Source organism: Plectropomus leopardus, chromosome 3, assembly GCF_008729295.1.
Source record: "Plectropomus leopardus isolate mb chromosome 3, YSFRI_Pleo_2.0, whole genome shotgun sequence".
Taxonomy (NCBI): Eukaryota; Metazoa; Chordata; class Actinopteri; order Perciformes; family Serranidae; genus Plectropomus; species Plectropomus leopardus.
In genome coordinates this window covers 28,511,754-28,766,304 of record NC_056465.1, presented here as the reverse complement: position 1 = coordinate 28,766,304, position 254,551 = coordinate 28,511,754, and the positions used below count along the sequence as shown (strand labels likewise).

Here is a 254,551-nt window from a genome sequence, read left to right as displayed (position 1 = left end):
CGCTTTCTCAAGACACCGCAGTCGGAGTGCCCCCCCCCACACACACACACACACACACACACACACACACACAGAGCGTAGTCTGTGTACAGTGAAAGACATTGCCATCAGGTCGTTTTCTGTGTCCTGTGAGGCGAGGCGGAGGTCATTGGAAAGGTGGAAAACCTCTTTAATGGTGGGAATGATACCATAACACCTATAGATAGAGTTACGGATCATGTCACATACAGTCTGTATACAGTGTACGAGTGTGACAGCGAGGCCTGCTCACTCCTGATGGTAAATGTGAACACCAGCGTGAAACATTTTAGCTCGTGTTGAAAGATAGAATTACTTGTTTCTTTCTTTTTTACCACTTCAAGGTTTTTTTAAATGTTTATTATGTCTGTATGGTCACTACAAAATATACTGTAGTCCATTATTTTAAACTGTTTTTGCTATTCCACATATACTTACCTGTGCCTCTTAGGAAACGGGAGAAAAAGTAAATAAAACACATTAATATTTAAGATTTTGTCAATTTAACTTCAAGCTCACAAACATACAGGTGAATTATGATGATCATAGGTTTAGATTTGGGGTGGGATGAGGGCCACAAATTACCTTCATTATTTAAAATGTGCATTTGTTCTCCCAATTAAAACATGGAAGTAACACAGGACTTTTATTTTCACAAAATAAAAGACATTTACACCATAAACTAATGCAGAAAAGGCACATTTTCTGCATTAAAAAAAATCTTTCCCTTGCACGTACAGATAAATGACTATGATAATAGATGTAGATTTCAGGTTGGTATTCTCAATATTTAGAACATATGCATTGTCCCCAAAACACTGCATAGCCAAAGACTTTTATTTTCACAAAATTAAAGAGATTTTCACCTTAAATTGATGCATAAAGGGACAAATTGTTGCATAAAAAATTATTTCTCCCACAAAAGTACAGATAAATGATTATTAGTTTGAGCACAAGTCCCCCTCGATATTTAGAACATTTGTCACCCAAAACATAAATGTAGCGGAAGACTTTTATTTTGACAGAATTTACACCATAAATTAATACAGAAAAGGCACAAATTGTTGCATAAAAAATCAGCAGAATGCAGGAAATTGTGTCTGATTGTGTTCGTTTCATGCGTACTCCCGAATGCAGATGCAAACCTGCGCCCTTTATTATGAACACAGCCCCTCTGAGTTTATTAAACCTCTCTTTAACCTGTCCACCACACTGCTTCCTAACAGCTCCCTGAGTTGTAAAAGCAGCCCATTGTCGGCCTTAACTAACACTCAGGGGTCAGCTAATTGTCTTTTAATTGCTCTGCTGTTTGTTTGTGGATGAAAAGTCTCTAACATCCTCATCCGTTAACAACACAAAGGCCTTTAACAGCAGGACAGAGCTGCACAAAGATCACCAAAACAAATAAGACGATTTGTAGGGAGGAGTGTGAATCCCTTTTTTAAATGCATGTAAACTACAATTAAAGAGTTATTGTGTCACAGGAGAGCAGTAAAGATAATGTAATTTCATTTATTCTTTAATCGTTTTGATCAGCCATGATAAGCTAAACGAGTCGGAATAAAAAAGGCTGGAATAAATGAACAGCATCATTAAAAATTAACACATTTTACACGAGCAAATCGTTTGTATTATGTTATTTCTGTGGAAGAATAAAACATTTCCAAATAGTTTAGTGTATTTAATGTCGGCCTGTTTTTTCCTTTTTTTTTTTGCATCCATTGGTTAAATCACATCACAGGGGGCGGGGGAGGTTTAATTAATTAGAAAAAGAAGAAGAAGCAAATCGGCCGTGCACAATGAATCTTTTTTTTTTACCATAATAAACAAATGCGGTTGTTGGCCCTGATGAATAAAAGCTGTTGTATTCAAGTTGCTCTTTAGTCACAAAAACGAGTACTACATTGTTTGAATTATGCAATCATATTTCTAATTGTGAAGATACTTTACAGCACTTCAAAATACAGAATATTTCAACAGTGCAAATTAGATTGATTAAATGGTAACTGTCCTTCATAACACAGACAGAGTGTGGAGTGTATTTCTGGCCCTCAGGATTCATACGAGTGCCATAATGAGCTCGTGTACAAACACTGCACATATATACTACGATATCCAATTGTTATTAATATTAAACCCATCATGGTGTAAAGCATCCATCTACATAACACAGCCCAGTGTTAATTGTGTCTATTTATTTTACATTTATATAAGCGTGCCTCACAACAAGCTTTAAATGGCTGATTACATACAGGCGATAGTAACGAGCAAAACGACTGCAGCCAGAGTCCTTTAAAAAAACATGGCACAATGTGCCTCCAGTGTATGTTAACAGGTGTATTATGTAAATAGAAGATGAAAAAAAATCTGTTTTATATTACTAAGAGGCGCATTTGATCTTTTTTTATTTTTATTTTTTATTTTAATGCTTTAGTATCCGAGGAATTTGAGTTCATAGAGTTCAGCTGTGACCCACTGGTGTGCCATCCCAGCATGCACACATACAAAATTAAATTCTTATGTAAGCGTTCTAATTTCAGACCCAGATGAGCGTTCTCACATTCACGTGTAATGAAAGGCTGACTCCAGAATCGTGTTGATGTGGCGTGAGAGCGCAGAGATGCAAAAATTCAAGGAAAAAAAATGACTGTGGATGAAACCTGAAGGTTACCGATTGTGTGTAGTTTTGATGTTGTTTTTAAGTTTGGATTTTGGTGAATTTAAAATGTAAAAATAATCTTTTTTGTGCTCAATAGTTCTGTGTATCTCTGTGTGTGTGTGTGTGTGTGTGTGTGCAGGGCTTGTCTCTCTGGCTCCCCTGAACTTGGTAACCCCCCCAGACACCTCATAAAATCCGTAGGCTCGGCCCACGGGGCACACAGAGGAGCAAGTTGAGGCTATAGCCAAAAGGGGGTTATGGTGGAGTCAGAACGTGGATGGATGGGGTCGACGGAATGAGACGGAGGAGGGAGGGGTAGGGGGGAGCAGGCCGCTTTAAAAAAAAGTCCGAGAACTTGGAGTTTGTCATGCTAACTGCAGCGATGCCATTGAATGTGGACACAGGGAGCAGAAGGTTCACAGGACCCCGGCCATTCTCATGCAAAGTCTGTCAGAGGCTTCTCCTTCGTACGTCCACCCACCGGCCCACCATCCCACCCCCAGCTTTTTACTCCTGCAGGAAAAATACATACATGTTTATAAATGGGCACACACTCACTGAGGCTCGGTATCCCTTTTCTTTATATGTGCTCAGTCTGCAAATGTGTGAAGTAATGAAACGATTTGCAAATTATAAATGACAGTCGCTCATAAAATAGGATTGCTGACACGTGCAAGAGGTTACATTTTAGACGAAACATGTTATATTTTAAATGGGAAGTAACATAATTAGTTGTTGGCCTTGGAATTGGACTAGAGCAGTGAAACTCACAGCCAAATATGGCCCCCGCGGTGCTGGGTGCTAGAAATGTCCTCAAATCCTAAAAATGTTATAAGATTCAAAAAATGTCCTAAAATCCATGAAATGTACTAAGATCTGAGAAATGTCCTCAATCGTAGAAACTTTCTAAAATTCTGGAAATGTCCTAAAATCCACAATACATCCTAAAATCCTAGAAAATATTGTAAAATCCTAGAAATTTCCAAAAGTCATGTTAACTTCCTAGAATCCTAGAAATGTACTAAAATCCCAGAAACGTCATAAGAACCTAGAAACATGTAATAGGCTGCTGCGACTGGCCCCTGGCTTCCAGTCATTTTGCAAAAGTGGCCCCCAAGCAAAGCAGGTTGGGTATCCCTTGACGAGAGCGTTTTGAATCAGGAGCACGCAAACAACAGACAGACTGCAAAAATGAAGGAGAAGAAGTCAGACGATCTTCTTACTACGCCATCATAATTAGTTATGAGAGAGGAATGCACCACGGCTCGCATTAACACCCACTTTAACTTCCTGTGACCTTGACTCTACCTTGACAGACACTGGCATAAAATTGACCTCATTTCCAGACTGATTGTGAAGAATAATTTACCGCATGTTCCAACAAACACAACTTCTATTTAAATTTTCTATTTTGGCATCCATATTAAATCCCGGCCTGATTCTTATTCCTGCTCGCTGCTAGCCTGCACCGCTCACCTCTCATCTGTTTCACCTGATCCACAGATCGGCGGGGGGTTGGGGGGGGGGGGGGTACATTTCATTTAGTGTTGAATCTGTTCAAATGCCAAATGGTGAAAATGTCAGCTGCAGCACAAGCGCACACACCTATACATTTACTCTCTTTAAATGCAAACACTCCATGCAAATGAATGTGTTGCCCCCTCCGGGCTGGAAACAGTGAGGACAAGCACGTACTCTGCGTGTGTGTGTGTGTGTGTGGATTTATGTGCTCAGATTTATGCATGCTATAGTTTCACAACCCGGGATTGAAGGAGTCTCCATTTGTATGTGTGTATATGTGTGAAAGTGTGCGTTTGTGCCCCCTCATCTGCACTTGGAGCAGCCGTTTGGAGCCTGTATTTGATTGAGTGAAGGCCAACGCAGCCTGAACACTCCCTCTAATGGAAGAGCGGAGCCCAGCAGCTCAGTAATGCACTGACCCCAGAGCTTTTACAACGCTGCCAGCCGATAAGTGGCAATATGCTGGATCTTATAAAATTAACAAGACTGAGCTATGGCGGAGAGGGAGCTCCGAGGTGGGAGAGGATGACGTTCCTATAGCACTTGTAAATATCAGCATGCATGCATAGAGGGGAATTATAGCTGTTCTTGACTGAGTTTTATAGTCACGTTGGCGTGATTTGCTACTTTTTCTCTCGTTTCTTGGCTTTTCTAAGGCAAGTTTACGGGGGAACGTTTACAGGGACGTTTATGTTTGATAAAATGCCTCTCAAGGCTTTTTAATGCTGCTGAATTTATGAAAGGGGCCAGGTGTTCCAGAAGCTAAGGTGGCCTTTAAGAGTGAAGGATTCGAGCCAGCGTGGCTTTTGCAGGGCGCCGTAGGGGTGTGAACATGTGTGCGTATGTTTGCTTTCATTCTCAGCCTCCTGTGGTGTGACATCCACAGCGTAAGCTCAAAGTCAAACCTGCTTATGCATGTGTTGTGTCTCATCTAAACAGAACATTTTTAAGAGAATGCAAAGTGATTTTACAGCCGCAGCAACTGTCTCGCCGCATCCGTTTTAGTTGTGAGAACGGCTTTATTCCTGTGTGCCTCCCCAGCGTAACCTCCTCACCTTTCTCACACAGGATCAGCCCGGGTTGGTGTGTGTGGCTGCATTTGTGTGCATTTTTGCCTGTATACTGTGCATTTGTGTGTGTGAACGGCTATTGTCTGCCAGCGCTCCAGCAGGGGCTTCAAAGTGAATTATTCATGCGAGATTTGAATACATGCAAATGGTTCACTCCCCTCTCCTGGCACAGATCCAGGTTACCTATGGCAACGGCGCCTTCAAGAAGCATCCTTCCACCGCCACCCCCCTCCTCCTCCTCCTCCTCCTCCTCCTCCTCCTCCTGCTTCTCTCAGGCACCCGCCCTCCGACCATGTTATCCACCCTGTGGTATTGTTTCAATTGTTGCAATACCAGGCTGGGTGGCTGCACACTGTGGGGTGGCAGGATATCCCATAATTCACAGTCAAGGTCATATAGGCAGGAAAGGATGTGAGACGGAGAGATGAGAGGATGGACAGATGGAAAAGGAGGGCAGGAGTCCCTCCGTCCAGCTGCTCGGACATGAAGTTCAGGAGACGACACTCAGCAGCTGGCGGAGAAAGGGAAGCGGTTTCAGGTGGTGGATGATGCTGCCGCCGATGCGACGGAGCGGGCACACACATTCACAACCTATTCAGATTTAGTCACAGCTCATGCGCACTAACCAGTGCAGCAAAACAGGAGGAGCGGGGAAAAATGATTACCTTTGAATGCAGCATGCCATTACTCAAATATCTTATTTATTTTTTACATGATTGAAACTGTAATAAGGATGTCGCCAAATCAATTACAAAATAGTTCAAACGTTTGAAATTGTACAGTGTAGGGTAAAATAAATTTAAATATTTTTGATGTTTGGATGTGGGTTGATGTGTGAGGCCACCTCAGTGTTGTTAAATCTGCTTAGATTGGAAATGTAAAACATGTACATACTGAATGTAAAATATGTGATTAAAATTTTTAATAAATGTTTTGCCTAGGGTTTTTTCCATGTTCATTTACAGTTGCTACATATTTCTGGGTATTTTTGTTGCCAGTCTGACTGTGTTTTTTTTTTTTTTTTTATATTATTATCACAATTTTTTTCATAGAGTCAATGTAGATAATACAAATAAAATATTAAATATTGGGAATGAGTTCCACTTTCTTAAAGATTTCAATCATTATAATGTCATGTAAATTTTACTGTTACCTTCATATTTGCAGTAAAAAATTGTGTATAAAACATAAATGTAAAAAACACAATACATAAATGATTATGTATATTATTATGCAATGTTAAGGTGTATAATTTGTCTAATCTGTGTTTAGTAGTATAAATTCTTTTTTTTTTACAAAATTTTGCTTTTGTATATTGACACATAAATCCACAAATCAAGAGAAAATTTGCACATAATGTTTGAATTAATTACGATAGATAAGAGAAAAATAACCATACTTCTCTCAGAGAGCAGAGGGCAGGTCAAGTTCAGGCCACGAGGTGATCAGAGCCTAACTAACCTCCATGATGGTCCAGGATGCACCGAGAGGAAGAGGAGCCACTCAATGCTGCCATCTACTGACACAGAAGAGATGGAGGAGGTCTCACACACGTGGATCAGCTGGAAATAATCAAACTAACACAGTATATATGTTGTTGTTTTACATTTTTTGTGAGGTATTGGATAATGTCATTTAATCATGATCAGGAAATACGCCCATTTTTCAAAGGTCATATTATTCCTACAATCCAGAAAATACATGTAATCATGAACAAGTCTCTCCAAAACCCAAATGCTAGGGTGCTAAAACTCAAATTTTATCATGTCACTGGATAGTGATACTTGACTTGGACAAATTTGGCCTCCTTCAGGGTGGACTCCCGACCATTTTCTAATCCACAATATAAATTAAGTGATTCACACTGGGAATTGTTTTGTACTTAAGTATACAAAAGGTGCCAAAGTGCATAAAACAGCATCAAAATAGAGCTTGTTGATCAAAAAAGTATGAGTGGGGGACCCCTGCACCCCTCAACAGAGGTCCTAGATAAGCCCCTAATGTCCTAAAATCCTAGACATTTTCTAAAATCCTTGAAATATATATATAATATTATATTATTATATATATTATATAATAAAATGTATAAAATCCAAAAAATGTTCTAAAATGAGAAACATCCTAAAATGCTAAAAACGCCCTAAAAATCTAGAAACGCCTAAAATCCGACAAATGCCCTGAAATCATAGAAATGCCCTAAAATGCCATAAATGTCAGAAAACCTATAAACATCCTAAAATCCTAGAAACATCCTGAAATCATGGAACTGTCTTAAAATAGGCTACTAGAAATGTCCTAAAAACCTATAAACATCCTAATGTCCCAGAAACGTCCTAACATGCTAGAAACATCTAAAATCCTAGAAACGTACCAAAATTCTAGAAACGCCCTAAAAAATGTCCCAAAAATCCCACAAATGTCCTAAAAACCGAGAAACGTTGTACAATCCTAGAAACAACCTAAAATCCAGCAACTATCCTAAAAACCGACAAAATCCGAGAATTGTCCAAAATTCCTAGAAACGTCCTAAAATGCTAGAAACATCCTAAAATCTGAGACATGTCCTAAAATCTAAAAGTCCTAGAAATTAATAAAATCCTAGGAACAGGTATGGGGATGCTGTGACTGGTCCCTGGCTTCCTGTAATTCTTCAAAAGTGTCCCCCAGGCAATTTGAAATAGTTTGAAATAGAGTGTACCTGTTACTGGATATAAATTTAGGAAGTGCCCCATAATCAATAAGAGATGTTGAAGATGACACTGAGAGCACCCACACAGTGGCGAAGCATGGGGGAGAAAAGTTAGGACGCTACTAAGGACATTAACAATTTCAATGGAAAACCAGTACGCTATCACCATTATCAAGAGGTTTGATTTAGGATGTGCGTTTTCTTTTTCGTTTCTTCTTTGTGGCAAAACAGTAAACATCCAGAGAGCCTCTATTTTGATCCCCCCCCTGTGTTTTCATGAAATGGTTCGGTCCTGCCCCGACACCTGGAGCTAACGGTAAGCTACCTGCTAGCAAAGCGGAGTGAAGAAAGTTGATGTATTTGAAAGTGGAAACTTATCAAAGAAAAGTCTGGCTACCAAAAATGAAAGGAAACGAGAGAGAAAAGAGAGGAATTCTTCACACGGAAAGGTGGGTCACTGTGAGCGGTGGAAATTAACCTGTTCGGTTCACAGTGAAACAGGCTAACGCTAACATTAGCTAATTTCTTTATAGGAAATTTTGTTTACATGTTGCTCCTTCATCATTTAATCAATACACGCAAACTTTGAGAAACTTATTCATACTAAATCAGTTTTCCCTGTCTGGTATCAGGCCAGTACAGACGCATCCTCACCCTGAGCAGCCCTGTCTCCCCACCGGTGACCCAGCCCGACTCCCAACTGAAGAAGGAGGTGAGCAAACATGTCAGCTAGTATTAACTGATATTTGGTTTTGATGTTATTAATCAGATTTTTAAGTAAAAGTAGTAATGCTGCAGTCTAAAATTACTACATTACAAGAAAAAAAATTGGATTTAAATTGTCACTGAACTAAACGGTCAGATGTATTATCAGTAAACTGTAGCCCCATTAAAATATCAAAATTAAAAAGGTACTTGCTGTACAGGATGGCTACTTTTAAAGTACTGTAACCATGATACAAATATTTTTTTCTATGATTATACCATGAGCTCCCTAATTTATCATAGATTATTTTAAGATTCTGTTTGCGGGTAAGAGTATTTTAATGTTGTAATTTTTCATTTTTTTTTAGTAGTATTTTAATACTAGATTGTCTCTCTCACACACACATGCATATATATATATAAATATATATATATATGGTCATGAAAAAAATCATGGAATTAACAAAAATTACCAAAAGATTTGGAAAAGTCTTGAGAATTTTGTTTGTTTTGTTTGTGTAATGTAGTGTAAAATAACAGCAAATTTATTTTCTGAACCTGTTGACATAACATAAGTCTTATATGCATTGATGTGTGTTTATCTACCATCATGTAAGTTTTTTTCATTTCATCATGTCTCCCTTCATATCCGCCAGCTAGCTTAAATCACAATTATGGGCAAGTAGGGCAAAAATAAAATATGTATCATTGAAAAGTCATGGAAAAGTTTAGAAATGTTGTCCATGACAATATGTAGGAACCCTGTATGCGTGTGTGTGTGTGTGGTGTGTGTGTGTTTTTTAGTGTGTGTCATTTGCATTTTAGTAAAATAAAAGTGGAGTTAAAAGTACATCATTGCAAAAGCAGTTATTTAAAGCTTTAAATGATCATGGTATAGGGTCGCTATAAAGACCCTTCTTTATGCATCTTTTGCATTTTTACACAGAACCAATCGACGGCAGCATCATCCCGCTCCTTTGTTCTATTTTTAAGATAGCAGACCGGCATCGTGGAACCAAAAGAGGCGCGACATTTACCACAACAGTGTTGACTTCTCATGTGACAGAAAACATGCGGTTTATAAACAAAACAATCTACCATCTCTGTTATGTGGCAGCTGATCTCGTCTTCTGCTTAAAAGGTCAGGAGCTCCTGGACTTCATAGTTTTCTGAGTTTGCAGACATTTACGGCTGCTGTTCTTCTTAGAGCTAGACACTAACTGCTGCTGGCTGATTTTTAAATCTCCTGTGGTGGGTGGCATGCCTGACACTTGTGAGAATGTTATACCTGTCCTGCCTATGGTCCCTGCCGTCTGTCCTTTTCATACAGACACCATTTCGGTGCTGTTACTATGGTAGCATAATGGCGTGATATTCCCGCTGTGAACAGGCAGTGTGAAAGGATCTGTTTTCTCCACAGCAGCTCCAGACTTGGTACCCCATGACAGGGATACTGAACTTGCTTTGCTTTGGGGGCCATGTTTGCGAATTGACAGGGGGCCAGGGGCCACTGGCGGCGGCCTCAGATGTGTTTCAAGGATTTTAAGCTGTTTCCAGGATTTTAGGCTGTTTTTAGGATTTGAGGCCATTTCTAGGACTTAAGGACATTTCCTGGATTTTAGGATGTTCTAGGACTTTTGTATGTTTCTAAGACTGGAGGACATGTCTTGGATTTTAGGACATCTTGAGGATTTTTGGACGTTTCTTGGATTTTGGGACCTCTGTAGGATTCCAGGACCATTTGAGGATTTCAGGATGTTTCAAGGTTTTTAGGATATTAGGGGCTCAGCTAGGACCTCTGTTGGGATGCAGGGAATCCACTGCTGGAACTTATTTTTAATTAGCTTTATTTTCATGCAGTTTTATGCATTCCGGCACTTTTGCATACTAAAAGTGCAAAAACAATGCCCTGTGTGAATAACTTTATTTTTGTGGGTAAATTAGAAAATGTTTAGGGGGGCGATTTTACTTACATCTGCAGTTTCTGGCTTTGAGTGAGATAAGCTCATACTCACAAACAGTAATCAAACTTTTATTTGGCCATGGAAATAACATTAATTTCTGAATAGGTTGTGTTGCCCTTTATCTAAAATTTCCAGTCTGTAAGGGAAATGGGTGAAAAAACCACACATAAACATGTCATTGATTTAGGATCTTTATTATGACCAGATTTTTATATGAACATTTTTCAAAAAGTCAATGGTTGCTCCACTAAAAATTACAGATCTTTGCACAGCCAGTAAAAACCTTGTGTATCCAACTATTCCTATTAAAATTCCCAGTTTAAGACCAGTCTGTACTGTCACTGATGATGTGATTAGCTTATCAAATGGCCCCCTCCAGTGGACAAAAGGACTCACTGCTCACAGTTGTGGATGGACACTTTATTGAAGGTTCAGGTTAACATGAAACTGTAAACGTACATCTTTGGAAACACTGAATCTTTGAAATGTACATAATCATTATAGTTAAAACTTATTTACATGAAACTTATGACCGAGTTGAATGCTTTGGCATGTTTTTAATTTTTGATGCCTTACACTCAAGTCAAAGCAAGGATGGAGTTTACACAGCAATGTGGGCACAGTACAAAAATCACATCTTATTAATATGCACATATATCAAAATCTGTTAGATGTATATATTTATTTCTAATATATTTGATTAGCCTCCACTCATTAGGGTATTTAATACTATATTACATCTGGTTAGTGCTGGATGGACAGTGAAACTGTGCAGTCCTGCTGACATGATCACCCCTCTACAATCATCTGCTCTGTCAATTTCAGTTCAACCTACAGCGACACCATTGCAAAATTGAAATTTAAAACAAAAACTTACAAATCATAATCCTGCGCGATCAGGCCGTTTGAAATGATCAAAAAGAAAGCAACATGATTAAAAAAAATGAAAAAAAAAAAATTTCCCTCCAATTTAAAAGCAATAAAGCTCATTAAAAACAAGTTCTCCCTGTTGATTAACTTGAAAAAACATTGCAGGTCTACTAAAGTGCAAGCATTATCTACACAACACAAACTGCTCCACATCACCCATCACAAACAAATCAGTCTTTATCATCTGTTAATCACTCAAGTTACCCTGATGGCAACACAAACAAAGCTGTGATTGCATGAGAAAAATGTAAAGACACTTTTATTGCCTCCTCTCTCTCTCTCTGTCAGTGAATCCTGACGGTGCATTTATCAAAGTGTGAGATGCTGTGTTTCTTTGTGCGCAACAGATCTGTCCACTTATCCCCTCCTCTGACCTCCTGTGTGAAGGAGTGTGCGGCAAGACGGCCTTGACAGTGCAGACAGTTTATTGCCACAGAGTTGACAATCTCCCTCTGTGCTTTTCGTTGTCCCTCTGTCGCTCCCAAATGACTCAGTGGGCGAAGTAGCCCATCTGTTGCAGCTTGATCAGAAGGTCTTGCATGGTGTCAAAAGTGTACAGGCTGATCCCCACACAAATGGGCCCTTTGAACCAGTTCATGCTCAGGCCTTTGTACAGTCCACGTATGACTCCCTCCTGTGTCACGATCTCACGCATGGTCCCCAGGGTCGTGCTGCATGATGAGCCCATGACGCCAGCTGTCTGCATGCGCCGGCGCACCACGTCCAGAGGGTATGAGGCAGATTGTCCCATCAGGCCAGCGAAGGCACCGAAAGCTAAGAGCTCACAGTGGTATGGCTTGGATCGTGTGTGGTTTTTTCTAAAGAGAGAGAAAACACAGAAAGAAATTAAACACCTGACACTTTTTTTTTTTTATTCAGCGAGATATCTACAGTTTCACTTTACTTTACTAAATGGAGACAAGAGACCCGATAAACAAAAAAAAGAAAAGAAAAATGACCTCAAGGAGTGCTGAAAAAAAAAAAAAAAAAAAAAAAATATATATATATATATATATATATATATATATATATATATTAAAACATGTTGAAAATTTTAATGGTTAAAAAAAATATTTTTTTTATTGTAATATCAATGGTTGAAATAATTACAAATACAGATTTCTATGATTGATGGTGATTGATGCAGCACAAAACTGATGTCAATCCAGGTGTTAGAGGGTTAATCTTCAGGTTTCACACTTTCAGATTATGCATATCATTTCTATGTGATCTGTACCTGTGTGCAGCTTCTTGAGGGTCTCATATGTGAAGAATGTGATGCCTGCATACGGGATGACACCCATGATGGTGGGTGCGAAACCTCTGTAAAGGGTCTTCACACCCTCCTCTCGAAAGATCCGCACAAAGACGTGCATGATGTTGCTGTACCTGTCCCAAGAAAAAGCACCAGGCAAGACATTACTTTCATTTAAAACTGTGTTTTTTAAATTAATTAATTTATTTTATTGTTACAGACTCACATTCAGGGTGAGTCTGTACGGAGAGACAGAGCACTCTGTAAACAGTAGGTGGTGTTATGGGAGTGTAACAAACAGGGGATGTGTGCTTACATTTCTCTGGCTGTGACGGCCATCCTGGCTCGCACCATGTCCAGAGGGTAGGTCAGCATAGCAGCGGTGGTGCCGGCTAGAGAACCAGCCAGGAAGCGAGGCAAAAGAGGCAGAGTTCTGAAAAAAACAATACAGGGGTGTAAACATAGACGCTGCAGGTAGTGTGGTTGCACTGGGGCCCTCCAACAATATGTAGGGAAGAAACAGGCTCTTGTGAGTAAATCCAGATGGCCACCTTAGAAATATGCGTTTGTACGAAGAAGAGCTCACAGTAATAATAACAATTGCTATATTTGCCACTGAAGATGCAAATTCATCCCCATCATGTTTTTTTTTAATAGTCAGCAGCAATCTGTGACAAAATGTTATAAAATATGTCCTTATTCTACACAAACTATGACTCAACACTAAAGAATTTTTCAGTTGAATTAATAATTTCCTTATTTTCTTTGGAAATGTTCTCATTAACATCTATGCAGTGATGATTTCTTGTTAACATGTATGTTGGTGTCACCCAATAACACAATAAGATTATATAACAGCTAGTTTAAGCACATTACTAGTAACTAGTGTGCACAAGGGCCCGTCATAATAGTGTGACGCTAAAAAAAAACAACACAATAATAACCTGTAGTAAACATTAAAAGCAATAATAATAAAAATGCAAAAAAATCTTTATTTTTGCTGATTTAAAAACGAGTCAACAGCCATGCTGAAGTCTCTGTGAGGCTGAACTTTGGCACAGTTGTGCTTTAAGCCACATCAGCATAACACAAGGAGGAGTGGCTCTGTGAGGGTGTAATGCCCGAATTGAGACCTGATTACTTGTCCTTGGTCTATAACAGTTTTGTTCTTGTGCACCTCAGATAAATAATTATCTTAAAATCAAAGGAGTCAGATGCTACCCACTTAAGGCCTAAAATGTAAAGTCAACAGAGGATTGACAAATAACATGTCAAATGACAACGTTAAAATCTTATTTCAGTCTGGAACAACAACTGTATGTGATGTGAGAGCTCACAAAAGTGATGCCAAAACATCTTGATCGCCCCCTGGTTGCTGACTGCGGTACATCATAAACGCCAGCCTCTCCATGTTAAGAGATGGGACGTGCCAGAGTAAAAGTACTCATCAAATCAATGTAGGTTTCATATCACCCTGATGTTTGTTAACGTTTTCATTTTTAAGACAAGCTGGGTTATAACTCGTGATTTGAAGCTATAAAAAGGGGGTTTGACATTATGCTGTGTGTGCCATTCGGTGTGCTTTGGTGCCGCTCATCATTAGTTGGACGAGTGTATGAGCAGGAACGGGATATGGCGGATTTTGTTATTGTGCAGACTCTGGCTCCAAATGACATCACCAGCGCAAAATGGCGTTGGGCGCTAGCAGGATGCAAATTTGTGAATTCTTGGATAGCGAGGAATTACCCGCCCCACTCTCCCTCTGATTGGCTGGTATTCATTGCCTGCGTTGGTTGGGTTGGGTTGCTTAGGTAAGAGGAGTGGGATTGGTTCGGGTTATGGTAAGAATGTGGGGTTAAGCCTGGTATACGCTGTGTGATTTTGGGCTGTCTCAGACGAAAGGTAACCATCGTGACGGAAACGTGGCGATATCTTCGGTCGTGTCTCTAAAACGGCGGTCCTATGTCGCACAGTGAGAGAGGTGCTACGGTGGCCATTACTCACTCCAAACTCTTATTGCAAAACTGGCGTGCCAACTGGCCTCTTTTCCCCCGCCACGACCGCATCCACATTCTCCTCCTTATTGTCTTTCTTCAGACTTTTTCCGACACGCATAAATGCCACGATAGTGAGGGCTCGATCTGTTTTTGTTTACATTTTGCTCTCACCATCAGCGTAGAGGGATGACGCACACAGACGACATTTTGTTCCTGCGTTTTGATGTTGATGAACGTACGTCGTAGCTTGCCCGTGTCGCACATTATAGCTGCACTAAACTTTAAGATTGTAAAAATCTCAAAGTCTGCAGGAGGCTTAAGGTAACCAGAGGCAGCGTAGGGCGGGCCATTCCTTCGCCATCCAAGGATTCGCAAATCTACTTCCAGGATATCTGAAGTCATTTTTGCGCTGTAGGAGGGTGAAGTGGGTAGTCTATGGTTTTGACCAAGGTTGTTGAGCGACCAACCGAACAACTAACTTTGTCATCCCCAGAGCAATCTGCTAGCATGGCTAAAAACAAATCTGTGATGTTTTTATCTTAAAATACATAGATAAATAAACTAAAATGAAATCAAAATGCTCTACTCACTTTCCCTGGTAGCCGTAGTAGCTCCCCAGTTTACTTTTGTACTGCTGATGTGAGTAGAACTGGATGGCTGCGTAGGGCATGACCCTTATCATGGTGGCAGAGTTCCCCCTCCACAGACTGAGCAGCCCGTCCCTCTTGTAGCTGCAGCAGATGAACCTGAAGGCTTCCTGCAGGTGTGGATGTATGTTGAGTTAAGAGCAGACACAGATGACCTTTATGCTTTACACATGTGTAATCTAACATGATAATCTTAACATGTTCAAGGTGCACAATCACGTGTAGTTTTTTTAGGACTGCAGTGTGACATATTCAAGTTTTGCATTTAAAAGTTCAACATTATTATTGACAGTGAACCTGAAAAAAAACCTGAACTCACCTTAACTGAGAATCTGTTTGACGACACTGCAGAGCAACAAGAAACAGTGAACGTCACGGTTAAACAACACTCTACTGTTGAGGTTAAACATCCACTAAGAGGATTAACAATGAGTTAAGAACAGTTACAGTGAAAAATTTGCACAAACAGAAAAACAAGTTGTGGCATTATATGTGTGTTTATGTAAGACTTCTGAACTGGATTCTATATTTAGAGAAGGAAATCTTTGTGTTCAGTGTCGTTCTTGCCTTGGAAAATGATCTTGGTCCGATCCAGAGGTGCAATGACTGTTTTGGCTACAGCTCCAGCAAAGGCCCCACATAGCAATGAGTCCATGGCCGTCAATGTGGGCTCCACGTCCTGTTTGGAAACATTCACGTTGACATTGCATTGCTTCAGATGAGCCTGTGTCTCATTATACAAACTGATAGTGAAACACTGATTCTCAGGATAACTGATGATATCTTCACTACCACCTTACACTGGGTACTTTTTAAAGCGTGGACAACGAAGTTTAATCATTAATTTCTCATGATACGGCTGTTCACTTCACAAATATGTAACATAAGTGTCATTTGCTTATCAGCAAAAACAGTCCCGTGCCTATCTCTTAGCAAAGTTACTGCCACAGAACAGCCAAAATCTGCACGTGGATTAGAGTCAGAATGACTCAACTGTTGTGACAGAATCACAGGAGATAACACCAACAGGCGCTCCGCTGAAGCAGAACTGTGTGTGTGTGTGTGTGTGTGTGTGTGTGTGTGTGTGTGTGTGTGTGTGTGTGTGTGTGGGAGCATTCACTCGGCTGGAAGGGACAGTTGAACCCAATAAACAAGCCGACAAACTGATAAGAAGAGCATTTGGCACAAACAACAAACACATTTCACAACCTGAACTAGAAAGGGAAAGAAGACCTAGTTCTTGATTTTCATTATTTACATGTATAATTAGGTTTTAATGATTTTATCTACCAAGGGACAGTCTGGGGTCAACTGATGCCAGCTTTGTTGGAAGCTCTCAAATGAAGAATGTGCTAATGTCTGGCACACTGATTATACCTAAAATTATATTATCTTTCTTTTTTTTAAAGGAAAAATTCTATAAATGCAGATTTTTGTGCTGTTTAATAGTCAGTATTCCAATTTGTTCTTACAAACACCACTCTTGAATGTGTATTTAACATTTGGAACTTAAACTGTAAATATTTCTTTTTTCGTATTAATGTATATATTGTGTTGTACATTGTAGCATACACATATTTTTAAAATATTTGTATACGCTTAACATACTAATGTTAAACATTGTAGCATAATTCACACATTTTTTTATTTTTACAAGCTTTAAATGTTTTATATACTAGTGTTGAACACTGCATGAGACACATATTTTTTATTTTTTACAACCTGTACGTACTTAGCATATTATACGCATTTTATATTTTTAAATATGTCACATACTAATGTTAAAAATTGTAGTGAAATACACAAATTTTGTATCTTTACATACTTAGAATATTAAACATATTTAATATTTTTGAATATTTTAAAATGCATTAGTGTTAAACACTAACGTAATGCACATTTAAAAAAATATTTTTACACATGTCACAAACTAGTTTTATACATTCTAATGTAGCAGAATATATGTGTGTATATACACAGTATATGAACACACTTCAAATACTTAGAATGTTAGTTTTTTTGTATATTTTAATATTTTACATACTTGTGTTTAACGTAGTAATGCACATATTTTTTATATTTTACACACTTTAAATACTTAGGATATTTCACATATTTTATATTTTTTAATATTTTACAAATTAATACTACAATCATATACACAGTATTACAAACTAATGCTAAAAACTAGCATAATTCACACATTTTTACTTTTGTGTACATTTTTTTAATATCTTACTTTCATACTTCTTATTTCTACTTTCTTAAAATGACTTGCTTCATATTGTCTGTAATGTCTCACAGTTTCCCCCCAGGGATCAATAAAAGTATTTCTGATTCCCTTCATTCAGTACAACACAAAGTGCTGCCGTGTAAATTTAGGCCAGCTTAGTTTAACTGGAACCTCTCTGCTATTTTGAGCAATGCACTGGTAGAAACATGTCCTTTGAAAGTATGTGTAGTTCCAGGAAGGGCCACAGCAACAGCTCCATTACACCAAGCGGAGCACGAGAGTCACAACATGAGGTTTGATTTAGTGTTGATCATAAGAAAAACAAAAAAAAAACAATAGGATAATGGAACAGTTTCACCAAAAAAGTACATCAAAAAAGGATTTTTTTTTTTTTTAAATGCTAAGTTAAAATGCCGATTACCAAAAAAAAAAAAAAAAAAGTCAAACAGTTGGCAAGCAAATTGTTATTGCTCAATGTTTCATGACCTGATTTTGATTTCCAACTGTAGCTTTTGTAATCAAGGTCACAAAAAAGTAGTCCATATATCCATATCCATGCTGCTCTAATGTGTCATATGTGTAATATTTAATCATTTATATCAATGCAAAACATTTGATCATTTCATGCAGAACACGTGAATGACTCTTGAGGTAACATTGCTCACCTTAGTCAGCACGGGGGCCTCGGCCACTGGCAGAGGGCTCTGGTGGCTGCTCCCAGAGTGGGCCATTTGTGCCCTTCACGAATTACCAAGGCTGTCAGACACTCAGTCACTCAATCAGGACAACACACTGAAAAGAAAAACATATATGACGAAAAATATTTACGTGAGTGCAATTAAACAGACTTTATTTGACAAAACAACCGCCCGCGTGTCGCACTGCCTCAGTGTCAATATCTGCGCGAGGACGTGATTACACGCAGTAACACAAACAGCCTGGCTTGTAAACAGTGGTATTGCATTACAAAAGCTCTTCTGTTGTTTTAATCCACATTCACTTTCCAGCGCATTTAAACGCAAAATTTAAATGTATCAATCATTAATCGTGCGTATTTCCTGAAATCTAATGGGTGCAGATTATAACGCAACGTTAGTGGCCACACCTCAAGAAAACTGCAAATCACAATTACACAAATAATAAACAAAAAGGCCGATGCATCGTTGTTGGAGATAAATCTAGATGATCGTGGATGAGTAAATGCATTTTTGTTACCTTGTGTTTAAAAGGACCCCGTGTTTACAAGTCTGCGATATCAGTCACCAGTCTGCCCTCCTGCAGATTCTTGCACACATTTCTTGTTTTCTCGCTGGAGGCTGGTCACTCGCTTTTATAACTTCGGATCGAGGTGTCTGCACGTTTTTTCTCGCGTTGTTGACGTTTCTTGAAGGGGACTGCAAAAGACAGGTGTCGAGCTGCAGCAGAGGAGCGTGCTGTCTATTTATATACGATGTCCTCGACGAAATTCTGTCGCTGCCTGCCTCTGCGCACAAGATTATTTGGGCTTTTCAAGGTCTTAAAAAAACTGGGGCAGCGAATGGCAGTATTTTGGACTACAATACCCATGAGCGATTCCCATTATTCAGACGAAATCTCGCGAGGCTATGTACAACATTGGGTTGCCAGTTTTGCTCATATAGCACAAACTATGTCTATGCTGTTGTAATGATTAAATACTTATTTATGCAACAGTTTGAGTTTCAGTGCAGTTTCAACACAAACAATCACAATTGAATTAAAAGTTGTAATAATAATAGTAATGATAATAATTAAACCCAACAGATTAAGTGTTATAGTCAACAAATCAGCTGCCCTATCATAAAATGATTAATTTTAAGAATAATTTCAGAGGGTTAAATAGTTGAAAAAATGGTTTAATAACTCAATATGGTACACTACAATTCATCATATGTTGGGTTGATTGTAAAGGTGGGGAAAATTTGATACTGTATATTATAGCCATATTTTGTGTGGCTATATTGTATCAATACACAAAAGCTAAGAATAATAACAAATCAAACTTTTGGTAATTGCCTAGATTAATAAAGTTAATTTCTATAAAGGCACATCATTGGTATTGGCAGATGTTGGCTTTAAAATGAAATATTGGAATAGGCCACCATGCTGATTTTTGACAGTATCATAAACCATTATATTTTTAGCGTTATTTTTATTGTCAAAGTGAACATTTACAAAACATAAATCTTAAGTCAAAGTATTTTTCTTATTTTGCACAATATATTAATATTATATGCACTCAAAGCATTTATTTTAATCTAATTTTAAATATTCTACCTTTTTATGCACTAAAATCACTGACTCTTGAGCTGCTATAACCTGTGAATTTCCCCAGTGTGGGAATAACAAGGTCTTATTGCAATAATATTGTATCGTGACCAAAGAAAAGTGATATTATTGTATTGTGGGGCCTACCTTATTGTGTATTTTAGACCTTATTCTGACTGATTTATAGGAAAGTGAAAAAACTATTTCTTAAAGAAAAATAATGAATTAAATGTATAATTTTCTACAAAACAGAAATTATTCAAAGTACCAATGTATTAAAGTACAGCAGCTACAGCCTTTAATGTTGTACTTTAAAAAAAAAATTATGTTAATTATTAAAAATAGTTCAAAGTCTTTTATTAAACTCTATAACAATTGTTTGTCATACACGATTAAACGTTTTCTTTAAAAAGAAAAATAAAGGGGTCGATTTTGGGGATTAGACCCTTCGATCGTGGGTTCTCCATGACCGGACCTGGCAACCCGGGAGTCTGGCCATAGCGCTGAAAAACTTGTTGTTGTCGGGGAAAATGGCGTCAAACGTAGAGGCCCCGGAGCGCTGGTACCTCGCCCTTCTCGGCTTTGCGGAACATTTCCGAACCTCCAGTCCGCCCAAAATCCGGCTCTGTGTGCACTGTCTCCAGGCAGTGTTTCAGTTTAAGCCCCCGCAGAGGATCGAGGCTCGGACGCATCTTCAGCTGGGCTCGGTTCTCTACCACCACACCAAGAACAGCGAGCTGGCCCGCAGCCACCTGGAGAAAGCGGTGAGGGACGCTCGATTCAGGAAAGAGCGGGGATGCGGCGGAGAAGGGGAGGGGGGTAGGCCGCAGGCGGCGAAAACAGCGAACGGCGGAAATTTTTAAATAGCTGTTCATTCCGGAAGGTTAAATTGATGTAAAAGTTAAAATACAAGATTTATTAGCGTTTCATTAACGTCAAATACTCGCTCCGAGTCGGCTACTTTCGTCCTTTCTCCGGTGTTAGCTAAATAAGCTGCTGTACGGGATTATAACTGGATCATAAAGATAGCAAACGCCGACAACATGACGCCGCTAACATTTTGTTTCTCTTGTTTTGCAGTGGTTTATATCTCAACAAGTCCCTCAGTTTGAAGATGTTAAATTTGAAGCTGCCAGCATTTTGTCAGAGCTCTTCTGCCAACAGGTAAGCTCATTTTGGTTACACTTGAAGTAACGTTGATTTTTGTGAGAAATAACATTAGCATGGCTGCAAAACATTCATCCCTTGCCACCTCAAAGTGCAATTACCAAGGAAGTTTTTAGATTAATGTAAATGGTGGTACATGCAGAGTAAACTATGCATTGTCATCGATTATTGAGTATTGATCATTTCAATCAATTTTCAGAATTTGGTGGACTCTGCAAAACCCCTTCTGCGCAAGGCCATCCAGATTTCCCAACAAACACCATACTGGCACTGCAGATTGTTGTTCCAGTTGGCGGTACGTATTAAGGCAATAGTATGAATAGAGGTGACATTGTTGCACTCATAAAGTCATTTTCATTTGCAGCTCCAACAGTGTTGGAGTTGAAACGAGAACACATTTACAGTCTGATAAAATTCTTGTCAATGTGACTTTGAAGAGTCCAGACTTTGTGTCAGAATATCAAAACAGTGTCCAGCAATAACAGGAATGTTTTTATTGTCTCTTTCAGCAACTTCATACACTGGAGAAAGACTTAGTGTCAGCATGTGATCTGCTTGGGGTAGGAGCCGAGTATGCCCGAGTGGTTGGGTCAGAATATACCAGGTAAGTCACACTAAATACTCCATTGAGTGTGTATGTATTGCTTTAAGTGGTGATCATTTGACATCTCCAATGCTAAGACTACTATTCATCTGCGTTCAAACACCAAGTAGTCATAAAGCCAGGACAAGTGTGGCTAATTTGTAAATCTCAATCTGGCTACTATATTTGCATAGAGTCCCTCAGTTTGCATGTTTATAGGGAAGGTTAATGATCACTTGCATATAAATCACTTCAACTGTGTTGTGTGGAATTTGTGAAGAAAATGTTATTTTTCTTGCATGCCTCAAGAGTGAATGAATAATTACAAAACAATGAACAAAGTAAAAAAGGGCTCCGTTTAACAACAGCAGAACTATATCAACACGTCCATTTTCATACTCATTTATCCAGTTATATGCTCAGTACCTCTGAAATACATGAATTTTTGATAAACCTTATTACTTAAAACAAATATGCAAAAACAGTCTCACATATGGCACCTGGGCAAGTGAGTCTGTTTTAACTCTACTCAGTGTAACGCACAAGCAGAGTTCAAACGAATGTGCCTGCCCAGGCCCACAACCAGTCTGTGTGGAAGTGTGATGTGATCATTTTGTGACAAAAATCTTCCCTTTTAAGGACTATACCAAACCAAGATGGGAAGTGGGCAATAAAGCTCTTGATAGCTATTCTGTTTTGTTGCTCATATCCGGTATCCCTCTACATAAGCGTGTGAAAACATAATTGAAGTTTATCAAATTAATACATCCTAAATCTAAGTTCTGGTTAGCTTCTTTGCAAATGTTATTTCTGACATGTCATATCACTGAATATGTAGTGAGACAAACCATCACACAGTTTCCACGACATAGAAAAGAAATAATATTAAGTTAATCATTTTCATTGTGCTCATGTGAAAACTTGTAAGGAAATACACCCCTTCTTTTGCGTTAGACACATTTAATCATTTAGGAGTACTTGCATTTTAATATGGTATTGGCTCTGACACTGGTGCACCTTGGCCACCATTACAACATGGTACAGTGTTTATTAATACTGATTAATTGTGAGAACTTTATGGTTAAAGAAAGAAAGAAAAGAAACTTACTCTGTGTTTTTGCTTTTTAGGGCACTGTTTCTCCTCAGTAAAGGAATGGTGAGTCACCTCTGTTTTACTTTGTAATGCTGTCTGTGCTGTTAAACCATAGCAGTATAAACAAGGATTTTTTTCAAACACCACAAGCTTTACTTGCATCTTAATATATATTTTCCGTATAAAATCAATCGCTTAATAACTTAACTTACATTAGTAATAGTTACTGTTTTAACACACGAGTTAAAAACAACAAAAGCAAGCAACAATCAAATTCTATCAAGTTTTGATTATGGCTTTTTATTATTATTTATGTTTTTTGTTTTGTAGTTGCTGCTTATGGAGAGGAAGCTCGGTGAAGTGCATCCTCTGCTCACACTGTGCGGAACTATTGTAGAAAACTGGCAGGGAAACCCGATCCAGAAGGAGTCCCTAAGGGTCTTCTTCCTGGTCCTACAGGTCACACACTACCTGGATGCTGGACAGGTAGGATAACCACTCTGAAAATTTTAGAAATAGTGGGACAAAGTTGTTATAGGGCTTTAAATGGCTGTTTTTTAACCAACAGGAGAATTGTTGATTACCAAGAGATGATAAGCCTATTTTGATTTCTCGCTGTGTCAAACTACTTGAAGCTGAGATGGAGGATATTCTATTGTGTCCCCAGGTGAAGAGTGTGAAGCCGTGTCTGAAGCAGCTGCAGCAGTGCATCCAGACCATTTCGACACTCCACGATGATGAGATTCTGCCCAGCAACCCAGCTGATCTCTTCCACTGGCTGCCCAAGGAGCACATGTGTGTCCTCGTCTATTTGGTAATACCACTTCTCTTTCTTTGCCACATAAAAGTTAGAATCTCTCAAAACAACAACAGGGCTGTCATTGCTTACATTTTTGTGGTCGTACTGAATTCTAATGCCGTGTTCACACTGAATGCATTAGAAAAATTCTGTCGTGTACTTGCATGTATACAGCCACTGGAGTATCTTTGGAGCATTTTGCAACTCGGGAAAATTCGCCCTTAACAGTTGTAGTTGTGCTTACGTTTGCTAGGAGAGGCAGCTAACGGTTAATGTGGTTTGCAGTGAAATGCAACAAAAAGCTGGATGTAAACACGCAGCCTCTGTGCTCTGAAGCAGAGTGAACCAAGATGCTAACAACTTTTTATCAGACTGTCATGGCAGCACATTGCACGCCCTCTGTTGTTTACTTTCCACAATAAAAGACCAACTTTTTACTCAGAGCATTTTGCTAAAAAGCGACTCAACAAATTAGCTCACCCAAGACAAAGGTGTATTTGAAGAGCTTACCATGTTGCTTTATAGCTTTGCTCACTGATCTGAGCCCTTCAGGTCCATGTTTGTTCTGTCTCTGTACAGTACTGATGCTGAATGTCACTGTGTTTCCACAGACAGCAGCATTGTTTATCCTTCATTTCTGGATCTCATTAATAACAAGAGAACCTCAACTAGATCTTAATGCTGATAGGCTAGCACAACACAGCGTCATGCGAAATGGATGCAAAGATGCAAAATTTGTGTCTAACATGTCCATTGTGCCACCCGGCGTGAGTCTGTTCGTGTCTTTGCATTGATTTTGCATTGACACAACACAAGATTTTAAATTAATACCAGTCTCCTGTATTATCCATTTTGGTGTAGTCCATAAATGGTTTAGGTCATGAAGTCAAGTACCAACCATACAACAAGAAGAAACACTTCCTGTGCCTGTAACCCTGTGTAGGAAGCATTAGTTTTATCAGAAATGTTTAATAGTTACTTTGATGACAGTCTGTTGTGCTTTTGTCCTCTTAAAGGATGCACAGTGTTCTGATGTTAAGACTGTAACAGCTGGGAAACGTTCCATGCCTTTCAAGGCTGTTGGCTTTGGAAATAATAGTTGCAAAACTCTGCTTCCCACACATGAGACAAATGCATTTTGACATCAGAGAAAATGCTTTCTTGCTGACGTGTTTTAATTAGTCAGTTAATTTGTACGTAAGATTCATCTAATAACTTTGTAATAACAAGAAAACCAATAGCCTGACACATCTGCAGTGTTGCAGAGATTTGAGGAACATGCACTCTATTAGGCATTGGTTCCCAGTGCTCAACATGAACTGCTTTTTGTCATTTTACAGGTGACAGTCATGCACTCCATGCAAGCCGGCTATCTGGAGAAAGCTCAGAAGTACACAGACAAGGCTCTTATGCAACTAGAGAAACTAAAAAGTGAGTTACCCAACAAGCTCCTGTGTTTCTCTAATTTTTTTTTTTGAGAACATGAATAACAACCTAAAGAGGAACTGTGATTTTCAAACAGTAAAAAACATTTTGCACCATTTGTTTGTGCATGCTTTTTCATTTTTATTTTCATGTTTCAGTGTTGGACTGCAGCCCGATCCTCTCTACCTTTCAAGTCATTCTACTGGAGCACATCATCATGTGTAGACTCGTCACGGGCCACAAGGCCACTGCGTTACAAGAGGTACGGTGTTTCTGTATCTGTGGTTCTGTTGTGTTTAATATGTAGCAGTGTGAAAAAGATACAGTCTAGCAGATTTATTTTGTAGCTTTTTACCAAAAAGAATTTGCATGCTTGAATGAGGTCATGAAAGTGAACGTTGACCCTCTCTGTTCTGTCCTCCCAGATCTCACAGGTGTGTCAGCTGTGCCAACAGTCTCCCAGGTTATTCACCAACCACGCTGCTCAGCTTCACACACTTTTAGTGAGTATTTTTTAGCTTAAACCCTTTTAAACTTTAATGTGTGCCTCAGAGTTACTATTGCAAGCCAAGACAAAAACATAGAAAGTTTCAGATTATGGTCACAAATTAAAGTAAAATAAGTTACACTAAACTAAAATAAGTGTTTCCCTGTAACATCCACTTGAAAACAACTTCTTGGTGCAATTTATTTTCTTTCTTTAAATTTTTTCACTTCATGATAAGTTATTGAAAAAAAAAACACGTCTTTTTCCACGTCATATTCAATAACATTTTTTGGAATCAATTTTTGTGTCTTTAACGTTTATATTTAAGGATTTATTGGAACAAAATACTCCTTGTCCTTAACTTTTTTAGCAATATTAACGTTTTTATTACATTTTAAAATGGAATAACCAAAAAATATTTAATATTTTAGGGATTTTTTTTTTTGTTAAAATGAATTCACAAAAATGTTTCACATTTTAGAAATTTATAGAACAATCTGTAAACCCTAACTGAAAACAAAACTGTAGTAGAAATTTAAAAATAATAAAATGATGAAAGTTTTGTCGAAAACAAAATATTTTTGAGGAGCACTAAGTAGCAGCATATACATACTGAAAGCTTTCATTGTGAAGAAAGCATTCTTATTGTAATACTGTAACTATTTCCCGGTTTTGTCGATTATGTGACGTCTGTAACGGTCGATTTGTTCCTCTCGCTCTCAGGGTCTGTACTGTATCTCAGTGAACTGTATGGATAATGCAGAGGCACAGTTTACCACAGCCTTGCGGGTGAGTTCATGGTTATTTTGCTGCCTCTCTGCAATAATGTCACCAGTACCTTTTTTTCTGTACTCTCTTGTCCTCCCTCTCCTCTTTGCTCCTCTTCTTCTCTCCGCTGCAGCTGCTCTCCCCTCTTATCTCAAAGATGTCCTTATTGTTGTGTTTCAGCTCACCACGCACCAGGAACTGTGGACATACATTGTAACCAACTTGGCAAGTGTCTACATAAGGGAAGGAAACAGACACCAGGAGGTCAGTGAAGTAATAACGGCTCACAACAATGAAATGCAATCAGTCACTTACAAAAGAAGTGGTTAGTATACATTAAATCATGTTTGTGGTTTACTTCTTTTTTAAAGCCTCATCGATACATCAGCATGTCTTGTGGCTTATCACAGATATATAGGTTGTGGCCACAGAGTAAGTTTGTAATGTAGAAACAGTGTTGCTATTACAGAGTTTGTCCACTAGAGAACACTAAAAAGTTAATTTATAACTGCAAAATGTCCGACTCAGCACAGTGCTTTGATAACCAAATATAAGTGATCTTTGTCCTCTGATAAGAACTCAGTAGTGCATCATAGAAACCATATAAAAGCAAAATAAAGGAAACGTGAGTAGAGAGAACCCTTCTAATAATAACTAACCGGTGCATTTTTAAACTCATGTCTTTTTTCTTATGTCTTCTGCAGCTGTACAGCCTCTTAGAGAGAATAAACCCAGACCATAATTTCCCAGTAAGGTAAGAGGCACCTGGTGTTTTAAAGTTTGTGCATATTTAACATTGAACAATACATTTGGTAAAAATGGTCAGATTATTAAATATATAACTTTTGTCTTTGTTTTTTGCTTTTTTTTCAGCTCCCATTGCCTCCGTGCTGCAGCCTTCTACATCAGGGGACTCCTGTCCTTCTTTCAAGGACGCTACAACGAGGCCAAGTAAGTAAAATCTCAAATTGTGTATGTAAACACTCCTACACATCCACCCTGTACATGTTTATATATGTACATATTGTTGCATTGCAGACGCTTCCTCAGAGAAACGCTGAAGATGTCGAACGCTGAGGATCTGAACAGACTGACTGCGTGCTCCCTGGTTCTGCTGGGCCACATCTTCTATGTACTGGGCAACCACAGAGTAAGACTGCACACATGACAGATTTGCCTCATGTTTGCACTAAAACCTATTTTTGTTTTGCACTGTTTGGGCAATGGGGTGGGTCGAACACCAAAAGCTTTTGTCTCATCTTTTTTAATTAAATCAAAATGAGAAAAAAATGTCCTAATGTCCTAATAACCCCGGTGTTGTGCCACAAGCCGCTCGGGCTTCATTTGTAAAAATCTTTAATATTTAATACTTCTTGCAAATCCTTAAAAATCTTAAAAGGCACTTCAATTATTAATCTAAAATTAAAGCTATAACTGGTATTAAAATGTCATAAATCTACCTTTCAAAAGTCTTCAAAATGCTGAGACACAGGAAGTAACATTTTATGAATCGTTTAAGTTGTTTCTCTGCTGTATGCTCGTTAGTCATCACAGTACCACAGACAACACGGGGAAGTGCGAATTCAATAAAAAAATTGCCATTTCACCAACATTTCACAGCATGGCTGAAACCAATACGAGGCTCGGTGTATTTTACGCATTAAGATTTTCCCAGGCAGTAAAATCCCACATGCAGAGGTAGAAACACAAAATCATCCAGAAAGCCCACCGACAAATGCCAGGTGTTTCCCCAAAAAGCCATGTTTTATGTTACAATAAACATTAGGGGAAAAACTTGTCCCTAATCCTAAGTAATTTATTTTGGTGGTTATTGTCAAATTGATAGTAAATTTAATTCTGAGCGGCATAAAAAACTCTTAAAGTCTTAACTCTAACTTGCCCTAAAATGTAGGAGCCCTGTTACTACTCTGCAGGTGAACTCAGATGTGCTCATGCTGTACGTTAGCGTGTCATTGAGGTTGAGGCCAGGTGAGCTTTAAAGACTTTATTGTTGTGGCATGACCAAAATGAAACTAAAACAGGGGCAGCAGGGAAGGGGGCAGCTCAGGATAGCTGACTCATCTAAAAATTAAGAAGCGCATGTTGTTGTGCATCAGCAAAATCATCAGCACCATTGGTTTCGGGTCGGAGCACATCCTCCCTTGAGACTCCCTCGTTAATGTTTAACAGAGGGAGGTGCATTGCAGGTAATTGGGCCCTTCCGGTCGTCTGCTTATGTAAGATGACACGGCAAAAAAAACATGAAGCCACGAGATATACAGCATATTGACAGGGAAACCCTGAGATACTACAGGGATATTTTAATATTTTGAATGAATGATTTCATCAGTGTTTTAACAATAAAATAGCACCTACATAGTAAGAGTTCTCCTCCCTAACTGATGAGTCGCCACTGCAACTTTCAGCTTCGATTCTTTTTTTCTACAGAAGCTAATCTGAAGCCACAATTTAATACTTTCTTCTCATAGATGAAGTGATTTCAGAATGACTAATGTCTGATGGTGATTTATTTATCTGCACAAATTATTAACTGCAAAGGACAAAGTAATGTTTTCTGCTCATGAATGATCCAAAAATCACCCCTGCTCTGCAGTATGCAGTATCAGGCACGTAATTCAACTGTGTTGTTAATGTGTACAGTATTGAGTTAAGGGTAGAGCAGCAGTCTGTGTGTGTTTTGGTGATAAGAAAAGGCAAAATAATAGTATTGCTAGTTTTGATACTGCTGACAATGCTTTCTAAAGTTCCCTACTTCTCTTTAGGAAAGCAACAACATGGTCGTACCTGCCATGCAGCTGGCCAGCAAGATCCCAGACATGTCTGTGCAGCTCTGGTCCTCAGCTCTGTTGAAAGGTACACAACAACCTTTTTTCCTTATCAAGTACATCATTTATGTTCTCAGATTTGATTCTTGTTAAACCGGCTTTACAGGATGTTTACTGTGCAAATACACTGCTGCTCCACTGAAGGAAGATATTGACGCTGTGTTGTGCTTGCAGATTTGAACAAGGCCCTGGGGAACACCATGGATGCCCATGAAGCGGCCCAGATGCACCAGAACTTCTCCCAGCAGCTGCTGCAGGACCACATCGCTGCCTGCAGCCTCCCTGAGCATAACCTCATCAGTGTATGTGACACAGATTAACCCAGTTTCTCAAGTTTACACACCACAGAGACAAACCCATGAGTCCTGAAACCAGGAAATTAGCATTTTTGCACCTCTCTATTCCTCATCTTGTAGTCAGTTGTTAGGTTTTTTTTTTTAATGGATTTTTGATTAGAAACCTTAAATAAGGTCTGTGTTTCCATCCCGATGGACTGTATGGAGTGTTACGTGAGAGCGAGCCTGGTGTGCCTCCCACTGCTTAACAGCGGTTGTGACACTTTGGTTTAAGTTATTAAAAAAAATCAAGACAGTTACGTAGTACAACAACCAGTCCAGTGTTATAAATTAGTCTGTTAAATTTCGTCGTGCGTCTGAAATGATAGGTGCCCTCATTATGGGAGATGTTAAAATTCCCCTGCTCTTTGCTGCAGGAAAGGGCTCCACGCAGGGTCAGCTGCAGGGGGGGGCTCGCGTGTTGGCGCTCTGGTGCTGCTCACACCGACACCGAAATGGCTCGGCTGAGTTGATAAACGCGTTAATAACCGTTGGGTAAAATGATCATTCCTGTCATGGTGCGTGACAGGCGCAGCACCTGAAGTGGCATTTGTCCACTGTGAAAAAACAAAATAAAACAAAAAAAACACAGGAGGTCTGTGTCGCCTCAATCTGTAGTTACATCAGCGCAGGCTATGGTTTTGGGAACGCGTCTCTGCAGAGCCAGCGCTGTAGGTGAGGTGTTGAGTCAAAACAGAAGTATAAATCTGCTTCACTTTCCATTATCACCTCTTACTCTAGTGCCATATTACATTTACATACTTCAACTTGTTCACCGGCATTTTCTTTTCTGCATCTGTTATGTCGTCCTGAGATTACAGTCTTTTTTTTGTGTTTTTCAGTGGACTGATGGCCCCCCTCCTGTGCAGATCCAAGCCCAGAACGGCCCGACCACCAGCCTCGCAAGCCTGCTATGAGAAACCTTCTGTCCCACATATGACGGTAGCTGGTTCATCATCACAAGCAACAGATTGATGCCTAACAACCTGCTGTCAGACCACTGTAGCTGAGAGGATTTTAACAGGTGGCAAAGTTCAGGCCTTCACTTTATTAGCTTCTCAAGATTGCTTCCTGATTGTCTGCTATCACTACTTTGATTGTTGTAAAGCAATTACAACTACTGTTGTACATGTATTTCACGCTTTCTGATGGACGCAGGGCAGAGTCGGGCTCTGGATTAGAGTAGTGAAGGACACGCAAAGACGTATAAGAGGGCTTCTTTGCCTCAGATATGGAGAACCCTTCTCTACGTTTGCCAGGTTTTTTTCCATTTGTTGGAAAAAAGGAGGGGTTAGATAGCAGGGCAGATAAGAAATGTAGAAGAAATTAATTTATTCATGTTGATATTTTTGTATCTGTTGGTAAATATTTTACATCTTGCCTTTTTTTGTATTTTTTTCATGCATGGAAGTTACTGACGTGGACTCCCTGTACAGTAGTTTCTGACCTGGGTTTCTAACAATAAATGCTTCTTTTTCTCTCCACAAAATCCACATTAGAAAGACATAGAAACATATTGTAAAATATTTTCACACAATAATAACAGGTTTCATGATACACATTGGCAGTGTACATTGTATTGGGGCTGCAAAATTCACTGCGCAGCTCCTCCGTGGACCAGAATATGCCTCTTTTGGGTATGTCAATACTGTGAGGGTTCCCAAATACCCTTTAAAGCAACACATTTACCTGATGTTTGTTTTTGTTTTTTTTCCATAATGTATGAATTCCCTGTCTTTGTGTTAATATCTACAAATCAGGTTTAGACTTTTGGAGCTCACGGTAATCCTCAGATATTCAAAAAAGCAAATTTATTTTATTTTGTTATATTTTAATTTGTCTTGATAGTTCTACTAAATGGTTTCTTTACAGTATGTTTGTATAGATTTGCCACTCGTTGAACCTTTATTGTACAGTGACATTTTATAAAGTCAATTTAGTAAAAGTGTGATATGTATTTTTAGCTATCCTATGTAGAAATCTCAATGCTTGGTATTTAAGGCACTCTGTAAGGACACAGTTTAAGCTTGAGTACTAGCCATATTCTATCCAATGCCTATGTTTTTAATGCTTACATTGTTTTCAATAATTTTCCAATAAAAATATGATTGAAAATTTGTAATTCACTGAGTTATCTATCAGTTTGTTGACATAATAACATTGGGTTGAGAGTTGTTTTCAAAGCCCTTCAGTGTGTGGGTGCTGATTGCTTAATAATCACATTTAATGGAGTCAAACTGGGCCACTCAAACCACTGATGGGAAGCTAGAGTGGGCAAAACAATAGGAAGGAAACTGAGTGAATACTGGTAGCTGTGACACAACAGTCAGTTGTCAGTTACTGCGGAAGTTTAGTTATTTGTGCACATGTTTGTTAGGTAACCTGTAGGTGGTGCTAGAGTTCTCAAATGGGTTTACATTCATGTAATTGTTCAATGAAGTCTTTTCCTAGAGATAAAATATGCACAAATGTTATTTTTAGAGCTAAGTTTTGTAATATATGTCACATTATGAACTTTTACACCATTCATTATATATTTAAAAGCCACAACTATGTAAACATCTATGTACCACCCAATAATATGTATACTGTGCAATTTTAAGGGTTTTATTAAATCTGAGCAAATTGGGTTAATTTCTTTCAAATACATGGAGAAAAGGTAATGAGTAATTAGTTTAAAAATAAAAACAAGAAAATGACCTTAAAATGTGTTGAAAATAAAAGTACATTATGTTTTTATTTTATTTTATTTTATTTTATTTTATTTTAATTTTATTTATTTTATTGAATATGAAAGACATTTTCTCCCCTTTTTTTTTGATAATTTTCTAATGATCCTCCCTCGTTTTAAGTAATTTTCTTGTCACATTTTACACATTTCTTGCCAAGTTGGTAAATTGTAGGAACCCTGGATTTGAAATGTCGCCTGTAACTGGCTCAGTTTTTCTACTACTCGTTTCTAAAAGGCTGCTGGCTCCGCTGCATTATGTTATATTCATATATTGGATTTGACATCAGTTTTCATCTTCATCCATTCATCTACATACACACATCTATATATATATAGTATATATATTTATATTTTTTTTTAATTAATTTTTTAAATTATTTATTTTTTTGTCTTGTCATAAAGGTCCAAGCTCATGAGGAGGGTTGCTCTCCATTCTCACTATGCAAACATCCATTTGCGGCACTCAGAAGTGGATTTAACAAGCTATCTGAGGCCTGTTTGGACCAGTAAAGTAAGTCGACACTCAGCCTTTTATGCATCCTGTGGGGTTAACGCTGCACAGATACAAAGCAGGACCTGGACTTTGTGCTTACTATGAAGCAGTGTTGAGCTGTCCCAGTGGACGAGGACTTTTTGTCCACCTTCATTCCTGCACCTGTGCAATGAATAAGTGTAGAGAGGTGAGAAAAGAGAAGAAAGATGCTGCTCTCGAGCTTCCTTCAGCCCATGTAGCCCCACATAGCAGCTAGAAGAGAAACAAACCAAAGAGTTATAGGAACTCCCTGATCTTCTGCTCCATTATTTATCAGGCTTTAACCCCTGCAGGACCCCCCCCCCCCCCCCAAAAAAAAAACAAAAAAACAAACAAAAAAAAAACCTGGGGAGAAGGCAATGAGGAACATAAGAAGAAGTGGTCCAAAAGTTAGCAAAAAAAAAAAAAAAGTAAAAAAGTTGCAAGGGATTCAATGTTGTAAATCCCCCCGTTACTTAATTTTAGATATATAATTATATAAATTATGATGAGTATGAATATAGCTTTCTAGACATTTTCCTATTTTTTTGGTTTTTTGTTTCACCCCCCTTTGAAAAAAAAATATCAGGACGTTTTCTTGTCACCTAACCGATCCAATTGGATTGATTCCTTGTATAAAAATGAGGCACTAAGCAATTTAACAAGACATGGACCAAAAATGAGCAAGAAAAAAAAAACACCAACCAATAAATGACCCAAAAAGGTGCTAAAAAATTTAAATAAAAATATTTGTATTTTTGTAACATAAATTTAAATAGATATTTATGATAATTATGAATATAGCTCTCTGGACATTTTCCTATTTTTTTAGTTTTAGCCTTCAAAAAAAAATTCAGGTATTTATCACATTTTACTTTCTTACAATTTGTGGGACTTTTTTTTTTTTTTCCAAATTGCTCAATGCCTTTCCCCCCATTGTTTCAAAAAAAAAATCAAACCATTTTGTTTGGGATTCAAACAGCTTGTAAGAGGTGTCTGAACCCAACATAATAATGTCAAGGCAGTTTTTTAAGGGTTAACTGAGATTCAGAGGTGGTTATTATCAGGGCAGTCTGAACATCTCTGTAATTAACCAGGAAGCATAGTGGGGATCCAAGTTTAGTGAGGAAAACCACAGCAATTCCCACAGCAGCATCAGATCTCAAGCTGTGGCCGCAGAAGTGTCCCGGCACGGTTACCTGCTCTTATGTAGTCCAGCCGTGACACATGATGCTCGGGGTGTACTTCAGGAGCTCGCTGCGCAGGTACGCCCCGAGGACACCAGTGTACCTCAGAAATGGATGAAGGCTCTCAGGAAGGTGGCAGGGGGCAGGTTTTGCACTCCTGGCTGTGTTGATGGAGCGGCTGCTGTCCTCTGTGGTCACAGGAAGATCCTGAGGAGAGGCAGTGAACCAGATCCACTGAAAATGTTGACTTTGTCTTGACTGCCATTCAGTGCAATGCCAAATTATTTTACAAATTGTAAGAAATTTAATATTAATATATATATTTAAAGGATAGGGAGGAATGTCTACAGAAAAAAAAAGTGAGGGACAAACTACATTTATAATTATTATAATTACATATTTTAAAATATATCACAAAATTATTATAATTTTTTAAGCACATTTTGAGTCTTGTTCGCCTTGACTGATTTTTCTTCTTTATTTCTCCTTTTGTTTTGTTTTGTTATGTTTTGTTTTTTTGTTTTTTAGCAGTGATTTTGTTTGTTATTAAGTGATGCTCAAATTATAGTACAATTACATTTCCAAAAATATATCAGATTTCTATTTGTGCATTTGAAAAAATAATTACTTCAAAAACGAAAAAAAAAAAAATCATGATAATATACAAAGACACTTATCGAAAGCAAAAAAATGACAAAAGAAAAGAAGCAAAAACAAAGCTTCTTTTCTGTTTTTTCCTTTCTTTTTCATTTTTTTAAAACTAACTTTAAGGTAATTTCTTGCTAATTTTTCAGTCATTTCTTCTTTCCTTGCTAATTACCCTTTCCCCTTTTGTTATTTTACAAAATTATTATAGTTTATAATTAAAATGATTATTTTCTTGTACTTTTTTTTTTTTTTTTTTACTAATCTCTTGCTAAATTTGGGGTAATTTCTTTGTTGTTGTCCATTAGCTTTTTCCCATGATTTTTGGAGAGAAATAGAGCCATTTTGCTCAGGTTTTAAAGGGTGTTAATGGACTTGATTGAGTGCTCTTAAATAATATTGGTAATATTTTTTACTAGGTATGATTCATTGAACAAAACCCCTGTTGTGTTTTGACTGAAACCCCTGTACACTTATATATTCAACATAATTGTACTGTAGGTTCATGTTATAAAATAATTAGTTTTATTAATTTATAATGTTAGAGTACTTAAGTATTTTTGGGAATATCTGTATTTACTTGAGTATTTTATATTTCTGTCAACTTTCACTTTTACTCCACTACATTTCCTAAATAAAATGTATACCTTTACCCTCGTTACCTAGTTACTTCTTAGTTACTACAAAATAAGGAAGGAAAGGAGGAAGTGACGGATGAATGAAAGAATGGGATGGATGGAAAAACTGGATCTTGTTCTTTAAATCCTTTAAGTTAGCATAACAACATGACATAATTTGACATAACTTTAAATATATAATTATGATAAGTATGACTGTAGTTTTCTGGACATTTTCCAAGTTTTTTTTTTGTTTTTTTGGATTTCTTACAAAAACATGGGGAGATCCCCATAACATAATTTTTAATATTAATAAGTGTATTTATAGTTTTCTGAACATTTTCTGAAGTTTTTTTTAGCTTTCCACCTTTCAAAAAATAATATTTATAAAGTCTTTTTCTCGTCAACAAAAACTGCTTTGATTTCTTGCAAAAACATAAGACGGCATAGTAGCTTAACAAGACAGGGCTCAAAAATTAGTAAAAAAAAAAAAAAAAAAGCAAGATAATGATTTTGATTTAAAAACAAAATTAGGTTAATTTTTGAAAAAAGACTTAGACTTAGACACGTTTATTTATCCCACTTGTGGGAAATTAACTTGTCACAGCAGCCGTGTGTACAGAAAAAATATATAAAATATCAATATATACAAAATATAAAATATACAAAAGTGCAAAATAGGCATGTATCAAAGAAGAAGAAAAAAAATGTACAGGTTTTAAATACAAAAATCAAAGATATACCAGAAAAAAATCAAAGATATACAGATTAAACAAGATGCAGGTAAGAATGTGGGAGAATGAGGGAGCACTGTTGTTGTATTGTAATAAATAGTAATAAGGATAATTAGGCGGGGGCAGTTTAAAATTTGAATGCACTCAACTGAGTCAATTTCCTAAACTCATGTCTGACTTTGAGGTACTTTATCCACCACAATTTCAATAACATTTAAGCGGGAGTTTGTCTCTCTACATCCATTGTACTTCCGTCTACTGGCTTCAAACGCATCATTTTGTGTCTTATCTCATCAGTTGAAAACTTAACATTTCCGGAAGGTGTGTATGAACGCAGCATGACGCCGCCTGTGGTGGCTCATTACATTATCTGGCAGCCGGAGTGGCAGCGGACAGAAGAGAGGGGATCCCCGGGATTTTTACACCGAAGCCAGCGAGACACTGACATCAAACATCTGAACATCGCGGGGGGAACTCGGTCAAGCTCCTCCTAGACTCCGTAAGTTCACGCATCTCAAAGTCACACCAACTAAATCTGATATTTTAAATTCTTTTCAATCAGATAATGACGATGAGGGGAAGTTTCTCTGTCGGCGTTAGCACGGCTAAGTTAAGCTAGCTTAGCATAGCTTGATCTTAGCTAAGGTAACAGTTTGTGTGTAGCTCGGCAAGCACACATACACCTACCGAGCCAAGAACAAACCGCCGCAAAAAGTCGAGGAATATTTAAACAAACTTCCCCGGCAAACTTCTTTCGGGATGCTGCAATAGTGAGATAAAATGCAAGTTATAATTTGTATATGCTCGTAATGAAGTTACAACACTCTTGGATGTAACAATCATTCTCCGTGTGTAATTAACGCTTGATTATTTGTGAATAAATTTAGTCTGTCTGGGCAAGCAAGTGTCCAGGGAGTTAGCGTTAGCAGGCTAACTTAGCTCGCTAGCTAACACTAGCACAGATGGGGTCGGTTTCATTGTCTGTCGTGTATCGCTATTTGGTCGGCATCGGAGCTAAATATCACAACACCTAGAGTTACGTTTAAAGTTGTATTAGCTCAAGTGTTGAGTGACTTTTTTTTTAGAAAAAATAATCTCCATAACCGCTTATGTTCACAATAGGGCTGCTAGCTCGCGTTAGTTAGCCACTGGTTTGTAGCCGGACAGATGGACAGGTTGTTGTTGGCAAGCCAAGTTAGCATCTGATAGCTTGTTGTTGTTGATGGGTTAGTTGAAAATAGGTAGCTATTCTTTTGGGGAAAGTTGGAAAGTTTATGAACATCGTAAGCGAGTATTGTCGCCGGTTGGTGCTTAGCCGACCGCTGTTAGCCGTGGATGGGCATGATTATGGCTTCATGAGCCATTGATCTCAGAACTTTGTCAGATTAGCTCAACCGTGAAAAGCCTTTTTATGGAGGCGTAATGGTGGACGGTGGTGCCTCCGTCAGGGTGTGTGTCTGTCTGTCTGTCCACGACGGGGTACTAGCTATCTATCACCCACGCCAGACCATAGACAACCAAACGCCTGCTCTGTGTTTGCACCAGAATATCAATGTTTTTATAACTGAGATCCAATCCTCCACTTTATGCTTGTAATGCGCTCAAGTGCAAGGGCATGCTCTATAATTAACCACACCGTTCATTTCCTGTTGAAGTCAAGCCTTTGAAAGCATTCCTGTTATATTAATCATGTGGTGTTAATTGTTAGAGCTATTTGAATTATTCAGTTTTGTAATGACTAGGGTTGTCATGATTCCCCACAGAAATACTTGATCCTTAATGACAAAAAAATGAAGAGGCATCAACAATATGTTTAATGAAGATAACAACTATACAAACAATAACATAAATGACAACAGTATTTCTAAGTTGCCTCAGGTAGTGCTAAAAAAAAAAAACGAGCTTACTGTAAGATATTAATAACACCCCCCCCCCCAAAAAAAACAATAACAACAAAAACCCCAGCAAACTTATTGTAAGGTATCAACAACAGCAACAGTATTTTAAAAATATGTATTTTTTTAAATTACATAAACAGCAACAATGACAAACATATGTACTCTGCTGCAGCCTGATTATTTCCTGCACTTTTAGCGTACGCTTGGGTGATATGGCCATCAAATAATATCACAGTAGTTTATTTGTTTTTAAAAACAATATTCTTGATGATATGATGAAAATACTGAGAATATTGTATTATTAATTTTAAGTATATGCAATCGCAGCAAAACAAGTGTTGCAGTTGTAAATGTAAACATAAATGTAGTTTGCCTTCAGATATTCAGTGAAAACTGCATAACAATTATCTCTCAGTTCTTTAGTTTGTAAACAACTCTAACTTATTAGAGTTAGACCTGAGGCAACTTAAAAATAACAACAATATTTTTAAGTTGCCTCAGGTAGGGCAAAAAAAACAAACAAAAAAACCCAGCTAGCTTACTGTAAGATATAAATGACAACATTTTAGGTTGTCCGTGTTAGTGCAAAAAAAAAAGGCAACAATGACATGCATATGAGAGTCGGTAGGCTGTGAGTGTTTCTGTCTAGTTGCAGGTTGACTTCTCAGTTTCAATCTGGGACTTGAAGAGAAACAGCACTTTTCAGGCACAAATAACTGTAATAACTTGAACTCCTCCAATTAACGTTACAGACAAGCAGGACCGATAACGTTGGCTGCTGAGCTCGCACTTTAAAGTTAGTTGTTTTATTATTAGGCATTCGCTAACAATAGCATAGCAGACAGCTAATGTGGCTAATGGCTCATAATAAAACGGCCAATGTTAATGTGTGCAGCCAGCCAGGTAAACCTTTATGATAAATGTTTATTATTTCAATAATGTTGAAATGGGAACTTTACTAACCTATCAAAATTCCTAAAAGACCTGGCGTCAGCTGGCGACACAGCTGAGCTGATGGTGTTGTGTGCAACAGCTTACGTATTCAGCTGCTAGTGAGAGGAGGGGCTGTGTGTGTGTGTATTTGTGTGTCTATGAGGAGGTGAAGAACACACTGTTGGTACTGATATTGTTTATCCCATACTAATTTTAAGTTATTGATTAGTATCTGAATATCAATTTTTTTGACAACCCTAGTAATGACTGTCGGGGGTTAGTGCTTGATGATTTTTTTTGTTTAGGCAGACAGCATCTACAGCTAGTGGTTATGAACTGGTGTCGACCGATATTTCTTTCTCAGGGCCGATACAGATACTAATTATTTGTAGTTAATGAGACTAATAACCAATATTTGTAACCGATAACCAATTACAAACAAAATCAAAATCTTTTTGTCAATATTTAGAAATTGAAATATAAAAAACTTAAACACAAAACTTGTTTAAATGCCTTTGGGAAATGTTTAATTGAAACTGAAACTTTTAACATCAAATACAGCAAGTTCCCAGCAACTTTTTAATGAAGTCAAGTGAAAATTTAAATAAAAAACAAATAAATAAAAAATAGTTCCCTGAGGTTTTACACAGTAAAAGTTCCTCCAATGCTGACACTTTCAATGCACTTTTTAATTAATTAATTTTATTGGGGATCATTAAAATAAAATGCTGATACAGATAATCAACAAAATGCCTAATATCTGTTCCAATAAGGGCCAGGCTGATAGTCTGTCGACCACTGCTATGAACCATGGGTCATGTTGATTGAGTGGTCGTTTTAGTCAGTTACCTGTCTTTGAGGTGTGTTAAAGATGAACAGCAGTGTGTATATCCCTGCCTCTGTTCAGCAAGTGCCCTCCTTTTAGAGCAAGCAGACAGTTGGCACCCTTGGCTAGTGATGGGGGACACATGTCGCTTTGCATTTTATGATAGGCCTTGGATTAGCCTGAGGAGGGGTGCCTCTTATGAAAAACCCTCCTGAGAGTGATGTGACCAGACAGGCATGACTCGAGATCCACTCTTATTCTGCTGCATCAGGACTGAAACGTTTTGAGAATACATCTGTATTTTCCACCTCCCACTATTTTTTATTTTATTTTTTTCATGTGTCAACAGGCTCAAAGGTAGCTTTTCTCATTGTTGCCTTTGTTATGTCTATTATGGTTTTATTATATATTATGGTATTTGCAGGTCTTGGGATGAAAGTGTTTTTTTCAGTTTTGCTGAGTTGCAACTTGTGTGGTTTAATTCTAATATTGAATGTGAAAAATGTAAAAAAAATAAATACATTTCCACCTAATTCATAGTTATGTTACTTTCAATTGAGTACCTTGGGATTGAGTCCTAAAACCCGGAAATTAGTTTGCCTTTTAGCTCTCCTGTTTGCCTCGTCTCAGACTCACTGTTTTTTTTTTGAATGGGTTCTTGAGATTATTAAATAAGGTCTGTGGTTTACACAAGCTTAAGAGACTTTTGCGTTTTTTAAAAATACGTCAGTAAATACCCTTCTTGAAAAATCTGAGGCTTCTATGTGTCTTTAAAAATGCAGTTGTTAGGAAGTGGCCAAATGAGACTGCAGGACGTCATCACGCAGTGCAGAACATGCTTTGCAGCCTTATTGTGGTTGTGGAGATCAGTCATGCAACTGTAGTGTCGTTCTTTTATAGCCCAAAGTTAGCTTTTTACTTAAGGGGATTGCATGTGAGCTTCAAAAATTGGAAAAGTGGTGTTCAATTTTGAAAATTATCTTGCTAAAAAATGCAATTATCATGAACATTTGTTTGCCACAGAGAATATTTTCTGTAATAATTCAAAATCTAATATAAAATCCCATAGGCTTTTTGATGAGGGAACCTGGGCAACGCTAACTTCTGTATTGGCCTTTAGAAAAATATAATCCCTAGAGCACTCTATATAAATAAACTTAAAAACAAGATTTACTTGCACCATTGGGTTTTGTACTCACTTTTTAAACACAATAAATTAATGTGAGAGATAAAGTGGACATAACATCTGTTTCACACAGCAGTGATCCAACAGTGTATCTTCTCCCCCAAGAAATGTAACATCCCCCACACTATTATTTGTTGTCTATTCTAATGATGAACCACAATATTTAGACCCAGCACTGGTGATAACTCTCTGCAGGGTAGTATGGCATAGCTCTTATTGTTTCCATCTATCTCGGTCTCGCTGTGGTGTTATCATAATAGTATCTGTGGCTCACTGTAGGACACAGTTTTAACACAGCAGCTACAGTCTGGTCGGGTGTGAGCCCAGTCTTTGTGAGAATGTTAACAGGAAATGCTGTGTAAACCATGAAGTCTCTCCAGAATCGGCCAGCTAGTCTGTATCAATGTGGATGAGGGATGTGTTGTTGTACTTTAGTTTTTAAGATTGGGATTCAGCCGTAGGGATGCCATCAGGTAAATACTGACAGTGGAGTTGCTGGGTTCGTTCTGATGGTGGTAGTCAGTTGTTATAAATCAAATAAGATGCAAAACTGCAAGACGCTGCCGCAAGTGAAAACTGACCCCTTATACGGGATAGCAAACTTTGTAGCTTTGCTTTCACTTTCACCACACACTGCTTTTCAAAATGAGTTAAGTACTTGATGCCGTTTTGAATTACTGACTTTGATTGGAAGCTTTGACTGACTTTGGTCAGATCATATATTACAGTCAAGTCTTTCAGGAAGGTCAAGACATGCAAAGCTCAAGCACATCATTCACATAACTAGGAGAAAGGAAATAAGCACATAGAGGGATAGAGAGGCAAGAGGAGAGGCTGAATCCCCTGGAGGATGAAGATCCAGATCCAAAACATCTGGAAAGGGGCGACGACAGCCAGACCAATGGCGGCCAGTAGTCCAGCACTGAGAAGCCTGAGCAAAAAGAGATCACAAAGGGCAAGAAAAGGGAGAGAGTGATATAGGCTTGTGCCATATCACATCGTTAACGATGATACCGATATTATTTTTGATAAGAAAAATCCACATTGTGATGATAGCAATACTGTGACTTGTTGACATAATGATGTCATACTGTTTCACACAGCAACAACAACCACTGAAAGCGAAATCGCTACTGGTTTCTTATTTGGGAACTGGTTAGAAGTGTAATTTGTGGTTGATTTTATTTACTGTTTATATTTTATACTGCTGTTCTTTACAATCCAGAGAAATTATATTCAGTTTTTGTTTCATTTGTATTGAATATTTCAAGGCAAACTGTTGTGTTTGCTTTGTTGCAATTTTATATTCTTGAAATTAATGATTTAATGTCTTGTCCTATTTTGTCACATCATCAAGAATTTTATTTCAAAAATACCCTGAAATATTGTGATATTATTTTGGGGCCATATCACCCCCTAGAGAGATATAAGCTTAATGCTTGGACACTCTTAACTTGTGGGACAACAACAAACAGGATTAGAAAGATGCAGTGGCTTTCAGAAAGTTATTGTCGTTATTATCATCGGTAGGATAAAGACAAAATATAAATGCTAGGCTTAATAGAGTAATTGAGACTGAGATGGACCTGTTGGATTGGAAGTATAAAAAAACTGAAAGTTTAGGCGAAAATGAGTTTTTGGTTTGCATTTAAAGGCCTCAACAAAGAAAGACTTTCTGATGTTAACAGGGAGTTTATTCCGGAGGAAGGGAGCATGAGCCCGCTGACTTACTCTGATTTGGGGACAGACGGCAGCCCTGTATTATGAGAGTGGAGCACACAGTATGGAATGAAAGGTTTTAAGGAGATCAGATAGATATGAAGAGGCGTGCCCGGTTACAGTTTTGTAAGTCACCAAACGCACCAAAAATCTTATCTAACATTGTAGTGTTTCCACTTAGCAGATCTACTCAGTATTTTTGAAGATCTGAATGTGTCCTTGTTCTTTGAGAACCATCTGTTTTTTCATTTTCCGTGTTTGTTGCATCAAATGCCAGAAATCATGAGTAGTCGCATCAGCCACGGGGTCCCACCCAAAGGCCTTGGGCAATTCATGGAGCTGGAGGAGAGCGATCCTTCACTGTTTGACTGACTGAACTGTTTCTTGTTTATCCTGTTGGACTTCATATTGACTCAAGCGTGTGTGTTTACAGTGTGACCAACCTGTCTTAGACAGTTAGAAGTCTGCATATGAAGTGATGAGTTGAGCATTGTGTTTTATGACATTGGTTCCCTCATACACGTTTTGAGTTGGGAAAGGGCAATATATTTATATTATAAAATGCTGTGATATGAAACAAGGTATCGTAATATATTTTAGATATTGTCTTCTTGTCTTCTGATTTGAAAGGCTGCTACAGTAAAGTTATGTTTAATTTTCTGAACTTACCAGACTGTTCAAACTGCAACATCCTTGCAATATTAATATTGACGTCTTTGGTAAAACAGTGTAATATTTGATTTACATATGATCACCCAGCTCTACTTTGAGTTTGGCCTTTATCATAGCCTCCACTATACTTCCCATACTTGATAATTTTAACCACTTAACTGCTATTTGTGTGCTCTCTGGTTCAGACTGGACATGCATCATAGTAGAAGATTTCAGGTATTCCTTTAGTAAACAGCTACCTTATAACCAGGTGAGCCATATTTCTTCCAATGATTTGGCCCTTCAGAAAGAAGTAAGTGGTGCTTGTTCTTGAGGAGGTAGGAAAATTATGTGAAAATATTTACTTTTGTTAGTTAAACATGTAGTGTATGAGATGACAACATAAAATGAGTAGATGAAAAATCGAAGGATGAGAGAGAGAGAGAGTGTGTGCAAGACAAACTTGGCTAATTTCTCAGTTGTCATTTCATGGTGGTTATTGAAATAGAAAATTCACCGAAATAAAACAAAAATCAGCACAAATAACACCAGGTGGCCAGCTGCTGCAGGTATGTTGGCAAATATAATGGGCTCCCTCCCCCTGGCGCAAGTGGCCAAGTGGCTCTTTAAAAATGTATTCTCATCCCTACTTGACATTTTTAAACCACACTTAAATAGGGCTGCATGATTTGTGGAAAAAAAGAAAAAAATTATCCAATTGCGATTATTTTTGACAGATAGTATTGATCAGTATATATTTTTCCAATTTAATTTCACAGAAAAAATATAAATAAAAGTGATTATAATGATGTGAGTTTAGCTTTTTTGTATGTGTTTGTCTAATTTTTGCTATCATTACATCCAGAAAATGATTTCTAGGTCAGGCATCTCGGTAGCAACACAATGTTTATTTAATGTTATATTGTGATAAATTTTAAATTGATCTAAAAATTGCAGCTCCTGCAGTTTGGATTTTGCATTGGACCATATCTTGATTTTAATAATATTTTGATTAATTGTGCAGCCCTACACTTGCATGCATCAGCTATGTAATATTGAAGAAATGCGGCCTCTTCTGCTTTGTATTCTGTTGAGTGTGTATCTATGTGGCACAGCTACATTCCCATAAAAAAATAAATAGTTTTCACTCAACATGACAATAATATGAATTCAGAGACGCTTTTTTGTGTTCTGGATGCTGGCTTCAAAGCCGTCTTCTTGCCTCTGTTTGATCGGTCATTTTCACAACTGTATCTCTTTAAATTTTGGTTCCACTAGCATTTTTGCTTTCAAGTGACAACTCACATGACCAGCGTTGCCTGAAATGACATCTGATCTGTTGAAAACCAGACTAATTGGAAATTAACTGGTTATGGAATACACATCTCTAAAGTTTTTTTTTTCGGTCTGCCTGTAACAATTGCTTCCACTGTGTGGCCAGTGCTGACATGGCAACTCTCGAACTCTCAGTGCAGCAAACAGGCAGACCGGCCACTTGGATACATGCAGCATCAAGGCATGTGTCCAAGAGGGGACAAGCGGCCCTGCCTGACTCCCTGCCACATGGCTGGTTTGTGTAGATTGTATGTACATGTATCAGTGTTTAGTCATGTTATCAAAACAAGTATTAACTATACTGATTTAGGAAGTTTGGCTCTGTCACTGACCGGATTTATGATTTGCAAAGTTTTCCATTCCTTGTGTAGAAAGTGTTCAGTAGTAGAATGAACAGGGACAAGCTAACACATTTAGGTGTCATGCCTGATGAACAATGGTAAAAATAGCCCAGAAATGGTAGTCCACACACTGCATTGATTGTCTTCCACCACTCCACATTGGGAAAAAAATGACCTGATTATCATTCCTGAAGCTCGCTGTCATTCCCACTGCCCTAAATCTGTTGGATGACTCCATTATCAGGCTAATATCATGTAGACTTCGGAGGAAAATGACTTAGGTTACAAATCACATTTTTAATTTTATCACCATAATGACTCCAGAATTGAATTTTGGTCTTCATATTTTAGACCAGCTGGAGTCTCCTCAGGATTCTTATGTGTGATGGCTGAGTATCATGGTTTCATGCTTATAAGGAACACCCTAAATATTCAATTATTTTTTTTAAGACTTTTATAAAAGGTCACTATAAAAGTTTGTAGTTTCTTCCTTGATGGTGAAAAAGTAGCATAAACTTTGTCAGTTACATTGGATTCCAATGGTGATGATGGCAGAAATGTTTTCAAATACACAAATCCTTTATCTACTTCACAGCTTTGAAGAGGACAAGAATTGCACAATATTAGCACGTAGTAGCAGTATGTTTGGCCATACAAGTTGTTCATTTATACAGTCAAAAGCGATAGGCTGCATTTCATCTTGAGAGCTTCAGAGACTCCAAAATCACCCAGCAGAACTACAGGGGATAGTTCACAAAGCCCAACTTAGAGCAAACGGATGCAATGCAAATGATGAACAGGCGAGAGATAATCATGCCGGTGTTACCCTTAAAAAACAGAAGTGCAGAGTTAATTGCTACGTGAGATTGCTCCCAGCACAGATACTTGACCACAATGTGAATTATTGTTTAAGCACAATTGTTTTATTAAAACAGTTTTGATAATGTCTACCATGTTTAAAATTAGCTATTCTGTACCTGGCTGCTACGTCAGAACATAACTGTCCAGTCGGAGCAGAATATGGATATGACTCAGCGCCTACAGCTTTTGCGGCGTTTGTTTGGTGCAGCCATTAATCTTTGGAGCATACTAAGCAAATTGAAGGCTGGTGTAGTGGTTTAGGGCTGAATTGGTTTGAAAACTTTTTCTGGATGTTGGACTTTCTTAACCTTTGAAAACTGGTCTCCATGAGGGGTGTTTTGGTACACAGGCATTACGGTTTGATTTAGGGATCAAAAGCTGGTGTGAGTTGAATGCAGCCTGAAAAAGCAGAAATGCCAAAGGATAAGTTTCTTTTACTTTATTTTGAAGAGACGGTTGTACAAATGTCAAAAACATACAAAATCATCTTGCTGCTACTGAAGCAGCATTTTGTTAACTGGCAGTTTTGCTAATCTTTTGTAGTTTTTAAGTTTTTCACTGTGTTGAGCAAATCATGTATGCAGCCCTAACTTTGGGGGGTGTGTGCTTAACCCAGCCACGAGCGCATCTCAAACCGCAAAGTGTTACACTGTACGAACCGTGAACACTTTCCTAAAAGGTAGCAGGTCACAACAGGCTATAGAGCTGAAAAGCTGTTCTTAATGCTGTCATACTGAAAATACAAAATAAATATATAATAATAAAAAATTGCATAAGGAGGAGTGTTTCATTTAGTTCCGTCTTTGCTCTACGTCACTGTAGATGCCATTTGCTTCGGTGATTGTTTGATCCCGTTTTATTCTGCAAGTATCGGACTGCGAACCCTGTACCGTTACAGTTTGGCACAGGTGCACAAACCATTATACCACTAAGACTGAGTGAAATCATGTGGCTTACTGCTGTTCTTCAGTAGAAAATGACACATCCACCTCTCAGAAGGTAGATGTTCAACACTTGAAAGGTCAGACATTGGGTGGAGCATCTTTTAAAATAACGACACATTTTGTTTATGAGCACAAACGTGAGATGGAGAATGCAAAACAAATATGGAGGATGGTGATACACAGTTTGAAATGCAGCATTTACCCAGGTTACATCCATGTTCGGACACTAATTTGAGTTAAAAAGTTATACTTTGTGTTTGAATCTGTGCAATGCAAACTGGATACAAATACTGTCACAACCAACATAATGAGAGTGTCTCCAGCACATCATCCTCCAAAGGCCTTTTGTGCTTTATTTAATAGTCTTCCCACATGTAAACATTTCCAAGACCTTTCAAAGCATAATAAAAAAAGACAAAGCCAAATATTTGGATGCAATTTTAAGGACTTGACAACTTTTTGATTGTGGAGGCTTAAGACACAATCAAACCAGCAATTAAAAAGAGTCAAAGTTCAATACCCAGTCATGACCTCACTGTTGCGTGTGTTAACAAGTGCAACAGCTACAACAACGCTTAACGGCCACACCCAATGATGATGTTGGTTTTGGTCGTTAAAAAAGGTTAAACCTGCTGCCAAAGATTCTATTTTAATCCTTGTTTTATAGCATTATCGTTCTTTTATGAATACTACATTCTCCAGTTGGTGTAAGCTATTGTTCGTTCTTGACAAATGTGCAACCTAATGCTTGAATGTTCATGCTGCTCTTTATGCTGAAAAGGAACATATGCTAATTTAAAAAATAATAACCAGACAGTGGCCATTGATAATCATGAAATGAATACTACTTCACTATTTGTCTTTGTGTGTTTTGCATATCAAGTTTATAATTACAACTTGCAACTATTTTCATCTTTTAATTGCTGGCTAAGCTGGTGATATGTTCAGTTAAATATACTGCTTGCTGTACTTTTTGGCCTATAGACCGAATCATTATGTTTATTCACAATAACCTCAGGTTAGAAAACTGCTGTGTCATGTATAATATATATATGTATATATATAATCAAATAGTGCTAAGCTAACTCTGCCTTAATTTATTAGTTTTAAGCCACCTAAAAAAGTCAATATTAGTTTAAGTATATGCTTTAGTTAGAATATTTTCACCACTTTACCTTGATGTAAGACAGCCCTTATCGGCACAGATTTGAAACTCTTACCTCAAAGCCGCCAGACTTGAGAAAAACAGTCATTTTATTCAACTGAACGGCAGAGTTGCTGGTCTACCGCTGCCTCATTCAGGTGCTGTGTGAGGTTAAGCTCAGCTAATATAAAAATAATGCTCACCTAAACTGAAATTGATTTTTTTGTTTTGTTTTGTTTTGGACAGGGCCGCAGCCTGTCCAAGTAGTGCATTGCGTCGCTTCCATGCTGGTAGATTTGTTTTATCAAAGCAAAGCAAAGAAACAGCGTTCATAAAATAAGCACAACAGAAAAGTCAAATAGTTTGGATTACGGTTTTTATCTCTATATCTTTATATGTAACAGTCACAACTGAAAATGACAACAGAAATAAACAAATTTGCCGAATGTACATATCTCCACAATTCAAAACAGTAGCCAGTTATCTACCCCGAATTTACTTTTGTTGTTAGCATGATGTCACAGTGATTTAGATGGAGAACATTAGAAAGGTAAACACAATCATCATAGTCTGTTATCAAAGATGGTTAACACTACAGAAACCTTGTAGCCAGTTTTGCTTACAGTTCTTCAAACTGATTGCCTAAACAGGCCTAGCAAGTTACGGCACGTCACACAGCGAAACATTCATTGGATCTTAAACAATTTCTCATTTTCATTCTTCTCGAAAAAGAGTTATTGACAGTGCTGCTCGACAAGTTCTTCTGCGTGCTTAATTGAATGAGGGGGTTATTGTTTTGAGGATTTTGTTGTTTGCACATGACATGTTATTTCATATTTTCATTATTATTACATCATTCGTATCACTTAATTTGCAACTAGTTTATGTGTAATTACTACCTGTATGTACATGTGAAATTTAGGTTTTTAGATTTCATGTCTGATGTCTTTTGGGTGTCTCTTAAACACAGAATGTTTTATCATCTCCAGCCCAACCTAGATTAACCCCTACGGATGAGAATCTGCTGAAAGTTGGGATTGCCAACTTAACTCAAAAATATGTGGCAACTGACCTACTTTACGCTGTTGTGGTCTTACGTGGTTGCACTGCACACATGATGTCCTCAGCTTCTTGTTGTCTTGTCTGGCACACTTTATTTCTTTGCACCCTTTAAGCTCTTTTTTCCCTCCTACTCTGGTCACTTCCTGCTACCATCCATTTCTGAGAAATGTAATCTGATAGCAGTCTGCGTGTGTCCTGGCCCTCCAGTCTGTATGTGGGTATGAGCTTCTGGTTTTACAGGATTATGGAGTAACCATTTGGAAGCAATTTGGCTGAAATTGGAGATTATCCCTGTCTAGGGTTTTTGAAAACATTTAGCTATTCCTTTTTATTATAGCTAGTAAACATTTGTGGTTGAGAATGTAGCCAGTGATTTGAGGCTGGAGAAAACGACCTGAGACGCTCGACTTGACATGTTAAGGTGCTTTAAAGCTCAAAATCTAGACATTCCTTATGTCATTTTATGGTCCGTAAATTACGATCTGTTAATGGTGTGAATCAATTACTCAAAATGCGACTGAATGCTTTTATGCATTGCATATGCGTGCTCGCCAAAGATGTGGGAACAATGTGTGCTTTTTATTAGTGTGCTAGCTCTCTGTGTTATAAAGGTACGTTCAGAAGTGCATCAGTGTGTCTCTGTGTTATGAAAACAACCGTAAGCATACATGTTTTAATGTGACTACATGGTCATACATTCTTGCGTGCTCACGCACAAAAGTGTGGTTTGCACTTCCTGGACTTAACTGCTGTTGTCGTTGTCAAGTTGCTGAGAGAGAATCCAGGTGGAGACATGCGCACACATACATACACTCTGTGTGGCTCTCACTCGCTCTCTCTCTCTCTCTCTCTCACACACACACACAAACACACACACACACACACACACACACACACACACACAGACAGCCTGGCAGATTCAGGGTTAAAGGCTTCCATTTTGTTAGGTAACACCCTAATGGTCTGATCTGTCAGTGGCGTTAAAATGGCAGGGGCTTAACCCTTGGCGTTCGGGACACAACCAGTAGGGGCACACACACATATACACGCACACACACTCTGGGCTGGCCGAGCCTACAACAGAACAACTGAGGAGGAGGAGGGGAGTGTGTGAGGCAGGGAGGGGTAGAGGGAAGGACGAAGAGTGAGCAAGTGAGAGAGAGAGAGAGAGAGAAGACAAGGAAGAGTATTTTTCACTTGGGTACAGTTAGATTATGGCTCAGCTAACCACATGCGCTCTGCACCCTTCTCCCTCCCCCAACCATGGCACCACCTCAGCTGGGTCCCTGCCCCCACTCTTAGTTTGGTGAGCACAGATTAGCATAGGTAGTGTGATATTTTTATCGATTCAGATGATAATTCTAAGGACAAGAGCTCTACTCTTTGATAGCCTGAAAGGATTCTGGAATTGAAAAAGCACATTTTATAAGCAGCATAAGACACAAATATCATACAGCAGTATGAGAAACCTTTAATGATGGTGAGAATAGGGATGGGGATTGTTAATTTTTATTAATATTGATTGATATGATTATGGAGACTCCTTAATGAGCCGAGTCTTTCGCTACCACTTTTGATACTTTTCTATTATTTGGTAGAAAGACGAGGCAACATTTTTTTAAAAATGTAATATTTTGATTTAAATATTTACTTTGAAAAATCTTGGCATCTGTAGTTTTAATTAAGATGATTAGAGCTCGTGATATGAAGTTAAACAGGTTGTAATTCTATTTCTACTATCCATTTTATAATGCTCGGAAAACAAATCCTCACCCAAACAACTGTAGAATTCAAGTTTCTCGACTTTTTCTTGATGTTACATTTGAACACATAATGATGACATTTTAGTTACCTTTGCCTAATATTCATTTTACTAAGCCAACCTTCACAAACATCACAATTAATCCTTATGCAACCTTGTCTATTAAGCTGAATAGCTCTTAACCTGCCCATTTCAACTCAGATTTCAACATTGGATTGCTATTTCTAACTGATGGGACTTGCTACAAAGTTTGGGTGTGCTTACACACAATGTTGATGTGCTTGGCTATGGAAGTTGTGTCCACCCTTTGACCTCCAGATTCACTTGGTTTAATACTTGTTGGCTGTCAATTCAGTTGTATCAAAAAAACTTCATTGGACAATCGATGATTGTGGATCAGTGAAGTGAAGTTGTATTTAAGTGAGGTGACTCGAGATATAGTGTTACATTATAGAACCCAGGGGACTTGATAGCAATATCTATAAGCTCAAATGTTATCGATTTTCGGGTTTTTAAAAATGCGGAACCAGGTCTTCAATAGAGCTGGGTTTCGATCCCCATCCCTAGGTGACAATTTGAGGTTAACGATCCATCGATCTGGATGGATTTATCGCTCTAGTGAGCAACGATCCGGCATCATCGATGCAAAGTGAAAACATCGCTCTATATCATCCTCTTTTGGATGCGCCTTTTATTTTGAAAGTCTTTATTACAGTCAAACCATGGCAGGCAGATAATGACAGCAACCAAGAGATAGATGATGAGGATAACGTTATTTACTCGGGAGTAAATCAGCAGTGTAAAAGTATTTTGTATTTTGAGTACATGCCATATGTAAACAAAAGCCATACTCAGGAAACATGACGCACCATCTGCTAGCTTCATAGCAACGCAGCAACATGAGCTGATCTGTTTCAATAAAAAAATGTGAATGCAGACTGAAATTCAACTGTGCTGTTCTGTTGGGAAATGCAGTTACGTAAACCAGCAGTGAGTAAATTAAGTATAAATAATACATAAATTGTTAAGCTATGACTAGAGGAAAAGTCAGCTAGCTGCTAGACTGATATATGCAATGTAAAATGCAATAGGCGTGTGCTAAAAACATTAGCATGTTGTATATGTGGGGGAAACGTGACTTGACTAGTTGTTTTGGCTATGTACCCTGACAGTGTTGTTGAGCTGAGTTCTATATTTTTATTAAGAGATCTTGTTGTTCATCCATGTTTTATGGCTGTTGGGAGAAGTTTGCCTTAAGAGATTTATGAAAATAGCCCTGAAGTTTTAGGGAAAAGATCATGCTCTTGGTTAAAAAGAAAAAATTTCGTCCAGAAACGGTTTTCCTTTGGTGCAGTTTTTGTCTCATGTCGATTGCAGCCCCCTGAATCGAATCAAATCGAAAACTATCGTGGCAGACTTTGTGATATTGTCAAATTTCACATTGTTGTCCAAAGAATTGATATAATATTGCATCATGATGAAACTAGTGATTTACATACGTAGTGAAAACTATGTAATCACCTTGAATTTAAGTTAATAATCACCATATTATGTCAGCGGTAAGAAAATTGCCAGTTTAGGCAGTTAATTTAATATAACAACGGCCAGGGCCCTTTAGCCACACAAGAAAAAGAGTTGTCCCTCTGCTGTCTTTTATTGGGTTATAATAACCCATACGTGTATTGCTTTTATTGGACAGCATAATTGTTGTTTCTCCTCTCGTTGAACCCTAAAGGCACAGTTGAAAAGCCTCAGTCTTTTTAAAATGGCTGTTAATGTGTTGGCTGGCTGGGTCCGGTCCCAGTGGGGAGATCATTACAGTGCTGGAGATGAGAGGCCAGCACGCTACCTGAGGGGATGAGCTTTTGCCATTGATCTGCTCTCTATGAACTACTGGACACAATAGGAGAGCGACTGAGTATAAAACCTGTCGTGTCAGTCTAGGTCACAAGATTTCCATTTGCTTTCAGGGAAGTGCATCTTATCTTGCCGCACTACACATGGGGATTGGAGGTTTTCTGCACACACCTTATTTTATAGACAAGCTGAGTATTGTTTGCATATACAGCCCTCACAGAGAAATGCACATTTATTAAATGTATTGATTTGAGCAAGCCTACTTTGATGCAGTTACTGTGCAAAAATTAAACAGCTTGGTACAAACCTTTTTATTCATTTTTTGAATAAATTTGAATGGTCAGAAAAAAATGTCTTCCCTCGCATGCAGCCCCTTACTCCCTCATCCTTTGTTCTGATCTTAGATCTGCTCTGCCCCGAGGCCTTATTATTTTGACGGAAATGAGAGGGACATACTGTACATCCACTTCTCTATAGTCTCCAGAGAGGAGTAGGCACAGATCTCTAATCACTCGTTGCCTTTTCCTAATCTCTTTGTCATCCTATCGCCATTTTCCTTGCTGTTGTAGATAATGTATTTGCATGTCAAAGTAATGTATCTTTAAGAGGTTTGATCTTTTAAACTGGGACTAGTAAACTCTATAATACAGAGTGTTCTCTCAATGTGTCACCAGTATTATTCAGATGTATATTATGAATGGGCATGAGTACGTTAATTGTGGATTTGATCAGTATTTCTTAAACCAAGGTTTGCCACACAGTCATTTATGTGCGGCGCACTGCTACAACATCAGCATCACCCGCCACATAGAGCTGTTTGAGTTTTGGAGCTGCACCACTCCTGCAGTACAGTCTGGACGCGCATGAAAGTGAAACTTGACTGTTCATTAATTAATTAATTACACTTTTAGTTTAGTCTGTTGGTTTTCCAACATTGGGCTGCATTCCCATGAAAACTGTGCACACTGCAGTCCAGCTCTGGCTCTTACCTGTGCAACCACATTAGAAGAAAGTTTGCGCTCACTCGCTTCTGCTGCAGCTGCTCCTCTAATCCATAGATCTAAACTGACCAGGTCTGATCGATCCAACAACAAACTGATTGAAAGAACATCTTAAACTCGATAATCAGTTTGTTACTAAATTATCTGCAACTTAAACTTGACAAAGTGCTGAGGAAAAAAAAAATCATGTAGAAACAAAAACCTTTTACTTTAGAGAGGAGACACAGAACGAGCACAAAGGGACACACAAATGCACACAAGTTTTCTGACACCTTCCTTTTCCCATCCATTCTGGTGTCTGTGTGAGTGCGTTGGGACCGTTAAATGGCTCTTTGTTGGGTGTTGGCAGCTGTTGCTGTATTAGAGAGTGCTAACTGGTCATATCAGGAGCTGACTGCTCCGGACTCTGAAGACAGTATTTCAGGGCTGCATCTAACCGATGTAATGACAGCAACAGAAAGTTTGCTGGTTTTTCTTATGGAAATGTGGAATTTATGGTTTAATTGCCTAATTGAAGCCTTGTTGTTGAATAAATGAATTTCAGACTGCTATTGTTATCGATTGTTGACTAATTTACATTCCCACTCTTGCATTACATTTATTTTTTCTTGAAGGTACTCAAGCACTCTAATAATTTAATGCGAGTATTCAAATATGGACGTTTCTTAAAATTCCCATTCTTGATGTATATGGTGATGTAGTAGTGGCGTTTGCTCAGTTTGACTTCTTTGAACTTAAGGTGCTTGAACTTCCTTCCAGAAACAGAAAGCTAACCACGCAGATAAAATGTGACGCACCTACAAAAGCTAAATCTACAGAAAATCTATCTCATTTATGAACCTGATTTTAACATCAGTCAGCAGTTTTAAATTCCTGTAATCTGAGCCCGGCCTTGAGTGCATTGGCTATGTGTGTAATGTAAATCAAGGAGCCGTACTTTCACAAGGCTGGCAGGCATTATGGTATGACTGAATACTGCAGTGGTGTTCTAACACTGGACAGTAACAGGCTGAACTGGTACTCTGGGTTGCTGATTCTCAGGCAGCAAGGTTTGGGGTACCAGTTTCCTCCAAGCATCTCCCGATGGACCTGCTGATGGACAAGCCAGGCTTGTTTGTGAGATTGTAGTGTCAGTTTCATTTGGTTTTACACACTGGATGGATGGAGCTGTGGGAGCATTGAAACTGGCAGGAATGCTACTTGCTCTGATTGAGTCAGGATCTTTTCTCAGTTGATTGTCTGGACATAGAATAGAAATTTTGTCCAATTTTAGACTAAATTGGTTGACGTTTAAGTAGAGGATGCTGTAAAAAATATATACACTCTCTGAGATATTCATTCTATCACTGATTTATTTATTTATCTTGAACGCGTAAGAGAAAATAAAGAAATTATTATTCCAACAAGCAGACAAAAAAGTAATATTAACAGGCAATAAAAACATAAAGCAAAAAAAGGTCAATCATATGATGACTAGGTTTACACATTCAAAAAGGAGTGAGAAAAATTACAAACCTATTTAATCCCACCCTTCTCCATAAGTCATTGAATTTTAATTAACTGCTTCCTTATTAATTTAAACCAATACTCTAATTAACTAAACATTTATGCATACACCCACGTACCCAAAATCAAATATCAACAATTTTACATTATTATTTACAGGAAAAAAAGAAGAAGGTACTGTTTATACTCATACTGGTGTTCACAGCCAGGCATCCATCATAACTTTACAGTGTTTCCCACAAAAAGAGTGTATGTGTGGAGGTAGCTGACGACGGGGGTAGGAGTCAATGACGACAGCAACTTTCAGTCCACACGTGCATTTATTCAACAAATAAATGCACGTGTGCGAAACACTGCTAACAAATTAGACTGGCTTAACTTGGCCAGAGAAAGAGCGGCTTTATCTCCATCAAAATGAGTTCTAATTTTGGCTCATGGCACCTGTGTTACATCTGTTTGTCCCGACGTCGTCTCCTTTCATCACAAATACCCCGAGCAGTGTCTCAGTGCAACACTATCTCAGCTTCTGGTGGCTTTAAGCACTGATGCCATGTTTTTTCTGCCCTCCAGTCCTCTCAGGTGTCTCTGTGAATGTCATAGATAGGCTCTTGTGTTTGATGGCGAGGCTTTCGCTGGATGATTTCCTCCAGTTTCTTTGTCTTCCTCACTTGTTCAATAGCTCTCAGTGTGAGTCTCCTTTAACCTGGAGGTATGAATGACCTATTGAACGAAAGGCCTTTAGGGCACATATAGAAACCAAGGTGCTGAATAGAAAGTGGGCTCCAGTGATTAGTTGTCCTTAGTTAAATTCATAATGAAATGGAGTATGATGCAGCACTAAAAACTAGTACACACATCTCTCCAGTCTGGAGTGCATACATAACACTCATAATCACAACATATGCACGGACAACAACTTCATTTGGTTGTTGCTTAGCAGCAGTGCATCCAGCACATGAATCATTGGATCCATGATGCTATCCATCTCTTCTGGGACAAAGGTAGCCACATGTCTCTAGACTTAAAACTAGCAACCACATTCGTTCTGGTAACATGCAGATCTGATTGTCCTGGAGGGTTGCAGTCATTTTGTACCTGATACAGTTTACCGCCACACTGTTACAGCCACTGTTTCTGCAATCTTACACAGTAAAGTGTGGTTTCTGAAACATTGTGTGGGGTATATGCACACATACCCACCCACACACAAGCTGTCATCTCTGGCAGATAGATAGCCTTTGTGTCCAGGGATGGTACAGCAGGGCACATCTGTCCTTGCTGTGTACCAGAGCAGGGTCCATTTTAGGCACTGTGCACTCATATCTAAACAAAGACCTGAATGTTTTTTATTTTAGATGTATTGGTTGGTTTAGTTTCTGCTACCATTTCTTAGCTCAACATCTTGCAAAGTGTCAAGGATGCCAGTGTCTTATCTCTAGTAAAAATAAAACTTGGCTGAATTCACAGATGTGACGTGTTGGAACAAACTGCAGCCTTACTGCAGACAGCGATTTGTTGAAGTTGCAGTTTCATTTCCTCACCTTACTTTGCAGTTCTCTCAAAGCTTTGCTTTATAGACGGCACACAGTGGGAGGTTTTGTATATCTGATCCATATGGTGAATTATATGACCTTCACTTGCCTTTTTAATCTTTCAAGCCTGAAAGATGCCAGAGAAAACATTTTAAGATGTTTATAAGAGTATCAAATATCATGAAAGGTGGGTCTTGGATGACAACATTTTCATGCCCGTCAGCAGCTGTTGACTTCCAAAGAAATTAGTCATGTCAATGAGGCGTCCTTCCCCTGTTGTCTGGTAGACACGTTTTGGAATGTCCAAAGAGCACGTCATTTTCTCCTCCTCCTTCCCTCCCTGTGTGGGACGTGCCTGTGGCCTCCCCATCTCCCTCCCTCCCTCCCTGCTGCCACTCTGTCTCTCCAGGGGTTAAACCTGCGCCTTCTCTCAATTGCCGACCAGTTAAAACCGGTTTTGAGGGAAGCGCTTTTTGTCTCTCATGGAATCTTGGGATAGGGTCATGTGGAGCTGTGATGATGTCACGTTGGACGAGGGAGACCTTGAGTCAGCTCTGAATCAAATGTACAACATGGGTCATGTGTGCACTCGGTTTCAGCCCAAATGATCAATTGGACTATCATGTTGGATTTTTTTTTATTTTGATAGACATTTTCTCATCTCTGTGCAAAATGTAAATAAGCATCATGTTTTTATATAAATTATAGTAAAATGCTGATTCATCAATTAGGCTATCATATTGGATTTTTTTTTATATAGACATTTGCTCATCTCTGTGCAAAATTTAAATAAGCATCATGTTTTTATATAAATTATAATAAAATGGTGATTTAAGATGGGTCTGGGATCTGTGGGTGACTGTTCCATAGTGAGTGCATGTCCTACATTGGTTTTTTCTGCTATTTTTCTGCTGTGTAATAGGTTTTTCCCAGAAATCTAAGTGGATCTCTCTCTATCCTCTGCTGTAACTGTACTGAGTGAGATTTGGGTCAGCATCTGGGGCATTGGCAGAGGTACAGGAGATGCCTGTTCACCTCATGATTGTCCCTTTTAAATGGCAAAATTATAAATGTTCATGTGCATGACTCAACAACAAAGTGTATTGTCAGTATGTTTTTAAGGTTGATTATTTCCCACAACAACCAGGGGTTACATGCTGGACATGCACTCAGTAGCATGGACGTCTTTATTCTTATTGTGCACTGGTGGCACTGCTGTGACTTTATATTTCATATAATTGCACCGCTGCAGGTTTGGCTGCACAATTTTAGTCCATTGGTTTAATGTAATAGCAGTGGGTGGGATAAAATGTCATTGTAAGTACTTGAAATGAAAAAAGATGCTGATATTTACATGCAATAGATGGGATCGATTAAGAGTTTTTTCTTTCAAATGTCTGCTATTTGAAACCATTAAATGGCAGACTTGTAAACAAAGTAAAAAAAAAAAGAAAAAGGAAAAAAAGGACTGAAGAATCAGTTGTATCAGTTCACCAGGGATTACCGTTCTGCTGGGCGATATGACCTGCCGTACGACATTTCATAGGATTTTGTCAGTATCACAGTGCATCAAGGCACCTCTTTAAATGACTGGTTTGAATGTTTTACATAGGTCTGTAGCAGCCCGTTGCATTATCACCACCACCACCAGCACACACATTAAGAAAACATGCCAAAATCATCTTGTGTATAATAATGGCCTTGAAACAGCGAGAGAGTGCACTGCAAACAATCTTTACTATGCAAATTGCAGTATAGCAAACACATAACTTAAAAATGTGACAGTATAAGGGCCGGCTTGCCTGGAGGCCGGCCTGGAGCTGGTATGTCAACGGTTTTAAATTTAATTAAGACAGTTATCTTTGCTACGGTGCTCCACCTTGTTTACTACAGACAGAATTGGGAGTGATGTGACACTTGAAATTTGTAGGGACACAGTAGCATAATGTCAGTTACGCACTACTTACCTGAGAAGAGCGTGTACCTCGCTGAACCTCTTGCTTTTCATTTCAGGGCTTATGTTAACAGGTTAGAGTAGCCGCAACAGCTCGCATGAGCACGGGAGCTCGACTATGGCTCATCCGGTGTCTCAGTTTGTGACCTCTTTTTTTTGCATGTGCGGAGTTTACAGCAAACAGACTGAAAATTGATTGTTGATAGTCATGTTGACATCATACCGGCAACATTACACCCCTCACCGCAGTTTCAGTTTCTATATCTGTAAATATGCTGCAGACATAAAAATACAAACATCTGTTTTTCTTAACACTTCCTGTTTCTGTTTCAAAGTAAATCCCATTTCTGTGGAAAGAATTCCTTCATTTCTTGACACAAGGCTTATATTTTGAAATATTTGCAAGACCGTGTTGTGGAAAATGCAGTGTCTTGCACAGCTCTGTAAATTAGTAGGGAAGCACGATATTGTTTTTTTTTTTGCCTATATCCGCTTTGCTAATATTTAACAACTCATTTGGCTGATAACCGATATCGATATATCCAGTTTTTTTCATCATTTAGTGATCATCAAGTCTCTGTAGTGGATTTAACATTATATCATACATTCTCTTATCGTGATGGGCCGCAAAATACAATGATTTTCATCGTCTGTAACATTTTTTCATTTTGCAAAGAAGAAGAAAAACCTTCAAATTAGAGTTGATGTTTTGTACATTGTTGATTTTGTACATTCTGCCAAGAAATAAAAAATAAAATTAAAATATTGGTTCGTCATATCGGCAGAAAATAGTATGTTGGACGATTCAGATATTTCATTTTAAAGCCGATTCCAATGATGTGCCAATATTATCGTTCATCCCTATAAATTACTGGCAAACCGGCTTTTAATTGATGAAACAACATAAAACATTCTTTTATTGAGAGCCATTATCAAATGCAAACTGAATTAAGAAAGATCGGGCTGGCAGGCAGCAGCGTCTCAGCAGCGTACGACGGCGCACCTTAGTGTGTGTATCTGTCTGCTGTCCAAACCTGTACCCTGCTGTCTCATTTGAATCCATGCACAGCCACAAGTGTAACCATTTAGCTTTTTGTCAGTGTTTGTTGTCTGTTTTGTGAATGTGTTTACAGCTTGTAACCGTTTTTGTCTTTTGTCTCTCCAGGGTGAGAGCAGCCATGTCAGAGGAGGCAGTGCGTCAAACGCGCAGCCAGAAACGGGCTCTGGAGAGGGACCATGCACCTCTCACTGAGCCCCTGGAGGACTTGGACAGTAAACGGGTTAAGCTGGAGAAGAGTGATGCAACTGGAGCTCCCCTGGCCTTGGTGGGATCTGGAGCTGAGGGTGTGAAGCTGAAGAGTGAGCAGGCTGCAAAGGTAGCAGCCAGCATCCTAAAATCTGGGGAAGTAAAGGCCACGATCAAGGTGGAGGTGCAGACGGGAGACGAGCCGGTTGACATGAGCACATCAAAAAGGTGAGACAAGGAAAAGCTCACAGGATCAAGGGGTGTTTTTGCATACAGAGGTAATATTAGTTGTGCTTCACACTGTTCGTGCATAAGTGCGAGAGCATGGCTGTCATAAGAAACTAAATTGTTGAGTTTACATCATACTGTCAAAGTCATTAGACTGTGAACCACACGGAAAGGAATGCTGTAAACACTTCACCTTAAACAGTTTGATCTATTTCTGTACACTGGGCCTCAGAACTGCACAGTCAGCCAACTTTGTCCACAATAAACCCTTTGTAAGTATTTCCAGCTGGACAAAATGCACCATAATCTCCTTACTAGCTAGTTTACATGTGTGAGGGTGTAAGATGCAAAGAAGCTGCTGTATTTGTGTTTGGTTAACTGATGGTGGATCATCATATGGGTTAAAGGATGAGTTTGGCGAGCAGGACTCACACAAGCTGCATTTTTGAGTGTGTTTGAAAACTTTAAGATTATTTATTTTCTGTAGGCCCTTGGATGTCACGCTCTCACGTACAGTGCATGGTTGTGCTTTGAGAGGTGTCTGCTGGAGTTTCGGGTTTCTCTCTAACTTTGCACTTGCGAGTGGTCTGACAGGAGTCATACAGGAAGTCGTCGTGTGGTTGTCTGCAGCCTGCCCCCATTTTGAAAAGTTTGAGGCTCCTGAGGCCCGGGCTCCATTTTCTCCCACAGCAGCACCTGAACTCTGCCTCACACTTCACACAAAATGAAGGCTACGTGTCACAAACTGGTTCCAACTGGCCGTTGCCATGGTTTCCACATTGGAAGGAGCAGTTAGGGAAAGGAGGGGCCATGAGGGGTTGGTGGGTGTGTCACATGACCACACAGAGAAATGCCTGATGTCATGTGACATGTTTGGTAGAGCGATAGATACACAGAGTGATGTGATGGCAGTTTAAGCTGAATCACCTCTCTGTTCCACTCTTAAGTGTGTCAGCCCTGTTTGTAATGTCACCTTTGGCCCCTGTTTAACCCTCAGCATGTGTTTGCCTGCTTACTCACTGCAGGGTGATTACCTTTTCATTGCTCGCAGGAGACTTAGCCTGTGTGGGGCAATTTAATAAAACTATCAATGAAATGGCATGCAAGCTGAATTGCAAATAGGTTCATGCATCAAAAGAGTGTCACTAGGAAAAAGATTTACTCCCTTCCTCACTCGAGCAGCAGTAGTAGTAGTTTTGTATGTAGTTTACTTGCTTTGTATTCGGGATGGGTGATATGTAAAATATTATCACAATATTTCAGGCTATTTTCGTGATAATGCTATTCTTGACGTATGACAAGAATATTTGAGAATATTTTATAATAAATTATAAGAAGGTACAAGGAAGATTTATAAATTATAATTTAAACATTATTTAAAAAAAAATGAAATTAAAATTTTCCTACCCTGCTACATCTGAGTTTGAAGGAGGTGTTTAGGTGTAGCAGCAGGATTGAGGACAGATTTTAATTGCATTTTTTTAAACTAGGCTTATAAATTGACTAATGAATCTACCTTCTTGAAATTATTTCTAAAATATTCTTAAATATTCTTTTCATATTGTCGAGAACGTCCTTATCGCAAAAATAGCCTGAAATATTGTGATACATTTTTTAGCCATATCAACAAAATAAGTTTTGTATTTGTCAACATAAATGTAGATCACATGCAAATATTCAGTAAAAACTGAGCAAAAATAATCTTAGTTCTTAGAATTGTAAACAACAACAGTAAGTCAGAGTGAGATTCAGATTCTGTATAATATATAAATAACAGCAGCAAAATGAAAGCGATCAAAAATTACACTTTCAAACGACAGCCAAATACAAAAAACATTGTCTTCAGTCTGTTAATATTACATATTTATAAATGACTTAAGTTGTTTTCTCCACCTGGACCTATATTCGCTGCTGTTTCTCCTCCATTCTTCCTGTTGGGGTGTGTGTAACGCAGCGCTGACGCTCAGCCATCCCTGCACACACACACACCTGGATTTGTTTTGATAGGCTGTTATGCTATGTTGACTAGTGCACATTCATATATATATATATATATATATATATATATATATATATATATATATATATATGGACAGGCTCATGACAAAATTACCTGTTGACACTGACTCCTGTGTGTGTACGACGAGAGAAAAAAGGGGGAGAGAGACGCTGTTCTGCTCACGGCCACTGACTGATAACTCTGAGCGGTAAGTCGCAAAAAGAGTCTGAAAAGTCCGGGGCTGTCCATAAAACATTCAGGATGCCCCGGCCACTGATTCAGCTCTACTGAGGATGCTCCTGACCGGTCGCAATTTTGCTCTCAGCTGTGCTTGTTGTTGCTGTATGTAACGGTCTGCCATCATTTTGTCAACAAATGGAAATATTGCCATTAGGATTATATGAATTTTCTTATCATATTAAAAATGATACCGGCATGGCATCGTATTGTATCGTATCGGTAGATCGTGGAGGATATGATATGGCACAACCCTACTTTGACTATATTGTAACAAGTTATTTGAACACATCTTTTCCAGGCCTGTTTATACCCCAGCTATTTCATGTATGTAAGAGACTTAAGTAGCTTAAAATGGCACATGGAGTGTTGCAATTCATTTTAAACAGAGAATCCCGCTGCACCCTAATAATGACTGATTCAGCAGTCCTATAGTGGGGGTCATTGGGAAGCCATGATCGGGGAAGCCGAGGCATGCAGAAATACTGGACCTTACATAACCAAGCTGCTGCTGTGTGTTGTGATGCTTGTGTAAGCTGTTCTCAATAGAGCAGCAGCAACCATCACAAGCTAGTCCGTGTCATTTTAGAGGGAGGCCAAGTCGGTCAAGGCACCGGGTCGCCATTTGTGAAAGATGATGAAGCTTGATTCCTCTGTGATGCTAATGTCTGACAGTTTATCATATTGTACGTGAGGAATGTAAACAGAGCTGGGGAGGAAAACCGCTGCCTGTTGAGTCTTCAGCTGTGCTTTGGGAGAGTAATCTTTCTCAGGATAGCGTTAAGGGGAAGTGCCAGGGTGTGGGACATCTTTCTAAATTTGAATGAAAGGTACCAAGGAAGCGTTATCAGGATGTAGCAGTGGGTATTAACAAGGTTTGATTGTGTTCTTAGCTGCTGGGCAAAGTAACATGACAGTAAGTGTTTGTTTAGGTTTGCCTATTCTGCTAAAATTCTCATCTCATAGCACAAGTATGAACAACATGCTTATTGTCAAAGTGTTGACCTGGTTGAACTGAGCATGCAGCGTGTGTGGAGGGGAGCTGTTAGACAGCTGTTGTGAGGGGTAGCAGAGAAACGTGTCTGAAGACCGGAGCGTGTGCAAGGAAGAAAAAGTGTGAAGAACTGAGTCAGTGAGTTGGAGTATAAAAGATGAACAAGTAAGTGAGGGTGGGGGAGGGGTGTGTGAAGTAGTGACTGAGTGAGTGACTGAGTGAGAGAGTGTACACAATAGGTTGGCTCCTGGCCATGTATTCCCCTCCCCCTCACTGTCACCCTCTCCAGTGTCTCCAGCGGACCTCCGCTCTGCTCAGCTTGTGACTCTAGTGTCGGCAGCTGGGAGGGAGGGGAGAGCTGAGGCCCAGGCTGTGCTGATCGGGCTAGGCCATAGGCCTCACCACGGAGGTAGGGGAGGGGTGAGGCCCTGTCTGGGTGGTAAACTGGGCCTAAGCTTGAAGCCCTGAAGCCTCGCTCGACAGCGTTTGAATAATTATACAACTTCACTGCATGTTCGTGTGCATAACTTCACATAATACCCCAAACCTCTACCTCTCACAGGCTGTCATATATAACACTTCGTACCTTACCTCATTCTCCACCAGTTCTCCCAACCACCCCGACTTCTATTTTCTTATGCACCAACCCACAGGACCTGACAGGATCCCCACTGTGATGGAGGCAGATTTATTCCTCTGCCATGGTCCACGTGCTGTAAAATTACAACCACCCTGTACTTCTAATCTCCACCCCTCTCAAGATTGATGCATATGCAGCTCACCACGAGTCGCCTTTGTTCTCCTCAGCCCTCAGGAAAAGCCACTTAACATTTTATCAAAGGCTTTAATCCTTTTCCTCCTATAAAAACCAAAAATGCAGTTAATTTGCCCTTTGGTTTGCATGTTGTTTGTGACTGACTTTGCCGTGTCTGTTGCTTGTAAGAGAGCAGACAGTCTGTTTGCTGACGTTACCTTTCGCTTGAGATAATGGGTTGTTGCGATCTTCCCCTGCCGCCATTACTCCATTATTGATCTCTTGGTTCTTGTCTTCTTGTGTGTCCCAGTACACATTTGCACTACAACAGGGATGATGAAATCATTATCATGTACTGCCATCTGCTGGGTGTAAGACAAAACTACAAATCAGTTGCAGTTCATGGTAACATCAGTGTTCTGCACTGAAAGAGAATTCAGTGCTGAATATTGATCAAACGCTGAAAAGCATTCTCATTGTAACCGTTTTCTGTCTTTTTCATGGTTCTCCTCTCAGTGACATTAAGAATGAGCGGCAGCCACCATCGCCAGATGATGTGATTGTGCTGTCAGATAACGAGCCATCCAGCCCTCTGATGAATGGTCACTGCTTCACAAAGACTGACACAGATAAACTTATGGTAAGAAAACAACATTTAAACTTTGCATACAACACAGTCTTAAGCCTCTTCACAGCTGCACTGCAAGCCAGATCATACGTATACAGGCTTTACTCAGCTCCCTAGTGCAAAGTCCGTATAATGTTTGATTGAACCCATGTGTGAAAGACCACGTAAATGACCAGAGACTTAAATCGAGCAAGTGGGCATGTGGATGATGTAACTATCATTCAGCTTGAGCAAAACCGGAAGAGATCAGACATTTGAGGGTAAAGAAGAAGGGACATTAACATGAAGAGAGCAACAGGAACGTACAACTGGTGAGACAATGAGATTCTGGAACATCTGTCTGTGCAGAAGCTGAAGTTGTCAAACAAATTAAAGCGATGGCATAGATACTCTGACACTTATAACCAAATCATAAAAACATTTCTGTTGTGCTGATTTCATTTTAAATGATAGGTTTTATAAGAAAATAGTTGATTAGTGCGCATGCACAACATGTACGCAGCCTGTTGCAGTCGTTTGCTCATTTTCTTAGTAGGCTATATTTAACAACAATACATAGTGTATATATTCTTATTGTTATTCTTACTTATGTATATCTCGGTTGTTCATTTTAGCATTTCTCACACATTTACATTTTTATATTTTGTAATTGCATATTGGTTATATACATTGGTTTGCAGCATAAGGCACAGTTTTATATTTTACACAATTTACACAATCAGCACATTCTTCACATTATAATTTACATATTCACATATTAGTGCTGATTGTCTATGAATGTATTTCTTTACATTCATATTTTTACACAGCTACATACTCAGCACATTATACATACTTGATTTATTTTTTAGATATTTAAATATTTACATATGTTTACTTTTACTGTTTTACATTTACATTTTTATATACTTGTGTTTGTACTAATTTCTGCTTGCTACAATTGTCTATGCTGGCATTAGAGTGACTGTAATGAACCACATTTTCACCCCCGGGGCTCAATAAAGTATTTCTGATTCTGATTAGTGGGTCCACGTGCTCATACGTCTTCATTTTCACCTTGTGCTAGCTGTTAAGAACACCTAACATTTTTAGATAAGTCATTACTGACACACAGTAACTTAACATTGCACATGCTGGTCTGCTAAGTCTTCATTTTTTTGGTGTCTACAGAAGAGTTCTCCTGAGGAGAGGGAGCGCATCATCAAACAGCTGAAAGAGGAACTGAGACTCCAAGAAGCCAAGCTGGTGCTGCTGAAGAAACTACGACAGAGCCAGATTCAGAAGGAGAGCACGGTGCAGAAGGTAGAAACCCCACAAAATGGAAAAAGTTGATTGCTATTTGGTTTGTTAGTATTGTTGTGTGATTTTCACATTCTATGAACACACAAGTGCTATTTATCAAAACCTGAGTTTCTTCTGGTTTATCTGGTTCATTACTGAAGACTTTTACACATTTCACTCATGGTATTCATTTCCTCAAGCACATACAACTTGATGTACTTATACTTTACCCTGTTTATTTATAGGCAACCGGCTCTGTAGCAACTCCTCCTCCTCTGGTGAGAGGTAGCATCTCATCAAGCAAAGGACCCCTCCAGGTAGGTACTGCATTTTGTGAGAGCCACCTGCTAAATTTTGTACTGTAGAGCCTGGATTGATACATGATGTACTTCATGTAAAGTGGAATACTGAGCAATACGAGCGCAGGGCAGCGGAGTTGTACTTTCAGAGGTTTTCACATCAAAACCATAAATCACACAAAACCAAATGCAATGTTTTTATTGCGTGATAAAATGTGTATTTGCCATTTATTGTATATTTGCATTGTTGTGTTTACAGGTGACAGGTCGAAGCTCAGGCACGGTGATCCCTCCTCCTTTGGTGCGGGGTGGGCAGCACGTCCCGTCCAAACACAACTCTCAGATTGTTATGCCACCCCTGGTCAGAGGGGCCCAGGTTAGTGTGAAACCGATCCGATGATGACAGTGGTCACACTGGCCCTCATGTTAGGTGTATCTAAGATAGGGGTGGGTGATTTATTAAAAAAACTCAAAGTATTGTGTCTTGTTCCATGTGCGATATGTAAAGTGACTATTGCAAACAGTGAGTATAAACTGTCATATTGTTTTTATAAGCCACCGGCGTCTCGGTTCCCTCGCTCTTTCCTACAGCTTCCTGTTTCTCATAGACACACAAACAAAGCAGGTCTTTTGTAGGGCTCCAGATTGTGACTACTTAGTCACATTCTGTGACCATGGAGCACTACTGCGATTTGCAGATACCGTTAATATATGAACTGGAGAGCTGGTAGTTTATTGCCCGCTCACAGCTGATGAACCCTCACAGTTAAAAGCTGCACAGTGTCTGTTCAAATTTCTGCTAACCACCAACTGTTGACCGGAAGCTTCAAGTCTACAGCAAAACCATCTACTCTTTCCGTCCCCAGACGGAAAAGAAAAGCGCTGTGCTTCCTTCTTGGATTTATTAAATTCTAACAATACTTTATTACTTCCTTCTTTATTTAACTTTCTTCAACTTTATTATATGACATTACCTACTTTATTTAACTTCACTGTAACTGCAGTTCATTCAGCAATTTTGTAATTTAGGAGATAACATTCGTTCAAAGGACATTTAAATATGCAGAAATATATATCGTCTATAGCCTTAAAATATTGTGATATTATTTTAAAGCCATACCACCCATCCCTAATCTGAAGAAGTTAAGATTTTAAAGAACTTTGTCAGTTTCTTACTTTTTCTTCTCATGCATGCTCTCTTCATGCATCCGTGATGGCTGTTTCTGTGTCTGCTGCCATTAGCCTATTGCAGTGACTCCCCAGCAGATAGCCAGTCTACGCCATCAACAGCAACAGCACAGCGGTTCAGGCCCCCCTCCGCTCCTGCTGGCTCCCAGGGCTTCTGTGCCCAATGTCCAGGTCCAGGGCCAGAGGATCATTCAGCAGGGACTCATTCGGGTGGCTAATGTGGCCAACAGTAATGTCATGGTCAACATCCCTCAGGTGAGGAGTAAACATTGTACAAGCAAACATTTCACACTCATCTGGGGATATTTTTGTTTTTTGTTTGAAACGTGTCATAGTTTCTCTTCTCCAGTGCTAGGCTGCATAGCTCTCATGTATATTGTCAGCCATAACAGTGATGTTCTTATTTGCCTCATGTGTAGCTCTCTGTTGTGTTTGTGTCCAGGCCTCTCCAACCAGCCTAAAAGGCTCTTCAGCGTCGCCCAACTCTAGCATCAATGATTCCCCAGCCAGCAGGCAGGCGGCCGCTAAGCTCGCACTGCGTAAGCAGTTGGAGAAGACACTGCTGGAGATCCCTCCACCTAAACCTCCTGCCCCCGAGTTCAACTTCCTGCCCTCAGCAGCCAATAATGAGTTCATCTACTTATTGGGTCTGGAGGAGGTGGTGCAGAAACTTCTGGAGATGCACGGCAGGGGTGAGTAGATCTTTTCCTTTCCTATAACTTTGTTAGCTACCTTGAGGATGTTGTATTGCAATTGTCAATTCCTACAGTCACGAAAAACCTGGAAAAGTCATAGAATATCATGATCTTGTTTTCCAGGCCCCGGAAGGTCATGGAATTAGTAAAATCCTTGAAATTTATTGAAAAAAAGTTTTTGAAATTTTATTGTGTGTTATGAAATTGTTACAGTAATCTTGTGGAAAACCTTCCATGTAATGTGACATAAAGGCAGATTTATATTCTTTAGCTGTCAACAAAACGTAGCTCTTAGATGCACCAGTGCATGTTGTTTTGATTATTATCATGTGTGTTTTTCATTGTCCTCCCATGTTCCATCTCTCCCTTCATGCACGCCAGCTACGGCACAATACTACTTTAAAACTGTACTGCACTACTGAGATAGAGCAATGTTCATGTTTTACAGTATAAATGGAAATGGCATTTTTATTATGTGTCCTTGGAAGGTAGTGGAAAAGTTTTGATGTTTTGTCCATGAAACGGTGTGGTAGCCATGATAGTAGAATAGAAATGTTTTATATCTAGTCTAAAGAAGCTCTCTGTTTTTCACAAAGGTAATCTGGGCCCAGCTGCTGCCCTTGCCAGCTCCATTCCCAAAGAGCCATACACCTGCGCCCAGTGTAAGACGGACTTTACTTCCCGCTGGAGGAAGGAGAAAGCTGGGACCATCCTCTGTGACCAATGCATGTCGTCCAATCAGAAGAAGGCCCTGAAGGCTGAGCACACCAACCGGCTGAAGGCGGCTTTTGTTAAGGCACTCCAACAGGAGCAGGAGATTGAGCAGCGTATCCTCCAGCAGGCAGCCTCCTCTTCATCTTCCTCGAAAACCACCTCCTCTCCCTCACTGTCCAAGAGTGAGGCGCTGGTGTCCCAGCAGTACAAGCATGTCAGGGCTGCTATGCAGCACAGACCTATGGCTGCGCACCACTCCTCCATTAAACAGGTTAGCATGGCCTTTGATTGCGCTGGTGATTGGACAGTGCCGTGGTTAAAAAGAGTTCAGGAGCATTTTTTCCTTAAATGGCCCCTATTATGCTCATTTTTCAGGATCATTTTGATTTTTTGGGGGGGTCTGCTGGAATAAGTTTACATGCTTTAATGTTCAAAAAACATCTGTCTCATACTGCCCTCTGTTGTAGCACCTCTGTCTGAAACAGTCTATTTGAGCTTGTGTCCCGCCTCCCAAAAAGTCCAGTCTGCTCTGATTGGCCAGCTGGCTCTCTCTATGCACATTCAAAGCACATCCTGTTATATTTATTACTTTAATTAGCAACCAAAACATCTGCATTTTGTATATAACTTCTGATAGAGGAAAGGGGGTCAGAGTGGTCTGGCCTCAGAGTCGGGACAGGAGTCAGTAATAGCACTGTGACGACGTCTGTGTAAAGCGTAAAACCAGAAGGACGATGGGCGGTCCTGTGATTTTCTGATAACATGTTAATGTGTGACCCACTGCGGGAAAATTAAGACGAAGCTGCTGCAATTAGAAGCTAATTAAAAAAAAAAAAAAACAACAGTAGCCGTAAATGTTCGCAAATGGTGAAAACAATAAGAGCTTCTTACCGTTTCGAGCAGAAGACGAGATCAGAAGCCATATTGGAGAGAAGGTAAATGATTTTGATTGACATGTTATGCCTTTGTTATTGTTTAGAAAGCACTACCAATGCCTATATTACGTATATACCACACTAGCAGCCGAGGCTGTTGTGTTGCATGTCACGCCTGCCATACCTCTTTTGATGGCGGGATGCTGCGATGCGCTGTTTAATCACACACTGGAGCCGAATGATGCTGCCGATTTTTGGTTCTGTGCAAAAATGCAGGAGCGAAGGGAAGAGGGGACTTTGTTGAGGCGCTGTAGTGTGATCTCTGTGTAAACGAAACATTTGTCTCTCTGTACAGGGTCATCTGTCACACAACATCCAGTCAGTGGGCTCTCGTGGTATGGCTCATTCATTCACCTCCTCTTCTCAGCTGCAGAGTGCGATGGCGGCAGCGGCGCTGGGCAGCAGGGCAGGTAAGCATGCTGCAGCACGCCCGCTGCAGCAGGGGGCAAAGGTCAGCGCCAGCAGCAGTAACCAGGGCAACGTGGCTGCCTGGAAGAAGCAGAGCGGTGGCAATACAGGTAGATAAACGAGAGACGAGGTTAGACCGAGAACGCGCCTCACCCATTCTCGCTTTCTGCTCCTCTTTGGGGTAATCCTTCTCTTTTAAAGTGGATTCCTCTCTTTCTTACCCACCATCTTCTCAGGCTAGTTCTTTTCATTTTAGAGCTACTGCATAGCTGTGTTTTAGGAATCCTCAGATACACCTTGAGCATGTGATTTACTCGTGCAAAATATTAAGAAATTTTCACTCTTGTTCAGTGCCATCTTCTTCCTTTATTTTCGCCTTCTTCCTACATGAGCTATAATACTGTGTGTAGTATATAATCGTAGAGTAGACCGAATCACTGTGACGTTGTGCTAACAACAAAAGTCACTTCTGGGTAGAAAACTGGCTTCTGTTTTCAGATGTAGAGATATGTAAATTGGGGAAACTTCTTAATTTCTGTTGTCATTTTCAGTCATAACTATAGCATATAAAGATATAGAGTTAAGCACAGTGGTCTGACTATCTGACATTTCTGTTTTTTATGTATTTTATTTTATGTGTTGCTTTACTAATGTCTGATAAACCAACACCTGCTGGTGTTGTGTTAATGCAAGCACGTCCCTTAGTGGTTGGGGTTAGGGACAGTTTAGATTAGATTAGATCTTTATTTGTCCAAAATGTGGAAAATTGTCTTTGGCTTCACAAAAACACAATGACATGGATGACAAACAAAACAACATTTTTGTTATTTATGAAGGGGAAGGGGTGGTTCAAAACAGGAAAGGCACTTAAAAAATAGTAATAATAATCACTGGTGTTATTTAGGTGGACAGAGGTTGATTGATTGGGAGGGTAAAATGAAAAAAAAAATTGCACCCCAATCATCCCCCCCTCTCATAAATAAAGTACAGTCCCTAAGGGGGTTTGCATTAGGTTAACTGGGCAAAACCCATATGGATGGGAAACGGTCTTCAACACAACTCATTCACAGAAACCAAACAATATCCCACTGTGGATGGGGCCGAAGCAAAACAAATTTTAGCCACCTAAAAAAAAAAAAAAAAAAGTCAATATCAGTTTATGATACACTATATTTGAATATTTTCTTTGCTTTACCTTACACAATAGTTGATACCGTATATAATATGTAGGTGAAGCTGCAGTTTTCTACCCAAAACCTATTGTAACTGAACATTGTGATTCGGTCTATAAATGTAAAACAGCTCTGTCTCCAGCACATTGACCATTGACGTGTTTGTTTCCTGACAGGTGTGACTATGGCCTACGTGAACCCCAGCTTGTCCGCTCATAAGACCACCTCCGCTGTCGAGCGTCAGCGAGAGTACCTGCTGGACATGATTCCCTCCCGTTCTATCTCCCAAGCAGCCAACACATGGAAATAATGCAATCTTGCTCCCTACTGACATCATAACTATTACCCCTCTAAATATCAATAACAGCCATTCTCATGATCATTCTAATCCTTTGTATGGACTCTGCCTCTGGCCGAAATGGTGCAGAGGGAGAATCAACCTAGTCTTTTGTTGGATAGAGGTGTTCCTTCAGCTCTTCCTCAGATATTTCTGCTACCATCTTCCTTACCCTTCATCCCAAAGTGGAGTCGTGCTGCGACAGCTCGGGCTTCTGAGATAATTTGGGTACCTTTTTTGAGGGTTGGGGTTTACAGGGGCGTGTACAATTTTACAAACTTCTCCAGCGATGTCACCTCTCCCTCCATGTATATTGGTTGAACCTCTGTGTCGCACCAAGAGGAATAATCTCCGAGCTCCCCTGCCTCTGGATTAGGCTGGGAAAAAAATAATAATCACTATTACACACCATTAAAATCTTCGCCTTACGTCCTACCCCTCTCTAAGTCTGAGCCACTCAGACTCAGGCCCATGTGGCGGCCGAACCAAACTTAACTCGCCACAGGGGGATTGTGGTCGAGCTTCGAGGACCATCCACAAAAAATAACTGCTTCAGCTTTGCAAAAATGAATAAAATGAAAAAAAGGACAGTAAAAATGATCTCTATCTGCACACAGACTCTCTCTTCTCTCAAACACACGGCGCGTGTAGTAGAGAAGCTGATGTGTGTTGGATTATTTTGTATGGCTGAATGTTAGGATTTTGTCTTTTTCTTCTGTAAGTCATATACTGTGTTTGGAATATTGTGCTCCCTGATACTTTGGAAGTGGCCTCTTGTTGAGGTCTGAATTTACAGGCTAATGTTACTGTTGAGGTGGTTTTACATCTGCTGGGTTCCATGTTGTGGCCTACTTTTAAATACTTTGTTTTTCTAAGACGAAGAGGAAGAATAAAGATTAAGGTTTCACTAACTCATGTAAAGACACTGAGCATATGTTTGGAGGACTATTCGTATTGAATATTGTAAAAAAAGAAAAGAAAAAGAAAAACCTTCCAAAGAACTAGTGGAGCCCAAATGGAATCCCTTCTGCTAGAAGGTGTCTAGTTTATTTGAACCCTCTCTGGATATAAACATGAATTCATGCTAGACTGAGGGGGTGTAAGGAATGTCAAATTTTTGACATTGTTTTTGCTTTTAGTCATAGGTTGTGGTGCATTATTTTTTTCTTCTATAGACAAACTGTCTCTGGGTTTATTTATAGGGTCATGTTAGTAAAGATATATGCTTATGCCCTGAGTTTGTATGGATCTCCACTTAAAAATGATTTGTTTTCTCTCGTGTGTCCAGTGGCTCCCACTCACCTCGCGATTGGTCTTAGAGAAGCTGGACAGCTTTCAGAATGTAGTTATGCAAAAACCCCTATAGCAACAAATGACATGAACTTCTTAGTCTTTAACATTAAGGTGTGTATGATTTATGTCAGGTCCTTGAATTGAGCGAACTATGCCTTTCACATGAGCTATAGTGCATTTTTATCAGGTTGCAGCAGCACAGGATAAGCTAGTGAAGTACAATATGTCCTGCGTTCAACCCATGGAGTTATTTTATTAACCATATGCTGTCTTTAATTTCAGTCACTGGGATGGTCCAGTTTCTTTGACCCTGCAACCAAGGCTGGGTATTGGTACTTGATACCTTTTAAGCTATTGACAAAAATAATCCAGTACCAAGAAGTATCAAAATGTCCCCAGTAGGATTATGCTTGCATGTGATCTTTTTTGTGCTGGGGATCTAATTCCGGACCATCCAGACTCCCAGCAAGATCAACAAACTTTTTGTTGCTGTCAACTTTGGAACCGCTCTCTTTTGCAAAAGTCAATTCAACATCTAACCCGTTAGCATGAGCTAACATAGACAGAAGCGACTAACATCAAACACCGAGCCGTGTGGTGGTCCCAACAAACTTTCTGATGCTGCAGTCTCTGGAGCCGCTTTCCTCAGCCTCAACAGTTCAACTTTTGCCCTCTTAGTTTGAGCTAACGCAGCAGTGGCTAACATCCAACATCAAGCCATTAAAGCTGTCCCAAGGAACTTTTTGTTGCTGTTGTATTTGGTGTCGCTCTTCTTGAAGGTACAGCTCAACTTCTGCCCTTTTAGCCCAATCTCAGGCAGCAGCGGCTAACATCGAGCCGTTATGTGGTCCCAACAGCAGTGTTGCTGCCGTCTTTGGACTCGCTTTCGTAGCATCCGTACAGTTCAACTTCTGTTCTGTTAGCCCAATCTAAGGCAGCAGCGGCTAACATCCAACATTAAGCCATTTAACAGTCCCAAGAAAGTTTCTGTTGCTGCTGTCTCAGAAGCCACAGTCCCTGGTGAACGGGGCAAGCATCTTCTGTCTTAGCGCAAGCTAACATCGCAGCAGCTAACATCCAATACTGAGCTGCCAAGTGATCCCGAGAAACTTTGGGTTGCTTACTTCTCAGGAGCCACTCTCCTCTCCTTGTCTGCCCAGTTAGCATGAGCTAATGCAGATGCAGCTATCATCCAACACTGAGCCATAAAGCAGTCTCAAAAAACTTTCTGTTGCTGCCATCGCCGGAGCCACTCTCCTCGGCAAACATAGACTTTAACTTCTGCCCTGTTAGCCTGAGCTAACGCAGCATTGGCTAACATCCAACAGCAAGCCTTTTAACGCTCCCAACAATCTCATGGCGACACCAAAAATGGCATGACTCTGTTGTTGAAGCGATAATAACCGTGGTCCATGTGATGCTAACACGTAACTCCAGCCAGGTGGACTTGCACAACTGTCCCCAGGCAGAACCCACTTCCCCGCAGCAGCCGATACAACCCATACAGTCTGTGGTGTGGTGAAGCTGAGTACGGTGTATTTGACGGCAGTTCATCATGCCGAAATGCCACCAAAATGTTCGCTACTTCATTCACATCGTGGATGTCGAAAAAAGTCTATTGGTACCATTTTAAGTGTACTGATATTGGTACTGGTATTGTAATTTTTTAAATGATACTCAGCCCTACTGATAACTCAGCAATGGTTTTACTCAGACATTTCTGTGGCCTGTTTTGAAAGTGTCACTAAATTAAAGATGAAAAATATTAAAATATTGATGTGTTGAATTTATGCAGTAAAATAGGCTAAAATGCTTGTCCATATGTCAAATTCTGGATGTCTCTGAAGCAATATAAAAACGCAAACCCAACTGACTAAATAGGGTTGACCATCCCAGCAGTTACTCACTCAATATCCTGTATCTGTCCATTTTAATTGTTTTCACATTGAAACAATAGTGAGGATGATCTCATCACTATGTAATTGCAAACCTGGAGTCTTGCTGCCCTGTTGCCTCACTTTTGATTTCATTATTCATCCATGAGGTGAAGATCTAATGCGATGTTGTAAGGATTTGTGTCCTGTTTGTACTGAGTGCACTCTTAAGCTTACTGATTATAATCAGGATCCATACTGAAAGATGGTGCACTGCATTAGGTAACTGGGCATCAGTTGACGTTTATCCCTCTGTACTGGGGTATCATCACTGTACGTTCGGGTTTCATTTAGGACGGTGCAACAATAACAGTGTGTATGTTGCTGATAGAAATACAAGCATACGAAAAGTTTTATTTAAAATCGAGATTTTTGTATTTCTGTCTCTAAGTAGCATCGGAAATCTTCCAGGTTGTCTGTACATTCCTGACAGGCAGAAGGTAGCAGCCCGCGTCTTGTGGATGCAAAAATAAGCAATCTGGAACGAGCCCATCATTTTGTGCCCTGCTAAGTGTAACCCTGTGCTGTCCTGACTACTGCCTGCTGCTGTTTGACAACAATATCACCATTCCGTTTGTTTGGGGTTGAAGCTCTGCGAAAAAGCAGCGTGGCCCAAATGGAAAAGAAAACAATGTATGAGAAGTATTTGTTTGTTTTTTTGGGATTTTTTCTGCTCTATCAAATAATAATAAAACTAATTTTAACCCCTCTCTCTTGGTTGTTTTGCCTATTCATTCATGATCCATCAGCACAGTAGAGGTGTAACTGTTAGAACTGTTTCTTCCAGTTTTCTGAAGCAAAATAGCCAAACATTTCTGCTTGAAAAATGGAGAAGGGAAATGCAAATGACCTCCCTTTGTTACCGTCTTTTGCTTTTAAGACACATGGGTGGACATGGCTAAGGTGGTACAGCTGTTGTCCACTAATCAAACTGGTGGTTCAATCTCCATCACCAGTTTGCATGTTCAGGTATCTTTGGGCAATGAACCCCAAATTGCTCCCAATGACTCTTCCCATCAATGTGTGAGTTGCCATGTCGATACCTTTGTCTTGTTGTTTTCTTCCCTTCTTCTTTAGTTTTTCCCAGCTTTCTTGTACGAATTTATGCAGTTCGACTTCCAGGTCAAAGCCTAGCGCGGGCCTTTTGAGCTTGTACAGAATGCTAGACCATTTCAGGTCCGACTGCGGCGTGAAAGAGTAAATCGACCCCCATCGCATCATCTAGGTGTGTTAGTCCGACTTTGAGAAATGCGATTTAGTGTAATTTCAATTTCAGTTGGACCTACATGTTTATATGTCCTTTAAAAGTCCAGTTTTAGTCAGACTTACACAGTAATTCAACTTTTTCTAACATCATGTTAACAGACTGAGCGTATTTAAGCTGAGCAACAGGTGGTACCTTGTAAGGTTCAGTGTGTGAATGTGTGTGAATGGGTGAATGTGACATTTAGTTTTTAAGCGTTGTTTGATACAGCAGGACCTTGTTTGTAAGGTGTTTAGTGTAAAGCTGAGACTGGCCTTTGTTCTGGATTTCATTACACACAGCTGTTGCTTCTTTTGCTTTTGTTGTGTCTGCACGCTGCACACAAGCATCTGCATATCATCAGTCGCTGCATTAAATAGAAAACAGGATCCTTTCAGTTACAGTTACATCACCACCGGTCTGTGGAGCCAAAAAATAAAATAAAAAAAAAAGCAATTATGAAGGAAAATCACAAAGAAGCCACAGTTTTCACCACCTACTGGGGTTTCGATCAAGGAGCTCAAACTTTCATCCAAGCCCCTGCAGGTTCAGGATTCAGACTACTAAGCCACTTTTACCTGTCAGCCTTTTGACTGTGCAAAACATTTCGGTTAAGGGATGGGCTCACAGTTTGTGTGTCTCAAAATACTGTAGTATGCATATTGAAGGTTAGGTATGTAAAGATCATAAAACATTGGGGAAATTAGCATCATTACAGCAGCAAAAGGATATCAAAGCAAGGTATTTACAAGATGAAACGAGCAAAAAGAACAATGTAAATAGTAAGTAAAAAAGTAAACAAACTGGCAATTTTAAAATTTTTAATTAACTCATGAAAAGCTTGTCTGAAATATGGGGTTTCTCACTTTAAATGCTAAATATGCAAAAAGAAAAAAAAACGCTTTTAAGATTTTTTTTGTGGCTGCATCAGATTTTTTTTTGTGGCTGCATCAGTTTTTAATGAAAGGTTAAATTTTGAATTAGATTTTGAAGTCATTCAAAAGTATTCAGATTTTTTTCTGTAATCCAGGGGATCATATTTCTGTAAAAAAAAGAGCCATTTTATTTGTATTGAGGAACTGACTATATTTCAAAGTAATTTGACCCAACTCAACAATATGCACATTATACCAAAAATAATCCTCTGACCTTTAGATTTACTTTAATTGTTATTCTGAGACATCTCTTCACAGGAAGTATGGACAGCAGCACAGGAGGAACACAGCAACCAGTAATGCTCCCACTGTATGAATTGGCACGTGAGTATTTATTTTAAATTGTCTTTGAAATGCTTTGGATGGCGACGGACATGTTGTAGAAGTGGATGTGTATTTGTCAAGCCTGGATTTTAAAGTAAACAGTTGCCCCTAGCAACACGATTCTCTAAATAGCATTTCTCTGTCATAATGATTAGTCTTCAGCCCCCAGTTTGTCTCTTTCTTTTAAGACCTCTGCTAGTGGAAATCAAGTTTTCAACTTTGTTAACATGTCTGTGCAATGTTTTTTATATAAAATCAGACACATGAGCGAAAAAACCCCAGATAATGCCGTGGCTGAGTATTTCCCTCTTAGAACTGGGTTTGGTACTTCAAAAACCTAAGCAACCAATCTTGTTGGTCCTGGCTTTTCATGATGTCACTGTGAAAGTAGGACAAGTCAGATGTAGCTACTTATCCAATTGTGTAAATTTAAGTTTCAGTCACTTGAAATTGTTGAAGTTCAAAACTGGTAATCAGGAACAAGGTTAATATGACATTAGCAAGACATTATGAGCAGTTTGCATGTCCCTGTGATCCTGGGAGCTGTGTTGTCAGGAGCACTAGCTCCTGGTAGGGTCCCCCAAGGTGGTCCCAGGGGAGGGGCCAGACTAAGAGCGATCCACAAAGACCCTGATGACATGGCCGACTCGAGCGTCTGGCGGCCGGGCCTTTGGCCATGGGGCCCAGTTGGGCTCAGCCCAAAGAAATAACATGCTGCCACCACCCTGTGGGCCCACCACCAGCAGGACTGGAAATCATGGCCGGGTGCATTGTGTGCCGGGCAGCAGACGGGGGCGGGGCCCTGGGCGTGCTGATCCCTGGCTTCTTAGACTAGCTCTGGGGACGTGGAACGTCACCGCTCTGGTGGGGAAGGAGCTGCAGCTTGTGCGGGAGGTGGAACGGTACCAGCTAGTGGACCATTGAGGTGAAGAAGCAGCTGAGCCGGAAGGCAAAGCTCTTGATTTACCAGTCCATCTATGTCCCAACCCTCACTTATGGTCATGAGCTCTGGGTAGTGACCAAAAGAATGAGATTGTAGATAGAAGCAGCCAAAATGAGTTTCCTTTGCTGGGTGGCTGGGCTCAGAGTGAGGAGCTTGGACATCCAGGAGGAGCTTGGAGTAGAGCTGCTGCTCCTTTGCGTTTAAAGGGGTCAGTTGAGGTGGTTTGGGCTCTCCATCTGAGCCTGGCGCATCTGGAGGCGAAAAACACCCATGTGCGAATGCTGTTTGTAGATTTCAGTTCAGTATTTAACACAATCATATCTGAACATTTGGTGAGCAAACTGGGTCCCCTCAGCCTGAGCACTGTAACTGGCTACTTGACTTTCTCACTGACAGACCCCAGTCCGTGCGGGTTGGATAACACCTCCTATGTCATCTCTCTGAGCACCAGTTCACCTCAGGACTGTGTCCTGAGTCCACTGCTGTTCACCCTGATGACCCAGGACTGCTGTGCCAGTTTCGGTACGAATCATATCATCAAGTACGCGGATGACACGACAGTAGCAGGTCTCATCTGAGATGACAATGAACTGGCCTATCAAGAGGAGTTGAAACAACTGTTGGAGAGGTGCGACAATAACAACCTCGTCCTGAATGTTGAAAAAACGAAGGAGATCAAAGTTGACGTCAAGAAAAACCGACACAGTCACACACCACTCCTCATCAGCCACATCGCAGTGGAGTTAGCCGTAGCACCAAATTCCTGGGGTTGCACATCACAGACAGTCTGACCTGGTCCCTGAACACCACATCTCTGGTGAAGAGAGCACAGCAGCGTCTGCACTTTCTACGTCGGATGAAAAGAGCGCGTCTCCCCCCTCCCATCCTCACTACTTTCTACAGAGGCACCATAGAGAGCATACTGACCAGCTGCGTCTCTGTCCGGAAGCTGTAGAGCCTCAGACTGGAAGTCAGTGCAGAGAGTGGTAAGGACAGCGAAAAAGACCATCGGGTCTTCTCTACCTTCCATCCAGAACATTGCACAAAAGCGCTGTCTGACCAGGGCTCACAACATCATGAAAGACCGCCCACCCCCGTTCTCTCTTTTGGCCTCTCGCAAAAGGTTTTGCAGCATTCAAAGTAGAACAGTCAGGTTCTACATAGCACTACATTGAACTGTTCCTGCTGCTTATTTTTTTAATTCACTACTCATAATTGTGAAATCACCATTGTGATTCTTCTTTGTTGTGTATATCTGAAACAATAAAGGTTGATCTATCTATCTATCCTCGGTGCCTCCCATTGGAGGTGTATTGGGCATGTCCTATTGGTAGTAGCCCCGGGCCAGACCCAGAACATGCTGGAGGGATTACATATCTCGTCTGGCTTGGGAACTCCTCGGGGTCCCTTAGGACGAGCTGGAAACTGTTGCTGGGGCGCAGGACGTCTGGAATGCTCTGCTCCGACTGTTGCCGCGACCCGGCCCCGGATAAGCGGAAGAATGGATGCATGGATGGATGGATGGGTGGGTAAAACTGCTTGAATTTTTTAAAAAGGCAGTTACTGATCCAAATCACTGGGTCTGTTTGTTTTAAAGAGGAAGAAACCTGACAACCTCCCCAACGTCTGGATCTTAAGTTATCAGAGAAAAAAGGTGAGCACACATCAATATGCCTAGCAGTCCTTTTCATCTAAGCTGAACTGCTTTGGGAAAACACTGATTTGTAACATGAAGCTGCTTTATTTGCAGATTTAAATCACCAGATGCATTTTGTTTTGGAGAGGAAGAGACCTGCGGATAATTGAGCTCTTGCTAAAGCCCCTCTGAACGTCTGGATCAGAAATAAGGTGAGCGCACAAAATTGTCAGAGAAAAAAAGCTGAGCACATGTTGATCGTGAAACTGATTTATTCAGTGCTTTTATCAGTTTAAATCACTTTGTTTTAGGAGGACGAGACCTCTGCAGATAATCTCCCAGTAAAAAACCTCCTGAACACTGAAGGAATTCTAACCAGTGGTTGTTTCAGCTGGTTGAAGATGCCACCAAATCCCCCTAAATGTTACACACTGCTTCTTTAAGGCATGAAGGAATGGGTTTTTTTTAACGGAAAACCTGTTTATTATTTTGATGAGGGGAGATGAGTTTTTAAGGGTTTAATCAATGCCTTTAGTGAAACTTTAAACTGCAATAGCAATTTCTAACCCCTAGGTGGCCAAGTACACCAACTTTTTATTGGGACTGTGCTCATTTTCAACAGTTCTTTGAGGAATTAAATCTTCTAATAGTTACATTTGTGTAACATGGTAGAAAAAAAAGACTAAACGCCTAAATGTGCAATATATAAGTCCACAGTTGATCTGTAGGGAGAGGTCATTTTTGTCTGGAAGGAGGGAGAGAGCGAGACCTTTCTAGAAGAAAGTGAGTTATTGTTTGTCACCACGACCCACTCATGAGCTTCATTCCTTGGCAGCTGCGGGTTCTCCCCGTGATACCACTGTATACAGTATATCCCTCTGTGTGTGTGTTTGTTATACTGTATATTTACAGTTATCACTGCTCATTTTTTTCTCTGCTGCCCTAAATCCATATCATCAGCCCTCATGCATCAAAGTCTTTTTTGGGGTCAGATTGGTTTTGCTCATATTGTCCATCATTTGTGCTGGAGCTACAAAAAGCTGCTGTGTTCCCACTCATTTTTTTATAGTATTATTATCTCAGTTTGGGAACTGGGCTTCATTTACCTCCCAGCACCATATGAAAGGTGTTTTCTCACTCTGATGCGTGCTCTAGATTCTACATCAAGGGATCATTTTGCCACAGAGGAGTGTGTATGTGTGTGTGAATCTGAGGGACGGGAGGGGGTGGAGGTTGCACCCTGGATGAGTGAACAGCTCTGATTGAGGCAGCTTGAGCCAATCAGCCGGCGAGCACCATGCCTCCTGATTCTTAATTGGCTGGCTTTCCCGGGGAGCGCAGCTGATACACAGAGCCAGCTGGTTTTATTAGAGAATGAGCCGGGGCCACAGTGGGAAACAGACAGAGAGGAGAGACAGAGATATAGAGGCAATATTAAGTGTGTGTATGTGTGTGTTTGTGTGTAACAGCCAGTAATTACATCCCAGCTTCGGAGCCAATCAAGACAGAGAGAGATACAGAGGGAGGAAGCCCATTTAGATTCCCAGTCTATTCCCAGGCAAAGAGGTAGACAGTGTGCTTATTGAATCAGAGTCAGAGAGAAGGAGCGGAAGTGTTTTCTTTGGAGGGGCACAGCTCATTCTTTCTCATATTTGCAGAGACGTGCTGGGTGAGAGCAGATGGACAAGATGAACCACAGCTCAGCAGAGGCAGAGGCTGAAACCATAGAACCACTGCGCTACCTCAGGTAGGCACCTGTTCATTTCTGTTGCATGTCAGTGATGGATTTTTGCTCCTCTGCTCCTTCTTCTTCTTCTTTTCAGCTGTTTCTTTTGCATTTTGTCTGCGTTACACTCACATCACTTCACAGTGATCTTAAATCAATGCACAGTGAGAGAAAGAGTCAGATAGCTGCAGGCAGATTTAGAGAGGAATATCCAGATCTTCTTGTAAAACCCAGGAAAGAAGTCTTCACGAGACTTACATTCATCCGGCAGTGTGCGCAATAAGAGATATCAATTATTTAAGTTCAATTGCTTGCCAAATGCCACATGAATACCAAAACTGATGATGATGATAATAATGCCTGCAGAAATATCTTGTTCCACCCCAAGGAACTCCTTTCTTTGCTTTGCCTGTCTCTAATTTCCTTGTTGCCCTCTTGCACTCCACTGAAGCCTCAAATTGAATTACAAATATGTGCTCTTATTGAATTAGCTGGGCACCATGTTTAATTTGGCATTATCAGGATGCATCTTACCGACCAAGCCAATCATTTTATCTTCAGTATCTTTGTAGATGAGACGTGTAATCAGTTTGTTATGCAGTTGGAGGTTAGTGTGGTGAACCCCTGACTCCCTCTGTGGCACCACTCTTGGAGTGACCATATGACGGAGAATTTCAGAAACAGAGAGGTTCCTGTAATGTGCTTGGAATCTATGTGATGGTGTTTCCTGACATTTGTATAGAAAAAGAAAGATAAGCAGTTTCCCCTACTGATAACGCACACACACACACACACACACACACACGAATTTAAACTGCCCATGCACATATTAATTACCTTGTTTGGATCTACTTAAGATATAAAATAGCAGGCTGTGGCCCTTCAGTGATGCACATTAAGTAAACATCCTTTAGTCATCATGATCAAAATTGGGACACACAAAAATGCAGCTGAAATAAGAACATGGAGACGCACAAAAATTTAAATAAGATGCTCAGTAAAATAAAATAAAATAAAATAAAAGCACAGACAGAAACAAAAAACAATCCAATGACAGAGAAAAAAATCCACAGCCTATGTAGTCATTTGTTTCAGCTAAATTTAATTTTGGCCACCACTGTTAAAGGTTCAGTGTGTGAGATTTAGGGAAATTTAGTGGCATGACACAAAAATACTTATTTGCATGTGATTATTCACAAAGAAAAAATATTACGTGCCATTTCTGCCAACATATCCCCCTAAATTCTACACACTGGCCCTTTAGCTGGGAACTCCACCTATTTTACACATGCAAGCCTTCTTACAGTTAGGTAGGGGATTAGTTAGGGAGTTCTGCATATGTCAGGGAAAAAGTTGTATAAATCCTCTTTTGACACAAGTGGGAACTGCGTAAAGTGATAAACTGGCTCAAATTATGTTACTTCAGTCAGTTCGGACTGAGGAAAACAAGTCTGAAAATGACAACAAGAAAACCTCTGCTCCTCTTCTCTGCTTGAGGTTTCATAAAACACCTGAATCTACGATCCAACTGTCAGTGGACAAGTTACATCATAATGCTGATGCCATGTTTTACAAGAGAAAAAATGATGCTTGGAATAAATCTCTAGTTCTGCTACATCAATTTGGATACTTTCTTTAAACTGACAATAAATATTAAAGGAGTGCAATACTAAATCAGTGGAAAACTCGTTTAACTGCCACAACCTTGTATGCCTCTCCAACATGGGCTTTAATTTCTGTGCAGCACTCGACCAAATGTCTGGACAACACTAATGGCGTGAGGCCATGCACAGACACACCGAAAACACACACAAGTGCACACTCACACATGCACACACAGGCTTCAGAACATACTGTAACAAACCCCTTTAAAGGCAAAGAAGATGGCTGAAGTCTTTTGTGTTATGATTAGAGAGGGAATGCCTGGATTATTTGTGTCCTTGCTGTTTTTGTCTCTGCTTAATCTACTCTAAATTGGGCTTTTTGTCATTCAGGAGAAAGCATCTCTGTTGCTTTTCTCCCTTCAGTGCACTTCAAATAGGATGACGTGCTTAATATAGCACAGACAGACGGTTTATACCCTTTCACGGTGTATCTATATAAATCACCCTGTGATTGATTTTACAATATGGGTGTACATGTGGTGCCGAAAGACATTTTCACTCAGTATCCTGTTTATCTCCTCCATGACTTGCGTATCTTTATTAACACTTAATTCATTTTCATTGATTAACCTGCTCTAAATGCCAAACAACCATCTAGTTCCCTGTCTCCATGCTATTGTCGTGTCAGTCAGTGCACTCACCTATACATTAAATCTATTCTTGGAGCTTTTCTTTACTCTTCTCGATAAAGTATGTAATTAAGCTCTTTGGGCTTGCTGAATTCAGTGTGTGTCGACATCTGAGGGGCTGAGGCTGGCAGATTAACTACCACCCAAGAGGCTCAGTCCCAGTCCTCAGACCTCTCAGATCTCAGCAGCTTGATTGGTGCTGGCTGACAGTCAATTAAGGCAGTCAATTAAAGCATCTATATAAGACTGCAGGAGTGACCATCAGCACCCACGTACCTACATGTGTGCAGGCATGTAAGCACGAGAACCTGTTATTTCCCTCATGCTTTCAATTTATTCACATTTTTGATTGATTTGATGTGGTTCATAATTTACTCTAAAGTGATGTTCAGATGTATATACATGGTTGCGCCAATCAATAGTTGACACACAGAAACCTGGTTAAGCAAAAGCTTGGTGTGGATTTTGTGTGCAAAGTAAAATTAGATGAAGATAATTACTGTCTAGAAATGTAAGCTCCATGATTTATGTAAAAACACAGGCATCCGCAGGAGATAAAATTAGCCCGGAGACACCCTTGTGATAAAGCTGCTCAATGATCTGATATAATTATATAGTAATTGTAGGTAATGTTTTTGCCAGTGGGAAGCACAAACTTATTAAGTTAATGCATGAGATTCAGAGTACGTGACAGTCCTGCTGTTTCAGTGAGCTAATGTTTGCGACTGCACAGAAATTCAAGCACGACTCATGTCACACACCGCTGTTACAATCGAATATACAAACTACACAAAGGCATAATGCAATACAGGGCATATGTCACCAATTCTTAAAAATGGAAAGGAGCTGTGTGTAGGATTTAGTGGCATTTAGGAATGAGGATTGCAGATTGCAACCAGCTAAAGTTTCTTCCATGTGCCAAGCATAAACTCCACTGGTTAGGATTCCTTCAGTGTTGATTGTTCAGGAGGTTTGTACCGGGAGCTGAACCCAGCGATTTAGACCACTAAAAACACTAAATAAAGCACTTTCGTGTTACAAATCACTGTTTTTACGATGTTGTTTGACTTGTCGCAGATGGGTGGCTAGCCCAGCACCTGCTAATGTGAGCTAAATCCTACACACTGGACCTTTAATCCACACCTGGAATAAAAACTGAATTTCAGTACAACCATAGCTACACTTTGGCAGTAAGTAAAAGCCCTAGAATAAAACACAGGTATTGCTGAGGCTTGTCATGTGATGAAACGCCTGAGGCGGTGGGTAACCTGTAAATGTTGGCAGTGGTTCTTAGCCGGTGATAACTTGACCTTGGATCTGGCACCGTCTCCAGTTTCTTCCTCAAGCCTCTCAAAGTTCAGATGTGTAAAATGCACAGGGCAAATGTTAAGCTTGGTGCAGGATTTATTTGGGCAACAAAAAAGCTTCTACCTCTGTTTCTTAAAGGTCAGTGTTCCTTCTTGTCTACATCACTAGTTGTTCCTCAGTTTACTGTCAGACAGTAAATATTGTCTTCCAACCAACAGGAAGAACTCAAAATATCTTTGTACAAAGCTTGATTTTCCTTTATTTATTTTTTTCTCCAGAGTGAGTCTAAATTTTCAAATAATTTTCTCTCTGGAGTGACTCAATAACGTGTGTGTAACATCTGTTTGCACAGCATGGCATTTTTTTTTAAATCAAAGTGTTGTAACCCTTTGAAATCTGAGCAAATTGGCTTGATTTCTGTCAAAAACATGGCAAGACATCAATGAAAGAAGAAACAACCTAAAAATGAGCAAGAAATGAGCAAAAAGTACAAGAATATTACCTTAAATTTGTTAAATTAATGAATACATTAAAAAGAATTCAAGTGAAAATAAAAGGATCTGGAAAAACTGCTTAAAATTATAATTATTCAGTAACAATTTCAAATAAGTAATTATGATCATTATACATATTGATTTTCCTTCTTCTTTTCCTTTTTCCCCTTTTTCCTTCTAAATCTACTAATTTCTTACAATTTGTGAAACATTTATTGCCAGTGTACTCATTGTCTTTTTCACATGTTTTTAAAGAAATTAAACAAATTTGCGTAAGGTTTTAAGGTTTAAATACTCGTTAAAGGCATCTGAAAGTAGCACAATGAAAGTGACGTTGCTCCCGGTTGAAATGGGTTAAACCTGATTATTTCTACAATGCTGTGTTGAATCTAATAAGACACTTTTCTCCTCCTGGATCTTTCTAATGCTGCTTTTCTGCTCCCCCTGTCTCTGTCACTGACGAATGTTCTGGCTCTTTGACCCCCCTTTTCCCCTTTTGCCCATCACACCTGAGGCCCTGAGCCAGTTAGACACAGAGATGTTAGACCGGTCTGAGACATTTTTGCTGGTCCATCTATCTGAGCTGCTGCCAATGTGTCAAGCTGTCTGGCTTCACCTGCTCCTCCTCCGTGTCTCTCCCACCTTGGCAACAATGTACATCGGACTTATTGTTATTCTTTTGGCTCGCCTCCCTCCTCTCAGCTCCCTGCCACCAATTCCCGTGTTGGTAGCTCCATTTGCCGCTGTGACAGCTCTGGCATTTATTTATAGGCCAAATGTAATGATTGGGGCAGAGAGGTGGAGATGCAGGGAGGGAGGAGGGGACAGATATGCTGCCGTTGCAGTGTTTGGACATAATTTTCCTCCTCTATTAAGGTCAGATTAGCTATAATAGTTTTCTATTTACCATGTTTGAAAGAGGAGCGTGTTGGGGGGAGGAAAGGCAAAGCAGAATGAGGACTGATGGCTGGTTTCAAATGAATTATAAGATCCACAGCAGGTCTGCTATTTCTCATCTTTGCCTCATAAGTAGCATAACATAGCCCTAAAGTGTGAGCTAACAGAGTTAAAGAAAAAAACAGACCGCTCTAAATGCATTCGCACAAAATGATTAAGATATTGAGAAAATAGCTTGAGGTAAGAGTTAGTTTATGACATTTTTATGGTTTAAAGCAACTTTAATTCTTTGGTAATAACAAGACCAAGAGTCTTTAAGCATGTGAGCAGCTCTGTGAGGCTAAATGCTAACATTAGCCCCAGCAAACATTTGTATATCGGGCCCAGTTGCCCATATGGGTGAGTTTACCGAACACATTCTCAAGTTGCCACATATTGTGGCTTAATCAGCGGACTTTCGTGTCTACAAATTTTGCGCTATATCTTTCTGCATCTGCTGTTGGCATTTCGGGAGACGGCTACTGATGTTGGGATGTCAATAAAAGCACATGGTGGGATTACACTGCAAAAGCACATGGCTATGTTTAGGCAACTAAAGCACATGGTAACCAATGTTGGGATGTCAACAAAAGCTTTTGCAGTGCTTTCGGTGTAAGATCCCGACGCCAAAAGCCACCTTTTGCATTCGTGTGATATACCGCCTGACAGCATCAGTTGAGAACATGGTTGGACAGAACTGGCCACGGTGTTATCATGCAATGACGGAAAGGTGGGCGGAGGGCACCTTTGATATGTGAATGGGCGGTGTCACAAAAATTAACACGGTGTGATGTCAACTTGACATCCTCTATTGTAAATCATCCTTAGAAGGAAATTAATGTCTGGATCTAATAATCCATCCAGTGGCTGGGGAGACATTTTGTTCAAAACATGAACCGCATGCTCATGCTGAAGGAAAGGTCAGAAAATCGCCGATATCAGTAGACTTCATCCTCTGGGAACCATTGATGTCTATACAAAATTTCATGGCAAGCCAAAGCTGTAGTTGTTGACTGAACAACACTGCCATCCCTAGAAGCATGCAGCTAGTGCGACTAAAAAAAACTGAATTAACACAAGTTATTCTACACATGATCTAACGTATAAGAAGATGTAGCCTACGGGAGTTTACATAATAATTGGACATTACTGGAAATGAGAAAAAGCTGCGGTGTTTACAGTTTTTCTCATGTTGATGTATTCACCAATTCTCTAGGGAGGTTGAGCTCTCTTCTACCTGAAGTTTGATAGTTCTTGCTTTCATTTGCCTGACAACCTCGAAGCAGAAAACCCTGCTGATTCAGGCTTAAATTAGTCTCCAGGCAGCAGCCTTTGTTAATGAAGAACACAAGAGAGCCATTCTAGGAAGGGAAGGCTGAGCCAAGACTGTGTCCTTCTCATTATGTCCACATTGTGAATCATTTAAGGGATTTCAGTGGATATTAGGGGCCATGGGGGAGAAAAACAATACTCTCCCAGAGGTGCCCCAATTTGTTCTACATAACATTCACAATAACAGATTCAGCAGAAAAAGAAATCCCCAAACTAATCTTGTTTTAGCACCAGTTGGTTTGATGAGAGATGAGAGCAAAGTGAGAAGGTCAAACACTTCCTGCAGATTGAAATGATGGGGGTAGTTTTGTTTGCTTATCTTTGGGTTTGCTCTGACAAGCCATATACAGTAAGGTCAATATAATATTTATCTATATTTTTTACGCACTGGAGGAAGTTTTGTTTTTTATTCTGGCTTAGGGTGTATTTAGTATTCAGTTTAATTTAATGTACCATACTAAACCCCAAATCCCGCTGGTGGGTTTGTAAGGCATGCTTTCCTTAAAAATCACCAAATTACCACAATTTTTCAAAGCCAGAATCTATAAAAACAGAAATTATCACTGGTTTTTCAAATTTCCAATGGTCCATGAAGTTATCCCCCCATTAAACTGCACTCTTGCATGCATGACAATAGCGAAAATCAGAGCTTTATTCCCTCTCCAGGATTTTTCAAATTTTAACAAGGACAATATAGGACAAAAAAATATTAAATAATATAAAATATTACTATTTTAAAACAGATGTGTATGGAAAGGGATGAGCAGGTTACAGTTTACAGAAAGATTCCTGCCGCTGTTGGACTTGCAAAACAAATAACTTTATCGCTGTTTATATGTTTTGATAACTTGACCTTCATCAGTGAAATCTTATTAGCTTTTCTTTTGCAAGTCAGCGTGCAGAAGTTTCTGTGCAAGTTTTAACTTAATTAAGCAACCTTAATTAAGGATAAAACTGTTTTTTTGTACCAGGCTGTAAGCATGTTTCTTTCTGCTGTAAAGCTGAGCATTTTAACATTTGGATCTATGAGGATTGACTCGCTCTCGGAGCCAGACTCAAGTGACCTTTCACTGAACTGCTTTTGTTGGCGCTTATGGCTGGATTTATTTTTTAAGCCCTGGAGGATGCACTTGACTGTAATGTGTGTCTGATGTGTGATGTGTAGGCTTATTAAATTTTGTTGGTTTTGTGGGGCAGGACCAATAATGGATAGCTGTCATGCACCCAAATTCTGCTGAAGTGCTCACAAAGCTTGTGTAATGAGGTGAATTTTAAGGCGGATTTGCATGAAAGTTGCGAGAAATTAGCTGTTTGTTTTGGTGATAACTCTCACTCCTGTGTTGTTTGCTCGTTACATTAGGGCTGATATCTGCGTGTATATAAAATAGTGTGGTTATTTATGGCAGAAGGAGGCTCATGCATTTTCCCCCAGTCACAAGGGCTCACGGAAAAAAAACAGGCTTCAGTTAAAATCTTTGAAAGTTTTGGAAAAGTCATATAATTTTTTGCGTGTAATGAAATTATCACAGTTAATATTAGTTCAGTGGATTACCTTTGCCGTAATGTAACATGAAGGCAAATTTATTTCCCAAACTTAACACATAGCTGTAGTGTGCGGCGGTGTGAAACCACATTTTATTTTACCATCATGTACCTTTTTCTCCCTCTGTTCTGTCTCACCCTCCATGTATGCCTGAAATTATGTTTGAATTGTGTTTAACTTTATAAATATATTTGAATAAACAGCAGGCATGGAAAAAAATACATTATAGGTACTTAGAAAGTCATGGAAAAGTTTTGAAATTCAGTCCATGAAAATGTATGGGAACCCTGATATATCTGTTTCTTAGGGGGAGGATCAAGATAAAACAAAACACCAAAAAAAAAAAAAAAAAGTTGTCCGTCAAACAGCAGCAGTTGCACGTGGAGTTTGTCTTGTGTGTGCATGTAGGCTACATGCATTAGGCTAAATGAGAGCGACACCGGTGAGAGAAAGAGCGAGAGAGACCCCTAATGATTCCCTCTTCTGAGAGGTAATTGCAAATCATTTGTGCTCTAAATTGGCTTGCTGTAATAGGGTCAGGAGAATATGTCAATTATTTAACCGCTTTTATTTCACCTGTGCACGACTTTAACACTGGAAGTTGTGTGTTTTTAAGCGTGTTCTCAGTGTGTTGTAAAGAGGAGTGCACAGACAGGGACACACTCTGATGTGCAAGCTGGACTCCAATTATTTTCTTCCCCTCTTCAGAGCTCTAACAAGTGTTAGCTTTACACTGGCTCAGATACCAGAGAAGGAGGCTGCATGTGATTTGTTAATTGCTACTTTCGCTCTCTTTACTAAATAAGAGGCAGCTCAATACGTCTTGTCCTTCAAAAACTGACCTTCAAAACAAAACAAACAAAATCCCCCATCCCCCTCATATCCTCATGTTTTTCTCCCACTATTGGAGCCTCTCTACTCTCCTCACCTCCCCCTCTGAAACACTGGACTGTGTCACCCACTACTGTTAGCCTCCACCCACTACTGTTGCTAGAGCGGAGGGCTGCTCAGTGAAATCCATCTTCGAATAGAAACAGAGCTCATGTATTATTCCACCTTTACTGTCATGATAAAGCGTACGCTGTAATTGAGACAGAGAGGGCGACACACTTTAGTCACAGAAAACCCACCAAATTTCATGTTGAAATCTGAATGGAAAGAGTGCTTGTGAGAGTTTCCATGCGTGCGTGTTTACGCATTAATGTGTGTAGGATTGATTTGACAGGAGTGAAGCGAACGGTGCTGTCTCTTTGGTGGCAGCCGAACGTACTCTCAAGCGTAGCATCTGTTGAGAAGCCTCTCATTTGAATGCCCGCAGGTCCCCTCGCTGCTTCATTTTCATCACACACGAACACACAGAGCTGAATGAAAAGGTGGCTGTCTGGAGGGCAGGGAAACATATTTTTCAATCTAAAAGCCTAAAGTGATTTTGGGCTATGATACAAACAAACTGCAGTGATTCTTTAATGTTTCATGTGTTTCACTCTGAGTTGAACCGGTAGCAAACCCACTGCTCACTGTAGCATAACAATAAAGACATAATCAAAATGACTCAGTGTTAACACTAGAATTTGTTGACACGTTGTGACGACAGTGTGCGACTGGCCCATTGAACTCTACACGTAAGGTGATTTTTAGTTTCTACTTTAAGCTCATTTTCGCTTTTCTGAGGTATAAAAGTACTCAACAGTTACAGTAATGACAGCTTCTTTCATTTGAAACTGTGCACCAGGCTATTATTAGAGACAGATCATAATTTCATTTGACAGCTTCACAGTGTGCAGCAATTAACTACCATTAATTAAACTATTGTACTGCTTATGGGATCTTTTTACATGATATTATTATGATATCACAGGTGGTAGTCTACATATGTTGCACATACACAGTTTTATATCACCAGGATTGTGATGGAAATTTCTGGTGCATCTCTGCTTTTGCTTTGGTTTTATTCATTTGGCTGAACTGCTCGTGTTTCGTCCCATTTATGTTATTTGCTCCTAAGATCCAAGCAATGAAATTAGTGGAGGAAATGTTACAATGAAAATGAGATCCAGAGAAAAACATATTTATCTTTAAACTGTAGTCATTCAACATTACATTATGTGTATTTATAATATAGATATATATGTATATATATATATGTGTGTGTGTGTATGTATACTGTATATATATATATATATATATATATATATAAAATGCTACTCAGAAAAAGATCTGAGTCATAGGATGTGTAAATGTGTGAGCTTTTCAGTGCATGTGTGGGATGAACCTGTGTGCGTTTGCCTGGATGATATTGATACAGACTTAAATGTGTTTAGACAGGATGTATCGTCATCCTGTATGAGCGTTTGTTGTTTTTTTGTTTACCGAACTACATTTAGAAAGCTGACAGGCATGAGAGGGCGAAGTAAAGAGAGACGGATTGTGTGTATGTGTGTGTATGTGTGTATGTGTGTATGTGTGTGTATGTGTGTGTGTGTGTGTTTTCCGATCGAGGGGTTTTAAAAAATAGGTATTGTGAATGCTGCCCCTGTCGCCCTCGCTCTTTTGTCGCCGTTACAACAACAAAGGTGAGATTTCAAGAAGAACTCTTGAGCCGTTGCTGTTGTTATTTCCCTGAACTTACAGCCCACGGGCCAAATCTGGTCCCTGACAGGATGTTGGGTGGTCACCTAAGTGTTTTCTAATTCACAATAAAAAATAAAGTGATTCACTCGAGGAATTGTTTTTGTACTTTTATGATACATAAGGTGCCAGCATGCATAAAACGGCATCAAAATAGTTCTAGTAAAAGGTCTCTGCTCCCCTTGACAGAGGTCCTAGTGAAGACTTTAATGTGCAAACTAAAAACATCCTAAAATCCTAGAAATGTGCAAAAATACTTGAAATGTCCTAAACGTTTTGAAAGGTCCTAAAATCCTAGGAAACATTGAAAAAAAATCCTTGAAAGGTCCTAAAATCGTTGATAGGTCCTGAATTCCAAAGAAATGTGCTAAAATCCTAGAAATGTCCCAAAAATCCCAGAAAAATGTCGTCAAATCCTGGAAATGTCTTAAAATCCAAAAAAGCTCCCCAATGTGCTAAAAGTCTAGAAATGTCCCAAGATCCTAGAAATGTTCTAAAATAGAAAGGTCCTAAAATCCTAGAATCTCTTAAAATCTTTGAAACAACAAATCATATGTATGGGGCTGTAGCGACTGGCCCTGGCCTCCTGTCATTTTTGGCCCACAAGCAAAACAAGTTGAGTTTCCCTGATTAACAGGTTAAAAAAATAACCAGATCAGAGTTATAATAACCAGTTTTGCTGCAAGTAAAAGAAAAACAACTCAAACAACTGGCTGATGTGTTGTGCAACTCCAAAAAAAACACAATCAGCGTTGTCACTGTCTCTGAAAAAGTCATAAGCACCCAGCATCCAGCATGAGCGCCAGTCTTGTTTTGCATTATTGATTTCAAGTGTGGGATGATGTGAGGAATTGATTATTATAATTGTCTATTAGATTTCTTTTTAAACCCTGCATGTGCGCCCCGGCATTTTCTCTCGAGTGTCCTCAGCATGCTGGAATTATCCATCACATCATGCGAAGATAGAATAGTCAATCAGGGAGAGTTTCCCGCAGCTTAAACCATCTGTTGATATCTCCCCGCTGACAATCTCCGTCCCCGAGTCCTTGAAATAAACCATGAGTAGACTTTATATTAGGAGGATATCCATCACCATCTATCTTGAGCTAAGGTTTTTAACCAATCCATCACTGCACAGTGTCATGACATCAGTCAGTTCTCATTCCTCCCAGTCAGTAGCTTAACTGGCATTCAAGTCATGCCCAGTGATACCAGCAGCTGCCCTCAGTGAGTCCCACCAGTTCCAACACACCAACTCGCACATCTGCTCCTCATTTCCCAATTACCCGTTTAGTACCTGCTCGGGAGACTCTTGATGGAGCGCTATAACGCGCAAGGTGAGGGTTCAGTGGGTAGTCTTGTTATCTTGTCTTCTTGTACTGGCGAAAGAAAAACACTGAGGAAATGTGGAAACAGCTGTTCTTGGGAAATTTGTAAAACTCCATACAGCAAAGAAAAAATACTCAGTAAAAGTTTGTTAATTATCCCTACTGTGATTCAAGCATTGCAAACATTGTCAGATGTTAAAAAGTCCCTCCAAAATCCATCAAAATGTTCATGCATCATGAAAATTCATGCAAACATAACACACTGTTCAATGTCTTTATTACAGATAAGAGAAAATGAAAAGAAAACAGCACATTGCAATTGTAGTGAAAAACATCACCATCAGTAATCTATCCGGAGTGAAATATGTACATTTTTTAAAGGAAATTTATCAAACAACATTTTCAAACCTACAGTCAGTGAGATTTAGTATATAATGTCGCATTAGCTTGCATTTTCAGTCACGCGCAGCAGGAAGAGCACATGAGCTCGCTGGCAGCAGCGTCAGGGTCGTATTCAGCCCCTCTGGCCTGAGGAAGCCTGCTTCACATTTTCTGCCTGGCCTTTTTTTGACACTTGAAAGTCTTTTCTCCTGCTACTTGATGCCCTTTTGGACTAGTTTAAAATTTGATGAAATACCTGTTGCTGACATTTGCCCCCCATTATTGTTTTTATTAAACTTTGTTTTTACTTCATCTCCCGTTTTACTGCGCCATCACACATACGATCATTACCATTGACAGCTGCACGTACTGAGACAGCTTTAAACGTGGTTAACTTTGTGAAACTGAAGTTAGCCAGCAAAACTACTTGATTGGGCACCAAAAGCTAATTGGTTAACCCCCTGAAACTTGTGAAAACTTGCTTAATTTCCTTACAAATCATGGGGGGAAGGCAATAAGCATTTTCACAGGATATTTCCCCAAATTATCAAGGAATTATTAAAACGGCACAAAAAAATTACATAAAAATTAACAGAGAAAATGGTAAATAAACAGATAAATAAAACTGTAAATGGAATTAACTTTATATATAACTTTATGTATATATATATTACTCTCTCTCTCTCTTTGTTGTTTTTAAGGTTATTTTCAGGTCATTTTCTTGACAGCATTTCCAAATTTCTTGCAATTTGTGGGACATTCCTTGCCATGTTGCAGTGCACAACATGAGATTGTCTGTGTCAGAAGCATTCTCACTTACTTTCTTTAGGGGAGTGATAGCGCCTGCATAGAGCATACAGGAGGGAGGACATGACGTAGATTAAACTGAGATCATGTAGCCAATTCATAATGTGGTCTTAAATCACAAAGTCTCTTGCTGCTCTTGGAATTTGTTGAAAGATTTAGAGCCCTGTCATCTCTCCATTTTGGCATTTTTACTGCACGCTTTGTCTAAACAACCATTTTTTTCACCCTCTGAGCTTTGTTTTCTATTAGGTGATGCGAGCAACATGATTGAAATGTCATCAACCATCAACACGTTGCTGTGAATTCTCCGGTCAGTGACCTACTGTATTCACTCATGGACATTACACAGACTTTGTACCAGGGAGCTGGCAGGGTTTCATGCCTGATTCTAGTAATTCGGACACTTGTGTTCACACATACAGCTCCTGCAGGTAATGTCTAGATAATTTCAGATTTGCAGTGCAAGAGTGTGAAAGAGGAAGCCCTGGTGTTATTTAATATAAGAACTTGCTTCAGTGTGTACAGTTTCCACCCTGGGGTCCTGTCCCAATCTGCCATACCTGGGAAATCTCTAAATGAAGGTGATGTGGGGAGATTCTCGAATTTTATTTCCCTGCAGTATCTCCAGTGGAGTCTGGTCTTCTTTTCCTCAACAGTGCTCTTACTTTAAATCCAATAATAATCAGCTTTTTAACAACAGAAATGACAGACACTCTATCTCCTTTTACAACCAAACTCTTCAGTTTTAATTTCAACCCCTACAGCGTTCTTCACTCAGAGCCCCTTTGGCGACTTGCTGACAGGGGTCAAAGCTATTCTGAGGTATGTGAACAGGAAGAAAAGTGTTCTCATGGTGACAGAATGAGAGCGATGCCCACTAGCAACTTGCCTTATGTCATCTCCACTGGAAAATCAATGAGGGGAGATGGAGAAAGGTGCATATCGACCAAAATAGGGAGAGGAGAGAAGGAAGAAAAGAGAGGAGGAGGACGAGGATAATAAGATTCAGAGAGAAGGGGTGGGTGTGTCTTAACACTCACTTTCTGTCAGCTATTACCACATGTCACTCACATCAGCTTTGTGCCAGTTGCTATAGAAACCAAGCCCAGCTACACCCTGGTGAGATGTTGCCTGGCTCACTGAGACATGCACAGGTGAAATGTTGGTTAAAGACCTTCACAGGGATACAGAGTTAAATCCTGGGATTTATAGTACAGATTGTCATGCTACATTTTGTGTGTGTGAGTATGTTTGTGAAAAAATTGCACCCTCCACATGATTTCCGTATGGCGCATGATTGAAAATGATATTAAATCTGCAAAAAGAGACATAGAGAAACTGACTGTGAGAGCATGAAGCTGACTTGCTTTATAAATGCGCAGTTGTTGTTGTGTTTTCTTTCCTGTAAGTGCATTTGTGTCTTTGTGAATCCAAGAAAAGAACAGGATGTTTTGTCCTCAGGTATTGTGTCTCCAACTGTGTGTGTTTGTCAGCACTGGAGAGTGTGTGTCACTGTTTGCAGCCAGGAAGGCTTTCCCAATTTTCGGTAATTGGGTTCAGTGTCTCGCTCTGCTGAGTTCTGATTGCGGTTCTGTTTTGTTTCCCATCGGAGGAACGTTGTCGCTGAATTTTGATTATGTAAATGGCTCGTCGTGTCTTTTATTTAGCCCTGCGTTGTTGCTTACCACGGCCTCCCCATTCACTGATGGATTATATAAATAGGAATTAAAGTTGGCTTTTGGAAGTCAAGATTGTACTCTGAGGGAGAACAATAATGTACAAATTGCATTTGTTCCGAGGTTTTGCTCATATGTTGATTATATAAGGTACAGATTTGTGTCCTATCACCTGAAAACATAGATATAATAAACATTTTGTGTTACTCTTAGCATAATAATAATAATAATCGGTGGGGTTGTGCAGGGGAATTCTTGCTTCCTGGAAGCTTTGACAGGCAGTGTCCCCTGTGATCTGTGAAACAGATTAATGTTAGTGCTGCGACAGACATGCAGTGAGAAAGACAGAAACGTGGAGAGCCAGACAAAGAAATCAATAGAAAATTAACTAATTTTTTACACAGACAGAGTCGATCAAACCCCCAAGAAAAGAAAAGGCAGGGAGAGAAAATTGATGGACATAAGCTGTGGGTTTCCCTTTTATTTTTTGAAATCCGGTTATATTGGATTTTCTGTGCTCACTTCTTTATCCGTAGCCCTTTTCACATAGAAATTGTGCTATAGAGCTGCTATGAAGTCCCTTCTTTATGCCACCTCTGCCTTTTTACACAGAACCTAAAACGGCAGCCTATTGCTGCTCCAGCGTGTGATTTGAGACAGCATGCCGGCATCACAGAAGAGAAAAGAGGTGTGGCAGGTGTTTAACACAACAGCATCAGCTTCTAATGTGATATATATTAGTATTAGTCTGGGGGATTGTCTAAACAATAACATTGCCACAACATGGCAATAACAATCATTTACCACCCCATTATGCATACTTTATTATTAAATATTAACCTTTATTTATTTAACACTTTTCTTAACAAGGTTACAAAGTGCTTTTCAGAAAAGCAACAGATAAAAACAAGGCAGCAATAAAAAACAAAACAAAACAAAACACAATGATCATATATTAATACCAAGGAATTAAACAAAACAAAAGTAAAAAATAAACTTCTACCAATATGCACACTTGTTTTTATGTATATATTATTTTATGTACACTGTATGTTTTTGATTTTTTTAACATTTAGTATTTTTGTATATTTAAAGTTTTTTTTTAAGTATGTTCTTGATATTGTATAATCTATAGATATTCTGTAGATATATATTCTTATTCTTGGAGAATATGCTAAGGTTTTTCCATTAATAAACATTTTTCTCCTATAGTGTGATATATGTTTCACTGTGTTTTTGCTGTTCCAGTGCGATGCCTTTATAACCTGCTGCTGCAACAAAAGAATTTCTCAGTTTTGGATCAATTAAGTACATCTATCTATATATGTCGTTGTTGTCCTTCTCTTGGAGGTTGCAGAACCCCCAAATCGAATTGTTTTCCAAATCTGTGGTCATTTTCGGCTGCTGTTCTTCTTCGAGTTAGCTGCTAACTGCTGCTAGCTGCTTTTTGACCATTGGAAAAAAAAATTGGGAAGCAGTGTGTAAAAAAAACACATTGGTCGAAAACTGTCTTGAATATGGATATGGATAAAGCCTTGATTACTTGCTTAGTTAAACTACTTAATATATACAGAAGTCTGCATATTTTATCTGTAGCTGGGCTGATTTTGATTTTTTTTTTAAAATTCAATTTAGACATTTAAGAGGACATTGAACTGACAGGATAAGACAGGTAACTTACTCTATTTTATGTTAGTTTATGTTTTTATTGTTCAGAAATTGTACAATAAGTATAAACACATGAAGACATACTTTTGTACCTGCAGCTGTTGCACTACAGAGCAAAGCTAGCACAAGATGATGCACTTGGCACTTAGAGCTGTGGAGTGAGTGGGTATGTTTATGCAAGGCACTTTGGTATGCCAATAATAGGAGTTCTTATATTTTATTTTAATACTAGCTGATATTTGTTTTAAGATATTTTTTTATCGTCCTTTAAATCTTTATTGCTGTGATGTCTTTTTTTGGATGCTTAATTTTCCGCCTGCACAAGGAATTTACCCTTGACTACTGATAAGAAACCTTTAAATCTCCCGTTGTGGGTTGCATGCATAACACGCTATCAAAATGTCACACATGTATTACCCATGATACAGACCTCAGTTTGGAGCTGTTACTACCTTTGTTGCCAACTTAAAGGTGACACTACTCTGTCCCCCCCATACTGCGATTACACCTTTTATTCAGAACAATGAGGTGACATTATTTTTTGTTTTGTGTGATGTTTATCTATTACTGCTGGCTGTGGACCAAATTGCTCCCTTGGGGAGAACAAAGATATCTTGAACCTTAAACCTTGATAATGGCACGATATTCCTGCCTTGAACAGGTGGTGCAGGTGGTGTAAAGGGTGCTTTTTGCTTCTCTTTCTTGCTCTCAAAGCCAAAAATCAAATTTCTTAGTTCGCATTATCTGATAAGTGCTGTAATAATAACCCGGCAGACTGAGGAGGAGGCACATGAGTTTCTACAGTTTTTGCTTTTTTGAATTTCTGTCAGCTCACTATAATTAGTTAATATAAAGCCCAAAGGTCTGCCATATTTTGTAAGAGACAAACACAGTGGGTGGCACTAAAATTGTCAAAGCTGGAGATAATTTCTCAAGAGGCTTTTTATGTAAGACGGCCAAGAGCCATTATTATTTGGCTTTATAAACATGTAAGAGGGAGGGAAAAGAGTGGTGAGAATGTGACAGAAAAGAAAAACAAAGGTTACACATCAGTCATGTTGCCATATTTAGGGTCAATTTTTAAATGAAAATCCGTGAAAGTATGTATTTTTCGATTTTTCAGTGTTTTTCTTTGTGAGCAAACTGAAAATGCACATAAAAAACACACGTATAGTAGCTGTAGTTTTATGAGCCTGCAGGCAGAATCCAGGGAAATTTACATGTACTTAATGCCAAGATGAGCCCTTCAGATCTTGGTGGCACCGTCTGTTTATGGTTATCTTACTGTACTAAGCCAATGATTTGATGGGTGTAAAAAGTCTCAGCCTTTACCCAGAGATCTGTTGCAACATGTGACTTTCCTCTAGCCAGCTCTGGTGGCTGAAAGAGAGCAAAGCCAATAATGCATCCCCGCTGTGACACCAACACGACAGAGGCCTGTGACTCTGGGTAAAATGCAGCACTCTATCTCACTTCCAAATTAGTCTCAGCAGGGCAAATGGCCACACTGACCCAAATCTAATAGACCACCCTCGGTGCCACAAGCATGCGCTGTGTCGAGCCCTCAAAAACACAGGAGGGGCATGCTAGGCAAACATAATGCACCATGGGAAATCTGAAAGCACTACCGTCAGGATGTGATGCCAAGCCACTAATCCTACCTGCCAACAGGGATGTAGAGGCTTATTACTTCTTGCGCTACCATCGAGTAAAATCAGGCCCTTGTTCCACTGCAATGACAACACATGGACCCTGGGCAGAGGCAAATAACCCTTTTACATACACATGTGCTGGCTTGGTTTGACTCGGTGCATCAGCCTAGCACAGCAGGGATTTGCATCTTCATAGGCTACAACACGGCTACCTGCTTTAAGATGCCTGTTTAACTGATGACGCACTTTTTTTTGTGCACCAATGTAACTTTTACTTCTGCTTCGTTGGTGATATTGTGGTCATCAACTTTCTTGTACTGTTGTCGGAGTTTTTAAAATTTTCTCTTAGCACTGCACAAATGTACGCTACGATGCCCATTTCCTCCAGCTTGCTTGCAATGTCTCAGAAGTATCGGTGTCGTGCTGCCAGAGTGCACCGAAACATCACCCTACCACTTTTTTTCCTTAGACGAGAGTTAGAATATTCAGTTTGCATGAACTTGAAAAATTCATACGCAGTTCCCCTCCAGACATATTTTGAATTGTGTAAAAAAAAACTGATTGTGTTTCCCACATAATAGCGAAAAATCACTCTGCTTTTTCTCTCGAGACTTTTTGTTTTGTTTACTTTTTTGCAGCAAGTGTTGCTTTTGCTTCTTGTTTTCTGCTCTCTGCTCTCCTCTGCTTGTGCTTGGTTGACCATTAAATTTGCTGTGTTGCACCAAGATGGCAAGTGTAAGGGTTAAAGGAAACATTGGAGAGCTATAGCAATACATGTTGGAGCCACAGTTTCAGATTCAAGATTCTCTTGTGCACCAAAATCAGCAACTAGCAGTCATAAAATGGTACGTGTAGTATATTCTATTTATATTGTTTGTTAGCTTGTAGGCTTGTGGTTGACATGGTGTTAATGGCTGTGAAACATACAACAACATCTATCGCACGCGCTTTGGCCTGACTAGTGCAATTTGGAACAATCTGGCATATTTAAACTGGTTATAGAAAACGCAAATGACTGTGGCATGTTTTCATTCGGTGTGGCCAAACGTACCTAAGGAAAAGCCATAAAACTTCTATATGGAAAAACTACCATCGTTCTCCTACAGATCTGAATCACTGGAACTTGGCAACAGACCCTGAGACGTATAGAGAAATGTCTCTGAAATAACTTAAACCCTTGGGTGTGTCTCCTCTATTAGAGATACACCCTCCTCTGTTATAGATATTGCTACATCCTATAGCTCCAGTCCTACACTAACACATGCATATACAGTATCTGTACTAGGTATACATTATCATAGACAAACAGCAATGCATTAATGCTTATATTTTTCACCCACTCCTAAAGTGATTTGCAAGCCTGCAAATGTATGAAATCAAGCTGCTCATGAATCAGTAACTACTGTACCTATAGTTGAGGTCTGTTTTGCTCACCTCTTCTTCAGCTCTTTACCTTTGCTGCAACCATTTAACATTCAAGCTAAATCTCTTTGGCTCCAGCTCTGTGTCTTTTTGCTCTGTCCAGGGGAATGGCACATATTTGGCAGAAACTGTAACAATCCAGCTGGGTTCATCAGCTGCTCCAAACGAAAGAAGCTTTGATGTTGACTTATTTTCCTGCTTTATTCCAACTGGAGTGTTTGTGTGAATAAACACCAGAAAACCCCCCAAAACCAGGTCTGTCGTCTGCTGCCACACTTGGTCTTTAGTTGTTGTTCAGCTGGTAGATGAAGGCAGAATTATCTTTGTACTTTGAGGATGAATTTTCAACAAACTGTTGTTTGTCTGGTTGTGTCTGGTAGATTTTAAATGCAACTGCTGCCTACTTTCCCATCTCCCCCTCTGCGAAAGCTACATTTAGTAACATTTAGTATTTTAGTTATTCTGCTGTATAATAGTTTAAAGTGACATGAATAAATATATTGGGAAGGATGGATTTGAGAGGGAGAGAAGAGGTAGTTTTGACGCTAACATTTGAATAAAGTTCCTCCGCCAATTTAATTTTCCTCCACGGCACACTAAAGGTCGGGGTAATGAGATTAGCTAGTGTTGAGGTGATTTAATCATGATCATCCATTTAGTTATGCAAGAATATTAAAAATGCTGATGTTCTTATATCACTGGAAGGGTCCGTGACTTTAGACTGTGCATAATTGCCTTGACCAGTAGTGACCGTTGGCAGGAGATAAAGGTTTTGTCGGAGCGGCTTTGCTATATTTAGCTTATTTAAGTCCCATTGTGCAACATGCAATTAAGGTATGAAAAGATTACATTCTGAGTTAAACTGATGATATTTGTAACAACATAAAGTGGCCATGATGTTCTTTGGATCTCCTAATTTAGTGATACTCAATTTACAGCCTGCAGCCATTTTCTTTTTCACAATGAAAACGGTGAATTGTTTTTGTACTTTTATTATGCATAAGGTGCAAGAGTGCACAAAACAGCATCATTTTTATAAAAAAAAGTGCCAGTGGAGGACCCTCACAGCCCCCCGACGGAGGTCCTCGCTTATCCCCTAATTCCCTAAGATCCTAGAAATGTCCTAAAATCTCAAAAATGTCCTAAAATCCTAGAAACATCCCAAAATCCTGGAAATGTCCTCAAATCCTAGATGTCCTAAAATCCCCAAAATGCCCTAAAACCTGAGAAATGCCCTAAAAGCTTAACATCTTGAAATCCCAGAAATGTCCTAAAATCCAAGAAATGTCCAAGTCCTACAAACCTGCTAAAATCCTATAAATGTCCTAATATCCAAGAAATGAACTAAAATCCTAGATATGTCCTTAAATCTAAGAAACGTCCAGTCCTACAGACCTGCTAAAATCTTATAAATGTCCTAATATCCTCGAAATGCAATAAAATCCTAGAATGGTCCTAAAATCCTAGAAATGTCCTAAAAACCTAGAAACATGTATGGGCCTGCTGCAACTTGTCCCTGGCCTCCTGTCTTTTTACAAAGTGGCTGCCAAGCAAAGCATGTTAAGTATCCCCGTCATAATCCATGCAAGTCCTCTTTTTATTCTGCACTTACATGAATGACAATCTATGAATAAAAGGTAATGGTTAGACGTCAGTCGAATAGCTGCCAGTTGGCTGTACTGATTTAAGATGGTGGAGTAAAACCGAGTGTTTGTGTAGGCAGCAGTGACAGAAGCAGGCTTTGCGTGGCGGCTCCTCCTCCACATCACACCTCTGCGGTGTGCCGCTCACACATCTGCACCTCCTTCTCCTCCTGCTGCCATTGCTCTTTCACCTCCTAATCATTTTAGAGGGAGGTAAGGAAGATTGACGTACACACACTCACACACACACACAGAAATCTAACCATCCTCATAGACCTACCCCCTGCCAGGATCCCCGGGCTGCACAGCTTGTGTGACATTCTGTTCCTAATGTATGGGAAATGCCACATGTGCATACATTACAGCTAAGCCTGTCAGTGCAAAAGCCGTTCTTAGCCCGAGGTTACAGCTGCACACATGGACCTTTAACAGACTCGTCTGTCAGTAGGGGACGACGCCAAGGGCGAGTCTGGGGCCGGGAGAAAGTTTGAGCAGCAGTTGGAATTTAGTATCTGTTTCTGAAGTCATGAGGTTGTTGCATGTGCTTGTCAATAACACCATGCCACAGGGGCCAGCTAATGGCTTGTGTTAAACGGCACTTAACTGCAAGAACAGATTCGTTTTTGTGTGATTCAGTGTGTTTACATGCACAAAATAGTCTGGTTATTACCCTTATTCTGAAAAAGACAGTGTTCCTACAAAAGGTGTTCACATGGCAAATAAAAATAAACACTACTGTTTACATGCAGCTGTGCAAACTCCGGTTAACGTGCCGTAGCATATTGTTTATCACGTAAAAATATGGAAAAGTAGAAAAGCTGTAGCCGCTTGTTGCTTTTTTGCTTCAAAATAAGATTTTTTTCACAGTTTCCTGCTAGTGGTGGATCATGAGAGCTCATTCTCCCTCTTTCATTACTTCAACAGCTTTCTTGAAAGGTCAGCACTGTGATATCTGTGCATATCATAAAACCTGTTGATATCCAAGTCTTTGCTAATGTTTCTCTCTCTGAAACTTGAGCAAATTCACATGATTTCTTTTAAAAATATAGAAAAAAATGGAATGAGCACCTTACCAAAAAATGACCCAAAAATTTGCAGGACATTAGTAAAAAGTTGCAAGAAAATGACCTAAAATTAACAAAAGAAAAAAGAAAGAAAAGTAAAAAAAGAAAAAAAACCAAACCCAAAACAAAACAAAAACAAAAAACAGGCTATGACTTGAAAAAAAAGTGCTAAAATATAATATAAATAATAAGATGAATCTTTTTTGTAACCTAATTGTAAATCGGCTACATAATTATAAGAATTATAAATATAGCTTTCTCTGTAGGTTTACGTACATCGTATCCATGGCAACACACAGAGCCGTTCGTAAACAGACGAGAGGCCATGTGTCGCCAACAGCAGTAAGAGCCCCAATTGAGCGATTATTCCGTATTGGCTGTATACATGCCCAAATAATTCTCCTAAAACCTGAATAATTCTGGCATATCATTTAACATGCCTTAATAAGAATGCAAAATTAGGAAAACATCCTTTTTTGAAATATTATAACAGAATATCCTGTTTACATGCCCAACACCAAATTCAGAATATTGTCATATTTGCAATCACAGGGGAATATTGGTGTGCATGTAAACATAGCCCATGACTCACATCAGTCTCATTTTCTCGATCTGGACTTAAGTCTCTCCTGTTTTGTTCGGGTTTATCCAAACGCTCTGCTCTCATTAGAGCCAACTCACTGGAGGATTCTCCCGCTCCTCTGCCTTATTTTTCAACTCTCTCATCATCATCATCATCATCATCATCATTGTTTTCTTATTTCCAAAGCGTCTCTGAAGAATACTCTCTTTATCATCTCTGCCATCCTTGGTCTCTTTGCACCTCTCGAACATTTCTCCCCGCCACCTGCCACCCAAGCGGCATAAACACACTTGCATGTGCCCACGCATATGCATGCATGCATACACACATGCCAGCGTATCTGCGAAAGGTCGGCCGAATGCCAGTTTCGATGTGAAGGCTCTCTGGTCCCTCTCATCGTTCCCCCTACTGCTGGGCTCATCAATTATACACAGCCTGTGTGTGTTTGTGTGTGTGCAGGTGCGAGGATCTAGTCATGTCAGAAACAAAACCTCGCTTGGTGTGAAGGCTTCTGGCCAAACATGAGGGTGGGAGACGCTGAGAGACAGTGGCAGTGTGGCGTTTGAGGCTGTACTCTCTCATTAATATGCTCTGGGCTGTTTGTGTGCTCTGTATCTAATTGCCTTTCAGTTGACCCACCTGCCTTTTCCTTATGAAACAATCTCAAGAGTTTGCCCAGCAAAAGATAAATGATTCAGGAGACACAGGCCTGGATCACACTCTCACATATGGCCAATACATGGATACGCACACTCTCAGCATGATTAGGTAGAAAGAGAGAGAGCAATTTATGCAAAGGGAGTTCAAAGAAAGCCTTGGAGAGTTTTTCAGCAGCAGCCGAAGCATCGTTTTCTTTTTTTGTCCTCCCCTGGCTTTGCCTGAGGAGTCTCCTGTCTTGCCTTTTATTGGCAATGCTACGAAATAGAGCCATAAAAAGTGCGAGCAGGAAGGAGATTAGTCTATTGTATCTAAAGCAGCCGAGCCGAGGCCTGGTGCTCTCCTGCTGGAATGAGGACACTTGCTGAAGAAAAATGAATGAAATTGCCCTCCCGAGTTTTTTATCTTCAACATCACCCACACTGCAGCTTAGCAACTTTTTGAGATGTTGTTATGTGCCTTAGAAAAAGAACTACAGATGTCCCTTGTGCGTTGCAGAAGTAGGGCGCTCATTATAGAGGCCTTTTTTTTTGCATGTTTATTAGCTTGATCGCAGAATAGAAGAGAATAAAATACATCCACCTGTACCTAAACACTGACAGAATGATGGTGCAGCCGTCATTTGACAGCTGAACCTGCCCCACTGCCCCACCGAGGGAGAGACTGGCGGGGGATGAGATGCAGAGCGAGAGGCATGCAAGAGTTGCAACAGACATGCCCTGCAGGTTCATAACATCTCAGACTCACCCCTGGCTCTGTTGTTTTGCCTCGGTACAAAACAACATTACATGCACAGTAGATGTAAACACCTTGTTTGGATACTGCAGCCCTGAACATCTCAAAAGTCAACAACATGCTTTCATAAGTCACAATCTACTAAAATGGATCTTTCAGGGGTCACACTAATGATCTCGTCCTTGCTGCTGCTGCTGTTCTGGTTCAAATTGCGTTCTGTGTGGCTCTCAAGTGGTTTACTTCAGACTTTCAAAATCTCTATGAAAAAAAGTGACTGTACTCTTTCTGTCAGACCTTAAAAGCTCTCCAACAGCTTCTCTGAAGAAATATAATTTCAGACAATTCTTTTGAACTTGTACTTGTGAGAAAACTTGTGTTTCTGCAGCAGCTGGTAATCGCTTTTGATGCGTCTTTGTCTGCTCTTAAACCTGCCGTAATTGATTTTTTTGCGGCTTGGAGCCAGCATATTCAGCACCATTAGCATTCATCTGGAATCATGTTTCTGGCTACCTGGATGATGATCTCCAGTATCCACTCTTCTGTTAACCCACATCTGAGGGAAATGTCTGTGCCTTTAGCCACTAAAGGCTCCACAGAGTTCAACAGATAGTTGCTTACTTCTAATGAGTTTTTGGTAAAAAACTGTCCCTTCTGCCCCAAATAGCTAGCTGAAAGATGCTAAACTGCTGTAGAGCTGAGGAAAATGAAGCAACTCCTGTAATCAAACAATAGTTTGTGATCCCTGTGAGACTTTTATACACAGAGATTGCGCTATAGGGCTGCTACAAAGTCCCCTCTTCATACCTCCTTTGCATTTTAACACAGAACCAAACATCATCATGTTATCATGCCACTCAAGTGTGTAAGTACAGACAGCATGCTGGCATCGTGGAAGCAAAAGAGGCGTGACAGGTGTGGTGTTTAACAGAACAGCCACTGCCTCTATTGTGACATAAAACATATGCAGTGGCAGCCCTTTTTAAACAATAACAATGGCATAACATGGTGATAACAATTTACCATCCCTGTTATGTTGTTATTTATCTCGTCCTCTAGGGTAAAGTGCTCCTCATGGTTTTCACACTTATATTATATATAAATCTCCCGTGATGAGCTGCAAACATAACTTGCTGTTTATAGGTCACACCCATGTTCCCCTCCTGCTGGCTGTCCCTTTTACAAAGACCTTGATTCGGCGGTGTTACTGCCTCCCGTGGCGGCTTAAAGGCAAGACAACTCTGTACCCCGGCAGCTGTGGCTCAGAGAAAGAGCAGATCATCCGCTAATCGGAGGATTGGTGGTTCGATCCCCAGCTCCTCCAGTCAATATGTTGAAGGATCCTTGGGCAAGATACTGAACCTTAAATTGTTCCCAGGTCATTATAACGCCATTGTACCTTTTATGTAAAAACTAAGTAAAAAGATCTATATTGTACTTTAAACAGACGTAGGTCACAAAGTGCTTTACAAGGACAATATACAACATACAAAAAAGAAAGCAAAGAAGATTAACCCTTTAAACCTTTTGCTTTCTTTCAAAAACATGGGAAAAAGGAAATGAGAAACTTGGCCCCAAAATCCTAGAAATTAATTAAGAAATTAGTAATAACTTACAATAAGAAGAACGCCCAAAAAGCAAAGAAAAACATGACCTGGAAAAAAAAAAGATGACATTTTTAATAATTTTCTCACACCCCCTTTTAAATACTCATTTTCAGGTCATTTTCCAATTTCTCACAATTTGTGGGGCAATTCTAGGTAATAATTTGGTCTTTGGTCATTGCCTTTCTTCCCCATTGTCTTTTTTTGGTTTTTTTTTAAGAAATCAAAAGCGACTACCTGAGCCACATATATCAGAATGACATGGCAGCGTAATGTGCAATATTCCTGCCATTAACAGGCAGTTTAAAGTTGCTATTGATTATATTTCAATGAGGGGAGACTCATTCTTATGTGCACAAAAGAAATGTTAAGAGCCATAGGTGATTGAACCCCATTGTGATGTCATATGTTTTCAAGGAGTGTGGTAAAGATGTAGAGGAAATCCCCTTATGGAGTCTAGATGTTGTTGGTGGTGGTGATTGGATGAAGAGGGTGCCGAGGATTTGGGTGTGATGAGGACTTCTGATGGACTTGTGGAGGGCGTGACAATTCTGCCTTAAAATGACAGCTGACAGCAGCAGAGAGGAGAACAGTTTTGAAGTTTGACAGCAGAAACATGATTGGCTGATAGACATTGTGGTAAAAATTGATGGGTTTAACTGAAAGAGCCCATAATCAACGGAGTGGAAGAAGGGAGATAGAGAGAGAATTGTGAATGGATTAAGCATAAAGATTTTTTCATTAACATTGTTATTTGACATTTGTGTCAGTAAAAATCTACATATTTATTTCTATATTTTGCGCATAATTGTTGGTGAGGGCTAAATCGTGAGGGCATATTGACACTTAGGTTTGCAATCACTTATAGCCGCATGTTGCAGTATGACTCATACCTCACATGATAGCATAACAACACAACCTGCATGACAACAAGGCTTTAGCATCCACATATGCAAGGGACATTTTAATAACCACAGTGCATCCCCTCTAACTGCTAACTGAGTCTTTTTTTACCCTTAATACGCTCTTGTGCAGTGACCGATAAGAATTTTAAACAGGAAAAAGGCAAAACTCTCAACCACGACACAAATAAATTGTATGGCGTCTTATTAAAAACAACAATAACACACTTTAAGTTTTCCTCTCTGGAGAAACCAGGGTTTTTTAGGTGGATACTGAGTGTTAAATCTGACATGATTTTAGCTGCAATGCACAATTTAAAAATGCGGTACCAAGCATTTATCCTATTTTAATATGAAAATGTAAATTTGTAATATTATGTAATAAAAATGTAATAAGCAGTTTGGTTTGGATAACATTTGTGCACAAGCAGTTATGACAAACACTAATCTGTTCTGTATCTGCAGTTATATATATGTAAATGCACACGTATTTGAAATTTTTTAATGTATACTCTGTGCCCTTCCTTTCCTTCATCACGTCTTGATATATTTTCCCACACTCTGTTACGTTGTTTCCTGTAACTAACCAACTGTGACATTTAAAGCCAAATGTGAATACAATCTGTAGACAGAGGCCTCATTGGATTATAAACCTGAAATACAGCAAAACATCATATTATTCACTTGTAGCTGTTTTCAGGGTTCCCATCTATTCCCAGTCAGCTGCGTAATGATAGATCATTGAGGCTGATTAAACACTGTCTCATGCTGCCATGGTTGAGCACTGTGGTTTACAGCCTGGGAGAAAAGTATTTATTAAGCCACATAGAGCAGGAAAGGGCTGCAGGAAGATTGTCCTCTTCATGGCAGGGTTTTATTTGTCTGACTTTTTCTTTTGTATCTCATCATTGCCCGTAGCAGCGGGTCTAATTATGCCGTGTTGCTTTCACCTCCTCTGTTTCTCTCGTCTGCTGCCTCTTCACCTTCCCAATCTATCCTTCACTTATTTTCAGTATGTTGCCATAATAGCTCAGACTGCTCTCTCACGGCTGATTTTCTAATTTTTTTCACTTTTATTAAGCCACACAGAGCGATAAACATGATTTTTTTTCTTAAGCAATATCAGTCTTTCATTATCAAAATCATTGTTGCACCATTAGTTTTGTATGCTTTGAGCTCCCAGTTATGAAAAACATTTTTTTTCTGCTAACAATCAAGACTGTTTTTTAAGTTGTTTGTGTGTTACAACAGCCAGTACTCATGATGATTTCGGCATGTTGTTTAATTCCTCCACTCAGCCACACGGCTCCGTCTGAAAGACTATAACTATGCCTCTATGTATCATATGGCTTTAATATTATATAAATGCTAGCATTTGTTTACATTTATTGTATGATATGAGGAAAATATGCACTATGCGATAACATTGACTATCGTGATAAGTTTATATATATCTATATCTATATCTATATCTATATCTATATATATATATATATATATATAGAATATATATATATGTAAATATATGTATACAACTTGGGTGTTGAGGAGCTACATTGCTTTTCATTGACACACTGACAGTTACACTTTACATTCACCACCTCTTAACAACTTTACTAATAATTACTTCTCTGCTTCGATTGCCAGCTGCTGTCTGCTCTGAACAGATTGGCATCATTCTCGCTTTTTCTTGCTCTACTACACAGTCGCTAAGCACTGAGTTATTCCCCAAAGAAGCCTTGAACTATCATAACAGTCATCATCCTCAACCCAGTCGTATGTTTTTATCCAAGATGCAATTAATGTTCTTTTGAATTTCAGCTTTTATGGTGTTGGGATTGGCTGGCTCACTCACTTGCTTTTTCAAACCACTGGCCCAATCGGGCAACCAAAGTAACTTTTTGCTGGCCCTGGGAAATCCTTATGTTTGGATGATGCCAAACAGCAAGGGCTGTCACTGACTGGCCAAAGAGTTAACAGCATAGTGTGCATTTGTTAAAATAGTGCCTACAGACATAATGTAATTTAATATGTTTTCACCAAAATTAGCATGTGCACTTGAGTTTTTTCAAACACGGGTAAACCCACTAAATATCGGCCAAGACTACTTTCCTTTTGCCAGCAGAGAAGAGCTGTGTACTTGGCTCTGCAGCAGAAGTGCATGAGTGCTTCTGGGGTGTTTTGGTGTGTCTGTTTTTACATCATGGATAGGCTAGAGAGCAGGAAAACAGGGGAAAGCAGCATGGACAAAGGCCTGTGAAAACTTTACGGTCAATGGTTCTCTTTATGTATCACTTACTTACTCAATCTCTCTTTTAAACTCGATGCAGACTAATTGTGATCGATGTTTTTGTGCTGCTAGGTGGAGACAAATAGTAATTGGTGGCATCAGCACATCATTGTTAAAGAGCTGAAATTAGCGCATTAATCCAGGTGTTCTCGACCCATCAGTGCCGATCGGAACGATAATTACCCGTAACTACTACAGAGTCATTTGACCTGGAGTGTGAATGCCAAATGTACACATGTTGGTGTTGGCAGGTTTTCCGTGCAGTTGGAAAGCGATTACACTTAGCAACTCTGTTAACAAATCAGTTACATAAACTGAGGAAAATCATTTACAACCAGAAACCATGGATTACCAGATCCATCAGGACAATTATAAAGCAGCAACCAACAATACGCAAGAAAGAGGAGCTGATTGGAGTTGTACCTTGTATAATTCCACGTGACAAACAAACTGTATGAACATAAAGGGGCATACTGAACTCTGTTTTTTTCTAGTAGGGTCTTTATCACATGACTCTAGGAGCATTGTTGCTATGGCACCAGGGCTGTCCATAAGGGGAATACCGACAATAAAATGAGGTCAGTTTCAGTTGAACCATCATCTGCTGACTGCAAAAAAAAAAAAAAAAAAACACGAAAAAAGCTTTATGGAATTTTTCTGGTGAGCAGAAAAGCAAACTCTCATCACAAGTCTTTACTGGAATCAGATAGATATTGATACAAACACAGTTGGGTCAAATTTCTCCCTAGACAAGCTGTTCCTCCTAAAGCACAAAGCAACTGATACATGGTTGTTCTTAAACTTCAGGTCACTTACTAACACAAATAGGTCATCTGTCTGTCATGTACTGGCCGGTGGCTTTATGAATCAGTTAGCCATTCTGTTCTGCCTCAGTGCCTGGAGGACAAGATCTAGTGGAAATGGATCGGATGTGACAATGCATGCATTTTGTAATGGCTCCTGTCCGCAAACGGAGGGAGCTGGGTTTAAAGCAGAGGCAGAGGCTATAAATGGATATTCCACACAACTGGGTGAAAGAATTAAAGTGATATTTTACCCCAAAATGAGAATTCAGTCTATCTACTCATCCTCATGTTGATGGAAAATCGGGTGAAGTTTTACAATCCACAAAACATTGTCAGAGGTTCACAGAGAAAAGGTATTGCATGTATCTACCAAACAATTGAACCAAATGGTGACCAGGATTCAAATGTAAAAAAAAAACATAACAAAACCAAAAAAGTTTCCTGGGGCCCCAACATGCCAAGTTGTTTTGAAAAATGTCACGTGCCATTTTTTTCCATCGACATGAGGGCAAGTAGATTATGACTGAATTTTCATTTTTGGGTGAACTATTCCTTTACAGACCACTGAAGGGGCATTAGATATGATGTAACCTGTGGGCATGTGGGTGTGACCCTCATGTACTGTATGTTGCGCATCCGTGTGTGTGGGTGCTCCTCCATCTCTTGTGTGATCACGTGACCTGTAAAAATGAGGGATAAGTAGACCTGACTCGACCATTTTTAGCTCACACTCACAGGAAATGTAACAAAGAAATGAGCTTCAAAAAACACTTGTGGCTTTAGGTAAATATGATCCCTGTTTTATACGTCCACAGGTGCATGGCGGCTGGGGGATGAAATGAGCTATGACAGCAAAATGCAGGAGCCACTGATTGGGATTATCTAAAGAATGTCTGTCTCGTTGTACCGGATATGAGGAACATGAGTAGACAGCTAAATTGATTAAGCCTGATTTGAAAGAATGATACCACTGAAGACGGCTGCATGGATGTGACTGTGTCTCTCTCTCACTCTCACACACAAACACACCACATACACCGAGGCCTAAATTATTGCCAAAGGAGACTTGAAACAAAGTGAATCATGCCATCCTGATTTGATAAGAATTGAGCAGCATGAAGGGGCTCATGCTGGGCAGTTAGAACAGGACCATATGGAGGCTCAAGGCCAGCTCCCTATCTGCCAGCTGAGGCTGTTTATGAGACACTCCCACTTCTGCGGCACCTGATCCTCCCGCCCATCATCGAATTATGCAGAGAGGAAACATAATACTTATCTTTATGCTTCCAGCAGTGTACAAATGTGAGTTTGAAGGCAGTTGGACATGGTAAACGCCTCGAGATGAGCCCAGCTTTAGCTAGAAAATGGCAGTGCTGCACTACACATAGCCACATGCTTCGAAAGAACACATGATCCACCCTGCATATGCCGTATACACAGATAGTCTGGGCAAGGACAGAAACACTCACATACACCCGCCTACACACCAACACATTCAGACATAATCTCATATACTGTAGGGCATTGGTGTTTCATCTGAGATACGCTTAAGCAGTGACCTGATTCCTGTTCTGTTTTGCTTGAGATATTTGCGTTGTTTAAAATAGTGCACGCTCATGTCACGGCATGCATCTCTTCTTCTTCCTCTGATGTATCACTCTCTGCTGGTATGCCGTCAATTATTTTCAATTTAGTTTTTATTTTTTAACGACAGACAGATCTCTGTTCTCCAAGCCTTTGACCCTCTAATGACACCCCATTAAGAAAAAAGCTATGGAAAAAAAATGCATAATTTTTGCATTTTTAATTTCCTTTGGGCAATAATACAACAACATATATGGTTTTTGTTTGTTTGTTGTGTTGTTTTTTTTTTCAATGGATCACATACAAAATACAGAATAAACAATCAGCACAGTTTTAAGATTAGTGTCACCAATTCAGTAGCTGACCACGTGTTTTTGCAGACCATCATGATTTCTCAGTGAAGTTGACCTTTGACCTTTTTGGATATAAAATGTCATCACTTAATCATGTTATCTTATTAGACGTTTGTGTCAAATGAATTCTTAAGTAATGGCCAAAAACATGTTTTCTGAGATTACAGTGACCTTTAAATTTAACCTTTGACCATCAAGTTAAGTTGATTCTTCTATCCAAGTGGATGTTTGTGCCAAATTAAAGAAATTCCCTTAAGGTGTACTTGAGATATCGTGTTCTCACGAATGACACAACTGCAAGGACACCTTGACCTTGCCCTTTTACCACCAAGATCAAATTAGTCCATCGTTGAATATATTGCATTTACAAGGGAACAGCCAACCTGAAAACATAATGCCTTCGGCCACGGCTATCCCCAATGCAGAGTCATAAAAATCTAAATTCAAGCCATATACTCTCATAATGTTTGTAGTATGTTAGTATACCAACATATATTAATTTGTTACTATGTCATTAGTAGTATCTAGTATATATAATAGTATATCTAGTATATAATAATACTAGTATTATTGCAATGTATTTATTATAGATATTTACCATTACAGTGCTCAAAATGATGAGAAATCATACTGATATTTTTTTTTTTCATCAAATAAATTTTGTAATTCATTAAACTGTATATGGTATTAACCATTATAATGGCTAACACTAAATGTCTTATTTTTAAAAAATACTGTAGCAAATAGTCAATTTGAAGCAATGTGGATCTAAACCTTCCTGCATTTCTCTGCTGCTCTCCTCCTTCTTTACATCGTCTCTTAGCTGGAGGCCACAGGACTTCCTAGAGGCAAACTCCGGGAGGCGATACTGATGATGAAAGGTGTCCTTAGATGACACGTGTCAAATTAATGCACACACATACACACCTGAGAAAGCCTACTGTTAATCTTGTTTTAATGGCACGGGAGCCAGCATGATAGTACAAGCTATACAGCATTATAAATGTGCATGACTGTCCGTCAGCATGATGCCAAAATTATGACCAAAACCTTTTAGCTGGAACCAGGCTGAGTGTCCATAATGAGATTATCTTTGGTGTACTGATGAAAGTGAGGCTTAAGATGAGTAATAATGGGCCCACAGCTTCACCTCTCTGCTTTTATAGTGGCATAAAGCTGCATTTACCTCCTGCAGTTTTCCTCTGAAGACATTCCTCAGGTTAAAAACCTGTATGTCAAAGAGAAGCAAATCACACACACAACAGATTAAATCAACCAGGGTGAGTCATCTCCCATGTGCTCCCTCAGTCCCTGTTTTCTCTTTCTATGCGCGTCTCTTGTTGTCACCCCTCTGTCTGCCATCACTATGGTTCAGTGAAGTGCAAACCTTCATCAGAGTAGCCGAGATAGAGGAAGACAGAGGTTGGCAGGCGGCAGAATAAGAAGGCGACAGCGGCGTAGGAAGATAGAGAATGAAAATGGAAAAAGGGTAAATTGGGGTGAATGATAAAAAGAGATCAGAAAAGTTGGAGATCGAGTCAGGGGAATGAAAAGAGGCAGAGGAAACAGCAGAGTAAATACTTCAGGGTCTCTTGCTGGATTTTTCGCACCACAGTGTATGACGCAGGTCAGATAGCTTGGCCAGGGTATTTTTGCATCACGATGTAGAAGCATCTTTAACATGGTTGTATGAGAGATCCTTTCCTTGGAATTCTTTTTAAACACCTATTTTGGGTTATTTTTTATACCTTTCTTAAGAACATTTATAGACATAAACAGCATTTCTCAAATAAGAAGATTGTGAAAAGAGAACGCCCTCTGTTAAATACAAAAACTATGCAGGGGTTTCCATCTTACAATGTTCTTTTTTCTTGTAGTTAAGCCAGAAAAAGGACATTTTTGATATGTTGACAGACAGAGGAGTGAATTATCACTTAGCTACACAATGCTTGGTAAATAAGCTGTAACCCCACAAACATCTGATGTCGGTCACTACTATTCGATTAAAAAAGAAAAGGCCATTGAAAAGCATGCAAACATGCATATGTGTGCCTTGGTTACAAAGGAAACATAGGAATTTGAATTAGGTTAAAGTCCCCCCTTTTTTTCTTCTCGTTATCACGACATTATGATGGCATATGCTTGATGCCATGGTCATGTTACATTCATGTTGTTCTAATTAGCTTCAGGTACTGTACAGAATAAGTGTATTATTTTTTTAATTCGTTTTTGAAGTTCTCTTTGTAGCCATATATGCACTTTGTGTCCAGATGCTGAACTCAGCTGAACTTTTTGCACGCTTTTTAACCATGCATTATGTTTGCACATACTACCTTTTTAAAGTGTACCATGAATCTTTGTATATGTATATTGCTCAATTTGTTATCATAACTGTGCCATTTTTTTAATCTGCACTATGTTTTAAGAGAAGAGTGTATAGCTTAAAATGTCACCTTGATGGTATGCACATTAAATATTTATGGGAGCATAGTCTAGTGTACAAACTGTTCTTTATGTCAGCATAAGACTCGGACTTACCTTAACTGACAGCTACGAGTTAATAAGTAATATCTATAAATCTTTGTATACTTTGATACTTTGGGATGTACAAAGTTTAAGTAATATTGCACCATACAAGTAATAATCTGTTCATACTTTGATGAATCTTCATTCCATACAGACACACCTATGCAAGTTTTATTGCACTTTTAGTCATGCTATGCATAAATCGAAGGATTGCAATATCGTTCGGCTACCTTTTGTTCAGAATGAAATATCTTGCTAACTTAGGACATAGACCTAGCAGCAGACTGGAACATGTACAATTAACACGAGGATCTATGGGGGATCTATTTGCACCATTTTGGAGCTAGCCTCAAGTGGTTATTTGATAAATTGCAGTTTTTGGCAACTCTGAATTGGCTTGAATTTTAAGCTCTGGAGGTTGCCACTGTGTTGGAATGCCATTGGTTTCTATACAAGTTCATAAGGCAGTTTGCAAATGTAAATATAAAAATGAAGCAGGTTCATTATATGTATGTACATCAGCAATGGTTTATCAATGATTATAGTACTGACACATTAGTTTCCATAGATATCATGTGAAGGAAGTTTTTTTTAACAGGTATTCCTTTGTGTCCCCTCACCAAAAATGTAGAAAACAGCAATAACTGCATGCTGAAGGATTTATTCTTGAGAGAAGCCTACCATACTCAAACGTGGTTACGTACTAGAGCTGCAATTGTGGCAAGCACAAAAGCTTTCACTGCACTGTATTAAGGCTGAATCATCACTGTGTTCTGTTATCTGTGATAGATAGCAACAGAATAGATGTAAATGAAAATAGTAACATCACAGACTACAGTAAAGAAGACAGAAACAGACATAAAAACAGTGATGTCCTGCTTATCAGCATGTTATTTGATGTGGCACTTTATTGGTGTTTAAAAGGCCTGAAGTATCATAAACAGCGGTGGAGTATTAGATAGGAGGTGTACAGATAATGGAAGAGGGTACAGGCAGAGAGTGGGTTAGAGAGGAGGGCTGTGGACCTAATGAACACTGTGCTTTTCTTATCTGTCCTCTGCAACTCCCATCATGTGCATTGTTTTCTGCTAGTAGGGGGCACTTAATTAATTTCACAAGAGGAAATCTGGAGCAGGTAGCAGTAGCTGGGCTGTACCATCAAATCTTATGAGGCAGTACCGCCTCAGTGTAGCTGGTTGTCATAGTGGCGACATTGCTGTGATGTTAGCTTCAACATGACACACACATATGCACAGGGTTCGAACAAGCCCCCAGAAAGTGCAGTAGGCGTTGATGCAAAATTTACATAGTGGCTGAAACATAAGTGGCCTTATGTTCTGCTGCTTCTCTCTGCTGCTACTGCACTATAAATAACCCAACAGTGTATATATTTTAGTACCGCTTCTAATTAACAATCCATTTATTGAGACTATGGCGGGACAAATTAGACTAAGGTAGCCCGCCATTGTCTTGGTTATTAATAGGAAACACTGAATAAAGCTGGGAGCCGCCACGGGGTGCCGTGGTTGTGGTCATGGCCCCTGCTTTTACAAAACAGTGATGCATGTCGAAAATTCAATAGAAAATGACATAGTATGGTATGTTGAGGCACGTCATAGTGTAGCATGTCAACACAATAGTCAAAATTGTCATGATATGGCATGTTGAAAAAACAACTGCAAACAAAAGTATAGTATGACTGTAAAGGAGCTGCAGCTCTCCTCTTTAAGAGTCTGTGTCTCCCACTTATTCAGACACTCTAAATAATCCAATGTCACCTAAGACCTGCAAGAGAGTGGCTTATTAGGGAGGTAAGGTGTCTTTTTTTTCCTGAGTGATGGAAACCCAACAGAGTCTACCACCCGGGCCGAGGGAGGGTCTGCGGTCCGTCCCCTCTTCAGGGCAGCTCTTGGAGTACCTCTGGTACTATCCTCCCTTGGTTTTTTTATTCACTCATGGTCGGCCGAAGCCAAGTGGCAAACTGAAAGTTTGCTTTTGACCAGCAACCTGTTTCTTTTGTTGTCTTGTATTTGTCTTTTAGCCACTCACTAGATTCTCAGAAGGATGAAAAGGTGAACACCCCAGGTTGGTAGAAAAAGGTTAAAACTGCTCAAGGCAGGCTTTTTTAAAATTAAAAATTCCAAAAGTGTAAATCAAAAGCAACAGTTGCCACACTGCCTTTTGCAGGAATTACATATACTGTCTAAAAAAGAGTCTAAGCAAGCCAAGGCAAAAGTGCAAAAAGCCCCAAAGAGCACACAGTGATCTTTTGTTCTTTTATCTGGAGGTTCATCATGTCATCACTCTTTCCACTCTCCGTCTCTCCTCATTGGTTGTGGTTGTGTGTTTAAGTAGAAGTTTCCTGCTGGGGAGGTTCCACCTCATGTTTATGAGCCAGGGTGCGGCCGTTTGCATGTTCGTGAAGGGGTTCATCTCCCTCAGGGGGAACGAGCAGCTTGGGTTTGGATCTGGGTGCGAGTTTCCAACAGTTTCTTGTCTGGTCTCCCAACAATGTCAAAAAAACAGATGAAAACCACATATTATAACATGTTGAGACACGTCATAGTATAGCATGTCAAAAAACTGCCAAAAACATCATAATATAGCATGTTGAAAAAACAACAGAAAAAGACAGTATAGTATGCTAAAAATGTCAAAATATGACATGTTGAAAAAACAGGTGAAAACCACATATTAAAACATGTCGAGACACGTCATAAAAAAAGTCATAACATAGCATGTCAAAAAAATGTCACAAAACGACATAGTATAGTATGTCAAAAAAATGTCCAAATATGACATGTCATAAAAACAGCTGAAAATCCTGTAGTATAGCATGTCGAGACATGTCATAGTTAAGCATGTTGGAAAAAATGGCCCAAAAAGTCTTAAGATAGCATGTTGAAAAGAATGGCCAGCACTGACATTGCATAGTATGTCTAAAAATATCAAAATATAACCTGTCGGCAAACCAGCTGAAAACCACAGCACCACCACCTGTATAGCATGTCGAGACACATCATAGTATAACATGTTGAAAAAATAGCAAAAAATAAATTAAAAAAATAATTGGAGGCCGCTGGATCCGACTAAGCTGATGCTGCAACCTGCTCCATGCCTTCCAGCTGGGCCAACGCCACAGCCTGCTCCACGCCTTTTGGCTGGATCGACACCGCAGCCTGCTCCTCACTTTCTGGCTGGGCCAACGCCCATGGCCCCTATCCAAGCTCCAGGGCCGACCCCAGTCCCAGCTGACCAAGTCTGGTTGGTGCCAGGGCAGACCCCAGTTTCCGCTCCTGTCCCTGCACCCGCTGGACCCACACAAGTCCCAGCTCCTGTCCCTGCACCTGCTGGGCAGAAGCCACTTTCTGCTCCAGTTGGGCTGCAGCACACCCTGGTCCTGGCTCAGCTGCAGTGGCCTCTCGACCACCCCCCTGAACTGTCCCGCCCACCTAGTCGACCTTCCCCCTGAACTGCCCAGCTCACCTGGTCGGCCTCCTGGCTTCCCCTCCAGAGTCCTTGTTTCCCCTCTGACCTGGTTTTGCCCCTCAGTCCTGCCCTCTTGTTTTTCCCTGGACTTGCTTTGCATGTTGAAAAAACGGCCGACAACGACATAGTGTAGTATGCCGTCTGGGCCGACGCTCGTTTTCGCCAGCCTAGTGTTCCCAGTCACAGCTTCCGTAGTTCACCAATCCCTGTGTTTCCCTTCCTGCTCTTGTGTCCACCTACCTGGCTGTGTGTCATTGTCTTGATTAGTTCCTTTCTGTATATAAACCTGTGTTTCCCTTTGTCCCTTGTCTGTTGTCCTCCCTGTGTTCCTGTTGTACCTGCCTGTTGCCTTAATCCTCCGTGTTTACCTGTGTCTTCACCTGACTTCCCGATTTGTGGTAGTTCAGTTTTTCTAAATGTTTTATTTGTACTTTGTATTTCTATTCACCTGTTGTTGATTTTTGAGGGTTTTTTTTTTTTTGTGGATAATCTTGAACATTAAAGCTTCCTTTAGTTTGCACTTCTGGCTCCCTTTTTGCTTGTCCTGCATTTTGGGAACTCATCCTCCCTCAGATGTGACAATGATGTAATGTGTTAAAAAATGAACTGAAAACGACATACATATATTATGGGGAAAAATGTAAAAAATATGACATCTCCCTAAAACATCTGAAAACCGCATAAAATAGAATGTTAAGATTGGCCATAGTGTAGCATGTCGAAAAAACAACGAGAAATGCGACACTATAGTATGCTATAGCTTAGCTGGAAACCACCTAGAATACCCTGCCAAGACATGCTATAGCATAGAAAGTTGCAAAAATGGCCAAAAACACCACAATTTGGCATGGTGAAAAAATGACAGAAATCTCCCAAAAAAGCTGAAAACTGCCTAGAATAGCCTGCCGAGACAGGCCATAGCATAGAAGGTTGCAAAAGAGGGCCTAAAACACCATAATTTGGCATGTTGAAAAATATTACTGAAAATGCAATGCTATAGTATGGCAAAAAATGCCAAAATATAACATTTCCCAAAAACAGCTGGAAACCTCCAAGAATAACCTGCCTAGACACGCCATAGCATAGAAAGTTGCAAAAAGGGAGAAAAACACCGTTATTTGGCATGTGGAAAAAATAACCAAAAAAGCAAGGCTATAGTATGGCAAAAATGTCAAAATATGACATGTCCCAAAAACAGCTGAAAACTACATTAAAACACATAAAATAACTCTCCAAGACACGCCATAGCATAGAAAGTTTCAAAAAGGGAGAAAAACACCATAATTTGGCATGTGGAAAAAATGAAAGAAGAAGCAAGGCTATAGTATGGCAAGAATGGCAAAAAATGACATGTCCCAAAAACAGTTGAAAACTACATTAAAACACATGAAATAGCTCTACAAGATACGCTAAAGCAGAGAAAGTTGCAAAAAGGGAGAAAAACACCATAATTTGGCATGTGGAAAAATGACCAAAAAAGCAAGGCTATAGTAAGGCAAAAATGTCAAAATTCGACCTGTCCAAAATACAGCTGAAAGCTGTTCAAAACCAACTAAAGTAGAGTGCCCAAACATGCCATAGCATAGAAAGTTGCAAAAACGTCCAAAAACACCATAATATAGCATGTCAAAAAAATGACCAAAAAAGCAAGGCTATAGTAAGGCAAAAATGTCAAAATTTGACCCGTCCCAAAAACAGCTGAAAGCTGTTGAAAACCACATAAAATAGAATGCAAAGACATGCCCTAGCATAGAAAGTTGCAAAAACGTGCAACAACACCATAATATAGCATGTCGAAAAAATGACCCAAAAAGCAAGGCTATAGTAAGGCAAAAATGTCAAAATTCGACCCATGCCAAAAACAGCTGAAAACTGTTGAAAGGCAACTAAAATAGCGTGCGAAAACATGCCATAGCATAGAAAGTTGCAAAAACGTCCAAAAACACCATAAAATAACATGTTGAAAAACTGACCCAAAAAGCAAGGCTATAGTAAGGCAAAAATGTCAAAATTCGACCCGTCCCAAAAACAGCTGAAAACTGTTGAAAACCAACTAAAATAGCATGCAAAGACATGCCATAGCATAGAAAGTTGCAAAAACGTAGAGAAGTTGCAAAAAGGAAGAAAAACACCATAAATTTTGGCATGTGGAAAAAAATGACCAAAAAAGCTATAGTTTATGGCAAAAATGTCAAAATATGACATGTCCCAAAACAGCTGAAAACTAAATTAAAAAACACATAAAAATAACCTCTAAGATACGCCATAGTATAGAAAGTTGCAAAAAGGAGGGAGGGAAAAACACCATAATTTGGCATGTGGAAAAAAATGACCGAAAAAGCAAGGCTATAGTATGGCAAAAATGTCAAAATATGACATGTCCCAAAAATGCTAAAAACTACATTAAAAAAACATAAAATAGCCTTAAAAAAACACGCTATAGCATAGAAAGTTGCAAAAAATGGAGAAAAACACACCATTATTTGGCATGTGGAAAAATGACCGAAAAAGCAAGGCTATAGTATGGCAAAAATGTCAAAATATGACATGTCCCAAAAAAGCTGAAAACTAAATTAAAAACACATAAAATAACCCTCTAAGGTACGCCATAGTATAGAAAGTTGCAAAAAAGGGAGAAAAAACACCATTATTTGGCATGTGGAAAAATGACAGAAAAAGCAAGGCTATAGTATGGCAAAAATGTCAAAATATGACATGTCCAGAAAAATGCTGAAAAACCACAATTAAAACACATAAAAAATAGCCCTCCAAGACACGCCATAGCATAGAAAGTTGCAAAAAGGGAGAAAAACACCATAATTTGGCATGTGGAAAAAATGACCAAAAAAGCAAGGCTATAGTATGGCAAAATGTCAAAATATGACATGTCCAAAAAATGCTGAAAACTACATTAAAAACACATAAAATAGCCCTTCCAAGATACGCCATAGCAAAGAAAGTTGCAAAAAGGGAAAAAACACCACTATTTGGCATGTGGAAAAAATGACCAAAAAAGCAAGGCTATAGTATGGCAAAAATGTCAAAATATGACATGTCCCAAAAACAGCTGAAAACTAAATTAAAAAACACATAAAAATAACCCTCTAAGGTACGCCATAGTATAGAAAGTTGCAAAAAGGGAGAAAACACCACTATTTGGCAAGTGGAAAAAAATGACCGAAAAAAAAAGCAAGGCTATAGTATGGCAAAAATGTCAAAATATGACAGTCCAGAAAACAGCTGAAAACTATTTAATTAAAACACATAAAATAATAGCCTTAAAAAACACGCTATAGTTATAGAAAAGTTGCAAAAAGGGAGAAAACACCATAATTTGGCATGTGGAAAAATTTAAACCGAAAAAAAGCAAGGCTATAGTATGGCAAAAATGTCAAAATATGACATGTCCCAAAAAACAGCTGAAAACTAAATTAAAACACATAAAATAACCCTCTAAGATATACGCCATAGTATAGAAAGTTGCAAAAAGGGAGAAAAACCACCACTATTTTAGCAAGTGGAAAAAATGACCGAAAAAAGCAAGGCTATAGTATGGCAAAAATGTCAAAATATGGCATGTCCCAAATAATGCTGAAAACTACATTAAAAACACATAAAATAGCTCTTCCAAGATACGCTAAAGCATAGAAAGTTGCAAAAAGGGAGAAAAACACCATAATTTGGCATGTGGAAAAAAATTAACCGAAAAAGCAAGCTATAGTATGGCAAAAATGTCAAAATATGACATGTCCCAAAAAAATGCTGAAAACTACATTAAAACACATAAAATAGCCCTCAAGGTACGCAATAGCAGAGAACGTTGCAAAAATGGGAGAAAAACACCATTAATTGGCATGTGGAAAAATGACCGAAAAAAGCAAGGCTATAGTATGGCAAAAATGTCAAAAATATGACATGTCCCAAAAAACAGCTGAAAACTAAATTAAAACACATAAAATAACCCTCTAAGGTACGCCATAGTATAGAAAGTTGCAAAAAGGGAGAAAAAACTCACCATTATTTGGCATGTGGAAAAATGACAGAAAAAGCAAGGCTATAGTATGGCAAAAATGTCAAAATATGACATGTCCAGAAAAATGCTGAAAACCACAATAAAACACATAAAATAGCCCTCCAAGACACGCCATAGCATAGAAAGTTGCAAAAAAGGGAGAAAAACACCATAATTTGGGCATGTGGAAAAATGACCAAAAAAGCAAGGCTATAGTATGGCAAAAATGTCAAAATATGACATGTCCCAAAAAAAATGCTGAAAACTACATTAAAACACATAAAATAGCTCTTCCAGATATGCTAAAGCAAAGAAAGTTGCAAAAAGGAAGAAAAAAACACCCTAATTTGGCATGTGGAAAAAATGACCAAAAAAGCAAGGCTATAGTATGGCAAAAATGTCAAAAAATATGACAAGTCCAGAAACATGCTGAAAACTACATTAAAACACATAAAATAACCCTCTAAAAAACGCCTATAGCATAGAAAGTTGCAAAAAGGGAGAAAAACACCATAATTTGGCATGTGGAAAAATTAACCGAAAAAGCAAGGCTATAGTATGGCAAAAATGTCAAAATATGACAAGCCCCAAAAAGCTGAAAACTAAATTAAAACACATAAAATAACCCTCTAAAGAAACACGCCATAGTATAGAAAGTTGCAAAAAGGGAGAAAAAAAAACTACACCATATTTAGCAAGTGAAAAAATGACCGAAAAAAGCAAGGCTATAGTATGGCAAAAATGTCAAAATATGGCATGTCCCCAAAAAATGCTGAAAACTACATTAAAAACACATAAAATAAAAAACTCTTCCAAGATACGCTAAAGCAAAGAAAGTTGCAAAAAGGGAGAAAAACACCATATTTGGCATGTGGAAAAAATGACAGAAAAAGCAAGGCTATAGTATGGCAAAAATGTCAAATATGACATGTCCCAAAAAAATGCTGAAAACTACATTAAAACACATAAAATAGCTCTCCAAGACACGCAAAGCAAAGAACACGTTGCAAAAATGGAGAAAAACACCATTAATTTGGCATGTGGAAAAATGACAGAAAAAGCAAAGCTATAGTATGGCCAAAAATTATCTTACGCTATTGCATGAAAGTGTGCAAAATGGGAGGAAAAACACCATAATTTTGGCATGTGGAAAAAATAACCGAAAAAGCAAGGCTATAGTATGGCAAATGTCAAAATCTGACATGCCCCAATACAGTGAAAACTAATTAAAAACACATAAAATACCCGCTAAGATAACGCCATAGTATAGAAAGTTGCATAAAAAGGGAGGGAAAAAACACCACTATTTAGCAAGTGGAAAAAATGACGAAATGCAAGGTATAGTATGGCAAAATGTCAAAAACTACATTTTAAAACACTAAACTAGGCTCTTCCAGATCCGCTAAGCAAAGAAAGTTGCAAAAAGGTCGAGAAATACACCTTCAATTTGGCATGTGGGAAAAAGACAGAAAAAAGCAAGGCTATTTATAGTATGGCAAAAATGTCAAAATATGACATGTCCCAAAAAAAATGCTGAAAACTACATTAAAAAACATAAAATAGCCCTCCAAACAAAATAGCACGTTGCCACCTTTATAGCATAGGAAAATTACAAAAAGCAAAGGGTATGAAAAACACAAAAATATGACATAAAAAAATGGCAAGTTAAAAAACATAAAATGACCTTAAAAAACACGCAAGGCATAGTAAGTTACAAAAAGGGAGTCAAAATAATTTGGCAAGTGGATCCCAAAAAAGCAAGGCTATAGTATGGCAAAAATGTCAAAACATACATTAAAAAAACACATAAAATAGCTCTTCCAGATACGCTAAAGCAAAGAAAGTTGCAAAAAGGGAGAAAAACACCATAATTTGGCATGTGGAAAAATGACAGAAAAAGCAAGGCTATAGTATGCAAAAATGTCAAAATATGACAAGTCCCAAAAAATGCTGAAAACTATAACATTAAAACACATAAAATAGCCCTCCAAGACACGCCATAGCATAGAAAATTGCAAAAAGGGCCAAAAATACCATAATTTGGCAAGTGGATAAAATGACCGAAAAAGCAAGGCTATAGTATGGCAAAAATGTCAAAATATGGCATGTCCCAAAAACAGCTAAAAAACCATATTAAAAAACATAAAATAGCCTTCCAAGATACGCCATAGCATAAAAAGTTGTAAAAAAGGGCCAAAAACACCATAATTTGAATGTGGAAAACATGACATAAAAAATGCAAGGCTATGTCCAAACAACTGCTGGAAACCACATTGAACCACATAAAATAGACTTCTGAGACATGCTATAGCATAGAAAGCTGTAAAAAGGACCAAAAACACTACAATTTGGCATGTTCAAAATATGATCACTATACTATGGCCTTGCAAATGCAAGGCCATAGTATAGTGAATAATGTAAAAATTTAACATGCCCCAAAAACAGCTGGAAACTGCATAGAATAGTCTGCAGAGACACGCCTAGAATATTGCAAAAACAGCCTAAAACATCATATTATAACATGTTGAATAAAAAACTGAAGTATAGTATATGTCAACAAATGTCAGAATATGACATGTTGAAAAAACAGCTGAAAACCACGTGGTACAGCATCTTAAGACATGTCGTAGCATAGCACGTCAAAAAAACGGCCCAAAACATCATAATACAGTATGTCAAAAAAACTGCTGAAAACCACATAGAATAACATGTTGAGGCACGTCATAGTATAGCATGTCAAAATACCCAAAAACATTTCTGCCATCATTGGCCCCCCAGCAATTCTATCTACCCCACCAGATTTTTTTGATAATCTTTTTTTTTTTTTTTTTACATTTTCTACAATATCGGAATGACAGTCTCACAAATAGGCAACAATTTTGAAACAGAGAATCTACCCCTGTCTGAAGAATGCTGATTATATTGTTAGTTAAGTTTTTTCATCATTTTCCCCGACATACTATACTATGATGATTTTCAACATTTCGGTCACTGTACTATACTATGACATATTTTTAATTATTTCAGACAACATACTATACCATAACATTTTTTCATCATTTCCGTCGACATAGTATACTATGACGTCGGATTCCCGATTTCGGACGACATACTATACTATGATGTTTTATAATCATTTTGGTCTACATGCTTTACCATGCCATTTTTTCACCATTTCATTTGACATACTATACTATGGTGTTTTTTTTCGTCTCTCTGGCTTTTTTCACAAATTTGGACGACATATTATACAATGACGTTTTTCCATCATTTTGGTCAACATACTAAACTAGGATGTTTTTCCACCATTTTTAAGACATATCTATGACATCGTTTTTTAAAATTATTTTTACAAGCCATAGTATCCTATGACTTTTTTTAGATGAAGAAATTCCTCACACACAACGTAAATGTTTCATGACTTGATGCTTTGACACCTATGACATTTTTTGACATATTTTTGACACATATTTTTTGGCTAGACTGAAGAGAGTGTAGCCGTAGATCTAGCTTTAGTTTAATTCAGGTTATTGGTTACTTGCCCCAGATTTAAACATGAGGTCGTCCAATTAAAATTCATGCAGGTTTCACATTAAAGGAGCATAAAACCAATCATTCCATGATTGGTAGTAGTTGGGGGACAGTACACATTTTTGAATATTGGGTTCTACTTGTGACCAAAACACAGTTTCCCCTGAATAGCCAGAGGTTGGAAAGATTTCCACTGCCTTATTTCTTTTTCAGTCATTTTAATCACACTCCTTATCTCATCAGCAGATCATGCTGGAAAGGTGGAAATTAAACAAACTGAGAGGGAGGAGGCGGGAAATGTGGCTATTTCAGTCTTCCTGTGTTAGGAAAAAAGAAGCCCTTCTGATATTCAGTGGAGGATTCATCTCTCTCATGATACAAGGACGCTTCACAGCTGCAGACTACATACAGTAGCATATTGTTTGAGTGTTTCTGTGACTAACATTGCAGGGTAAATTTTGCATGTTCATGTGCTACTTTAAATTCGCTGAATCGTTTGCAGGGCAATGGATGCATTTTATTTAAAGGATGTTGTTTTTATATACGCATTGTATTCATATAGTATGTTGCTATATTTTCTACAAATGACCACCTCTGAACTCTTTATTTACTGAGTTATTTCCAATTATACTGCAAACAGGAGCTGATAAGAAAGGAATAATATTATTTGTGACTGTCATACTTTTACATATAATTTACATAATAATTTAGTCATGTGAGAAATTTGCTTTTTATGGCCCCCAAATTCTCAATTATTATTTTTTTTCTTTTTTAATCTTAATTGTTTACATTCTGGCTAATTGCTACTGTAGTGTCCCCATGTCCCCACAGGGACCATTAAAGTTTCATTTTACCTTATCTCAGGTGTAAGGTAAACAGAGTCATTAAGACGGTAGTGATCACAGTCTAGCGGTGGTACACACAGAGCATGGGGAAATCTGCCCTCCCTCTGGGGGAGACACAGCAGTGGCTACAGGTGCAACGCAAGCTAATACTCATTTAAGTCCTGTTTTCTCTGCAGCTGCACTTCACATGCTCACACACACACACACACACACACACACACACACACACACACACACACACACACACTGGCACCCATATATTTTTAATATAAGGGGCGAAATTATATCTGCACACCTGCTTTTCAGTTTGGTGTTGAAGCTTTCAGCTAGTCCTTTGCACATTTAAAGTGAGTGGTTACATATTTCCATTGTACTTCAGTAGTTCCAGGTGAATAAATGTTTGCGAAAGGATTATGATAAGCATGGTAAGAGCTGGTAATTGAAAAAACATGCAGTAGGAGGCGTGAAACGGCCATCTGTCTTAGGTCTGTCCTGGACGCTGTGTGCTGCTCCCTTGTGGTAGAGCCTCTTGGCTAATACTAGCAGCTGTTGAGCTGCACACCCACATCACTTTGTTCTGTCAGAAATGTTAAAGATCAATAGTAAGTGCCTGTTCAGCAGCAGCACTGTTACTGTGATAGTATCAGTTCTGGGCTCAGAGTTCTCCACCCACCAACAACATCGCAGCAGATTTGGGATTTTTACACAAATGGATTTCCCCTCTCTGTTTAATTAAAAGCAGCAAGATGAAAAAGCCCACCCTCATTTTTCTTCATTTTGGGTCAATTAAAACTACAAGGAGCTCTGGTGCTGCTGGGTGCAGAGCTGTGGACCGAAGTGAACTTTCCAAAGATCAACTTGTCACAGTGACTCAGGAAACATCCCTGAGGTGAGCTGTGGGTGACAGCTGCTGCTGCTCCACTGGCACAGGTAAATGCCAGAAACCCCACTTGGATACACTGGCTTGCTGACACACAAACAGACACACACACACACACACACACACACACACACACACACAAACAAACAGTGACACACATACATTCTGTCGTGTCTTAAGAAAACCTAAAAGGAGCACTAAGCAGGCTTAGCATTAGTCACACAGTCACCACAAAGAATAGGACAAATGAATGAATGCATGTTTGCAGATAAAAAAAAAGTCTTTCTCTTCCTCTCTATCACACACACACACACACACACACACACACACACACACACACAAAGAGTTTGAGATGCAGCCCTGTATTGTCATTGTGATTGTTAGCAAAAGCAGTTTCAGTTTCTTTCTGGAAAATGCAGCTGGATAACAACTAAGAGACATTTGCATAACACAACATTATTACTACATAAAAAACTAAAATTCTCCCATCACACAAACTAACCTTCATCTGTACGCAGATGTCTAATATTACATATTAATTGTTTGTTGTGAGTGCATATGCAGTGCAAGTCATTTCATGTCATTCAGAAATAAACACACACACATGCACGCATGCATGCGCGTGCTCGCACACACACACACACTTGCCCTTAAGCAAAGACCTCTTGATCTTTTTTGAGGATATAGCCTGACAGTCATTGTTTCATCATCCAGGTTTTCTTATTGAGCTGTAGTGCTGAGAAAGACCACCAGGTGTCTGTAGAGTGAAAGGGATGCACTTGATGTTACAGAAACAGACCCCAAATAAAGACTTGTATGATTTTCACTTGACCTGTTCCTCCTCTTTTGCTCCCTGCTGTGCCATCCTAACACTGCATTTGTCTCACACACGCACACACACACACACACACACCTCCATGCTAAAAGCAGCGCCAGCAGGCTCCAATACAGCAGCATTAGTCACACTGTCACCATGCAGAGAGCAGCCACAGGAAGCACAGGGACAATCACTTCAGAACTGACGTGTGAACCTTAGATTACTGATATCATAAAAAATACTGAAATCACATCAACATCAGGTGTTCACATTTACACAGACATATTTCCACATTCAGTTCATCACCCACATGTTCTGTTTTGAGTTTCATGAGCTGTTAATGTTTTTCATGAGTGAACGTTGGTATATAGAAAGTCTTAAAAAGCTACCTAAAGCTGCACTTGCTGCTTAAGCAGACATTTGACAACCACTTAGGCATGCAAGGGGACCAGATTAGCTGTTGTAAATACCTTTTTTTAGTGTTACAGGTTACTATGTTGTTCAGACAGCCACTCAATTAAGTGTAATTTCTGTGTCGGTGTAAAAAAACAAATGCTACATTGTGAATCCCTGCTGTATCTTGTAGCATTTGCTGCTGTTAGAGCTGCATAATTTCAGGCAGAAGGGACATTTTGATCTGTTACATGGATCCTCTCCCTGAACAGCTTCAGTCAAAGTTATACTGATCATGTTTTTACTGATGGTAATGGGGATGATAATGGGCATTATTGCTTTTGCTAACAATATGTTATGTCTTATTCTGTGTCTGACAGTAAAGGGGAGGCGGCAGCTATCGAGAACGAGCTACTGAAGGACTACAGGTTTGGACAACAGCAGCTGATAGAGATTTGGGGACAAGCATGTGCCCTCGCCATCACTAAGGTCTGCACACTTTTTATTTTCCACATCTTTGTCTTTAGTCTATATGTCTCTCTTTTCTTACTTGCCATGAAAACTCATTTCCTGTTTTAATTCATGCATAATACATATTCATCCAACCATCCAAATGTATGCGGTCATGGGTTGTTGCAGCCGATACTATCGCTATAAATAAAAGCTATGGCAACATCATTCCAGTACACTTTTACTGGAGACGTTTAATTTAATGTGATGTTATGCTTGCAAGCTCTTTTCTTTGGACCATTAAACCAGTGGCACCAAACACTGAACAGTGGTCGCCGTTTACTGTAAAGCATATGCGTGTCTGGTCTGCATTTTAGTGTGTTTAGCAGTTATCTTGCAAACCAGCAATTCAAATATTATCTTGCATATATTGTGTGATATATTTTCCATACGCTGAAGAGTTTTATCTCCGCTGCTTGGCTCTGTCTTTGTATTGAAAACGTCACGCAAAGCGTTTTTTTTTTTACCTTTCAACAATCTCTTAGTCAGTCAAGTCATGCAAATTTTTCCATTTACCATCCTTTTTTTGCATAAAGCTATCTAATCCAATACCACTGTTACAAGCTCAAGTCAAATAAAATCAAACTGTGGCCTCAACTGACACACTCCTGTGCAAATCCATTTAATAGCCTCCACTGTGTTATCACTCAGAAAACCCTCTGTAAAGGTCACACATTTTAGCCCCCCCCCCCTTTTTTTTTAAGCTGCTGTACATTCTGCACTCTGGGCCTCAGTAATCATTACAAAACTCAGTGGGATCCTGGTGTGACTGTTTGATTGTACAAGAGGGCAAAAAGTCACAGCTGCTGCTACTTACACTTTCCCAATTTGCATTAACTTCCATACAGAACGTCTGATTATTATTTGGGGGAAATGTTTTAACTTTCTGTGACATTTGCTTCCAAACATTTGAAGCTGCTCACCTCAGGGCAGAACACCTGAGCTCACTCTGTGGCAGCGCTCCTCAACCACACCGGTCCAGAACCACAGATCTTCTTCTCTGTGGTCTGGACTGTGTCAAGCCAAGTCTTTGTGTGTGTGTGTGTGTGTGTGTGTGTGTGTGTGTGTGTGTGTGTGTTTGTGTGTCAGTGAAGGGCTGTTAGGAACACATGTGGTTCCCTTTGACCAGACCACTGGCTTGGTTTACTGCCACACTGGTTTCCTCAGTGGGCTCTTCAGGCTGTGATGAATAAGAGTCTGAGCTACAAGACACATGAAACCCGGCGCTGCTGTCAGGGGGAGGGATGAAGAGAAAAAGGAGGAAAGAGACAAAGACAGAAACAGAGACACAAATGAGTGCTTTACAAAAAAATTATAAAAACATGGAGTGAGCTGATAACAGCAGTTAAATAGCCTACCATTTCTATAATGTAAAAGAGACACAGACAGAGATTTGTAGAATAATAAACAGTGAGATGTTACAGCAGGAGGTATAAGAACATTGTTTTTCCACAATGAAACATCATTGTAATATCAGAGATGTCATAATTTCTTGAGAACCAGGGGTTCTTGTGCAAAAACTGATTTTTATGGTTAGCAAACAGTTGCTCATGTACACTTTAGCATTCAAGGAGCAACATTATCATTCATTTGTTTGTGTCTACCTGATGAATGAAACTCTAATATTAACTCTCTTTTAGATCTGTTTTTGGTCTCAACCAACTCCTGAGAAAAATATCTGGCTCTTTAGCTGCTACTTGCTCCACTGTGTTCACCAGTTTTTTGAGTACTTTGTCTCTCTGCTGTTTAGTGCTGAGCAGTTCTTTTTATACAGCTTTTTCACAAAAAAAAGTTCCCTGCAATGACTAAACAGCCCAGTTGCCAGAGTTGGCAATGCACGTTTTTGTAAACCACCGGTACCTTACATTTGTACATTGTATGCATATTGTAATAACATTTCTGAAGTGCTGTAATTCAGATTACATGTATACAAGTTGACAACAATATCTGATTAATTTTTAAGGAGATATTGGGACATTTCCATCCATGTTAGTTGCAACAAAACTGGATTTTTTCTGATGACATCAGGTTATTTCCAGCCATATTTGTGGCGTTAGAAAACTGGTATTTTTTTACCAAAATGTTGGGACATTTCAAGCCCTGTTTGTGGCAACAAAATTGGGTATTTTTAATGACACATTGGGACATTTCCAGCTGTGTTTTCATGGTGACCAAACCACATATTTTTTTAGCCACACGGGACATTTCCAGCTGTTTTGTGGAATTAAAACCAGGTATTTTTAACATTTAAAGTCCGGTTTGTGGCATCCAAACTGGATTTTTTTTTAATGACACATCAGAACATTTTTAACTGTTTGATGAGTCCAAGACAGTTATTTTGAGCCAAAACTGGATACTTTCCTACCCCTAAACAATTGACTTTGTGCCTAAACCCTACTATACCTTAACAACAATGTTGTAACATAAAGTTGAAAATTGAAATGCAAAGAAAAGTAATATTTAAACATATCTGCTTCATATAAGTACAAATTTATCATGTCTGAGGTTTGCAGAAACTAAAATGCCAACATATATTTTTGTGATTGGGATGGACCAAAAAATAATCAGAGCAGTGAGAGTGAAACATAACAGTTAAGTTGCTGTTGGACGGCTAAACAATGAGCAGAAACTCACTATAAATCTCCTTATAGCTGCAGATTCAGGTGATAACTCTCTGTAGGTTCATCACTGGGAGCAACATCTCTCACATTACACATAGCAAAACTTGTAAACAGCTGCTACAAGAAGAGGTTTTCTTTTTAAAAAAATCCTCTAAATTCCCTGTGCAGCACAACAGAGAAGACTGACTTGAGCAGCTAAAGAGCCATTTATTTCTCTCAGGAGTTGGTTAAGACCAAACCAGAGCTAAAAGTAGTGTGAATATTGTACTTAAATTTGACAGATGGCAAAATTAACAACAAATGAATGATAATGTTGCTTTGTGTCAACTGTTTGTGTAAATAAGCAACTCTCTGCTAATGAGTGCTTCATATCAATTTTACAAGGTGATAATATGCCAATATTGTGTTTGTAGCTTGTTGCGTGGCCCTCGGGTGTCCAAGAAAAAAAAAATAATTTAATGCAGGTTTAACTAGTGTTTGTTTAGTGATGTTTTAGTCATTATTGCATATATAATTGATTCTGTTCTAATAAATTTGTTTAATTTGATAAGAGATCATATTAAACACTACAACTCAATATTGTTTAACTAAATAAAAGCTACTACAGTCTTGGCGAGGGGTGAGAAACACCCAGACACAACAGCAACGGTTTAAAGAAAGTAGAAATGGAAAAGAGGAGAGCTGAGACAGGCCGAGTGGCAGCATCAGAGACTTTATGTTCTCCCCTCAGAGTGTGTGATTAAACCCACCACATCCACTTCCCCTCTATTATCATCAGCCACTGCTGGCCCCATGCCTGGCCCTCCACCAGCAGCCCCAGCAGCATAGCCTTACTAGACAAACATGGCCTGGATGCTGTGGATCCCTGCTGCCCACAGCCGCCAGCAGCACGCTACTGCTTACATGACATCACTGCTATTTCAGGAAAATTACAGTAGAAGGAGATGCAGACAGTCTGATTTTGCTGGTTTCACCGCTGGCCTACTGCTCTTGGCTTCCAAGTATACCACACAAACATGCGTGTGCTCACACACACACACACACACACACCTACACGTCTGGTTGCCAGATAGATTATAAGGTCGTCTGTAAGTAATCCCTTTACTGTTCCAGCAGCCGCAGCCACCAGGTCCAGACTGTGTGTTTCAGTATCAGTCTGACGCTTTTCAACACCTGGTGGAGTGGAGAGGGGAGATGTTTTTCTTACCACACAGCAATAACCTTTGTCTATAGTTTAAAGGAGCCCCTGGACTTTAGGTTGGTTCTCTAGTACAAATATTAAAGGCACTGTTTTTCTGTAGTGTATTTGTGTTTTTAGGACCCTGAAAGTGTTTTCTCAGGCGCAGTGAGTGTTTCAGGTTGATTGGAGGTGAAAGAACATGTGCCTTTAACATTTATTTCTGAGAGGTATTCCCCTCTGAGACCTTATTACAATCAAGACAGACACATTTCTAGGTGTGTGTGTGTGTGTGTGTGTGTGTGTGTGTGTGTGTGTGTGTGAGAAGGGGAGTCCCAGCAGCATGGATGGATTACAAAACGGGCCTACCAGGCAAAGGCCCAGGAGTCCAAAGTGTTAAGACCCCCCTTCTCCTTTATCCACAAACTGTCACTCACATATTAACACATACAGACCATCGAGGTTATAAAAGGAGAAGTCATATTGCGTAATAAAATTTGGGTACAACACATGCGCAGTAAAATCAGGGGTTCATACACAGTGTTATTGATAAATTTCTATGGCTTTTCCCTGACATTTTCCTGACTTTTCCATGACTTTGAAAAGTTTATCATAGTGAGAAACAGTAATAACAGATATTATCATTGGATTTTCTTTTTTTTTTAAATTTCCGACCTTGAACACATAATTTGGGATTATCCAGGTTTGTGAAACAAAATTCCATGACTTTTCCAAAACCTTCAGGTTACATTTAGGTTTCAAAAACTTTTCCAGGTTTGGAATGTACTATTTGCAAATTCCATGACTTTTTCATGAGGTTTTCTTGACTGTACAAACCCTGAAACTCTGGTCTGCACTTGCTGAAAGGCTCAATAGCTGGCTGTGGGTCAAAATATATAAAAACAAAATGGGTTAGAATCATTAATAAAAGACCAAATGCAAATGCCTTTTATATCAAAACATTTTGTCAGCTGCCATTCATTTGAGTAATACCCGAAAAAATTTTCCTCTGACCCAGCACACCTAAAGACACTAAAAAAAGCCCGAACAAACAGCACCTGAGTGGACACCATCCATTTATTTCTAGTGCCATGTTTTGTAACCCACCAACATAGCAGCTCCAGTTACATCGCACATGCATTATACTCAAGCCCCCAAACGCCGGGCTGCGAAGCCAGTTTTACATAGTGGTCAAAAGTGGAATTACACATCACATGATGCCATGGGGCCAAAAAGATTTTCCCATTGACTTACATTGTGAAAGAGTTGTTTGTAAATCAGTGGATAGATTTTTTGAGTCTCAAAACCCTGCAGAAAAACTAGATCATCATCAGGATTTGATCCATTTGGTCAGATAACATTTGTAAAGTCTAGAAGAGCCACACAATTTAATCATTTTATCCCCATCCAAGTTAGCAGAGTGCTAAACCAGAAACCAACAATTCGTCCGAGGAAAGTTAGCCACTCGGCTGCCACAAGTCTCTAATTGCAGAATAGCAATAGAATAGAAACTGCAGAAATAGCATCCAATAGCAATCCAGCATTTTTGGCTTCATTCACCACTGAAAAATGTTCCTAGGAATCGATGGGGCCCTGCCTGCTGTATTGAAGTCTCTCAATACATCCTAGTAGTTCTCATGGGGTCAAACACCATGTCCCAGACTTCACTGAACAACCTTGATACTGATCAGGACAAGACTCAAAATGACAACAAAGAGACACAAAAAGACCACAAAAAGAAAAGATCCAAAACAACAACTAAAAGACAGGCAAAACCACCATAAAGTCTGATCTTCTTGCTCCCATGTACAGGAAGTGCCTATCTGTGCCTCATTGTCTCATGATCTGCCCATGCCTCGGACCCTTCCTAAAGCTTTGTCCTAAAGCTCATATGCTGAGAGTGTTTGTTATCAATAAAAATTGAAAGCAATAACATCTGGAGTATGCCCTCTATTTAATTTTTATTTATATAACTATGGATATAGGGCAAACTTTGCTTTAGGCCTTTAATGACATGCACACTGCAAACTAAGAAAATGTCAAACGTTCTCCAGAAGAAGAGATAAAAAGAATCAACCCACAAACCTGCTGAACAGATGCAACAAACCATCTGTCTGCACTTGTAGGAGCCTCCTCCACATCAAAAATATCATAAATATCTCAAACACTGGAAAACATTTCAACAAGTTTATTAGCCTAAAACAGACTCATAAAACTTTGTTTTCCCAAAACATTACTGTGATAGCATGTCACTTGTTGCCAAGGCAGTTTGAACTGTTTGAGATTTTTATTGAAGCAAAATGACATTATTTTGGAATAAAGTGTATCACAGACTTGTATTAAGATATTTCATTTAATATAAGGAAGCTGAATGGAAGCTGTCATCACTGCTGACTAAAAACCATAAGACTTAAGTGAGTTTTGGCCATGATGTCGCCTTTTTCTTAGTGTGTAATATATCAAAAAGCACAGAGTTAGGTCATACTTGCAAGGTTTTTTAACATAAAGTAATTAAAGCAGCCGTAAAATTCAGTATTTACCTGAACAGTGCCTTTGAAATCCCTCCTCTTTTCACTGAAAACAGACAAACAAAAGAGCATTTTCAACCCCAACGCTGAAGAAAGAAACCTATTTGAAATGCTCTTTATCTCTTTTGCTAATTGCTTTCTCTATTTCAGCGAACCGTTCAGATTCTGGATATCAGAGTAAATGAATAGTTGGGATAGATATGCGCTAGAGTAAATCAAGCTTCTGTTTCAAGTGAAATGAGACAAATGCTTCAAAACATATCAGAGCGCTGCCTGAATTGATCCAGCCGGCTCCCTTTATAGCTGCGTACCTTCAGCAGTGTGTGGCTCTAATGGTTTCTGCAGCAGCATGAAATGGCTCCAGCACTGATATCACTGATCCTCCCGACGGCCCTCAACATTTAGAGAAAAGGCCATTAAACCTGCTGACGTAAGTTTTTGTATGCTAAAAAAGTATGTAGGGATGTAAGAAACAGAGAAACAGTGAGAGTACAAATGCGAGAAAATAGCAAGTTAAAGCTTGGTTTTGGTTTCAACCATTTCTACGAAAAATGTTAACGTAAGATGCTGCACTGTTTACCAGCGACTCCCTAACTTAGTCTTTCTGACATTTTGAGTTAAACGAGTAGTACACCAACACATCCTCACTCCCAACTTGTCATTGGACCTACACTAAAACTATGTTTTGAAAGTTCAGGGACAGCGTGTCAAATTTATGCTTGTTACATGCATAGTCTTTTATCAATATAGAATTCCGCTTTAACATGAAATGTACAGCGTGCGCTCCATGGATGCATACGGTCTCTATTTTAAATAAACTTAAACTGAACATCTGTAAAAACTTTGTTTTTGGTTTTACTTCCTTAGGTTTGGGCAGCAAAAGCACATGGTAAAGTTTAAAAAGGATCATAGTCTAGCTTAAAGAGTACATTTGTTACTAACATAATTTAATGTCTTGTTTTTGGTTTTTGAGTGGACCCCCGAGAGGAATAGTCATTATTTTGGTAACAATTATTAGGGATCCCGAAAAAAAGATAAAGAATGTCATGCAACATATGTCATCACTGCAGTAGGCTACACATACTCGCACACAACTCTGTTTTTAAAAATAATGACTGACTTTTGGTTTTACATGGGAAATGAACAGTCTTCCAGGTTTAATGTCTGCAGTTTCTGACATTTTTTGCTCTTTAAACTTATACTTAATACTGCTTGGAGCGTCTAAAAATACTGCCGCCCGGTGCATAGCACGATAACAATTAGCAAGTGTCTCGCTAACTGTTATCGAGAGCCATTGACCAAGCATTTTTATTTTACAAGCTGGGAGTGAGACCAGCTTGAGTATACAGCAGGTTTATCAGAGTGATTTTGCTTAAAATAGCTGCCTGCTGCAACTGGAAACATGGTTGAAAGCCTTAAAACCAAAACAATGATCCAAAATAAACTGAAACACAATCTGTAGATCTGTTAGGAATTTCACAGTCAGGTTATACTTATCTGTTGGTTCATCATTTGAGGTGACCACTCTCATAATACACATCATTTGATCCCTTATTAACAGAAATATTAATGCAATTTTAATGCAGGTGATATTAAGTGAATTTATTTGATAATACAAGCCATTACGATGCACTTATTGGTGCAAATTGTGGTATTCCTTAAAGTTTACTCTTCTGTTCCTTTATTCCATATATGTCTTATTTTAGTCTTGTCTGGTTCACAGTATGTAGACTGCTGGTATAAGCCTGTCATTGACCGACTAGCTCAAACAGAATAATCCTTCTCTGAAGCTTACTGTGTGTTACTGTTTTGGAAATCTCTCTCTGTATGTGAAACTAGTCGCATTTACACTTCATTTTAGCGTTGTGTATGAAACAATAACCTCTGAGCTAGCAACCCACACACAAAAACCTATTTGTGTTCAGTAACATTTTCTTTTATGGGTAAATGCCAGGACTCGCCTCCCCCAAAACAAGTTCCTCCCTACACTATTTTGCAACAACATCGTCACTGCATCCTGGACTTGCATCACCTCCCCGGACAACTGTGATTGGTTCAAAGATATACAAACAACCTGGAGTGTTTTTCCCCTTAGTGCGGCATTATGATGGGCACAGCCAGGCCGATCTTGAGCGCTGGCCCAGCGTGAGATAAGTCTGTCTATATACGGCTAATTTTATTCTAATGACACCTATATGGGCGAGTTCACAGTGGGAGACAGCACTATCAGAGATGGTTAGCCTTAATAGCGGGTTGTTGTAATTACAGTTAGCTTTTCTCCCTGAGGAGCTGCTCAGACCAGAGAGGCTGACATAATGCCACACACACACACACACACACACACACACATGCACATACTGTATCCACAGAGTGTGCCACTTTAAATTAACTCAGTGCGATGTGTCATTAACATCAGATTACACAGTGTGAAACTAACCAATGGCTTCTCATATGAGTGAAAGACGCAGCCCTGTTTTACTGTCTTCCACTTTTACTTTCCACTTTCTGTCTCTCTTTCCTGATCTATTCCTCTCTGCTCCTCTGTCCTATTGTAATATTACGGTTATCCCTGTGGCTCTCAGCGACCATAACCCTCTCGCCTCCTTCTCATTGAGTCTGTGTGATGATTTCTCAGCTGAGTCGTTACGATGGAGGTAACGGCTGCCGTCTCATCTCCGGCAGTCATCGCTCTCGTTAATGCACTCTGAGTCTTGTTATATCCAATTAAACAATGTGGGAAACGGTCTATCTTTCCATATGAACTTTCTCCTGGACTGAATACATTAGTTAAAGTGGACGCAAATGGATCTTATGTGGGGCTGCAGAGTCTCGCCTCTCTCAAGCTCATCTCCTAAAATTTGGAGGCCAGGGATCAACAGTGTGGAGTCTTAATTTGAGTTGTGTAACATGGACTTCATATTACAGCCTGCAAGTTATAGTGTAATTAATTTGTAATCATGGTGCATTTATATAGCCTAATAATTTGAAATACTTATGGGTACACTAATACTTTCATGGAAGTCTTGTAATAAAGGGCTAACAATTTGTAAATTATGGTGTATCTACTTTTTGAATTACATGACACTTATAAAATAATTACAGAGTAGAGTTTATGAGAAACCACTTTAAAAAGACCAGAAATATTTGGTTTTTATTATTATGAGGAGGTCATAAATTTATTATGGAATACAGTTACGTGCATATAAAAAGACAAAATAACAGGTGTAGCTAGTCTACAATAGATAAATTACATGTATAGATTTAAAGGCCCCTTTCCCCGTAGTAAGTATATTTTAAATGGGTCTCTGTCCCTGTCAAACAAGGAAAAACAAATACACAGTTCTTATTTTTGTGACACTCCTTTAAAAGGAACACACAGAGATTAAATGAGTGATCACTCATTATTTTTATCATGTAAAAAATGTGGCCTTTTATGTGGGATTTTTGCAATATTTTTTTTGCCCCTGAGCCAGATTTTGGACATTCAACCCTACTAAATTTTGAAATGAATATTTATCTGATACTAACTTATACAAATGACACATAAATAAATACCATTTTATCGAAATGTATTATGTGTTGTAAGATCTATTAGTATTTTATGTCTTCTTTTCATAAAAAGAGCACCTGTCCATCGGCGTTACTGTCATTGGCTGGCTAACGTATATGATATATATTTTTAAAAATGTGACAAAATGTCATTTTCAAGTAGGTAATTCCCATCACTTTGTTTATTGTGATAGGAAAACACACGTTTATAGAGTGCTCCAGGATTGAGTCCCAAAACCTGGAAAAGAGTTAGCATTTTAGCACTCCCAGTTTCCCTCTTCTTGAAGTCAATGGTTTTTCTGAATTGGATTTTGTTTGCCTTTTGATGCCTGAAATAAGGTCGGTGGTTAAGTAGTTGTAGAAGATTTTAACATTTTGCTGTACAACATAAAACACATAAGTAAATATTTCATGTACAAACTTTGAAGCTTTTATGTGTCTTTAAAAAGGCGGCTGCTAACAAGTGGCTAAATAAGACTACAAAACGTCAACACGCTACTTTTGTAAATTGCAACTAGGCTTCAAAAATCCTAAAAGTGGTGTTCATTTGTGAAGATTATCTTGCTGAACAAAATGTTTAAGTATCATAACGATTTGTTTGCCACAGAGAATGTTTTCTGCAATGATCCAAAATCCAATGGAAAAATCTCATGGGCTTTTTGACGAGGGAACCAAGACGCTAACTTCTGCGTTTCGAAAAACAAACAAACAGTGACATCATTATTAATTTAGTTCTAAATAAGTACAAAATTGTTACCCCACTTTTTAAAGAGTTTTTGTGTTGTTCTATTAATACATGGCCCTGCCATTCTTTTATATGTGCCCCATCATTACAAAATACTTGCACTGCAATTTATGGGCTGTGCTCTAAAGCGTTACTGTGAACTGCAGTCGTGGACTATTAGTAGTGGTGACACAACTGGGCTAATTAGTTTTACAACTTGTGTTCTAACTCACATTTAATTGGACAGGATTTCCAGAAGCCTGCATGGACTGTCTCGCTCAGTTCAAGCTCTTTTTGTGAAATTACGTTGTGACCTTCAGCGATGATGAACAATCATTTTTGTAAAATGCAGAAACTCTCAGTAAAACTGAACAACTTCTGTGCTTTGAAGAATGTGTGGAAAATGAAGGCAGACACCTTTGGGGCTTTCTGTAATGATCATGACTGAGTGCACACACTCAGCACTTCTGTTTAGGTGTTGGAGATGGAAGATTAGCCACTCAGGTTGACAGATCCGCAGGCGAATACCTGTCTCGTTTACGAAGGTGTAGGGTGATTTACGAGGGAATATGCGGCCAGTAAATGAGGTGGATGCCAGCAACCGGGTGCTGCCTGGGCCGAGACGGAAAGTGTGTTACATATACAGAAGCATCCCATGGCGAGGACACTGGTATTTTTTCCACTGCTGCAGGGTTATTTTAATGAGTTTGGACCTTTTCTCATAGACGGAAGAGACAATATAGCTGGTGCCATTTCCACCCTTGTCTGGCATGACTGGCATGCTGTGTTTAGGCACCCTGAGTGATGGAGAAGCAGGGGCACAGATCGGATGACATGCACTGAGTCTGAGGGATAAATCCTGATGACCATCTATCTTTCTCTTGCTTTGTCTCACTATTGTTCTCTATCAATAACTTGTCTATTTTCTCTCCTGTACATCTCTTATATCCTCGTGTCTTAAGCTTTTTCTCTCCCTCAGCCATCAGCTCCGGTTTCTAACTGGCTACCTCTTATTCTGTGTCTCTCCCAGGCCTACCCGCTCAGCTCTCTAGCAAAGAAGCAGCCAACAGTGCTGGTGATTTGTGGTCCAGATCAAAATGGCTCCATTGGCCTGGTGTGTGCCCGACACCTGCGCATATATGTAAGTAAACTAATGCACAAACAGAAACAATGGAGCGCATGCAACTTTTCAGCATAGTAAATGTCCATTATACTCCACAACACCTCAAATGACCCAAAGTACACACAGTCTGCTGCTTACTGAGTCATTTAGATGATACCACACTTAAAGTTTTAACATGAGATTTTTATGGTATGATAACCATCGATAACCAACAATACATCAGCACTTTCCTTATTCGATTACTGGTCAAAGTAATGACCAATTAATTGTTATTTGGTTGTTATTTTTTTTAGACATAAAAACATTGCTTATTTTATACAATACCAAATGTGTATTTTCTTCAGTCAAAGCTCACAGCAACATAGTGCATATACTGTAACGGCATTGCATGGCATATCGATTGATCGATTAAATTTGACATGTCTGATTCGGTTTACAGTCAAATACAAGCCGGTTTTGGTCTCTACAGCTGATTTCAATATTCATGACAACTGTATGGGGGGTGAATATTATACAACTCATCTGTTTACATTTTATCAAGGCTCAAAATTATGTATAATTAAGGCTGACAGGGCGTCTGCAAGACCTTGGTACAGTCTATTAGTCAGATCAACCCCTCGCTGATCCACAGCTCTAGCTCTCATCCAAATTTGATCACCTCAAGCACCAAAAGAAAAACTTCAGGCTTTAAACGGGAGTCCACAAACCAACAAGTGATGTCACAAAAATTATACCAGTTACTTTGTACAGTCTATGTTAGCGCTATAAAATGACCCTTAACAAAAAAAGAAAATACAAGGTTTTTAAGGTTAAACAAGCACCCTATAACCTTGAAACCTTTTTTTGTAAATGGATGTATGTGCAGAAAGTCTGACAGGCAGTCAAGGGACATGGCAAGGACGTGCACAGGTGAGATTCTCTGTCCAGCTGCATTAAAAAAATAAAAAAACAATTTATACAGACCATCGATATTCACACTATGGTATACCGTGAAGCTGTTATACCACTAAAGCCCTAACCACAATAGAAAAAAACAAACAAACTTTTAGCTTATGTCAGGACTACCAGGGGATCTTCTATACAGGCCCTCTGCGCTTAGAAAGTTCATTTCAGCTCCTGTAAATGACTCCGAGCAGTTATCCCATTACCCTCCCCGCAAGGGCACTCAGACAGTCATGATATCATGCTATTGTTACTCTCGTTAAAGTCGTCTGCCTCTTACGCTCGCCAGCCACGATATGATGTCATGACCATGATGTCTGCTCCTCAGGCCACATACTGACTGACATTTTGAGTCTAATTGTTTTTGGAGGCAGGATTCATCCTCTCCGAACACATTATAGATCAAGACTTCTTTTTCACAGTTCATCTCAGTTCTCGGTACTGTAGTCCTGCCACACTCTATGACTTTATTGGAGGGGAAATATTGGATATGTGTTTTTGGGATCTTTGGTTTAGGATGGAATGTATTTATACACTTTACCATGTGTGGCTGACACACTAGATTTACAGGGCATTGACAGTTTTGATTAAAACCATGTTAGATGGATTCTGGTGGCTCTCTGAGGAGTCTCTCTCTTCGCCTCCTACTCTGTGTTTTTCTCTCTTAAGGCCAAAGATAAGGTCAGAGGTCAGCTCAGCGGGAGATATATTTTACCCTGGCATTCCAGAAATGAATGGGAAGCTTCTCCATAACTTGTAAACAAATTAAAAAACTTTTTTTTGCTCTATTTCATCACTTTTTTATTGATCTGTTCTGTACTAATCATGTTTATCCCCTTTTTACTGTCTATTGTAAAACATTTTACTGCGTCTTGAAATTTAACTGTATAAAAACAATTTTATTCTTATAATTTTCAAAGTGTCTGCACTCTGCAGCAGGCCCACTGGGACCACACTTGTCTGACTTTGCTCTAACTAGAGAAACTTGAGTACTTACTTTGGACTGTGAACTGCTCTCCTGGTGTAAGAGTGTATGTTTTTCATGGTGTGATGTGATCCCTGTCAGCAGAAAGACATGCAAGCATACACGTGAGACACGCACATTAACACACACACACACACACACACACACACACACACACACACACACACACACACACACACACACGGCCTTGAGCCCTTGATGCGGAGCTGTGAATGTGATTAGACAGAGCATAGAAACGAATGATCAGCTGCAGGCAGGCAGGCCAACTTGCTTCTCACGTCACTCTGAGACGTCCGTGTTCACAAAAGCAGGTTGTGTCTGTCGTGAATCTTTGATTATTTCCACTGCAAGGTATATTAGAGGACACAATGCTGCATACCAAAAGACACAGATATCCCCTGATCAAAGCCAATATTGGATGAGAAGAATAAAAAAGTCCTATGCGCTTTAGTTCCGGTGTATTGTTCAGATTTAAACAAGTGGACATGATTTTATGTTTGGCTCAAAACATGGTGCTCTTTAGCAATACTTGTTACTATACAACCTAAAAGTTAAGAGATGTGAACTTGAATCACATGACTTGGACTCTAGTCAGACTTGAGTTACTGACTTGAACACCAATGCCTTATGACTTCACTTGCACTTCTGCCCTTTTGCTTTAAATACTTGAGACTTTTTCTTAAGACCAAAGATTAAAAAGTATATAATTTAAAATATTTGCCACAATTCCATTAATTTCACAAATCAACTAATACTATTTACTCCCAGCAAGTAGAAAGTTAATTCCCCAGATCTACTTTGCTTGAACCAATCCAACAGCATCCATTCACGTACACAACGGACTACCCTCACTATTACACACACAACAAGCCTTGATTTTGCATTTTTTCCCTGTTTTTTCTATGTTATTTTGTTTGTAAACCCATCATGTCATCTGATGTATTAAAATGTCTTTTCATGCCTGTTCCCACCTGTCACCTTTACTTCACTTAAAAAAGGAGGGGAAAAGCATTATTAAAAAGCTTAGCATCCAACAAAGTTGTAAAAGAGAACCATGAAGAACCTGAGCATCAGTTGAAAAAAGTGAGCAAATTGATATAAAAGACAATTTAGTTCATGTGCAAAAGCTACTCAGTGGTCAACAAAAGACAAATTAAAGTATGCAAAATGTGCAGGTAAAAAAGAAACATATAGTGACCCAATAACTTCTGAGTTTCATTGGACATTTAAAGTTGCACAAAGAACTAACTCGAGGCTAACATAAGCCTCATTTCCACTGCAAAAGCCTCCCACTAACACCCGCTAACATCTAACTTTTTAATGCAATGGGAATGTCTACAATCGGCATTCACATCTGGATCAAGGGACTCTGCAGTAGTCACAGGTTTTTATCGCCTCCAGCTCCAATCAGCACTGATGGGAACACAACACCCGGGTGAATGTGCCAATTTCAGCTCCATAACTGCCAAGATGCAATGACACACTGCAACTAATTACTGTTCATCTCCTCCTAAGCAGCTCTAAAACACTGACTTAAATTAGTCTGGAATGAGTTTGAAAGAAAGACTAACTAAGTAAGAGAGATATAAAGAAAAATTACCACGGTAAAGTTTTCACAGACCTCTTTCCATGCTGCTGTCTACTGCTGACCTGTTCTCCAGCATGTCTTTGACATCGAGCGAAACACCGATACACACATATACTCATCTCCTGCAGAGCTGTGTACAAGCTCTGCTTTCTAAAAGGCAAAGAGAAAGCAGGCTATAGCGTGTTTAAAAAACCCACGTGCAAGTGCTAATTTTGGTGGGAAAGCAGTAATAGTTAGTGAGTTAATGCTTAACTACTATTAGCTTACCAGCTAAGAAACTTTTTAACAAACTTGTTTTGACGAATAAAAAGATAATTTAAAAAGCATTCATGATTTTTGTAAATTTTACATAATTATTCTGTTGTTAATGTCTTAAAATTTGGTGTGGAGCTAATTTGGACTTGTTAAGGACCTGAAAATCACAGCATGGAACCTGTCAGTCTTGACTTGGGACCTGAGTTAGGATGTGAATACAAAGACATGAGACTTTCTTTTGATTTATCAAACAATGACTTGGCCCCCACCTCTGCCTAAAAGAAAAAAAACAAAAACTACAAAATATCTACTATTGTTTGAACAGACTGAAGCACAAAGTTTTTGTGACTAGGTGAAAAACACAGTTCTGACTGAAAGTCTGATGTAATGTCGAAACATTAGATGTCTCACCAGCTGCAGACCTCATCCCACCATTCCTAATGGGATGTGCACAAAAACAAAATGCTACAAGACTCCATCATCCCTCAGGGAGAAGAAGTGTAACCCTGTTAGATGTGAACATTAACTGGAAAAAGACCTTTTCTGTACCCTTTGCTTGTTTCTGTTTCACGCCTCATTTCTGCACATGCTCAGTGACACTGACACTCATTTCAAGCCCTTCTTCAGTTTCACACAGTTAGGTGGTGTAACTCCTGATGAGGTCAAGGGTACGCCAGGGCCGCTGGCTAGCCCCGAGGGCTACACACACACTACACAGACACACAGTGGATTGTATTTGGCTCTATTGCTCGCTCTGTGCTCTGTGGAGATCACGATGGAGATGACGTCAGGTGATGAGTGGTTGTGGATGTTTAATTGGTTTAGGATCCCCGAGGAAGCAGCAGTCAGTCTGACCTGACAGATGACTTCCTTTGTAGGGCAGCTTCAGCTTTGCCACGTCTGAAAGACCTGATTCTACTCCTTCATGTCATGTTTTTCACTAAAATCCACAAAAGTGAGTCTTGTGGTGTCGTTAAAGGAAAATTTATGGGATCAGCAAAGTCATTAAGATTGATCCTCTGGAGAACCTGAATGTCTGTACAAAATTTCATAACAATCCATCCTATAGTTGTTGAAATGTTTTAGTTGGATCTAAGTGGTGGACCAACCATTCAAGGATTAGTATTAGACTGAGTGATACTGCTGGCATGGCTAAGAACTATGACAGCAAGGTAATACTAATATGTCTTTTCAGAAGCAATGAACCAGGTTCTCTGCACAAGTTTTGCTGCCAACAGTTTTCATTGGAACTAATTTTTACAGAAGAAATAGCACTCCAAAGCACTGGAATGGATATCTCAAAGCCTGAGCACGTAAAATAAAACCTGTGTGTATGACCAGCCTGACCTCACTCCCAGGTCTAATGGTCTAGGTATCACTCTGTGTTTGCTCTTCACGCTCTGGGATGCAGCTACCATGATGTCAGCAAATGCACATGGTGTCAACCAACATGGCAACCAACGCCAGAATATCAAGAAACATGTATACTGGCATGATGGTTAGATTTTGGGGAAGAAGGCACATATTAAGGTGCAAAGAATAACTTTCAAACAGGAAGTGATCACTGGACTCCAGCATCAAAGTCTGGTTTGTTTCATCCATCCACCTCCTCCACCGCGCGCACTCTTGGTGCCTTTGTACTCCTATAAAGGCACCAACTAACTATGTTGTTACCAGCAGCTTTTCAAACTTCAGCACTGACGAAACTGACCGTTTGACAGTGCGCTCAGGTGACACCCTGCCCATGTGCGTATCGGGTGGATGCGGCAAATGCCGTCATGCCATCTTCAATCGTATAATAACACGTGACCAGTTCTGTCACGTTCTGGCCATGTTCTCACCTGACATGATCCAGTAGCGTTTCATGCAAACATCAAAGGCGTTGGGTCGTGTCAAACGGACTTTAACTCAACACAGATTTATTTTAATAAAACTTTGTCTTGTAACTACATTCCACATGACATATTTACGTTACAGTGAGTCTACCCCATAACAAATGTTTTTGTTTTCACACAAACCATGATCTTTTTTTTAAACTGAAAAAGTAGTTTTGTTTCCTAACTGCTGCTGTTTCACAATGTTAACCAGGTGTTACAATGTGTTTCACCTTGGAGACAGCTGTGCATCTCCCATAGACACCAGTGACCTGTGCATCAGTATCAAATGCTGAGTGAGCATGACAATGTATGTCATGACCTGGGAGAACAGGTGACATGGCTTGATACCCGGGGAAAGTGAGAAAATAAAGTAGTGAACTAGCCCTTTAAAGGCTATTCTGTAGATACTCATCAAGGCCCAGGAGTAGAGTCAACCATTAAACATTGTAAATGGAGCAGGGAGATTTTTTCTCTCATTCATTTTGAGATAATAAAATGCCTAAAAATGATGGTTACCAAGGGAAAGAAAATCATCTGAAGACTCATCATCCTGAAACCATAAAACATCAAATGTTGATTATGACTCATTCTACTTCTGCCAATTAAAGAGGCAAAATTTGTCATAAGAAAGGTAGGATAGGAATTTGGCGTAAACAGCATTACCAACAGACAATAGAGGAAGTACTGAACGGGACAACTAGAGACAGTGTCAGGTTCCCCCCAGGACCTTCATCTGCAAAATGTCAATGAAATTACTGACCACGAAGAGACTTAAAATTTCTACAAACACACACAAAACAACCACAAAGACAACTACAAAAACAGACATAACAACCATAAAGAGACACAAAATGACTCCTAAGAGACACTGAATCCACAAAATGATGCAAAACCACGAAAAAAAGTGACAAAACTACCTCTGCTACACAGAGGTAGTGAAGCGTGCTACATATTTATGCCCAGCTGCGTATTCACTCATTATCCGCCCATGCTAATTGAGAAGTAACAGAACTTCTGCTCCATTGATTTGCCAGCCACAGAGACTGAGGGGGGTTGTCACGAAGCTAGAGGTATTTTAAAAGCTCCTCCACTATCAAGGACTATGCTTCTGAGAAAAAGATAACATGAACTTTTTACGTGATTACACACACACACACACACACACACACACACCTACTAACAGTGGTTTCTAGGTTTTAAGATTTATCTTTGAGACAATGTAAAGGTCATAGGTCACAGGTGCTTCCTGCTGAGCATCACAGACCTTTCAGACAGCGGGTGTCTGGATTTCTACTCCTCTCGGCTTCCAGTTTATACGGGAAGTATTCATTCAGGAAGCAGACTGTAGAAAACCACAGCTTCTGATCACTTGACAAAAGTATTTCCACTTGTCATGAACTGAAGGCCAAGTGTATCATACACATTCAATCATGTCAGCGTTGGCTGATGTTGCAGCCTGCAGTGTCAATGTTATGTAACCTTTTCTCTATATTTTTGTGTCCGTCTCCTCCTTTGTGCCCCCTGTCTGACCTCTTTTGTTGTTTTTCTCTGTTGCCTCATCTCACGCAGGAATATGAGCCCACCATCTACCACCCTAAACGCTCCTCTCAGAGTCTACACCAGGACTTCACAGTTCAGTGTGAGAAGATGGACATCCCTTTCCTCTCCTATCTCCCCACAGAGGTCAGCAGCATTTTCACAGAATAACATTTTGTAAGAGCTTCAGTGGTTGTTGTTTGCTGTGAAGTCCTATTGTCACATTAAGATCTATCATTTACTTTGAAGGTTTACTATGCAAGAATTTTCAACATTCAGACTTGGACCCTCCTTCCTACAGCGCTTGTATGTACATTCAACCCGTTTTCATTTTCTGACAGTTTATCACCCCCCTCAATGTCTCATAGCACATCACAAAGTATCCTTTAGTATCTGTATATGATGCATGGATGGATTACTGAATGAGCCAGGCAAAGGCTCAGGGGCCCTTCATTGCCTTCACTTGCAAAATGTCACTCAAATAAACACGTACTAAAGCACAACATTATTACAAAAGTGGCAAAACAACCACAAAGTGAGACAAAAGGACTATTAAGCAGCACAAAGCAACCACTAAAGACAGAAAAATACTAAAAGTGACACAAGATTACCTCAAACAGACTAAAAGAGACTACAAAAAACAAACAAAAAAACAACCACAAGACTGAGTGTTTCATATAAACATAACTGTGCCCAGGGGCCCATTGTCTTATAATCTGCCCATGCACACTGTAAGTCATTAATATTGTCAAACAGTAGCAGTTAGATTTAGGCAACAATATAAGCAAAAAACCTGATTTAAATATGTAAAATAACTTGGTCTTGTACCTAATTAAGATACATAATGTTAGAACAATGCTGACTTTAGATTGCATGGGATGCACCTAAAGTTAGTTTAGTAAAGTTACATTAATACAATGTTGACTTCCTTTTTCTAATTGGATACAAACAACGCCGTCCTGGGTTAGTGTTAGTGTAAAATATTAGAACAGATGGGCTTAAACTGACGTTGAAAGCCTTGTTTGTCTCAAAGAGATGCCAAAGTGTGCCTTTTGCGTGAATATCACATGTTGACAAAGCATTTATACATAATGATGACCTGCGAATGAGAACAGGCTAATACACCACAAGCAACTTTACCACTGCAGGAACATTTAGTTTTAAGCAAAGGGCAATACTTTAACAGACTAACCAGGCAAAACAATGGCAACAGCTTTCCCAACAGAAAACCCTGTGTCACTTTTCATCTCCATCCTCTCCTTCAGTGCTCAGCGGCAAAAATTACAGCCAACCCCAAATTTACTCTCAATTTAAAACAAGCTTGGTGTTTCACCTTGCTATATTTGTGCTTTGTGGAGCTGTGTTTGCAATTTTTGTAATTTCCTTTTGGATGCGTGCTGCTTATGCTCTGACAACTGCCCACTACCTTTGAACAAAATCCTGACTGCAACTGTGCGCTGTTATTGGCTGGAGGCTGCACAACTGCCCAAAAGTGGCAGCCCATAAATGTCCCAAATATAGTAAAATAATTAGAAAAGTAAAAAAAAACAACATACAGACAGAGGGCAGAATCTTACAAATAAATACACTGCCACACACATTTAATGGGTCATAAGAGATGATTGAGAGATATAACTTTTGTAGTCTATACATTGTTTTTTTTTTTTTTAAAGAAAATCCTGCATAGTATACCTTTAAGGTACGTACTGCTGATTAATTTGTAACTAATGTATTAAAAAAAAGTATTTCAGCATTTTAGGAAGTGCGCTTATTTGCTGTCTTTCACGAGGAAAGAAAAGTGAGAAGATTTATACCACTCTCACTTACTCCCGGCAGGAAAGCAAATTAGCGTATTTCCTAAAATGTCACTGTTGCTTTGAATTGTGGCTTTGGATTAGATCATTGAAAAAGGTAAGAAACATGTTTTTGTATGCAACCCTTTTGAATGAAAATGAAATGTCGACTTGTCACAGCATTTGAGATTATTTGATATGCTCTCCTCTTTCATTATTCACCCTATAGCCCTCAATTATTCATGCCGAGGTCTGCTCTGTTCAGGTGCAGCTCATAAACGATGCCTACAACCTAGTGATTGATGCCATGATGGGCCCAGATGCAGACTGCACCAACATTAAGGAGCCCTACCCTGGTATTCTGGTCACCCTGAAGCAAGTCAAGGTCCCTATTGCCAGTGTGGATGTGCCCTCAGGTAAGTGTTCATAGAAACTGCAGATATCAGCTCAGAGGCTCAGAAACACAACTTGATAAATGGGCCTCCAGGCAGCTCCCCAGGAGCCTTGGCTCCCAGGCAGGAGTTTCCAAGTCTGGAGGCACACGTGGAGGATAAATCTCACACTACAGTCGGCTCAGTATGAGCTCATCATACCCCAAATACACCACCTAAGTGTGAGCTCAACAGGCCGAAAATCATCACAATCCTCTCCTTAAATCTCTCTCCCTCTCTCTGTCTCCCTCAGGTTGGGACGTAGAAGAACCGAGTCAGGATGGCATCAACCCAGAAGTTCTCATCTCACTCACAGCACCAAAAAAGTGTGCCATGAGTTTCTCGGGGAAGCATTTCTTGGCCGGACGCTTCCTGCCCTATGACATCCAGAAAAAATACGAGCTTAACCTCCCTGTCTTCCCTGGCACAGACTGTCTCATAGAATTGTAACACATGGGAAACATCAGAGCTGGTGTGGCCACTCCTCATTTTCAAAAAACATATGGTTAATCTATTCTCTTGTTTTGCATTTTATAGATTGTTCATGTGATTTAATGTTAACAGCTCAGTTGAGGAGAATCAGGCTACACCTTAGCCAAATGTGCTGTTGAGCTACAGTAGACGGATAATATTTAGAGCCTGTGGTTTGAGTTATGTCTTTTAGGGAAATGGCATGAGGAGTTTTTGTGTCAGTCTACCTGTAAAAGCTGTAGCATTACACTGTTTTCTGATTACTTTGCAAAAGACAGAACTTTTTTTTTTCAAAGTCAGCAAAGAAAGATGGATTTTCTATGACCCCAACCACTGGAGTGTTTGTTTTTTTTTCTTTCAAACTTTGAATGTTCTGATGCTCTTATGTTCTACTGACGTGTGTTGCTGAGATGAGATGTTGTGACGGTTGGCCATTTAGAAATTTCTCTTCATGTGTTTTTGGTTTGTTTGGTCAGCCTGCACTTCTGCATTACTTTTGTTTCAGTTACTTCATTAGCTGTTACAAAAGGCCCCAGACAGTTCTCGTTGTCCAATAAAAAAGTAATTTTAAAGGATTAACTTTCTGCTGTTTTGTTTTCCTTTACTAAAGCTACACTGATCAGTATATTTATAACAACACTTAGTAATATGACAATAAAATGACAGCCTGTGATTTAAAATCGGGTTGCTCATGATGATAAACCAAGAATCACAGAGCGTGGGACAGTGCCATAAAAGGTGTTTTTTGGGTTTTTTAAAAACCAAGACACGGCTGTGTTTCTTATTGGGATATTGCCACAAAAGGTGGTTCATCTTTTAGCAAGACATTGCTGCATTTTCTGACAAAATATCGCAACAGAAAGTGGTTGGTTTTATAAACATCGCTGTGAATCCAGCCACGATAGTGCCACAACAGGCACTTGTTTCTTATACTAAGACACTGCTGTTTTCTGATTAAATTGTGCCACAAAAAGCCATTGTTTTTTACAGAGACATCAATTTGTTTCCAGCCAAGATTGTGCTACCAAAACTAGGTATTCTAAGCCAAAACATAATCTTGTGTGCTTAAACCTAACTGCTCATAAAGCACGGCCTTTGTTTAAACATAAAGAAGCATAATGTTTAAGCATTCCCACTACATAATAACATATTGTAAATGTAACATATCTGTGCTTTGCAGAAACATACAATAGCATTTTCTTTTACTGGTGATTGGGATGAAAATACCAGATATTTTTCTCCGCAGCTGGTGGAGATCAAAACAGAGCTAAAAGGAGGCTGAATGTTGGATTTACAGTTATAAAGTGAACGGAAAACACAACTGCAAATGAGTGCTAATGTTGCTCTGTGTCTGCTGCACATTTAAATAAGCAACTGCTTGCTTACATGTTAGCCATTACATCTTTATATGGTGACAAATGATATGTTTTCAGCTTGTTCCACTGCCCCCAAGTGAACAAAAACTCAAGTTTTGAAGAGAAAGAGACACACTGAGACATTTGTCTTACACCCTTATAGCTGATATTATGCATAATAACATATGGCAAGGCTCTGATATGAATAATTAAAGCTGTAATAAAGTGTCCTTCTGTGTCGTGCACCAGGACACTTCAGCAGGGTTGCTGCTTTCTAAGACAAGCTCCTATCTTTTAAATAACGGTCACGAATCACAACGCCACCTAACTGTGCTACATGCACATCACATGCCATTACTGTTGTGCTTCTTAGGTGAGCACATGCTGTTACTTCTGTTTATTGGTTCCCAACTGGATTTGATTTGGTAATGAAAGCCATAAACAGGTGTGATCAGGCTATAATCAGCTGTGGAGGAAGGCCTCTCATTACCGAGCTCAGGGCAGCAGGCTTCAATAGGAATGACTAAGCGAGACTGCTCTGCTGTTTATGGATGAGGTAATGAGTATTTATACGAAGTTTAGGAGCTTCTTCTGAATACTAATGCACTAATGCCCGGTGTATATGTGTGTGTGTGTGTGTGTGTGTGCGCGTGTGTGTGCGCACATGTGTGAGTGGGTGTAGAAAGTCAGTGAAAAGGAATGTCGATCCGGTGGTATTAAATCTGTCAGAGGCCAACTGACTGACGAGGGTTGTAGAAATATGTCTGAGAGCTCAGTGGTCCTGTCTTTCATGCTTGTCCAATCCCTGACAGGAAACAACGACTTGTCACCACTCTGTCATCTGTGCTTTTCATGGGAGCCACTGAGTAACGAGCTTTGGAGTCGTTGGTGGCCCAGGGAATTGAACAATCATAACTGACAGTGACACTTGTAATATCCAGCGAGATAGTCAAACAGGGAGAAGAAATGTAGTCAAAAGATTTAGTGCAGAGGGGTTAACCTGGTGCTTTAATTGTGCAACACAAAAAAGATTAAATATGTGACAGTAACTAAAAAGACTCCGAAAACAAGTAGGTATAAATATTTTGTCAAGTAAAAGTTTCCTTGTTTAATGTTCCACTTTTACTCCTAATATTAACAAATTATTATTACTATTTTCAAATTTATTTGATGTTCATTTTTATCAGGAAAAGTAATAACTTATAAGTTTGACATGAGACTTGACATCCTCGTAAGATTTTGGCTATCATAACATCGTAAGTGTTGTCTTTTCCTGGTTTTAAAGGCTGCATTACAGTGAAGGGATGTACTTTTCTGAACTTACCAGTCTAAGCTAGCTGTTCTTTTATTTGTCTTTGCTCACTTAGTCATTATATCTACATTACTGATGATTATTTATCAATACTCATTGTGTAAATATTTTGTGAAAACATAAATTATCAGTCCTATAATACTGTCACAATAATGATATTGAGATATTTGGTCAAAAAATAGAGGTCTGTTCCCTCTCTGAAAAACGGTTTCAAAATGACTTTAAAATTATCCAGTATGACTAATTTTGACTGTGGTTGGGAAATTAAAATGTCCAAACAATGGTCACTAATATAACAATGTAAAATAAGGGGAAAAAGAAATTAAAGTTTTGCAACATAAATCCCTATCTATATTTTGGACTTCTCTAATTGTATTTTTTTCACTGTTGTTAAATAATGGATAAAAGTTATTATTTGGTGGAACTGCTAACAACTCACAGACATCTGAATTGTGACTAAAGGAGCCAAAAAGTTTGGGAATCACTAAACCAATCTTAAACAATGCAACATGCGCTAACAAAGTCCCAGTGTAGGTCAGCGTTCTCACTAGTCACTTTTAATCTTTATATACATTTAAACTTTAAAGGCATTTTAACTGTATATCCTTGGCTCAATGCCAGTGTGCCTGAAGTAAGCAAAGTGGTATCCCTTTTTCCTAAAGTTTTTTTTCTTCCTGTCAGTCTTAATCTGAAAACGGTAACCAGTGACTACTTCTGTGAGATGAATGTGGTCAAGTAAAAGACACAGTATTTCGCTGTAGTAAGCGATAATATAAATACTCAAGTAGATTCCTCCAATATGGAACTGAAATCCAGCTGTTTAGTAAAGTACTTTCTTCTATGGAATTGTGAAAACTTTGTCAGGTATTGAACTATAAATTCATGAATTAATTTCCGTCCTTGTCACACCAAACTGAATTAAGATGGAGACAGGGCCTCAATGTGTCACCATATAAAGATGTAATGGCTAACATGTTAGTGAACAGTTGCTTATTCACATGTGCAGCAGACACAGACGTATGTAAATATGTGAACAATGTCTTATTCAAGAGGTGGCCTTATTTTGAAAAGAAATTCTTTCAAATGTTGTTTAACACCTTTTTTTTCTATTTTAAACCTCGGGGGATTTGTTTAAGTGTTGAACCTATGTAACTTTTTTAGATTTCCATGGAATTCTTTTCCTTTTTTTTTCTTTTTTACAACTGTCGTTGCTAAATTACAACAATTGACAAAACGCGAAGGAGCCCGAGTACATTGCACCTCATAAGCACCTCTCGTGTCTGCGCTCTGTGGAGTTTTTCCTGAATGGCATGCCATATGACGCCACTTCCACTCTTTGGCAGTGCATCACCCTGCAATCAGCGACTGTTAAAAAGTTACAAAACTGAACCAGAAGTCGAACCAGAGGCAGAGCAGCATCTGGCACTGTCCTGCGTCTTGTGGGGAGACAAGAGATAAAAAGGAGTGAGACGGAGACAGAGAGATGGGGGGCCAAGAAAACATGACATTTGACAGAGGACAATTAGAGCTGCTGCCTTTCTTTAACACAGAATAAACAATGTGCAGTGCCTTAAGTTATCATCATTACTGACAAAAAATCATAAATGGTTTCAAACCACGTTTCTACATTTTGAATGAAAAACAAAAAGCCAATAAAGCATACAAAAGTACTGTAAACTCTTCTGTATTTGCACAGACACGTGCACACACCTGCTCTGTTGATAAAGATGACTACACTGGAGCAAAAGAGGATTACAAATCAAAGAAAAATGAAAATATTGTTGCAAAAATGTCAAAACTTATGAGCTCTTGCTTGGACAAGCAGGAAAACACCTTTTTATTTTCAGTAACAGCACCCGCGAGTGCACACTCTTCCTCCCTCCCGCTCTCTCTCTACCCCCACCATACCCTCACCTTTTTTTGGAAGATGATATGGGGGACCCAGATGTTACATTTCACTGGCCAATGGTGAGCAGAGAGGGGCTGGATTGGTGTGCACTCCCAATGCCCCTTCTTTTAAAAACGCCTGAGCTCCTGTCTCCAACTCAGCAACTAAACTCACATGAGTAAAGAGCAGCGGCTCTGCTCTGCTCGACCGGCAGCATCACTCACACCTGACAAACTAGAGTGGCTACTCTCAGCTGTATCTGAAGACTTTTTTTTCTTTAATGTATGTCAACACTATAGAGGATCACTGAAGAAGAACCAATCATCTGTTACTGAAGGCGGGTACCATGTCGGAATTAAACAAGGTGGCACTCCTGCTGTGCGTCCTGGCTTCAGTGGCTCTGGGCCAAGGTAAGTGAAGACTAAAAATTCAAGTTATTATTGCTTTTTTTCTTTGTTTTTTAAATGGATGAAAAAACAGCATAAACACGAGGATATTCTGTAAAATCAAGCAAAAATGATACCAGAAATAGACAATTTTTTGCTCAGTTTTCACCTCCCTTGTGGTTTTTAGTTATCACAGACTGTACCAAACAGAGGGCCAGACTGCTCGCACATGTGCACCGCAACTGACATAACTGTAGAGTTTTTTAGGTTGACGGTATCTCCCCGAGGATGTCAGAGCAGGAGGGGTGAGCTCATGATGTGATAAGGGTGTGTGTTGTTTGGCTGTGTGTGTGTTATTTTATAGACCACCTCAGTAGTTCTTAATCTCTTTTGTTAAGTCACCACCAGCACATTTCACCACCAGGGTAATCGACAACACGTGGTGATAGATGACGTTAAGAGGAGGAGGAGGAGGTGGAGGAGAGGGTCTGTGAGGTTTAGTTTAAACATAGAAAAAGCTCAGCTGATGATAGTAAAAGTGCTCCTGGTGACTAAAAGTTCAGGTGGCACAGGCTTTGTGTTCATGTTGACAAACTGCAGCCACTATCGGTGAGCAGAAGGCATGCCTTTCAGAAAAAATAGTATCTCACTGCAGCCATAGTGACTTTTATAAGCTCACAGAGAGCCAGTTTTACTTTTTCCTCAGTTTTATTTTCTGTTTTTATTGATGGACTGTCAACTACAAAAGGATTGTTTTATGCTCTGCCTCTCCCCCAAATTACGCTCTTATCACTCTTTGAAAGCTTGCCACTTTGCCTGAATGACACCAACAGCAGCCCTTTTTCCAAAGCTGTCACTTTCTGTCCATATTACAGCTGCTCCCTATTAACATTTTTTTTTTAAGGAAGAGAACTGGCTGTTCATAAAAGCCAACGAGTGTGACTACACCTTAATAGCCTCCATATCTTGTTGGATTGAAGGCCTCGGGGTCGTAAATGTCTCACGGAGGCTCTGTGCCATTTGCTGATGAGTCTATCACTGACAGTTTGTCGAGGAGGGAAAGTAAATGCATAAATAGTGATTCGGATTGACTCTGAACACTGTATTACGGCCGTGAGTGAAAGCCGGCCCTAAAATGGACTGTAAAACTTTACACTCCGCGCCACGCTCCTTTAGCTGTACATCCACATCTTGCAGTAAGGTGGTGCGTTTTGTCCTCATTTTACCCTCTAACACAGTGCCAGCGGTCCCTACAGATATAAACCCAGTCACCTTGGAAACAAGTGATCACAAACCCAGCAACACATTTTCCCACCTGCTGGGTTTGCGTTCGGCTAAATGAGAAAATGGAATAAAGGGAGGGAATAAAGAGTGCAGGTAAAATGGCTTTACCGTCCTCTTTTCCCCTAGCCAGCGTGTCACTCTTTTCTTTTTCGACGGTCTCAGCCCCCCCTCGCTGCATTCAGTCCACCACTAAAATATAGCTGCGTGTCTCCCAATATCCATTTGTCTTCATCTGATCCTCCTTTTTCTTTAATCTGTCTCCCTGAGGAATTCCTTCACAAATACTTTCCCCACCTTTCTTTCCCTACCTATTCCTCCCTGCCCTCCTCCATCCAACGCTCTCTCCTTGCCTTGTTCTCTGTCAATCTCTCCACACACCTTACAATTTAAGCCCCATCTTCCCCCTAAAGATCTCAAGATAGCCGTTCATGCTTTTTTTGTCTTATTTCACAGCCAGATTACTGTAATTCTTTGTCCTGTTCTTTGCATCTGCAGTTAGTTCAAAATGCAGTCGCTTGTCTCCTAAGTGGAAAAATAAACCAAGACCACATAACTCCAGTATTGGCCTCCCTCCACTTGCTTTTGGTCTGTTTTAGGACTGACTGTAAGGTTTTATTGATCATTTTTAAAGGGATAGCTCACCCAAAAATTAAAATTCCGGTGAAGTTTTATAGTCCACAAAACACTGCCAGAGTTTTTCAAAACAACTTGGCATGTTAGGGCTTCAGGACACTTGGTTTACTTTGGACGAGCAGTATGGAGACATTTTGTGGTTTTATTTTTTTAATCAATTTCTTAACGTTTCAATCCTGGTCACCATTTGTGTGGAAGATGATTGCAACGTCTTTTTTGAAAATCCAGCAGTGTTTTGTGGATTGTAAAACTTCACCTGACTTTCCATTGCCATAAAGGTAATTAGATAATGACTGAATTTAAATTTTTGGGTGAATTATCCCTTTAAGGTTTTAGATGGTCTGGCACCACCTTATCTAGAAGAAATTACTGTATCTTCATACCCATTCAAATAAAAACTGCTCCAACAATGAAGTTGCTACTGAAGACCCATCTCTTTTCATTGGCATATGACTGCTTTGAGCATGACAACTTAAATTGATTTAACCTTTTATTGTGCTTCATCCTTTATTGTGCTGAATTTTGCTCTATTATGTTTAATCTCTCCTTTGTTCCTATTTGCTTTTGTATTTATATGTTTTGTATTTTATGACTGGTAAGCACTTTGGTCAACTGTGGTTGTTTTAAATGTGCTCTACAAGAAAAGTTTGACTTACAGCTTTATGAGCTGTTTGCCTATTTGAAGGCGGCAGCTGGTGCTGAATGCTCACTGTAAACCTCAGGGGAACACTGTGGCATTACCACCTCTTAGTCTTTCTTCCAGCTCCGAGGCTTTAAATTCCTGTAATCTGCCCTCTTTAACCTTCCAATCTTCTTGTCTTAAGGAAAGCTAGGTGGTGTATGTGAGCAGCAGCTGGAGGGCCGCTGTGAATCAGACACAGGGGCTAGTTCTCCAGATGCTGACCACTGTTGACTCCAAACAGCCCCGTCTGGCCAGCTGACTTTAATGACTGAGACAGGGATTACAATGGATCAAAGGAGAAGGCGTAAATTCCCATTAATGACAACCTCTGAGCCATTTCACATCTTTCTTTTCTTCTATTTACATGCATGTGCTGGTACGCCAAGATATTATTTATTGCAGGACTAATCAGTTGCTTGCAATTGAGCTATTTCCAGCTCCTGGCTTTGTTTACCTGTGTGCACAGGTGCAGAGGTTCAAGCAAGGACTTCCAGATATTTTTCAATGCGGAAATAATTCAACTCTGCCCGCGCTGTGTTTTTGGTAGAAAATGCTTGAGAATACAAAGCCTTTGTTATACCTTTGTAAATCCTTAAATCATGTGGTTGATTTGCATCATTAGTTAATGTCAGGGACAAAATTGCCGTTTTTAATGAGCCGCAGATGTTTTCGGGATCAGACTTTTGAGAAGGCCGGGGTACGGAGAGAGAGAGAGATAGATGCAGAGAGAAAAAGCAGACTCCTCCGCAACCACACACACCTCAGCTAAGACGCTAGCCAAACACATAAACAGCTTCCATATGACATGGCAAACAGATCATCACATATGCAGGCCCACACACACATACACTCACATCAGTGAACTCATGCGTGAAATGCCGCTGTGTTAGACTTCGTCGACAAATACTGTACAAGCTCGTTCTCTTAGCGAGCTTAACTTTTTCCAGTAGGTTACGTAACACAGGGAGGGCTGGTGTTTTCACCTCTTCTCCTTCTTGTAAGGATCTGAAATATCATAAACAGGACCGAGGCCTTCTATTTAAGCCCTGTCTCTCTGCCAACATACATCTGGCATAACCATACTGCTCTAATCTGACTGAAACCATTCTGGGTGCAACTTCATAAAGTCCCATATCCCCCTCCTCCTCCTCCTCTCTTCAGCAGCATTTTTATTAGATTCTGGCGAAAGAGGAAAACTCCCACTCAAAAGTGAAGCTGTCTTCTGCAAAGCCACCAGTGATTATTAATAGAGGATTTGCCTTTTTGTAGCATGGCTATAAGGACGCCTGCTGTATTTCAGAACCAACCACTGTGACGTAAATCGTTAAATCCAAAGATAGTCTGCTAAAATAAGAATTGCAGTTGTCAAAACAGTCTCAGAGATGACAATGACGGCAGTGTGGGATACAAAGTAATCCAGGAGCTATGTTTCAGACATGTTGCGGACATAGTCTGACATTCAGGTGCTTGCCATGTGGCTATATGTGGAACTGAGATGCTAACCAGCCTACAGATGCAGGTCTGCTCTAAGATACTGGTGCCACTATAATATATCTAGTTACCTTGTCCAGGGTTTATGAAGGTCGGGGCGAGGCTGGCCGAGGTTTATAATAACCGTCACGCGGCAAGGTTCATGTCAAAGGTGAAACTGCAGGAGACAGTGATACATATATGTATGTGCATTTCATTACATTAGCTGTGAAAAGTCAAAAAGAGATTTGTGTGAGCAAAGCGCAAAACCAAACCCACAAAGATGAGACTGTCCTCTGAAAAGGAATGACAGCATCAGGAATTTTAGCAAATGATGTTAAAGGGACAAAGACCCTTTAGCAGCTGTAAGAGTTAAGTGATGTTGTTACAGTGACAAAGTCTGTATAATAGGGGTCGACAGATTATCGACCTGGCCTATTAATGGGGCCAATATTCGTCATTTTGCCCATTATCTGTATCAGCGTTTTATTTTAATATAAAATATAAAATTAATTAATCAAAAAGTGTGTGTATTACACTCAACCAACACCAGGGAAGGCAGTCTGCAATACAAAGGAAGTGTCAGCATTGGAGGATCTTTTACTTCATAAAACCTAGATATTTTTATTCATTCATTTTTAAATAAAATTTTCACTGAACTTAAGAAACAAAAGTTGCAGAGACCTTGCTGTTTATGATATTGAAAGTTTCAATTTTGATTAAAAATTTGCTAAAGGCATTTACACAAGGTTTTGTGTTGGAGTTTATTATATTTCAAATTGTAAATTTCCAAAGAAATATTTTCATTGGTATTGTAAATGCATATCAGTTCCAAATATCAGTCATCTGTCTCATTAAGTACTAATAGTTGGCAATATTAAATCAGTATCAGCCCTGAAAAAAACAATATTGGTCATGGCCATGTCAAAGTGTCGCTCGGTTACTAGGAAATTAAATTCTTGTTCCACTTGCCTTCTGGTCCAGCCACTACTGCACAAAAACAGCATATGAAACACAAACTGAAGTACTCCTGAACTGAAATACACGCTCTGGGAAAAGCTGATATCAGTTTTCTGGACCTTGCTGCTCAATGGTAGGTTGTTCCTTTCAACAAGGTACAAACTTGATGTCAGAAACAAAAGTCTACCATTTCCTTAGGGAAATGACGAAGAGCAAAGTGTGGTTTGCGGCATTCAAACGAAAGAACTGGACACCACTGCAGGGTCTGTTGTGTCAAAGTCTGTTGCCCCATCAGTAGGTTTTTCCCCTAAACTTAACAAAAATCCTTTAGCCCTAACCTTAAATACCGAAGGGGACACTGCACTTTAACAGGAGCAAAACACAAATCAGTGAAGGAAACATTTCATTACAACACTGGTAAGGTTTGCAGAATAAAAGTGACAAGACAGATACACAGGACACACAGATAGAAATGCTCTTCTCTCACTTGCAATTAAATGAGCGCTACAGAGTTTCCTTATGGTGTCCAATTCTTTAGTTTGACTGCTGAAATTATCACTTTGCAGTGGTTTATATTTTTTAGGGAAGCGTTACACTTGTATTTCTGACATCAAGTTTGTACTTTGTCAAAAGGAACAGCCTGCCATTGAGCAGCAAGGTTTCAGTGTTTCTCACAGTGTGTATTTCAGTTCAGGACTCAAGTTCAGTATTTCATACACTGTTTTAGTGTCTGGACCAGAAGTCTAACAGCATTATTGTTTTCCAGCAACTAAAAGACCTTTGAAACAGCCTATACAGACTTTGTCACTGCAACAACAGCACCAAACTTCCCCCTTTGCAATTGTTATAACTCCTAAGACCGCTAGAGGTTTTTTCACTCCAAGTCACTTGCTGAAACACTCGCTCTTTTTGGCTTTTACGAGCTAACATAGTAAAATGCAAATACATATGTATCACCCTCTCTTACAGTTTCACCTTTGACATGAACCCTACCATGTGACGGTTATTATAAACCTCGGCCAGCCTTGCCACAACCCTTATAAACCCTGGACAAGGTAACGAGATACATTATAATGGCACCAGAGCAGACCTGCATCTGTAGGATGGTTTGCATCTCAGTCCCACATATAGCCACATGGCAAGCACCTGAATGCCAGATGAAGGTCCCCCAACATGACTCATTTTCCAAGAGGCAGAGACCGCTGCAGATAGTTCAGCGCGCCGTAAAAACCTTTTGAAAATCTGTATTTTAAGTTATGAGAGAAAAAAGGTGAGCCTAAAGAGATCACGCAAGAGATGAAAACAAACAGTCCCTACACTAGACTATGCCCTACAAATATTTATTTACCACTGAGGTGACGTCTCAAGCTACACGCTCTTGATAATTTTTTTTGTCTCTTCCAAAACTTGCCATACCTTCACCATATCACGGTCACATCATAACACAATGACAACAGTACTGGCCATTTGACAGTAGCATCAAATTAAAAAATGCCTCTGTGTTGTTTTAGAGGGCATGGACAACGCATTGTTGGCTCTAGCCGTGAAAAGTCAAAATTGTAAAGATCTGTGTCAACAAAGCACAAAACCCACAAACCCACAAAGAGCACATGAACAAGGACAAACAAGATCTACTGTACTAGCGGAGTACTTAAAGGTGGATTTGTTTTTAGCACTAAAGAGGAAATCAAAAGTTCTAACCGTGCTCCCTTTGGCTTGAAAAACTTGCTCCTTGATGAGGTAAATTCCCTCACATACCAGCCATATGAAGCAGTGCCCCAATAAAATCTCCCAGCTTTTAAAATTCATAGTGTTAACATGCCACTCAAAAGCACAATAAGCTCCGTGAGTCTGCACAAGAGGAACTGGGCCAGTTTATACCAACTATAACTGAGGTCACTACCTCGACATTTGCCTTGTACTGAAGCTAATCTGAGTTTCCCTTTTTTAACTTTCTGAAATTGTTATTCACCTCATAAAACTCTAAGAATCGTTTGCTATTTTGTTTTCATTGTCAAACATCTTGAAATGATAATCAGGAGCCAAATGGTTGTACTGTGAACTCCCTTTGTTTTGGTGAGAGTGAGGACGAAATGTTATGTAACCAGAGCAAGAAAGCCGCTTCATATATTTCTTGGAAATAAATGGACACTTCAAAGCGGTGGAGGGTAATTAATTAGCCACAAGTTTGGAAGTTGGTGTTAATTAAGTGAAACAAAACGGTTGTTTGTGTCCCCTCGCAGCATGCATTTGCAGGTTTTAAAAATTCTTAGAGTGAACACTAGAGCTTGCAGATTATAAACACAACAGAGATATTCTGTCCAGTGGCAGAAAAACTGTCTTTTCTAATGTAATCAGGACAGACACGGAATTCAGGAGACAAAAGGAGAAGGGTGGAAAAACTATTTGATTTGATTTACTAAACTAAACCCGCAAGCAGAGCCACATCTGCCCAGCAGATCAGTGTGAAAGCATTTGCTTCTGTTTATCCAGCTATTCCAGTGTATCAGAGAGTCAAAGCCGCTGTGGAAACCTATCAATGGTTTTTAAAGCCAGGGGCATAAAAAAACTAACAACCATGAGGGTCAGCTGACTGTCTGTGTTAGCCTAAAACTTCTGTAATAAATTTTTGGACAGTGGATCTTTGTTCTGTTGAGCCGCTATCCTTCTTTGCTAAATCTATCAAAAGGAAAAGAAATGTGCTGGCATGACAATAAAGAGTTGAAGTGAGCCGTAAAAAACCAGTGGGGACTGGGATCGATACTGGACTCTGTGCTGGGAGTCTCTGCTCGTAAACTCAGCGGTGTCTCTCCGAGAGCGTTAAGTACTTGCACGGAACACACACACAAACACACACATACACACACTGAAGCTGCATGAGCTACTTTTGTGTTTCTGTCACGGACTGTGACATTTATATTTTTTCCACACAGCCCAAGAAAAAGTTGTGGATGAAAAGTCAAGCAAGCAAACAACTGAGGTTTTTTTTTTTTAAAAAACATAAAAAATTATTTCTGTAGGAAAAATGAATCATTAAACTTCAAAGCACAAGGGGAAACATGTCATTGGTGCATGTTTCATATCATGAGCCAAATTTAAAATGAATGCCAGGCTGAATATCTTTCTCTTTCTAATGAGGTATCGTTTCCCTTCATCTGAGCCTCACAGTTGCACTGGTGTGTATGAGCACATGTATGAAAGATGATGATGATGTAAGGATGACTCAGCAACACAGGCATGCTGTATGCATGTTGCGTGTGCATGGTATGTGTATATAATATAATCATATATCATTAAGATAAAAAATAAATGAGCAAGAAAATTGCTACATAAAAGGTAGGAGTGTGTGTGTGGTGTGGTGTGTGTGTGTGTGTGTGTGTGTGTGTGTGTGTGTGTGTGTGTGTGTGTCGCGCTCTGTAAGAGGTGATGGAGCGAGTTAAGTTTTCTGGCTCGGCCGCTGGTGAACAGATGACTGCACGCGCTGATTTGTCACAGCTGGAGCTTGATTAGCGTCCTCAGCAGCGGCTGCTTGTTGATGGATCAAGAGAAGGGAGGACTGGAGGAGGACAAGCAAGATGGGGGGGACAATAAGTCGAAGGATGGAAAGATGTATGACAAAGAGCTCGGGGGAGATGATGGATTGAAGGGGATGTTCCATTGTTTGGATGGTCGTTAAAGCAGGAAGTGCAGCACTACGAAAAATCCACAGAGAGAAAGACAGAAAAGGATCAGATAGAGAAGAAAGAGGAAAGGAGGCGATGGAAGTAGACAAATTAGACTGATGAAATCTTTCAGGATGGAAAAAGAAAGAAAAATGGACAAAGTAGCAAACTATTTCTTGCCTTTTTTTCTCCGTTTTTAGTTTCTAGATTTTGTTTCAACACATAAAAAGGACAGAAGGCCTGTGTCAAAAAATGAGTAAAATGCAAAAAAGGAGAGCATAAAGAATAAAATGCAGAGGGGATGCGTGCAATTACAAGAGTCTTTATGTCATGAAGAAAAAGTAAAACGTGCTCCGACTGCATCTGTGTGCACACGCCCACTCCCAGTGCACATTGTCATGAGCACGTGCATAAAGATATTGGAATTATGCTCAGTAAAGAAGCTCAATCAGATTTTGATCTTTAATTAGTTTCTATTTCTTTTTTCCAATTTTGGTGCTGACAAAAATTTCTCTTTCAATATTATTTCAACACTGAAAGTAGACTCTCATACAACCAAACATACAGAGCCCTGACATACTTTATACCCGCATCATGCACTGTGATATATCAGTTGAAATGAAACTCTAAAGGATTCTGAGGGAATAAGGATACATATATTCACAGCCCATTCTTAATCCAGTTTGGATTAATGATTAGTGATTTTAGCGTCTGAGACAATGCACAAGGGAGCCTTTCGTAGCGGTACGATAACGCTGCGGGTAGTGTCAGTTATTTATGCAGAGAGCAGCAACCCAATTTGTCAAATGCTGCCACTTTCTCAGTGGAGGTCAGTGTCAGACACCACCGAACAGAAACACCTTTAGCGGCGGTCATTTCCCTTGTGAAACCAAAACTGACTGGAGTGGTTCTAATAACAGCATAGTGTGGTTGTATGTGTAGCGTGATACGCTACGCTGATGTTTGTCACATGACATAGGTTACGTGACGCTTCATGAGTACAGTAGCAACTTGTACTTGTTTTAAGCAAAAAATTGTTTTATTTTTTTAACCTAACCATGTGCTTTTGTTGCCTAAACATAAAAACAAAGAGCTTTACAAACATTGTAAGTTAACTTTGAAAAATACTGAATGCACCTAATGAGCATATTGTATTATTTCTATGAAAGTTGAAGTTTATTTTGAAAAGACACAATGGATGCAACAAGCGCAATTTGACATGCAGTCCCTGAACATCCAGTATTGATGCAGAAGGGTACCTAGTACGTCATACTTTGATGTGTAGATTCAGAGACAAGGTGGCGGTTTTTGACGAGTTGCAATTTATTTGTGAAAAATACGTGAATGTCTATGCGTGTCTTGCCTTTTTTCTGTGTTTGCAGGAGCTGTGAGGACCAGGAGTCCATCAGAAAGGAGCAGAAGAGTGGCCCTCAACACGTTCACTGACGCACAGACAACAGGTACTGAATCAGTCAGCAGTGACATGCAGAGCTGACTGTACGGCAAACTGTGAGGCAAAGACAGTGTGGACAGGTGCACACCAGTGCTCTAAAACGACAGGGTGTTGATTGGTGTAGTTCGACCCGTTGATTTGTGACGATTATATCCGCGGTCAGCTGTTAGAGCTGAGATTTTGATGACTTATCATCAATTTTTGACTTGAAGAGGAGAGCGCCATTTTAGTCTGTGTTCAGTTTGTTGTCCCATAACCTCAGTGCACTCTGCAGCCCACCAGAGAATTTTATTTATCAGAGTAATACATCACTCTGTGAACAAAACAAATCATCAGTGTGTTGCTAACACATTCTTTAGTTATGAATCCCTCATATTTCTCCTGAGGACATGCTCAGGTTTCAGATCATGCGGCAGACGAAAAAATCAGACAATATGCCTCATCAGTGCAGCCAGGGGGAAAGAACCTGGACAATGCAAAGCTCCCTGGGGTGTATGAAGTCAGTTTCAAATGGCGGTAGCAGACCTCCTCTTAAACTTTGTAACCCATCCCTGCTTTTTTTCCTCCCTTGCTTTCTCTTGGTTCTGACCCATGCCTCCCCCCCATGTAAGACCAGCTCCAGCCGCCACACTCCCCTCCCTTAGTTCTGGATCCTGGGAATTGTTTTCTTTCTGACTTTTTTTTCCATTCTGACCCCACATTCTTTTGGTTTTCATCCATGTCTCCTCTCCACGTGCCTCCAGGCGTGACGGAGTGGACATCTTGGTTCAACATCGACCATCCTGGAGGGAATGGAGACTATGAGCGGCTGGAGGCAATCCGCTTCTATTACAGGGAGAGAGTCTGTGCTCGGCCAACGGCCATGGAGGCTCGCACTACAGACTGGGTGGCAGCGGCAGACACCGGGGAAGTGGTCCACTCCAGTCTAGAGAAGGGCTTCTGGTGCATTAACAGGGAACAGCCCCAGGGCCGTGTCTGCTCCAACTACCACGTCCGCTTTCAGTGTCCACCAGGTAGCTCAGCTCAGCGCAGTGAAAGCAGTCCTTTTACTTATATGAATATCTAGCCAAACATGCATGAATGTATTTCATATGCATGCATTTAAGCTGGAAGGGATCACATACATTTTCTCAGCTGCTTACTTTCTGCCATGTGAAATAATGGTTTTCTTGTTCATGATTCTGTTTGCTAACAGCAGCTTTGCTCAAGATCTCACTCCGTTCTTCAACGTGTGTGTTTAGTGCAGAGCTACTGGACTGACTGGAGTGAGTGGGGTCCCTGTTCAACCACAGTTTGTGATGATGTAGGCATCCAAGTCCGCCAGAGGAAATGTGTGTGAACACTCAGCCCATGCCTCTCCTGTTGGTGCCAGCGTGTCAGGGGCACCATACAGAGAGAAGGGAGTGCTCCAACCCTCCATGTACAGGTGAGAACCACAAGATTTAGCTTTTACCACTTGAGCTCCCTGATGGTGACTGGGACCACTGTATTCAGCTCAGCTCTGTTACAGGGTACCACAGTTCCTTGTTTGAAGCCTTTTTAAAGACTGTGATTTCACTTATATAGAGACATTCCTGAAACTAGGCCGTCTCTGCAGTAGAAAGATGCAAATACTTTTGAAACTGGTGCTACATGACCAGAGAAAACAAAGAAAAAGGATGTTTTTGCTCAAAATTGGCAATGGAGAAGCATAATCTTCATTTATATTCAATCACTGCAGCCTACTTTTACCGTTTGGTCGGATTTTGACAGGTCTGTTGGCGGGTCTGTCTCTTGATAAAGCTCTATACTCTTTGTGTCCGTGGTGATGGCATGGTTGGTGGACAATACGAAAATATGAAAGTACATTCAGTCTGTAGTTTGAGCAACAGCCCAACGGCCAGCATAATCATGACTGCATGACTTAAAATATGTCATCTGAGGAGTTTTGCCGTGTGCTGAGGAGGGATATTAGGACTGTTTAGATGACAGAAGTTTGCCACAGTTCATCTACACTATAGCTCACATTGTTTTAATATAATACATGGTTGAAAATTAGCAAATTATCCTTTTAAAGCAACAGAAACACACACAGAATAAAAAATGTGTAAGTGCCACAAATAGCTGGCAGTTAGTGTACAGTACCTCTTTAGTGACTATGAATCTTTAGATGGACTAAACAAAAACTGAGCAAAGGTATTTGTAATGTGTGTTTCTAAAGGCCCAAACACACCAAACAGATTTCAAAGAAATAGTGGCGACAAAGGCCAACTGTTTGCATAGCCTCATTTTGGCTGTTTCTTGGCCAAAAATCCTTTTAAAGTGGCACCTAAAACTCAGTGCAGAGACCAACAAGCAACAAGCAACTTGCACACACATTCTTTGCCTGCGTGAGAGTAAATAACGTTTGATACCGGTGGGCAGTTTGAGTGTACAGTACCTGTATTCATCAGAATCTTTAGAGGAACTGGAAGACCAACATTTGTAATGTGGTTTCTAAAAGCTACTTATCCAGTTAGCACATTAACAAAAAACCAGTGTGTTTAAAGATCAAATTGTGCCTTTTTTAACTGTTTCTTGCTATCGAACACCAAAACTACAATCTCACTTGATTGTTAAGTTTGTTTTCATCTCACACCCTCTTGACACGGTTTATCTCTCGTGCACTGATCTAAACTGCCAATCAGAGTGGTTACATCCACCAACGGGCCACGCCGTCTAGTGCTGATACATCATGCTGAAGAAAAACAGCTGATGAAGGCCAACTAAGTTCAACAGTGCACGAGACACCACAAAAACACTTGGCCGACGCTCACCAACGGCCTGACATTGACCAACGGCTGACCGTAGCCTTGATGTGGCCCTTACTTCTGAATTCCTATAGCTATAATTATAATAATAATAATAATTAAAATAGATAGGACTTATATAGCGCTTTTCTTAGTACTCAAAGACATATTACATGAAATGCAAAACAAATACAAATACAAATAAAAAATACCGAAAGACACTTACATGAACCACAAGAACAGAATACTAAAACAAAATGTAAAGGATATGGCAGTTCAGATTTAGGGAAGCGATGGGAGACAGGAATTGCAGGCTTTTTTGAAAAGGTGGGTTTTGAGTTTATAGGCTCCTTAATTGTACTTGACCCTAACCCTTAACAACAGGAAATCAAAAACTTTAGCTCTGTCATTGAGAAGGCTTGTGTGGCATTTTCTGCTGTACGGTCTCAGAAAGAAACCCTTCAGAGCACAACCTTTACTAAAGAGAACTTGTAATCCTAAATGTTTTTGATTGAGCTATTTGTAATCATTGATCTTTCAATCCGAGCTTTACAATCAGCTTCCTTATACTTTTCATGCACATAGCACTGCATAATTACACCATTTAATAATTTTCAATGTATTGTCCTGCGTACACGGGGCACCCACGCACAAGAGAGTTAACATCTCTTATTAGACCACGCTGTTTAAAGTTTGATTGTGAGGGAAAAAAAACTTACGTTATTGCTGTCTCTCTCTGTGTGATCAGCCAAGTGGGGTCCATGGGGTCGGTGGGGGACGTGTTCAGTGACCTGTGGTGGAGGCCGCAGGATTCGGAGAAGGACATGTGTGAGGACCTCATTGACGGTTCAGTGTACTGGACGGCCTGTTGAAATACAGAAGTGTGGGAAGAGTCCATGCCCAGGTGATTCTCTGCTGCAAAAGTCATAATATTGTTCTTTCTATGGGTGTTTGTGCTCACATTTTTGTTTTTCTCTTACCAGTCAAATGTCAGCTCGAGTGCACCGAGGGCCGTCCCAATGAAGATTGCAGCCGGTGTACGTGTGATGACCACGTGCTGCACGGAGAAGTCCACAGTGTGACTGGTGTCCCTGTGGCAGGAGCCTTCATAGCACTGGCCAGCCAGCCCAAGGTGATCCGTGTCCGTACGGATGCCAAAGGTCAGTTCAAGCTCACAGGAATCTGCTCCTCCAGGTCGACCTTGATCTCCATCAGGAAAGAGAAGTTTGCCCCGATCACCGTCTCCTCCTCCAGTAACACCACAGGGTCGTCCTGGGTACGGGCCATCCTCAAATCAGCCGGTGAGTACTAATAAAAAAGATTTTTAAAAACATATTTTTTATTGATGTCTGTTGCTTTAAATCAAACCAAAAAGAATGCAAGTCTGTTGTATCATTTAGTATTAATTAAAGATATTGGTGGCTATTTCTTGAAAGAGTTATTTTCATTTTCAGGTTAAGACTTTTCCTGGTCCTTATTATTATTACTCCCCACAGCCAGTAAATCCTCCAATCATATTCTGGGACAGTAGGAAACAGGAAATTGACAAAGCTACAACATAAACAGTCTGGCCCTTTGTAAGACTTCACATTGTCTGGAGTGCTTACTTGCTGTGTTGCATGGAGACCAAATAAAAAATAGGCCGGTGCTGCTTTTGAAAGAGTAATCCCCTCAACAATCATTTTTCATAAGCACAGGGACCAAAGTGAGAACAAAATGTAACGTTTGACTGAGTTTTATGAGGTCTCAAAACTCTGCAGCACAATTCACAACAGTCAGAGGAAGGTCTTGAGGTTTTGCTTCTTTCCGTTTTCCACAGAGAAGCCGTACATTGTGAAGCACCCAGAGGACAAAGTGCGCTTTGAGGGAGGACGGGTGATGCTGTGCTGCAAGGCAACGGGATCACCGACACCTGACAAATACTACTGGTGAGATGAATACGAGTGCTGGCACATTGTTAATCACAGAAACAGCTAGCAGCACAGGGATTAATTTTACACATTGTGAAATTTATATTTGAAGCTCCCTGAAAATCCACTTTCACTTTTTTTTATTGTTTTAGCAGCATTAATCAGTTACTTGTAAAAGGTTTTGGTCTCCAAACGTCCCTGAGAAAAATGTCTCGTCAGAGGTAAAATACTCCCTTAAGTTCATCTGTTAGTAGCTTACTCCCCTCTGTTGTTAGGTGCTGGGCAGGTAGCTTGCAGTGGGGTTTATTTTGGCTGAAAGCATCTTCCTGCCACGGATGAAAAGCAACACTGATGAGAGCCGTGAGACTGAACCAAAATAAGTCAAAAGAAGCCACCTGCTTGAAAACTACAACCATGAGCTGAACCTGGTTTCACTCCCAACAAATCAAACACTGACGCTTGGTCACCCTTTAGCGGTGGTGGATAGGTCAAAAAACCTTCAGATTTTAGCCTGGAAGACCAGCATTCATGTCAAAGGTCAACTGAGTTATTCAAATAACAATGTAGTGTGTTAATATGTGTAGCATACACCGCTGGCGACATCACATTATGTTAGTAACCAAGATATTTTATTTTATTTTATTTTAAGCCAACCATTTCCTTAAACCTAACCCTGTACTTCTAGGTGTGCCTAGAAATAATTTTTTTAACCAACCTTCTAAGTTTATTTTGAAAAGAGACTGTATGCATTTAACATGCAGAAACTGTAAATATCCTTTAAAAGAATTTAGTTTATTTTGAAAAAAAGGCCCAACAAAACACCACAATAAGTGGAACAAAAGATGTAAATTGCCACGCTGTTGTGTCCAAAACTGACAAACTAGAGAGGTACCTAGAGCATCATAGTAGTATTGTACTGTAGTATTGTATATGATAAATGAATAACAAATTATATATATATTCCACATTAACAGTGATAAGTAAAACATCATCAATATTTTACATAAAATGTATATGCTTCTGAATTTTATAAATTGTTGTATATTGCTACCAGCATTTTAACTCTTTTTTTTATCCTTTTTTAATATCTCTGTAACTATTTGTTAAGGTATCACAATGGGACCCTGCTGGACAGGAAGGTGTACAAGTATGAAGAGGACCTTGTACTGTGGGACCTGAAGCCAGAGCAGTCAGGGGAGTACTATTGCAAAACCAGCAGCTCTGCAGGAAGCATCAAGTCCTCTCCAGCCCTCCTTACTGTGATTGGTATGTATAATCTTGGACATCTTAATATCATTCACATAGTTAATAATCTGTCTCTGTGTAGAATAGTATTTAATGCCTCATTATGACAGTTTCCATGATGCAAATGTGCTAGTTAAATGTTAAATACTTAAAAGTTGAGGAGAAAAACTAAAAAAAAAGTTTTTTCTCACACTAAAAATGAAACAAAAGCTCCCTTCTCGTCAGTGATGTAATGTAAACCGTAATTCATCATCATCAGACTGGAAAGAAAATAATTTACTATGATGATAGTGGCACACAGGGATTATAGCTCAGGATGGCTGCTATCCCAGTGCGTTTGACAATGACGTGTTCAGTCAAAGCTCTGCACAGATTCAAGGAAAACCACTGACAAAAAGCAAACAACCGCAATTTATTTTAGTGTATAAAGAGCAGCTGCCCCGGAGCTTGAATACACATTTTAAGCGGAATGTCAGCGCTAAGCTCCAACCGAGTCATCCACAAGCCATGCCCGTGCATAAAGAGGATTCAAACAAAACCACAGAGTCGTACAACTGACGGAGGGAGAGAAGTCAACTAATAGACTGTCTGTCATTGGAAAAAAAATATTACAGGCAAAGAAAATAGGAAAATAAAAATATAAGAGTGCATAAACTGGCTGAGTTTGGAGCAGTACGTTTTTATTATGTTGACATTGGTTGAAACTACAGCTTCCTAGGGATGCTTTATTGTGTGAGATGGCTCTGGACACTGTAAAACCTCAAACCCAATTTCTCTAGAACACCTGGTGTCAAGGCAAAATCCAGGATTGCCAATAAATCCTGTTTCTTCTCTCTCTCAGAGTCTGACAAGTATGCGGTTCCACATCCCTTGGAGAGCTGCACATTACTTATGTCCTTTAGGTGCTGGTTAGCTAAGACACAGATTAACGAACAAGGTATTCATGGAAGAGTGCTAAAGTAATCTATCCCAGGCCACTGACAAATCCCTGCACTCCCAAAGTCATTATGGCAGGAGAGGCTGTATGTGTGCAGGACAACACCTGCGCTTCAGAGCAGAAAAACTTACTGCTTTAACATAAAACTTCTTACATTTTACATTACGCAGAAGTTTAGTTTGTTCTCCCATAAAATGTGTTAACCACAGCTCACACATGTGACTATAAGTTACATAATTTATTATCATAGGGAACTGAGAGCTCTGTTGGTAAAGCCATCAGCAGAACACTAATGGTGTTTCAAACGCATCACACTGCTCCATGTGTCTGCAATTACCGACTTACTTGGGAGATTGGGAGCTTAACGAGGATACTTCACTATAAGCTCAACCATGATATCATGCACACTGACTATTCTGCCAATGACTGGGTGAACAAAAATTCTTTCCTTCCAACTCCCATCTGGATGGTTGGTAAATAAATGTTCCCTTCAACTTCATGTCTAATTACCCTTTTATGCACATTTCACCGTCCAAGTTGGCCACTCAGAGGTACTTTCAGGCCATGCAGACATTGTGTGTGTGTGTATGAATAAATTATGTGTGTGTATCCATGTGTGAAAAAAGGGCAAAAAAGCATCTTTTAAGTGCTAAATTGGCAAGTTGCAATTTATTCACTCCACAGTTTTTCCTGACCTGCCTCAAAGGAAGGACAAAATCTGGAGACCTAACATGACCCTTTAAAGAGAAATAGATTTATTTAAAAAAGTTAAATTAAGTATGCAGTGGAGGTGGGTATCACCAAAGGCCCCACATTACAGTATTATCACGGCACTTAAGTCACAATACAATATTATTTTAAATGTTTTGTGAGAGTATTGCAATACCTTATGTTGCAGCATATTGCGATTTATTTCCTTTTTTGAACTGCAAATTATTTCCGATGGCAAACTTTCTCAAGAGCTATTTTATCTAATTAGACAAGTTTTCAGTCTGTTCATCTCACTTCAGTCATTTTTATTGCATTAAAATGTGTCCAGCTGATTATTATTATAGTAATAAAACCATTCAAAAATGATTTTATTGTCCTAGTAATAAAATTACTAGGATTGATTTGATTATTCTAGTAGGCTAACAAACATTTAATTTGCATTTGTAATATTAATGATTCATGTAATAAAGAAGGCTGATACTTTACGACGATGCATCGATAAAAATACTGCCTTGCAAAAACAGCGCAATACTATGCTGTATTGATTTTTTTGCCACTGCTCTAGCATTGCAGTCAGTTCATCAGTAATGTGTAAACGTGCAGAGACATAGGAAAAAAAAGATAACTCAGCTAAAGTCCAAGTAATCCGGAGCGGAGAATGAGACCGACTGCTCAGGCGCCTACGTACATATATAGATGGGCAGTCACACCAACCCGCATATTGGCCATCACTCCAAGAAACGCACCCTGCAGATCTCAAGGCTGTGTCTGAAATTGTTCACACAATAACTACTCCCTCCTCACTATCTAGGTAATAGAGAACCATATAGTGAACTCGTTAGCAACATGAAAAAGACAAACAACAAGCACTTACACTAACCGGGTCATTGTTGCTGCACCGGTAATTAAGTCATTGCTGTCACACAATTGAAACATGCCATATTAACATCGGCTGGTGGATCATTCATAATAAATACAGACAATGCACAATATTATTATTATTATATCGCAAGCGTTAGCCCTCTTCTGCAGCCTACAATAACGTCAAAAACTACAGAAATATTACCAATTTATTTTAATCTCTTTGGGGACCAAAATCTACACATAAAATTGACAATTTATTACAAGAAACTGGCTAAACAAAATTCTACATATTGAAAGCTAAACAAGCACAACAGGTTGCAATCGAGCTGTTCTCGGTACTCCTGTCCGTCTGTGTCTGTCCCATATGGTCTGTCTGTTCCATTCCATTCATGAAGCGATGTACAATATCCAGTACCTCACAACTCTATAATTGAAATATCACAGATCTGATAAACTTTGAAGATCTTAGAGAAAGTAGACTTCAATAGTTGCATCTTCAACATGGCAAGTCTGTGTTCATTCTGGCACTGAGAAAGTGTCTTTTTGTGTGTAGTGTGAACACCAGCTTAACACAATTTATCGTCTAATTCACAGCAAAAGGAAAGCCAGCATGCAACCCCACCCCTGAGACACACCTCATCAGACTGCCGATAGACTGCGTTCAACCCGGGACTGACTCCATGCACTACAACGCTGGTCGCTGTCCTCACAACAAATGTGCTGGCTCCCTAGACTTTGATATGCGCTGCAGAGATGGAGCTGGGTTCTGCTGTGGGGTCCAAACTATGGAAAGTCGGATAATTGACTGTGGGAGCTACAGCCTCCCTATCAAGGCTGTGACACAGTGCAACTGTCAGAAGTGTGTGCAGCCTACTGTGCTTGTTCGTGGCAGAGTGGTCACTGCTGACAATGATGAGCCTCTGCGTTTTGGGCACATTTTCATTGGTAAAGAGAGGGTGGGCACCACTGGATACCAAGGAGGTTTCACATTACAAATTACTCCTGACACACAGAGATTAGTGGTGAATTTTGTTGACCCCTCTGAGAAGTTTCTTGACACTCCAAAGGTGTTCATCCTTGACAAGAAAGGTGGGTCCATCTACCACAATGTGAAGGTGATGAGAAAGCAGACACCAATTGATATCAATGCAGGAGAAACCAACTCCATTAACCTTGGGGAAATAAAAGGGGAAGACCCCATTGGTCAGTTGGTTATTCCTCCCAACTCCTTCCACAAGGACAATGGAGAAATCTATGAGGGAACTGTGAAAGCCAGCGTCACATTCATAGACCCAAGAAATATCACCACGGCAGCCGCAGCCCCTGGAGATCTCAACTTTGTTGACGATGAGGGTGACATGCTCCCTTTGAGGACCTACGGCATGTTCTCTGTGGACTTCAGAGATGAGACCAACAAGGAGGTGCTTGGAGCTGGAGCTGTTCAACTCCTTCTCGACACGCAGCACGTCAAAATGCAAGAGCACATTCCAAAAATGAAACTGTGGTCATTAAACCCAGACACAGGAGTCTGGGAGGAGGAGAGTGACTTCTCTTATACAACAACGACTACTGGTGGTCATGGGCGGAGCAAACGAGAGGAGCGCACATTCCTCATAGGAAACATGGAGATCAGGGAACGAAGGCTCTTCAATTTAGACGTGCCTGAAAATAGACGCTGCTATGTCAAAGTCCGTGCCTACATGAGTGACAAGTTCCTACCTAGTGAACAGCTGGAGGGCGTTGTGATCAGCTTGATAAACTTGGAACCTAAACCTGGTTATTCCTCTAATCCTAGGGCATGGGGCCGCTTCGACAGCGTCATAACTGGATCCAATGGGGCCTGTTTACCAGCTTTCTGTGATGCCCAAAGGCCTGATGCCTACACAGCATATGTCACCGCAATGATGGGTGGGGAAGAACTCGAGGCAGCTCCGTCTTCCCCCAAAATGAATCCAAACATCATTGGAGTGTCTCAGCCATATCTAGATAAAATAGACTACCAGCGCTCAGACCACGAGGATCCAGCTCTGAAGAAAACAGCCTTCAAAATCAACTTGGCAAAACCTAACCAAAATAATCTTGATGAGACGAATGGGCCAATATATCCATATCAGAATTTAATAGGTTGTGAAAATGCCCCTTTTGATGCGAATCATTTCAGATTCTTCAGAGTTGAAAAGGACAAGTATGAATACAATGTTGTTCCTTTTGAGGAGAATGATTTGACAACCTGGACAGGGGACTACCTCTCCTGGTGGCCTAATCCCCAGGAGTTCAGAGCATGCTATATTAAGGTCAAGATCCATGGACAGAAGGAAGTTATGGTCAGGTCAAGGAATCTGGGAGGAACACACCGAGAAACAAAAGGCAAACTTTATGGCATAAGAGACATTCGCAGCACTCGGGACATGCGAGAGGCAAACACGTCAGCAGCCTGTGTAGAGTTCAAATGCAGCGGCATGTTGTTTGATCAAGCTGAGGTGGACAGGTCCATCATATCAGTCCTTCCTCAGGGGAACTGTCGCAGGATTGGCACCAACAGCCTCCTACAAGAGTATCTCATCAAACATCCACCAGTTGCTCATAACAATGAGTCCCATGGATTCACCATGCTAGCCCCTGTTGATCCTTTGGGACACAACTACGGCATCTACACTGTCACAGACCAGAACCCAAGGGTGGCCAAGGAAATTGCTATAGGCCGCTGCTTTGATGGCACCTCTGATGGTTTCTCAAGGGAGATGAAGTCAGACTCTGGAGTGGCGTTGACCTTCAGCTGTCCAGAAAGGAAAATCAGCAGAGAAAGTCTATTCCAACGTTTGCAGACCAACCCAAGTCAAACTCTGTCTCAGATGGCGAGGGACATGAGGGAGTCAGAGGGTCTGCAGGTGCAGAGATCAGCCTCTCAGATAATGGCCTATCCTTCAGAGCGGTGGGGCAGGACCCAGGGCCGCAGAGTCAGCTCTTCAACCAGGAGGAGAGTGTCCATGCGCACACAAGAACGCCAATAGATGTTGCAAGGTAGGTAGGTTTAGATAAGATAATTTGAGATATTAATGACAGTAATGTTACACTGATTTATGATTTTACTGATCAATCATCTTGTTACAATGCAATGTTCTGCTGAGAAACCTTAGGTCCTGGCATTCATGTGGATGCCACTTGACACGCTCCACCCATCCAAATACCATTACAGACCAAGTACCGCCCTCATGGCAACGGCACTACCCGATGACAAAGGACACTGCACCATGCCATGCAGTAAAAACAGCTCAAGAATGGTTTAAAGTACATAGACAAAAACTCAAAAAGTGTCGACCTGGGCTCAAAAGCGAGCATTTCTGAGATGAGGCAGTACCCCTGAGGTCCTGTGTTCATGCCTCGACAGGTCAGAGGCCCCACTGCAGATTGGACTTGGTTTCAATTTGTCAGTGCATGGACACAGGTCTTCTGGGAATATCCTGGTGGGTCCCTCGAGTCCTGGGGGTTGCAAGGTGTGGTACCATCATGTCCTACTGATGCTTGATCCGATTGTGATCTTGGGAATTTTGCGACCAGGTCAATGCCTTGAGCTTTTTGTCACATTTGTCAGGTTAATCCAGAGCAGTTTTTGTAGTGTGGCATGACGCATTGTACTGCTGAAGGGCCACTGCAATTTAGGAGTGCATTTGCCACGTAGGGGGGAACCTTGTCTGTGTTTGGATAGTTGGTGCATGTCAAGTGGCAACAACATGAATGCTTGTGGGTTTTCCAACCGAACATTGTATTGTCACAAGATGTTATTAACTGCCCCTGTCAGTAGTTTTAATGTTTTGGCTGATTGCTGTATGCTCTTTTTATTTCTAGGTCTTTTGTCAAGATTGGTATGATGTCATGGAAATAAAGTTGGCCGTCTGTTGATGAGTATGAACTCCCTCCTGTCTATGCACAAAAAACGAGGCAGACAGCAATTCAGCAAAAGCAAGAGAGTGATACAAGATATTCATTTGACTTATACTTACTTGAAGGGTTTGGTATATTAATTATTAATTTCTTCCCTCCCAAAAAAAGTGCATCATTTGACCATATGTAACGCAGTGACTGGCATTTACTTTTATTAGTTTTGGTCTACTTTTATGTATGAACAGACTAAATTGACTTTTGAGAATGTAACTTTTATAGTTCCAAAATGTGGTATTCCACTTTCCCCACTTTCTTTTTGCTGACGTCGCTCAACACTTGACTTGAAACCAAACCTTCAGAAACAGTCAATACTATGCCAGGCCCCAAACACTTTATAATAGGCCATAACTTTCAACTGAACTTTTCCTCAAGATCAGAAAGAAACCAACTTGAGGCCCTTGTTGTCTGCAGCGACACTGAGCCCTTTTTCTTCAAACTGGGAAACTCACTCCACCAAGAGGAGCCTCACTCAAAAGAGACACATGCAGCGGGGTGAAGCATACCACCCAGGGAACAGAGGATGTTTTCAGTCATGCTTCTTAATGTTTTTCATTACCATGCCACATTGCCAACTGTGACTAAGCCAAACATCCTTTCACACCTACTTAGAGTGTGCAAGACCAAGGCCTTCGCCAAGACAAGCATGGATCCCACTAGTGGCAGGCAGTCTGAATTGAGGATAGTTGATTGAGAGGTATGACATGATTTCCTTTTGTCCTCCGCACATTCCAAATTAGCATCACCAAAGAAAATGTTACTTAAACAAATATTCCCAAATATCTCACTTTCTTAGAAACCATTACAGAGACTCATTCAGGGTCTAAATGGACTTTTTTGTTGTTGCTGGGTAATGTGCTTGTGAGCTGCCGATATATCTCGAAGTGCAATAACTATGTAATTTAACTTAAGGATGATCAGCATGTAACAAGTATTACAGTACCTTAAAAGTGCTGCTGGTAAAAGACAGTACTTTTCAGTACGTGTGGCAGATAGTGTGGTTAAAGTGAGCGAGATCTTGCACAGGACTCACTGGGAGCAAATAATTGAACAGCTACGTAATCACTTGTCAACTCTTGGAGCTGAGTACAATCTATTAACCATTTCATACTTTGCTGCATGACTCAGTTTAATTTTTTACAATTTGTACACCACCTTAATATTTTCAAGTTCAGAAAACAATCTTGTTATTTAGAGAGGCTTCTCTTCATTAACAAACTCCACTGTATTATTCTTACACATGAGAGTTATCATTAAAAAGTAACACGCTTATGGATTTACTGGCCATGTTTTCATAAATCCTATCATTGTGACAATATAAGTTAAATTTTCTGTAGTTACTGAGACCGATTATTATACTTAAGTAACAAATATTTGGTCATTTTAATTGAGGCTGGTGATTGGAGTAAACTTTCCTCTGTGATAAAAGCGGCAAACTTGTTTATCTGCAAAACGAGCACTTGCAGACCCTTGGGAAAAGCGCTTCAAGCTGAACTAATCCAAAGCCATATCAGGGGGACCGAAGTCCGTGGAGAAACCAGGAGAGCATGACAAGTAAATACCAGCCTGCTGTTAATTAGAAAAATAAATTGCATATTCTCTTGGGAACTATTTAAACAGATTGACCCTGACTTTCACAAACAGTCGAACAACTTAATTTTCCAGGATGAAGTTAAGTAATCAACAATATACTGGGCCCAAGAGGATTATGGTCAAATATATTTAGCAAAAAACTGGCACCCAGGTAACTCCACTCAAGCCTAATTACACTTTTAACTGTAATGTGCAACAGATTTATTGTTTAATGTGTGCTAAAAGGTGCTAATGTGAAGTTGTATGTAAAAATGAAACCATATATTGCAACCCTATACTTGAAGCTGGCCCCACATCCAAAAACAATCTCTTCTCATTATGTATATGAGCAACACACTTCAGAAAAACACTCAAAAAAGAGTAGTATAGGACGACAACATGTGTTGCTTTCACCATTATCACTGACCTTTCTAATCACAGGCCTGTGGGCCGTCCACGACTCAACGGTTCAGATCTCCAGATGAAAACAAACATCTCCCCGCAGCAGATGTAGCATCCACCCTGTAGAAAGAAAAAAAAGACGATGATTGAATCCAGGTGTGGGAAGAGATAAGTCCGGTAAAAAATGCAATGGTTGTGTGAGGTCAGCTGAGGAGGCCCAACAGCTGTAAAGCAACTGGAGGAAATGTTAGACCAAAGACATCAAGAGGAATAAGAGCGAGATTATCTAGTGATGGATTTAATCATTTTTGGGGAACTGTTTGGTGAAGGGAAGAAAGGAAGGGAAAATATTAGTGGTCTTTGGCCTCACAGTCCATCACTTACAGAATCTCAGGCTTCGAAAGTGGTTGCACATGGAAGAATGCAGGTTTTTTTGAGGGGCATGCTTTGACAGGAGAATTGGCTTATTCATGAGCAGAAGTTATCAGGGGAGTTTGAAGGACAAAGTAACAATAATGGTAAACCGTTATGCAAGGCTTTGCATGGGAAAGTAAGCTGGGCTCTCCAAACATTTATTTTGTCTTCTGGGGAACTTCAAAGCAGATTAAAGGAGCTTTGTGATGTTTGGTTAAATGACTTAAGAAATAGTTTCCAACGTTTTTAGAATCAAATAAAGTGAGTTTAAGCTTGATTCCAACAGATAAAACACACTGCATGGAATGAAAATGTTAATCTCATAGAACTGGCAGTAGAAGTAGCACCATTTCATTTTACAGGGATTCAATGTTAATACCACGAATATGGCATAATGGAGCTTTCTTTGTTTTCCTTTCACACCTTAAGGATATTTACTTTCTTGAAGAGAGTTCAAAAGCAAGAGCACTCTCATTTTTGTCCGTTACATGCGAGGCTACAGCCAGCAGCATTCTAGCTCAGCGTAGCATAAAGACTTGAAACCTGGAAAAAATGGCGTGGTATGGTCTCCTGAAACCTGCTGATAGCATGACAATTCACAAACAAATCACAACTTGTTTTTACACTTTCCTGTTTGGACAGATAACACAAGATACAACATGTTTTGTAGTTATTGTGCAAAGCTAAGCTAACTGACTGCTTGATGTAGCTTCATAGGTTCATATTTATCGGACAGGCATTAGATTGGTATAAATCTTCTTGTTTAAGTCTTGGCAAAAAAAAAAAAAACCCCTTGCATGTTTGATAATTGCATATTTTCTATTTCTTCAGACTCACTGGCTTAACTTTGGTTGCGTTTGAAAGGGCCCTGACACACCAAGACAACAGTTGGCTGTTAATATCAGTCCATGGGTGAGCGTCTATTGGTGTAGTCTTTGCAGTGTTCCTACACCATTGGCACAAGTAGCCCCTTTTCAGGGTTTTTTGTTGTCCTATTCAGCATGTTGAATCGACGACTAGGATAACAGATGCTGTCAGTGAATAAAATCACTGACTAGCAGTTAAACTCAGTGCACCAGAAGTGAAACGGAAGTGCAGGAAGCAGTCAAACGGCTAAAGTCAAAAGGGTGAGAGTTAATTTTTAAAAAATAATTTGTACAATTTTTGTTTTAGCGATTAGCTCTTTTCTTATTGTTTGTTGATGCACAGGAAATATACTTTGTTCTTTCAACATCAGGTTGTGTTGTTAATGTGCTAACTGGCTTACTAGCATCGTGAATCCGTCCTGTCAATCTACATGTTTCCTTTTTGAATGATGATTACAGGGTACCGCTGCCTGCTGGTATGCAGAGTTTCTTTCTCTCTGACAGGCGCAGAACGTACCTGCTAGTTGGCCATTGGCTTTAGTCTTTGCTGTGCGTTCAAGTGCAACTCTCTGGCCAAGACACAGGCAACTTGAGGCAACGCAACAGTTGCCCTTCATTGCCACTAGTTCTTTGATGTCAGATTGGTGTGTCCTGGCCATAACATTTAAAACTTGAGAAAATGACTGCCAAGTTGATTGAATTTGAAATATTTCACCATATTTTGCTTCTCTGTCATAGAATCTCAGTGGGTACATGTAATGCTAACCAGCACTATTTAACTTCAGGGCAGAAAAGACTCAATCCATTCAAAACCACCAAGAGTCTATCAAGCATGGACAGATTAATCCATTTTCCCTTCTGTACAGTCCAGCTGGGCTCAAGGCGATCATTATTTATTGAGAAGGTCATCCTTGAACCTTTCCACCTCTTTCTGGAGTTTGCAAAGGGAGTTGTACTTTTGCCACCGTGCTCCAGGAAGCCTCCCTGAGCTCCAGTAAAAGAATTACATCAATGAACTCCTGATAATACTCTGTAAACGCTTAACTAATGCATGGTGATGCCAATCTTGTTTCTCTCTGTTAAGTTTTTATGTGTAAATTGTGTATTGTATGAAATCTACTATTATTGTACTGACAAGAAACTGTAAATAAATGATTTTGTGTAAACTTTTGATTCATGCTATGTTTTGATTTGTGTATTATGTATTAAAGACACATTGAAAAATCACAAAAGTTTAAGAATTTCATATTTCTGTAGAAAACAATAGTCTAAGTGTTGCTAACATACAATAATTTAATTTGTGATTTAAATAATACAGATAAAATGTTCAGCTTATCATATGTCACAACAATAAATATAGTTCACAATAAACAAAACAACAGCAGCTTACAGTACAAGTGATACGTAGGTTAAATTGAATTAACATAAAGTTAGTGTTTGCAGTCTGTAGACATCTGTAACCAGATACATAATTCACATAAAAAACAAACGAAAAATGCATTAAAATTGGCCGTGTGTTGGAAATAAATTTTGAGGAAACATATAGCATCAAGATGACACGAATGCTGTTTTTTTCAGTGAGACTCATGGGATCTAATGTCAAGATATAAAAAAATGTAAGAAACCACTCCTGACCTGTGCAGAAGCCCCAAAAATGTTTACTTTCAATTTTTTACTGACAAAAAATAGCTGCATCTCTGTTGTGAATACCCATTACTATCCAGGTGATGAGTTATAATGCGCACAGAAAAAAACTGTAGCGCACACAACAGACCTTTTTTTAGCCAGTGGAATCATTTTTGTAATAAAGTTGTGCAGCAGGGAGCACAGCGGGGAGGAAAATGAGAGTGCTGAGCCACACTGTCACCGACACCTCCATGACTGGGCTCTGTGCCTCTGCCAGAAAACGAAGCTGACAGAAAATATAGTGAGTGACTGCTCTCACCACTAAGGAATAAAGAAAACACACTCGCATCAGTCGACACACACGCGCGTAAAGCTAGAAAAACACATTTTGCTTCAGTCAATGGTGTATTTCAGGTCGTGAACCCTCCTCCGGCGCCTCACTAACCATTCCTCTTGAATCCCATTGCGTCAGCAACAGACAAACCTGTCTGTGCATCGGCCAGGAACGGAGAGAAATGCTGATTGAGACGTCTTAACGCCGGGACCGCCACCAATCGTAATTGCAGTGCCCTTCATGTGTGTCCCACTTGCTGGAACGCTAATTGGGTTACAAAACTGTCCAGAAAACCAAATTCTGAAAGGGAGTTTCTGTTGCGTGACATCACTGGAACAAATTTATCCAAGACCACAACTCAGCAAGTGACTGCTCGTCTGTGAGTTTTAGAGATTGAGGCCTCAGGTAACACTTCAAGACATGGAGGAGGATTATTGGTAGTAATGACCATGAGGTTGTCAAATTAAGTTAAATATTAGCTGCTGAAAGAAACTGTCATTGCACATCCACAATTACATGATTCTACAAATCTTCCACTGACAGTGACTGGACGCTTTATATTCATAATAGGCGACCACAATTACTTATTCCTACACAGTGGCAGTCAGTTAGGATGTCAAAATTACAAACACACCACAACTGATGAGAATCTACATGTTCTGAAAAAAAATATCAAAATATAATCCTTCATTTTTTACTCATCTGTACAATTAAATTTTGTGTATGTTGTTGACTTAAACTAGATTTAAAAATGACTAGATTAGCACTCTATTTTGCATATATTGTGATGACTACCTCCTATTACCCAAAACACACAGGCATCATTCCTGGTTGCATGTGAAATTCATCCCCTTTTTACAATTATGGGTATACAATTATGGTTTGATTTTTGCAAATTATAATTTTGTATTCAAATTACCTCACACTTGGAAGCATTTTCCATATACCAACACAGAAACTGCCTGCTTGCTAGAACACACAAGTGCAGCAAAACAGGCAATATGTGGATAAATGGTGTTTGAGAATTGAGATACATTTTCACATCAGGGTTTCCAAGTATTTTTGCCAATGAATTATCAAAACTTTTGCATAACTTTTCCATAACATTTTGCCTGATTTAAGTAACTTTGTGAACGTGGGTTAAAATGGCATTACTTAGCATTCGTTAGGCACTGCAAAACATCACCGCCATGCTGCTTTTTAGGGGGATAGAAAACTGAAGATCCAGTAGATGTCAATGCAATTCACCATGTATATGGATATAATTTTGCCAAGTTTGAATGCATCTATTTCTATTTCTATTTCTCCTTACCTGAACCATAGCATATGTAATACCTTAATAAATTACGTTTGATTGCCATCATGTCCCTTTAGTCTTTCCCCATCCAAGTGGATTAATGACCCGACACACTGATCACATATTGATTGTATCACAATAGCTGGTGATTCAACCAAATAGCTGTAAGTAATCAAATATCTGTATTTGATTGAATCACTAATGAATTAATAAACATATTAAAAAATATATTTTAAAAAAAGCATATCCAAAACTTTCAGGAATTTCATGACCATGGAAACCCTGTTAGATCTCCTTTGGGTTTCAAAGTAAGATGTGATGGCTAGTGCAAGTTTGACTGCTCAAATTAAAGGAAAAGAAAAACTTTCACATTTACTAAATCTGTACTAACATATTTCACTCTATAATATTTTCATCAGAAAAAATGATCTTCCCTAAGAATGTTTAAAAATCTAGATAATTATCAATAGGAAAACTGTTTTTACTCTGCTAATAATTGAATTTGCTGGTTAGTTCTATAACATCTGCTGGAAAAAAGTAACATTTTGTGTTTTCATGTTGCATGTTTGCTACCATCTGGTGTGTTATCAAAGTTATCAAGGTGAGCACACAGTGAGCCACAGCTCTGTGTTCAGTGTCTGTGATGAGTCTCTACCTGGAATGCCAGCAAGAAAAACTCTGAAACTATTTCATGATGTCATGTCCTCTTCAGACAATCCTCTCGATATCGTCTTGAGTCCACAGCAACCAAAGTAGAAACGGTCTGTGAAAATGACAGATAAGGCTTAGGAATGTTTCAGATGGCTTGGGTTTGTGGAACAAGTCTTAAAAATAGACCTCGGCAGCGGCTTCACGAAGGGCTAGACGACAAGGCGTCGGCGCCGAGGTTGTTCAATTCTTCTGATTCGCAGGAAAAGGCTCTAAGGAGAGACGACTGGCGTGTTTCACGTACACATTGCCATCCTCCAGCTTGACTTCATACACTTGTTGCTGTAAAAACAAAACAAAGAATACAAAGACATAAGAGCTGGAAGAAACACACACTTACGAGCTACTAGGGAAGCACTGAGCACTCACCTTAATGAGCCAATTAAGCCAACAATGTAAGCTTAACTTTTCACAAGTTAATAAAGTAGCAGACCCTCCCATGAACTCTCAAAACATCAGAATATCTGTTTTTATATTTCTTCCACTGCCTGATAGTTGACATCACAGAGATGTACAAAGAGAAACAAATGATTAGTGGAAAAGAGGACAAGATGTTTATGGAAAGTGAAGCTCGTGTTTTGGACTGTTTATTGCATGTAAACAGAACAGGGGAGGAAAACATGTTTGACAGAACTAAAGAGAAACTTAATCTCCACTCTGACTCACGGGCTTTGATTTCTCATGCCGTGTCAATCAGTGGAACTTCCTACATCTAATAAAAGTGGATGATTTGTCTACAAATCTCTGCAAATGTTCACGTCAACTTCAAGCCAGGTGCATTCAGCAAGTGCAGCTGGGGATACAATCAAGTTTTCATATTATGTTGGAAATTTCAAAAATATCTAATGATGACATATTGGGCATCTTTTGAGGTCGCATTAATGATTTTCACTATGATATGTCCCATTTTATATTATGGGACAGACTGTTGGAGTAAAAATAATTTCAGTGAGGACATATTTAACCACTGACCTGTAAGGAGGTCCCTGACTTCCCAGTTCTGAGGTCAAAGTCGTAGTCGTGCCAGGGACAGAAGACCTGCAGGACTCCATCTGCTTCCTCGATGTCCCCCTCACACAGAGGACCGCCTGGGAGACACAGGAAATTGTTAATCGCAGTATCTTTCTCTGAAAACAAATTACTTTTGCTGTCTTTTCCATCTAGGAAAATGTGATTATGAGGCTTGCGTAACGTGGTGTGAATGTGATAAAGCTGTGTGACAGCAGGGGGCTGCCACATATATCAGACAGCTACCAGCTGAGGGACAAATAAACCACAACCTCATATTTTCAAATGCTACAGTTTAAGGGGAGCACCACCTAACTAAACAATTCCAACATGTTATTTCCATTGCCGAGGGAAATTTAATCAATATTTGTGAATATGAGCTACTTTTCTTAAGGCCAGAAACCGGAGAGGTCTCAAACTTGTGATGTCATCAAGTATAAAGTCTGAAGCTGCCCCAAAGACGATGAATGAGAGCCTCATTTTGTGGACCCACAGAATTTCTGTTTTCTTTTTTATACCCAAATGAGCCTTTTTCTGTTGTTGTGTTCTCAGTTCTGAAACAGAACATATAAACCAAATCACTGAGAGGTCGCAGTAACAAAAGTCACCTCCAGGTAGAAAACTGTTTTGAAATGTGGAGACGTAAATCTGGCAAACTTGCTCATTTCTGTTGTCATTTTCAGTCCAAACTGTAACATAAAAAGATACACACTTGAACACAGTGGTCTGACCTTTCTGACGTTTCTGTTGTGATTATTTTATGAACTGTGTTGCTTTGCTAGCTTCTTTGATAAACCAAATCTACCAGCACAAAAGCTAAGCAATGTAATGCTGTGGATGGGGCTGCAGAAAAACATATTTTAGCATAGCGTACACCGTTTGAATATTTGCTCCACTTTACCTTAGGCAATAGCTGATTGAGGCAGTGGTACACCGGAAACCCTGCTGTTAAGTGGGATAAAATGACTGTTGGTGTTTTTGATATAAAGGCTTCAAATCCCTGTCGGTAAGGGCTGTCTTACAGCAAGGAAAAACTCTGAAAATATTGTAAATAAAGCATATGCTAAAACTGAATTCGATTTTTGTTTTAGGTAGAGTTTAAGACAGAGTTTGCTTTGTACCATTTGCTTTTATATTCATGACACAGCAATTTTCTACCTGAAATGTATTATAAATAAACATTGTGATTTGGTCGATATCAATTCCCCTGGGTGCTCTCAGTTTCATCTAGAACATATTTCCCAATTAATTTCCTATGAACCAGCTCTATACTTCAGCTTAATCCTGTGACAGTGATACTCAACTTACGTTTCAGTTTTGATTAAACATTTGCTAAAGGCATTTAAACAAAATTTGTATTGGAATTACATTTTTCAAATTCTAAATTTTGACAAGAATATTTTCGTTGTTATTGTAAATGCATATCGATTCCAAATATTGGTTAACAGTCTCCTTAAGTACTAATAACCGGTATCTGCATCGACCCTGAAAAAACATCAGTCGACCCCTACTGTATACCTACATATATGCATCGCTGCACCACTGCCTGGCACCCTGTTGCAGGCAAAATATGGCCCATGGGTCATAAGTTGAGTAACACTGCTCTTTGACATCACAATTTTGATTTTAAGCGCTCTAGCTTTTGTATGAAGGGGAGTTGTTCATATTTACTTACATTTTAAGTGTCTTAGACCACAGGAACAGCATATCCGAATTTTGAAAATGGGTGTAGTTCCCCTTTAATTTCTAATACAGATATGTATTAACACTGCATTCTCCTCATCACGGTGAATATACTCAAATTTCATTTTAAAATGGGCTGTATTGTGCATAATTCTGCCTGTACCTAGCTAAAGGGGTCTTATAAGCGACTGAGAGAAAGAGGTTTTACCGGCATGAGCACAGCGAGCATCCATAGCAAAAAACTCCCCCTTCACATAGAAGAGGCAGACATCAGAGTCGTAACCGAGGGAGGAGTACATTAGACGGCAGCGCTTCTTGGAGAGCCCCGCTGCTGGGCCTATAAGCCTCCATGAAACGCCTTCCGTGTTTCCCTCCTCATCTCCGGAGCCAGAAGCCATTAAAAAAACGGCGGAGTGAGCTGCTTTTCTAATTTGCGCTACAAGAGAGCTGTTTTTTTCCGCCGGTGCAAATGCATTTGGCAGCTTACTCGGTGAAAATATTCCATATTAACCGCCAGGCCGAGAGGTACGACGGTCAGCCGTGCGGAGTGAGCTGCCTTCATCCGGGCTGCAGAGCTGCAACGAGCCGTGTCACCGTCACACGGAGGCACGCTGCGCGCTGCTGCTGCTGCTGCTGCTGCTCTTCACTGAAGCTACATGGACGCCAATTAATAAGAAATGAGCAGCACACATTTTCATGTCAAACCCACAAATTATTTGGATTTTTTTTAGTTTCAAATATGCTGCTCTAAAAATAGACGCAAAATTAAAGCAGCAGCAAGAACAAGCTTGCAAATATAGGTCTTTCATGGTGAAATAAATTATTATGGAGGATGCTTCCTATCATAAAAACATGGTTCCTTGTGATTTGACCAAGAAAAACCTTTCCTGTTCTTTGACTAAGGTCAGTCTGTGATGCTGTTTAATGTTCAAACAATACAAACACGCTTGCTTTTTTGGTGGCCCTTTTGAGTATATTGACACTTTAACACGCAGCATATTGGACCTGTTCCCAAAAAGTGTGGTAAATACGGAACATTAGTTTTTATGTACTGTGCAAATAGCTCTAAACCCATTTCTTAATTATCAGATACAAAGGCCGTTATTGTTCTTTCATGGCAGACTCCTTACTGTACGCTGCTCCAGACAGGTATTTGGCTGATTTCTTCAGGTTGAGTTTTCCACATCGCAGTTTCTTAGCATTACTACAAATTGTTTGTGAACTCTCTGTCTCTGCCAGTGTTTTAGATGTTGAGTCTGCATGTCGTCTGTGACGCAGTGGGCTACCTCATCTAATAAAAGTGCACAGAACAGATAAAACATGCGTCAGAAAGATATATCTTAAAGCAGCATGTCCAACTTCTGTCAGTCAGTTTAACCTCAATGAGACCTTGTGTGAATAAGTCAGCCATCTGTCCATAATCAAAGATAACTGACTCTTAATAGTCACCGGTGTATAAAACTGACCTTTTTGGTCGCACTGAAGTTGAGATTTTTGCCACCTACAAATCATCCAATTGGCAAATTGCAAAAAAACCCAAAAAAAAAACATAAATGATGATCTGTATTTTCTCATATTTTATTCACTTTGTCTCCATTGCTTTATTGTGCCAGTAATCATGCTGCTGGCAGTTTAGCCCAGAAATAATGTGAGTTACTGTCTAGACTGTAGTGATGCATAACAGAGGCCACTTGTTCTGATTCCTGACTTTGAGAAACTGACTCATGTAAGGCTGCAGCAGAGAGCCGTGAAAACGTGTCATGGGCAGGAAGAAAGAATGCGTACTGCGTCTTGTCAGAAGTTGGATCCCAGTTAAAGTAAACTTGTTAAGTAAAATCACTGAAGAATAAGATGAGCCCGTGTAAAGAAACCTGAGATAAGTGACAGAGTTCTCAAATATGATGCGTGCGCAGCTAACAGCCTCAGCAGATTTACAGCCGTCTTCATAACACGCTCTATATATGACCTCATCTGGCTGGGACCTTTAAAACTTTGATTGTATTAAGTCAAGTATTATAGAATAGCATGTCATGTAGTATAGTGTTAAACTTTGTGTTGTATTTGAAAAAAGATTCTTTGGTTCTGGCTTTGCTCAGCATCATTTTGCACAACCTAGAGTCAAGCCAGACGTTGCACACGTGCATGGTTCAGCCCAAACCTTTGGGGTACGGGGAGATGTTCCCTTGGGGAGGTGTTTTTTCGGATTTACAGTAGTTATATGCACTATTTTTCTAGCCTTTTGAGATATTAGAAAGCCTGAAAATCTGTACATCATTTGGAAAAATTGTAGTAGTTTTTGAGGAAAAAATAATTCTGTGGAGCCTACATCCTACTTATTTAATTATTTTCTATCTGTAGAAAAGTGCACTCAGTTCAGTGCAGAGCTGATCGTGGCAATTCTATACAATTCTGTTCCAACAGACATAGTGCAGCAAGTTTCTGAAGCATCCCAGAAGATGATAAAAAAAAGCACCTCATCTATTTTTGACAGAGCTATGATGCGTTACACAGAACAGACTGAGTTCTCCTGCTAACAGGCACTGTTTGAGAAATATAGATAACATGTTATGTAATAATGAGGAAGGAAGGATTAATTTTCAATAACTTAATTACAGCCTCAAAGCTTTGAAACATGTCGTTCATTATTGGACTTTTTATTAAGTTTATCTGTAGGCTGCAGCACAGACACTATTAGACTAAAATAGGCAGACGCCATTCAAATACTTACTTTCTTTAGGTGCAATCGTCAAGAAAAATTATTACCAAATTAACAAAACTGAGCATGCAAAACTCTGCGGTGTGGTATGCTTCTTCTCATGATGTGGTATACTGCCACCTGATAGAGGAACAAAACTGGGCTGCAGCCAGAATTTGGTGCAGCTGCGCCTGGCACATTGCGGCCAAGATAACAAAAACTTCTCATTTATACGGTATACTGTGTTCTGTGTCTAACGGGTATGGACTTCATCTGCAGATGCTCTGGTTCAAAATGAGATCAAACTTTTCCATGGATGTCAGTTTCTGAGCCACAATAAGTCCAAAAATGTGGCCTTGCAACAGACAATGAGGCTTGTTGTTTTTAGCCAAGCCAATTTCTGGAAACTTGCACCCCCTACAGGCCAGTTAAGAGAAGTGAGGAATCAGCAGTCAGTGACTGAATAAAACACTCTCTTAAAAACAGGTTTTTCAGCTATTACGAATCACCACAACCACAAGAGGTTCTTGAACATACATTTGGAAATGTACAAACAAAACATGAGGCTGATTGGTCGAGTAGTTTGTGCGGTTAGCTGCGGACAGATGGATACACACATCCACACAAGCAGACACTCATACACGCACAAACAGGACAAAACACAGAAACAGTTGTTGAGGTTGACTAATTGCCACCTAAAAAGAGGAACAAAATGTCAGATGTAGCTATTTTTAAGTTACATAACAGAGGTAGAGTAGGAATTTGGCATAAACACAATTACTTATCTTGAAACCTCTCTTTTGTAATACTTTGCTGGAGTCGAGTTGACGGAATAAATGTTTAGCTGACAAATCTGCTACATTTGAATCCATGCCATAATAATCTGGGCATCAAGCATCCTTAACAATGCCAAGTACATCTGGTCTTCAATTCACTGAATATTAGGCCAACAGAACATTTATTGAATTATATAAGATTTTTGTAATTTTTTAAAAATTGTATAGCATATTGGGATAAACATCACGGGTATTTATTATTATCTGAATGACACAAGGCTGATGGTTTTACTGCACTGTGTTTTTATTGCACAACTGAGATACTCTGGTTAATTAATCCTTAAGTCATTGCTCCCATATAGAGTATGTTGTGTAATATCTTAAAACAGTGCCCTAAGGAAATAAAAAAAACAGCAATGCATGTTTCTTTGCAATGTTTCATGTGCAATGTTTCTTTTTTTTTCTTTTTTTACATGTACTTAGAAAATAGTAATTATCAGACAGATAGAGGACCAAATAAGCTTTGTTAAAATTGAATAAATCACAATTGTCATTAACTTCAGCTAGTGTATAACTGTGTGTTATTATAGCATTTCTGTGGAAATAACCAGAATAAAACTCAAATACGCAGCAGTAATAAGACACAGCTGGGAATATTCTGGCGTGCTGATCAGCACAGGTAGGCTGGAATCATGCAGCCTTCGCTCACACAGCAGGGTTTGATTGGAAAATCACCAAAGGTGTTTATTTTCAACAATGCAGCCAAGTATTACTAATTAGAGGGTGGGGTCCAGAGGTTATGAAATGGGTCCTGGAGGATTTCAGCCAAAAAGCAGCACAGTGAAGTGGGCAGTCTGCAGCTTTGAGGTGGCACTGACAAACTGACAGTCATTACCAACAGCTCTGCTCTGGCATGCTGAAAGGTGAGAAAACTGCAAGGCGCACGCTGTGAATCAAATTAAATGAGCTCCAAATGATTTGAGGTTTTAGAGAGAGAAAAAAAGCAATTACAGACATCAAAATGATGTATTATGGAAAATTTGAATCAGCAGGCTGGATGGGATTAGTAAACAAAGGTGCAGACAGTGAGAGACAGGCCAAAATAAGGAATGCACTGTCCATAAATTTCTCTGACATCTCGTTTCAGTACTCCGTCCACTGGACAGTGTAACTTTTTACATGAGGCAAAATTTGGTGTGGAGAAAGTCTGGCTCAGATGAGATATTAGACTGTGAGAGGATCCCAAACTCATCTATCATTAGTCTCGTCTTGTCTACAACCCAGCAGCCACCCTCAAATGTCTCCTAACTCATCTGCCAAGGATTGATGGAAGACAAACTCTCCTGCCAACGTGGCTTTTTATTAGCTAAGCAAATGCATCTGCCAAGCCCAAAACACTGCTACCTGCTTACTTTGCTCCTTGTTCCAACGGATCTTGTCATTCAAGTTCTTCTCGTTTCGTGTTCCGATATGAGGACAGTGTGATTTAAAGCTCCCACAAGGGGCTCACGGAAGGATAGCGCCATTGTTTTTGTGGTACTTGATGTCCTCTGTAACCGTGCAACGTGAACAGCCATAATGTCATCAAACGCAAATCCAGACTCAACTTTGATGTTTAGTGGACAGGAAGCTGAACCCACAACTGACTCCTGGGCCTGGTCCCAATGTCTGCCCTCACAGACCTGCATTACCAATAAGCCCCAAGGCTCCCACTGTGAAAACGATAAGTGGTTGAAGGCCCTTTATTAAACATTTGAGCTCTTTATGCATACGTTATACAAGTCTGCGATGCTGATGATTTGGCATGAGGGAATTACCAAAAATTCATAGCATTAAAGTATTAGAAAAAAGGGATAACAGGAGGTCCAAAATCATCAAGAGCAAGTTTTATATGCAGCACTGTTGGCTTGCATTCATCTGCGCTGATCAAACAATAGTGCTAATAACATAAAGACTATTATTATATCCAGAAACTTTAAATAAACTACTTCAGTTACGACTCTTGCACTCAGTTGCCATAGATATTCTTTTGCTCCAGGTAACACATGATTTTATTTACTGCTGGCCCAATCCTTGTGAAGCTTTTTAAGGCCTTGCACTTTCTTGCACTGATACTGATCACACTGGTTTTGGTAATACAGCAGTTTGACATTTTTGGAGAAATGCTTTTTTTGATTTGTTTTTGATAGTTAGATGAGAAGATTTGCACCACTCTCACACCTGTCCACACTGGAGGCGCAGCATGAGCAGCTTGTTAGCAGAGCAGCAGATGCAGGTTCAGTCATTTATCCACACAGGATGCGTTCATGCACTGTATCGAGTGTAGGTCACCTGCATTTTAACAGCACTCAGAGCCCAACACACAATCACTTGAGATACGTGAATTAAACTTGAGGATTCAGGGCGGTAAGCAGATTTTTTTTTCCTTACCTAAATGGCTGCTCACGGTAGCTTTAAATCTACGATACTGACATGAGAGTGGTATCAATTTATCAATTTATCTTATAAATTTAAAAAAATCATAAAAAATAAATAAATGTGTCTCAAAGTATTCCTTCAAACAAAATTTTCAAAGTTTCAGTGCCTAAGGCTTAGGTTAACATTTGGACTGGGCCTCCTGTACTGCAGCAGGACACCTGCCCCCCTCCCAAAAAAATACTAGATCCGAAAAGAGGAACATTATAGTGTCAACCACAGTCCATACCAGATCATAATTTAAGTCCACTGTGTGAACAATACAATAAAAACACGAAATAATAGAAAACAGCCTAAACTGTCTTTGGAGGGAAACCACAAATCCTGAAATGAGTGTGGTGGGATATTGGATCATTTGTCAAGAAGGAAATCCTCCAGTTCTGTGAGGAATGGGTCAGAGGCAACTCCACACTTTCTGTTCCCGACCTCATAAAGGCTCAATGATGTTTAAATCTGGTAACTGGGGAGGCCGTGGACGGATCTTGTTCTTAATAGTGTTCATGAGACCACTCTTTGATTTGTTTAGCAGTGTTTATGGGCGCATCAGGATATTGGAAAACAGGATCATGGTTCGGGAACAGTGTTTGCACCACCTGGACCTGTAAAATAGTCTCATTCTTTGGCCTTTATATGACCATGCAGGGCAATAATCAAGATCTAATGACACGAGATGGCTACTCACACTATTACAGAGCCACAGTATTAAACTGTTGGCAGCAGACCAAAGGCATCCTTTGGCTTTTTCCAAACATAAAGCTGCCTGAGTGAAGGAAAAAGGGCGAACGGCAAAATGACTCATCAGACCAAAATTTTGGTCTCAATTACGGAAACTTGCAGAAAACAGGACGAGCAGACCTCTTGCTGCTAATTGGCAATCAACTTAATATGTGACATCTGTGCAGCTTGACTTATTACTGTGATTTAGCTGCTTTAAGCTCTTTATGTGTTATTTTTCCTATCTCTATCATTCAAGATTATTTATGAGCATCAAAATTCAAACAGAAATCGACTTTGAAATGTTGATTAATGGTCTTGTTTGCTTCTCTTGAGATTGGACTTCAATCACCTCAATGTGATAGATGGCGCTGAAATGTAAGACAGACACTTCCTGCTCTCCACTCTGCCCACATTTTCACAGTCTACTTTCTCAGCATGTCAACAAACATCTCTCTTCAAACTTTCTTTGACATCCTTAATGTTCCTTAACAATGTTATTCTTCATTTATAAAGGTTAGTGCTGACATTTAGATACAGCATGCTGTTTTCCTGGAGAAGTAATCTGACAGGGTAAATTCAATCTGAAGTGATGTACAGAATAATTTCCCTTTGTGTAATATGAAGTAACATTCTGACAATGTGGGGGGACAAAGAGCAGGATTCAGATCAGTTTTCCAAATGGCATTGCTCAGTGAAGTGCACCTCATTTGACCTGCAAACATTTTAAACCTTACAATGTTTTCTCTGACCAATTTGTTGAGGAAAGACATCATTTAATTGTACCCATGAGGCAGCAAGGGCACGACATCGAGCCGCTGAGTCACTCTCTGTAAAGTCTGCCCCCTGCTCTCCACCTCCACTGCATACATGTCTGCAGGAGAGATCAGACTATGCTACATTCCTTCCTTCATGTCCTCAGTCCTGATTATATCCAGACACAATGCGCCTTGTTCTTCAAGGTTCCCGGCTCAGCAGACCGACTGTTAGGGGAGGTAACGTCTGACTAGTGAGCAGGAGTTCACCATCTGAAAATGCAGACGTGTAGTTGTCATGACGTGACTCTGTGATGATGGTTTTACGGTGCGCCATATGGTTTATGTTGGATTGTGTTGAAATATTGTTGATTGGAGGAAATGGGATCAGGTATGTGCTGGTTGTGATGCGATGTGAAGTTTTCAGGAAGCCCAGAATCGGCTCATGGTATGTGGCTAAACGGACCTCATGCACAATTGTATTTCATGAAAGTTTATGATTTAAAGTAACTGCAGCTGGCAGACTGTGTTAAAGTTACAAGGCCTGGTCTGGAACTGCAGAAGCAAAAAGCACATATAGTGTTTATACAATGTAAACATCTAGGCAACATCTGGTAATCATACTCCAGGCATTTTCTTCTGCTTTCCTTAATTCATAAAATCTGATACTTTGTCTACATCAATTAGCTAATTAGCAGTAAAGAGAAAGTACCACTTCTGCTGATAGGAAGACATTCATTTTTGTAGGTATTTGGTCATAAACAGAACAAAGGGTCAGGTGATCGTCGTTATTAGTTTTCATTTTCTCTGCACCTGTACTGAATTTAGTGAATAATTGTAAAGATTTTTCACTCAAAAGCGAGCTCATGGTAGCACTGGAAGAAAAGTCAGAGGATCACTAAAGCCATTATGTTTCAGCTTCTGTGGCTCATGATTTTCTGTATAAAATTTCACAGAGATCAAAGCTGTAGAGGTATTTAAGTCTGGACAAAAGTGGTGGAACTGAGTCAAGCATTAGCATGGTTAATGGGAAATAAGGGGCACACGGTTAGTGTAGGGGTTTTGTGTCATTACAGTGAGCCACCATGTCATTCAGAGAGAAAGGTTATACACAGATTTTTGTTCTTTTCCTTTTTTCACTTCATCTGCATTTGCTGATTTCGGTCAGCTCTGCATGTTGTCATGAACACCTTGTACACAAACCAATTCACTGCCAGGTCACAGGGCTACAGTACAGACGCATGCAGAAAAGCAAGGAAAACACCCACTTTTAAACATTATGAAAGACCTGGAAATCAACAGGTTTTGACCCCTAAACCCCCTAAAATTACACACAATGTCTCTAAAATTATTGGCCTCCCAGCCCTCACTGATGCTGCCACTGCACACACAAAAACACAAAACCCTCTGAACACATGTTTAAAGCTACTTCCATCCGGCTGCAGATACAGATCTCTGATCTGTAAAGCACACCACAGTAAGCTTCAGGGTCACTACTATCGCTCCTCTCAACAAACTGCAGCAATAACGCTCAATTAACTCATGTTTTTGTGACTACTGTACTGTGTTCCTTATGGCTTTGTTTTTGTGATTGATGTTCCTTATTTGTTCTCATGTTCATACAGGCTGTGGAAACAAATAGAATTTTGCGTAGGACAAAATTCTCTCTCTAGGCCTCTGCAATGTTATTTTAAACAAAATCCCATGTCAATAAAGATTCAATGAACAGAATTTAGATGTAGAAAAATGCTAATTATATCTTTTTATTTTTAATCTCATTTTTATTTGACACTTTTGGCAGTGTTGTCTTTGTTAAGTTAATTCCAATAAACCATTTTCAGTTAAATTGAAATGAGAATGTTTTAATTAAAATTACATTATTTAACAACAACAAGAGGATTTGACTGCTCCTTTGACACTTATGTAATCCATGAAGCCCAAAATTAAAACATGCAAATAGTAGCAGAGAGTTAAAAGAGATGCTCATAAACCTGCATAGAATATATATGAAAATGCAAAGAATGCTTACACAAAAACACACACATGCACTTGATATGCACACATGCATGAACGCACGCACGCACACACCACAGAGGCACACCACGATAAGCAGTTTCCACACTACACAGGACACAGTGTTCTTCTCACAGGCCTATAATCACCTGACCCCCTCTCTTGGTCTACAGACATCTACACACCAGACCTTCTGAAAAACGTCAGGCTTCTCCACATCGACATATTATTCCTATTTACCCCCGGGGCATGCAGAGACCCTCTAGTTAAAACAATAATTTAGGCTCCACCAGGCCAACAACCTGCCATTTGTTACACCTTGAAAACTACTTTATGAGGGCAATTGCCAATTTAGCCTGAAAGATGACCACAACACGCACGTCTTCGCAATGAATACATCTGACACATTAAACACAACTCCACTGCAATCCTAGCAGTAATAGCAGGTAATAAAAGCGATGACATGAAATACATGATGCATGAATTCAGGTGTGTTAAAAAATATTGGTAGCTAGGGCCCCATGACAGGTAGAAAAACTGTTGTTGGAACACTGCTTATGAAACTGGCCCACGGAGACATGTTAAGCCTGTTCCTGTCTGTTGACCGACTGTTGCTGTTGCTGCAGATTCCATCCTTAACTCAAACTAAGTCTTCCTCTCATGGATACCTCAAGCCTCACTGATCTGCATCAGTCCCATAACGGCACTCTTAAAGGGACACACTGTACTCCCTGGCCCCCGAAAACAACGAGAGTACATTTTATGAAGGAATATTACAGTCTGGAACAAGACAGATCAAAAACCAGATAATGGAAACGAATGGCGTTTTCACAAAGTAAACAAAAAATGTAATTCAGGTGTGTGAGTCCTGTGTTTTATTGGAGACAGATTATAAAACAGTCCATTTTGTAAGACATACCTCCCAGGCTGTAAACTTGTGAGGCATATCCGTAGTTATTTTGCTAAAGGGAGATCAACAGAGACCATCAGAGTCATTTCAGCTTAAATTATATTCCAGCATCCACAGATCTAACATGCCTCTGGTTTCCATCAGACAGGATGCTGTAATGGCCAGAGGAGATGTAAAAGATCACTAAAACAACACCAACTGAGACATGTCTATCAATCTTATGCTTAAGCTGCTTACATTGAATGTAAGGACAGCTAAGCTCTATAAAAGGCCATTTGATCGACCATGAAAGGAAAGATGAAATCTGCCTTGGCCAGCAGCTTCTAACCACATCACAGCATTCGGCCAAACAGCCTCTCCAGCCAGGCGGATGAGAGCAAGCAGGACTTACAGAGGAGGGATCGATTTGTAAAGGGGGACCTGTCCATCTGGGAAAGTGAGGATTCAGAAACAAAGGTTTTGTGGAGTGAAACTCGGCATGTTAGCTGTTTTTGTACCATCTTCAGGGAGACTCACGCAATGTTTGCACACATGGGGATACATTTGAAAACAATATTTTCATGTAAAAGCGATTAAACCTTGCACTGGGGTTTAAGATTGTTTTGTAAGATTTCTGTTCAAGACAAAACAATACAAAAATTGTGAAATACCTCCCGTTCCAATACATCTGCCTTATTTCAACTGGCAAAATAGCAAAAGGAGATTGACTGCCATGAGAGAGGCCTAATATCCACTGGGATGGAGGAGCTTAAATAAAGTTCTTCAAATAATGTAAGCATGCTTTACAGATAATTCTCATAAAATACAGGAAAAGCAGCAATGTCTTGGTAAAAGAACAACTGCTTTTCCTGCCACTATCCCCACTGGAAAATCAAAGAGGGGTCGCTACAAAACACCCACATTTTGAACCTTAAAAGCAGATGAAAACACAACAACAATAAAACACTAGTATTAAGATCCTGAGAAACCAATACAAAACCCACCAACCGATCACAAGTAAACACCCAGGATCGGAGCCTAAAAAGTCCCTGAATAAAAATAAAAAAAAAATTGGTCTTTAAAAAACACCATGAAAAGGATTTACAAAAATTGATATGACTTGTATGAAATTTGTAAATGTAATGCATTCAACATTGTCCACTGACAAATAGGCTGATCAGAATATCTATTTATCCAAAGTTAGCTTTCAAAGGAAGTTATTGGTGATTATTGGGTTAGTGCATTATAATGCAGCAATTTTCTTTGGCTTTTCTGGTGTACTTACATTTTTATGGAAAGTATAACAACCAATAATATTAATAATTTATTATTTTATGGATCCAAATCCTAAATAAAATCATATAGAAGAAGAATGTAACATTTACAAGTTGTAAAATCTTTTCTTAAAAAAAAGTAAACTCTAAGAAATCTAAATTAGCATTAAGCAGAATTCTCTCAAGGGTCAAATATAATTACCACTCCCTAATCAAGGATAACTGTGGAACTGTTGGCTGTGATTAAATTATAATTGTATGCATGCATATCCATTTTACAGTGTAAACATAATCAATGTAAATGACAGAATGTGCAATCAGTTATTTTGAGTTGTTCTGTAAATAATGTCACTGTTTTAGGTGGATGTGAAACAAAGGTTTGCATGGAGGCAAAAAGTTTCTGCATTAGACTTGGTTTCCCACAACAAAATGCATCTACAACTATTTAAACTAATATCTTTCGGCAAAGCATGTTCTCTTTGCAAAATGAACAGTTCACTAGACAACTCCTTAAAGTGCCTATCGTCAGCATCTTGGTGTGGAAGTGTGATGGTGAGGTGTTGAAGTGAGAACACAGTGTGCAAACATCACCAACATGCATCTCAATTTATCTCTCTCACTGAGAAATACAGTTGCACCAGATATCTGCAGGCAAATCCTCACTGTCTACTGAGTTCAATTCTAAAAGGGGATCATATTTTAACAGATTTTAACCAGTTTTTGGTAACTATGGTAATAAACAAAATTTATCGAAGAATATACACCTTGTAAACTCAATATTCAAATAATACAATACAAAACATACAGTAATTGTCATAATATTTGAAAAAGGGCCCATTTTTCAGTTCTATTTTTATATATTTTTGTTTTATTATTGACCATCTTATTATTTCTGTTCTCATTAAACTGTTTTGTATATCTGTTTTTACATTTTCTGTGTGTGCAGGGCTAAAACTACATTTTATTATGCAAGTTGGTATTGTATAATGAAATAATGAAACCTTGACTTCTTATAGGGACAGTTCACCCCAAAACCAAAAGTACATATTTTTGTTCTTACATGTAGCGCTATTCATTATGAATCTAGATTGTTTTGGTGTGAGTTGCCAAGTGTTGGAGATATGTCCAACTTCTTTCCAAAATAATAGAACTTTATGGCACTCAGCTTGTTGTGCTCAAATTGCCAAAATAGTACATTTGCAACACTAAACATCAATGTTCTTTCCAGAAATCATGACCCGGTTACTCAAGATAATCCACAGACCTTGTTGTGAGCAGTTAAATTTAGGAAGTATTTACTTTCTACCAAACTAGACCCACCAACGTTATTATCGCATGGAGGGAAACGCATCTACTCAAGAATGAGAGACTCGTGCTCTTGACAGTGTGACATGTAAACATTAATGGCGTCCTCCGTCCTCCTCTGCTGAGCTGTAATGTTAGCTAGCTCAGTGGTGCTGGGTGAGCTGGTTAGTAGATGCACGCTTACTTCTGTGTGCGGGTATTGTTGGCGTGGGTAGTTTGGTAGAAAGAAAAATATTCCTGAATGAAACTGCGCACAACAAGCTCTGTGGATTATCTTGGGAAAGTGGGATATAATTTCTAGGAAGAGATATTGCTGTTGAGTTTTTATTTATTCATTTATTATTTGCGCTACGGGATGGGTACAGCTGATATCTCCGACAGTTGGCGACTAACACCAAACAATCAAGATTAATAAATAACTATACCGGTAAGAGATGAAATATGTGTTTTTGATTTTGGGGTGAACTGGCCCTTTAAGGCTTTTATTGATACTGCAATTGAGTGATGCAAACCACTTAGCACCAATCGATTACTACAAAAAACTGACAAAGAGTGAATGTGCGATTTTGGGGGCACCTGGAAATCAGTCAATATCATTAGTCTTTGGCAGCGATACTGCTGCTCTTGCTCCCAAAAAAATGACAAGCCAACCAAACACAAAACCATGCTTCACAGTAAACAAACCTGTTTCTGATCTCTAATGCACTACAGTCAAAATACACCATGAGTACAAATTGCTCAGATTGCTCAAATGCCCCCTCTTTCATTGCACTGAAAAGCTGCAGTTTTGATTTTTGCCACACTACAAACATCTGGGGCAAAAATCTGCCCTAAACCTCAAACACTTCTTGCCTTCCACATGTTCCTACATTTCACTTCAGATCTGGCAAATATAATCAGTTGCACTTGCTAAAAACTAGGTCAGCACAGGAGCTACCTGATCGGAATAACCTGCATGCTGCCCAGGGAATCTTCACGACTTTCCTTTGAGTGCAAGTGCGAGTATTTGAGCCACTGTGGAACACTTTATGAGGTGCTGAGTGTCTTTCCAGTCAAATATTTCGAGGTCCAAAGTTCTAATGATTGTCCAATTTAAATAATAAGGATGCATTTCATTTATATGTGCCTTTCAAAGCACTCAAGAACACCTCACAAGACAGTTAAAAACAAGCAGCAATGAATCAAGGCATCTTAAAACTAAATAAAACAGTAATAAACAAGTAAATAAAATAAGCAGGTATGCAATCATCATCAATGCAAGACAGTGTGGTTCTAACTAGTAGAGTCAGGATGAGAAAGGATAACCAAGGGGCGATATTCTGCTACACAATTCAAAGCGTAGGAAGTGGTTTTCATGATATATATCTATAATTCTTGTAAACTACAAAGCAGATGCAACACATTTCAAACAGAGGTCAGCACATCAGGTTTCTATGAACTAGTTTGTATTGTTGCAACAGTCTCAGATCACATTAGCAGCTCACACAGCACATAGCCACATAGCATGACTCGTTATGTGGCCTTGTGTGAAGGGTTAGGGAGGGACGACTGCTAAAGAATCAGAAAAGAAAAGCAAATGAGCAAAACACTGAAATGAGTTCAGCAAATGGGGATAATATGAAATTTCCACTTCCTCCACGTTAAAAGTGAATTCCTGTATGGGTTTGCTGAATCCGTACTTACGGCACACAGTTGTTTGAAATTGCTTTTATGAATATTTTTTTAAGAGGCGAATTCAAGCCGTCTCTTGTGCTCCAAATACCATCCCTCAATCCTGACTGCTTACTCTTCTTTTTCCACAGGTTATACTGCTTGTGCAGCTAGAACACTTCTGCAGAAGTGGCAGGAAGTTCACTTCTTCAGTCGATATTTTGACCTTGTTATATTTTCCATTATATATTATGTGCTGCTACACTGTGCCGCAGCCTGAGTCACAAACATCCTACAGCTATTAAATATTTAGTTGTGTGTGTGAGCTCATACACAGTAACAATCTCTCATAGGGACAAATTATCAGCACTTTCTAAAAGGACTTCAGAATGATACATTTATGATTGTTTATGATTCTTACGTCACTGCTCTTGCATTTGACCCCAGAGATATCCTGCTATATTTCACAATTTCTTTTCCAAGATCACGAGTGAAATCTCAAGAAAACTCAAAGACCTTGAAAGGAATATCATACTGGGACTACAGCTGAAAGCCAGACGCTTGAGACATGAATCATTGCGGCAAAACAGGTTAGTGTTCATCCTTTAAGCACGTGAAACTAAAGAAGTACAAAGCCAAACAATGTTTTTCTCCAGCTGTCATAGTGCTGTTATTCCATGGATGAGGCTTTTCTGGACCAAAACAGTTTTTTTGCAGGAATATACTATATACTGTTTAAAGGGATAAGTTGCCATTTCCTACCAGTTTGTTAATGTGACAGTGTGGGTATGTGTAAATGGGCTATGGTAAACTTGTCTCCATCTTTCAAACGGCCAGATCTCCCTGTTCAGCTTTTGTCTCAAATCTCCCAGTGTACACGAAACACATCATCTGGTGGATTTGATTTTGCTCCAAGCTGTTGCTCAAACAATAGATTGTACTTTGGCATTTTTGTTTGCCTGCCACTACAGACACAAAGAGTATTAAAACACAGGGTGAGAGGCGAGGTATGTCCACATTCACACCTATGAGCAATTTGGGGTCACCAATTAACCTGCATGTCTTTGGCCTGTGCGAGGCAGCCGGAGAACCTGCAGAAAACCCACATCAGCACAGAGAGAACATGCAAATGCCACACAGAAAGGCCACAACCAGGTGACACCCAGAGCCCTCTTGCCATGAGCCTAAAGTACTAACCACTGCACCGCCATGCTTCTCTCTCTCTCTCTAAATCAGACCAAACACAGACCTAACAGTGAAACTATGCACTGCTGATCAAATATAAACCAGGATACTGTTACTGCGTGCCTATCTCTTGTTTAAAATGTTTTCAGAACCACATTTTAGTGCACTGTTTGTCTGTAATATGAGAATTTGTGAAAAGGAAGTGGGTGCCATACTATTTCCTGTATCACACCAGCAGGAGCATTTATTGATCTAGTGGTACAGTGCATTCTGGTAGTTGTAGGTTTTCTACAAAAATATTAACATCTTTCTACTGCATAGGCAGCCCATTTTTAAGAAAAAAAATTTCCAGCAGTAAAATACTACTTTAGAAATGAATTACAACCATCTCACCACTAAAACACTATGTCAAATGTAGCATTTCTTTTTGCTTTTGTTTATAAACTAGGAAGTCATGCACAACTTGCCACAATAGTCGAGTGCTTAAGGTGTATACCAACTAAACACAAAGGATCTTTATTATATTACATAACCCCTCTCTCCCAGTCATTTCTTGTCTGCCTCTACACTATCAGCTATCCAATCAAGCAGAAAAAAGAGTTGATAAACGCTGTGAAGAAAAAATTCACAAATTGCGTCAATATATTACCACATCAGTTAAGCAAATATCAGAAGTGTCTAACTTCCAATCTACAAGATAACGTGCAGACAGCCCATGGTGCCTGCTTTTATCTCCAGACTCTAAGCAGTTTTGAAAATCAGCTTCTGCAGCAAAATGTGTTCTAGATTTTCTTTTTTGTTAAGAGGGAGGAATTGAAAGTACAGATGGCACAATGTAGCTCCAAAGACACTAAAAGAAGTGACCCACAATCATGCAATCATCACTGTGTGTTTAATTTTTATACTAAGGGAACACAGACAGCCTCCTAAATTTGGTAATAACAGTAACCAGATAACTACTGGTCATCCCTAACACCTCAAGTATCCCAGCCCATCATCTGTATCCCCATCAGCTCAAGGTTCCCCTTTATCATCTCCTCATGCTTCCACCTCTATATTAATTCCCTTATTTCTTTTATGCATTTGTTCCAAATGGCCCTGCCAAATGGAGTCAGAGCTCGGTCAGTAAACAACAAGTGTGTCAGTGAAAAATAGCCGCTATTAAGAGAGTGACTTAGCTGATGTCATGCTACTCAACTACTCAATCATGAAGAAAATGGGCACGCTGGCTTGATGTTTAACAGCACAACAAAGCAGGATTAAAAATAAAAAAATATACTGGGATATTGGCCAAAAAAATTTAATCACAGCTCAGCAATTACATAGCAATTGTAGGATTATGACTGTGCATATTATTGTTGTAAATTTGACCTTCAGTCAAACAGAAGAAAATACAGAACACATTAAGCACGGGTGGTCTTGGGTGGAAAATGAGCCATGTCGCATTCTTATTAGAAAAACAGCACATGAAAAGAACACGCCAAGCATGTACCCAAACAGACTCGTATAGTAGTGCATAGATGCACATACTGATCCCCTGCCTGTCTGATCACAGCTGTCAGGAATCATCAGATAAGAAGCGCTCATCTGTTTTCTCCATTGAAAAATCTCCTTTAATGACAAACACAGACTGTCTGAGTCTTCTTCCACCCCAAGGCATGCTGCTCTAAAGATACACACTCTATTGTCCTCACGCTCATCCTCTTTATCCACCTCCTGTCTGTCCACTGAGTATCCAAATACCTCCAAATACCTGCCTTTTCTTCCCCCTGCTGACTGCCAAATACCCAGAATACCAGTGTCGTTTTCCATCTGGTGGGACCAATCTACTCAAGGTTTCCTGTATAAAAGTGAAGAGGGAATTTGAAGCTTGGCCCCAACAATTCCTCTAACAGATAATAGCAGATTTTTCTTACAAATCATAAATATCTTTTTTTAAAAGTTCAATGTGTAACTTTCACAAAATTCTAGTTATTAGCGACCCCTCTTTCCGATGCCATCAAGTGTACTTCAGTCAGCATCTTCTTGCTCGCACTCCATAGCCGCAAGTGAGCATCCCAGTATGGCTAAAAACAGTAAAAAAAAAAAGACTGACCATGACTTTACCGCCATCATATGGATAGAGTGCCAGTAAACAGTTCATTTCCTTTCCATTGTCTGGTGCGCCATTGACTCGGTGAGCTTTAGTGTTGCATTTCAGTGCGCTATCCATTTAGAGGTGCTGGAATTTCAGTGTTTTGTGATGTAAATGTCTTGACTGTTTTATTTTATTTTCGGTTGGCTTTTGGCTTTGCTGACAGCCAGCCAGCCCGCCACCTTAACATATGGAAACATGCTCACTGACCAACCGACTGGATCCTCGGCCACTCTGCACCGCGCACTAACTAGGTCAGTGGGGATCTAAAGTTAGTTAGCTAATGGCGCTGCTCATTCTACGATGAGTTGGTAACACCATCTGGTGGCTGGATAGGTTGTTGCAGATACATTACGCCCACCCTCCAGTGTCCCCCCTGGTCGTCACAGTAAATAAGCAGCTTCCCTCTAACCAGAAAACCCTTTTAGCATCGATAATTTTGTTTGCACCACCAGCCATGCTGACACTGCTAATGGTGGTAACAGAGCTAACAGTGATAACATTGTCAACAATGCTTAAGGGGTTTATTGGCTTAAAATTGAGACACTTACATACCAGGGCAAGTTGAGGGGGAGACCGGAGGGTGGACACAATGTTGCACAACTGCTGAGTCGGGACGGCATTAGTAGCCAGCCCCTTCTCATTCTTAACTTTTCAAATGCTGTCAGTTCTTTTGGCGTAAGTGCGCAACACCAAAAGTCTTTCGTGTGCGCATGGAACGCCGACGGATGGCATTAGGTGAGAACGCAATCCAAAAAGGACCTGTCACGGGGTTATTACATGCTGGCAGACTGCCGGATGGCACCTGCAGTGTCCATCTGATAGGCGCACGGGCAGCATTACTTGAGAACCTGTCGCATGTGCATGAAACATGTCAGGATGGCATCAGGTTGCAACGCTGTCTGTAATGATGTAATACAGGGAGTGTAAGGGTGCTTATAGGGAGGGCGGGAGGGTAGATGGATGCATCCCACAAACCTGGAGTTTGATGCGGGAGTCCGGTGTTCACTTTCCGTTTGACTGTAATGGTTTTTTCTACACCTTACCATGTGCCTCCTTGCCCTAAAAATATCCATCCATGCCATTGTTGCCTTTACACTACCATGTGCAGCGTCATCCTACCAGGTGCATTTGTTGACTATCACAGTAGTGGCATCCCAGCAGCATAAAGCAGATGCAGAAGGATACCCAACTCAAAAAAATGTAAACGAGGATGTCCACTGACAAAACCGCAGCATGTGAAGAGTTGTGATGAGAATATATTGTGCCAGCACTTCACGGCAGCTCGCACCTCAGCAGCTGTTGCAGCTCATATTCAGCCAGCAAACCAAAGCTATGCAGTTCATCTGAGGGAGTCTGAGCTGCTGTGAGGGCAGTCACACCCACAGTGCTCGGGCTCTTGGTTTTGCTCTGGCTGAATTGTGAAGGTCGATCTCCGCTGGGCGGCTGAAACACAGCATGTGTGGACTCTTTAAGTTGTGGTGGGTGCTGGTGGTTTGTTGAGATTTGCAGATTCCATCTCTTAGCTAATGTTAGCTAGTGTAGCACACTGTTAGCACTGTAGCTGAGCTGAAGACAGGCAAGACACTAGGGAACGTGCACAACACCAGATCCCTTAGATTTTTCAAGAAAAACTGAGTCCTTTAGATATGTCAGTCCACAGGCTACTAGAGGCAACTGAGAAAGGTGGGTAGGTCTCAGTTTTGAGTTACATTACAGTCTGCTCACCATTGGCAACAAAAAATGATTAATACATGTATAAAGTTACATCGTATCTTTAAATCTCCACATTGCAAAGCACAGAGAACACGCCTTCAGTAGGGAAATTTGAGAGAGTGGCCTGATTCATATCTTCTCTAGAGAAATGTAAATGACCTGTCTAATATGGTGGACTTTTCTAATCTCAAGTTTAAGACACCCAGTCTATTCATGTGTGCTACATTTATACACACACATACACACTGAATCTGAAACGGCCATGTAAAAGCAGATGCAAAATGATGTCTTGTGAAATTCACTTAAGCCCCCTGGAGCAGAGAAGGCAGGAAGAGTTATGGCTTAGAGGATGAAGCTAAGAATCAAAGAGGCTACCTGTCAGCTCTTTTCCTCTAGGACCTGTCCTTCTTACAGTAATGATGACTTTTTCAATTCTGTCTCTCTCTGCACTGCTAGATGCCGCCAAAAATCTACTTACGACCCACCACATGACAGACTCTGATCCGAACAGGCTCTGGTGGATACCATGACCCAATATGACACTGTCGACCAAACTAGTTCTAACTTCCACATCTGGCGCTTCGATCATCTGCCTCAGCCACACTGGGGCTAACGGGAATGTCTAAATATCAGTTTACCATTCCTATCTATTACATCCGACCCCTAGTTTGCCTTCCACGAAAAGGGCTGATGTATTAGTCTTCTGTTGCTACTTACAGACCCTTTTTTGCACCACAGTGAAAACCTATACAACACCCTTTCAGAGGTCTGTTTTTGTTTCCACACTGTTTGACCGACACGTTTTTCTTTCAGAGGCACTCTCTGCGGTCTGAACACTGGATCTGCGTGCTCAGACAGACTGATGAGGAGACACTGCAAAGGTATTCTGTGTATGTATCTGTGTGTCAGAGAGAGTGAGGCTGCTGTCACCCTCTGTTATACTGTATCTCTTGATTCCCCGAGGCTCTGTAGGCCTCAGCCAGGCAGTTGCATGTAGTAAACGACCTGTTGTGTGTCTTTGTTGATGAAGAATTAGAACTATGGCTAGTGTCAGGTGAGATAGAAGCAATTTAACATATTTCCAGTGCAGTATGAAACTGATGTGTTACACAAAGCGTGCACAGCTATTACTAATGTTCAACTTTTGTCCCTATTGAGCTTTTACATACAAATTAAGTACAGTGTTACTAACATACTGAATTTCAAACATCATTATACACTGATGCTGATGCTAATACTAAACTTTTGCTAAAGTAATATTTTGATTTCAGGACTTTTATTGGTAATAAAAAAGTATTTTCTTTCAGAGTCGCATTGCTACTGTTACTTACTTTAAGTAAAACGTCTAAATATACTATCAGTACTTCCAGAGCAATTATACAACATCAAACAGAAAAAAAAAAAAAATTACTGACGGGAAAGTCACTCTCTGTGACCACCGACGAACTGACACTGCTAACCACATATGCTTATGTAACAGTCACAGCTCACTCTGTCTCAGACTCATGCATTAAGCTAAATGAGCAGCATCCTACTGAACTTAAATTACGTGTTAGTTTGGATTCGTTCAAAAGGTGAGTTATCTTGTAGGAAAGGAAAAATCACACCCTCATGTCTTCAACTCTAAATTCTTGTTTCGGAGCCCCTGAATAGACTTAAACCGGCCAACACGCAGGTCTTACGAGAACACACTGTTGACTTTATTAATCACAAGTGGGTTTACACCGTTTCCTCATCTTTGACAGGTTCTCTTTAAAGGCCTGATGAATGGCATGACTTAAGACACGAACGCTTTTAGCTTCTGGTATCACTTTTCTTGCAATAAGGCCTAACTGTTTTGTTGGGAAAGCTTCATTCTTCAACATAATGAAAAGGGGAGTAAAGGGAAAAAAAATTCCCATCCTCTCATTAAATTGGTTTAAATCTGATACATCTAAATATGAATCCCATGTCTAAAGCGGATAGACACCATATGTTTTTTGGATTGAATGGCTCGAGCTGAACAGAAAAACACCCATAGAGCTGACATAATTTATGTCGTTGAGGCTAAGTCAAATGATTTGCCTCTCTCTCTCTCTCTCTCTCCTTTTTGGTGGCCATGTTACTTTAGTAGAAGCTGGATTTTGGCGAGAGGTCACCTGTGGTTTTTATTAAGTAATTACATATTGTTATTAACTGTCTGCCCATTCATAATTGCATTGTTTATGTTAAGATTTTGACTGGGTGCTTAAACAACCACATAGGCCTTAAGGATGTGCTCCTCATGTAGTTTGTATGAGTCTGAGACACAAGCGGCTTCAGTATGAGAGACAAAAACAAACAGCGTGGCCTCGTGTGTTGTCAATGTGCTGCTTGAGAATACCAGCACATTCTTTGCAGAAGGCTTTCAGACAAGCAGAGGCAACATAAAATCACGTTCGTATTAATCAAAAGATCTAATCTCCCGAGGCTTTGGCCAGTGCAGCACGACTGAGCCAAAGATTGCATTGTCTTTACAGAGATATGCGAGTCTGTGGTGGGAAAGTGAACCTTCTTGAATTTCTTTCCGTTATCTAATGTGTCCAGCACACGAACACACATGACTTTTTCTTCGAAGGATGTGCACATGAAAGTGTTTTATTTGCAGTGGGAATGACAGTTCATAAGAAAAACTGAACTTTCTTGAATTTCACAACAGTTCTGTAATGTTCTACAATGACGTACGCTATAATCACTGAAGATGAAGGTTATCACTGAAGATATTTGTCATTGTCAGAGCTGTAGTCACTGCTGTGCGTAATCTCATGTGGAGAGGGAAATTAGTTTTTAAAAAAGTGACTATTAGACTTACTGCAATTTTTCGGTATCAAACATAGCTTTTGATGACATTTTTGTGCACTTTTCCAAATCACCTAACTGTGCACTTCCATTGCAGAGTGAAATGAGGCACTTTGACTATTTCAGTCTAGTAAAAGCAAAAACACACACTGACAGGTCAACAAAGCCCCCCCCCTGAAGACAGAGAGGGACACTGAAAATCTGAGGCAGACACAGAAACTGAAAGCCATGACTGAATTTAGGAATTCAGTTTTGCTGTGAAAGTACATATGCTGGTAGAAAGTATGTGAATATGAGAGTTAAGGAATCGCATACTGATATACTTTGGTTTCTCATTTTTCAGTTATGTTACTGATGATGTGATGTACATGGACTAATATCAGTACAACCGGGGGCGGGGGTGTCAGTGGCAGGTCAAGCAACTGCATCAGGAGGCTCACCAAAATAACTCCTCAAATCCACATCCTCTTCAAGTTTTTGAGATGTTTTCATTATGCAGTGCTCCTCAGAGTTCATTTAACTAACTTTAATTGAGTGTAAACAGTCAAAACCTGACTTGGATGAAAAATCTTTTATTGAAATCACAGGTGCACCTAAGAATGTTTTCTATTCTCTCTCTGCTTGTAGACTCTCTCCAGGCATCAACAGCCAGCTCTGTCTATTGCTCTTGCATTGCCTTTCCAGCTGCGAAAATATGCTTAGAAAAATGAATTATTATCTGTGCAGACTTACAAGTGGCTCAGGGTGTGTTAAAAACTTTTAGATGTTCTCATCAGTGTGCCAGCTACTCTATTACTGGTAGGTAGGCCCTGATAAGGCATATTATTCATACAAGTATTGAGTTATAAAGTTGTTGTAATGAGTACTTTAGCGGAATAAAACATTTTTTTCCACATTTTTTAAGTAGTGGATTTGACAAGCTTCAATTACAGGATGTATGACTTCTCACTTTTGCCTCAGCAAAAAAGGAAATGCACTTTTATGTTCAATCTCTTCATCATGAGAAAAAAACATTTTTGTTGCAGATTGCATCACAGTCTCAGTAACCACATGTCTGTGTGTTTTACTTATGTAGTTTCCTGTTGAGTGGAGAGTAAATGACTGTTCACGACAAGATACCAATAAAGATAGCAGTTTAACAACGCCTATACCTCAACCCTAATCCTAGGTTCTGTGGGAAATTGTAAGTCAATGTTTTGTACCTTTTAGTGCTGCCTCAAGTTTGTCTCTAGCATTAAATATCAAAACCTATAAAGTAGTTGGCAGTGACTTCAGAAGGTTGATAGTGCTGTTTCATTCTTTTAAAAATTCCCTGATTTAATTCATAATTTTCAGGAGAAAAATTGTGTTATTTAATAAAGAAAGGAGTCAAAGCATCATTCGAATTTAGTGTAGAATTTAAAAAACAGAGACAGAAAGCACTCAGAGAGCACATACCTCTGTACAGGCCCCTAAATGTGGTATTTTAATGACAGAAAACATTTTCTTCTGAATCAAAATGCAGACAGCGGTAAAAATAGGAAAAGAAACGGATGGAATGCATGTGTAGGAATTAGCTTTCAGGTGGGTGCAGCACTTCTTTTTAAAAGCAGTAAAAGTGTTAAGAAATGTCCTGTCTTGCAACATTAGAAAATATCTTACAAACTAAATGATAATATTTGATTAATCTTTGGCCTTTTTTTAGAGAGATAGAGCAAAAGATCCTGCTTTCAAATGACACTCAGCTGTCTTGTCAACTGCTTGGGTTGTGATGCAATAATGGAACTGATTTAAGTAACAGATAAAGTCAAGTGTCACAAGAATTAAGCACGTAATATGCATCATGTTAAGAAACTGATGGGCAATAATGTCAACAAATTAAATCTGGTTTTATGGACGTAGACAGAGATGACTCATCATTCAGGGCAAAGACACACTTTTTGACAGCAGAAAAAAGTGTAGCGGTACTGAGTAAAATTATTATAATACTCGATTACGTCACTCATTCATTCCTGATTCTGCTTTTTAAAGTCACTGGCTGGGTAGAGTAGTTTTAAAATGGTATAACTGCGCTTGGCTTGAGAGGCCACGATGTCAAGATAGCCCCATAATCACAATGTAAAATGCCCCTAGTGGGAAAACAACTATATGCACACCCAAGGCCTTTGACAGAGCATATAGCACAAATCTGATGCCATGTGAGGCTTAATGCCTGTTGCCCCAATGCAATTTGACTGGCTATTTGACAAGTTGTTTGCTGATAGCAAAAGTTAGTGTTTATTTTAAAGAAGACAGTAACTGCAGCCGCTACGAAGGGCTAACTGCTGGTAAAAAATTATCTGATTTAATGTGGAGTGGTCTTCCAGGAAAAATGGAAGAAAATACTTCTTTTGCCTTCTGTGCATATTTTTATAGGGAGATGAAAATACCTGTTAAAGAACAGGCCTTCAGGATCTCAAGTTTCTTGGAGAGAATAACCAAACATAAAAGCAGCAGAACAATGCAAACAGAGCAGCTACCTAAAATATGTGCGTGTTTGTGTGTGCGCGCGTGCGTGTATAAAGGCCGTCTTACTTTCGTCTGGGAGCAGTCTTATTTCTCCTGACAGCGGTGACATCTTCCCATCACAACGGCTGAGTCTTAAATCCGGACCCTTGTCTCATCTTTTCTTGTGGACTCATGTTTGGCAGCTTCCGGCTCCAGAGTGGTGGGCCACAACACACTCAGTAAACCATAATCCTGCAGTGAGATGGAGCATATAAGCAATGCACGCTAATTGGAAATTCTCACATTTGTACACATGCAATAAAACTTAAATACTGTTTCCTCCCAAATTGTTGGTGCAGTTTTACCATTTGAAACCTGGAGTGAAATCACTTTCCTCGTGCTGCTTCCACAAGTATTTAACCTTTGAACCCTGAGCAAATTGATGCAATTTCTTTCAAAAACATGGGAAAAAAGCAGCGTGGTAAGAAATGTTCCACAAATTGCAAGAAATTGGTAAATTTAGAAAATTATTTTTTAAAAAAATAGGAAAAATGTAGGAAAAACTATAGTTACAGTGACCATAAAATTCCGATTTTCTATATTAGATAGATTATATATATGTGTGTGTGTGTGTATGTATATGTATATGTATGTATATATATTATTAGCGTGTGGGCATAAAGTTGAGAAACTCTCTTACACACACACACACACACACACACACACATATATATGCAAAAAATATTGTTTATAAGACCAGCACAGACATGAGTCAGCCAATATCAGGATACCTGTTAATGTTGTCACATCAGTATGTCTCTTAAACCTCTGTTGCCATATGTGATTTCGTTAAAGCCACGGTTTGATCTCTCATCACCGTCCCAGGAATGTCTGTTTCTCTGTCTGTTGGCTTTTATTGTTGTCACTTTCCTTTCTTCTTAATAAACATATAATTTGCACTGTGATTGATGGTTTTTTCATGGCTGTTATTACATTCACTCTCTCCTTGTTGCTGTGTCCGATGACTAAACCAGCCCACCTCTCAGCCCCCGTGGTCCCCGTAAAAGTGACGGGCTAACCGTAAAGGCCCTGTTCTACCAGGCAAGTTCCTCTCTGCATCTCCTCCTGTAATTCCCATTACTGCCCTGGACTCCCAAAAACCTGTTCACTCCTCTCATCCTTCCCCACCTCCCCTTTTTTTCCTCCTTCTTCAACACATGAAAACTCTATTGTGCATCTTTCAAAACATTTACAATACAGTTTGTGTCTAAGAAGAAGGGCATACTTGCGTCTAGACTGAGGAAGTGATGTAACAGACATATCTGCACTCTGTGGTCAGTTAGGTGCATACTTTTAGGTTTGACTACACTGGAGGGGAATGGATTATAGCCGCCACTGTTTAAGTGTCTCTTCATATCTTTTTTTTGTTTTTAAAGGGCTTCATTCATGTTTGATACAGTCATTGTTCTGAGCTAATACCCAGCTTTTCTTTTCACCTCTCATTGGTTACAAAACTACAGCAGTCGTAACCTCACTAGTGTATTTTCCTTTTTTTTTTTGCCAAATTGAAACAAATACCTCTGCAGAACCCACAAGCTATGAACACACACAGTGGATTGTGTTTGATTTATGTCGCACATACACTTTTCTAATAAAGAATTTATCATGGCGGCTCCTTCTTAAAAAGAAAATAGACTAACTGAAATATTCTTTTACTGTAAGGCTGGTTTGTAAAATCTGCCGACTGATCGTCTTTTCCCTCCAGCAGAATCCCAATGACCTCTTTGTTCCTCTGGTAGCTCAAGGCTCACATTTCACTTTAACTTCCACACGTTAACGAACCACACTTTCAAACAAATCCTATTTTTACACACCGTGTTATGACGTGACAACATCAGAATAATGTTACCTTCGGGGCTGTGTGACAGACAGAGAGGCTCCTCTGAGAAAACCACGACTTTGAACGTGAAATGCCAACAGAGATCTTTAAGGCTGTGAATGTTTCCACAAATGCATCAGTGGATGAATTATGACCAATTATATCAAAAAATATATATGCTCAAGCTCGTGACCATTGGCTCAATTACAATGATACAAGGCCTTAGCCGTGGAGTCGGATGCTTTGGGAACCCTAAGTTAAAGTATTCCTCTTATGTTGCACAGTGAGGGAATATTACATGCATTGAAAGCACTGCATTTTATATCTCAATCATGATAAAAATGTAATATGGGCGTGATATGATGTTAATTCCACTATAGAAGAGACACTAATGACCACTAAAATTACTGTAAGTGGGGAAAAAGGTGAATATATCGATATTAGTATCAGTTATCAGCCAAAGTAGTCAGAAATCGTCAAAAACTCCAATATTGTGCATTGTTATGTTTTTATATGATTATGATGATGTTTACAAATGATTATTAGCTGTGCCTGTCATAGCATTACAAATTTGTATACAATCAGTATTTGGTATACAACCATACTATATAATTTATACTGGTAACCTGTTAGTGCCATTGTATATATTGCACTTATTGATTTGCACCTGTTTGTACCTTACAATTGGCACCTCACTGTTTTTATTTATGCACCATACTGTTAGCTAGTTCTTATATGTGGTACTTTGCTGTTTCCTAGTTTTACTTTATTTTATATTCACTATGCTTTTGATTTTAGTCCCTGTATATGTTGCATACTTATGTATCAGCACGCCTCTAACTTTGTACTGAAACTGCTGCACGGCAGTTTCCCTTGGGAGGAATAGTTTATCTTATCTGCAGTTAAATTTATTGATATTTTTATCAATATATGGAGGCAGGGGTCATGTGATGTAAAATAATGAAAATATAAATATAAGGTTGATATTTATGAAACAAACAGTCTTTAATTAAAGCATTACTTATCTAGTAACTTTGATCTTAATTCAAAAAAATGTGTCAGTCGGTGTTGTTGTCTGCACATTCTTAGCATTTTAATCCCAGCTGAAATCTAAAGTTACTTGTGTTAAAAACACACATACACACACAATACTAAATATGCAATATACAATACTAAACTGTCTGAAGAATTTAGACTCGTACAGTTGTCATGCACTGGAGATGACAGAGACGTCCTCCTCGTGAATGTAATTCAAAGACACATAGTTTGCATATGCAAAACACACAAACACTTCCTCCTCTTCCTAAGACAGGAAGCATTGAAAGGCTAAAGTTGTCAGTGATGTGAGCCATTGCTTTTCAGTAGCTCAGCTGGACTGTTATTTCACCATGTTTTTCCACTGTGAACTGGTAATACTGATACTGGCGCTGACTCTTGGTGGTCAAGGTAAGTTAAGAAGCATTTTTACAGCTGTATACTTTTTCATCCAGGTTGTTAAAGATGCACTGGAGACTACAACACGTGAGGAAGTACATTCCACACTGTTGAACATATGTATGAAGATGGGTCTGTTTATTCTGATCAATTTCTTTAGGCACATATATTACGTTTTGTGAGTTCATATATACTTTTCCCCCAGTTCATACAGGGAAAATAATTGGCGGCCATGAAGCTGTGCCACACAGCAGGCCATACATGGCTCTAGTGGAGCGGCACATGCAGGATGGCACAAAAAAACTCTGCGGTGGCTTCATTCTGAATGAGGATTTCGTGATGACTGCAGCCCACTGCCAAGGCCTGTCAGTTAATACACTTTGTGTTTACCTACAGATAGAGGATGGTGCATGGAATTCTGGGGCTTTTATTCTTGATAAAAGTTTTTAGTCTCACACCTTAAGACTTAAAATACATACAATAAACTGATAAATTATATCTATTTATGATATCTAATATGTTTCATGATGGCTTCAAAAATTGTGACCTTTAACTTACTTGATATTCCTTTTAGTGAATGCAATGCCCTCAAGGAAGAAAAAATCCTTTTATTCTTAGATCTTTTTTTGTTTTTTATTTAATTTTGTCATTTCAGGTCATACAACGTCCTTCTAGGAGTTCACAATATGCGTAATAGTGATGAAGTCCAGAATATATCTGTGGCCCAATCATTCCCACGCAAAGATTTCAATGCAACTAATTTTAAGAATGACATAATGCTTCTTAAGGTAAGAGAAGTCTTGCAGTTGACAGAGAAAAATGGCTGAGCCTTTTCTTTTGGTAATTTCCAATGTTTTGTTTCTCTTGATGTTATTTTTAAAGACGTTATTGAATGCATTCATAAAAAAAGGCTTGAAATATTACATGCATGCATATTACATAACAATAGCTAATTGTGAAATTTAAAAGTGGAATTGATATTCCATCTTTATATGTGTATTTTTATTCCTCTCTGTTCCTCAAGTTGACCTCCAAGGCAAAGTTCAACAATGTTGCCCCCATTGCTCTCGCCGGCCAAGGTGATGGCTCTCTGCCAAAGTCATGCATGGTCTCCGGCTGGGGAGTGACAGACGAGAAGGAGACTTATATGTCTTTAAAACTTATGGAAGTCGATGTCACACTAATTGACAAAAAGGAGTGTGCTGAGGACAACCTGTACTGCTCTGAGGGAAGGATTGGACCCAATAGCGTATGTATTTTTGTAACACAACATGGACAAAAACGCTGGTGAACCATAATAATTGTCAGTTGAAGTACTCACTGCACGCTATGCATGTATTTCCAGGGAGACTCTGGTGGTCCACTGGTCTGTGAAGATGGAAAGGCATACGGGGTGGTGTCCAACATCTTCAAACCGAAATCAGGTGGCCCGCAAATACATTGTTATGCTAAGATTCCTGACAAGAAAAGCTGGATCGATTTGACCATGACAAATGCATGAAAAAAAGCGCTGATAGATGTAACAGTTAACTGATCAAATAACAGCATTTGAATTTCCTCTTTGTATAACATTGAAGAGCTAATAGCTTGGATGCAACTGATTCCATAGCAGTTTCATTGTCCAACTAAATTCTGGACTTATTTGCTTTACACAGATTTAATAAAAATGAGCTTTACTTTGATGTTTCCAAATGATAAAATAACATTTTTGTTGGCGCACATGCAGGTTTTTTCAAGGCTAGATTTTTAATAGACAATATTTGTTGACAAATTAATTATGGCTTACATTCAGACATTTAAGTGCAGACTCAATGTTGTTATATAAATGTAATTTCTGCTGATATTTGACATTCTATGTCACCCTGCTGTTAAATACATGATATACATTTAATACATCACTGCTTTGTGCATTTTCTTTTGTGTTTGATGAAATGTGAACACAGGATCCTCTTAGTTTGTTGTGTACCAACTTTTGAAACAATAAACTTTTGAAACTTGCTTTTTCAGTTTTTCTGTACACTTCCCTTGTTTGAGCGTAAATTAAATCAGCAAAAAGACAACACTGCCTCCTTGTGAACAAAGTGCACTGATGCAGCAAAGAGTTTCATTCTAGAGTCAAAGTTCAAACTCTTTTCTTATTTATGAGCTCTAAACAGTTAATACTCTGCCTGTTTAACAGTTCCTATAATTGCGTTAGTAGCAATATCAGATGGAAGTCAATGTTGAGGATGAACACTAACAGCATCTGTTGTCACTTTCCTATTACAGAAGCACATTTTGCTTGCAATTTTGAGAATATTTAGGCATGAAACAAGGCTTGTTTTATTTCCACTCCAAATTCAGCTAAAGAATGCTTTAACTATCCAAAATGATGCTAAAAATAAATAATAAATTGCACCGTACTGTAAAAAAAATCTATCTTATACCATCTATTTATCTTAAACGCATCAACCGAAGAAGCCTCCTGTTGGTTGTTAGTGATGTTTGTAATCCGTACCTCAAAATTACACATGAAAGACAGAAAGAATTCAAAATACTGAGTGGTGTAAATCAGACAGAACAGGTGGTTGCTGCAGAGATATATCAAGCCATGCTAATACTGTCTCATAAGGAGGACAGATTTGGGAAATAAAATGGATTCTTACATGTTAGAAACTGCATCAGAAAACCATGTACATTATTTATGCATGTATATATACATTTACACACATAATTACCAATGCAATGGAGACCCATTTCAAAGGTTTTGCAACTTTAAAACATCCAATGTTACACTAGCATCTTCATGAGGAAGCCACTTTCCTAAAGCCTATTGAGGCACTTGCCTAAAATGTCATTTTTCTCTAAGTATCAGCATCAGTTTTTGTTGTCATCTATTCAGATGCTTTTCACAAGCATTTCAGTCTTTGAAACCTGAGAAAATTTGGACTGATTCTTTTAAAACCATGGGGGCAGAAAAGTGATGAGCAACACAGCAAGAAACATTCTGCATATTGCAAAAAAAAACAAAATTAGCTGGGGGGAATAATTAGATATTAAAACAGTAGGGGGAAAATGCCCAGAAAAACTGTAATTCTTATAATCATGTATTTACAATTATGTTGATATATATATATATAATATATATATATATATATAAAATTTAGTAATTTCTGTGGTTATTTTCTTCAGTTTGTTTTGGGGTTTTTTACTTTCCTTTCTTCTGATAATTTTCTGTAACTTTTTACTAATTTCTCCTTGTCAAATTCAAATTAAGTACATGCAATGCAAGGGTAATAAACTGTTGCTCTCTTTCACCATGTTCTCTGACCCTCTTCACTTCTCTGAGTGTGAATTAAATCAATAAAAACACAACACTGCCTCCCTGTGAACAAAGTGTATTGATGCAGCGTTTGATTGCATTTGGAGGATCAGCACTAACAGCATCTACTGCATCACTTTCCAGTAATACAAACACTTTTTGTTCCCAATGTTATGATTTTTTAGGCAATGAACAAAGTTAAAACATTGTATCAGGGCATTTTGCTTTATTACCACTCCAAATTTAGCTTAAACATGCTTAAGCCATATACGTTCATTTAAATTATGCTAACAAGAAATAAATGACAGATCATGCTGTACTATAAGAATATCTGTGGTGACACAAATGTAAGGACAGAATAAGACTGCTGTTGGTCACTGGTGATGTTTGTCACCTTTACCAGTGTTATATCAAAATCAATAGACAGAAAGAATGCAACACACTGGGCCTCTCAAAAAAAAGGGACACTATCCACTACCACTCCCATCTCTGAATGTAACTCCATTTGGGATCACCTTCAGCTAATTAAGCACGCTCCATTAGGGTGTAAGGTATAAACACTATAGCAAGCTTCGGGATAAAACCTCCCTTTCTGCGGCGGAATAAGAAACTGTCGGAAAATTTCGTAACCATGCAGAAAAATAAAGCTCCCATTTTATGTTGTTCATCTGTAGTTGTATCACTTTTTTTGATCTGTAGGCTGTACTACTGCCTTTATTAGCCTTTTCACATTTCAATAAATAAATTAATTGTTTAATAAATTATTAAGTAGGCCAAAATACATAAATAAATAATTCATAAACTGATGTGAAACTTCACTGGTGACATTCTTTTTCTTTTGTTAACATCTTCTCTGCTACATTATTTTTTGTTATGCTTTTTGCCTTTATTTGATTGGACAACATGAAAGACGGAGAGAGAGAAGATGACATGTAGCAAAGGGGTCGAGGTTGGAATCGAACCAACTGCTGCTGCGGCAAGGACAAAGTCTTTGTACATGGGATGCCTGTTGGTAGCCCGGTCTTCAGGTTGCAACCTTGTTTTTTCATCCACAGAGCAGGTCTGCACCACAACTTTTTCAGAACAACAAAGAGCAGGTTGGAGGAGTCTCTCTTAAAAATGGGGGTTTGTGCTTTGACTCCCTATCAGGAAAAAGCAGGCGTTTATTGCTGCTGGAGCGCATCGGGAATGATGCTCCACCAATTGTTTTTTTTTTTTTACTTCTCATAGTGAGGATTAGAATATATGCAGTTCACATAAAGTGGTCACAATCAATATAAACTTTTTGTGGTCAAAGATGTCATATTGATATTTAAGATGTGTTGATGGATTCAGGCCATCATCTCAAACATTGAGTAATATTACAAGAAGATGCCACTATAACAAGATGCCTCAATTAATTACAAAAATATTCTTCACAGTCTACAGCAGCTACTAGAGGCTGCAAAACATCTTTTAATTTTATAGATATAGTTGACTAATGTATGAAAAACTTGTCACAGTATGAACAGAGTGTTGATTCTCTACTGACCAATTAAAAGACTGCAGTGTTACTTGCCCCACCTTTTAGTATCAAATCTGTGAGCTTGGTACCCCAAGCAGAGGGGGGGGCCAATACTGAGGACTGTACCAAATGTACCATCCACAACTATTCTCATGGAAAATGGAAAGTTAAGTTGAGTTAAGTTAACTATGCTGGAAATGCAGGTACAAAATATCTTTCCAGTCTAAGATCAGGAAGACCAAAGACTTTATTTATTGTCAAATTCAACACATTTTTATGAAGCTGAGGGGAATCAGATCTAGTGATTCTGGCTCAGAATCATGTACCATAGATAAAGTCCCCCAAAGGATGAGAGATAAGCAACGGCCAATATTCTCATGCGTCACAACACACGCAAAGGATGTGGTTAAGATATATATCCATGTTTCTCATCAATTAAAAACAAGATGAACCACGTATTAGTAAAGATGGGCCAATGCCCTAAAAAGACTTGCGTAGACAGCATAGAAGTCCCCGAACTCCTGCCCACCCTCAGCCCCACCCTGTTGCAGAAACTAAATCATAAAAAAAGTGTTAAAGGGGAAGTTGGATGGGCTTTGAAATATAACCTTTTAACAAAAAAAGAAAGGAAAAGAGCACAAAAAGGGGCAATACAGCAGCAATGAGTATACTGACAGTTCGATCATCTCCAGATGACCAAAAGTTCCCATGACAAATCTGCTCGTCACAATCTATAACACGCACTCTTTTTAAGTGGGTTGTTGTCAATAGTGTGGGCCTCACAACTGCAAAGGAAAATGAGAAGGAAAAAACGGTAGAAAGTGCACACATCCATAAAATGTCGAGAGAGGTGCTGGACCCACATAAACAGAGGAAGGCCTGCACACTTCAGCTCCCCTTGCAGCTTTTATTGAGCTACTCACAAGGAAAATTAGAAACCATTTTCAGCTAGCCAGGAAGCATTGAGCTCATCAGGACAAGGTGTGTATACATCAGTCTGGACTGATATATCAAATTAGTGGTTAATAATCTAATATTATTGGTGAAAAATGAAAATATCAATACATATCCTCAACTCTAACATATGCCTTTATTTTGAAATTGCAATGGCTTGTATGTTATCAGTTGCTTAACATTCAAATGCCGCTTGCAGCTAAGCGCAAGGCAGAGAGTAATGCTAAACAGCCAGTAAAAAAAATAAAATAAAATACTGTGGCAACCTCTGTGATCCACAAATATCCTATTGCTGTCCAAAGACTGCACAATACAGCACAGATGTACTGAGTTTGGCAGATCATCCGTCTCTGTTAGAACAACACACTTTAGGAGCTCAGTATCAAGTTATATAAATGAGTGATGCAATTGTTCTGATTTTTAATTCATTTTTAACTCCCACTGCAAACCCTCTGGCATAGCTCTTTTACTTTTTAACTCTTACTTTTTAACTCTTTAACTCATGTGCAACACCACAAGTCCTGATCAACTATTAACTGCCCCGAAACATAAACTCCAAAACCACAGCACACAATTTATCTTGGCTCAGCACTTCAGTGAGTGTTTCTCCTGGCATTCTTCAAGTTTCCTCCGATGCTCCAAATTTACAGCACTTCGCTTTCCATCTACGACGTGTCTCAGCATACGAGTCTGGCTAACGTCATCATTCTCACTTTGATTCCTTCATATTCAGTCTCAATCAGTTTCACAGATTAGTTCATCATCTCTCACCCCACATTTCTCTACTGCCAGAATTCATGAGTCATTTAAAACCCATGAGAAAAGATGTAAACTCTCAATTAAGCTTCTCTCAAGAATCATGTTTTTTGTCACAGAGTCCACAACCTTCTTTTATCCCTGCCAATCATCCCTGCCAATCCAATAACACATTTACACACTTAAACAGTATGTTCTTTCAGTATGAACAACACGACGGGCACTAGATCCACTCTGGTCTCATATAGCTAAAAATAAGACCTCGAAGAATAAGAGATAACCTACACTGCAGTGTCACACCTCAGTCAGAGGAAATGGTTTATGATACCAATCTGTATATCCTGTTGATTACACAGTAAGAATTTTTAAAACCATTTCAAACGGATGTAACCAAGCAACACCCAATTACACATGACCCACAGTTAATGGGAATCAGGCCATTTTGTACCAAAACTTAAGGTCATATCTACAATGAGTTGTTACACAATTAATGCACAATAATTCAAATGTGAGACTCTCTGATTAAATTTAGTACCAAGAACGGATGAGCTAAGGCTTACCCAGGCTGCAGAAAAGGGGACTCACTCAAAACGTACAATAAATAAATAAATGAATAACAAGAAGTAAAAACAGTCAGGTTAGACTGGACCCTCGCGCTAACTGATGCTAAAAAGTGCAAATTTGTCACAAAAAATATATATGCAAATCAATGAGTACAGTTAAAACACAACATCTAACTAACTGTTTGTTTAACTACCAACAATCCATGTCAGCAGCCAGCATAATAATCCTTGTTATCACTGTTAATGGGTGGACAAGGAGCGTATAGCAGAGTTTTAAAGGTCTCTACTGTGTTTGGATGTTCTGATTAATACTCGAAATGCTTCCTTATGGCGGCTGCTACTAGGAAAGGCTAAACACCACCTTAATCATTCTCAGACACACGGCTTCCTGTTATTTTCCTCTGTGAACCACGAATATCTCACTGCATCTTCGTCTACATATGAAAGTTTGCAAAAAAGCGTCTCTTGATTCCAGCTGCGTAGCAAAAACATTTAATGCAACCTAAATTTTATCAAGATGCTAAACAGATCTAGAGTCAGTCTGGGTGTTGTTCATAAACTCAATGAAAGGGCCTGCAATCTGTGCGATAAAGCATCAAACCCAAACACAGCTCGTCTTCTCTCAGAGCCACATGATGAGGTAAATGATATGTCTCGTTGTGTGATAGAAATGTACAGTCTCCAGACGCTGCTTCTGATATCTGTGTGCCTTAGTACTACATGTCAATAGTAATGAAAAGTCTGCAAGGACACCTCATGCTCCTCTCCTATGGAACCATCTTCCATTTTCGGTCAGGGAGGCAGACACCGTTTCAACTTTTAAGGGTAGACTTAAGACCTTCCTCTTTGATAAAGCTTATAATTAGGGCTGGCTCAGGCTGCCTGGACCAGCCCATAGTTAGGCTGACATAGATTTAACCTGCCGGGGGAATTCCTCTGATACGCTGAGCTCCTTTCCTTCTCTCAATGCCGCCATCAGAAATCATGCATGTCTGTTTACTGCATTGCCATGTGCAAGCTTAGCTTAGCTCTGTGATAGCCATGTGGTACTCTCACTACCTGGGGCTCGCGATTACAGAGCCTGGGTCTGTTGAACTGCACTACGCTAATCCTGTTGCCTCTCGGGAGCGTTCCTGCTCCCTTGTTTCCTAGTTTCCCTGGATCCTGGCCGTAACCTTGACTGTGCCTGACCGTGGTGATAGCTGTGCTGATGCCGCGACCCTGCCTTTGGTTGTGCTCGTGCTGTGGCTGTACTGATTCTGTGCCCCCCGCTCACCCTGATCGTGGTCTGGTCCTGGTTGCGCCGATGCTGTGATCTTGCCTTTGGACAACCCCCTTTCACATATGCATGAGACTGTTATCATCTCTATCAACATCATCATAGAGAGCAATTACTAATTTCACACCTACCATTATTGTAATATGACATGCATCTGTTTCTATTATTCTGTGCCTGGTGTGATGATGTCAAATGTCCCCAACAAACACTGTAGTCAGATTTAGCCACTTGTTCGCAGTCACTTTTTTTAAGACGCATAAAACCTTAAAAATGCAAAAATTCTCTCCCCCCCTCTCTTTCTCTTTCCTTTTTTGCCATGATTGTATTTCACTTGCTATTTACGACATCTATTGCTCGTCTGTCCGTCCTGGAAGAGGGATCCCTCACTATCCTCTACCGCTCTTCCTGAGGTTTCTTCCTCTTTTTTTTCCCCGTTACAGGGGTTCTTTTTGGGGAGTTTTTCCTTGGGTGATGTGAGGGTCTAAGGGCAGAGGGATGTCGTACACTGTAAAGCCCTCTGAGGCAAACCATGTTTTGTGATAATGGGCTATATAAATAAAACTGACACACTTTGGATTCCACGTAAAAAACGTCCCTGACTACCTCCATGTAACAGGCGGTGGGCTATCCTTTTGTCACCTTGGTACAGTGAAAATCTAACTTTTCTCATGTTCTGGAGGTGACAGTGACATCCTCCTCATGAACGTGGTTCAAAGCCACATCGTTTGCATAATATGCAAACTACACAATCACTTCCTTCTCTCCCTAATACAGACAGTATTTATAGACTGGGACTGTCAGTGATGTGAACCACTGCTTTTCACCACTGTGATCTCACCATGTTGACCCACCGTGAGCTGGTAATACTGATTCTTGCACTGACTCTTGACTGTTATGGTAAGTTAGGTTTGTTTCTTATTATATACCGTGCTGTTTCACACTGATCATTATAGAGTGGGGTTTAATGCACAAGGAACCATGTTTTAGTTTTTAGTTATGGTCACTCATGCACTTTTTTCAGTTCGTACAGGGGAAATCGTTGGAGGTAAAGAGGTTAAGCCACATAGCAAACCATACATGGTGCTTTTGGAGCAACACATGGAGGATGGAAGAGCAAAAAACTGCGATGGCTTCCTTCTGAATGAGGATTTCGTGATGACTGCAGCCCACTGCAAAGCCTGGTCAGTTTAACACACTTATGTTTACTTATGTGAAGTCTGTGACCCCGATAAGATTTATTTGTTAACTATGCTCCAAAATTATGGAATACCCTTCCAAAAGCTATAAGAGAAGTGGGCTCTTTTAAACGACAGATGAAAGCCTATTTATTTAGTCTGGCTTTTAAATGATTAAATTCTTGCAAGTATTATTTTTCATCAATTCTCTTATTTTTAATGTTCTTACTGGTCTCTGTACTTTTTTACTTTGACTTTTATATCTTGTTTATCACTGAATATCTTTTAAATGTCTAATCTTGTTTTTTGTGCTGCATTTTTTTTTATTGTGAAGCACTTTGAGCTACATTCCTTGTATGAAAAGTGCTCTATGAATAAAGTTTATTATTATTGTTAATATTTATTTCAAAAACAAAAACAGACTCACTGAGACTGGCAAATATGTTTCAAGGCAGCCTCGTGAATTTACATAATTTCTGGTCTTTTAATATTTTCATTTTAAGAATACAATGCCCTACAAAAAAGAAAAACATACTCCTTGAGAACTTTTCTGCATGATTTTGTGATTTCAGGTCCTCCTTTGCCTTACTCGGAGTTCACAATGCTCGTAACATTAGTGGCACACAACGTATCTCTGTGAAAACACCATTTCCACATGAAGACTACAGGGAAGAGGATTATGAAAATGACATAATGCTTCTTAAGGTAAAAGAAAAACTAACTGTTTTTAAAATCCTTGTACTTAACATTTTTCATTTCCAGCCTTTGTTTCTCAATATATTATTAGTAAATCCTCAATTAAATCCATCAATTAAGAGGAGAATCAAAATACTTCACATTTTATATATACTTTTATCTTCCTGTTTCTTAAGTTGAGCTCCAAGGCAAATCTCACTGAAAATGTGAGACCCATCACTCTCGCAAGCAAAGCTGATGGCTCGCCAAAAATGTGCTCGGTCTTCGGCTGGGGTAGGAAGGACAGGAATGTTAAAAATCGGTCTCCCATACTCAACGGAGTCAATGTAACACTAGCTGACAATGAGAAGTGTGATATTGACAAAACATACTGCTCTGTGGAAGTGGTTGGACCAGCTCAGGTATGTATTTTTGTAAAAAGACATAAGTACCATTGGTCATCCACGATAATTGATTCACTGTTGACACAATCACTGTGTATGTACTTACAGGGAGACTCTGGTGGTCCACTGGTTTGTGAAGATGGGAAGGCACACGGGGTGGTGTCCTCAAACACACTTCTATCAGCTGAGCAGGAAATATATATTCATAGGTATACTAAGATTTCTGCTTACACAAGCTGGATTGATCAAATTATGGAGCAACAGGGAAAGTCCTACATGTAACAAAAGATTGATCAAATCACAGCATTTGAATTACTGTTGGAATTACATGGCTGAGCTCGTAATTGAGATGTTAATAGTGTGACTGATTACACAATGAGTGTCAGATCAAAGTCTGGATTTGCTTGTTTTACACAGATGTAATGAAATGTGCTTCATTTTGATGTTTCCACATAAAACATATCACATTTTAGGCAAACTGAGTCAGCAAATGAATTTCAATCTGTGTTTTTCATGGAAATGTTATGGCTTTTATAGTACAGCTTTGTTTTGTTTTGTTTTTTGCTGCAAGGAGCTACAAATTTATTTAAAACAAATAAATGGTGCTTTCTCACCATGTTCTGACAGTCTCTCTGTGTACTTCTCTGTATGAGCATGAATGAAGTCAACACAATGACAACACTGCCTCCCCGTGGACACTGCATTCACTAGAATCAGACTGCGGCGCAACAACCAGAAGAAATCTCAAACATGGCTGTCAGTCACTCCTTTCTCTGCCCAGGGACTGCAGATTTAAACTAGCTAATTAGCTAAATCAAGGCATGAATCATCTAGTCTTTTTTGAGATTAAGCTTTTTTATGCATGGTCCTTGTTTAAATAAAGATTTACAGAAAAAAACTGCACTGCTGATCAAATATGAGTCAAGATTTTGTTACTTCATCGTCTATTTCTTGCCTCAGATCTTTTCAGTAACCTATTTTAGTGTACTGTTCACCTGCAAAATGAAACCGTTAGGTCACCAGCGGGAGAATTTAAAAAAAAATCCTACGAAAATGTAAAGAGGCAAAATGGCACAAGTGACTCCAGCTGTTCTACTTCTCCATGTTACAATGTGATAAATATGATGTTAAGAGCATGATAATATGAGTATGCATGGTTGCATGTAAACAAGAATATCAGTGGAATATTCACTTTCATTTGCCATGAAAATGGCTTAGTAGGAATATTGTGTTTTTGGGAATAAGGGCAAAAATCTGAATAGTTTGTGTTTTGAAGCCAATTTATCATGAGATGTAGGTCTTATTTATATTCATTGTCTTTGAGCTGTTGTTAAACTGTTTTTGGGGCCCTTTACATTTTTAGCAGTGCTGCATCTCCATGAAAAAGTTGTTTGACAAACACTAAGCAACCTCTCTCATTCTTATTACTCAGAAGTGCCGACTACAGTGCAGACTGTCCAAACCTGGTGCTGCACTGTTAATGCATCAGTGGCTTTGCTGGAACCTTGTAGTACTGATGCTGTGATCTGACACCAACTACTACTGCCATTATTACTAGTTATGCCTCCATTATTAATATACACATATGACGATGTAATGTTGTAATGTAATGTTACACTGTCAGGGATTGCATTGGTTGTTTTTATGTCTATTACTACTGTTGTGTGTTGTGTTATTGTTTCCATTATTGTTGTTTTGTATCCCCCTCCACTCTCTCTCCCTTCTCCTTTTCTCTCTTTCTCTTTCCTATTTATCATCTTGTCATCTACTGTAATTTTATTGTTCCTTACGACATCTATGCCCATCTGTTGCATGTCTGCCCGTCCTGGAAGAGGGATGCCTCCTCAGTTGCTCTTCCTGAGGTTTTTCCTCATTATAGGGTTTTGTGGGAAGAATTTTTCCCCTCAGTCAATGTGAGAGTCTAAGGACAGAGGGACGTTGTATGCTGTAAAGCCCACTGAGGCAAACTGTGACTTCTGATAATGGGCTTTATAAATAAAACTGACTTGCCTGGTATATTGAGGGAGTCATCCTCATTTAAGCCATAGTTCTGACAGAAGCGCACAACTGCACAATCACCAGAAACAGTAACTTATTGGTTGCAAAACTGCTTAAAGTTGCAATGATTGTGTGGTGATCAAAGGTTAAGATATACTTAGATATTGATACTTTAGCATAAAAAGACACTTAAACTTGAGGCAGCATGTTTCATAATGCAGCTTTATCAACTCTTTCATTATACTGGAGTAATTGAACATTATGTTGAAGAAGAATATAAGCATCCTTCTGACTCTATAAGGATAATTTTAGATCAAGTATGACTGAATTATAATAAGCGCCGCAAAATCCTAATCCCACTTTATTCGGTAATGGGTAGATGGAGGTATTTAAGAAGGCTGTTGAACATTTATCAAACCAATAAATGAGGGTAAGCGGTTTTTGAGTTTTTAGAAACAGTCGTGGAAGGCTTAGTGAGGACTTTTAATATTTCAGCAGAGCTGCACATTGACAGTGAAAAGACTACATAACAACCTACTTTAGTTACATCACTGTGATACTCACCGTCGCTGCTCTGCTGGCTCTGTAGTGGATCTCCATATCACCCCTGGCTCCTGAAATGTGGAAGAAACACCATCAATAGCCAGCAGATATAGAATGTAACTTAGTACATTTATGTAAGTACAATTTTGAGGTACTTGTACTTTACTTTAGTAGGCCTACATCCACATTATGTTATTTTGTGCTCTTACTCCTCAACATTTATCTGACAGCGAACGTTAGGCCACTTGTTACTTTAACTTAGATTAAAAATATAATTAGTTTACAAAATACCATTTATTATATTTTTGTATTGTTGTATTAGTACTTCGAGTTAAGTAAGATCCAACAACTTCTAAATAGAAGGAGAAATATTTGTCAGAAACATATTTTAGTGCTTAGTTTGGATGTAGTATGAGACTGTGAACAAGGAGCAGGCGACATACTGTTTAATATATAGTAAAAAAAAATGAAAATTCCAACATCTGTTGCCTGTTTCTTGCCTTTAATGTTTTCAAAAACATATCTTAGCTTACTGTTTAACTACTATTTCATTTTCAAGGATTGTTTGTCACCAGCCATTCACCATATTGTTCCGGGTTTCAAAATGACCAGGCTTGCATTACATCATCCACCATCCAACTACAAGTGCCATCTTGTAGTTGTTGGTTTTCTATCCCTCAGTCCTTTTTCTCTCTTTTCTCTGCACAGAATTCAAAAGTATTTGTGCATTTCTACTCCACATGCAGCCAAGTTTTTGAAAAGACTATCTCTAAAGCAGTGAAATGACTTTTTAAGCACCATGTATTATCAGACGGGTGATATATATGTGCATCGTCCTCACCTGCTTTCCCTGTATTGACCTCCTTGAGAGTATCCATCAATAATCCTGTATCCGCTGCTGCTTCATTCACTGCCTACATATCTTTTGCACTATTTCCATCCCCACTGAAGTCTCCACCATGCCTCCTGCACCTATAAAAGAAGGGAGGCACAGAAAGAGATAAAAACCTGTATATTTTCTGAATAAGACAATATTTGTAATATATAAGCATTGTAATTTGCCGCATGCATATCTGCTTAAAACAAACCCTAAATTGCACTTATAACCAACATCAAGACAAACAAACACACAAACAAACACACACACACACACACACAAACAAATAGAACAATAAAAGTTAAAAAAACAAACAAATAAATTAAATTACCTTATGAAAACTGCTTAAACACCATAAAAATTAAAACAAAATAACTTAATTAAAAATTATGATAATAATAAATATAGCTATAAGCTATAAACTCTTTTTTTTTCAAATAATTTCCTAAATGTGGTGCTTTCTTGCACTTTGCAAGACATTGCTTACAAAGTTGCTCATTGCTTTCTTTTCTCGATTTTTGAAAGAAATCAAACCAATTTGCTCAGGGTTCAAAGGTTTAAATACTTGTGAATACTGTCTGAATGCACCAAATAAAAAGTAATGTTGATTCAGGACTCAAAAAAGACTGTTTCTGAGGACACCAAAGCAATGTGTATGTTTGGTCAGTGAAATTGCTACTTTAACTTTAAACCAATTCATAGCTGCACCTGTTTACAGTGGAAATGGTTCACTTAAAATATAATACAGTCATTATGTTAATTTTACACCTGTGCCTATACACAGTCACAACCACGGCAGAATGTCAAAAATTAAAATACAAAGTACATTCACACAAACTGCCCCTAAGTACTATTTGGAGGTACATCGACTCAACTTCAGTATGATTATTTCCATTTTATGCTAACGTCAATGCTACTCTGTACTTCTAACGTTAATTTCAGAGGGAAAAGTTGTAGTTTTGTTGTACTCCACTACATTTATGTTTCTACAAAATAAAATATAAAAGCAAATTATGTTTCTGCGCTGCCTTTTTGTCACTTAAAACGTTTTCAGAAACATAATATCTAAGTATACATATAAGTTACCCGCTCAAGCATACTCGGCCACGTTCGGCTGCCGCTAAATATCTACTACGCATGCTCTATGGGCCAGTAGATCCAGATATTTTACACATTTCTAAACCCGGAAAAATAGCTTTTTTCTGCTTTCTGCTTCTGCGCCAGTGAGCAGCTCTCATAAGAATGAAGGAGGCCCAGCCCCAATGGCTGTACCCAGACTTCACTATAATCTACTATCATACATCCATGATTACGTCACCCACAGCCAGCGCTTTTCTGGGCAAAGTGCATTATGGTAGTTGTAGTTTTTCTACCTCTTGGGCTGAAGCAAAACACAAAAGCCCTTTCTCTGAGTTTTCTTTCAACATGTTGTACCATTTTCAAAAGTTTGTGCCTCCTCCTACCATATAGACGGCCTAGTTTCATGACTTTGCAGAAGTGAAATACTTTGTCAAATGTCTGCATCAAGCACGATCCACTATAATTTTGATGTTATTGAACAATATCTGAGGTTTGACATCAACATGATAATGCTGCTAAAACAAACTTATGACAAAGATTTGTATATTCAAGGCCAAAAAGGGTGACTGTTTATTATGAATGCTTGAATAAACTGATGCTATTTTGCATTAGTACTGTTGGTGGCAGCACTGAATCTGGAAACTGCCTCCACAGTCAAAGACCCTTTTCTGTTGCATTAGCTTTGCTGCATTGTTTGGTTAAATTTAGGTTTCAGGGACACCTGACACTTCACCTGTTTCATGGTAAAGAAACCAGGTGCAGCAAATATTGTGATATTAATGACTTTCAGCATGAAATATGGCAGGAGAGGAAAATGTTTCAATAAATAGGATGAGTTAGAAAGACAAGCAAATTATAATAAAGTCTAAAATTCAGACTGTCAAAGCTATTTAAAAAAGTTAAGTAGGAAGATGCTGGTTTACTATATGCTACTGATACAACTGTAGGACATCAAGCATAAAAACTACTTGCAAAACTGTTTTGAGATCATGATCCTGGACCGTCAACTAAATGCACTTAGTGTGGGCATTTGTGATTAGAAAGTTAAGACCACAGTCAGGTTAAAAATAGATGTAGATACTGCTGTAGTAAGCACTTTAACTTCTGAACTAGCCTCTTTCTACCTCAGCACCTCCTACACACAAGCGCACCTCATGGCTTCCTGTGCAACACCACAGTTTTCCATTGTGGTAGAGATGCGCCAATCAAGCTCCACTGACAACTTCAGTCAGGTGAGAAGTTGTGAAATACGCCTGTGAAGAAGTCATTGTTTGTGCATGGTGCAAAAAATATTTAATTAGTTGCCAATAATTAGTTATTTTGTTGCACACTTGTTGATTTAATATCAGATGTTTTCCATTAATCAATCAACCTGAAAAGCACAACAAAATGAGACAATGAAGCATTACATTTGTTACAGAATAAGTATGTTTAATGAGGCTCTGTTTCTTCTTTAAATGGTCCAAACTAAGAATGTTTTTTTTATATAAATATATTTTTGCAGTGTCATTTATGTAATTTTATTTGACATGACAGAAGGGGGCACTCTACGCAAACCTACTGCAGCTTTCCTTCTGCAAGCTGGAGTCTGGACCAGTACCTCCTCTGAGAGGTTCATTGACTGCAGCCTACAAGTGCTGTGTCCTGCACTTGACTCTCTGTTTGATGTTGATTGCTATTCCGGAGCCGCAGCTTTGCAGAGGCTTCTGAGTTTCAGTGCCTCTGTGGTCGTATCTGACTGTTTTGTTTATCTCATTTGATCATTTATGTGATTATTTGTTTACTGCATAACCTAAATCAATGCACATTTAAATATAGACAGACATATTCAAGAAATAACAATATATATGAGCATGAGTGGCTGCTTTGTATTCATTTTGCCAAGCATCAGTATTACGGGGCTCACATAAATGTAGGAACACAGTCCTGAACTGAAAGATAATGATGCGAAAAAGCAGCCTGTGTGCCTTTAAGAGGCAAGATCACATTGTTATTCTGGGTTTGTCCACAGGCCGACTGTGGAGGTGGACAGATAGTGGTTCTGAGGGTGGTGTGTGGGGGAGAGAGAAGGTGTGGGAGGGGCGTGTGTAGGAGTCTCCTAATATGAGTCTCCAGGGGCCGGTATGGATTAGAAAGAGAGGGAGAGAGATAGAGAGAGAGAGAGACACTGCGATGTGCATAAGATGTCCTTTGGATGCATCCCGTGTTTTATAGCACGTCCAAGGAGGCAGAGATTGATCCCGTGTTTCCCCGTTCTCCAGAATGGTGTTGCAGGGCTGAACACTCAAGGCTAAGCTGCCCATTAACGAGCCAATAATTTGTGTCATTATGTGAAGACTGCAGCTGGTGCCACTGATGCGCTGCTTCTCACATGTCAGGTCTGAAGACTGAAAGGAGTCTTAGCGCTGCTCATTATAGAGCCGGTCTCTCATCCTCGCTTCCATCCTTTGTCTTGGAAGCATGCGTGGCGGAGAAGGCTTGGCCTGGATAGCTTATTTATTTCCTCCCCAGCTCCCTTTTTGAAACACAGCATGCTCAATATAAAATCAATGTATTAAGTGTTCTCGAGTATGCAGAGTGACGTGCTGCCATTCCCACTCTATGCCTTTGGCTGTGATTACAGCTAATTTGAATGATTGAAATGCTTCCATAGTGGAGCTGGAGTGAGTGAAGTGAAGGGCTCACACAGATGAAGGGGGAGGAGGCGAGAAAGGCTTGGCTCTACTCCAGGTGGAGGAGGTGAGTCATTCCCCACACAGATAGACAGTCTATCAGTGTGTGTGCACGTATGTGTGCATGTGTGTGTGCGTTGCCCAAATTGTTGTTGAGAGAATAAAATAGTGCTGTGAGCAACAGAGTGATGGGGAATAAATATCACTGTATACACTGTGCATCTGTGTGTTTGTTTTTGTGATTTTGTGTGCTGTTTACTGTGGTTAATCTGTGTGTTCTGCAGACGAATAGTGACTGTATCAGTGCTCTTTAGGCCAGCTGACTCCATTTCCCAAGGTAGGTAGGATTCACGTGGCTCAGTATCAAACAAAATACTGTAAGTGGAAACAGGAGTTTCACTGACTTAAAATAATTGTTTGATAGTTGTGTTAATGTTTAATAGTTTAGTTACCTGAGATTAGGAGTGCCCCAACAGTACCATCCTTTAATAACAAGTATTAATAATAACTTGATTTATGTAGCACCTTTAAAAAGTGCTTTAACAAGCAAAGAAAAAGCAGAAACGGGATAATAAGAAGGCAGTTCAACAACAGAAAGCCAATCAGTATTTAAGAACACAACTGAGGCAAAACTAAGGTAGATTTGAGATAAAATTCATTCAAAAGGACAAATAACGCAAGATACAGGTTACAAAATGTCAATACAAATGAATACGAATAAATATATCAAAAATAACAAATGCAATAAAACCACAAAATAAAAGGAAATAAAATGTATAAAACAGAAATAAAATAAGTGAAATAAATTAAATTCAATAAAAAGATGAAGTTAAGTTCCTTTTAAGCCATACATTTGAGTAGTCTGGTTGAGTTATTTTATTTTATTTCATTTCTTTTATTGGTTTTAACTCAGGTGTGTTGTTACTTTTACTGGTTTATTGGTTTATCTATTATTTTATCATACTTTGATGGTTGTACTTGTGTGTAATAATCTTTGATTGGTCTTTTCATCATACTTTATTCTGTTTTTTTTTTTTTTTTTATTTAATTCATTTTAATACAAATGTATTATCCTCTTTTTATGGTACTACTTGTAGTATTTCTATTTTATTTCATTTGAACATTTTTTTCTATTTCTCAGTTCTGAGTCACATGTCTTTGTATGCTTTATTCCTATCCTTTATACTCCACCTTAATTATTATTTTATGAGGTTTTATTCTTTTAAAAGATTATTTTTTATGGTTGGTTGCTGGTTTTGTTTTGTCCTTGCAACTTCTAGTTTTGCTTGTTTGCTATTTTTTATTTAAAATACGTATTTTTAAAAAAAACAGAAGTGTCTCTACTGACAGAGGCCTGGCCAATATAGTGACACATTTAGTTATTAAGCATGCATTCATTTTTTTGTACATTTGCACACTTGGCGTGCATCAGTGTGCATTTATGTGTGCAAAACTCTACACGTGTCACTTGTGAGGCTATATTTATTTATGTTGCAGATGCATGCAGTTTTTGGGCCACCTGACTCCGCCACCTCAGGTGGGCGTCAAACTCATGTGGTCTCATCAAACAAAATGAGGGCAGCTACAAGTTTCATTTACGTCCTTTCGCCTTCTCCTGATCTGGAAACGACATCACTTCGTTAGATGCCACATGTGTGCCACATTTCAATTTCTTTTTCATCTCACCACTCTCTTGAGGTCTTATTCGAGAGTCAGTCATGGACAAAGTGTCAGAGTATCGAGCTCTAAAGCATGCAAACATACAGAGAGACACACTGACGCGCTTCAACGCATGCAAACACCCACCCACGGTAAATGTTTAGCCACGCACGAGTTTCTCATTGTTCCATTTGCCTTTGAGAGGCATGCTCGCTTATCATCAGAAGGTACAGACGCAGATCTCACTATATTCACAAGGTATTTCTGGATGTCTGCTAGCGAGTTGTTGCTTACTTGTCATCCATCAAGGGAGGGGTGTATACAAAGAGGACATTCTGTTCTAGACAAAGCAAGCAAGCAGGCATACAACTCTGCTGCCTTCTTCCACCCCCGCCTGCCCATGCACCCCAGCCCACTAGCCTGTCTCTTCCTAAAAACTCTGCCAGACTCTCGCACCCTCTGTCTGTCTCTCCGTCTGTCTGTCCATCTATCTCTCTATCTATCCATCTATCTCTGTCTCCTCCACCAACGCCATTGAGGAAGCGCAAATAAAAAGTTGTTGTCATGGAAACCTACCGTGCCTTTGCTCCTCTCCCCTCATCACCCCCTCAGCACACTCAAACTTGTAGACACAGGCGTGCGCACACACAGAGCTTCCTCGCATCTATTCAATAAACGCGTCGACAAATGTGAACGACTTCAAGAAGCTATGCAAAAGTCTAACTCCTATAGAGTCACAATTATGGAGAGAAAACTCAAGCCAATTATTTAAAAAAAACTCCCTATACATACATATATATATATATATATATATATAACACAACTCAAAATAAGAGATCACTTCTGACATTTTCAAAGGGCCAACTGATCAGTGGTGCCATCTTGAGAGACCAAAAACATTTTGTTTCAGATATATGTCAATGCGCAGATCAAATCAGTGGAACTTTTACACATAAATGAATGTAACATTTCCAGCTAAGTAGCATGTATTATCTGTTTTTTGCTGCTGCTGTCAGGCAAGTCAAGTAACACAGATATAGAGACTCTTTGACAGCTAGACATTTCCAAGAAATATACGTTCGTCTGTCACATCACAGATTAGCAGTATAGCTCAACACCTAATACATATCTCTCTGATGTGGTAAACACTGATTCAAGTTATTGATTAAGACACATTTAAAAACTGAAACTCAGTGATGATGATCTCTATGCCACAATATATGACTACATTAGAAAAGTACCCTAATCTAACCTAAACATTTTTAGGTTAAAAAGCAATATATATGGGTATTTAGTAGTTGTGTTGATTGATTCAGGTCTAAATCTTGACATTTGAGAAGTCTAGCTCCTAAAGAGTCACACTTGTGAAGAGAAACACAAGCAGTAGTAGAAACATGTCTTTGTAGTAGAAAGAGGCAAATACTTTTAAAATTGATGCAAGCAAAAACAGAGAAAAAGGGCACTTTTGCTCACGAGGTAGAAAACCTACAACTACCAGAATGCACCAGACCAGTATACACTCGTGCTGGTGGGTGACCTAATGCGAACCTGTACATATGAAACAACAGTGGCCAGATGGCAAGAAATTATCTTGTATTACAGTTGAACTGTAAGCGGAAACATTTTTCCGAAAACATATAAGGCGAGAAATAGACAACGCACTAACAGAAACTTGGTTTATCGTGGTTCAGCACTGCTTAGTTTTGTTGTTTGAGCTGTTTTTTTGCACACCCATTTTCACCGTGCAGGAAGCAGTACACCACTCACTTCCTGTGCACCAACTCTCACTTTTACAGATAAACAGGGCACTAAAATGTGTTTCTAAAAACATTTTAGGCAATAAATAGGCAGTGCATTGACATTATCTTGATTTATATCCAATCAGCACTGCTTAGTTTTACCGTTTGATTGGATTTTGGTCTGAGTGTACTTCTTGTGTCTGTGATGGCGGTAATAGTAAAGCCTGTAGTTCGGGTCAGGAGAGCCCACAAAACTGTGCTACATGACGTGTTTTGCATCAATTTGCAACATGCAACAGAATTTCTAGGTTAGGAGGACGGATATCTAGGCAGTGGTTAAATGAAGGGAAGTTTACCACAGTTCGTCTGCACATACTAGTCACACTGTTTTGGTACAAAGCTGGTTGAAAATTGGAAAAGTGGGGCACCCAGTAGCTCACCTGATAGAGCGGGCACCCCATGTACAAAAGCTATGTCCTTGCTGCAGCGGCCGCAGGTTCGATTCCAACCTCAGCCCTTTGCTGCATGTCATCCCTCTCTCTCTCCCCCTTTCACGCTTTATCTGTCCTGTCGAATTCAGGCAAAAAGCCCCCAAAACTATCTTTAAAAAAAAAGGAAACTGGGCAAAGTATCCCTTTAACTAAACAGTGAAATGGCTCCTTGATAAGTGGACAAACAGGACTGTCCCTCCTCAGCAGGCCGCCAAGTGAAGTGCAGCTTTCAGATGGAGCAGCAGCTGGTCGACCGCTCCTGATGCTGCTGCTGTTGTTATTATTGTCCCTGTGGTGACAACGTGGTCCTGAGGAAGCCAGCTTGTCATCTCCTAGGAAAGCAGACGCATAACACAAACAGTAACGGAGGTTTGCCGTGGGTGTGTCCCCAGCTGCTCGTAGGGGTTGACGCACTTCCACGCCCCCTGTGCATGCTCCCAGGAGAGGGCCTCAAGTCCCGCAAGTCTCCATTCATTCAAGGTGAGATGCAGATGACATGACAAGTTGCTACCATGACAACGGTTGGTTGGGTAAAGCCGTGCGGCATGAGCCTACATGTTAGCTGGTAATGAAATCGCCCCTCCTTTCTTCTCCTCTCCCTCTTGCACTGAAGCACACAAGAGAAACAGGCTAACTGTCACGGTGCTCATTTAAAATCCTCCACCACCAAATTGGGATTTTGTTGTTAGGTTGTGCAGGATGTCTGCGGATTCTGGTCAGGTGTCTGGCCACCCTCAATCAATATGCAATCTATTCACTAGATGTAATTGTTCAGGCACTGATTGCCTCTCTAAGCCATTTCACCTGAAAATGTGGTTTCCACCGTGCTGCTAGTTGGCAATTTTGGGGGTTGGGATCGGCGCTTTGTTGCTTTCAGGATCAGACACAGTGTAATTTGAACGTTAGCTTGCCAAGGATTGATGAGCCTGCACTTCCCAACTCTGTCCTGATGTGAAGCATTGAGCATGATTGGCATGCGGGGAGAGAAAATAAGCCAAAAGAAAACACAAGAACAAAGTGTTTGTCAAATTAGTCTATCATCCCCAAACAGCTAATGTATTTGATATGATAATTATGTTTTATTTATCTTCCAGCTACTTGTTACACTAATTAGACTTTAACAAGTGTATTAGGCAGAGGTCTGCACGGAAGAGACACTTTGTTGTCACATTCATGTTATTAGAAGTTTTTTTCTTTAAAAAAAAAAGAAAAAAAATTCAAAATCCAGTCACCAATGATTAATCGCAGAGGTGCTCTCTGACAATATATAGTCTTTAATGTTTAAAGGTTTAGTGTAGGATTTAGGGGCATATATTGGCAGAAATGAAACATAATATTATAAGTATTCTTAAGCGTATAATCACCCCCTGCAAAAAACAACTGTCATGTTTTAGTGACCTCCGAATGAGATGTTTTTATCTACATAGCGAACAGATTCTTGTCCAAAAAGTCCTCCATGTTGCAACGCCCTGTTTCTACAGTAGCCCAGAGCAGACAAACCAAACACTGGCTCCAGATAGGGAAATTCATTTTGCATTGGCCACAATAATTAGCAGCTCCCCCTCACTGGGTAGCGTAGAAAAAATGCAGATTTTTTTTATTATTATTATTATTATTATTATATTATTATTTTATTATTCTTACCGGTATAAATCACTTTGTTTGTTTTTGAGAAAAAGGAAACCTCTGCAGATAATTTGACTCCTGGTAAAAAACCTACTGAACATCTGGATCAGAAAAAAACTTGGCACACATTAGCAGGTGCTGGGCCAGCGGCCCATCTGCAGTGAGCCAAACAGCATAGGTATAATCCAAATTTGAAATGTGAAACTGCTATATTCAGTGTTTTTTTTATCACCAAGTGCTTTTGTTTTGGAGAGGAAAATGCCATTGTGTATAACTTCTAGCTCCTAATAAAAACCTCCTAAATATTTAGATATTAAGTTATTAGAGAAAAAAGTGATCAAACATAAGCAGGTGCTAGGCTAGCAGCCCATCAGGAACATGTCAAACAGCAATGGAAATCACATTTTTTGTTAATTTTTGAGGAAGAGGCCTCTGCAGTTAATTTGGCTTCCAGCAAAAAAAAAAAAAATGCCTCCTGAACCATGAACACTGAAGGAATCCTAACCTGGAGCTCACGCTTTGCACATGGGAAAAGTTTCAGCTGGTTGCAATCTGCAGTCCACCACTAGATGCCACCAAATCTAACACGCTGCTCCTTTAAATCAGTGAGGTTGATTTTAATCAAATTGGCCTCCTCGACTCAAAGCAGGTGAAATGTCAGAGGCCTTTGCTGCAGGACCGACTAAATCTCAAAAATCGATATTCCTATGTGGCGATGAAGTGTCTCTGTCCTCTCACCTGCAAATCATAGTGTCACATAAAGGATCTTTTCTCCCCCTTCATTCCAGTTCACTTGCTCTGCTCTAAATATCGGATTCAGACGGACTGCCACCGCAACAGCACATAGATAAGAAGATACATTGCTGGTGACATTTAAAAGGAGCCGCAACCCCCTCATCTGCCTGTCCATTGTCAGCATCCTCCGTGGCCTATAATGAGAATGTGCACGCCCAGGCCATTATAAATAGTCTGTGTCCTGGTTAAATGCAACACCTCTCTTTGGGTGCTATGATTCACCGTGATTCATGCCAGTGTGTGTTCTCTCTGTTCTCGCTGATGAGCTGGATGACCGGGGGGAGGAGGAGATAAGGGCTGCAATGGGAACATGGATCATGGGTATGTGTGTGTGTGCATGTGTGTGTGTAGGCTGTGCCACGTGTGTCAGTGGCAAATTGAACAAAGAGAGGACGAGACTGGAAGTGCACAGCTGAAGTGCTAAATTTGTCAGCCCACCTTTGAGCCCACTACAAAAAAACAGGCCTACTTGAAGGAGGAAGGGAACAGAAATGAACAGTAATTACCTTCAAAATGAACTTTGGTGCATCTGTAACATGTGTGACGGATAAGCGTGTGTGTGTGTGTGTGTACACATGTCTGGGTGTAGGTACTTGAAGGCTACTTAAAGAATGGGGCACCTTGTTATCACGCCGGTGGCATTTTCCTACTGTGCATGCATCACCTCCTCCTCAGCTGTGATAGACGTCGTGATTGAGTGATGGACACCTATTTAATTGCACCCTGCTCTGTGCTGTCTGTGTACCAGAGAGGTAGGAGGGAGAGGCATGAGATAATGGATTGATATGAAAGCCAGCCATGAGGGCACATACTGTCCTGTACACTTTGCCTGTCTCTTTGTGCAGCCTCATATGCCGCCTGCTTGTTTAGCTACTAATTATTTACACTGATATAACTTGGCTGCTGCTGCTGGGACTATATGTGCATGCATGTGTGTGTCCGTGTACTGCAAATTCTAGTGCACACCAGCTCCCAGTGGCCATGTGGGTGTGTGGTGGGTAGCTCAGAGTTACATTAATAGCCAAAGGGCAGGCAAGCAGGGAGGGAGGACAGACAGGAAGGGGAAATACAGTTTGCTGGTCGCCCACCACTTCCTGTGTGTCTCCTACACTCGCAGCCCACGGACCAGAGCTGCTTCTAAAACCAGTTTGTTTGCTTGCAGCGCGACACAGATAACGCAGGAGCAAAAGGTAAACACGGTGACACAAGGGCGAGGAATGCCTCGAACAAATTAGTGATGGGTTTGTCGCTGTAGGAAGGTTATGCAAGTTGCTGGAAATGACTTACCCAACACTGCCCTGCCCCTTTCATTTTCTGCTTGCCAAGTGTGTGAGGTGAGGCACTTGGGTGTTACAATGACAAAAGCAACAGCAGATAACAGATCTTTGTTAAAATAATGATCTGTCTGTCAACCTATCCATGCATGATCAAAGACGACCTTTGTGTTAACCGAGAAAAAGCTGAAGAAAAGATGATCACTGCATCGCACTACATCGCACTGCTTTGAACCTGGACAGATTCTCAATCCAAAACTCAATCATATCAGTACAGTCAATTAAAGGAAGTGTGTGCAATTTGGACAGGCAACAGAAGGCCAGTTTTCACTCACCAAGGCAAGCACTAATTTCCTTAAACATACAGTAAAATATTGCAATGAAACCATGGAATTCTTTACCACTGTTAATGATTAAATTAACATAGAACTTGGGACATGTAAATGGATGCTATACTTAAGGACACACACACACACACACACAGACTCAAAATGACCACAAAAGATCCAAAGGAACTGCAGAGAGACACAAAATAACTATAAAAAGAGCAAAACAACCACAAAGACACAAAAAATTACCACGTAGAGATGCAGAGGAACTGCAAAGACACAAAATAAGTAAATAATGGGGCAAAACAACTAAAAAAACACACATATTGACCACAAAGTTTAGTCCCTCCAGGGTCCACGATCCTTGAAAACAGCACTGTTTCTAAATATTCCTGACTAGTTCTGACTTATTGGCCAAGGAAAACTTTAGTCCAGTTTATATCGACTCTGAAAATGTATGATATTATGATGTGCATCCAATGTAATTGTAATTTTCAAAAAGATACTATTGTGATAGAAACATGTCTAAAACTATTGCAACATGCATTGACGTTTTTTTTTTTTAGAAAAGCTGCTGTGAAATCAGGCATTTCAGGTTGCAACAATCACAAAAATAGCCATCAAAATCCTTGAGGGACTGACATAAATATGCAAATAGCCTGCAAAGAGACACAAAATAACTACAATAAGGGGCAAGAAAAACACAAAATGATCAGAAAAAGATGCAAATTAACAAAAGAGGCAAAACCATCACTAAGTCTGTGTGTCTTGCTCCTATGTAGGAGGGGTGGTGGGGCCCTTTGCATATTTGTGCCCATGTACCCATAATCTCATAATCCGCCCATGCATATTAGTGTTAGTCTTACTCATACATGCTATTCTCTGATTTATGTCTTGCATTTTATTTTAATGTTTGCCAATAAAATAAATAAATTAAAGAAGTGCAAAGAAAGGGTCAGCATGGGAGGAACTTCTACTTTGTAAAACCTCAGGGAGTTTTTTTTATTTATTTATTTTTTTGATTTTGATTTTTTGATTTTAATTTTTACAAAAAAGTTGCTGGCTATTTGCTGTATATGATGTTGAATGTTTCAGTTTTGATTAAACATTTGCTAAATGAATTTAAACAAAGTTTTGTTTTGGAGTTTGTTAATTCTAAATATGGACAACAATATTTTCATTTTTATTGTAAATGCATATTGGTTCCAAATGTTGGTTATCTGTCTCATTACCTACTACTAATAATCTGTATTGGTATCGGCCCTGAAAAACCAATATCGGTCAGCCTTTATTTTAAACGTGGACCCCTGCGAGACCAGCTGTGCACAGCTAACAAACAAGCAACGTGTAACATTTACAGTAATCAGAAAGTAACAAATCTTTAGCCCACTATCAAATGAAAGTGAAGTCAACAATGTTGACTCTCACTCCCCTTTCGGAGGACTGCAGTATCACGAGACGTCCAGCAGAGGTCCTTCTCTCATTAAGTGTTGTCAGCGTCTCTTTAACTTGAAGTGAGGAGCAGCAGTGAATAGGTGACGAAGGTGAACCACAACAATTCAGTGAGCCGAGTATCTCAGCTACAATAACGTAACAACAAACACATGCTTACATGATCGCAAAGTTTCAACTTAAATTCCAAGAACTGAAGTAAATATGAGTATTTAGGGCACATTTAGGGCACATTCTCTCAAGGGACAACCACAACCTCCACCACACAGTCACCCACCACTGCTGACAGACTAGATTGGCCGATAAGAAGCTGCTGGTTTGCCCACATACTGTGCTCTGTTAAGAGGCAAACCCCCTGCCCTTCTGGGATCCCACATCCCCATTGAACTTTCCACCCACTCACCAAGGAATGCGGAGAGAGGGAGGGGAAGAGGGGGCTGTAAGAGGCAGAGATGGAGGGGGGATATAAAGGGGAGGAGGCTAACGAAGAAAGAAAGAAAAAAGATGAGAGACTCACAAATCTTGCAATACAGTGACAATAAAAAGCCCTCGTGATGATACTGTTATCATCAGATTGTGTGAGTACGGGGACAAGGCGACAAAAAGTGATGACACATCATGTAGGAGGGTGTTTGAGGGGGTCTGCATTGTCGAGGGTTTTCCCCCTCTGTCGAACAGGTGAGGACTGACATGGACAAGAAAGGGCATGGGAACAAAAGAGACACATGCACACACACATGCACACAAACTGTACACGCAGGCAGTTATCTAATGACGTGCCATGATGCGTGTGTCTTTCATTACTGTGATTTCACCCACATGCTGTGTCTGTGTGCACGTGTATCTGTGATATGTTTATTGTACCCGCAGCTAAAACCTGTTTGTGTCACATGACATCACAAGCCCTTAGGTGCTTGTCTCATTTTGTTTTTCGCCACCGGAGTCTTGTCAACAAGTTGCTAATGCCTCTCTCCGTCCCTTTTCTCTCTTTTTTTCCCCGCAGACTTTCTCAGAGGACCTTATGAAAGCAGGTGCCTTTTGCTACGCCTCTCATTGAATTAGGAATTCCACAGCGTAAAGTGGCAGCATTGTTGATGAAAGGTTAGAGCTGTTTCAAATTCTCCCCCTAAATGAAAAGGCCCTCTCTCCAGCGGTTGTACAAAAAAAAAAGGGATGACATTTTGGTTGCATCAGCTGTATATCTAAAGTGTCTGCAGCAAAATGCCAAAACGATCAAAGCCAAATAGGGAGGATAATACACACAGAGAGCACCTAGGCGCTCTTTGTTAGGTTATCTACCCACAAACCTTACTCAGACCTCATAAAAAGTCATTACGCCCCTCAGTGATAATTCTCTGAATACCCCCCATTTAATGATAAACATTTACATGGTGGCAGTGAAAGGAATTTATCAGGTCTTTACATTAGGGATTAGATTCGGTGGCTGAATTAGTGTCTGTTCAAGGGCAGAATGGAGGATTGGAAACTCAGTGGGTGGAACATGAAGAGATTTCATAAGAGGAGGCAGGTGGTGGTGACACAAGACATTAAAGCTCTCTCGCTCTCTTTCTCTTCCTGTCTTTTCTTCTACCTCCAAGCACACCTTTGTGACATCTCGCAGATGTGAATGGACATCTTCGCTTTGAGGTGTAGGCTGGAGGATAAAGACGTGAAATGTTGCATTTTTAAAGGCGCCACAAAAGCGCAGGATGTGAGAGGCTGGATGGTTGACCTTCATTGTCATTGCCTTTTGTTTGGGTCCGACATGAGCACGTCACTACCTCAAAGTATTGGTATAAAAAGGAGACACATTGGTGGGGTCAGGCCTGAGCGTCCAAGGCAGGAGTCTATATATGTAAATATAGTTTCAAAAATAAGAATAGGCCTTAGGGACTGTTTGTTATTTATCAGAGGAGGGGGTGGTTGGTTTCTTTTTCCCTTTACCAAAGCTGCAAATGTTTTTCCTTGAGCCTCCTGGAGTGACTCTGTTAAAATGCATGATTTTGCATCCCACATTAGGGACCATCAGAAATGCGAAAATCCAACGATAATTTCTGTCTTTAGTTTCTGGCCTTTAGAAATGGTGAAAGTTTGGCAATTTTTAAAGAAAAAAAGTTTTAAAGAAAAAAACACTATGAATTTTAGCAGTAAACTATATACAAAACCATTTCAAGCTGTATGCTCCTCCCCTAAGTCAAAATAAAAGAAAACATGCTTAAAGAACAACTTCACATGCCTCCCCCTTTTTGCACCAGCCCCTCCCCTCTCATAAATAACAGTCCCTATTAATGATTTTTTTAAAAAAAGGATCTAATAATCTGTCTATACTTGTATTTGACTAAATGTACTTAGTTTGATTCTGTCACTTTTAAGAAAAATACACACTAGTTCTCCAACTCCAGTCAGTTTATTAAATATCAAGTATTTATGTTAATATTTTAACATCACAATTCATAATTCACAATTAATGTTTAAATAAAAGCTTTTCAAGGGAAATAAGGTGCCAGAGTATATAAACAAAGCATCAAAATAGAGCTTGTTCATCAAAAATGAGGATTTTTCCACCACCTTACAGATTTCTGGGCTAAGCCCCCAATATCTTTAAATCCTGGAAACGCCCCTGACACACTATCTCCTTACTTCGCCAACCTGCCGCTGCTGTTCTGAGTCACACTGGGGCTCCAGCACTTTATGTTTGCTCCTCTTTTCAGCCGGTGGCACCCCACGAAAAGGGAGTTATCAGGCTAGAGGTCCAGTCATATATAGGGATTATCAAAGGAACATGATGTCGAAAGGTAAACTTCGACTCTGCGCCCGCCCAACAGGCAGACAGAGCTGGGAGGCAGCGCAAACAGAATGGATGTATTTGCTTTTCATGTGAAAATCAATGGGCCCAGACAGATGGCGGTTTGTTTCCTCACTATTTACTCCCCGGCTCCTTGACAAATGTCCTCGCCGCCCCTCCTGGGCTGACGGTGCACAGGTAAGCAGAAAGCCATCCCTTCCTTTCCCACCCCAAATGGATGACAGATGTGCGAGCTACCGCCCTATTTCTTTCTTTCTCCCTCAATTACCCCCCCCCATCCATTCACTGCTGTTGACCCAGCTACGGCAAACAGCCTTGAACTCAAAGGAAAAAAAGGTTTATTTGCGTAATAAGCCACTCCATCAGATAAGCATCTTTATCTTTATCAGAAACATTGGCCACATAACACTTAAAAAAGCCAACTGGAAATGTTCCGCTATCAAGAAACACAAGGCGTTTTATTCATACAGTATGGTTTGTATGAGTCATGTTGTGGAACAGGAGACAGACAGCGTCTATGGTCCATTACCACCAAAGATAGATTGTGACAAATATGGTGATGAGTACTTCATGCCAGCCATGCCTCAAGTGCCTCAACTCAGGGGGACCTGGCTCATGTAAGAGGTAGAGGTGCTAAAAGGAGCAGACACATGAAAGATGCATTATCATTCTTCCCAGAACCATATAAAGGCGACCTCATGTGTGACTCAGATATATTACCAAAAAAATAAATAGATTCATGCAGGAGCCATAAGGCCTCATTTATACCAAGCAGGAACCTTCAAGGCTAAAAAGTTAAGTCAGCGTGGAAATATCAAAAACTGCACTTCATCGAACGGCCACTTGAGGCTGGCTCCACAAGTGAGTCAATCCCAAAAGACTCCCAGGTTAAAATGCACAACTTTACAGCAGAAATAAACATGTTTACAGTCTGGAACAAAAAACTATTTTGCTCTCTATAATTAATTTCGATGTTCATGGTAACTTTACAGTCCTTACACATTTTATTATGGCTTTAAGTTTCTCATAATAAGGGCGGGGCCTCCTGAGTGACAGGCGGTCTGTGAGGCGTCGCAGTCAGACTGTATATAAAGTTAGATGGTATGACAGCTCCCAAAATGTGAGGCTGAAATGTCTCAATCGCCCCCTGGTGACTGGCTGCAGTATAGGTCATAAACTCTGACATGGACCAAACTTAAAAGTCAAAGTTCATGCCAAATACATTTTTACCAAAGATGGTTTCTGTCATTTTTTAATAGTTCTTATCGCCATCATGTTTGCTCAAGTGTTTGTTTTTCTGCTAAGTTTGGTTTTAGTTAGTTATTTGACATGATTGACAGCTGTGTGTGCCAGTCATTGTGCTCATGATTGGTAAAACAGGTGCAGGAACTCCAACACAGCGGAGCTCGCTATTGCACAGACTCCGGCTCCAAATGACATCACCATCGTCACCGTCGTATCCTGGATATTTTGACCTAACTTTTGTATAGTGGGGGTAACTGCAGAAAAAACAACAAATGAGGCGATGGTGAAAGAGGTCGTTATAACGCAACATTTTACAGAGGCAGCGCTGTAAATGGTCTTTGAGGTTATTAACTACACAACACTGAATAATTATTTTCACAGTTTTTCTTTTTCATTCAGTTCCGCCATTTTTTAAATGTTGTCGCTGTCTACTATGTTGTATCTTGCTTGAACAACACTACGCTGCTCCCATGATCTTCGCTGATAGTGCTGCGTTTCATTGGTATCTGTAAGCTTCAGAAAACGTGCAAAAATATGGATGATATGAAAAAATGTGGACAGAAGTTCCATCCGTGTCCTTATCTAACATCGAGCATAAATGAGCCCTAACATCTTTTGTTCATTTGAGGCAAAAAAAAGCACTATTTTCTAAGATCAGCTCGCCCACTCTGAAAACCATTTTCCCTGGACACAAATTTACACAAATTACTTTTACTGGAATCTGTTTCAACTGGGACTGCATGTGAATATTTTTCCTGGTCTCAATCAGTACAAACTCCAGCTCTAGAGGCAAGAACGATCCTCACTGGAATCAGACTGAGGTCTGCACCGCCGAAATCTGTGGGTTTTAATAGAGCCTCGTGTGGAATCAGACTTTCCTTCTGCTGCTTTGAGATATTTTTAGTCAAACAGTGGCACTTCTGCTAAAGACGGCACAGAAGGTACATTTCTCTGATTCAGAAGTTTTTCTCTGACTTCCAATATGATTCACATTCACAGACTGGTCGCACAAAGCCGCAGCTTGTAACAGTGGATGCTGCTTCCCCTTTGCTTCTCCCGATTTCGCAAGAGAAGGAGGGGTGAGAAATGTAGAGGTGGGTGGGTGGGGGTGAAAGTCAGCATTCCAGCCAGGCCAGAGTGGAGCAGAGGTCGTACGGGTAAGAGAGCATGGGTGGAGGTGGAGGTGTGGGTGTTGCGGTGGCGGCGTTGCAGGGGCGTAGCAGAGTAAAGAGCAAAGAGCAGTTCCTGATTCCACAGCCCTGAGCTCACCACCTTTGCGCCCGCCGCCAGCCACTCCTTTTCTCCTTCACACCATCCTCTTCCTTCTCCTCCCACTCCTCCCCTCCTCCCGCCTCCTCCCTCCGACATGTCTCTCCATCTGAGGTGTTAACTCCTTGTGGGGCAGTTCCAGAGCCATTGGCATCGATGTCGGTTTTCGTGGAAACTCGGGGGAGGAGGCGGGCGTGCTGCTAGGGATCCTTACTGGAATTGAAGGCGTGTGTGCCAGTAAAGTCGAAATGATTCACTCCACAAATGTTTTTATCCATTTGCAACACCGTATAATCTGCACTGGCAATTAACTGTGACCTGGCATGACGGACGTGTCAGTACACACACACACACACAGACACAGTACAGGATCAATCGGTAAAGGAAGGAGCAGGATGAAACAGGGTAGACTGAGGAGGAGCCCTGGATTGGTCACGCCTGTGTTTAACCCATAAACACTGGATTTAGTCAAGCTACTCTAAATCATGAATGTTGGCTATATGAGCATTAAAAACAATAGCAGATTAAAGCCAACTGTTACTGTGTCACCCCATTGAATATCTAAGTCCTGTCCACAATAGGGCATTATTTCAGCGAATAATAAGACTCATAAGCCAGATTGACAGGTGAATACAAGAATAGCACACACACACACACACACACACACAGTACAGTATGCCATGAAGGAGAAATAACATCCCAATATGGATGGGTTAAAGGGACAGTTCCGATTTTTTGAAATGGGTTTGCATGGCGCACTTATCCATAGATACTATAATACAAACAGTGGAGGTCAGTCGGCACGATCCCAGTTTGGAGACACAGTCGGACATGGAAGCTAAGCAAAGTACTGCTGTGGAGGGGTCTGCAACAAAACGTGTTTAACAGAGCTCCTAAAGCTTCAGGAAAATAGATTTAAGAGTTTTTGAAGACACTCAGAATGAAATTTAAGACTAATTTCATCAGATGGCAGCTAAAAAAGTTACTGCAGTAAGATGGAAGCCACCTCACGCACTTCACATTGTTATCTTACATTCCTCGATGTTATTTATTTGGAAATATCCACAGCGCACATCCACAGTGCAAAACAAGAGCAGCTGAGAAAATTAAAGCCAAACTGGGAAACTAAACCAAATGGAAAACTTCTTGTTGTAGTAATTTTTGTCCTGTCTTTCTTTTGTAAAAATACAAAAAATGTTCCAAACAAATCAAAATTGAAGGAACAAAAAAAAACCACATCAAGGGACAATTTTGCCTTACATGTTTTGTGACATGAAATAAAGTTATTTTTGTATTAAGTATAGAAACAGAACTGATAAATACCTGGTGTTTGTTGGCGAGTTTTTGATTTTGCGTTTCTTTATCTGAGAGACTCCACTATCTTGATTCCCATCTTGCGTTTGAAATCTCATCATGAGTTTGAAAAATTCCAAAAAATGCCTTATTATGTCCTTATTTTTAGACTGATGAATTCAATGACTTTTAAGACTTTTTAAGGATCTGCGGGAACCTTGTTTAAGCTACCTAAAAACAGTCACACCTAAAAGAAGGGACTCTGTGCGTGCATCATCTGCTCTTCAGATTTGATCTGCTCATGTTGTTTATTTGTATTTTATATGCTTCACTTGTACATGTTTAACTGTGTTGTATGTTTTTAACTAATGTACATATTAGATTTGTTTTATTATTCAAGGATGCCATCCTTGTGATGAAAACCACACTGTAAAAAGAAACTCTTTGTTTTAACTTAAAAAATTTAGTGTCCAGGCTGCCTTAAGCTTTTAAATTGACTGAATTTGAGAAGACAGGTTGAATTAGAACCTCTTATAAATTCAGTCAACTTAAAAATTAAGGCAGCCCAGACACCAACTTCTCAAAGTTAAAACGAATCGTTTCATCTTACAATGTAGCTTTTGAGCTAACTTGGGTATATTTACTTTTGCTTGAATGAGAATTAATGTACGCTGTCCCTTCTCAAATAAAACACAAATTCACTGTTTAACCTTAATGTGAAAATGAAACCATTAGCTTGCTCTCTTCTAAGCCAGACTGAATAGAGAAAAAAATGTGATTTAACATCTTTGAATACAAGAACTTCTGGTCTACTGCTGGCGTCACCAGTCATTTTGCTTGTGTTATAGTGTGACCTCGGCGTTTAAAAGGGTTCGTTTATATGCACCAAAGTCACACAATAAGACAAACAAACTAACTAATCGAACCTGCAGCTCCAGTGTTCAGTGAGCTGAAATGACTGTATTTGTCACTGGAGTTTGGTGGCTTTGACGACAGCATAGATGGCAGCTTTGGAACGGGCTTTCTGACATAAAGGTAAAGCAATGTAAATACTTTCAGAGTAGCATACACTTAAACTGATATTGTTTTAGGTTTTTTTGGTGGCTAAAACACATTTTGTTGCCGACCCCCATCCGTAGCAGTACACTGCTTATCCTCCGTGCTGGACTCCAGCCTGCTTCTCCAAACTGAGGGCAAGCCGACTGACATCTACCGTATGTGATATACTGAATCTTAAAAGAAAAAAAACAACTTTCCCTTTAAGAAGAGGAGGAAGAGGATGGGGTTAGAGCATCTTGCACAACACGGTACCTGGAGGGGTAGGGCTATGAAGGTGCATGCATTCACTTCTGTTTTTACACGACACACAAGCACGTGTGTGTCTGTTTGTGCGAGCGTGGCATTACACAATGCAAGCAGTGGACCGTGACATTTGAATGTGCTGACTGTCCTTTGGTAGACCACGCACAGGTGACGTGTACGCGGTGGAAAAAGATGACCTTATGATAGATCAACTGTTAATGCTCCCTCCCTGATCTCGCCCTCTTTACTGCTCCCACACTCTTTGGCCCTGTCGCTGTCCTTTGTCTCGTCCACCACCTCAACACCTCCCTCCCCCCTCCCTCCTCCCCCGCCCGCCTACTCTACCTTGTTCTCTCTCTGTTTAATAAAATAAACATAGCTCACATGGCTAACATATTGTCCTCTGGCTGCTGGAGCTATAAAAAGATCCACTTGGCTGCATTTATTTATCAATGAATCCGTGCCTCCCCCTGCTTTCACTTTGCAGGATCAGGTGGTATATGATTAAGGGCGCTATTACAGTTTGGCAGCTCTTGACTTTCCTCCGTAACCTCTGCTGGCATAATGTACTCTAATGTGTTTGAGTTCCATTTGAACTTCCAACTATCCTGCCGTCCCTAGCATGTTGATGAAAAATGTCCACCTTTAGAGAGCACACTACCACGTGCTAAAGTAATTAGTGCAGAAAAAGTCAAGGGGTCCTCCAACGTAAAGACATAAACCGAGGCACATTTTAGTTGTGTGGTTGTTTTAATGAAGCATTGCTTTCTATTTCTACACTTTCTATTTATTTAATTGTGTTATTCGCTCTCACTTTGATTTGTTTTCTTTGGGGAGGGAGAAGATGGTTAATGAACTTGACGATCTGCGTGTGCTTCTGTGCTGTTGGGTTTGTGGTGCTGCACAGAGGAGAGGATGTCAATGTAAACACAGACAGTCAGTGCAAAGGAATGTGTGAGGCACGCAAAATACCCTGGGGACAAGGTCCAAAGGAGGAAGGGAGGGGTGAAGAGAGGAAGGAAGGGGGAGGAAAATGGAATAGAGAAGAAGAGAGTGGGTTTAAGAGAAGCTTAGGTGAAGAAGGGTGGAGGGAGGAAAAACATGATGATGTGAGAAGTTGAGAAAAAGTGGGGGAGGAAACAGATTTGAGGAGGAAAGCGGAGGATATGAAAATGCTCGAGGAGAAGGAGGACAAAAAGATGCAAATGGAGACATGGAGAGGCACTTTTAGGGGTTGAGAGACAAAGGAAGGACATTTGAGGAAGGGCTGAGCAATATGGCTAAAAATGTTATCTTAAAAAAAAAAGAAATATCAGTCAATATTGATAATTATCACACTAAAAGAGTCAAATCATTGTTTTTTTTTAATTTAAAGGTTGATTTTTGGTCTTGAGTGAAAGCTGAAGAAACTAGAGGTTTAACTGCAGTTTCAACTATTATCTGTTGTCAGAATATGATGATCATTTGTCAAACAGCAGAAACATTTCTCAATTTAGAGGTAGATTCAAGACAATAAATAGATAAATAAATCACAATTCTGGTCAAAAGCATGACCATAGCTGATGATATTAACATAACATTTAGACAAAACATAAATCTCTAGCATGGTCAGTATTTTTTTACACTAAGTACTAATTTACACCATTTCTCAATCAAAACAAGAGCAGAAGACAGATGATGAGATTGTGAAGTAGCATCGTATCATTTTTAGGCTGGGACTACATTAAATACCATGATATTTTTAACCAAATACTTTAATATCAAAAGTGCGACAATATTGTACGGTTGATTATTGGTGTTTACACAAAATATTCACACAGTGAGACTGTCGATAAATAATCATCAGTGGTGTGGATATAATGACTAAGTGGGTAAAGGTAAATAATAGAACAGCTACAACAGTTTGGCAAGTTCAGAAAATGACATCACTTTACTTTAATGCAGCCTTAAAAACCAGGAAAAGACGACACAATATTTCCGATTTCCGAAATCTAAGACAATATCTAGTCTCACATCACGATGCCTATATAATGTCAACATACTGTGCAGCCCTATCTGAGGACCAAAGTAGGGAAAGGATGGAGGCCAGAGG

The 254,551-nt window shown here is 39.5% G+C and overlaps 7 protein-coding genes and 1 pseudogene across 7 annotated transcripts; 6 read left to right on the top strand and 2 right to left on the bottom strand.

The window, feature by feature from the left end:
* Window positions 1–11,031: 11,031 nt before the first annotated feature.
* On the bottom strand, window positions 11,032–19,220 carry LOC121941375 (annotated as a pseudogene).
* A 1,246-nt stretch (window positions 19,221–20,466) lies between these two features.
* LOC121941198 (MAU2 chromatid cohesion factor homolog) lies at window positions 20,467–31,599 on the top strand. The gene is made up of 18 exons (XM_042483937.1): window positions 20,467–20,738; window positions 21,055–21,138; window positions 21,341–21,436; window positions 21,651–21,745; window positions 22,853–22,880; window positions 23,148–23,303; window positions 23,485–23,631; window positions 24,957–25,047; window positions 25,200–25,303; window positions 25,467–25,544; window positions 26,252–26,317; window positions 26,477–26,560; window positions 27,001–27,050; window positions 27,170–27,247; window positions 27,335–27,446; window positions 29,080–29,170; window positions 29,317–29,444; window positions 30,320–31,599. The coding sequence occupies exons 1-18, from the start codon at window positions 20,505–20,507 to the stop codon at window positions 30,392–30,394; spliced, it is 1,797 nt and encodes a 598-aa protein (XP_042339871.1). The 5' UTR covers window positions 20,467–20,504; the 3' UTR covers window positions 30,395–31,599.
* Window positions 31,600–36,267: 4,668 nt separating this feature from the next.
* Window positions 36,268–74,218, top strand: gatad2ab (GATA zinc finger domain containing 2Ab). The gene is made up of 11 exons (XM_042482302.1): window positions 36,268–36,401; window positions 59,580–59,888; window positions 64,389–64,512; window positions 65,671–65,802; window positions 66,027–66,098; window positions 66,340–66,456; window positions 67,323–67,523; window positions 67,711–67,960; window positions 68,560–68,948; window positions 69,908–70,130; window positions 71,369–74,218. The coding sequence occupies exons 2-11, from the start codon at window positions 59,593–59,595 to the stop codon at window positions 71,500–71,502; spliced, it is 1,938 nt and encodes a 645-aa protein (XP_042338236.1). The 5' UTR covers window positions 36,268–36,401; window positions 59,580–59,592; the 3' UTR covers window positions 71,503–74,218.
* A 7,039-nt stretch (window positions 74,219–81,257) lies between these two features.
* yjefn3 (YjeF N-terminal domain containing 3) lies at window positions 81,258–152,378 on the top strand. The gene is made up of 7 exons (XM_042483994.1): window positions 81,258–81,403; window positions 81,496–81,584; window positions 130,123–130,231; window positions 141,882–141,992; window positions 149,191–149,304; window positions 151,216–151,366; window positions 151,635–152,378. Exons 2-7 carry the CDS (start codon window positions 81,517–81,519, stop codon window positions 151,829–151,831), a joined length of 750 nt encoding a protein of 249 aa, XP_042339928.1. The 5' UTR covers window positions 81,258–81,403; window positions 81,496–81,516; the 3' UTR covers window positions 151,832–152,378.
* Window positions 152,379–156,591: 4,213 nt separating this feature from the next.
* cilp2 (cartilage intermediate layer protein 2) lies at window positions 156,592–183,731 on the top strand. The gene is given in 11 exon segments (XM_042484004.1): window positions 156,592–156,817; window positions 166,867–166,944; window positions 167,681–167,950; window positions 168,179–168,267; window positions 168,270–168,363; window positions 170,454–170,609; window positions 170,689–171,006; window positions 171,525–171,633; window positions 172,724–172,881; window positions 175,967–178,393; window positions 179,219–183,731. Coding segments are annotated over 10 exon segments (3,753 nt in total). The 5' UTR covers window positions 156,592–156,753; the 3' UTR covers window positions 178,384–178,393; window positions 179,219–183,731.
* Window positions 183,732–186,332: 2,601 nt separating this feature from the next.
* On the bottom strand, window positions 186,333–189,768 carry si:ch211-212d10.2 (uncharacterized protein LOC557710 homolog). Its single transcript, XM_042512183.1, has 3 exons — window positions 189,430–189,768; window positions 187,503–187,618; window positions 186,333–186,812 (listed from the first exon to the last, which is right to left on the bottom strand). Exons 1-3 carry the CDS (start codon window positions 189,617–189,619, stop codon window positions 186,714–186,716), a joined length of 405 nt encoding a protein of 134 aa, XP_042368117.1. The 5' UTR covers window positions 189,620–189,768; the 3' UTR covers window positions 186,333–186,713.
* A 27,514-nt stretch (window positions 189,769–217,282) lies between these two features.
* On the top strand, window positions 217,283–219,397 carry LOC121941393 (granzyme B(G,H)-like). Its single transcript, XM_042484183.1, has 5 exons — window positions 217,283–217,410; window positions 217,604–217,763; window positions 218,054–218,186; window positions 218,423–218,647; window positions 218,744–219,397. The coding sequence occupies exons 1-5, from the start codon at window positions 217,353–217,355 to the stop codon at window positions 218,897–218,899; spliced, it is 732 nt and encodes a 243-aa protein (XP_042340117.1). The 5' UTR covers window positions 217,283–217,352; the 3' UTR covers window positions 218,900–219,397.
* Window positions 219,398–226,569: 7,172 nt separating this feature from the next.
* LOC121941392 (duodenase-1-like) lies at window positions 226,570–228,635 on the top strand. The gene is made up of 5 exons (XM_042484182.1): window positions 226,570–226,652; window positions 226,777–226,936; window positions 227,503–227,635; window positions 227,803–228,027; window positions 228,118–228,635. Exons 1-5 carry the CDS (start codon window positions 226,595–226,597, stop codon window positions 228,289–228,291), a joined length of 750 nt encoding a protein of 249 aa, XP_042340116.1. The 5' UTR covers window positions 226,570–226,594; the 3' UTR covers window positions 228,292–228,635.
* Window positions 228,636–254,551: the final 25,916 nt, after the last annotated feature.

Coding starts and splice junctions, on each gene's coding strand:
- LOC121941198 (XM_042483937.1), top strand. CDS start 20,505: ATGGCGTCAAACGTAGAGGCCCCGGAGCGCTGGTACCTCGCCCTTCTC. Junction 25,048..25,199: donor GCAACTAGAGAAACTAAAAA/GTGAGTTACCCA, acceptor TTCATGTTTCAG/TGTTGGACTGCAGCCCGATC. Junction 26,561..27,000: donor AAGGAAACAGACACCAGGAG/GTCAGTGAAGTA, acceptor TGTCTTCTGCAG/CTGTACAGCCTCTTAGAGAG.
- gatad2ab (XM_042482302.1), top strand. CDS start 59,593: ATGTCAGAGGAGGCAGTGCGTCAAACGCGCAGCCAGAAACGGGCTCTG. Junction 59,889..64,388: donor GACATGAGCACATCAAAAAG/GTGAGACAAGGA, acceptor TTCTCCTCTCAG/TGACATTAAGAATGAGCGGC. Junction 68,949..69,907: donor ACCACTCCTCCATTAAACAG/GTTAGCATGGCC, acceptor CTCTCTGTACAG/GGTCATCTGTCACACAACAT.
- yjefn3 (XM_042483994.1), top strand. CDS start 81,517: ATGGACAAGATGAACCACAGCTCAGCAGAGGCAGAGGCTGAAACCATA. Junction 130,232..141,881: donor GTGCCCTCGCCATCACTAAG/GTCTGCACACTT, acceptor TGTCTCTCCCAG/GCCTACCCGCTCAGCTCTCT. Junction 149,305..151,215: donor TCTCCTATCTCCCCACAGAG/GTCAGCAGCATT, acceptor TGCTCTGTTCAG/GTGCAGCTCATAAACGATGC.
- si:ch211-212d10.2 (XM_042512183.1), bottom strand. CDS start 189,619: ATGGCTTCTGGCTCCGGAGATGAGGAGGGAAACACGGAAGGCGTTTCA. Junction 187,619..189,429: donor TGCTCGCTGTGCTCATGCCG/GTAAAACCTCTT, acceptor TGTGTCTCCCAG/GCGGTCCTCTGTGTGAGGGG. Junction 186,813..187,502: donor AGTCAGGGACCTCCTTACAG/GTCAGTGGTTAA, acceptor TTGTTTTTACAG/CAACAAGTGTATGAAGTCAA.
- LOC121941393 (XM_042484183.1), top strand. CDS start 217,353: ATGTTTTTCCACTGTGAACTGGTAATACTGATACTGGCGCTGACTCTT. Junction 218,187..218,422: donor ATGACATAATGCTTCTTAAG/GTAAGAGAAGTC, acceptor CTGTTCCTCAAG/TTGACCTCCAAGGCAAAGTT. Junction 218,648..218,743: donor GAAGGATTGGACCCAATAGC/GTATGTATTTTT, acceptor ATGTATTTCCAG/GGAGACTCTGGTGGTCCACT.
- LOC121941392 (XM_042484182.1), top strand. CDS start 226,595: ATGTTGACCCACCGTGAGCTGGTAATACTGATTCTTGCACTGACTCTT. Junction 226,653..226,776: donor ACTGACTCTTGACTGTTATG/GTAAGTTAGGTT, acceptor CACTTTTTTCAG/TTCGTACAGGGGAAATCGTT. Junction 228,028..228,117: donor AAGTGGTTGGACCAGCTCAG/GTATGTATTTTT, acceptor ATGTACTTACAG/GGAGACTCTGGTGGTCCACT.